The 288,358-nt window shown below is 43.5% G+C and overlaps 3 protein-coding genes across 6 annotated transcripts; 2 read left to right on the top strand and 1 right to left on the bottom strand.

Annotated features, from left to right (window-relative positions):
* Window positions 1–52,221: 52,221 nt before the first annotated feature.
* MON1B (MON1 homolog B, secretory trafficking associated) lies at window positions 52,222–61,644 on the top strand. Of its 4 annotated transcripts, none has more exons than XR_010408275.1 (6): window positions 52,222–52,971; window positions 53,386–53,543; window positions 55,697–56,026; window positions 56,514–57,333; window positions 57,708–57,969; window positions 60,393–60,479. XR_010408275.1 is itself a non-coding variant. In XM_064581688.1 (6 exons), the coding sequence occupies exons 2-6, from the start codon at window positions 53,396–53,398 to the stop codon at window positions 60,600–60,602; spliced, it is 1,656 nt and encodes a 551-aa protein (XP_064437758.1). In that variant the 5' UTR covers window positions 52,222–52,971; the 3' UTR covers window positions 60,603–61,644. The 4 variants fall into 4 exon arrangements, 3 of the variants coding, with proteins under 3 accessions (XP_064437758.1, XP_045746658.1, XP_045746659.1); XM_064581688.1 differs by having other exon boundaries at window positions 53,396–53,543; window positions 57,708–57,855; window positions 60,393–61,644; XM_045890702.3 differs by having other exon boundaries at window positions 57,708–57,855; window positions 60,393–61,643.
* Window positions 61,645–61,652: 8 nt separating this feature from the next.
* Window positions 61,653–73,469, top strand: SYCE1L (synaptonemal complex central element protein 1 like). Its single transcript, XM_064581689.1, has 10 exons — window positions 61,653–61,722; window positions 67,362–67,424; window positions 68,868–68,927; window positions 69,111–69,185; window positions 69,750–69,797; window positions 70,074–70,128; window positions 70,888–70,951; window positions 71,803–71,872; window positions 71,963–72,038; window positions 72,316–73,469. The coding sequence occupies exons 1-10, from the start codon at window positions 61,653–61,655 to the stop codon at window positions 72,359–72,361; spliced, it is 627 nt and encodes a 208-aa protein (XP_064437759.1). The 3' UTR covers window positions 72,362–73,469.
* Window positions 73,470–129,308: 55,839 nt separating this feature from the next.
* On the bottom strand, window positions 129,309–276,721 carry ADAMTS18 (ADAM metallopeptidase with thrombospondin type 1 motif 18). Its single transcript, XM_045892105.3, has 23 exons — window positions 276,537–276,721; window positions 276,354–276,435; window positions 273,174–273,493; window positions 204,568–204,850; window positions 202,113–202,306; window positions 201,759–201,842; window positions 199,536–199,695; window positions 198,130–198,235; window positions 196,264–196,401; window positions 193,063–193,216; window positions 185,524–185,619; window positions 180,809–180,957; window positions 174,432–174,604; window positions 170,401–170,531; window positions 169,528–169,651; window positions 168,552–168,796; window positions 150,082–150,223; window positions 147,379–147,505; window positions 144,101–144,305; window positions 141,055–141,240; window positions 139,458–139,670; window positions 137,344–137,491; window positions 129,309–131,416 (listed from the first exon to the last, which is right to left on the bottom strand). The coding sequence occupies exons 1-23, from the start codon at window positions 276,624–276,626 to the stop codon at window positions 131,301–131,303; spliced, it is 3,666 nt and encodes a 1,221-aa protein (XP_045748061.1). The 5' UTR covers window positions 276,627–276,721; the 3' UTR covers window positions 129,309–131,300.
* Window positions 276,722–288,358: the final 11,637 nt, after the last annotated feature.

Below are 288,358 nucleotides of genomic sequence, written 5' to 3'. Positions count from 1 at the left end.
GATGGGAAGAGGAGAAACTTCATGTAAGTGTTGCAGCTGTGAGCAGTGGATTTGCTCTTACTAAAATACCTTGCATTTACAAAATAAGTTAGCAAGAAATTGTTTCTTCATGAGCTCTATACCTGTATGTTCTGTTTTGATTAGAAAGGTTGCTGCCAGCCAGGGAAGAAGGACTCAGGTAAATATAACTCCCTTGATGTGTGTAACCAAGAGACTGAAGTAATATTCATTTACATGGAATTGTTTATTGGTTGCATACTAAGTTTCAAGCACTAAACTAGGGTTTTGCATTTATTATTTCATTTGTTTTTCACAACATCCTTGAAAGTTAGATATCATTATCCTAGTTTTTTTAAAAAAAAAAGGCTGAAAACCACAATAATTAGGTGCTCTGACTACAGTCATCCAGCTAAGAAGTGGCAAATCAAGGTTTCAAAGCCCAAAACAATATCTGATTTCAACCCATAGTTAATTCCATTAGATCTTCCTGTTTCTTTGCTATTACTTTTACCATTTAATAAAATTCATTTAAGTAAAAAAAAAAATAAAGTTCTTAACTTTAACCAAACATAACCTTGTTCTTATATAACATGAAACAAGAGTTAAAGAGACAGCCCCCCCCCACCTCAAGGATAAGTACCTTAAACAAACAAGTGGTATATTAGGTACTACTTTTTAAAACTTAACTCCAGTTCCCACTCATAAGAATAAAGCTGTGTGGCATTAGGAAGCCATTGTTCTCTATCTGGCACAGATACCATAGACTTGACATATTCTGCCAGGTCCTGCTGCCTGAAGTTTCTGGGTCCAGGGATAACCATTATAATCCCCTCCAGGCATTCTGTGACTTGTCTGTCTTCCTTCCAGGTAATGCTGCCATATTTCTCCCTGAGCTAAGCTAAAGTTGGAAGAACCTTACCAGTTCTACAGATTATCACCACCCCCCAAGTTTCTAAACTTCTCAGGACTAGATCCCATCATGCTAAATCAATACTTCAGCAACTAATTACCTTATTATTCTTTGATTCTCCGTCCAAGATAATACCTTATTATTCTTTGATTCTCCATCTCAGAGAAGCAGCACTAACTCATGACTTTTAAATAAACACCTAAAATAATGTGAAATACAAGATAAGGTTATATGGTTATTTCCTCAAAATGTCATGGATGGGTTCATCCTACTGTGATGTATGTTATTTCCTGGTAAAGTCATGGATGGGTCTGTCACCTCCGAGGTTGGGCATTCTGGTTTCACCTACTGCTCCAGCATCTCTCTGAGGTTAGTTTGTGATACTGCATCTGAGACTGTCCCACAGAGATGGCAATCACTGCCCGTCAGGTCCACTCTCAGTGCTGCAATTCCTGGTTACAGGAGGGGAGAAGGGACAGAATTCATTTCCTTCTCACAACTTGCACCTGGCCCCCTCGATCTTCAAGCCAGCAACAGCAACATCTACTTCTTAAGTCTTCAGCGCTTGCAGGGGGCGGGGCGCAGCGTTGGAGGGAAGGCTGAGTGAAAAACAGATTTCACAGAAAAGTTTGTGTATAATCTAGAAGAAGAATAGGGGAAGGCAAAAAATATAAAGGTTTGAGTCAAAGAGTGGGATGAGTGGTCTTCATCGGTGATATTCTCTTTGCTTCTGAACCTTTTTTTGGAAAAAAAAAAAAAATTTGGACAATAAAAAAAAATTCCTGAAACAACAAAGCAAATATTATACCATGCCCTTTTTCCATATATTTTTCCATATATTTTTCCAATTCTATGAATCTGATGAAATTGAAAATTTAAATTTTTTAAAGTTTTTGAAGGAAGCATGGGTCACTGCTCTGAAAGATCAAGCACAGACCATCCATAGTCCTGTAGCTAGACATTCCATTTAAAATCATTAAGCAAAAATTTCCAAAAGCCAAATGACTCTAGCCCCAAACGTCTCTCAGTATAATTGGAAAATAACCACTTGACAGGCTATTGAAAAGGAAGAACATGGAAACCCTGTGGTTCCATGTAAAGGAAACTAAGATTATCCCATAGTGGAGGCCAACAGTGGGTAAGCATATGTTCTGAAAAATTTCTAAGCCAAATAACCCATGCCCTTTTCACTGCATGGATAGGAAATGAAGGTGACTATCTGGATCTGGTCCTGGCTCCTCAGGTTTCTAGCTTTGTGACCTGGGGGAGGATGTTTACTCTTTCAATCACTTCTATCAACTCTAAAAATGGGCATAATTATATTTGCCTCACAGGACTATTGTAAGGGTCGAACAGAATAAGCATATAAATGAGCTAGTTTAGTCCCTGACATGTTAGGCACTTACTGAATATTAGATTTGTTTTCTCTTAATTTGAGATATCTAACACTTCTGTTTGAAAAGAGCCCTGATTTTAACTAGAAATATCATTGGAGCCAACCCATGGGCTGAGATGAGCACTCAGATGAGAACTCCAAGCAGACTTCCCATCGCACGCTCGTCAAGTTTTCAAAGCCGACAGTCACTCAGATTCGGAATTTTATTTTCCTGGACAGAAGTGGGGAGTTACTCTTACCTCCTAGGATTGTGCGAGGAGTAGAACATAACTTGGTAAAACACCTGGCACTGTGTAGTATTGACACAGCACATGTGAGTGTATCCTTTTGAAGAGATTGTTGACAGCCACGGGGTCATGGGGACCTTCTCCTAAATTGTGTACTGAAGTCATCATTGTTTTAGCTATCATATTTAGATCTACAGTCCACCTGAAATTGACTTTTATTTATGGAATAAGAATGAAGTCATAATAACTATTGGGTTTAACAAGGTTACTCAAGACCAGCTCATTCTTGGTGGACTCTTCTTGATCCGTGGGACATTGTCATGTCTTGACCCTCCACAATTACTGGGTTCCACTGCACTGTCTTCTTTCCTTCCTGCTGTCTGTGTCAGTTCTCTTCCCTGCTCTTCAAGCCAGTCTCCTGTATGAGCAGACACACCCAGCCATGGAAAAAGATTGCTTCTCTGTCTTCCTGAAGCCTCCATCCTTCATAAAGGACGGTCTTGGAGAATCTCTAAAATGCTAGAGCCACAGCACCCCCTGCCCCTCCTCCAAATCTTCTGTTCATATAAGCTTGGCAGGAAGGGCTGAGGGGTGACACTGAGGCAGCAGAACAGCTGGGGACTTCTGTGAGGATCCGGGGTCTGCCTCTAGTTGTTTAATCCGTGATGCCTCTTTTCCTTCAACTTTGGGTCCCATTTATCAGTTCTTAGGCAACCGGACAAGTTCCACAGACCCAACATCTCATCACACAAGGGCGGGCATTCAGGGGAAAAGGAGCAACATAAGGAGGGAACTGGGGTCCAAACGTATGTTGTGGACACTTGACAGTTTTATCTGAGGCTTTACTTGTACGCATGCTTAGAGAGAGGATGAGTGCTGGTGCCCCCTGCAGTACAGAGTTCTTGGTACCCAGAGAGCAGCCATGATGCAGACTGCGACATTCCGCGCGCGTATCTTACAAGGGGCTCTCTGCCACCTCCCACAATTGGGGGAAAAAAAAATTAAAACAAAAGTTGCCACAGCTGAGCAGCTGGCGATAGCATTCATTAAAAACAACTAAAGCAGTCTGTGTGTTGTCAAAGAGCCACATGGCACCTGGAAAAATAGCATTCTGATATTTTAGGGGAAAAAATAAAAGTTAAAAGGAAAAAGAAAAGAACTCTTCTATCTCAAAAGACACAGATTTTCCCAATTCTGAGAATGTGAATTACAGCCAACTTATAAAGTCCTTTGAAATTAACAGGTTATATTAGCAGAGCTGATACAGCCTTATCTGCAAGCGAGCAAGGACAGCCCCATCATGATGGAAAAGCAAAACAAAAAACTTCTAAAGCGTGTTATGGCCTGAGACAGAAAAATTAAGGTCCTTGCACAATATTGCCTCAAAATGAGCCCATCGTGTATTTTTGTGAGAAATTTGGAAGTCACATTTTCTTGTGTAGCAGAACAGGTAACATGGGGATTTCAGAGCTGAGGATGGCCAGGATTTTTACTAAGAAGCAGGAAGAGTTCAGGGCTAAGAAGTAAGAATAATGAAGATGTACAGAGAAGTAAAAGTGGGGACTGGAGGTGGACAGAGAAAGAGATCTCAGGATCTTTCCAGTTTCTAATTCCAAACCTCTTGAAGTCCAGCTGCTTTCCATCTGTGTGCCACGAGATATATTTAAATTGATTTTATAGCCACTTTTTAAATAAGCTGGCTAGAGTTGGGTTCTTACTTTGTACCAAGAATCCTAACAACTGCAGCAAATGTTAGGACATGGCTGAGTGAGTAGAGGGGTCATTCTCTAGACACGGGACACCATGTCTCCAACAAAGCTCACTCTGTCCCAAGGGTGCTGACTTGTTACACAAAATTCCTGAACATCAAGTTATACACCCAAGAAATACATCAGGCTGGATGTGTTTTGCCTATGGAGAAAATGGAAGATAGACCTGAACTGGCCTCTCAAAGCAGCCACATTGTGTCCTTTAACTACTCCATTGCACAGAAGGCCACGTGCCCTGGAGCCAGCAGAACAGTCCCTAGTCTAAAATACTCTGCTAACAGCCTAGATATTTCACAGTGCTCCCTTAAGAATTTATGCTCATCCTTACTCAGAGTAACACAGCTAAATCAGTTTTCCAGATCCACTTCTTCCAGTATTCCAGTGATGAGATGTTCTTCATACATGAGTCACAGGGCCAGCGGGGAAATTACTTTTCATCTGGATTCATAAAGCCCTAAATGATGCTAACATCAAGCACCATATTGTTAATTCTGTGCAGTCTGAGTACATTTTTAAGTCACATTTTTCTAATTATATGACCTTGAGCAAATTAATTAAACTCTCTGGACCTCTGTATACTTTTCTGTAAAACAGATTTAATATGCATTGCTTCACGATTATTGTGAATATTAAATTTACCAATATAAAGTGCTTAGCACAGGGCCTGGCATGTGGTAGGTGCTGAACGAATACAAGCTTCTAATATTATTACTAGAAGTATCTGGCTGCCTCCATTAACTTGATTCCAGAGGCTGATGAACTCCTCCTTGCCTAAAAATATTTCAGATACCACTCTAGCTGTTAACAATTCATCACTCTGAATTGTCAAATAATCTCTTCGGTAATGCAGAAAATTCTAGTAAGAGATAGGAATTACTACCTAATGGTCATTCAAGCCTTTTCTAAAATAGTTTTCAAATCAGATCATTTCCTTCTAATATATTTTAATGAAAAGAAGGATGAGATTAACCAACAGACTCTGGAGAGAGGTATGGATTTGCAGAATTGACATGGCGGTGGGCCGACTCCTAATTCCCCCATACTCACCAGGCAGATGAGCTAGTCTCTTGAGAGATACTCAGAGCTCCAAAATTTTAGGAATAGGTGCCTCCATATTAGGTACATGGATTTTTTCTGCCATCTAGTGGTCAACTTTTGAGGACACCTGCCTTTATGTGAGCAAAAAAGGCGTTGTCCCACCCTGGATACTGCACAAGGACCTCTCTGGCTTCTGTAAGTTTGACTATTTAATGTACCTCGTATAGGTGGAATCATGATTTCACAGATGTACATATATGTCCAAACTCATCAAATCTTATACATTAAATATGTGCAGGATTTGTGTATCAATTATACTTTAATAAAGCCATTTAAAGCAGCAGCAACTCCCAGGCCTCTTCTTCAGCTTACACTTTCCAGGGGCTGACACCCTACATGAGGTGGAAAGAAACACAAAGGCCTGGATCTGCAGGGAGGTTCAAGTCCCAGACTGGCTATCCAAAGACCAGTATCTTAGCCACCTGTTCTTTACGTGGCCTCAGGCCTGCCACATCTCTCTCCCAACCCACCTTCTCATCTATCAGATGGGTCACACTGGCCAGTCCCACTAGCTCTAATATTTTGGTGTCTAATGTCTAATGTCTAATGTCTAATCTAATGTCTCTCAGATTGCAAATATTTGTTTAAAACATATCTGTACTTCATTAATAAAACTAAATTAAGGAGAAAGTATAACATTTAGACAGTTAACTAATTTACCATTCCTTAGGATAACTCAGTGATAAGGCAGGTAAGTAAAGTGTTTCTGACATCATCTTCCTCTTGGGGAAGCTCTTCCTTTTTAATTGCTGTGTAAAGACTGTATGAATTACTGATCCATTTACTCTAAATTCCATAAGTAAGATGCAAAGAGCAATGAGCAGGTGGCTTTTTTTTAATACTCAGATATTTCTTGTTGAATGCTAGAACAGCTAATCACACCAGTAATATACAGTCATTTATTCGGGTATTGGATTTACTTAACCTAGACTTCTCCATTTGCTGAGACACAATGCTGGCTTAATCCCTTCCAAAAAGGACTACCACATATTTTTTAACACTCTACCCACTTCTAAAATCTCTCCTTTCCCTTCATCATTATTTATTCAATGTTTGGAGAGAGGAATCTGAAAATAAACAACTATCTGAAGGTCCCACTGGCTTCCCATTGCTGCCATTATTGAGTCCAAACCTACATTTTGCCATCAAAGCATTCTTTGGGCCCTAGAAGGGACATTTGTTTATCACTTCCTCAGCATTCCCACCTCCCACCAGCTGCGGCACCCTGAACTTTCTTTGGGAAGGTACTCCCTGCTATGGCTTGAGTAGTCTTGACTTCACTTCCAAGGCCAGAGTGAATCTTTATTGACTTAGGCCACTCTAAATGACCCTTCTCCTGGCCACAGTGGTTGGTTCAAGGGTGGACACATGATCCAACGCAAGTCAATGAGATTTCCAAAGAGACTTCTAGGAATAGACTCTCTTTGACCCTTTTGGACATGAGCAGGACATACATAGCCAGAGAAACTGCTGAAGCCATTTTGGAATGAGAGGGAAGAAACTGCTAGTAACTTGTGAGCCCCAACGAAGAGAAAGAAATTGAATCCTGGTCAGATCATTGGAGCCCTGGACCAAGTCTCACCTGAAGCTAGTCTTTCCTTTCTCTTCAATTAGCCAACAAAGCACATTTATTATTTAAGACAGCTTGAATTGGGTTTTCTGCCTTTTGAAACAATAATAAGGACATCAGCAATAATAATAATTCATAACTCATATCAGCCCCATGCAAACTTTCCGTACATTTTGCACTAGTCCTCATAGACTCTTTCCTTCCAATTTTACCAGCCTGAAGGAGAATATTCAGGCAGAAGGGACAGTGTGGGTGAAGGCCCAGAAGTGCTCATGAGGTTCTGGAGGTGCTGACTTGGTTGTTAAAGGTTGGGCCTGAGCATGGGGGAGAAGGCAGAGGAAAGTGTGACCCCAGGGGACAGACCTGAGTCACTTGGGACTGACTGCTATTGCCATTAACTAGGAGAAGAAATGAATTGGGAGAAAGGAGACAAAGTTCAGTTTGGAACAATTTGGATTTGAGGAGAATTATCCAACTGAGCCTCAGAGGTTGTTGACTACCATCTCAATGGTTGGTGTCTACCATCACCAGGAATCTGGCAGGTCCTTGAGGGCATGGACTGTGTGCTCTTCATCTTCCATCTATCCCCCAGAAGGCCCCAAGAACTATGTGCTCAATTAATGAAGACATAAATGAAAGCCAAATTATCAAAAAATAATTACAGAACAATTAAGTCCCAGTGTCTTCTGTGGGCCTGATGATTATGTTTATCAAAAGTTCCAAGAAGTTCTGTGATATCTGCCAGTGGGAATGATAGGCTGTCAGTGGAAGAGCTAACACTAACGCTCTACCTTGAAGGTGGAAGAAAGGGAAGGGAGTGGGGCGTTCTGGGTTGGGAGAGGAGCTTGAAGCAGGTGCTCATTCCTCCCTGCCTGATTTGACAATACCACTGTATTGTGCAGAATTATATCACTGTTTCAAAGAATTAGAGCACCAGAGTGAAGCATCTGATAAGGGACCCCACCTCACCTGAAAACCCAAGACCCATCACAGTAACCAGAGAAGTAGAGAATACCAGGAAGGGACTTTGCTCAGAGAAAGAGATCACAGAAAATTAAACCCAAGGGGGGGGGGGTGTCTCTAACTGCAACTTTCTACCTCCTTCAGCTGAGTTGGGAGACCATTTGGTGTGTCTTTTGAAATCCAAGGAATAGGAAACGAGGCAGCTGGTACCGATGTTTTGTGCCTCTTTTTCTGATTACATCAAGATGGAGAAAAAGAAGAGGGAACTTTGAGCCATTCTGATAAACAAATCCAGAAGCTAATTGCATTATTTTGTTACCTATACCTCTAAAGGAATTTTTTCAGAGAAAAAAAGTTACAAAGAAAATTTCTGCTTAAAAAGAGGAAGAGTCTAACTCCCATAACTGTTTCCAATTTAAGAAAAAAAAAATATCTTCAGAAGGGAAGTGTGCCTTCTAAGCCAGTTGTTCCATGTGCGTTTTAAAAAGAAAATATGGCACAACCTAAAGCAGCTTTCTGTCAGCTGTTGGGGATTTGCACGAGAATGATCAAAGGGGCCCTTTCCTTCTGAGATATATAAACTCTTATCAGTCTTCTCTTAAAGGGTTTTCTGGGTGTAGGCGGTTACTCCTCTATAGGGTAACTGTTTACTCTTACAGGCAATATAACTCTCATGCCTGGTTTTATGAATTTCTTAGCTATCTGCAAAGAAATACTTTGAAACATTAGAAAATCCATTCAAATCTTATTTAACTGGTAGCGGGTGACTTGGAAATGATTTTGTGCTCCTTCTTGTTTTCTAATTCTTTGCAGGGTGATGATGCTGACTGGCTTCATTACTTCCACAGGGAAACAGATCTGGGGTCCAGGGGCCTATGAAAATAGAGGCACCCACCTATCACCGTTAGGCAATTTACATCTTCTGAGGTTTTGGTGACCAGATTGGGTTTATCCAAAGGAATAATAAGATGATTGTGGCCTTGTATTCTAGCCTGGCAGTTCTGAGAACTGCTCATGTTTTTGCATTTTAGTATGAGCACTAGAGTAGAGCAGAGCTGGTGTGGAATGGTGGATGAGGCTTGGAATTGGGTGCCATGAAGTCTGGAGATGCAAATTCCAATTTGACTTGACTAAATGATTTAACCTTTCTAAGCTTCTGTTTACCTTATCTCTAAAATAGGATAGTTATAGCCATTCTAAAGGAGTGCTGAGATTTAATTGAGATAATATATATCAAACATCTCCTGTACATGATACACGGTATTGGTTCCGTGAATTGCCATTCTTATGTGGGGGATAGCGGAGAGCGTGGGGGGGGGGGTGCTACTGGTAGTGGTATTGTTAAAAGGCTTTAAGTATTCAGCCAATGGAAGAAAACATTTAAGCAGAATATTCCATTCCAAATTACCCATAATGATTGCAGAGTTACAGTAGGAATAGTTAATATAAATAATATGAAATTGCCATTTTTCAATGTTGGATATTTTTATTGTTTGATTTTATTAAAGCTGATAGATGCTCATTTTCAAATATTTAGATGATAACACTTGTATAAAGTGGGATATGAAAGTCCCTTATCATTTTATATCTTTCTGCTCTGAGATATGTTAATGATCCTTTCAAATTTATCTGTGTGAACATATAAAAATAGTGCTAGAACAAAATAATGGATTTTTCACTTAACAATAAGATTTGATCTTGATGTGATGGTGGACCATTTTATCTCTAGGTCCTTATCTTTGGGGTAGAACTCACTGGGAGCTTTAGATTTTTTATCCAGTTTGTAAGCCAATAGCATATTAGGCTTTCGGATTGCTCTAACAGAGGCTCTGAGTTGTCTATTATTAAATAATGTCTAACAATATCAGTATTCCTGTTGGACTTTACTAGTAAAGTAATGACTTTTGTTGAGGGATAATTTCAAAAAGGTAAAAACAGAACTTATATAAACATATGATAAGGACATGCTGACAGTTTAATTCAGTTTGTTATTAAATGAAGGAATCAATCAAATTATATACTTGGTTTAAAGCAGAATTCAAGGAACAGAAATTTAAAGAGTCATTCAAAAGAATGCTGAAATGGATTTGTTAATAGATACAAAACTGGTTAATGCTCTTTAGGACCATAACCTGAAACCTTTGGAATTTAGATTTCTGATCAGACAGAAATCTACAGCTGAACATATAAAATCATAGTATCAGTGCTCGCATCTAATAATAAAGAACAAAGTCAAACACACATGCATCCTCTGAGATAATTAAATAATCCTTGGATGAGACCTTTTAATGATGACCTACTATGACTTTAAAAAGGATATGTTGTCATCTTTTCCTTTATTTCTAAGTTTTAGACGTTAATTATTCTTAATACTTATTTAAATGTGTTCTTGGTTGTTATGGTCATGTGTCCCTGTTATCTTGATCCACAGAATCTTTTCACCTTCCATGTCTTTGATTTCCTTTTTATGTCTTTCATAATAATAAAATCTTTATAAAGAAACAAGACCTTAATTTTTTTTTATTTGCTCTTTTTATCGTATAGATACATAAAATAGCATTGGGGAGACTGGTTCCTTGTCACCAGCCAGGTCACTTTTATCTTCCTTTCTAGAGCTAATTTCACCAAAATGTAGTGATTAACTATTAAAACTCCTGTTCTCTTACTATTTTTTGCATGTTTCCCTGAATTTCAAGCTTAGAATAAATTCCTCCCAAGCTCTGTCCTACCCCCAAGACCATATAAGGTATCTCTTATGTGTCCTAATGCACTTGTCACACTATTATGATACATTCCCCAGCCACCTACCACCACCAACACACCTTCTATTAACTTGGAGTCCTTAAAGTCAAAAACTCTTTGTCCTCTGTTTCCTCAGGGACTGGTTTATATTAGGCACTCCATAAGTAACACTTGAATCAAGGAATGACATATGGACACTATTCTTATAGTCAGTGAAACAAATGTAAAATTAAAAATTAAACATAAATTCAAAACATGCTTCATCTCTCCCTCATAGTTTTCTTTTAATCATTCTACCAAACTTTCTTTGTCATTCATTTTAAACATCTTAAACCATTCACCTTTTAATGTATTGATTAGTACTTTTGCCTTTCCTCAAGACTAACTGCTCTTGTCTAGGTGAAATATTGCAAAATGGTCAAGTTCTGAGTTTCCCAACTCAAAGTTGAGTTTAGCTGTTCAAAACCTGCTTTAATGACTGTTAACAGAGATTTAATTTTGTTCTATATCTAGTAGCTATAAAACAAATATTTCCACTGTAAGAGCAAAAAACATGTAGCACATCATCCTTAATTTTTTAGAAAAGAACTGAATCAAAGAGTTCCTTATCATAAAGCAATTTCATGGTGAAACTAAAACTAGTTCTTGATACCCAAACAAGTGAGTGAAACATTAGATGCTACAGTGACACATTGATGTGTATTGCCCAGCCTCTGCCCCTGTTCATTTTTGATCCAAGATACATGGTAAATGGGAACAAGCAATGATAGACTTCATTAGATAACACTTGCTATGCCTATGAGGTGATCAAAGACCGATTATTAGGTGAGTCGAGTAATACTTAAAACACGGGGCAATCTCCGGGTGCCTTAGTGGCTCAGTCAGTTAAGTGTCTTATTCTCTATTTAGGCTCAGGTCCTGATCCCAGGGATCTGCACTCAGCAGGGAGTCTGCTTCTCTTCCTCTCCCTCTGCTGCTCCCCATGCTTGCATGCATTCTCTCTCCCTCTTTCTCTTTCTCTCTCAAATAAATAAATCTTAAAAAAAAAAAAAAAACTACTGGGCAATCTTATATTGCCATAATGAGAACTGGAAGATGCTACAAAGTTGAAGAAGCGTAAAGTCAGCCTTCCCTTATTAATGTTAATATCACTGGCAGCTAACATACTGAGTGCACAGCAAATGCCTGTTAATGCTACCGCTCTCTCTTTTTCACTATGAAAGGCCTTCTCCGCATCGCCATCTGCCAGGTCTAATACACAAACTGATCAAGAAGAAGCACTATTTCTAAGATAAGTTGGAAAGATCAGAAATAGGGTCTCTTCTTCTCCTGTTTCAGCAATGAATGGGAATCAGTAGAAAAATGGAGAATATTGATTAAACCAGAAGGTTCTTTTGAAAACGGCTATGACATTAACAATTCAGTGGGTACATTATCAAGGAAAAATGAGAAAATGTGCAGATTACCATTATCTGGAATGATAAAAGGACATTACTACAGATCTTACATATATAAAAGTAAAATTACAGAATACTATAAAGAACTTTATGCCAATAAATTTGAAAGTTTAGGTGAATTGGACAGATATCCTGAAGGATAAAAATTTCCAGAATATACACAAGAACAAATAAGGGCACCTGGGTGGCTCAGTTTAAGCGTCTGCCTTCAGCTCAGGTCATAATCTCAGGGTCCTGGGATTGAGCCCCACATAGGGCTTCCTGCTCAATAGAGAGTCTGTTTGTCCTCTGCCTCTCCCCCCGCTCATGTGTGCTCTCTCTCTCTCTCTCTCTCTCAAATAAATAAAATCTTAAAAAAAAAAAAATAGAAATCTCAATATCACTGTATTGGTTAAAGAAATAGTTTACTGAATTTTTCTTACAATGCAAATAAACTTTACTTCCCTGGTTAACCTAACAAACTTTTAAGGCAAAAATAATACATTCATGAGGAGGAGCAAGATGGCGGAGGAGTAGGAGACCTAAATTTTGTCTGGTCCCAGGAATTCAGCTAGATAGTTATCAAACCATTCTGAACACCTACAAACTCAACAGATCGAAGAAAAGAATAGCAGCAACTCTCTGAACAGAAAAGCTACCACTTTCTGGAAGGTAAGACGTGCAGGGAAGTGAATCTGAGGCAATATATGGGAAGATAGCGGGGGAAGGGAGACTCTCTCAGCCGCTACTGGCAAATGATAGAGCAACGGAGCACAAAATCGGAACTTTTAGAAGTCTGCTCCACTGAGGGACGTCGCTCTAGTGGCTAAGGGTGATGTGGAACCCTAGCTGGGACAGTGTGGTCTCAGGACTCTCGGGGTCACAGAAAGACCAGGGGTGCCTGAGTGTGGCAGAGCTCCCAGGTATCGGAACAGGGAAGCCAGCTGCAAAGACAGAGCCGAGGAGTGGGCTCTCAGCTCGGGGTTGCCATAAACGGTGATCCGCGGCACAGTCGGGCCACTGCTCTTCCACCAGGGACCCAACAAATGGCAGATCTGGGGAGATTCCCCTTCCTCCCCCGGGAGGAGTGGCACGGGAGCTCACTACAGGAATCTGCTGGGTTTGGAGACTCCAAATGGGGTTGGGTGCCAGATAGAAACGCTCGGTCACAGGCCAGGTGAGCACGGAGTGTGGCCGGAGACTGGGGAGATGGGAGTGATTGACTGCTTTTCTCTGGGGGTGCACTGAGGAGTGGGGCACCGAGTTCTCAGCTCCTCTGGGGCGGAGATTGGGAGGCTGCTATTTTCATGCTCGTCCTCCAAAGCTGTATGGAAGGCATTCAGGGAACAAAAGCTACCAAGAGCAAACCCGAGATTACTTAGCCTGGCCCCTGGCAAGGGCGGGACAATTCCACCTCTGGCAAAGACATTTGAGAATCTCTGCAACAGGCCCCTCCACCCAATGATCAGCAAGAACTTTCAGCCAAGACCAAGTTTACTGATCAATGAGAATGGCAGAACTCCAGCACTAGGGGAATACAGCACATAGAATTCATGGCTTTTTTCCCCCATGATTCTTTAGTCTTTCAAAGTTAATTTTTTAAATTTATTTTTTCTTTTTCTGTTTTTTTTTTAATTTTTCTTTTTCCCTTTTTCAACCAACATCTTATCAATTCCTTTTGTTAAAATCTCTTTTAATTTTCCTTTTTAGAGTCATATACTATCCCTTCATTGTAGTTAACCTTATTTTTTGTATATATATGTTTTTCTCTCTTTAAACTTTTAGGATACAGTTTATTCTAACAGACCAAAATATATCCTAAATCTCTAGTGTATGGCTTTGTTCTTGTCTCCTGCCTGATCACATTCTCTCCTGTTTTTTTTTTTTTTTAATTTTTTCTTCTTTCTTTTTCAACCAACTTCCTATCTTATCAATTCCTGTTATAAAATCTTTATAATTTTCATCTTTACAGTCATATTCCATCCCTTCATTGTATTTACCCTTATTTTTCTACATACTTAAGTTTTTCTTTCTTTAAAATTTTGGAGGCAGTTTCTTCTAACAGACCAAAATACAGCCAAAATCTAGTGTATGGCTCTGATCTATTCACCAGCCTGATCATATTCTTTTTTTTTTTCTTTCCCTTTCTTTTCCACCCAATTTCAGGTCTCTTCTGATTTGTTTAGTATATATTTGTCTGGGGTCATTGTTACCCTTTTAGCATTTTGTTCTGTCATTAATCTGTTCTCCTCTGGACAAAATGACAAGATGGAAAAAATCACCTCAAAAAAAAAAAAGAACAAGAGGCAATACTGACTGCCAGGGACCTAATCAATACGGACATTAGTAAGATGTCAGGACTAGAGTTCAGAATGATGATTATAAAGATACTAGCTGGGCTTGAAAAAAACATGGAAGATACTAGAGAATCCCTTTCTGGAGAAATGGAAGAACTAAAATCTAACCAAGTCGAAATAAAAAAGACTGTTAATGAGGTGCAATCAAAAATGGAGGCTCTAACTGCTCGCATAAATGAGGCAGAAGAGAGAATTAGTGATATAGAAGACCAAAGGATGGAGAATAAAGAAGCTGAGAAAAGGAGAGAAACAACTACCAGATCACGAGGGCAGAATTCGAGAGATAAGTGATACCATAACATGAAACAGTATTAGAATAATGGGGATCCCAGAAGAAGAAGAAAGAGAGAGGGGGGCAGAAGGTATATTGGAGCAAATTATAGTGGAGAACTTCCCTAATTTGGGGAAGGAAGCAGGCATCAAAATCCAGGAGGCACAGAGAACGCCCTTCAAAATCACTAAAAATAGGTCAACAACCCCACATCTAATACTAAAACTTAAAAGTCTCAGAGACAAAGAGAAAATCCTGAAAGCAGCTCAGGACAAAAGGTCTGTAACCTACAACGGTAGAAACATTAGATTGGCAGCAGACCTATCCACAGAGACCTGGCAGGCCAGAAAGGACTGGCAGGATATATTCAGAGCACTAAACGAGAAAAATATGCAGCCAAGAATGCTCTATCCAGCTAGGCTGTCATTGAAAATAGACGGAGAGATAAAAAGCTTCCAGGACAAACAAAAACTAAAGGAATTTGCAAACACAAAACCAGCCCTACAAGAAATATTGAAAGGGTCCTCTAAGCAGAGAGCCTAAAAGTAACATAGAGCAGAAAGGAACACAGACAATATACAGGAACAGTCACTGTACAGGCAATACAATGGCACTAAATTCCTATCTTTCAATAGTTACCCTGAATGTAAATCAGCTGGATGCCCAATCAAAAGACACAGGGTATCAGATTGGATAAAAAAAAAACAAGACCCATTGATAGGCTGCCTGCAAGAGACTCATTTTAGATGCAAAGACACCTCCAGATTGAAAGTGAGGGGGTGGAAAACGATTTACCATGCTAGTGGACATCAAAAAAAAAGCTGGGGTGGCAATCTTTGTATCAGACAAATTAGATTTTAAACCAAAGACTATAATCAGAGATGAGGAAGGACACCATATCATACTTAAAGGGTCTGTCCAACAAGAAGATCTAACAGTTGTAAATATCCATGCCCCTAACATGGGAGCAGCCAATTAATAATAAAATCAAAGAAACACATTGACAACAATACAATAATAGTGGGGGACTTTAACATCCCCCTCACTGAAATGGACAGATCGTCTAAGCAAAAGATCAACAAGGAAATAAAAGCTTCAAATGACATACTGGACCAGATGGACTTCACAGACATATTCAGAACATTCCACCCCAAAGCAACGGAATACACATTCTTCTCTAGTGCCCATGGAACATTCTCCAGAATAGATCACATCCTAGGTCATAAATCAGGTCTCAACTGGTACCAAAAGATTGGGATCATTGCCTGCATATTTTCAGACCACAATGCTTTGAAACTAGAACTCAATCACAAGAGGAAAGTCGGAAAGAACTCAAATACATGGAGGCTAAGGAGCATCCTACTGAAGAATGAATGGGTCAACCAGGAAATTAAAGAAGAATTTAAAAAATTCATGGAAACAAATGAAAATGAAAACACAGCTGTTCAAAATCTTTGGGATGCAACAAAGACGGCCCTAAGAAGAAAGTATATAGCAATACAAGCCTTTCTCAAGAAACAAGAAAGGTCTCAAATACACAACCTAACCCTACACCTAAAGGAGCTGGAGAACAGCAAATAAAGCCTAAACCCAGCAGGAGAAGAGAAATAATAAAGATCAGAGCAGAAATCAATGAAATAGAAACCAAAAGAACAGTAGAACAGATCAACATAATGAGGAGCTCCTTCTTTGAAAGCATTAATAAGATTGATAAACCCCTGGCCAGACTTATCAAAAAGAAAAGAGAAATGACCCAAAATAAATAAAATCATGAATGAAAGAGGAGAGATCACACCCAACACCAAAGAAATACAAACAATTATAAGAACATATTATGAACAACTATATGCCAGCAAATTAGATAATCTGGAAGAAATGGATGCATTCCTAGAGACTTATAAACTACCAAAACTGAACCAGGAAGAAATAGAAAACCTGAACAGACCCATAACCAGTAAGGAAATTGAAGCAGTAATCAAAAATCTCCCAACAAACGAGCCCAGGGCCAGATGGCTTCCCAGGGGAATTCTATCAAACATTTAAAGATGAATTAATACCTATTCTTCTGAACTGTTCCAAAAAAGAAATGGAAGGAAAACTTCCAAACTTGTTTTATGAGGCCAGCATGACCTTGATCCCAAAACCAGACAAGGACCCCATCAAAAAGCAGAATTACAGACCAATATCCCTGATGAACATGGATGCAAAAATTCTCACCAAAATACTAGCCAGTAGGATCCAACAGTACAGTAAAAGGATTATTCACCACGACCAAGTGGGATTTATCCCTGGGCTGCAAGGTCGGTTCAACATCCACAAATCAATCAATGTGATACAATACATTAATAAAAGAAAGAACAAGAACCATATGATCCTTTCAATAGATGCAGAAAAAGCATTTGACAAAGTACAGCATCCTTTCTTGATTAAAACTCTTCACAGTGTAGGGATAGAGGGTACATACCTCAATATCATAAAAGCCATCTATGAAAAACCCACAGCGAATATCATTCTCAATGGGGAAAAAATGAGAGCTTTTCCTCTAAGGTCAGGAACATGGCAGGGATGTCCACTATCACCTCTGCTATTCAACATAGTACTAGAAGTCCTAGCCTCAACAATCAGACAACAGAAAGAAAGAAAAGGCATCCGAATCAGCAAAGAGATAGTCAAACTCTCACTCTTTGCAGATGGTATGATACTTTATGTGGAAAACCCAAAAGACTCCACTCCAAAACTGCTAGAACTCATATAGGGAATTCAGTAAAGTGGCAGGATATAAAACCATCCACAGAAATCAGTGGCATTTCCATACACCAACAACAAGACAGAAGAAAGAGAAATTAAGGAGTCGATTCCATTTACAATTGCACTCAAAACCGTAAGATACCTAGGAATAAACCTAACCAAAGAGGCAAAGAATTTGTACTCAGAAAACTATAGAATACTCATGAAAGAAATTGAGGAAGGCACAAAGAAATGGAAAAATGTTTCATGCTCATGGATTGGAAGAACAAGTATTGTGAAAATGTCTATGCTACCTAGAGCAATCTACACATTTAATGCAATCCCGATCAAAATACCATCAACTTTCTTCAAAGAAATGGAAAAAATAACCTAAAATTTGTATGGAACCAGAAAAGACCCCGAATAGCCAGAGGAATGTTGAAAAAGAAAAGCAAAGCTGGTGGCATCACAATTCCAGACTTCAAGCTCTACTACAAAGCTATAATCATCAAGACAGTGTGGTACTGGCACAAAAACAGGCACATAGATCAATGGAACAGAATAGAGAGCTCAGAAATAGACCCTCAGCTCTATGGTCAACTAATCTTCGACAAAGCAGGAAAGAATGTCCAATGGAAAAAAGACAGTCTCTTCAACAAATGGTGTTGTGAAAGTTGGACAGCCACATGCAGAAGAATGAAACTGGTCCATTTTCTTACACCACACCCAAAAATAGACTCAAAATGGATGAAAGACCAAAATGTGAGACAGGAATCCATCAAAATCCTAGAGGAGAACACAGGCAGCAACCTCTTCGACCTCAGCCACAGCAACTTCTTCCTAGACACATCACCAAAGGCAAGGGAAGCAAGGACAAAAATGAACTATTGGGACTTCATCAAGATAAAAAGCTTTTGCACAGCAAAGGAAACAGTCAACAAAACCAAAAGACAACCGACAGAATGGGAGAAGATATTTGCAGATGACATATCAGATAAAGGGCTAGTATCCAAAAATGTATAAAGAACTTACCAAACTCAATACCCAGAGAGCAACTAATCCAATCAAGAAATGCGCAGAAGACATGAACAGACATTTCTGCAGAGAAGACATCCAAATGGCCAACAGACACATGAAAAAGTGTTCCACATCACTCGGCATCAGGGCAATACAAATGAAAACCTCAATGAGATACCACCTCACACCAGTCAGAATGGCTAAAATTAACAAATCAGGAAATGACAGATATTGGCAAGGATGCAGAGAAAGGGGAACTCTCTTACACTGTTGGTGGGAATGCAAGCTGGTGCAGCCACTCTGGAAAACAATAAGGAGTTTCCTCAAAAAGTTGAAAATAGAGCTACCCTACGACCCAGCAATTGCACTACTGGGTATTTACCCCAAAGATACAAATGTAGTGATCCGGAGGGGTACGTGCACCCCAATGTTTATAGCAGCAGTGTCCACAATAGCCAAACTATGGAAAGAGCCAAGATGTCCATCAATAGATGAATGAATAAAGAAGATGTGGTATATATATACAATGGAATATTATGCAGTCATCAAAAAAACACAACAAAAACAGTATCTGGCCATTTATAATGATGTGGATAGAACTAGAGGGTGTTCTGCTAAGTGAAATAAGTCAGTCAGAGAAAGACATGTATCATATGATCTCACTGATATGAGGAATTTGAGAAACAAGACAGAGGATCATAGGGAAGGGAGGGAAAAATTGGTCTAAAACTGATGAATCACAGACCTGTACCTCTGAAACAACTAATACATTATATGCTAAAAAAAAAAAAAAAAAGACATTAGGAAGGGAAAAATGAAGGGGGTGGAATCGGAGAGGGGAAATAAACCATGAGAGACTATGGACTCTGAGAAACAAACTGAGGGTTTTAGAGGGGAGGGGAGTGGAGGGATGGGTTAGCCCGGTGATGGATATTAAGGAGGGCATGTATTGCATGGAGCACTGGGTGTTATACTCAAACAATGAATCATGGAACACTACATCAAAAACTAATGTAATGTGACTAACATAATAAAATAAAATTAAAAATAATAATACATGCTTTTACAAATCTTTAAGAAAAAAAGAAGAGAAATAAATCTTTTCTTAAATCATTATATCAGTGAAAAAATGTAACACTAAAATCAAAGAAAATACAAATACACAGACACACACCCTCTAACATCAATATTCCTCAGGAACATATACACAAATTCCACAAGAAAATATTAGCAAACCAAATCCAACAATGTGACTGAAAGTTGATTTATCTTTATGAAAACCAAATAATGTAGTTTACTACATTAACCAAATAAATGGTTAAAAAGAATCTATTCAATTATATAAGTTAAGTAGATGCATAAAAATAGGAAAATTCAACAGTTATTCTTGATAATACCTCTCAGCAGCATAGCAGTAGAAGAGAACATTTGTTAACCTATAAAAGAATGTATAAAAACACTTTTCAACTAACATCATACTTAATGGTGAAAGACTGAATGATTTCTCAAGATCAGCAACAGGGTAAAGATTTCTGTTCTTATCCCTACTATTCTTCATTGTAACAAAACTTCTAGGCAGTGTATAAGGCAATTCAAAGGAATAAAAGTCACAGTGATTAGAAAGGAATAAGAAAAACGGTCTTTATTCATGGATGACTTAACCTTGTATGTAAAATTTCTTAAGAAATCTAAAGAAAAGCTACTATAACCAATAAGTGAATTTAGCAAGGTTGCAGAGACAAGAACAATGTACAAAATTCACTTGTACTCATTTGTTTATGACAGGAACAATTACAAATTGAAATTAAAAATTAATACCTTCTCTAATAGCGTAAAAATAAGAAATTTAACAAAATAGGTGCCAGACTCATAACACTATGAAACATTATAGAGAGAAATTTAAAATGGTATAATAAGTAGAGATAAAATGCTCATGGTTTGAAAGGCTCAATATTGGTATCAGTTTTCCTTAAAATCATCTCTAGATTCAAATCAATTCCAAAAAAAGCCTAGCAGGCATTTTTGTAGATACCATCAAGCAGTATCTAAATTGTATATTCAGTGGGCTCTACATGCAGTGGAAATAGCCAAGGTGGCCTTGAGAAAGAATACATTGGGAAGAATAACACTACAAAATTTCAAGTATATCATAAAGCTATAGTAACAAAATATGGTATTAGCATGAGAATACTTATATAGGTACTGGAAGAAAATATCTAGAAACAAACTCAAACATAGAGGGTGAGTTGATTTTCAACAAAAAGGTCAGGGTAATGGGTCTTTTAAAGAAATTATGCCAGAACAATTGATATTACATGGAAAATAATTAACTCTTATTCTGTCCCCAGACCACACACAAACATTACCTTGAAATGGATCATAGACCTAAGTGTAAAAGTTTCTGCCTACAACTTCTAGAGGAAAACAAAACATTTTTGCAACCTTGGCATGGACAAAGAATTCCTATATTGGAACAATAACAACAAACCATGAAGGGTTTAACTTAATTAAAACAAAATATCTGTTATTCAGAAGACACTGTAAGGAAAAAAAAAAACAAGCCAGACTAAGAGAAAATAGTGAATATTTTATGCAGTAAAGTTGAAAAATAATTAATTTGGAATACAGCAATGTGGTTCCATTTGCCTGGAGATGATATTCCAATGAAGAGTCTCACAAAGCATAAAAAGACGGTGTGTATGGTGGAGCTCTGATTTTCTATATACCTGGATAGGAAAAATGCATGTGTGTCTGTGAGAGAGAGAGAAGGAGAGAGAGACCCCTGCGGTAGTCAAAATAATGCCCCTCCAAAGATAACCACATCCAGATACTTGGAATCTGTAAATGTTATATTAAATGACAAAGGAGAATTAATGGTACAAATGGAATTAAGTTTGTTAATCAGCTCACTTAAAAATAAATAGATTATCCTGGCTTATCAGAGTGTAGCCAATGTAATCACAAAGGTCCTTTAAATGTGGGAAAAGAAGGCAACAGAGTCAGTGTCAGACATTGTGATGTGAGAAAGACTTGACTTGCCATTGCTGGCTTGGAAGCTGGAAAGGCACCATGAGATCAAACCTGGGGGCAACCTCTAGCATTGGAAAAAGCAAAAACTGAAAAAAAATTTTTTTTTCTCTAGAAAAATATTAAAATATCTAGAACATATTCAGTTATGTATTAAAATCTCTGTAATACGGTACTGATGAAGGAACGGAAAGGTAGACAAATTGAATAGAAAATCATTATATAGTCTCAAATGCATGTGCAAATTTAGTATATGATAAAGGTGACATCTCAGGTATGGAAAAAGATATCTTTGTAATGGAGTATTGGGTTAATTAGATATCCATAAGGACAAAAATAAAATTGTGTTCACGCATCATACTGATACTAAGAATATAAAAAGTGAAATATAAAAAGTGAAATGATGGAAAGAACCATGGTAAAAATCTTCTAATGCCTGTTAGTAGTGGAAGCCTTTGCTAACTATGACTCAAATTCCAGATGCAGTTAATGAAAATATTGTTAAACTGATTGTTTTTTAAGTCAAGAGAAGTAAAATGTTATATGAGAAAAATAATTGCAATCATACCTTGAAGAGTTAATATGTTTAATATACAGTTTTTTAAAGTAGAGAAAGAGTCAATAACCCTATAGGAAAAATAGGACAATATGGACAAGTCACAGAAAAAAAGTGCAGAGGGCCCTTACTGCAATCCTATTTCTAGAAATCACTTGTAAAGACACATTTTTATGTCTGTATTATCCAAAGCATTTAATGCAATCCCTAATGAAGTATCAACAGTGTTGATATCAACAGTGTTTTTCACAAAACTAGAACAAACAATCCTAAAATTTTTAAGGAGCCATAAAAGACCTGGAATTGCCAAAGCAATCTTGAAAAAGAAAAGCAAAGCTGGAGGTATCACAATTCTGGACATCAGGTTATATTACAAAGCTTTAGTAATCAAAACTGTATGATACTGGCACAAAAACAGGCACATAGATCAATGGAACAGAATAGAAAATCCAGAAATAAACCCAGTGGTCAATTAATCTTCGACAAAGCAAGAAAAAATATACAGTGGGAAAAAGACAGTCTCTTCACAAATGGTGTTGGGAAAACTGGACAGCAACCTGCAAAAGAATGAAACTAGACCATACACAAAAATAAATTCAAAATGGACTAGCAACCTAAATATGAGATCATAAAAATCCTAGAAGAGAGCACAGGTCGTGATTTCTCTGACATTGGCCATAGCAACATCTTTCTAGATAGGTCTCCTGAAGCAAGGGAAACAAAAGCGAATAAACTGTTGGGACTACATCAAAATACAAAGCTTCTGCACGGCAAAGGAAACAATCAGTGAGACTAAAAGGCAATCTACAGAATGGGAGAAGATATTTGCAAACAATGTATCCAATAAAGGGTTAGTATCCAAAATATATAAAGAACTTATAAGACTTAACACCTCAAAATCAAATAATCCAATTAAGAAATGGGGGCAGAAGATATGAACAAACATTTCTCGAAAGAAGACATATAGATGGCCAACAGACACATGGAGAGATGCTCATCATCGCTTATCATCAGGGAAATGCAAATCAAAATTACAATGAGATGTCACCTTACACCTGTCAAAATGGCTAAAAACACAAGAAACAACAGGTGTTGGCGAGGATGTGGAGAAAGAGGAACGCTCTTGCACTGTTGGTGGGAATGCAAACTGGTGCAGCCACTGTGAAAGTGTGAAGCTTCCTCAAAAAGTTAAAAATAGAGCTACCCTATGAACCAGCAATTGCACTATTGGGTATTTACCCAAGGAATACAAAAACACTAATTCAAAGGGATACATGCACCCCTGTGTCTAGCAGCATTACTTACAATCACCAAGATATAGAAGCAGCCCAAGTATCCATTGATTGATGAATGGATAAAGAGGACATGAGACAACACACACACACACACACACTGGAATATTATTCAGCCATAACAAAGAATGAAATCTTGCCATTTGCAACAACATGGATGGAGTAGAGAGTATAGTGCTAAGCGAAGTAAGTCAGAGAAAGAAAAATACCATATATTTCACTCATACGTAGAATTAAAGAAACAAAACAAGTGAGCAGAGGGGAAAAAAAGAGAGAAACAAACCAAGAAACAGACTCTTAATTCTAGAGAACAAACTGATGGTTACCAGAAGGGAGGTTGGGGGGGGGTGAAATAGGAGATGGGAGTGAAATAGGAGGTGGGAAATCAGTAGTACATTTGTGATGAGCACCAGTGATTAAAATACAAATTTAAAAATAAAAATGAAAAAAAGTAAAGACACATTTTTAAATACAGAAAAGATGTATTTCAGTAGAAAACTGTTGAAAGAAAGAACCAATAATTAAGAAATGATGGATAATCCAGGGCCTATCAACACAGAGTATTCTACAACTATATAAAGAATAAGGAATATATGCTACTATGGTGTCATTGTAGAGTATGCCCTAAAGTAAAAATGGCAAGATGACAAAAGCTATATGTAGTGTGCCACAATGGATGTGCTGGTGTCTGGGCTTATAGGTATTTCAATTAAAAGAGCAATAGGAGGATAAACCACAGCATAGTGATTGGAAGCATGGAGGGGGGTAGCAGAGAATAGAGCTGTGGGAAAGGAATAGAAGCTGAATGAGTGAATGAATTTTGTTTGATAGACTTGGTGTTGCAGGTGATTTTGTTTTCTCAAAATCCTAATGCAAATTTAAGTTGTATAAAGGCCCCAAATATGTTTTTGAATAATAAAACAAAGGAGTCTGTTGGTTTTCTAGGGCTGCCATGACAAAGTACCACAGACTGAGTGGCTTGAACAGCAGAAACTTATTTCCTCACAGTTCTGGAGCATAGCAGTCCAAGATCAGGGTGTCAGCAGGGTTGTTTTTTTCTGAGAGTTATCTCCTTAATTTATAGATGGCCACCTCCTGCTTTTATTTTCACATGATCTCTCTTCTATGTGTGTGTGTGTGTCTGTGTCCTAATCTCTTTTTATAAAGATACCAATCATGTCAGAGTCGGGTCCACTCGAATGACCTCATTTTACTCTAATTCCCTCTTTAAAGACCCTATCTGCAAATACAGTCACATTCTGAGGGACTGGGGTTAGGACTTCAACATGTGAATTTTAGGGGGACACAGCTCAGCCCAAAATACTGTCTAGGAATGGGTCAATTTGGTGGCTCTTTGAATAACCACACAGAGAGAGATTCCAAGTGACAAGTGCACCCATTAATCACACTGTACCTGCCTGGTTGATATGCCTGAAGGATGAAAGGAAATGAAGATGAGAGAAAAATGATTCTGACTGACTAGTACACCCAGTAATCAAATTGTGCCTCCCTGGTGGATATGCCCCAGGGCAAAAAGGCAATGCAGATGACTATTTATCCTTCCTGGTGCTGGGTATGCTGCAGAAGCTGTGGTACCCTTTGGCTCGGACTGACAGAGGTAAGGCATTTGAGATGCAGGACATAAACTTCATGCATCTGGTCCACAAGATCATGGGAGCTGGACCCAAACTTTCTCGGGTCCGTAAACATTAAGGGATGTAGACAGTCATCCATGGTCATCCCAGTTTCTGCATAGAGGTGGATGGGGGAGCTGGGTTAGAAGAAGTTCATGCTGTAATTCATGCCCTCTGTCCCCTAGGACCCGCCATGGATCCTTCATTCCTGCTGGCCTTTCCTTTGCTCCTGGCCCTGTCAACACTTTGTAGTGCTTGTAATTGTAAAATTCAGCACCCTCAGACATATTACTGCACATCAGACGTTGGTGAGTCTAGGGAGACACCAGAGAAGTCTCCACCCAGGAGGTCTTACCCTGGGGGAGCTCTGGTGATCTGAGCAATGTCTCCATGAGACTTTGGATGGGGAAATCCTAAATCAGTAAACCTTTGGGCCTCTGACTCATTTTTTCCTCCTCCCAGTCATACTAGCTGATATCCTAGGACCAGCAAACAACACCAGGACAAAACAAGGTTTCAGAGTGAATGTCGTTAAGGTAAACTCAGTACCTCCTTTCTTCTTACCTCCTTACATCAAAATAAGCAAGACTGTCCAGTCTGCTCTTGCTGAGTTCGGTGGTCTCTGGAGCCTAGCAGCTTCTATGAAAACCTAAGGTTGTAGCCACTCTTTCTCTCCCATCACAGGTACTCAAGGCTCCCCAGGGCACGCCAAGAATCCATGAGATCTACTCACCCATCAGTTGGACAGACTGTGGTTATAGGGTGAGGAACAGCCACCAATCACTATTACTTATTGCAGGTGAGCATCCCTGTCCACATAGAGCCCCTCAACCTTGCTACCTCCCCCTGAAAGAACCACCTGACTTCTGCAGCTAGCACCACCAAGGACCATGGGCTCCTTCTCCATGATCTGACAGACTCTTCCTGGGAAAATGCTGGACCCTCCTTCATGGCTGACTCTTCCAGCCTTAGGGGTCATAGACCCTCTGGGCTGACTTCGCAGAGGACATCCATACCTGCTGTGCTAACTCGGGCCGTGCTTGCCCATCACTGCAGGCTATCTGAGGAGGGGCACGTTGCACTTCACAAGATGCCACCTCGTATATTTCTGGTACTGGCTCACCAGAGAGCAGAAGCTAGGCTTCGAGGTAGCGTACAGAACAGGATGCAAATGTGAAGTGAGTAGCTACCTAAGTGATTTTTCTCTGCAGCCCAGGCACTGCTCTTCTCCCATGTCCTTGTTCCCAGATCTTTCTCCCCTGCTGTCTCCCTTTCTGGATGACCCCTGCTCCTTCACTGTCCTTCCATTCCCTGGCCCTGTCCTCTTCCCACTGTTTCCTTCCTGTCCTTGCCCCCTTCACTGTTCCCTTAAGCTTCTCCTTGTACCCCTGTTGTCCTTCGCTGTCCAGGATGGGTGGTATAGACAAGAGGTGGGCAGTCCTGTATCTCCCTCCATCCCTAGATTCAGCCCTGCCTCATCTGCTGGCGTGACTGCCCTCAACCTGATGTGAGAGAGTGTGTGTGGAAACAAAAGGATTGCGGCTACAAAATATGGGAAGGAAATCATTCCTTGTACTCCATGTGTGTCCCCTCCATGGGTGGGTATTGCGAATGGACCCCTATCCAGAAGAACTATCAATACCAAACCCCAAATCCATCGGCTTCTCTATTCACTCCAACCAAAATGACATATTAGGGTTTTGTTTCCTAACCTGGCTCCTAACGGAGTTCGTTTTTTTACACCTCCTTTGAATTGTACACTTCAGTTTTGTTTACTTTCTGTAAGTAGTGTATGCATCAATAAAATTAACAAAAATAAAGCCCAAGTTGATAAACCCCACCCTAGTGACAAATTTCCTTTATCTTCTCAGTTCTTCAATCATATTCTATTTCTTATTCCTTCAGAAACCTCATGCCAGACCCAAATCTTTCTCATTCTGCAGTTCCTGACATTTCTTCATCCTATCAAAGCAAGACCCCTGGGCCCAAACAAAGGGCTAGATACAGACCCCACCTGACATATCCTTAACCTTCCCCAGATGATTTGCAGAACCAAAAATCACAGGAGAAAGGATGTTCCTTGTTCCCATAGTATCAAGACTCTCTTGCAAATATAAAAATCATTCCTTGTCATATTAAAGTTCTGAAAATAAAATGGAAAACTTTTAAACTTTTATAAGAACAGAAAGGAATATTTTTAGGACTTCAAATCAGAAAAGGTCAAAATATGAAGGAAAATTGATAAATTCCATTACTTTAAGATATCTTCCCCCAAATAAAGTACTATAAACACTATAAAAATATAAGATGCAGACATAGATTGATATTATAGGGGATTTACAGCTTTATGGTAAAAATTAGGTCTGAACAGGGGTGCCCAGGTGGCTCAGTCTGCCTTCTGCTCAGGTCGTGATCCCGGGGTCCTGGGATCAAGCCCCGAGTTGGCTCCCTGCTCATAGGGGAGTCTACTTGTCCCTCTCCCTCTGCCTGTCCCCCAGCTCATGCTCTCTTTCTCTCCCTCTCTCTCTCAAAGAAATAAAAGCTTTAAAAAAGAAATTAGGTCTGAACAATGAATGTTTGGGGGAATTGGTTGAGGTTTTCCTTTGAACATAATTTATTAACTTAAAAATTCCTCAGAGTCCTTCCAGAAAGAGTGTCTTCTCTGTTTTATTTAATTTTTAATTTGATTTAATTATGTAATTTTATTTTACTTAATTATTTTAAATTTTGGAACAATTTTGGATTTACAGAAAAAAGGTTCAAGATGATACAAAGTATTCACATATACCCTTTACCTAGTTTGCTCTAATGATAACATCTTATGCAACACTGGTACATTTGTTAATGCTAAGAAATTCGTGTGAGTACAATACTATTAACTAAATGACACTTCATTCAGATTTCTACAGCTTTTCCCCTTTTTTGTGCCAGAATCTAATCCAGGATACTGCAGAAATTATTCTGATCTCTGACAACTATTTTTTTTTAAGATTTATTTATTTATTTGAGAGAGAGAGAGAGCACAGGGGGAGGGGCAGAGGGAGAGGGATAGAGAATCTCATGCAGACTCTGTGTTGAGCACAGAGCAGGATGTGGAGCTCAATCTCATGACCCTGAGATCACAACCTGAGCCAAAACCAAGAGTTGGACGCCCAACTGACTGCACCACCCAGATGTCCCTGGTCTGTGACAGCTGCTTTTTTTTTTTTAAGATTTTATTTATTCTTTTGAGAGAGAGAGAGACAGAGCACAAGCAGGGCGAGAGGCAGAGGGAGAGGGAGAAGCAGATTCCCCACTGAGCAGGGAGCCCGACATGAGGCTGGATTCCAGGACCTGGAGATCATGACCTGAGCCGAAGGCGGGCGCTTAACCATCTGAGCCACCCAGGTGCACCTGTGACTTTTTTTTTTTTTTAAGATTTTATTTATTTATTTGACAGAGAGAGAGCACAGAGGGAGAAGCAGGAAGAGGGAGAGGGAGAAGCAGGCTCCCTATAGAGCAGGGAGCCTGATGTGGGGATCAATCCCAGGACTCTGAGATCATTTCCCGAGCTGAAGGCAGACACTTAACCACCCAGGCACCCAAGAACTTCTTAATTTAACCTCATTTTTAATGACCTGGCAATTTTCCAGGGTACTGGTGTTCTGGAAACTGTCCCTCAATTGGAGTTGTCTGACGTATTTTCACGATTAGACTGGGGGTGTCGATTTTGGAGAAGAATCCCACGAAGAGGAAGTATTTTTCTAATTGATCTAGATCACAAGTACATAGCATTGACATTGTATCCCTGGTCGTGCTTACAATGGTCAGTTGGTTAAGGTGGTGTCTGCCAGGTTTCTCCACTGGGAAGGCACTGTTTTCCTTTTGTATACTCTGTTGGCCATGCCCCCTTTGTTTTTCAGCTGGACAATGGAATTTAGAAAACCGTATTTGGGCTCTGGGTTGCTCATTGCTACTGGGGTGTCACTGCTTCCGGGCCTTCTCAGTAGACGGAGCCAGGAAATATATGCATACTAATTTATGTATCTCCATGTGGTTGTAACTATTACCCTATTTCTCTCAAGATATATTAAAATAAACATGAGTTTCATACTAATAACAACTATAGAGTAATACAGGGCTCGTTATAGCCCTCAACTCTTGATTATTTATATGTTTTTTCTCTGACAATAAGACTCTCATTTTATATTATTTATTTTTCAACCCTAGTATACATGTAAAGAAATTTCAGAATTGCCAACATGTACCCCTGTAAAGTAAATTTACCAACTAGAGTACCAGGTTTATGGAGTTTTTACATTAACCCACTCATTCAGATTCAAATGTACATAAGTTTCTAACCTAAGACCCCAAAGATTCCCAAGCACACCTGGGTCCATTCTGGGAGAGGAAGCCTTATAAAAGAGATGGTGCTCGTGGCACAGACTCAGAAATCAGAGTGAACTTGCATGCAGTGTCAGGAGTAAAGGCACTACAATCCCAACCTAATTTATCCAGACCCCAATTTCAACCTTCCAATGAGCAGGTCTTCCCATTTAAAACTCTCAGAAGAACATAGAGCTCCTGGCAGAGAATCAAGAACCTAAGTGGACAAAGTTGTGGTTAATAGGCATAGAGGAGGCTGCAAATCATGCACCAATCATGTGTGATCTCACCCTCCCTGGAATTCAACCATTGACCTTGGAATCAGAAGAGAATTATGGAAAAAGAACACTGCGGAACAGATGGCACACCTGGCAGACTTAGGGAACCAAATGGATAAAGAAAAAGGCTTGGTGCAGGTAGTGCTGATAGGGAACAGAGAAGCTGAAGAGGCTCACCAAATGGAAAGAAAGGGCAAAAACAAAACAAGGGACAAGGGAAAGACAATGAGGATACAGAAAAGGAGAAGAAAAAAAAATGAAGAGGGAGAGGGAGCAAGATACAGTGAGAGAGAGGAAGGAATAGCTCTTGGGCTGAAAGAACAGGTGGTTGGTCACTCATGGTAGAATTACCTTATGCCTTGTAGATACCAAGATGCCTTCTTTCTCCTCCTAGTTGTACATTCCCAGATTTCATGCTACATCTATTCAATCTTAACTTATTGTTATTCAAAACTGCTCATGAAAACAGAAGTCAAACTTGGAAGATCAGCACACTGTGTTCCCTCTGTAGTTTGAGTGAATCCAGCCTTAGGCCTTCAGGATACCCTGGGCAAGGAAGCAAATCAGCCATGGATGGGCAGTCCTGGGAGCACAATGTCCTAAGTTACTAAGGAGAAACACTGACTGTGTTTCTGGTCTATTGGCCAAAATCAAGGGTTCCATGCAGCGGGTCAAAGAAGACAAAGGGTTGGGGTGTTTGAGCTCACCCTAGATGAGGTATTGTTGTCTGGAAAATACCCACTCATGAATGTAACCATGGTCTTTCTCCTCATCAGATGTGCAGGCAAATTGAAACTTCTCCTCAGGAGACTTGATCATCTGCAGAGGAAAGAGGAAAAATGATACGGCACTGAGGAATACGTGTGGGGTGGGGGGCTGCAGTGTTGATGTTTGACTGAGACCTGTCAGACCCAGACACATTCAGTCAGAGTAGGATGGAGAATCTTCTGTTCTCATGGGGTGATATGTACGGAGAGGAGTTGGTAGGGTTAACCTGGCAATGTGATTTCATAGAGCTGCATTTTCCTGGTGAAATGGCCCAGCCCTAGAATAAAGCAATATTGATTGAGAGGTTGAAAAGAGTATTCATGGGACCCCTCATGTTTAGGTATTCAAGACTTCACTTGTGTGTCTCCAGCTGAGTCTCAAAAAGATAAAAAGTGTAGCCCCACTGCACCCATGTCCACGGCCACCACTCAGCACAGCAGGGAGAATTCTCACCCTTATGACCAAATGGTGAAATACCATAGCAAGGGACTCTGCATTCTTAACAGACTCACCAACTTCTAAGTAAACAATCCAATGGCATAATAGTGCCTAAGAGCAGATTCATCTAGGCATGGCCATGATAGCCAGGAGGATACAGAAACCACCGGGAAGGTGGGAGCCTGGAGGACAATGAAGGATTTAGGCAAAGACTTTCATACAGTTCTTCTGTCTTTACTGCTATAACATTATATTATAGAATGTGGATAAATAATATTAGAGGCTTGTGATAAGTACTCCTTTAATCATCATGAGAAACATAAAGGTTAACTTAATGGTACCCAGACTCAAGGTACTTTGGTTAAAATCCAAACTGCATTAATTTCTGGCTGTAGGACCTCAGGGCAGCTCATTCAACCGCTCGTCTCCTCAGATTCCTCAACTGTGAAATGTGAATAATTACAGAACTTCTCTTACAGGACCACTGCCAAGATTAAATATTTAATACATGCTCCTACATCCTTGACCCACACTGACCACTCACCAGAGAGGCCATGACCATTAGGCCATGACCTAATCTCCACCACCTTCCCCCCCCCCCCCAGCCCCATCCTCTGCAAATTCCCAAGTCCAGGCTGATATGTACCAGCTAGACCTTACTTGCAGATCAGGGACCTACAGCCATGCCTCTAATATACAACATGCAGTCTTTTTCAGGCCATGATTTTAACCAACGCCCAGGCTTTTTTGCCTCAGGAGAAGGTTACAAATAGGCCAAAGATCAATTGCTTGTCCCCATGCCCTATCAGGGCCTCTCAGTGCCATCCATGAACTCATCCAATCCCCCTGCATAAGCAAGGGGGAGAAAAGCCACACTGTATCCTGCGGTGAGGCTTACTCAGTATGAATTCATGTTTATTTTAATATATATTACACAGATGCATAAATTATTGTAGATATGCTTATATACAAAGATTAGCATATATATGTATATATACATACATAGATATTATTTATCAAATTTTCTTGTTTATTTCTTGACTTTGTCTCCTGAGCAGACCTAGAAGCACTGACACCCTGTTAGTCCTGACCACACCTAGTGCCCAGATCATGGTTTCTAAACACCATTATCCAATAACAGAAATTAGAACTCTTTAGAAAAGGACTGACTACAGGGCTGGGGCAGTTAAAACACAAGATGATCCCATGTGTATTAAAATGACACATGGATCAATATGAAAGAACTCCCAATAGCCATAGCTGGAACAATTTTCCAAGCAAAATATGTAACAATGAGAACAATTAAAATATGGGAAAATTTTCCTAGCAAAATAAATATATAATATTAAATTATAACTCAAAGAATAAAATAAGTACCCATCATTCTATACCAATATTAATAAGATATTGAATAAATAAATGGGGAAAAGGAGCAAATCTTCCTTACAGAAGAATTCTGAATAGCATGTGTAGATATCTTCCGTCTAGGAGGTGGGAAATTAATTTCCTTTCTCTTAAGTATGGGGAGGACTTACCATGTCCCAGGGAATAGAATATGGAAAGGAGAAAATAGTGATTTTATAATAGAGAAACACTAAAGAAATCATCTTAACCAAGTGATCAAAGCTAATATCAGCAGAGATCATTTAGAGCAGTATCATACACCCCTGATATGATGCAATGAAAAACATACTTCACCTCTGAGTATGTTTTAAAATATCCCTTTTTAAAGTGAAATTTACTTAAATATGTAACAATGCATTGTATTTAAATTACGATTCCTTTATAAACCTCTGTTATATTAAATTTGTATGACTAAATCTGTAACCACTAACTTTAAAATAATGCAACAAAATTATTGTTGTAATGCTGACCATTACAGTTTTGTCCCCATTTTTGGTTGAATTTTGTCAACTAGGACCCACTAACACAATGCAAACAATCTCAAAATGTGACTACTGGCATATAGGGCTCTTGCCTTTGGGTCCTTCAGGATGTTTGCTGAGAATGTACTCAGATTGGCTACTTCCCTATGAGGTAACCAATTCATATTGTTAATGATGGAAGTTGGGGATGTCCTAGGCTTCGTGATGTTTAACGCATATATGTTGAAAAATAGTTTACTCGGTAATTTCCAGATCTTGCTATAAGCACGTTTCAGACCTCTCTTTCACATACTCCGAGTTCAGTTTTTGGTTTTGCAAGCTGAGGGGAATTTAGGAGTCTCTACAACATTTGGTTGATGCCACCATTGCTTGTCAGGGAAGTGAGCCAGCTGGCAAACAAAGGAAAGGGATCAGACCATTTGCACTAATTTAAGTAAGGGACCTATGTGTCATTTAGCTCATGCTCTTGACCCCAAATTTTTTGTGTGGACATAACTATCCCTTGTTTCCACGTATGGTTCTGTATTTAGGTTTTAGGAATGCCTAATATTAAAGTTGAACATTTTTAGTGGATTTTCTCCTCAAGTTCAGCAGGTTGCCTTTATAAAAATTACTTCATGACCTTGACACTGAATTTTCCACCTGAGAGAAAACAGATAATAACATGATAACATCCCTTAGCCTATGAATTCATTTATGATGCAACACCAAATGATACCAATCCCAGCACCAGATATCGAGGCTAGTGTGAAGGTTTATGAATGGTGACCTTCTAGGGCTCTGTTGCTGATTAGTTAGATGTGCTCCTTTAAAGATCTTTACAAAAAAAATAAATAAATAAAGATCTTTACAAATAAAATAATCATCCATTAAGGAAATGATTAAATAGGGCCTGAGGGGACCCTCAAAGGCATACAAGCCAGTACATTAGGTTATAAGTGACAGAAAACTAACTCAAAGTCACTTAAGCATAAGAGGTAGGATTTATGAGACCTCATCATTGGAAAATACAGAACTGCCCCCAGCTTCAGGCCTGGCTTGATGCAAAGATGCATCAAGCATCTTTATGACTCTTGGTCTCTCTCTCCACCTCACAGCTCAGCTTGACTCTTCTGGCATCCTTCCTCAGACAGGCTCCCCTCTGCCGGCTCAGCAACCTCACCAAAAATAACCAGCTTTTTCTCTTCTCGGGCATCAAAATTTCCAAGGAGAACTCTCACTGGATCATGTGCCCTTCACTGACCAATCTGTACGGTCTGGGCTGGGGTACTCTGATTGAACTGGCTTGGCTCAAGCCTTCCACCCGTGTCCAGGGAAGGATGGTCATGACCAAAAGAGGCATGTGGGTGAGGGAGAAGTTCCTGAAAGACAAAGAGGAGCAACACTTTCTTAACTCCTTTCTTTTTTTTTTTTTTTTTTTACAGATTTTATTTATTTATTTGAGACAGAATGAGAGAGAGAGAGAGAGAGCACATGAGAGGGGGGAGGGTCAGAGGAAGAAGCAAGCTCACTGCCGAGCAGGGAGCCCGATGCGGGACTCAATCCAGGGACTCCAGGATCATGACCTGAGCTGAAGGCAGTCGCTTAACCAACTGAGCCACCCAGGCGCCCCTTAACTCCCTTTCTAATGAGCACCTTAGAGTTGGTTTCTCTTACTTTCAACCCAGAATCCTAAGCACCAAAGTGAGTTATAGGAAATGGGACGATGAGGAGGGAGACTCTTTTCTAGGCACAGGACTGTGACCCTACACACCACGTCACCCTAGGGGTGCTGGTGCAGAGCTGTTGCTCAAAGCTCATGAGCGTCAAGCTATACCGCCAGAGAAACACACAAATTGAAGAATGATGAGTGATGTTTTGCCTGCCAGAGAAGAGGAAAATGGGCTTGAATTGGTCCCTAGCAGCGGCTAGGGTGTATAATCTCAACACTCCACTGCCCTAAAGAGAGTCATGTAACCTGGAGCCAGTGGGACAGTCCAAGTTTAAAATATTCCACTAACAACAGCCTAGATATTGTCACAATGCCCCCCGAAGAACTAACTAATGGTCATACTTACCCAAGGTAACACAGCTAAAACTGTTTCCCAGATCCAGTAATGAGAAGATTCCAACATGTGTGTTGCCAGGGTCAAGAGAACAGGGACTTCATTTGAATCCATAAAGCCCCAACAATGCTAACACCATATTGCTCATGGCATGTAGTATGAATAGATGAAAAGATAGAGTCCTGAGCATTTTTCTAATTGTAGGACCTTGAACACATTACTTGAATATTCTGGGCATCCGTGTACTTCTTCTTTTTTTTTTTTTTAAGATTTTATTTATTTGAGAGAGAGCACAAGCAGGGGGAGCAGGAGAAGGAGAAGCAGGCTCCCCACCAAGCAGGGAGCCCAATGTGGGGCTCGATCCTAGGACCCTGGGATCATGACCTGAGCCGAAGGCAGACGCTTAACGACTGAGCCACCCAGGTGCCCCTGCATCAGTGTACTTCTTAGTAGAAAATGTTTCACAGCCATCACTTCATAGGGTTAGTGTAAAGATTCAGTTTGCTTATGTAAAGTGGTTAGTACAGTGCCTAGCACATAGTAAGTGCTAAACAAATATCAGCTTTTACTATTATTTCTAATATATAAGGCTGCCTCCACCAACCTAATTTAAGAAGCAGATGGACTCTCCACTCTGGCCATTGATCACTTTGGATTAACAAATAATCTCTATGGCAATGCAAAAAACTCTAGTAGGAAACATAAAAATACCACAGGCAAGACTTTCATAAATAGTTTTCAAAGTATTTATTTCCTCCTAATGGGTTTTAGTGAAGAGAAGGGTGAGATGAACAACAAGACTCTTCAGATAGGTACAGATTTGGATTAGTGACATGGGAGTGGGATGGGCTGTGTTGTTAGTGGTGGGCTGAAGTGGGCTGAGAAGAAGATGTTTTAGATGGAGAATTTTCTGATATCACAATGATCTCTAATTCTCACTATTCACCAGGCAGATGATCTGGTCTCAAAAAACTCTCTCAAAGCTCCATAATCTCTGGAGCAGGTGTTTACATATCAAAAACATGGATTTTTCTGCCATCTACTGGTCATTTTTGAGAAGGACAACAATCTTTATGTGAGCAAAGATGGGGTCTTTGATGCCCCTCTTCTTTCTTGACCCACCTGGGTACTTGCCCAAAATCTCACTGGAACTGTGGGTTGTGGAACTGGGTTTAGTGAAATAGGTGATGGGGCTTTTAGGATTAATGATGGCGGTGTATGGAGACATTGATGGGCATGTGTGGGGTCAGTGATTAGTGTCTGGGTTCAATAGCAAATGTCCGTGGATCAGTGAGTGGGACTGAAGGCTGTGTCACTGAAAGGCTGTGGAACCAGAAATGGATTTTTTTTTCTGGAGTTAGCCATGGAGTCTCTAGAAATAATGTCTAGAATTGGAGATTGAAATGTCTAGAATTGGAGATGGAAATATCTAGAAGTGGAATCTATTTTGTCTATGGTACACAGTCTGTAGGATAAATGATATTTAGACAGAGGGGTCTGATGTAGAATCTGGGGACCCAAGAATGTGAAACCTTACGTTAGTTTTATAAAAACACAAATGAGACTATCTTTAGGACTCCGAGATACAAAAGGCACAAAATGTGAAGGCAATTATTAATCAATCTGACTACTTTAAAATAAAACATGTTTCCCAAAATAAAATCAAATACCACAAACACTGTAAGGTGAAAACACTGCAAGATGCAGACCCAGGTTGAAACTGTAGAGAATTTACAGAATAAATGAGATCTGAACAATGAATGTTTTGGGGAATAGATGCTGTTTCTCCTTTTAACATAATTCATCAACTTCAAACTTGCCCAGAGCCCTTCCACAACAGTGTCTTCTCTATTTTTTTATTCTATCCCATTTTTTTAAATTTTAGAATAAATTTAGATTTGCAGAAAACGTTCAAATACAGTACCTAGAATTTTTTTTCATACTCTTCACCTAGCTCTTGCTCTGATGAGAACACCTTACATCACCAGGGGACGTTCATCAGAACTAAAAAATCAACATGGGCACAATACTCTTAAGTCAATGACAGACCCTATCCAGGTTTCATCAGTTTCCCCACTAAGTCATTTTTCTGTGCCAGGATCTAATCCAGAATACCACAGCCCTTAGTCACCACATCTCTTCAGGCTGATCTGTGACACTTTCTCAGTCCTTCTTTGTTTTCCATTAACTTAGGGAACTTAAAAGAGTCTTCATCCCCTATCTTGTACAGTGTCCCTCAATTATTGTTAGTCTCCTGCATTCTCATTATTACACTGGGATTATGGTTTCTATGGAGAAAACTATCACAAAGAAGAAGGGCCCTTCTCATCAAATCATATCAGGGGTCCATTATCTGCACATGATTATCTCTGGTGATGTTAACCTTGATCACTTGGGTGAAGTGGCTACTACCAGGTCTCTCCATGGTAAAGCCACTTTTTGTGTTCCATTTCCAAACCCTTTCATTTGGAAGGGAGTCACTAAATCCAACCTACACTCCTGGGGAGGGAAAGTAATTGGAATTAATTCCAGTTGCTCTGTAAGGAGATTTTCCCTCTTCCCCCCATCTATTTATTTATTCAATTATTCACCAATATTATTATGGACTCATGAATATTTATTTTGTTTCAGGGATTATAATCCAGTCATAATATTATTTATGTATTTGCTCAAATTCTTCTGGCTTTGTCTGTTGGGAGCAATTCCAGGTTGGCTTCTGAGCTCATTTGCAAAGCCCATATTTTTAAAATCAGAGAATGGTATTTAAAAACCAATATCTAGAGGAGTAATGTCATCAAAATGGCCACGTAGGCAGCTCCAAGCTCTCATTCCTCAGAGACACATCAAAAAACAAGCAGAAAAATGTCAGAACCGATTTTATCAGAACACTGCAAAACAATCAACAACTGACAGCAACCGAGCAAATGCTGAATCCAGAAAAAAAAATGTGACTTCAGTAGAAAAGTTCTGTGGTGATCTTATTTGCCTTTACTCCATCCATCCCCCCCATGCGGTGGTTTTAAAGCACTAGCAACCCACATTCGTAGAGAGGTACCCTCTTCCCTGAACCAGGAAGGATCAGAGGAGAACTTAGTGGCAAATAAGTGTGTGTGTGTGTGTGTGTGTGTGTGTGTGTGGTTGTGGTGAGAACACCTAATTTCTGCTCTCTTAGCAAATTTCAAGTACACAGTACAGTATTATTAACCATAGACACCATGTTGTACATTTGATCCCTAGACCTTGTTCATCTAATTGAAAGTTTGTCCCCTTTCACCAACCTTTCCCATTTTCCCCACCCAGGTAATCATGGCCTAGAAGGATGTATAGTTTTTAAGTAAGTAAATAAAAGTTACAGATATACCAAAAGGACACAGGAGTCAATCTAAAGGAGTTCACAATGGCTAAAACTGGAGTAATTTGCCCAAAATATGTGTTGGTAGTATAGGCTTCTACCCCAAAAGAATAAAGTAAATATCCATGACCACATGCTTGTAAATAAAAGGTCGAATAAAGCCATAATTGAAGAGAAAAGGCAAACCTGTCCTACAAAAGAATCCCAAATAACATAGGTAGATAACCCTGCAGAACTTCATTTCCCTCTTCTCTGAGTGCAGGCTGCATTTAGTGACTCACTTATTTCCAAATAAAGTATGAAAAGGTAAAAGTAGTGACTTTATAGTGGAGAAACCTGGCAGACACCTTAACCAGGGGATCAAGGCAAATATAACCAGGGATAATTCATACTGATATCATGTATCACCTGATATGATGCGGTGAGAAGGGCAATGCATTTCTGCAGTATATTCTGCTCAAAAACCCATAATCCAAACCCAACCAAGAGAAAACATCCTACAAACCAACGATGAGGGACACTTTACAAAATACCTGACTTGGCACTCTTCAAAATTATCAAGATCATGAAAAACTAGGGAAGATTGAAAATTGTCACATATTGTTGCAGACTAAAGGCACACGAAGACTCCAGGATCTGATCGGGGAAGTGAAAAGGGATATGGGTGGTAAGACCGCTTAAATGGGAATAAAGTTTATAGTTTAGCGTATAGCTTTGTACCAATGTTAATTTCACGGCTTTGACAAATGCACTGTGCTTATGTAAGATGTTAGGAGAAACTGGATGAGAGGCATACAGGAAGTCTCCATACTAAGTTTCCAGCTTTTCTGTAAGTCTAAAATTATTCCAAACTAAAAGCTTATTGTTTATTTTTTAGAAGATTTTATTGACCAGAGCCAACACAGCAGAAGATTTGAGAAACGAACTACATTATAGAATACTGAGCAGATTTCACAGTTGGTTTCGGAGTAGCATGACAAGAGAGAAACCATAATCTCACTGCAAAGGCTTTGAAAGCTAAATTCCTAGCTGAGCGACAGCCCATGGCAGTAGGCCAGGGTGTTTGTTCCAAAACCAGACAGGCGACCACTTACTAAACAGGAAGATTTTAAAAGGAACCGTGTCAAATAATACACAAAATGTTCAAGATACAGTCTCAAAGAGCTGCCTTCTCTTTTGTAGATCTATGGTTTGCCTTGTTACTGCTCCCCCAACTTGAAATATTCTCCCCAGTAATTCCTGCTGCTTGTCTTAGGTTTTAATTTCTTATGATTCAGAAGGGTTCATGGGAACAAAAGTCGTTGCCTGGAGGTGACCTCGGTGCATACAGATGTCCACAGAAAAGAACACACTGTGGTCCGCAAACAGACTATTCTAGAGGCTCAGGGGACCCTGGGGCAAGTGGAAGATGGGACATGGTTCACCAGTCCAGGGAGTACAGTGTCCTGGGTGCCTCATGAAGAATAATGTGCAGAGAGGGTGACATCTTATCCTGGTAAGATGAGTGGGGCCCACTTTTGAGGAACACATGCCAAGGGTTAGAGGTAGGGGTCTGGAGATTGATCAGTTTATCCTGGATGAGGACTTTCTCCCAAGGTGCCCACTTTTAAATGTAAACACTGTTATCCTTAGAAGTCATATGAATGAACTCCAATACCCCTTCAGTTGCCTCAATCACTTGTAACAAAAGGTAGGTGTATGGCATGGGATCGAGGAGTATAGGAGTGTTTTAGTCAACTCAGGCTTCTATAAAAAAAAATAGCATAGACTGGGGCAGTTAAGCAACAGACATTTCTTTTTCACAGTTCTGCAGGCTGGGAAGTCCAAAATCAAGGTGGCGGCAGACTTGGTATCTGGTGAGAACCCACCTCCTGATTTGCAGACCACTGCCTTCTTGCTGTATCTTCACATGGTGGAGAGAGAGAGAAAGCAAGCTCTCTGGTCTCTCCTCAGTAGGACATTAATCACATCATGAGGACCCTCTCTCATGACCCTCTAAACCTACTTACCTCCCAATGGCCCCATATCCAAATAGCATCACATTGGGGATTAGGGCTTCAACATATGAACTGTGGGGGGCATAATTCAATCCATAGAAGGTAGGCAGAATAACGGCCCCCCAAAGATGTACATGTCCTAATCCTAAGAACTTGTGAATATGTTACCTTACATAGTAAAAGGGATTTTGCTGGTGTGATTAAATTTAAGGACACTGAGTTGGGGAGATTATTCTGGATTATCTGGTGTGCTCAATTTAGTTACATGAATCTTAAAAAGTAAAGAACCTTTCCTGGTTCTCAGAAAAATAAATATGACTACAGAAGAATAGTTAAAGATGCAGCCGAGCTCCCAGGTCCTAGACTGGGCCCATCATATGCAACATTAATGGCCTCCCCCTATTCTAATAATGTCCAACACCTGTCAGGCCCTCACTGGAAGGTCACACACAGGTCAGTGATCAATGCTTATGGCTCTCATCCAAAACTACAGGATTGGCCATGCCCAAGCCATTACCAAGGCCAGTCCATGCCTCCTCAGGGTATGGACAGAGAAGCAGGCTTCCTCTTATCCAAGTCTTCAAGGCCTCAACCAGTTCAGCTGCACTACAGCTTGCTGATTCCTTACAGAGTCTTATGTCTCCTTGACCACTGGAGACCCTGTATGAGGAGATCACAGAAGAGCACAAGTCAAGCAAGGAAATGTCCCTTTGAGCCAAAGACTTAATGGGTAGGCAATTACAGGTCAGAAAGCAAAATTACAGGTCACCATGCCTTCATAAATGCTGGATACATAGCAATCTGTAGCCAGATCTTCAGCATTTTCCCAGTTCTGGGAAGGCCCAAAGACAAGCAGGCATTTGGCTAGAGGACGTAGGCAGGGCAGGCACCAATGGCCCTGTTGCCCTCCAGGGCCCTACACTTAGATTGTGACCCCAGGCCCTAACCATTCCCCACGACCTTCTCTGCACACAGCAGGAGATCATGCATATCAGAAATAAATCCATCTGAATAGGTGCAATCTTGGGCTTCTTAAAGTTCCCAGCGTATTTGAGAAGAGATAGGTTTGATTGTCTGGGCCTTGACTGGTTTATCTAGTCTGCCATGATAACTCTTGAGCACCCAAGACAGGTGCTTCCTACCTCAAGCAGTGTATTTCCCCAAAGCCTCCCTGAGAACAGAAGACCAAGAAGAGGGATATTGGGCCATTAGGATTCAGGGGAAAATCAAATTCCAGAGAGGAGGAAGTCACAGGCAACATAGGAAGCTTTCCTTGTGCATCTTGCCCCTTCTACAGGCCTGCCCATTACCCCATGAACCGCCACCCCATCCCTGCTTTAGTCTGGGAGGCAGGCTTACAGGCTCATCAGAGAGAAAGGGTCAAGCTGCCAATGGCATTCATGAGGCCTGGCCCTGCTCCTTAAACTGAACTCACATCTAAAGTCTTTCTCCTGTGTTTGACCAAGACGTTGTGGGGATCAGGGGTCAGACCCAGCACTCAACCCTCCCGATAGGCTAAGTGTCCTCTCTGTCTCCCTACCTGAGATGACTCATGGCTTCCACAGTCTTTAAGGGAGATTCCCAAGATATAAGAAGTTTTCTGACCCTAGAGCACTCTGAATCTGGCACCTTCTATTTCTCTAGGTTTTATCCTTTCAATGGGGTAAGGACACAGACTGTACTTGAGATTGAGAAAAAACAGGGTCAGGAGTGCAACTTGTAAATGAAGAAGAACACGAAGTGATAAAATGAAATAGAATGAAGAGCAGAGAGGAGGTTTGTCAGTTTTTTACTTATTACGTTATATTGATGCATAAACTGTATGACAAAATATATGAATGTCGTATGTGTACAGCTGTGTGAGTTGTAACAAAGTCTACACACCCATCTCACTAGGACGCAGATCAAGAAGCAGAACAAAACAAGTGCCCAAGCACAGATCCAAAATCATGCCTTCAGTGAGTTTTGAGGGTTTGGAGGGGCCTGATGGAAAGAGAGAGAATAGTGTTTGGGATGATTGGTACACCTGGGAGTCTTAAGGCGTCTGGGAGCATGGATGGTCCTGTGGGGTTTGTTGAGCCTAGGAATTAAGACAGCTCATCAGTTGGGTGAGATGAATGAATTGCAGGAAGCTCTTGTTTATGTAGTTCTAGTCATAATGACCAGGTAGAGAGGGTGGGCTGGAGCTGGTCAAGGACAAGTGAAGGGACTCAATGTTTTTAGGCAAATGTGCCCCATGGACAGGACAGGAATTCAGGAAAGCAGCCTCTCACATTAGTTTTGCAGTCTGTCTACAGGGCTCAATGTCCAGCAGCGTCAGTTCCTCTCGGCTCCCTTACTGTAGTCTACCTCAATCAGAGAAGAGAAATGAATGGAGCACGTGAGAAAAAGAAGTGGGCTACAGTGAAGCCACAGGGCAGAGAGATGGGAACAGGCTGAGGGAGGCAGAAAGCAACAGGGAGGAGCAGAGGACAGAGGCACGGAGAAGAGTGATGGGATCAGAAAGCAGAGCGAGAGGCCAGGGAACGAGGTGGAGGAGCTCGAAACAGTGTAGACACTGGGAAGAGGAGAGAGTGCAGGGCCAGGGAGGGAACAGGGTATCAAGGAAATGGAGAAGCAACAGGGTACATGGAGAGAAATTAGCTGTACTCATGGTATAGTTTAATCCTATCTTTAGGAAGCTTTGATTTTGCTCAAAAAGGAGCACCTCCCAGGAACCCGTAAGGCAAATATTAAAGTTTAGTTCTCTGTTGTACAGATAACTTTGAGGAAGTGCATGGTACAACATTAGAGCCTCCACAGTATGTCCAGTCCAGATAGCCCCATACAAGCACATAGCTTGGTTCACAGGGGTCTGCCCCAGAGGCTCAGAACACCCAAGGCAGGTAAAGAATCCACAAGGACTTCCTGTTCTGCCAGCACATTGTTCTGGGGACAACTCAGAGGGCAGAACGCCTGATGTGAGGGATTCTATGTTACCAAATATATGAATGGGCACCAACTAGAGCGATTCGTGCAGGACAAAAAGATTGGCATGGGTTGACGATCAGATATGAGGAAACCTTTGAGGGGGAACCCAGCCTTGTTGGTACCCCCACACAGAATCACTGACCTGTGTGTCTTCGTGAAAGTGTTGTATCATCAGCTGCCCTTGCTGACATCACCACCAACATGACATCAGTGTAGTATGGATGAAACATAGGTACCAGAGCCTTGTAACAAGTGTCTATGAGGAACATGGAGCCAGATCTCAAAGTACCATAGGATCAAATCCAGGAAATGTTCTTCCTGATTGTGAATCCTGAGGGCAGGACATTTATCACTTCTGTCCCTCACAGCTTTCCATTTAAAATGGGAAAAGGGTGCCTGGATGGCTCAGTCGCTTAAGCTTCTGACTTTTGATTTCGGCTCAGGTCCTGATCTCAGGGTCCTGGGATCCAGCCCCAGGTGGGACTCTGCACTCAGTGTGGAGTTGGCTTGTCCCTCTCCCTCTCTCTCTCCCCCTCTGCCCCTCTCCCTCCTCACATAGGCACATGGGCACGCCAGCTCTCTCTCTCTTTCTCTAAAATAAATAAATAAATAAATAAATAAATAAATAAATAAATAAATAAATAAAATCTTTTAAATAAATAAAATGGGAATAGTTTAGACTTCCAAGATTGTTATGAGGAATTACATAATTATTAAATTATTATAACAAATGAAGGGCATGGAGCAGTGCCCAGCACATAATGCATGTGGCTCTGGTGTTATTTTTATTAATTTACTTATACTAATTACTATAATTATTATATGTTAGGAATAAAATGGCAGCAATCATTAACAGTACATTATAAATAAGGTTACATCTCATTTAAACCGCTCAAAAATATGTAAAGTATGGATGATCTAAACCTGTTTTACAGGAGCATCTTCATGTTGACAGCTGTACTAATAGCAGTTATATAGGTAAGAGAACTATAATGTCAATGAGGCATCACATTTACATTCATTTCAACTGGCGATGGTAGAGCCCAAGATTATTTTGGTACTATCACCCTGAAGGTAGCATGATGCAAATACACAGTAAAGGAGGGCACCCCCATTTTGATGAGGAAACAGGTGCTGTCCTGGCAGTGATGTGTCCCACCAGGCACAAGGCCATGCCCCGGCAGGTGATCTGTGGAGGTCACACAACGGGCAAACCCTATGTCCTGACCCAGCCCTCCTGTCAGGACTGGGCACTCAGTGGATGGTCTGCCCCAGGTCCCCCCGCCCCAACAGTACACACCCAGGACTAGTCATGAGATTACACACAGGTCAGTGACTATGTCTGTTCACCCCACCCCAAAACCAGGATGGCCACATAGTAGCCTCACCCTTGGTCAGGCCATGCCCTCTTGTGGGAGAGGAGTTTAGATTTAGCCTTAAAATTGTCTATGCAAGGGGGACGTCCTCTGCTTTCTTCTGAGTTGTCTGCCCTCCACTAGCAGCCTCCTCCACGCCCCTTACCCCTACACAGGAGATCAGTCTCCTGCTTCTCTCCCAGGGAAGGAAATCAAAGGCATGTCGGGGAAAATCTACCATACACATGCCATACACATTTGGCCTGGCCCCACTGCTCAGGCTGTGTCCACTTAGACCCAACTTTCCAGGCCTGTGTGTATCCTTCAGGGTCATAGAGGACCCAACCCAGACTCTGTCCCCCTACACATCCAAAGTCCCTTCCTTGACACCACTGCTGGGCTTTTTACATGCCAAATATCTTTAAGAAAGTTTCATGGCATGCACTGTTAGTTCTGATCCAAGAGGTCACCAGCTTCAGCACCTTCTTTAGTCCCTATGTGGAGACTAGGGGGGAAGGAGATGAGAGACTGTGTGCTTCTGGGTAACCAGGAGCATGGTTATGAATGTGATTCCTCAGGGAAGGAAAGCCCATGGGTGGGGGGAGGAGATTTAAAGATGCTGAAGGATCTGATGAACCATGAGAGACAATGGACTCTGAAAAACAAACTGAGGGTTCTAGAGGGGAGGGGAGTGGGAGGATGGGTTAGCCTGGTGATGGGTATTAAAGAGGGCACGTTCTGCATAGAGCACTGGGTGTAATGCACAAATAATGAATCATGGAACATTACATCAAAAACTAAATGATGTAATGTATGGTGATTAACATAACATAACAAAAAAGAAGTAAAAAAAAAAGATGCTGAAGGATCTATAAACAGGATGAGGATTCAGCCATTTCTTTGCAGTTCATTGGTATCTAGTGCAGAAGCTACATAACCAAATATGTGCACATAATAAATGTACCTGTCTACTTATCTTGACAAAGGTTTCACAGCCCTCACTGCAGTACTTTACTAGAAAGACAATAATTAAAACGCGTGGAGTGGTTCATGGACTTAATGAGAATGGTGTTCTTCGTGAGTCTCACGGTCTTTGGGCAGATGTTTGGAAATGCAGGAGATGGCATGATGTGGGAGAAACAGAGACATATGTTAGATGGCCTCACTTCTGTCTTCCTATCTGCAGACAAGAGGAGATCCAGGGGGTGGGTTCCGGTGCTGCCCAAGTGTGAGGACTCCACAGAGCCCAGGCAAGAGTGTTACCGTCAGCACGCGTGGATGGAGTGATCAGCAGCAGCTCTTTTGTTCTCAGACTTTAAGTGACCCTGCTGACCTCACCGCCACCAAAGCACCAATAAAATATTGATAGAACATGGAAACACATATATGAGATTCTTCAAGAGTTTTCCTTCAATTGCCCTGTGAAAAACAACATTGAAATGAGTAAAGCCAGCCTCAAACTACCCTAGGATCAAATCCAAGACGTGTTTCTTCCAGCTTGTGACATCTCAGAGCAGGACATTTATCATCACTGTTCCTCAAAATACAGGGTTCAGATGAAAAGTAAAGCCCATGGGAAGCATGTGGCACACATTAGCGACTCAACATATGTTGCTCGTTTTGTTTTTATAGGTCTTCGAAGTAATTGTGTGTTAGCTAACCCCCACCCCTCCTTCCCTGAGTCCTACTCCATTCGGAACAGAGAGATATTCATTGTTGGGCCAAGAGCAGAGAGAAGGAGCATTGTTCAGGTTAAGGGAGCAAGAAACAGACAATAGGAAGTAAAACCAGCCCCAGGGCCTGGCTGCAGAAACTGGAGAGGCGACTCAGACTAGAAGATATAACTCTGTCTTCTCTCAGAACCTGCTTTCTGGTCTTTGTTGACCTCTCTGCAAGGAATCATATCGTCCTGGGTCAAATGTAATTTATGACTATCCAAATCACCACAGAGGAACGGATGCTATAGCAAAAGGGTCAGCACAGTGTGTCCAGACGTCCACTGACAAGCACACACTGCTTAGAGGTTGTAGGTGGTCAGTCCCCCGGAGGCTCAGAAGCCCTGAAGGAGGTACAGAAAGAGCCAAGGGCTGCCAGATCTGTGAATACAGCTACCAGGGAGTGGTTCAGTGGGTGGAATGCCTGGAGTGAGGGGCATTCTGGGTGACTCGGTGCATGAGTGGGATCCAAGATGCAGGTCTCCATTCTGTGAGATGACATGACAAGAAACCTGGCAGAGGTCAACATACCCCATGTGAGCAAATCTCTGTTGGAAAGCCAACCTCACTGGTCTTATCATACAGTCACTGACTTAGCTAATTTGAAGGTATCATTTGTCCCTCGGGCCTTTTGATCATCCATAAGGAGAAAGTATGTGGAAAAGAAAGAAAGTAAAGAACTTTGGTGGGGTAGGATAAAAGAGCCCTGATATTTCACTAGGACCTGTTGGATGCCAGGGGATCCCCCCGCACCAGCCACAGAACCGAGGGGGTGCGTGTGGGAGATAAGGATGGGGAAGTGTCGATGGCATTATCCTGAAGCTGCATTTTTCACCCATTCTCCGATGTCAATATTTATTGATATATTGACACCAGCAGTGTATCAATATGATGTGGACAAAATATAGATACTAGAGACCTGTAACAAGCTTCTGCTTAATCACCCTGGGAGGAACAATGGAGACAAGAACAGAGCCAGGCCTCAAACGACCCTAGGACCAAATCTAGGCTATGTTCCTTCCTGGCTCTCTTTCCTCAGGACAAGACATTCATCCCCTCTGTCCCTCAGATTCCTTAATGCAATATGAGAATAATTTTTCTTCTGAGATCATTGGGAATACAGTGTTAAGTAACTTAAAGCACCCGTAGCACACAGAGCTGTGCCTGGTACATGTCAATCCCTCAGTGTATTGCTGCTATTGTGATTGTTTTTATGAATTTCTTCCTATTATTATGTATTAGTTCACTCTTGTTATGTATATAAGATACCACCATAGCCTGAGTCATATATTTAATATCTTAATGCAAATATGATCTCTTGCATTTCTGTATGTCAGAACCTCAACCAGACTATAATCAACGTATCAGCAATGCTGTTTTCCCTTCTGGAGGCTCTACGGGAGTATCTGTGTCTTGCTTTGTGAAATTTCAGAGGCCGACCGCATTCCTTGGCCCTTGACCTCCTGTGCTCATATTCAAAGCCAACCATGTAGAATCCCTTTGACTCATTCCATTTTCATAACTATTTATGATTCAATTTGGGAAATGTTCTCTGCTTTTAAGGACTCATATCATAACACTGAGCCACTGAATAATCCAGGGTAAAATCTCCTCAACTTAAGTACTTCACCTAATCACATCTGCAAAGCTCCATTTACCATGTAGGCCATATATTCATAGGTTCAGGGCATTGAGATTGAGATGTAGGCATTTTTAGGGAGCCATTATTCTCAATATTAAACATTATTAGCAAGTTTTGCATATTTATTAGGAATAAAATTGCAGTGATAGGGGCGCCTGGGTGGCTCAGTTGGTTAAGCATCCGACTCTTGATTTTGGCTCAGGTCATGATCTCAGAGTCCTGAGATTGATCCCTGCATTGGGCTTCACACTGGTGGGTGGAGTCTGCTGAAGATTCTCTCTCCCTCCCCCTGCCCCTCCTCCACTCTCACTCTCTCTCTCTTTTTAAAATAAATAAATAAATCATTTTTAAAAGAAGGAATAAAATTGCAATAATAAATAACAAGGCTTTATAAATGAGGTCTACCCCATTTAAGCCAAAAGAAAGGAAGAAAGGAAAGGAAAGAAAGGAAAGGAAAGGAAAGGAAGGGAAAGGAAAGGAAAGGGAGAAAGAAAGGAAAGAAAGAAAGAAAGAAAGAAAGAAAGAAAGAAAGAAAGAAAGAAAGAAAGAAAGAAAAGAAAGAAAGAAAGAAAGAAAGAAAGAAAGAAAGAAAGAAAGAGAAAGAAGGAAGGAAGGAAGGAAGGAAGGAAGAAAGAAAGAAAGAAAGAAAGAAAGAAAGAAAGAAAGAAAGAAAGAAAGAAAGAAAGAAAGAAAAAGAAAGAAAGAGAAAAGAAAGAAAGCGAAAGAACTGGGGGTGCTCTCTGGATGAGGACAGCCTATGGACCCAACCAGGCCCTCCCCTCAGGCCTGGGCAGACACTCAGTGGATGGTCTGCCCCAGGTCCCCGCCACACAGTACACACCCAGGACTAGTCATGAGGTTGCACACAGGTCAGTGATTATGTCTCTTCACCCTACCCCGACCCCAGGATGGCCACACAGTAGCCTCACCCTGGGTCAGGCCATGCCCTCTTATGGGAAAGCAGTCTAGATTTAGTCTTGAAATTGTCTGTGCAAGGGGGACCTCCTCTGCTTTCTTCTGAGCCATCTGCCCTGCCTTAGCAGCCTCCGTATTCTTTATCATGACACAGGAGATCAACCTCCCCACCCTACAACCCGGGTCAAACAGATGGAAAAAATCCCCACAATCCTGATAGCACACTTGGCCTGTCCCTGTCCCTCAGGCTGCAGTCACTTGTCAGACCCAACTCTCCAGGCCTGTGTATTCTCTTTGGAGACAGTGCTTAACCTGGGCCCACCACAAGTCCAGAGTCCTCTTCCTGGATCCACAGGGATTTTTACATTTGAAACCAAAATGACTATAACACTGTATGCCAACTATACTTCAATCAAAAAAGAAAGAAAGAACGTTAAGCAATGTTCATGCCATGCCTGCTATGGTCTTATCTCAGAGCTGCCTGTATTTCACATTCTTTTAGTCCCAGGGTCTTGTTGCCCCCAATGGGGAAAGACCTCATGCCTCCAGGCAAGAAGGAACAGACACAGGGATATGGTTCTTTGATGAAGGAGAGACCAAAGGTATCAAAAACGAATAGAGTAAATTGAGGAATTTTGTTAACTTTACAACCCCTCCCACCAGCACCCAGAGCAAGAGATAGTCCATGGAGAGTACCTCAAAACTGACTGTACCTAATGGTGTTGGGAAGGTGGCATGGTTTGGAAAGGCTGTTGACATCTGTAGTCTGGTAGAATTGTGGGGACTAGTATTTGGGCAGTTTTGTGTACTAGGGAGGGTTGCTTGTTTAGAGAGATCAGTGGCTGTGAGCAACTGGACAGTTCATATTTTGGGGAAGTTTGAATGTATTGATTTGAGGAAGGCGGGAGATTGAGAGTGATTGTGGCTTTGGAGATTTTGATAGACTTGGGAGATTTTGGCTTTGTGGACGATGTGGGATTAGGGGGACGAGGGTGGGTATTTGGAGACTTTTGAAGAAATTAAGAATTTGGGGCTTGAGAAATTTGGTGGATTGGTTTAGGGCTTGATACACTTGAAGTTATGCGACTGGTGGATTGGGGGAGTTAAGTGGACATGGGGATTTGAGCCTCATGGAAAATTTAGGACTTGAGGAGCTTGGAAAGTTTGAAAATACTGATGCCTTGAGGGAAGATAGAGGTTTGGAGAGTTTGATGTGTTTGAACAAGTGGGTATATTCGGGCAGTATGGTGTGTTTAGGAAATTTGCAGGTTTGGAGAGGCTGAGTGGCATAAGGATATTGGTGGGTTTATGGAACTTGATGGGCATGGATGACATTGTTGGGCTTGAGGAGGTTGACAGGCATGAAATATTGGTGAATTTGGGGAAGTTGTTTTGGTGTGTTTGGTTTTGAAGGGTAGTGTTTTTGGAAGGTTGCTGATTTGTGGAAATTGGCAGCTTTAGGGATGTGGGTAGATTCATAGATGGTGGGGTGTGTGGGATGATTAGGTGCTTTGGACATTTTCTTGGGTTTGAAGAGTGAGAGTTTTGGTGACACCAGTGTGGTGAAGATGGGGTTTCAGAGGAGAGGTTATCAGATTGGGAAGGCATAGTGTTTGGAGACGTTATGGAACTGGGAGACATCGAATGTTTTATGGAGGTTGAAGACCTAAGGTGTGTTTAAGGGTTTGGTTAAATTAGTAGATTTGAGTATTTTAGAAATTTGAAGAAATTAGTTGGCTTGTGGAGGATGGTAAGCTTGGAAATGGGGCTAGACCTCTGTCAGGTGAAACAGAGAAGGCTATGTATTTTTGGTTCCATTTACATTGATTAGTTACATAGGGTAGGCCAATCTTGTTCAACTTTTCACTTGATAGATGCAAGGCAGGGGGTGTTCCATTCAAAACTATGTATCTAGGAAAGCAACCAACCCTTTCCTTATGGATGAATGTGGTGAATATAGCCGAGATCATCATTCCTCTTCACCCTAGTCCTGTTCCCATCCCAATCTGGGGGAGATAATAAGATCAGAGGATCAAGGTAGAGAAAGAAGAGGCAAAGAAGAGTGACAAAGTAGAGAAAGAAGAGGCAAAGAACTGGGTGAGGGAGGAAGGACTAAGGAAACAGAACAGAGAACAGCATGATGGGGCAGGGAACAAAAAGTAGGAGCAGGGAGCAGTGGTACAAATCAGAGAAGAGAGCATGGAACAAGGTGATGGGGCAGAGAAAAGAGAGAAGAAGCAAGGAAGAGAAGAGGGACAGGTAATAGGGAAATAAAGGCCACAAATGTTCCTGCACTGCGGGTACAACTGAAGGAGCCAGTCACGGCAGAAATACACTACAAGTTGCGTTGTTTCTACTCACAGCTGTGTTCTTCTTCCCACTCCAATTTTCACTGTATATATTCAGGTTCAATTTCCTAGCAATCAAGAAGTCTAGAAAGAAAATAACCCATGGCAGGAGGGTCATCACAATATATCCAAATAGGCACAGGCAAGTTCCTAGTGTGGTTTATGAATTGTCAGTTCCAGAGACTCTATCCGTCCTGGGGCAAGTATAGAAGTAGGCATGGTTGTGCAGCCCTGGGAACTATGTTCTAGTGACCACATGAAAAAAAAAATGTCCTTAGACAGGGACGCTTTCCTGTGCTTGTGGGTGCAGCCTAGTATGGAAGTGTTTGTGCAGAGGATGAAGAGGGCAAGTATCTTGAGATTGATCAACTCACCCCAAACGCAGAATTTCCCAGTGGAGATGCCCACTTTGGGATGTAAGAACAATTATTCTCCTTAGCAGTCATATAAATAAACTCAAACACCCTTCAGTTTCCTTGATCCTCTGTAATGAGGATTGAAAAGTATTTATATGAGTGCAGGGTCTTACTATGTCTTCAGGATTCATTGGACTCCAGAAATTTACTCCCCTCTTGGCAGAGTTGTTTTTTAATACCTTGTATTCCGGTGGGAATATGGATGTGGGAAGAGTTGGTTTGTTTACCTGGTGATGTAGATTCATGAAAAAGCATATTCTAGCTGACATGACAAGAAACTTGGAATTGGGCACATCCCGCTGAGGGGAAGCAAGTCACAATTGGGGATCCCTTATCGGGAAGGGATGGAAGAGTTTGCCCTTCAGTTTCCTGAGGAGAGAGTGCTCAGAGGTGGAGTCTATTTCTCCTGCGATTCCCCAACGTAAATGGAAATCCTGCGGGCATTGGAGCTGGGGACTCCACTCTGCCGGTCCCCGAGGGCTTTGCCCTGCGATGTTCTGGCCGGGGATAAAAACAAATCCAGCTCAGGCACTATCTAAACTAGGGAGGGAGGGCACCCTCTAGGGGGCGGGTCCCCGGCGGCGACGTCGCGCCTCCCCTCGCCCAGCCAATGGTAGCGCGCAGAGGCCGGAGGGGCATTTTCCTCAACCAACCAGAGCTCCTAGGCCTTTCAAAGCCACGCCTGCGTGTCCCTCCTTTAAGCCAGGACTCCTAAACCGCATAGCCCCGCCCACAGAGCTCTTTCGGAAATGAGGTCTACCAGGCCTTCGGCGGATCTGGGCAAACCCTGGGCAGCCTGCACATCGCCTTCGTAAGCTCACTCCCCCCATCTCCATGAGCAAGCTTCCCTTTTTCCAGAGGCTGTCGAGCCCTTTGTCTGACTACAGAGAGACACACGAATACTTCCCACTTCTGAGAAGCCCGTCTCTCGCTTCTTTAGCAACCGAGCCCCATAGGTTGGCCAGGCTGCGCACAGCGCTCCGATTGGAAGCGGGGACTGCCCGTCAAGCATTTCCTCTCGGCACAGACTACTCCACTCCACCCTTCGCCTTTTCAGGTGGATTAGGGAAAGTGAAGTTGCCTCAATTCTGGGGCGCACGCCTATTGGTCGGACATTGGTATCCATCATGACCGAGGCTGTGAAAGCCCTCGAGCCTTCGATTGGGTCCGGGGATATGTCAGTCAAGATGGGCGGGTGCAATCGCAACGCAGCGCACAGTATTGGTGGAGCTACGGCGCGGCCGGAGCGGGTGCGGAACCGCAGGAGGAGAGCCGGCTTCTCTTGATTGGGCCACAGGGAGGCCCTCCGACTCCGGACTGGTTGAACGCGAGCCGCGCCCCCGTCACGCCGACAGCCGGCTGCAAGGGGAGCTGCCGGGCTCGCCTGTGTTAGCCTTGCGAGCCAGGGCGGTGAGAGGAGTGCATAGGCGGTTCGCCGGGTCCCCAGCCAGGCCGACGTAAATCCGGAGTGGCGCGCGTCATCTCAACGGTGAGGGGACGCCAGTGGGCGGCGGGAGACAGGGCCCCGGCGCGGCGGAGAGCGAATAAAGCTCCGCAGCCGGAAGGGTCTTCAGAGTGGCGTCGTACCCGGAAGTGTGGCACGACGGCAGCCGCACCCGGAAGTATGATGCTCCCGCTGCTCGGGAAGTGATGGCACCCGGCCAGTTGGGATACGGGGTTAAAACAGGTGTTTATGTCTCTGTATCTGCTGAAGCTCATTAGAACCTCCCTTTCCGGGAAATGTCGGAGGGTGCAAGTAGTTGGTCATGTTTTTGCTTGTCTCATCCTGTTGAAACCCGAGGGGAAACGAGCAGTAGGCATGTGTCCAAGGGGGCCAGGCTCAGCAGAGGCTTTTAAGAAGTTTCTTTTGCTTCCTGTCACCCTCAATTCCTTTACCCCACAGGGATGTGCAGATGGAGGCTGGAGGAGACACTAAAGCCCCAGCCCCTGGGGACGCGGAGGACTTGGAGGACACTCGGTTCCCCAGTGAGGAGGCTGGAGAGGATGGAGGGGTTCACGAGGACCCGCCGGATCCTGGAGAGGGGGACCTGGAGAAAACAGGTATGTCTTCCCCTCACTAGGGTCTTGGAAAGAATACCTAGAGGGTGTCATTGTTGGGGGAGGTCAGAGGGGGACAAGTGAGGAATCTTTTGGGACTCAGGAAAGTGGTTTAAACCGCAGCAGGATCAGTAGGAGGCCATTGTGGACACACGGTGTAGTTTAAATCATTGAGGAATGAAAAGGTAATCAGTAGGTGTCAATGGATGTTCACCGGGGACTTGATCTGAGTTCAGGTCTTTGAGGAATCGTTGGGGTCAACGAAGGGTATTGGGGATTTAGGATGTTTAGGTCAATGAATGACCAAAGAAAGTTAATACAATCAAAAGGAAACTATTTAGAAGTCAGTGTCTTTGGGGGCTAGGGTGTTATTTAAGTCATTGAGGTGGGAAAGGGGATCAGTGGCAACCAATGCGCATTCAGTGTTTACATCATTGAGGAGTCAGTGGTGAGTTGCTGGTGGCAGTCTTTAAGGAACCAAAAATTAGATGTTAAGGGCGGTCATTGGTGAGGAGGCAGTGGACATCAGTGAGATTATGTGGAGAGTCAGAGGACCAGTAGGAGGGTCTTTGAAGACTTAGTGGATGTGTGAAGTTATTTGATGGAGACTCAATGGGAGTCATTGGGGAAACAATGCTTATTGACCACCTGGGAATGAGTGGATGTTAGTGGCATCATCAAGAAGGATGAGTGGACATCACTGAGAATAAATGGTGGGTGTTGGGGGGGTGTCTTTGAGAATTTGGAAATTATTGGCAAGTAATGGCAGGTATTGGGAGGGTAATTGGGAGGACAACATGGGGGATTGGCAAATGTCAATCGGAGAATGAGGGAATATGAGGTCATTGGGATTTTATGGGAAAGTTGTTGAAATAATGGTTGTTAATGGGGGATCAGTAGACATTGGAATAAATGGGAGAGGTGTCAAAGCAATCAGTAGGGGGCAGTGAAGTTGTGGGTTTTATTGCTGATTGTTAATGATGGTCATGAGGAAGGGCGGTGGACAACATTATCATAGTCCTATGTGTTAGTGTAATTATGGTGGGTATTTTTTTTTTTTTTAAGATTTTATTTGACAGAAAGACAGAGAGTGAGGGAACACAAGCATGGGGAGTGGGAGACGGAGAAGCAGGCTTCCCACTGAGCAGAGAGCCTAATGCAGGGCTCAATCCCAGGACCCTGGGATCATGACCTGAGCCAAAGGCAGATGCTTAACAACTGAGCCACCCAGGTGCCCCTTGGTGGGTATTGTAAGGAGTGGAGTGGATTATCAATGAGAATAAAAGGAGGTCAAGGAAGTTGGAGGAGGTCACTGAAATCCTGGATGTTAGTGGAAATTAATAGTAGTCATTGGGGAGAAGGGAGAATTAAATAAAAGAGGGTCAGGGGAAGTTATTTGAAGTCTTGGATGTTAGTAGAGGTTCATGGTGGTCATGGTGGGGATGGAGTGCACATGAGGTAAAATAGATTGTGTGTCAGGGCAGTCACTGGAGGTCACTGGAGACCCAGGTATTAATGGAATAACTGGAATGTTAGTGAAAAGCAGTGGGCATAAATAGGGGCTTAGGGGAGGCTTAAAGATCTGGGTGCTACTGGATATTCATGGCAGTCATTGGAAGAATTAGTGGTTATCACCAAAAATATACGTGGTTGATGAGGAGAGTCAATGAGGTCATTAGGGATCAGTGAACATCCATGAGAATGAGTAAGGGATTAGGGAGGGGTGGGGCAGTGGGAAGGATTTAAATGAGAGACTGTAGAGATATTAGTGGATGTCATGATGGCCAATGAGGGGTGAGTAGATACTAGGAGAATACATGAGGGGTCAGAGGTGTTAATGGTGGATCATTGAAGATGAAGATAATAATGGTCATTCAGAAGCAATAGGGTGCTTTGAAGACTTGGAAGTGTCAGTTATTGACAGGAGAATAAATAAGCTTTAGGGACATAGAGGGTTCTGTAATGACAGTGAGAGATTGGATTGTTGGGGTTTTAGGGGGATCATGTGGAGGTCATTGAGGGGTAGAGGGGACACCTGGAGGTCTGTGTCAGTATCACGGGTCATTGGGGGGCTGGTAGAGATTTGGTAAGTCCCTGGGCACATGGGGTTAAGGGGAGTCCACAGCCAGAATGACTCACCAGGATTTCCCTTTCAGAACCCGAGACGAAGGATCAGCCACCCGGCCTGCTGTCACCCCTGCCCCAGTCAGAGGCCCTGTCATGCACCTGTGGGCTTTGGGATCCTGCGACCTCTGAGGATAGTCCCCTGGGTGACCCCGAGAGTGGCTCTGGGGGCCAGGGTGGGGACCCCAGTGATGAGGACTGGCGCAACAAGAGAAAGCACGTGTTTGTGCTGAGCGAGGCAGGCAAGCCCATCTACTCCAGGTATGGTAGCGTGGAGGCACTGTCGACGACCATGGGTGTGATGACAGCCCTCGTGTCCTTCGTACAGAGTGCAGGGGATGCCATCCGCGCCATCTACGCTGGTGAGCAGAGGTGGGGGAGAGGGAGTGGGGAGAGCAGGGGATGGTGGACAGGAAAATGGCTGGCTGGGAGACTATCCACGCAGCCCTCTGTGTATATGGCTGGCTGGCTAGGCATCTCTCTCTTGTCCATCTGTTTGGCCTGCTGGGTTCTGAGTGATTAACTCACCTGGACCCGAGTCACTGGCTGGATACTTCTGTGACTTTGGGGGCTCTCTGGGTGTCTCTGGGTTTCCGTGTCAGTCCTTGCTCTGTCTTCCCCTGATCCATGCTGTGTGTCTAACCTGATTCCTTGACCATCCCATCATGTGTCTACGAATAACCCAAACTCCCCCCAGTTGTCCTTATCCTCGTGCAAGTGTGCCACAGAGTGACCATGTGAGCCCGGGCCGGGAGTGCGTGTGTTCAGGGACAGAGCAGAAGAGCCCCGCCTGAGCCCTCCAGCGGCAGCTGACCCATGTCTACCCCCTGCCCCCCTTCCCTCCCCCAGAGGACCACAAGCTGGTGTTCCTACAGCAGGGCCCACTGCTGCTGGTGGCCGTGTCAAGGACTCCTCAGTCAGCAGCCCAGCTACGCGGGGAGCTGCTCGCCGTGCACGCGCAGATCGTGAGCACGCTCACGCGTGCAAGTGTGGCCCGCATCTTCGCGCGCAAGCAGAACTACGACCTCCGCCGCCTGCTGGCCGGTTCGGAGCGCACCCTAGACCGGCTCCTGGACAGCGTGGAGCGGGACCCCGGGGCCCTGCTGCTGGGCGCCGTGCGCTGCGTGCCTCTGGCTCGCCCGCTGCGGGACGCCCTGGGGGCGCTGCTACGGCGCTGCACGGCGCCTGGCCTGGCCCTCTCGCTGCTGGCGATCGGAGGCCGGCTGGTGACGGCGGCCCAGGAGCGGACTGTGCTCGCCGAGTGCCGGCTGGACCCAGCCGACCTGCAGTTGCTGCTCGACTGGGTGGGGGCGCCGGCCTTCGCGGCGGGGGAGGCGTGGGCACCTGTGTGCCTGCCCCGCTTCAACCCCGACGGTTTCTTCTACGCGTACGTGGCGCGCCTGGACGCCATGCCGGTCTGCCTGCTGCTGCTTGGCACCGACCCCGAGGCCTTCCATGACATGGCCACGTGCAGGCGCCTGCTGGAGGAGGGCATGCACGGCCTTGGCGCCATGCGGGCCCTGGGGGAGGCTGCCAGCTTCTCGAGCGCCCCAGCAACCAGTGCTCCCGCCTACAGCGTGCAGGCTGTGGGGGCGCCCGGCCTCCGACACTTCCTCTATAAGCCGCTCGATATCCCCGACCATCACCGCCAGCTGCCTCAGTTTACCAGGTAGGCCCGGACCCTGCGGGCAGTTGGCTGGGCAGGAAGCCTTATCCAACTAAAAGGTTCAGCGTCTCATAGCCATGAGGTGGGAGGGAGCCAGGCATTCTCTAGGAGGATGGAATCGAACGGGAGTCTGTCCACTGAGGGAGGCTCAACCAGCAGCCTCAAGGAGTCCCTCCATTCTGATGAAGAAGAGGGCCCCAGTACTCCTGGAACCCCCCGGTTGCTGGGCCAGCTGGGCCTCCAACCACTGAGAAACCTCAAGTCTAAGGGGGGCGGCTGGGCTCCCTCACTTAATCGAACTCCCTAGGCTGAGGGGAGACAGGCGAGCCAAGCAAGCCTCTGATTGACCGTGGCCTCTCCTCCCTCCATCCCGGCAGCCCTGAGCTGGAGGCCCCGTACAGCAGAGAGCAGGAGCGGCAGCGCCTGTCCGACCTGTACCACCGTCTGCACGCGCGCCTGCACAGCCCCTCCAGGCCCCTGCGCCTCATTTACCACGTGGCTGAGCGGGAGACGCTGCTGGCCTGGGTGAGTCGGCGAGGGGCCTGGAAGAATTCGTTCCTGACTTGAAGACTCCTCTTCCTCCACTCCGTCCACTCTGACCATGCCTTTGCCTGCATCCCCGTTCCTACCATTACACAGGTGTCTTTGAAACTCGTAAGGATTGCACGGTCTACAACCCTCCCTTACCACTGTTCTTCTCCTTGTTTCCCCATTGGCTACCAGTACAGTGTCTCTGACTTGGAAGAGGTCCCATTAACAACCATCAGCATGCCTCTTGTTTTCCCAGGAGCCCTGCCCGTGTGTCTACCAGTTCAGTTTTCGCTCTGGGAGTCCCCAGCACTCTTGAACACTACAGGCTTGGTCCCACGCTGTGCCTTCTACCTGGGGTGTCCTTCCCTGGGGTCTTCAGGGCTCCTCTCCTCATTCCCATGGGTCGATTAAGGGTCAGCCATTCAGGGACTTTGACCAAGGTGACCCCACTGGAAACGGCACCTTCCCTCAGGCTCTGCCATTTGGCAGACATGTATTAAATCATTTATTGTATGCTTATTGGGTGTGAGGCATTGTTCTCACCCGAGGATTATATTAATTTTAAATTTTTTTAACTTCCATTTCCAAGCAATTTTAGACTTACAAAGAAGCTGCAAAATAGTACAAATAATTACTATAAATAGGTTCTTCCCCTAGTTTCTCCAAATGTTAACCACAGGAGCTTATTAAAATCAGGAAATTAACATCAATACAACAACATCTAATCCACAGATTTCATTCAGATCTCACCAGTTGGCCCACTAATGTCCTTCTACTGGTCCAGAATCCAGTCCAGGATCTTATATTGGTTTATTTATTGTTATCTTCTTAGTCTCATTGATTCTAGAATCCTTAGTTTTTTTTTGCATGTCCTTGACACTTTTTAAAGAGTACCAGCTAGTTTGTAGGATGTCCCTCAACTTGGGGTTTTCTAATACTTTATCATGACTGAATTAAGGTCATGCATTTTGGGCAAGAATATCCCAAGAGTGAGTGATATGCCCTTCTCTGCACCTGATCAGGAGATCCACAGTGTCATTTGTCCCACTGTTGATTTAACTTAGATCACTTGGTTAAGGTGCTGTCTCCCAGATTTCTCCACTACAAAGTTAGTGTTTTCCCCCTTTATAATTAGTAAATATCTTTTTTTTTTTAAAGATTTTATTTATTTATTTGAGACAGAGAGAATGAGAGACAGAGAGAGAGCATGAGAGGGGGAGGGTCAGAGGGAGAAGCAGACTCCCTGCCGAGCAGGGAGCCCGATGCGGGACTCGATCCCGGGACTCCAGGATCATGACCTGAGCCGAAGGCAGTCGCTTAACCAACTGAGCCACCCAGGCGCCCCATAATTAGTAAATATCTTGTGGGGATTATGTCAGGTTTCTGTTTTCCATCACACTTTCATCCCCTGACTTTAATAGCCATTAATGATTCTTGTCTGCAACAGTTACTGCTCTGGTGTTTGCCACGTGTGATTTTTGAACTCTGTCATCCCTTCTACATTTATTCTTTGGGATTCTACTACTATATGGAAGAACTTTTCCTCCCCCTGTTTATTTGTTGAATTTTTAATTTTATAGCAATATGGTCTCATGGATTTTTCTTTAAGTCAGTGGGCTACAAGCCTTTTCTGTCATTCATTTTGGTGCTCAAACTATCTTGATTTAGTCGGGCTGGGCCCTGTGTCTTTTTTTATACGTCTCCATCGATGTCTGAGCATTCCTTTTTTCTGGCACACGACGTTCCAGGCTCGTCATGTACTTTCTCTGTGCCAGTCCTGGAATCAGCCATTTGTCCAAGGAGTCCTTGTTCCTTTTGGTGGAGAATGGCATTTCAAAACCAAGATATGGTAGGCTCAGGATTTTAAATTGGGTTGTGAGGGGATGACTCACTGAAGAGATGGCATAAGGGGGAGGTAGTGGGCTATGTGGGTATCTGGAGGGAGAGGGAAAGGACCGTGCAAATGCTGTAAGGTGAGACAGAACCTGTATGTTTGAGGAATAGCAGGGAGAGGTTAGAGTGGCCCGGAACAGAGTGAGTGAGGGGGAGAGCAGTGAGAGAGGTGATACAGAAAGGTATAGTGACCTGGTCAGGTTGGGTCTCTGGTTGGTATAAGGATTAAATTGAATTAATCCTCCTATCATGCCCAGGCTGCAAATGATGAAAACAAGTATGTGGAGCTGAGAACAGAACCTTGTATACGACAACTGCTCAGTAAATGTTAAGCATTGTTGTTTTCCCTGGTCCACAGATGAGCAAACTGAGATCTAGGGAGTACGCACACACACACACACACACAGAGCCAGCGGCCACTAGATTAGCTGATTCCTTGGCCCTACTGAAAACCCCTGGCCCACCATGACACAATATTAGTTTACCAATTTTAGCCCAGTGACCAGGTAGCACCTGGTGGGAACCCTTGCCAGATGGGTTTTCCAAACAAGAGACGGGCATGGGGCTCGGGTGGGGTGGACAGGACTGGGCATGGTCAGCTCTGGCCTAACTGACTCTGTCTCCTCTCAAACCTGCAGGTGACTTCCAAATTTGAACTCTATACCTGCTTGAGCCCCCTGGTGACAAAGGCAGGTGCCATCTTGGTAGTGACTAAACTCCTGCGCTGGGTGAAGAAAGAGGAGGATCGACTCTTCATTCGTTACCCACCCAAGTACTCCACACCCCCAGCAGCCCCAGCTGCCTCTACAGACCAACCTTCCCATAACGGCTTGTTCCCTGGACCTTGAGAGGTGGAGTTCTCAGATTGGGCAGTGCTGAGAACCACCACTTTTGGTTTTTACCTTCTGTCTCCACCCTGGGAAAGGGGCAGGAGGGACAGAGGAAAGGCTGCTTCCCCAGCCCCGTCATGCTCCTCCATCTCTGGGAAAATCCTTCGGCCCCTCTGCCTCACCTCTATCACTCGGATGATATTCCTCTGTCAGGGGCTGTCTCCTCCAGTCCTGGGCAGCACACCCTCTGTCCTGCATCAGGAGTCTGCCTCCTTGATGGGCTCTCAGCCCTAAGTGTCTAGGGTTGGCCAAGGTCCCTTTGGGTGGTCCGCAGGGGCTCTGGAATTGGGAATGCATGGCCAGCCTTCATGAAAGGCTTAACGAAAGAAACAGTACATAAAAGACCTAAAACCAGTTCCCACAAGGACATTCCTTTGCCCTTCATGTACTTCATCTTTACCTGGTCAAAAGTGGCCCCCATCAACGTTGGCTGCTGCTGATACCGGTGAGAAGGTGGCCTCCAGGGCAGAACACCTGACTTCACAGGTGGCTGAGATCCAGACATCCTGCATGGGAGGTGCACTCGGCTTCTAAGGCTCATTGAACTCCTTCGTCAAGTGCAGAAAACCTCGCATAGGCTATTACGTGAGGATTTGTGAACGAAGGGGGACTCGAACTCCTGGGTACCACCGCACAGCTCATGTATATTTGTCTCGGACTTCCACAACCTGCACCACACGCAACCCAGAGAGGGCAAGGCTTCCCTAGAGTTCGTACGTGTGTGCACAGCACTCCCCCCTCAACCGACCGAGACCCAGTTGTGCCCGTTCCCCTACACTGGAGCTGGTGGACGCGAGGTTACGCATGCGCGCTAACTGTCGTTCAGGGGCCCGCCTCCGTGCTTGGCGGGAGCTGAACCCTCACCGCGCCTCCAGCCTGGGCGACTGACGAGCAGACGCGCAGTGCACGCATGCGCGCCGCAGAGCCTGTGTCCCTCGTGGTGTTTTTTTGGGTTTTTTGACCAGTCGTCGTCCAAGGTGCACGCAAGCGCAAGCCCCGCTTTGGAAAATGGCGGGCAAGTTGGAGCCTTTGAAAATGGAGGCCCCCGAAGTGGTAGAGGAGGCCGAGGAGGCTGAAGGTAGGGAGGGCGAGCCAGCCTCTCCCTGGCCAGGGCAGACGGGGGGGAGCCTTGTCGCGTTACAGTAATGAAATATGAATAGTGTACTAAAAAAATTAAGCTTTTTACGAAAACAAAAACTTCACCAAAGGGGAGAAAAATAACGTGCATATTCCTATCGTCTAGATTAACCCAGCTTTATCGGGTATATTGGTTTAAGTGTTTCGAAGAAACAATAGACTATTTCAATATGCATCTCTTCAGACAAAAAACGGGGATGGATGTCGTCACAAAAACCACTCTGCTCCTGCCACACCGAGGAGAAGCAACAGTAATGCCCCGGTATCATTTCACACCCAGCCCATATCGCGTTTCACATGGACTCTTAAGTCGGAATGAGAGTGGCCTCTCCCATGGATGGCTCCTTTCCTTGGCGCACTTTGTCTATAACGACACCCCCACCCTAGTGAGGGGGAGGGGATTGCTCTAAGGGTAATTAGAAATTACCGCGAAGCCAGAAGAAGAAACCCTCCCAATTCAGTGATCCACTGCTATGCCACTAACTTTTTTTTTTTAATTGTAGACATTTTTGGAAATGTCCCAAAGTACAGCAAATAATACGGTGAAGGCCCATGTACCCACCACTCTTGTTTCAACAGCTCTGGACTTTCTGCCCTCCTTTGATCTATCTTTGTCCCCCTTCCTGCACACTCCTTAAACCACTGTATTAATAATAACATTTGGACTGCATCTTTCCAGATCTATCTATGCAGACACCAACAATAATTATGATTGTTCACTGCTTTATTGTTATTTCTCCAGCACCTAAAACAATGCTGCTTGGCATATAGTAGGTGTTCAGTAATTTTTTTTTTATTATTGTATGAATAGTAACTTTAACTGGAAGAGCTCTCTTAGGTTAGGGCTATACATCAAGGGCCTTCAACAAAGGACATTCAGAAGGAAGACAGATGCAAATAGATCTCATTTATTAAGCACTTACTATAGCACTTAAAATAGTAGCAGCTGTGCTAAAAACTATTTTCGTATCAAGCTTTCAAATGAGTCAAAATTGAAGTTCTGATTAACTTCACCAGCAAAGGGGAAAATTGAACATGTTAAGTATCATTTTAGCCCATTGAAAATGGCTTTAAAAAGAGAGGGATAAATCTAGTTCTGATTACTCTGTAGGGAAACAGGCTCTCTTTTGCCTCACTCAGAACTGACCAGTAAAAGCTTTGCTAGAAGCAGTTTGGCAGAATTTTTAGCATCTAAAATGCTATTCCATATCTGTAGTCACCATGCTTGATAATCATAAAATGTGCAGATGTGTGGACCATGAAGGATCATTGGAGTGTTGTTGATGGAAGCAAAACGCGAGGAGCAATCAGGGAAATGTCTAGATTTAGATATGTCCATGCCTATTGTGGAATGCCTGTGTGGTGGACATCTTTTTAAGCAGTAAGAAAACAATAAGATAATTAAAAATTAATTTTTAAAAGAGTAAGATCATGGTTTATTGACACAATGAGCTTCAAAGGTGATCATACTTTTATGAGAGAAAAGCAAGTTGGGATTTAAAAAAAAAATTAAAAAGACGGGTAATGTCAACTAGAGCCCTAGGTATATTGCACAGTGTCTGAAGGCTAAAGGCCTAACTAATGACTCTCAACAAGGGACTTAGGTTTTTAGGAGTGTGCAAAGGTGGAGGCATTTTTGTGATTTTTTTTGTTTTATTTTTCTTTCAGGAAAATGTAGTGCTGTATGATTTTAAAATAGAGAAAGGAGGAAATTTTGAATGGCATCCAAGGATCACATATTAATACTGATCAATATTACCATCCCAGTTTTGATGGTTATACTGTGGTTACCTGGCAGAGTCCTCTTTTATTTAAGAAATATACACTGGAATATTAAGGAAAAATGGGCCATGATGCCTGCAATATATGGTACAGAAATGCTCACAAATGAGAAATCTAATACAAAGGCAAATAGGAGCACTGTGGCCTTTTTCTACCACTTTTATGTACATCTGAAATTATTTCAAAATAAAATGTTAAAAGGGACTCATGCTGTACAGACTGTTTTGTAATATGGATTTCTCAGGAATTTTTATCAAGATGTTAGTCGGGTTATTTAAGAGATTTACTGATCACTCATGATGATTCAGACTAGAAATGAAGTAGAGGGGAAAAATACAGATGGAGCTTTCGCAGAAATGGTTACAAAAATCAGCTGTAAAAGACATGGGGACAATCGAGAAATCCCATTTGTCTGGGCACTGGATGATACTACATGATGATTGTTAATCTTAGTGTAATGACAGGATTGGACTTATCTAAGAAAATGGCCTCAAGTAGTTGAGACTCTTAATGAAATACCTGGGGATGAAATATCATAAAAGCATAGGGCTTGCTTGAAAATACCACAGGAAAAACAGCTGAAGCAAATATGGATGAATATTAATGGCTGTCAGATCTTAACGATATGCATAATCAAGAGCTCATCAGGTGTCCTATTTTCATGTGTGTTTGAAAATTTTCATATGCAATACTACAAAGAAAATAATTAAATATTTCCCCTTATTAATAAAGTAGCTTTAATTTTTTTTGTTTCATTTCCAAATATTAAAAGAGTATTGTAGAAATTAAAGTCTCAAGAGGAGACATATCCGTTATTATGGATTATATTGGAGAAACGTAGGAAGATTTTGGGCCAACGAGAGAAAGGGAGGTTTCATTTTTAACTTCACGTATTTGGTAGTGTTTGAATGTTTTGGGGGGTGAGAAAGTAAAAAAGCAATGCATGAAATACATTTTACTAAAAGATCTGAGTGTGTTCACCAAACTGTTGGCAGTAGTTACCTCTAGGAAGGGAAGTGACTCACTGAAGAAGGACTTGTTCCTGAGAGGAAGCTGTTACTTTTTCATCCATGGTTTTCTACATTTGTCTATTAAATAGTTAAAAATTCAAATGCAAAATTAACTTAATGCATACTAACTTGTAAATGATTTGAGACCAGACATGTAAAGAAAGTGAACATACCACCAAAACACCATACCACCAAACATTTTACCAAAACTTAAATTTACAACATGATTTTTTTTAAAAAACTTATTTATTTATTTGAGAGAGCAGGTAGGGGCGGGGTGGGGGTGGGAAGGAAGAAGGAGAGAAAGTCTCAAGCAGGCTCTGCATTAAGTGTGGAACTCAACATGGAGCTTGATTTCATGACCCTGAGATCAAGACCCGAGCCGAAACCAAGAGTTGGAAGTTTAACAGACTGCACCACCCAGGCATCCCTACAACATGATTTTTAATGGCTACAAAAGATTTCATCCTATGAATGTGCTATAATTAACTAAAATATCTTTAGGTTGCTTCAGTTTTTTAAGATTAGAAATAATGAGCAACTTGCCCACCATTTATTTCCTTGGGGTAGATTCCTAGATATGGAATTTCTGATCTAGAGGATTTGAGTAATTTTTTTGGTATTTACTACCAAAAAGGTTGAAATGTAATACTGGTTTTGCCTATCAGATTGGCACAAATGAAGAAGTTGGAAAACATAGTTGGCTGCTAAGAATATGGGGAAGGAATCTTTTATGGGCCTGCTTGAAACAAGTGGAGAGCAATTTCATAAAACCAGTCAAATTTAGTAATACACATGCTCTTTGATCCAGCAGATGGCCTAGTAGGAATTTATCTAGTAAATATACTCCCATGCATGCACAAAAAGAATGTATAGGGATGGTTTTCTTGTTGAATTGTGTCCCTCCCCAAAATTTATGTCTATCAGAACCTAAAAATGTGGTCTTATTTGGAAATAGGGTCTTTGTACGTAAAACTAGTTAAGATGAAGTCATCCTGGATTAGGATGGGCCCTAATCCAATGACTGGTATCCCTATAAGGAGAGGGAAACTTGCGCATAGAGAAATACACAGAATGCCAGGTGAAGAGCCAGCCTACATCAGGGCTGGGGCAGACAGCTGGCTGGGTTTGAGGTTCAACCCCCAGCCCAGGCCATCTGCAACTAAAATACCATGACCCATTGGTCTGTTTGGTCTGTTCCAAATAAAAGAGAACCTCTCCTTCCTCCAGCCTGGCACGCTCCTGCCCCACGTGGCCACCTGCATGGGAGCTGCTGCCTAGGCTAAAATTAGGTAGAGAAATCACAGGACTGGAAATGCAGAGTCTTCCAGATGACTGGAAGTCATCTCCATACAGAGCCCTGAAATTGGGACTGAGAGAAGTTAGAGATCTCTAAAAGGAAGACCCATTTTGTGGTACTTTGTTATGGCAGCCCAAGAAAACTAATACAGATGGTCACTGTGGCATTGTTTTTAACAGCAAAAGAAGGGAAATAACCTGAAGATCTATGAGTAGGGGCCTTCTCTTAAATTATGGTCTATCTGTTCAGCGGACCATTATGAAGCCACTGAAAAGAATAAAAAGATCACTGTATACACAGTCAAACGAAAAATAAGATGTAGAGCACCATTTATGACACACCACCACTTAAATAGCATGAGTGGACTTGTGAATTTAATTATCTCCAACTACACAACAGATAGCTTGTAACACTAGTGGTCTCTTTGAAGGGGAAGTGAGGAAGTTAGGGTCTGAGGAGGAGGGATTTTGCACTGTAACTGTGAGTAAGCATCTCTTCTTTTACCTTGGGACTATCAGATGCGTTTTGTGAGCTGCCTTTCATTTTCTCTGCCCAGTGTTCCTTGGAGAGGAGTGAGTCACTGGACTTTGACCTTTTATCATTGATTTCAAGAGTTTAAGATGTTAACATTTTTCCTGTGGGTTTTGTTGTTGTTGTTATAATTTTAAAAGTAACACAGGCTCATGTTAAATACATGTATCTATGGTGAAAAGTATCTTTGAATCAGGTTCCAAGTAAGGTCTTTTCCTCACAATTGAATGATATATGTGTCAAGTTTCTTTTAATCAATAGAGTTTCCCCTCTCCCTTTTTTTTTTCCTTTGCATTTTATTTGTTGAAGAAACCAAATTGCCCTGTGGTGTTTTCCAGCATCTGCATCCCCATGGTGTCACTTAACATGTTTCTCTGGCCCTTTTATTTCTTCTGAGTTGGTATTTAGGTACAGAAATCTGGTAAGATTCCTGGGTTGTTTTGTTTTGTTTTGGTTTGATTTGGTTTTTGGCAAGAATCCTTCATAAGTGGTGTTGTGTTCTTTCGTGAGGAGGCTCATAATATCTGGTTGTCTTCCATTTCCTACATCCATTAGTCCTTTAAGAATTTGCAAATTGTGACCTATAATGATTTCTTTAAAAATTCATATGCCATCTTTCTGCCCTTCTGCATCAGTTAGAACTTCATACTGATTTTAAACAGCAGCAGTGAAAGTGCTGTTTCATTTCATTAAGGGAATGCCTGAGATGTCCTTTGACCTCTTAGGAGAAGCTGACCATTAGGAGTCCTGATTCATCCAGCACACATCAGATCAGAAAGCTCAGGGGCAAGGGACAGGGTCTTGCAGGAGACCTGCTCTGTCTGGAAGCCTGCTCCCCCAGCTTGTCCTCAGTTCCAGCCCAGGGCTTCCACAGAACTCACTGCACCATTCTCCCTCCCTTCCCCAGATAGGCGTGGCCTTTCCTCCATCCTGTAATTCTTGTTTTCATCTCCCCAGGGCACACCAAGTCTTTGAAGATGACTGAAGACCTGCTGGCAATGGTGAAAAAGCTGCAGAAAGGTCATGTATCTCTTTGTGTCTGAGGCTCAGCCTGGGGTTTTGAGGCAGGCAGATATGGTTCCAACCCAGTCCCCTCATCTCACATGGGACTGGGTTGGAAATTATCCTGGGAAATTATCCCATTATGCATTTTCCCTCTTGTTCAATTTAATTCTTTGAACCAAAAGTACAGCTTCAAAAATCAAGAAGAATAAGGGAATGGAAAACCCTACTCTCTTACACACACACACACACACACACACACACACACACGCACCTGCCATCCATGTCCCTGGCTTAAGGGCTAGCAGCAACTATTTTTAAAATTCTTAGGTATTGGGGCGCCTGGGTGGCTCAGTTGGTTAAGCGACTGCCTTCGGCTCAGGTCATGATCCTGGAGTCCCGGGATCGAGTCCTGCATCGGGCTCCCTGCTCGGCGGGGAGTCTGCTTCTCCCTCTGACCCTCCCCTCTCTCATGCTCTATCTCATTCTCTCTCTCTCAAATAAATAAATAAAATCTTAAAATAAAATAAAATAAAATAAAATTCTTAGGTATTTTTCCAGAGATTTAAAAAAAAAAAAAAAACATTCCTGGGTGTGTATTCTTTGTCCTCCCTTTTTATATACAAATGGCAAATGGCAATGCAAATGACTGCACCTTGCTTCACTTGTTGAGGGGGCCTAGGAGCAAGCCTACATCAGGGCTGGGGCAGAGTGCTGGCTGGGTTTGAAGTTCGACCCCCAGCCCAGGCCATCTGCAACTAAAATCCCATGACCCATTGGTCTGTTTGGTCTGTTCCAAATAAAAGAGAACCTCTCCTTCCTCCAGCCTGGCACGCTCCTGCCCCGCATGGCCACCTGCATGGGAGCTGCTGCCTAGGCTAAAATTAGGTAGAGAAATTACAGGACTGGAAATTCAGAGTGACCATAACTGTCTCCAGTAAAACGAAGACCCTCAGGAATGTGTTAAGTCATAATCAGCACCTTGGAGAGCATTCACTCTCCTAGAAGTTTCAGGAGATGGGAGTTGGTGGTCTCAGAAGACCAAGGACTTGAGTTTATCAACTCCAGCCACTCCAGAGTGTCAGGAGTTGGTAGTGAGACCCAGCAAGGGTTGGGAAACTTTTGCCCCAACTCTGTGCTGCTGACCTTGAAGCCAGAGAGGGATGAGGAGGAAGTCGTCTCCATACAGAGCCCTCTAATTGGTACTGGGAGAAGTTAGAGATAGTTCTCTAAAGAGAGAACCCACGTTGATAGCATATATCTTCTTTCAATGTCTGTCTCGCCCATGCAGAATGCAAACCCTGCAAGGGCCTCTTACAGAGCCCAACACACAGCAGGAGCTCAATAAATGCGTTTTGATTGCTAGTATCAGAGATACTGTACCAACCCCCACCCATCTCTATCTGCCTTAGACAGCCAGGCACCTATCTTCTCTGGCTCAATCTTTCTTTCGTTCTGCAGAGGGAAGCCTGGAGCCACAGAATGAAGACCTGATTAACCGGATTAATGAGCTTCAGCAAGGTAAACTCCAGGACCTAGACTTCCTAGCTAGCCAGGAAGAACCTGGACTTTGAATGCCACCACTTCGTCTATAAAATCCAGGCACCTCCAGGTTGTTGAAAGATGAGTGTGCAGTGTCACAGTGTGCAAGAGAATAGCAAGGTTAGAGGCTGCACTCACACAGTGTCCTCTTCTTTGGCCCAGCAAAGAAGAAATCCAGTGAGGAACTGGGAGAAGCCCAAGCTCTCTGGGAGACCCTGCATAAGGAACTGGACTCCTGTAAGTAGGACCAAAAGAGGGACCCACAGATCTTATGAGCACTGCTGATGTTCTCTGCACACCTCAGGGTCTTGGCATGGGCTGTTCCCTCCATCTGCAACACTCTTATCTGTATAATACCAATTGCCTTTTGCTATCTCAAGTCACCTTTGAGCTCTCAGCCCCAACTTCATTCTAACAGATCTCGCTTGACAGCCCCATCTAAACATGGACTACCACCTTCCCTCTGTCACCCCCACTCCCCGGCTTTATTTGTTTCTTCACAGCCTGTATTTCCACTTGATACAGTGTATTTATTTCTAGTCATCTCTCCCATTGGTATAAACCCTGTGCACTCTGCAGGGTCTTCACTCCTTTGGCACTTATAGAGAATGTGGACACTGAGGGGGAGATGCTGGATCAGGATGGTCCCCAGTGGGAGATGGGTGCAGGTGGCAAGAAGATACCTCCCCTGCCCTGGCACTGTACCATGCCTTCTGTAACTTTGATAAGCCTTTGCATGAAGTTGCAATGAGGGCACAGGATCTGGCCTCTGGAGGCTCAAAGTGTCACTGTGTTTTCCAGTGAATGGAGAGAAAGTGCACCTAGAGGAGGTCTTGAGCAAAAAGCAAGGTATTTATCAGCTGCTCTGTCTTCATTGTTCTACCCCATTTTACTCACAAAAGCCCACACTTCCCAGAACAGCTAGATTAATCCCATTGAAACCTGAGTCAGGGTGTGCTTCCCTCTCTGCTCAGACCTTTGCCTTAGCTGCCACCTGACTCGAAGTAGACACTAAAGGCCTCCAAGTGCCCTCCAATGTGTGATATGATGTGGGGCCCATTACCTCCACCCAATCCTGACTCCCCAAGAGGTCACACAGGGCTCCCTTGGTTCCTCTCCCCACAGAGGCACTGAGGATCCTCCAGCTGCACTGCCAAAGGAAGGAAAGTGGAGCTCAGAAGTAAGAGGTCCTGCTCAACTCTTCCCCCACCTTATTTCCCAACCTGAAGGAGGAGGGAGCAAAAGCTAGGGAAAATATACCTTGGACACACACTCCTCATTTTTCCTTTCTGTAAAATAGAATAGCTAGACAAGAGACTTCCCTGCTCATCTTTGATTTTGGTTGGTGGTGTTGAGATTAACTCACTCGTTTGATCATTCATTGCTAGTTTCTTTATTAAATAAATTTCACCCCCTGTTGTTATTCTAAATCTTCTTCTATTGGCTATCCAGCTCTTCCACCATCCATTCATTTGTTTATTTATCTGCCCATTTAGGCCTCCAGTCATCCACTTACCCACCTGTCCACCCACTCACATTCATCCATTCATGCACACATCTATGCAGTCCTTTTCCAGCCAGCCAGCCAGCCAGCATTAAGTCTCCATGTTGCAGGAGTGCACAGAGCAAATTTCTGTCCATAACTCTCAGGTCGCAGAGAATTGCAGACAGAAGAAGCTAGGGTAACTGCTGGGAGTAACCCCGGGTCCATGGCCCAGTGTGGTGCTGGTTCGGCATGGGAGTGGGGCTTGCATCAGGGAGTTTGTTGGAAGAGGAGCTACTGGAACCAAGGCTTGGAGGAGAAAGCCCATAAGGGGGCTCCTAGTAGAGGGAGCACTGGGCAAAGATCCAAAGGCCATCCAGAGGAATCCCCTAGACTGAGCCAGGCTGGATGTCAGTCCTAGCATGTATTCTCTCATTCCTGGCTGTTGGCCCCTAGGTTGCACGTTGAAGAACAGCTGGAGAATTTGATGGGCCAGCACAAGGACCTCTGGGAATTCCACGTGAGCCATCCTCATTGCCTCCAACCACAGCCCTTCCTCTCCTGCTTTCATTGTCTCCACTGACTGGCTCAGTGTCTACCCACTGGTCACCCCAACTCCATGGGATAGTTTTGACTCCTTTCTTCCTCTTACCCACCTACTCAGCCCTTCAGCTTTTACCTTAAATTTAGCCACGTCTTACCATTGCCACCATTGCCACACTGGGCAATTGCCCAGACTGTTGCCCAAACTGTTACAGTAACCATTGCTGAGCATCCTGCTTTCTTCCTGCTTACCTAGAGTTTGCTCCCCTTGCAGTGGCAAATACGAACCCTGAAAAGGCCATGGTCTGATCAACGTTCCAGGCAGGAGGAGACAGTGGGGAGCCAAAGGGGCCAAGTATTTGCTTGTCCCCAGAATAGTTGGGTGCAAGGGGAGGCAAACTCAGACTCTAAACAAAAAAATAAGTAGATCATGTAATGTCAGTAGGGAAGGCATCCCGGAGCAGGTGACATCTGAATACAGACATAAAGTAAGGGAGGAAAACATGCATGTATCTTGGTGCAAATGTTCCTGGAAGAAGGAAAGGCCAATGCAAAGGCCCTGAGGCTGAAGCCAGCCTGGGGTATTTGAGAGAGCAAGGCGGGGGGGAGGATGGGGGGAGAGAAGAGATGAGATTTGAGAGGTACACGGAGACATGGGGAGCTTTTGGAGAGATGTGTCCCTACCACCAGGCCACAGCTGGAACTGCACATCGAGTTAATAAATAGTTGAATGAATGAATGAATGAATGAATGAATGACATAATTCGGGTAAGGACTTGCCAAGGGGGCTGAGAGGACAAACGGACAGACAAGTCTCCTCTCTCGCAGATGTTGAAGCAGCGGCTGGCCCGGGAGATATGTGCCCTGCAGAGCAGCAAGGAGCAGTTGCTCACTGAAGGTGGGGCCCCCGTGCAGGGTTGGGGCTGAGGGGCGGGGCCTAGCCCCCTGGAGCTCCTGGCCCCGCCCATGACGCTCCGCCCACCCGCAGAGAAACTGGCGCGGGCCAAGCTAGAGGAGGTGGAGCGGCAGCTGAGCTCGGGGCGCGCCCTGGCGGTGAACGATGGGTGAGAGGGGCAGAGAGCAAGGGGCGAAGGGGAAGGAGCAAGGAGGAGGGCAGTGGGCCGACTTTCCCCCGTCACCGCCTCCAGCCGCCCCTCCCGGAAGACCTGGCGCTGGAGCGGGTCGGCGGGGCCTCTGGGGTGCGGCGCTCCTTGCACCCCAGCCGCTCGCGGAGGCTCCGGCCGCTTGGCGTCTGAGGTCTACGTCGGGATCTTGGTGGCTTCCTCCCCGCGCCGCTCCACTCTCGTTCTCTTCTTCCTCTCCGCGCCCCCTGCTCTCCAGGCTGAAGGCGGAGCTGGAGAAATTCGGGGGCAGGGTCCCGCCCTAATCCATTGCACCCCAAAGGACGGGGCCTGCAAAGGAGAGGTAGGGAGCCCGGCGATGCGGCGCGGGGGCAGAGACGGCGGGCGGGGGTGCCCTCGGAGTCTCTTGGAGAAAGCATCAGTGGGGAGCAGGGCGCCCGGCGGGGGACGTGACGGATAAGAGTAAAGGCAGCCGCCGGCCTGCGTGCGGGGACGCCAGCGCCCTCGGGAGCCGGGGCCGGCAGCCTGACTCGCCGCTCCCGCAGGCTGGCCCCGAGCGCCCGGGCGCCCTCCGCGAGGACCTGGAGCCGCCCCCAGAGCACTAGGACCCGCCCGAAGCTCCCCACCCCCACCCCCTTCGAGGCCGGCCGAGAAATAAAGGCGAGGATTTCGGACCTTCCTCCACCTCCTGCCTGAGTCTGTGCTCCCCTGGGCTTGGGGGGGGGGGGCGGGGGGGTTGCTCACGACGGGCCGGGGGCGTGTCCAGGCACTCGGGGCGGGGCTTCGGCCGGGCTCCGCCCATCAGTCACGTGGCGGGCTCGGGGAGCTCAATGAATGTTCGTGAGCATCACAAAGGACACGTGGATGCCTAAGCCACCCCATCTCCTTGGCCTCACGTCGGGTTCCTAACTGTTTTACCAACAAGGGCTAGAGGGAACATGTTAAAAACCCATGTAAAGTCCTGCCTGTCTCCTGTGGTTCAGAGTAAATTCCAACCTCCCAAGAGCCCCCGCATTCCCCACAGAATCCCACAGACCTCTCAGCCTCCCCCTGCTCCCCCTCACACGTTCGGTTCCAGCCCTCTGCTTTTGCACCCTCTCCGAGCACTTTTTCCTCTCAGGGCCTTTGCCCAGCTGTGTCCTCCTGTGGGACGCCCTTCCCCAGGGCCTCGAACAACCGCAGGTCTGTTAAGTCTGTCAGCTGCCTTGGAGGCTGGCCTGGGGGACCCTACTTCAAAAGGCACCTTGCACCAGGGTGCTGTCCTTGACTAAACATGTCTTCATAAAATGTCTGTGCTGGTTGTCCGCTGTGTGCCAGGCACCAGTGTTGGCCCTGAATTTAAATAGCATGGTCAGGGGATGTCTCACTGAGGGAGTGGCGCCAGAGCAGGGAGGTGAGGGGGCGAGTGAGGAGGGGAGCCCTGTGGACATGGGGGGGGGGGAAGGTGCCCCTGGCAGAGGGAATGGCTCGTGCAAAGGCTGTGAGGTGGGATTGGGCTTTGTTGTGTTTGAGGAACATCTGGAGGGAGCCAGTGTGGTGGAGCATGGTGAGGTAAAGAGGGAGGGGGGATAATACTGGAGAACTGCTGGGGACCCAGTCAAGTCGGGCCTTGTCTGCCGAGTCTGTGTAGTGTTCCGAGAAGGAGCCCTGGCCCCCAGCAAACACTCAGTATAGGTTAGCTCTCACTTAGATCCCCTGGCCCACTGCCCACCTGCGTTAGGCCGGCCTCCAAGGATCTTTAGGGAGCCTTGGTGTCTGTGTCACACAGATGGGACAGCCTGGATATTCTACCGACTTACCATTTTCCTCCTAGGATTCAAATCCTGGTTTCCCTGCTCACTTGCTGAGTAATCTCAGCAAACTGATGGTCTCCCAAACTCAATTGCCAGATTTGCAAAATGATACCAACCTCACAGAAATTACTATAAACCTAGCCAACTCCTTGCTTCTCTAGGAAATCTCCCCTGAACCCACAGATAAGCTAAATTGCCTCATGTGGGTACAGTATAAGGCAAGGGTTGATTGGCCCCCCCAAAGAACTCTGAAGAGTGGAGACTGACCAGCCTTATTTTTCTCCCTGGTTTCCAGTAAAAGCCCTGAAAAAAAACTGCTGAAGACAAATGTCCCTTTCAGTTATTGCCTGGATATTTTTGTACATGCATGAAATCCCCTGAAATTCCTTGGATCTGAAGGCTACTGATGATTAATTGTTAATTGTTTCCGTGTGCCGAAAGTTCTTAACCGTTTTTCTTCTTTTCTCTCGTATAAGATAAATACTGGCTTATTCCATATTCCTGGAGTTCCCCAAAAGCTCAGACTTTGAGTGGTTGCTTCTTTACTCTCACACACTTCTCTTTCTCAACGGCTTGTAAGTTAAGGACAGTTGTCAAATTATTCCCTGGGGAGGAAAGGATCAAATGGTGTTCCTAGTCAGGAATTCTTTAGCCTTTTCATCTTCATTCTATTGGGACTGTGGGTTTGGAAGGGGAGAATAAAAGGACAGGAGACTGCTATTTGGGAACGTTGAAGAGCAATATGAGACGTGCACCTTTATAAGATGGAGGGAGTCCTAGATGGGAGCTGTGCTGCCCAGCGTGACAGCTCCGGGCCCCAAGGGGCCCCAAGGGGCTACCGGGCACTTGGAGTGCAGCTGGTCCAAATGGAGACACGCCCCAAGTACAAAATGCACGCTGGATTTCAAAGACCTGGAACAAGAAAAAAATTAAATGCATCCTTAATCATTCTTATGTTGATTACATATGTAAATGATACTATTTTGTGAATAGTTATAATCATAACGTTTAATATATTGGCTTAAATAAAATATTAAGGTTAAGTTCACCTTGTTTTTCCTTGTTTAATTTTTTTAATGTGGCTAGTAGAACATTTTAGGTTACATATGTCACTCACATTATTTTCTATTTCTATTGGACAGCACTGTCTTATTAGAGGGTGTGGAAGGGGACTGGGCCATCTGCTGTGCCCCTGGCCCCTTTGTAGCTGTTACCTGCAGGACACATAGCTCCTGGTCTCCCGGTGTCTTCATCTCACTTGATGCCTTTCGTGCCAGGAGCTCAGCACTGAAGACTGGAACAGTGTTTCACATGGGATGGACACGTATGCAAGGCACACACACACACCTGCATCCAGATCCCTTTTCTGTGTATACATCTCAGTTTGTGGATGAACAGATCCCATAGTCTTGCATCTCAGAAAACATTTTAGTGTATTTGAAGGGCATAATCTTGGTATACCAGATGTCCTTGCTCACTCAGGCAAAAATGCTGATTTTATCCCCTGAACACCTACATAAGTATAGTTTCTTCTAATGCCATTAGCAAGAGGTTCAAAATGGCTACGCTACAAAATTATCAGGCTTCAGGAATGCATTTTACACAATTGACATGCCATCAAAACTGTCGAACTGGCTAGTGAGGAGCAGGATAATCACATGTTCTTAAAATTTTATCCCAGTTTATGTATTAACTCTGAAGGGGGATGTGACTTTATAGTGGGGAGATAGAACTGCCTGAACCAAGGGCCAAGTGTAGCATGACCAGTCGTGGGACCAGATGAGTGGGAGGTACACCTCATCACCCATGTGGGGTTCTTGATGAAGATGTTTAACTTACGTTTAATCAGTTGGAATCCATACAGCGAGAAGTTCTATAGGACAACCACCTTGGACATCTGGAACAGGTCAGTGTCATGAAGAATGGAGAAGCTCTGATGTATTAGTTACCTATCACTGTGGTGACGAATTACCACAAACTTGGTGGCTAAACAATACAAATTTGCTACTTCACAGTTCTGGAGGTCAGAAGTCCCAGTTCTGGTGGACTCAGCTTACATTCTGGAGGACTAAAGTCACAGTGTCATCAGTGCGGTGTTCCTTCTGGGGGCTCTCAGAATCTATTCCTTACCTTTTCTAGCTCTTCAAGGTTGCCTTAAATACTTGACTCCCACACTCAGACCTCTGCTTCCATCATCACGTCTCCTCTGACCCTCCTGCCTCCTTCTTAGAAGGACCCCTGTGATGCAACTAGGTAATTCAGGAAAGTCCCCTAACCCAAGGCCCTTAACTAAACCATGTCTGCAAAGACCCTCTAGACACACTAGGTAACATACTCCCAGGTTCTATGGAATAATGGACAACTTTGGGGGCCATTATTCTGCCCACCACATTGGAGGACTGTTCTTGAATGGGAGAGACCAAAGGAAATTCATGAAACTTGAAGGGACCCTGGATCAAGGCTGGGAGAAAACATTGTGGGGGCCTTGGGGAATTTAAGAATAGAGTGAAATTTGGATGATACTGTGGAATTAATGTTGATTTCTAACAGTGGTACTGGCAGATGGTTGGTTGGAGAATGTTCTTATTTTGGGGAAATGAGGGCTAAAGTAGGTTTTAAGTTTCATAATGTCTGCCGCCAATGCTTGGATGGTTTGGCAAAGGGGAAGTGTGTACGTGTGTATGAGAGGGGGAGGATGAAGTGGGTGCAGAAAGATGGTAGTCAATCTAGGGGTTTATTGTATGGCTCTTTGTCAAAGATTTGAAATCCTTTAATAAATCTAATAAGTGGAAAATTGGGGTCATTTCCATAGCCCCTTCCTGTGTCCTAAATGTCCCAATGAGAAGCCCCTGAGATGGCAGGTGTTATATTTTGCATGAACATATGTAAAACCAGACTTGATCTATCCCCAGTCCCTAGGAAGCACACCCCTCTCCATTCAGACTCTTTTTCCAAAGGTGACTGTGCTAGTTCATGACGTTCTTGTTAGGTCCCAGCTCAACTCTGCCTTCTTTTTTTTTTTTTTTAAGATTTATTTATTTATTTGACAGAGAGAGACACAGCGAGAGAGGGAACACAACAAGCAGGGGGAGTGGGAGAGGGAGAAGCAGGCTTCCCGCGGAGCAGAGAGCCCGATGCGGGGCTCGATCCCAGGACCCTGGGATCATGACCTGAGCTGAAGGCAGATGCTTAATGACTGAGCCACCCAGGCGCCCCTCAACTCTGCCTTCTTTTTTTTTTTTTTTAAGATTTTTTTATTTATTTACGACAGAGAGAGACACAGAGAGAGAGGGAACACAAGCAGGGGGAGTGGGAGAGGGAGAAGCAGGCTTCCCGCGGAGCAGGGAGCCCGATGCGGGGCTCGATCCCAGGACCCTGGGATCACGACCTGAGCCGAAGGCAGACGCTTAACGACTGAGCCACCCAGGTGCCCCACAACTCTGCCTTCTTAATGAAATTTCTTTGTTGGTATTTAGTCCCTCAGAAATGAGAAGGGCATCTCAGGCTCTCCCTTGAGGTCTTTCATCTCCCCCCAACCACCACTGCTAGTTGGGAGATGTTCTGACCCTCTCCTTGGTCAGGATTTCAGGAATGACAAAGGGGAACGAAGCCTGCCTGGACTACAGCAGCCTCCATAAGGAGATGACAGCTCTCACACATGGTGGCCTTTCCTGGTCCACAACAAATCTGTGTCCTTTGGCTTTTGATTTGCCATTTGTTCTCCTGGATCAGCGGACCTCCCTCTTCCCCCGCCCCTACCTCCTCAGTCTGCAGAGTGCTGTGTTCATTTCCTGTAATTTGTTCTCAGAACTTTGCTTTGTCTTTCAGGTTCACATGTGAATGGCCCCCAGGGCTGGGGGGGGGTTGGTGGGGCTCAGCATTGCCAAAGGCTGAAGAGCATCTCAGAGAACCGAGCTAGAAAGGAGCCAACTGTGGAGAGTGGGCAGAGGAGCCAGAGGGACTTGAGGGGTTCCCAGAGAGGGGAGAGGGAGGGAGTGGCCATGTGACGTCATAGACTGTGTGCGGGCGGCGGGGGAGGCAGCGTGGTAATTCCTCTCTCTGCCCAGGCCTGGTGACTGACCTCCGGGCTCCTGGGGTACCTACCTCCCTAAGCAGCCCAGCTCCGCCGAACACCAGCTCTGTGGCTTCACCCAGTTACTTAGCTTCTCTGAGCCCGTCTCCTCCCCTGCAAAGCACAGGGTTGTTGTGAGGGCTAAGGAAATGATAATGTCAAGAAAGCGCGTAAGACAAGACTTGGCCTAGCATGAACGGGCACTCTGTTGGAGTTAGCGGCCATCATCATTACAGAGAATTTTTATATTTGCAGTCGGTCACCATCCCAGCAGTCCTACTGCGATCCTAATCAACACCATAGGTTTTTGTCGGGAAAGGAAACTGATGGCCGCTTACCAACCAGGATAAGGCTCGATTTCAATCCCAGGTCTTCCTGCGTGGAGTCTAGAACTCTTCCTGTTCTGCACACCACAGCACACATGCACTTTCCCAGTCCGCCCAGGTTTGTCTGGCTTTTTTTTTTTTTTCTTTTTGCTTCAACTTTTAAAAAAACAGAATTTAACTGAATAAAATTTGAAGGTTTTATTGGCTTTGTTCAATGATTCCTGAATGGGGCAGCATCCAATGTACCAGATAGAAAGGTGCCCCGAGGAGCTGTATAAAGTGAAAGACTTGCAGGCAGAGGGGAGCAGGAACGAGGAATTTATACTAGGTAACCAAGCTGGTTGGTTATTGCAAGGTCACTTTGCTTTAGGAGCTGGCAGGGGTCTATCAGGAAGATTATCTAACCAGCGCTGATTCACAACTGTCTTTTTGGTGGGTGCACGATAAGCTTACTACTTTAGAGATCTGTTGATTTAACTTGTTTTTTTAGGGACTTTTGATGCCAAGTTTGGCCAGTTTTCCCAGGATCCCTTCGACAGGCTCTGGAATGAGTGGGGGTGTCTGGGTCCTCAATGTTGTCACAGAGAACTGTAAAGGAGGAAAAATAATTTTCCCTCTTCCCTTTATGGTGAGTGCATGGCCGAGACCCCTTTTTTTCTACGCCTCATAAATGGATAAGCTCACCTGTGGCTCCACCGTGGCCACTGTAACTCAAGATCATCGTTGATAGGTTTAACCTGCTTGTTTTCAGCCTTAAAATTTTATTCACCTGAGGCCTCACGCTGGCTTCTCCAGCTTAAGTCAGACCCGGCTCAGTCTCTGCCCGGTTCCTTCCAGAGCCCTCTGGAAAAAGAAGAGCTCAAATAGCCTGCAGGCTCCTAACGCAAAGTCCCAGGGGGGCCAGGACCCCGGATCTGAGAGGGACGCACCCATCACCTCCAGAGACCGCGGAGCAGCGAGCCCGAGGGACCCAGCAGGTACTTTGTCTGGTTGCTCTTGTTCCTCGGGGGTGTCAGGGGTCGCCTTTGGTTCCTTCTCTGACACCAGAACTGTTGAAAGATAAACTGAGGCACATTAAAAATTTTGAGTTTATTTGCGCAAAAATCAATTCGCATTGGGCAGCATCCAATTCAGTAGATAGGCAGGCGCTCCGAGGAGGAGGTGTAGAACATGAACGGTGTTTGTGGGCAGACGGGAGTGGGGACAAGGGAGTTTTACCAGGCCGAAAAGCTGGTTGGTTATTGCAAAGTTATTTTGCTTTGGGGAAGAGCAGGGCTCAAGGGGGCAGATGAACTGACTGGTGCTGATCGGGTGATTGATTGACTGGTTTACGATTCCATTTCTGAAAGAGCCGGGAGTGTAATTAAGTCTCAGTTTTGTGATACGGGACTTAGCATCATGATTCCATTTGAGGCCTGTTGTCTTGTTTCCCACAAAGGGTAGGGGCGTTACCCTTGCTAAAAAGAGAGGGTGCAGGTGACATCTGTGTATTTGACGTGGCAGAGGAGATGTTTCCTTTCTATGTCATCTGGACGCATGTGGGTGCCACGTATTGCTGCGGACCTCGTGAGGAATCCCGCTGGTTGGTTGCTCATTGCTTTCGTTCTGCCCCTGAAGTAAGTTCTTGTTGACCATCCGTCCTTAAAATACTGCTTTCATTTAAAAAGAAGCTCAAATCCAACATTGTAGCTGTTTCTGCTAAATGAAGCCTCGGAGATTCTAGTGTTCTTGGGCACATAAACACATCTCCCTGAAAGGCTTGGCTCAGCTAGGAGCAAGAATTTGTTATATGTGCCTCCTCGGTACTTTACAAAATTTATGACTAGCTTATGAATGGATACCGTAGGCACCAGATGCACATTGTAAAGATGTTAAAAAGTTGCAATTATTACCTTTTGGCCTTTGGCCAAAGAAACGAGTGTGTAGGAATTGACTAAAGAAAGGTACTGCTCCCTTCCTATTCCTAAGCTCTGAATGGCTTTGTTCTTTTATACATGTTTCTAAGTGTGTTGGTAAAAGAAATGGAAGGTAAGAAAGAGGGAGAGAGGGAGGGAGAGGAAAAGAGGGGGAGTGGGACAGGGAGGGAAATGAAAGGAGAAGAGGGAAGGAAGGAAGGATGGAAAGTCTTGCATTTGGGAAAGCGAAGGGAGGGAATTTGCTAGACACACTGAAGGGGTTCCTGTATTACTCCTGTTCTTAGGCCCCATCCAATGGCTGGGCTCAGTAATCTCTTCAGGATGACTTGGAAGAAGTACAAAACCAAAGCAGGGTCAAAGATCTACCTCCATCCTGGGTTCTGAACTAGGAACGGGAAAGCGAGTCTGTTATCAAGGATTTAAGTGTATGAATTTGAGAAGCTGTAGAGGTCAGTAACACTTTGGACTTGAGCACTTTTTAACACGATAGACTTTATGGTAATAAGGTGCTTCTTATACCTAGGATCTCATTAAATTCTCAATAATGTAAATACAAGAGGTAGACATGGCAGAAATGACGAGGCTGCCCTCCTAGAAGAACTCTAGGATGATCCCAGGGATCCAAGTCCATGTGTAATTCATCCTCTTGATTGGGGGGACCTAGCACTATGACGGGCTATCACTTTGTAATCAGAGCATGCCTTATGACACAGCTGACTTCAAGAAAGGGCGATTATCCTCAGCAGGCTTGGGTCTGACCTATTCAGGGGGCCCTGAGAAGGGACTGGGTGCTTCCTGGCCAAGGAGACTCCAAGCATGGGAGGGATTTGACCCATGGGATCTTCTCCCTTGCTGGCTTAGAAGCTAGAGGGGCCACATGGTGAGGAAGGAGGCTGCTTCTGTAGGGCCCAGGGTGTCATCCAGCTGACAGCAGGAAGGACGCTTTTCAGGGTCATTTGCATTATTAATATTTTCCATCAGTTCAGGAACATTTCTTATAAAGGGCCTGCTAGTATATAGTTCAGGTTTTGCATCCACATACAGTCTGTTGCGGTCCCATTTTCTCTGTTCTTTTTGTGTTTTAAAACAAAAAATGCTTAGATAAAGGACTGAACCAAAACAGGTGTGAGCTGGCTGGCTAGCTGCGGGTGTAGACCATCAACAAGACAATCAGTGGAGGCCTGAGTAGCAGTGTTTGCCAATTTCTGTAGTGTAAATACAACCCCTGTGATTGATTTCCCGCCACCCACGTGAAGTTTCTTCACTGTCAGGAAAACATGCGGTAGCATATCATTATGGAATATTTGCATACATGAACAAGGGGAGTAAATAACCAACTGTAAGAGCATCGACAATAGTAAAATAGAGTTATTTGGAAGGGTTGAGTTTTGAGTCTGTTGCCCTTGTTTCTAATATAAATTGTTGTGAGTTTCTGTAATTGAATTTTTGATCAGGCTGTGTTTCACGACCAACTCATGTGATTGCTGAAAAGTGAAGAGCTGGCTCTGGGGCCGGTACTCGCCCCCTGGAGCACAACACGGCTTGTGCCCTTCAGACGGGGGGGTATGTGTTCCAGGCCTTAGGATTCTCTCCCCTCAGCTGACTCCGGGCCACCTCCGCCCTGCAGACAGGGGGACCAGGGGAGAACAGTGAGGAAGGAGGGGCCCGAGCCCCTGGCCCTTAGAGCTGCCCACCCCCCAGGTGTCTGCCTCTTTTGACCCTAGTGTGAGGCAGAGGGGAACTCAGCTGCTACCTTGCTCCAGCTCCTCCTGTTGGGGATTTTGGTACAACTCTTGGCTCTGGATTCCAATGCAGTCTGGGAATTCCCTTGTTTGAGTGAGGAAACCAGTCCCGAGAGGTACCTTGCAGCAACACGGGGCCGTAAGTCCCGTACTTAGCATTTTAAACCACACCTTCTACCTGCAAGGGCCTTGTGATTTCTGGGGCGTCCTGTTGCAAATCTAATCGCTCCGTCACTAATCAGTACGGGCACCAGCTCAGCTCAGACCCGCAAAGAGGCACCAGACTGCGCTTGCCTGGCTAGTGGTCTCGTCTCTGCCGGTGGTTTACTGTGAAGTACACCATGTCCTTTGGGAAGGTCGACCCTGAAGCCTGAAGGAAGGGCCTCCCTGGACGCCGGGGAGGGGGACAGAGGTGGCAGCAGGGCCTTCTTGCATCTGAAGCTGCATTGAATACAGACGAGCTCATTGCTGTGCTACGTGCCACGGGGATTAGAGAAATCAGAGGGAAGGTAATCTGCTGTCCAAATGGTTGCCTCTCCCACACGTGTCCGCTGTGCTGTCCTCCTATTACTATGCTTCAGGACCACGTTTGATGATGATGATCTTACAAGACCACATGCGCTCCAGGACCCGATTCATTCATAACTGAGACCGACCTGTAGACCCACTTTGTAATCATTTTCCAACTGAGACTCTCTAAGTTCTTGTAACACACACACATTAATTAAAACATTGGTATTTGTGTTATGCAATTAAACAGGTAAACATTGTGGCAGCTCATTTAGCATGGCTTTTCCTTGAACGATGCTCCTTCATTATCCTGTGTGTAGGGATATAGTTCTACATCAAAGACAATAGTGATTGTTTTCCCCTCGAAATAACTACTTTCAGGCACTAGAAATGTCTTATGTTCTCTATATTTTGCCTTAGTCCTGGCCAGCCTAACTTCGGTCCTTACTCCGAGGGGGCAGGTTGACTTAATTTTCACTGTTGCTTCTCTGTCCCAGCACCAGCTGAAGACAAATGGTTTGGGGGTTGCCATTATTAAATATTTTGATTTTAATCTGTCTCCTCTGTTGGGAGGACAGGTGGCTGTATATTTCAATAGCCTAAATTCTGGGGTTCTACAGCTCTCTAGTTCCAGTTTGGCAGTTATTTATATTTTTCAGGATGGTTTATTGTGCTGACCCTTCAGTTCTCAGAATCTTCCCGTGTTAAACGTAGAAGAGTCACATGTTTCTTGGTCTCATTGTGTCTTGGGCTTTTGACTCCTTGTTTACGGAGAGAGTCGCTGCCTTGGATGCCCCCTCCAAACCCCGGCCACTGGGACATCCCCACTAGCAGCATGGGCTGTCTTCCCTTCCCTCCACGGTGAGTGCTGACATCTGGAAGGACTCCGGTGTCACCCCTGGATGGGGGGCACAGAAACCCCAGCAGGCAGCTCCAATGGGATAGAGCCACCGAGGCTCTGTCCCCCCCTGCCCCACTTTATTTGGGCAATAAAGACGTGACGCCATATGGTGCGACAGACTGGGCCCTATGGCATCATCAGCCAATGTCTGCAATGCTCGGATGACAAGAGCTGCAAATGTTAACTCCTAGTAGGGAAAGTCTGGACCAGTGAGAGATGGGAGATGAGAAGGAGCTGGAGACATGCGCTTTCTTTGTCCTGACGCTCTGGTCGGACATGGGGATTGGCTGTCCACGGGCCAGCGATGTCCTGTGTGGCGGAGGGACCGGCTGCTTCTCTGGGAGAGGCAGCGGGCTCCTGAGTAATGCGCTGCCTCGTCTTTGCTTCCCAACATCCCTGCCTCTCTTCTTTCCCCTCACTGGCTTTTCTGTGTGATTACATCTCCTCTTAAAATATTAGCATGCACTTTTCTTTTTTTTTAAGCCTTGATTTGTAAGGCAAAGACAACAGCATGATCAGGAAATAATTCCTGAGTTTTCCATGTGAACGTGGCACAAACTGAAAAGAAGCATTTAATACTTACGTAATCATATTTCCATTCATAGCGTATTGACATTTCTGATAGGTTGGAATCCACAGAGATGAGTAGAAATAAAAATATAAGCAAGAATTAAGAGATAATCTAATAAATCCCATGTATTACATAACACGTCATAGGAATCAGGTTGCCCCGTACGGACATTTATAACGTTGGATTATGAGTACAGGGTACATGTTGCGAGACAGGACTCATCATTGTATAGAATCAGCCCCTGAAACCAGGAGCAGCAGAGTTTGTGTTTCTGCTGATGGAACAGTCACACTGAAGTCTCAGGGGCCGGTCCAGCAGGAACGTTGCTTCTCGCTGCCCTGTGGGACTAAGCGCAGGCCACTGGCCGGGAGCAGGAGAAGCGACTTCTTGACAGTCTCCAGCGAGGAAGTCGGCCACCATCATCTGCCTTTGGCAGAGACTCCAAGGCAGACAGGAGAGAAGAAAAGCTTCAGGTGCAAACGCCCCAAGGTGTCTGGTAGCCCAGGCTGGAGGCTGTGGTTGGGGCTGACCACCAAGGAGCATCCTGTGTGATGGGGGGGAGTGCTCTCTCCCAGTGCGGTGGTGAAGGCTCTGTCCTGTGGGTCCTAAGTTGGAAGTGAGGGCAAAAATGAGGAAAACGGTCAGTTATGAATCCAGTCCTGGGTGTTTGGGGACAGTTGCCGAAGGAGTTGATGTTTGCCTCTTCCCCCCACCCCCATGAGTTGCAGCAGATCATGGGTGCGGTGGGTGGGCTTCCTGCAGACGCTCCCTGCCTCGGGGGGTCCTGTCTCCACCCCCCCCCCCCCCCCCGCCGGGTGCTCTGGCTGTGGTCCGCGGGTGTGTTCCGTCTCTCAGCCCCAAGCACCATAGATAGCCGAGAAAGAAACGGTACTGTGTTTAAGTGCTGTACGAATGAACGGATCCTAAATATTAAATGTGGGGCCATCACCTGGTCTTAACTATTGTTTCTCTGGAGAATGATGTCCTAGATACTTGCGAACATGGGTTTTAGGAAAAGGTCCTCTTGATACGAATTTAAATGGAAGGGATGGGCACGGTTGGAGAGGCCAGGTAAAAAGATGAGAAGGTGGCCAGGATCGTCCATCTGATGGAGTCTAAGGGCTCCATGGTTGACAAGACGAAGGACAGACTCCATCTGAGAAAGGACACGTGGCAGACACGGGGTCATGTGGTCCGATAGGCCGTTGCTCTGCCTTCAAGATACTGAAGAACTTCAAATGCGGCACTGTTCTCTTTCTTAGCCTTGGGAAGGTTTCTGTTCATGGTGGTCTGTAGGGTTCAGAAGGCTAGAGATCGGCGGACCAGTGTAACTCCCTGCAGGGCTGTGGTTTGATAGAAAGGCAGTGAATGGTATTCGAGTTGTTCAGTCCAATGGGTAACCCGCCAAATATGACTTTGCCCTCCATGAGTTTGCAATTCAGTTATTTTGAAAAAGGAAGAGCATTTGAATATAAATATTAGGAAGATAAATCAAGGTCAAGAGAGAAATTTAGAGACTCTATACTGCAAATAAAACCAGCCATAACCTTAGCTGTTTTGTTTGCAATTGCAAATGGAAATAGTGAGTTAATCTAAACACAGTAAATGATTCTGCTATCTCACAGATTCCAGATTCATCACAGAACAATTTATATGACATAGATCAAGAGACACTCGACTCAAGGGCCATTTGGCTTCATGAAGAAAAATGGTTTTCATTGGTAAATAATTCTTTTCTATAAGTGATGGGGCACAACTTCCTTGGGTGCTGTAACAAAGTACCCCAGACTGGGTGGCTCAAACATCAGAAATGTGTTCATTCACAGTTCTGGAGGCTACACGTCTGAAACCGAGGTGTTGGCAGGGTTAGGTCTTCTGGGGGCTCTGGGGGAGAAACTTCGGCACGCTTCCCTCCTTGCTTCCGGTGGTTGTAGCAAATCCTTGATGTGTCTTGGTTTGCGGACACCTCCCTCCAATCTCTGTCTCCTCCACCTTCATGTTGCCTTCTTCCCTGAGCTTCTGTGCATCCTTTTATGCCTCTTCTGAGGACAGTCTCCCCAGATTTAGAATCCATCTTAATCTAGTATGATCTTACTTCAATTCTTAACTCATTAATTCTGCAAAGACCCTATGTCTAAATAAAGGCACATTGAGATACTACGAGTAGACATGAATTGGGGGGCACTGTTGAACCCACTACAGATGGACCCTCTAAATTAATTATCTTAGAAAAAGAACCAAACAAGGCACAGTAGGTTTATAGTTTGAAATCTGGCACGTTGCCTAATTGGAAATAGGACATTAATCAAACTTGCAAAATGCTATGTCTAGATTTATTCATCTGTAAAATAAGTATAATACTGATCTGTCAAAAAGTGTGGTTATGGTTAAGGAAAAAAAGATCGCAGGAGGGGAAGAATGAAAGGGGGGAAATCGGAAGGGTAGACGAACCATGAGAGATGATGGGCTCTGAAAAACCAACTGAGGGTTCTAGAGGGGAGGGGGGTGGGAGGATGGGTTAGCCTGGTGATGGGTATTAAAGAGGGCACATTCTGCATGGAGCACTGGGTGTTATGCACAAACAATGAATCATGCAACACTACATCAAAAACTAATGATGTAATGTATGGGGATTAACATAACAATAAAAAATATGTAAAAAAATGTGGTTATGAGCTTTGAGTGAAATACTAATTATAAAAGTTGGTGGCTTGGTTTGGTTGTTTCTTCTCTGTGGCTCAATATCTCCCACTTGCAAATTGGTTTGTAATTTTAGAGCATTAGGCTTAAGTTTTTAAAAACCTATCTTCAAATCTGCGGGGCTTGTGTAAGCATTGTTGGGATCATTGGAGCAGATGATAGTTTATTTTTGTTAGAAATATTGTAAAGAAATAAATACCATCAAGTTTCTTAATTCATCAAAAACCTTGGTGATTTTAAATCCACGTTCAAGAGCTTATTTAGGGATAGTGAAGTATTCTCATCCATCCTCCTCAGAGAGAGTAAAACAAACGCACATTCTAGATTTCCAGTTTCAACAATTCTAAGGCATAATATTCTACTTTAAGATGATCCAGTGTTTATTACATTCCGTACTAAATACCAGCAAGATGTCAGAATGGCCACAATAGAATCCAACGCACCTGGGAAAAACGTTTCTGTAAAGTAAGGCAAACAGAAAAGATATTCCCAAAATGATAGCTTCTTTCTTTATTTTATTTTACTTTATTTGAGAGCGAGAGAACAAGAGTGGGGTGGGGTGGGGGGACAGAGGGAGACGCAGATTCCCCACTGAGCAGGGAGCAGGTGGGATGCAACCCGGGACTCGATCCCAGGACCACTTGAGCCAAAGGCAGACACTTAACAACTGAGCCACCCAGGTGACCCTGGGGTTATTTTGTTAAGCATCAATAAATAAGTAATGCAATTTCCAACACTTAGAATATTGTCTGATATATATAAATGAATGAATGGAGTATTCACTAACTTTTTATAGTATGGACTATTTAAAAAAAATTTTAGACTAAATATATAAGCCTCTATGTAGAAATCAGATTGTGTTTGAAGATTTTTTAAAAATATTAATTTGCAATCATTGAATGCAGTATTCGTTTACTCCCCAAGTTAGTCCCTGAGATTCAAATAACGCTGTTGGCTGCAGGCTAAGATTGAATTTTCAGCAGCTGCTCCATCCCATATAAAGGGCCAGGATTCTGTTTTTGTTTATCCCATATGATTTTTATTTTACTCTCCTGAAGCAAATTAGGAAAAAAAAATATGGTTCATGAAAGTGTTGATTCTTAAATGCAAAGTTCCTAGATAAACATAGTAACATAATCAGGAAGCTTAATTTTTAAAAAAAATTCTCTTTATTGTGTTTAAAGCTCCTTGTTAGGAGGATACCTGATTTAAGAACTTGACAGTTTTTATAGGATTACAGTGAAATGGGGTCCTGAGGTATTATCCTACGTAATCTTGATCAGTCCTTTAAGGCTTTAAAAGAAATTATTTTAAAGAATGTTAAGTTTCATAGCAGAATTGAGGGGACGGTATAGAGATTTCCCGTGGACTCCCTACCCCACACGTGCATGCCTTCTCCCATGGTCAACATCCCCCTAGAATGGTACATGTGTTCTAATTGACAAACCCATATTGACACATTGTAATTAAACTACAAGATGACATTAGCGTTCACTCCTGGTGTTGGCTATTCTGTGGATTTGGACGAAGGCAGAATGACCTATATCCCTCATCATGATATTATGCAGAGTATTTTCCCTACCCTGAAAATCCTCTGTGCCCCACTTACTCATCCCCACCTGACCCCGGCAACCACTGATCCTCTTGCTGTCTCCATCCTTTGACCTTTTCCAGGATGCCTTGTAATCAGAGTTCTAGAGTATGTAGCCTTTTCAGATGGGCCTCTTTCACTTAGAAATACGCATTGAGGATTCCTCTGCGTCTCTTCATGGCTTGATAGCTCATGTGTTTATAGTGCTGCATAATATGCCATGGTCTGGACGGACCACACCTACTGAAGGTTGTCGTGGTTTCCTGCAAGATTGGGCAGTCCTGGATCAGGCTGTTACCGCGTCCGCGTGCGGGTTTTGTGTGGACGTACACTTGCAACTCCTTTGGGGGAAATTCCAAGGAGGGCAATTGCTGGATCGTATTGGAAGAGAGGTTTAGTTTCCTAAGCTGCTGCCAAACTGTCTTCCCAAGTGGCCGCCCTGTCGTCCCCCCCACGGCCCGCCCCCGCGACGGCGGGCACTCCGTTGCTCCACACGCTTGCACGCATTTGCTGTTGTCGGCGGTCGGGACTGTGGCCATTCTCGCAGGGGTGGAGTTGTAGCTCGTTGTTTTCATTTGCATTTTCCTGTGTAGCTCCTTCGGTGAGGTGTCTGTTAAGGTCTTTGGGCCATTTTTTAATCACGTTGCGTTTTAAGAGTTCTTTGCCATTTTGGCTAACAGTCCTCCATCACCTGTGTCTTTGGTCAGTATTTTCTTCTAGTCTGTGGCTGGTCTTCTCGTTGTCTGGACGTCATCTGTCCCAGAGCAGAAGTCTTTAGTTTTAATGAAGTTGAGCTTATCTGTGATTTTTTTGCCCCTTTAATTTTAGACACGGAGATAATGGCTACCAATGGGTTTTTATAGGTTATCCACATAACTTAATGCAGCAGACCGACGTTCGTGCCCTTGTGCGGTGCCCTCTCCCCGAGTGTAGGCAGGACCCGTGCTGTGCTTGGGACCCACAGATGCGGCCGGCACAGTGGGATGTCGTTCCTGTGATGACATCAGCTCGTAGAAGACTCTGTCAGAGCAGCCTGGAGCTAGAGCCTCCCCTCGTGAAGCTGAGGAAGGAGGTGGCCCCGAGGTGAGGACGTGCAGGAGGCTTCTGGGACCCGTGGGCCTGGCACCCGAGGCGGCGTCCGGCCCCCAGGCCGCAGCGGGCCGGGCTCTCGGGCAGCTGCAGGGTGTTGCATGCTGACAACAACCCGCATGAGCGCGAAGCAGGTTCTTCCCAGCGAGGCCTCCAGATGAGCAGACGCCGTGTTCGCTGCTCCCTGAGGCCCTGAGCAGAGGACCAGCTCAGCTGTGCCTGGACTCCGGACCCATGGAAACTGAGCAGCTAAGTTTATGCTAATTTCGTACACAGCCAGAGAAAACTCAGGTGCTTTGTGATTTAAGTTTGTTACTCATGTTCCTAATCTCATTAAAACCATTGTGTCTTTGAAAATAACAAATATAGGCATTAACTATTTCAAAATAAATTAAAATTACTTAAATAGTTACAATGGCAAATCCAAACGAATCTCTTTGTTTTTAGGAGCACATTTCCCCCCGGCTGTTTTTGTTAACACTCTGTGGGGACGGCATGCCTTGATGGATTTTTCCTTCCCTGACACTAAATGGCAATCCCTTCTATAACACAGAGGCACCTGTTCGATTATTTATCTAGGTAGGGAACCGAAAGGGAAACGGGAAGGCAGGACCGGCCGTTTGCTGTTGGTCACTCATGCATTTTATTGCAAACAGATGTGGTCAGTGCGCGGCGCTAAGTCCCCCCCCGAGGTGAGTGGGATCCGTTCCAACGCGGTGGAGCCGCCGGGCTTCCTTGCTGCAGAAAGGACCGACTGCGATCGGTTGATCAGTTTTCCTCCTCCCGTAACTCCGGTCTCCACTGAGGGGTGTGGCTGCACTCAACGCAATCCATTCCGTGTGATTTCCAGTTATGTGACCCTCACCTTTATCTTCAGTCCCCTTCCATGTCCTGCACGGACTCGCCATGTCATTTGTAAACAAGAAACACCCTCAGATGCTAGGATCCACGTACTGGGCTTTTGTGAAATGTCCAACAGAAACTTACCTTGAACGGATAAGTGTAGTTGGGGCAAATTTCAAAATACAGAAAGGAACTCAGACTAGGGAGAGGAAATCACTGTGCTTTTTTCTACTTGAAGGTCAACGCCCTCACCCTAATCTCCCCCAGCCTGAAACTCAGCCCCATTTCCACACCAGGTGTGCTCATTTGCTTGAGGTGTTTTGACAACTAAAATAGCTAAGCAAAAAAACACAGTTCCCAGCTGATTAGATAAAATCTCCAAAGTTGCACTCATTCCTCGGGGTTGTTTCATTTTAGCCGGGGAGGTGCATGGTCCATGTGAGCACTGAGTATCTGGGACTTGAAGGCGGAATCTGTGCAGAGTTTATATTTGCATTTATCAGGGTGCCCCCTGCCCCACCGCTCAGAACAGACCACTAGACGTAGCAAGATCCTGGTATTTGTGGACTAGTCCTGGGGGCTGGGGTGGGGGAGGGGAATTACAAAGAAATGGTGGGTTTGGTGGTTACTTCTTGATGGGAGAAGGAAGGGGAGTATTGAGAGCTCAGTTGGAAGCCAGACCCAGAAAGTCTGGGCTGTATGTAATTTATCCTATGGTCAGGAGCAGCCATTTAGAGTTTCCTTGAGCAGTGGACTGGTCGTGAGCACAACCACTCTGAAAAACTGAATGGAGCAGGAGACTGAGGTTGGAAGGATGAAGTTGAGGAGGAGGCGGCAGGGGTCTAAACCAGGCAGCAGGAATAGGAAGAACGAGAGGATAATGTATGGGTCTAAAGCACAAAGGATACCCCTTGAATTCTAATTCCTTCTTTGAGCAGCTCTAAAGTATGAAAACCAAGTGAGTTGATTTGTTATTTTTATTCTCTAAAAGGAACATCCCGTTACTTTGTTTCTATAGAAGCCATGTTGAGGTGTGGTATTTTGGTGTGACGCCGAGGATGTGGTGTGTCTTTCCTGGCACCTGCTGGGTACTCCTGTTCGGGCAGAGCGAGGGAGTGCTCACATTCTGGTCAGGCTACCTGCGTTCCAACCCATGCCTGCCCACCTGTGTGACCCCGATCTCCCCAGTTCAAGTGCACGGGTGGTTTGTAGTAATAGGGGTGTAGCACAGCCATGGTGGGGGGATTAAGGACCTGACCCACAGTAAGTGCCATGCCCTTAACCTGAACACACGGTGTTATCACGGCATGCATTTGCAAACTTCTGGTCACCATACTCCGTGAACAAACCAGGGAGCACGCTGCCTCAGTTAACATGGTCCGCCTCTGTGTATTGTGTTCTTAAATATTGGCCTTGCAATTATCTTTACAATGGGGTCTATTAAACTTACTTTCTTAGCAACAGATTAGTATGCATTACCTACTATTTTCAGTGAACAGACTAAAAGATTCACTTTCTAACTTTCTTTGGAAAAAGAGGAAAATTTCACACAATGGGACTATAAATTTAAGTGGAAGAATACCCTTAGGTATTTACAATAGATATCAGACTGTGTTCTGAGTCTTCCCGAAGGTGTGAAATTATAGTTAATTGCTTTGTACTCAATTTTTAAAGAGCAAAGAGTTCATAAATAATCTTGAGTGGCAGTTTGCAGAGGCTCTAAAACCTCTCAATCTGTTTTTCATTCCCAAAGCTGTAATTCTTCTGAGTGTTGATTATTCCCATGAATTTTAAAATATTTTAAAATACTCTACAGAGACTAAACAGATGAAAATTATCTCTGAATTCCCTTTGAATAGAGCGGGATATGTCAATGAGAAGCAGAAAACCTTTGGTTTCCTGAGACACATGCATCCTTTATGTAGTTACAATATTTCTTAAAAATATAATGTAGAGTATGGAATAAAATGTAAATAATTACTACTCCCTGACTGCATAATAACAGTTTTTTTAGAATTTGGGTTACCTGCTGTGTGTGTGTGTATGTATATGTATAGAGAGAGATTCTATGTTCTTCATATCTAGGAGCTATTTGCCCATTGAAAATATCAACCATTAAGAGACTGTATTATCTACTCAGTCCTAAATCCTTCTGGACTACAAATCTTACCAAACATTTAAAAATATTTACATTAGCTTTAGAAGTTTACTATCCTTAAAGATGCAATGAATATGCCTCATATTTGGCCCGTTCACACCAAAACCTAGCACAGATAACCTCGTGAAAACCACACCCTTTTTTTTTTTTTTAAAGATTTTATTTATTTATTTGACAGAGAGAGAGACAGTGAGAGAGGGAACACAAGCAGGGGGAGTGGGAGAGGGAGAAGCAGGCTTCCCGCGGAGCAGGGAGCCCGATGCGGGGCTCGATCCCAGGACCCTGGGATCATGACCTGAGCCGAAGGCAGACGCTTAACGACTGAGCCACCCAGGCGCCCCCAAACCACACCCATTTGAGGTAAATGCAATTCTTCAGGGCACGCCAGCACCATGAGATTGAGATTTTCAAGGCACTAAATCCACCTGGACATGTATCACTTCTTTTTTTTTCAGGCAGGATTTTTCTAGAAAGAAAACAGTGTAACAGTGTTAACAGAATCCTCTTTTTAGTGGCTGTATATTGAGCAGGTAACAATAGCAGCAAACGAATACATAAGCAAAGCAACCAAGCCAAGGCGTGACTAGAGAGGTGGTTTGACTAACTCAGCCCCCTGCCCTGGGAGCCCATGAGGGGTGGGTATGAAGATTTGTTTCACTAAAGATACCAGGAATCCCATTTCCTCTGGGTTCTTCACATCACACCATCTCCCACACAAGCATTTGGAAGTCAGCCTTGAAAAAAATCGAAATCAATCAGTAAGTTGCTCAATTTTTTTCTGAACTTGAATACAGTATCATCTTCTGTTTTGTCTTTGGGAAACTACACAGGGGAAAAGTCTACTTTAGGGACATTAAACATTGCAGTGTCTATGCCACGAGAAGCAGGATTTTGCAGCGGGAAGTGCCCAGTGTTCAGGTGGTGAACATGGTGTTCGAGATCCAACTTGGCCGTGAAGAAATGTACCTCCCCAGGCTGCACTGTTCTCAGGAGGTTTCCTGGATGAGTCAAATGCTTGAGAAAATGGTTTGTGAACGTAAAGTGCTGTGCAAAGAAGAACCACTGGTTTTCCTTTTTTCCTAATTTCAGACTTTTTGAGGAGCTCCCTTGTCGGTTCAACCCGAGTGGGATCCGTTGACGTTTGAGACTTAAATATCATGTCCATGTGACAATTAATGATGATGCCATTGGTGGGGATGTGAAGAACAGCCCTTCCGTCAGAGAGGAGGCGTGTCTGAGAGCACAGGCACGCGGCCCCGCTGTTGGGGGAGATCCTTTAGAGGAGCCAGGCTTAGAAACTGCTGCTTTTCTCGTGATGCCTCGTGTTTGATTTAGGCTGAATGACCCCTCAGAGGATGGTGGGGAGCACGTGAGACTCAAATGATGGTTGGACTACGTGGTCCCTGAAGTCTGTGGGAAAGAGAGCTCTTTGTGACCGAGTATCTCCCACGTGGTGGTGGGTGCTCCAGAGTCACCAGCTCTCGTGATTGTGTGACAATTTTGTAGACCAGAACAGTGCTGTAACCTTCCTCTTCCTCCGCTTGTATCATCTGACGTTTCTGCCTCCAGGATAATTGGACAATTCGCTCTATGTGCTTCCAGGGAATGGGCGGCTGGAATGGGAGCTGTGCTCTTCTCAGTATTTATCAGAGTCTCAGCAAAAACCCTTCACCTGACCCCTTTCTCTATTTGTATCGCTCCCATCACCCGAAACAAAAATACCAACTACTTAAAGGAAAACTGTGTGTTTTAAAGCTTAGTAATCTTTCCCACTAGCTAAGACTATACCAGTTCCCTAAGTTATAGTGGGTACATTTCCATGTGTACATGAACATTTAGGATCTCGAAGGAGGGGAGAATTGTGGAATAAATAGGACAGCTGTCTGACGTCCCTGAGCCTAGAGAACCTTTCACTTGCTAGTTCACCTGATGGGCTCGGTCCAGCTTCCCCTTCCTCTCTGTCCCCTCTGGACAAGGGCTGCATTTACAGCAGCATGGAGATTATAACGGGATTCTTCCCAAGAGCACAACTGAGACACACCGGGGTGCTCTGCATCAAGGGACGGACTCTTGCCCGCACTTGAACAAGGTGGGGCTGCCCTGTGATCTCTTGCACTCGAGTCTGTCAGTCCTCCTGTTGCACCACTGAGGACACAGGAAAGTTAAAATCAAGTGGAATTTAATACATGTTTCCTACATATCTATTTACTTATAAGTGGTTTATGAAATCAGAGAAGGAGGAATTCTGTGTTATTAGCCGGGGTTCGTCTGTGGTGATCATACATTTATTCTCATTCAAAACGTGGTAGCTTTCGGGGTGCCTGGGTGGCTCAGTCGTTAAGCGTCTGCCTTCAGCTCAGGTCATGATCTCAGGGTCCTGGGATCGAGCCCCGCATCAGGCTCCCTGCTCCACGGGAAGCCTGCTTCTCCCTCTCCCACTCCCCCTGCTTGTGTTCCCTCTATTGCTGTGTCTCCCTCTGTCAAATGAATAAATAAAATCTTAAAAAAACAGTATAATTTCTCAAATAATTGGGTTGTAATCTGAATGACTTCAAAAGGGCTGACCTATCCATTTAGCTGCGTTATGTTGAATTTGCTTCTTTTTATCAGAAAGATCTTCAAGATGAAAATCAAAAGATTCCTATGTTCTAGATTTATAGCTTTGTCTTTGGAGTGTTTTTCTTTCTCTCTGGGTAACGTTTAGGCTGGGGAAAAGGCCTCAAAAAAAATTCCTATCCGCCTCTGCATATCAGCTTCCAGTTTGGCCAGATTCAAACTACAGAGCTACTTAAATCCTTTCAAGTGTTGTGTCAGCCTTCAGTTGGGACAGACAGTAAATATTCCTGGGAGTATCAAACAACCCCATGGACCCCAGAGACTTCCCCAAAGAGAGTGCAAAAGATCCTACTTCCCAAGTTCCAGAATCACACCCAGAGGTAGCCCCCCAAAAGACAGCTCCCCCCGAAAGCTGGCAAGTGGTAGGATTCCAACCACAAATGGAGCATGACCCTGATTTCTGTCCAGCCATTTCTGGGGCCCCCCGACCTGATGGTTGCCAAGCCATGTTCTTGGGACACAAAATGGGACCTACAGGAAGGCAGTAGCTATCCCTGGGAGAAAAAGGATCAATAACCAATGAGTCTGGACTTAGGAAGGAAGGGACAATGTGACATTTTACCTTCCTCTCTCAATTGGGCATTACAGACAGACCCAGAAGAGTTGACTTGCAAGAATTCTCACCCTTTGCCAGCTTCTGCCAATTTTCTGACAATCCCTTCTTATAAGGCTACAGATCAAGTGGGCTTTAAAGTCAAGTGTAGTTCCAATATTTAGCAGAATTTGGCAAGGTTTTCCATTAATTTTAGTTTCCCCTTGGCTACTGAAGGGAATAACCAGTAACCATTTATAGGAAATCCCTTTGAGTTCCATCAACCCTTGGAGGTAAATATTGGGCCACTGGGGGGGGGGGGGCTCCTTCTAGGGTAAATAGAGGGTCATCTGTAAGGCTGCTAACTTGGTGGACTTTCTTTTTTCTTTTTCTTTTTTTTTTTTTTTTTTATGGTCTTGTAGTTTCTTCAGAATGGAAAGGTAGTTCAGATGGAGGATTAGTAGGCTGAGTACACGAGAAAAGGGTGAGAGAGGGAGTAGCAGGAGTTCTGTTAGTCTTATGGTCTTTTGTTTCAGGTACCTTTTGTGTCTTTAATTTTTCATTAGACTTTTGCACTTAATCCTTCAATAAAGCTATTTTGGAATCCTGAAGACTTTTGGAGGCTTCTGCATGCCACTTAGGTATCCCATTCTGTTGGTTTGATTTCAGTTGCCCTTGCTTTCAAGTGTACTCCTTAGATGAATGAACTTGTCTAGAGGGAATGTTTGTCCGAGTGGCCATTGTATTTCTACGTGGTCTTGGTGAGATTTGCCATTTTTGTAGATATCTACAGCTTCTGAGACCAGAGTTCTTAGCCACAGAAATAAGTATGCCAGAAGGTGGAGCACTCAACTCTTTGAAACTTGTGGATTGCATTTCTCTAAGCATTAGGTTTTTGGAGTCAGATTAATAGAGGGATGAGCCCCTGGCTTAGAGATTGTGTGGTGTTTTACAGTGTACCTCCTTGCATGCAAATTTTGAGATGGATGGATAACTTGGTGTCCATCTAACTCATTGTGTGACCAATTTGTCCTCATATCGGCTTCTCACAATTAGATGGCAAATGCTCTAGCAGCTTGCGGTGCTCAACCCGTGCCCACCAATTGGGTGGCTTTGGATTCTGAGATTCCCGTTAACAATTTCTTGTTCCTTTATGTCATGTGCACATTAACAGAGACCAATAGTAACCAAGAAAATAGAACTGTGGACACCCATAGTAAGCAAAGACGGTACATGGATTGGCCAAGAGAAGGCCACAGGTGTACAGGACCAGCATTTCCTAAAGTGGAATTATGGTTTGAACCACCAGACCCCAACACGGGGGAATGAATCAAGGGCAATGGACTTGGGCTCCAGGGAGAAACATCTGCTAGCTCCAGCCGACCCACTAAGCCCTGGACTGGGGGCTGTGGACTGAGCAAGGGCTGAGGGCTGGAGCTCCATCAGAACCTCCTGCCAATCTAGATTGACCTGTTAACCTGGACTAGAAAGCCAACTAGATTTGGAGCTCAACACAAAGATGGCAGAGCTCAGAACCAAGAAGAACTTACCCATGGCCCTTGGAAACAGCGAGGAAGACAGAGGCCTCAAAAGGCTCAAGGGTACCAACACACACATTTCCACTGTCACTGAAGCCATCAGAAGTCTCCTTTGGATCCCGTCACTGCCACCAGATTGTTAAAAAACCATTTTCTGAATAAATTTTAAATCTCTTACTGGCTTTTATTCAACAATTCATGAACTGGGCAGCATCCAGTCTAGCAGATGGAAAGGAGCTCTAAGGAGCTGTAGTAAAACAAAGGCTTTTATAGACAGAAGGGAGCAGGAACAAGGAAGGTAAACTAGGCAAAAAAGCTGGTTCGTTATTTTAAGGTCACTTTCCTGGAGAGAATAGCAGAGCAGGGGTCCATCAGGAAGATGATCCAAGGAGGGCTGATTAAGTGATTCCTGATTGACTGGTTTAAGATGCCATGTCTGGGAGAACCAAAAATGTAAATTAAGTCTCCGTTTGATGATGTGGGGCACAGCATAAGCAAGTCCATGTGGGGCCTGCCATCTTCTTAACAGTCTCGTAGTGCATAAAGGTTACAATCCATTTAACTTCATTTTTCCAAGTTCAGTGATTCAAGTCGCATTTATTGACCATGCCACGTCCCTGGCACTTTGTTAGTCTTTGAGAAAAATAACAGAAAATGTATTAGTCACAGGTTCTGCTCTAGAGGAGCTTATAAACTGATTGTGGGGAGAAAAGATTTACATGGTACACAATAACAAACATAAAACCCTGTGTTCACATGGGAAAGGAAAAATAATTTTCCCTTGACCCTTCTAGGTTCCAGCCTGAGAACTCCTTGTAATAAGACAGATTAACAGGAGAAAAACAGAAGTTTAATATCATGTCTACCCCCTGTGTGCATGGGAGGTACCCAGGAAAAAAACGGAGTAACTTCTTCAAACAGCCTAGGCCACCACCTTAAATAACATCTCTAGCAAAAGAAAAAAGAAGGGGTTGGGAAGGGAGAGGCCAGTTAGGGGAAGTTACTGGGCGCACAGCACATCAGAGCAAGGTTGTTAGGTAACTTTAAATCCTTGCCTTCCTCCTTGACAATAGTTTCTTGAGAGGTAGCGTTCTCCACTCCTTCCTGGTAGGGAGGAGGCACCTTACACAGAGAGATTTCCCTTATAAATGTAAATGTTACATTTACATTACAAAGGGTAAGTTACAGAAGCGTAGCTTCTACTCTTTTTGTCTGAGCTTCTTCAGTGTCTGCCTTTTCTTAAAGAGAACCCAGGTCAAACTAATCAATATGCCAAAGAGGCATGATTTGGGCTGGCGTATTCTGCTCCCCTTCACTCATAAATGGCAGGGGGGCCAATAGAGCACCGGGCTAGGAATCAGGTGGTTCCTTTTCTGACTCCACCCTGGTTCATTGTGCGACCTTGCTGGGAAAATATAACTAAAATAAAATCTCCTGCCAACCCAGAAAACTTCTCCCCGAAAAGTAGAAAAAAAGTTTCATTATTGAATAAGCATTAAATAAGAATGTGCTGCATATCCCAGGTAATCTGCTAAAGAACAAAGAAATCTCCCCCTTTTGGATAACCAAGCAGATACAGCCCATCGATAAATAATAACTCTCTCCCAAATAGAGGACTTGACAGCATCATCTGCCACGCATAGGTCATCCTAAATTCGTTCGGTAACTGGGGAGACCATCTGTGTTAGCTAATTGGCTTTATCCAAAGGATAACCAAATGGCAGGAGGTAGTTTTGGAGCGAGGGGCCTGTGGAAGTCAGGCTCCTGCCAACACACAGAAACTGGGAGATGGGGGTGCTATCTTACAGAGATGGCTGCCCCCGTTGGTAGAGCATGCAACGGTTGATCTTGGGGTCATGAGTTCGAGCCCCACGTCGGGTGTAGAGATTACTTTAAAAAAAAGGATGGTTTCCAGGTCCTTGAGAAAGACCCTCGTGGGTCACAAAGTGAGGCTTATTTAGCTTTTTAAGAAAGATTTATATAAATTTCAAAGAAAGGAAGAAAGGTGACAAGTTTTCTAAAGTAGATGCTCTAACAAAAGGCAGGCAGGCGAAATTTCTTCCCTTAGTTTCAACAGGGAGCATTAAGCTCTTTTTTTCATATTTGTCAGTACAGTTTTGCATGCCCCTTCATCTTTCTTGACCTCATTTCACTCCCACGTAGAAAGAGGAGGAGATCCACATCTGTGTTCATAAATGACTTGCCCACTGAATTTGAGAACCACTGAACTGTCACAAGGAAAAGCTACCTAATTCTTGCACTTTTTCATGTCTTTTCTTGAATTAGACTAAACACAGTCTCTGCATTCATGGGAATGATAAGCACATCTGTGTATTCACCCTGAATCCCAGCTTTGAAAGCTAAATCTATCTGCCAGAATGTAATATTCTTTATCAGTGGCTCAGGGCAGTGTTTCACCAAAGTGTGGGACTCACATTACTCATGATTCCTGTGGTCCAGGTGGCTCATCTGATAACATTGAACCATATGCTGGTGATGTTATTCTCCTTTCAAAAATGTTCCAAATGGCCAAATGTGTTAAAAAAAAAAAGTTTTATTTTGATTTAAAATTCATCCCCGAAACTTCTAATGCTACTTTCTCCTTTCAGTAACACCTTTGGCCAGCAACTATATTTTTCTTGAACAACTATATTTTTCTTGAACAAATACATCTTGAACTTAATGTATTTGTTTAGCTTTGACTCTATTTTTGCATTTTCCTTCTAAAGACAGCTTGTGTTAGATTTTCCTATGATAATAACAAAAAGGTTCTTTTAAATAAGTGTAAGTAAAAAATGAATGAGTTTATTTAAAGAAATATTTAAAATGAAATGAGTGGGTTCCACACAGTTTTGACCAATGAGGACATGCATCAAAGGCCGTAAATACTTCTTAGATTTCAAGGATAGGAAACAGAAACCACAGCCTTAAACTGTCCTAATCAGAGGGAGAGGAGGATGGGTATAGGGGAGCACTGGAAACCCCGCCCTGGTGTAAATGTGAATGATTTCTATGTTGCTGAAGGACCAGGGTCAGTATATAGAAAATTTCGCAGAGGTTCCTGTTAAATCTGGATGACATTGGACAAGAATATTTATCATCCATTCAAACCATGTTTTTGCATCTTTAAACACATTGATACAACTCCAGTGTTCAGAGCAAGGAGATCATGGTTCTGCGGTTTGAGCCTTGCTCACAGCTTTTCATAAAATTTGGGTAAACTCAGTTTGAGATGGAATTAACAAAATGAAGCACAACCAGTGGGGAAAGTATGATAAAGATTTTGAAATCTATATCATGAGAGCTGAGACTGAAGAACCTAAGAAAAGTTTTTTCTGGGGTACCTGGGTGGCTCAGTTGGTTAAGCATCGGACTCTTGGTTTTGGCTCAGGTCATGTTCTCCGGTCTGGAGATCAAGCCCCGTGTTGGGCTCTGAGGTCAGTGGAGAGTCTCCTTCCCCTCTCCCTCTGCCCCTTCCCCTGCTCATGCTCCCTCTCTCTCTGAAATAAATAAATCTTAAAATATTTTTTCTGATGAACAGAGAGCTGGATACTGAAATCCTCTTTGTACATCTGAACATTTTATCTGGAATAAAGAACCAGCAAGACAAACAAGGATTTGCTAACAAATACTGCTGTCCAATGGTAGAGTCAGCAACCACATTGGGTAGTGAGAGCTCTGTCAGCAGAGGTAATCAAACAGGTCAGGCAGCAGCTGACAAGTGTGCAGTCACAGTTGTGTGCAGTGGTTGGGACACTAACATAAGAGGCTTGGTTGGGGTGTGGTGTCTTGGGATGGAGGTTAGAACAGAGTTAGTATGTGAAAAACACCTGCTAAGTTACAGGCTATTTACCAATACTTTGGATGATCTGTTTCAGGGTATGAACAGCTTGTAAAACTTACTTTCTGATAAAGTTGTTTAATTCTCACCCCCAACAAGATCGTCCTATAACGTCGATGCTGCAGAATCATTCCTCTTGTAGGGAACCTTTAAAGCCTGGAAAGAAACCCTGGGCACGGGCCAGTTTGCAAAGTGCAACAACAGAGATTTGTGTAGGGAAAGATGGGCCCAGAGTGTGTTTGGAAGTAATCAGGGGCTTTGCTGGCAGCCAGCTGGTTGTCCTTTGTGTTTTCTTGCCTTCCAAAAGCCGAGTCGGGGGGTTCAGGTGAGAAAGGCCCAGCTTCCTGCCTAGAAGAGAGAACAATCTGACACTTGCTAAATGTGGGTCTAACCAGCAGATGGCACCATCTTCCCAGAGATGTGCCAACCGTCGGCCCCCAGCTCCAACACCTTGGGATATATATTCAAGGAACGGAAGAGGGCTCCAGGCTCCCACTGCTGGCTGGAGAGCAGGCTGGTTCAGAGGAGCTCCTTGTTTCCATGTTTACACACACACACACACACACACACACACACACACACACACACTCTCTCTCTCTCTCTCTCTCTCTCTCTCTCTCTCTCACACTCCTATGCCTATTCACAAAGAGGGTCCCATGGCTGTCTATGTCGATATGACTGTCCACACACACACACACATACAATCTCCAAGCTGAGACAGGCCCAATGAGCTACCAAATCTCAAGGTGCCATTTCTTCTTTACCTACTCTTGTACATTTTGGCAATCACAAGAAGCGTTCTACGTCAAATGCATGTTTCAGTGGCGGGATTTACTAGACTCCAAGATCAACCAGGTTACCCGATGGACAGAGGTTGTATCCAGTAGGAAAGAACAGCAAATAAACAACTAAGGCTAATTGTGTCCAGCCTGGTGATCACGGATGTATCTATCAAATGAAATTATATATATATAGAGAGAGAGAGAGAGAGAGAGAGTATCGATATATATTAATATGTGTATATTAATATATGTATACTTTATATATACTTTTATATATATTAATGTCTATAGCATAATATATAGAGCTTAAGTTTGCAAGAGGAGTATCTTCATCCCCCCTGTACACTTTAATGTCCCTTCTTAGTCATCTCCAATGTCATAAACTACCTAGTGGTAGGAAAGAGATTTCATCCCGAATTTGTCTGCTTCCTAACACTCTCTCCTTTGTACAGCCTCTAACTGCTTCTCCTACGACATGGGGACAACAAGAAATATTCAATCCTCTGAGAGGAATTGAGTGCCATTTGTCATTGTTTTTCGTTTTCCAAATAGGATACAGGCGAATTAAATAAAAACTTTTGCCAAGTGCTGCATAGAAACTTTTCCACCAAAGGCAAGTTCTAAGTTAAATGGAATGTAACGTGGAATTCTGGCTCCAGGTGGATTTGCAGGAGTATTGCAGAAGACACGATTTTCTGTAATCACAGGCGCACCTGAAAGGCCCAGGAACCGTATCAACTGGAAAACAAGGCTAAGTGAAAATGGCCGTGCTTGTTCTCTAGAATGTTCATAAATCAACAGCGTATTCTCAGGTCAAGGTGAGACGAGAATGAACACGACCCGGATGCCTTTTTAGCACACGCTACCACGGCGGCAAGGGCATCCTAATCTGGACCGTGGGTCTATCCAGTCAAGCTGTATGAGCATGAAGTGGCATTAAGAACAGAATAAAGTTCTCAACCATGAATGATCATTTTCCTCTACTCTGCCTTGGTCAGCCCACTCCTGGTGATGCTGAGTTCTCACTGCAACATTTTGGCAAAAGGACAATGGTCAGGAGGAGAGAGACTGGAGGGGCAGGTCAGAAGTGCTCCCAGCCAGACATCCCCAGGGCCCTCAGCTGGTTCTTCTACCCGAGGCTGGAGGAGAGATGATTTAAGGAGAGCAGAGCACCTGTATGCAAATATGCATATATGCGGGGGATATGTTTTGGGAGCCCTTGCGATCGGATGCAGGCCTGGGAACAGAAAGCAGACACAGAGGCAGAGGGAAACATGGTCGCATATCACTGGCCCACGGTGGCCTGGGTGGCCGGCTGAGGGCATCTGTAAATACTTGTTGCACTGATGAGCTACACGAATCCTTCCCATGTATGGAAGTGGAAACCAAGCCGGGAGCACAGTGCTGACAGGCCTTCTCTGTCCTTGCCTTGCGGAGCCTTCAGTCTGATGAGGAACACAGGCGTGGCAACCCCGGGGGATGCAATGCACTATCATGGAAGCGCGCGGAGCTCAGGAGCCCATCAGAGAATCACCTTCACTCCTTCTCAGGGCAGTCGGAGAACAAGTCCCAGAGGAAGGCTGGCTAACTCGAGCCTTGAATATAGGAGTCAGTTGGGTAATGAATGTGGGAGAAAGAAAATTTTCCCATGGAAATACTCTGTTTTCCCAGACACAGAGGTGCCTACAGCTCCCTATGCATATAAGACTTTCCCAAAACCGTATGGAAAGTGTCTCGCTGTATCATCCCTTATCTATTGCTGCCTAACAACCACCTCAAAATGTTGTGTCTTAAAACCATGACCATTTATATGCTGCTGATTTTGCAGTTTGGGCTGGGCTCAGGCAGGTGATCTTCCTCCTGGCTTGTCTAGACTCACTCACAGGGCCTGCTGCCATCCGTTAGCTCAACTGGGAGGAGGGTCCAGATGGCCTCAGATTTCTGGCAGTTGGTACTAGCATTCTCTGGGGGCACTTCGGTTCTTCTCCACCTGGTTTCACTTTCTCCAGCAGGAAAGACAGGCTTCTTGATGTGGTGGTCTCAGGACAGCGTTTCAAGAGGGCAAAGGAAGACATTTCAAGGCGTCTTGAGGTCTGAGTGGTAGAATTCACATAGTATCACTTCTCCCGTGTTCTATCAGTCAAAGCAAGTTTGAAGCTAAAGAATGAAGAAATGGTTCCTATTTTTGATGGGACTTCCGTCTACAGCAATCATGCTGAGAAATCCCAAAGTCTGGTCAACTAAAGGTGACTCCAGAGAACTGAAGCTTGAGCTTAAGGACAAATAAGATTTGATTAAGGAGAGCAGAGGAGGACAGAGTACAGCAGGGAGAGAGGTTGGAGAGCCTGGATGGACTGTTTGGAGGAGTTCACTGGGTTTGGCATCAGGGGATCAGGGGAGCAATTGCGGGGAAAGACTCATCAGGAGAAGAACATCATCACATCTGGCAGAGTCCCACATTGCACTGGGTGGTCTGGGAAGTGATCAGTCAATATCGATCCTCTCTGGAGAAGCCTAAGATGATGAAGGATTAGTGTAGGAGTTCAGCAAGAGAACACTTCCCTCAAGAGATTTAGACAGTGAGTTTTGTTTTTCTATAACTGAAGTGTCTTTTCACAGCTGCTGCATAAAGTAGCCTTGGAATTACTTCATTCCCATGGATTTGGTCAAAGCCCTAGTTATTGGTACTTGCTGTGTCCCCTCGTTGGGTCATCTCCGAGAGTCCTGCTTCCTGGTTTTGGACATGTTACTGCAGCAGGAGTAGAAGACACATACTGTTAGCTGGCTGCAGAAAGCCCACCTGGCTTCACCATGGGGGCTGACACCAGTGACTCCGAGGACCATTAGGAAAGCACGTGGACTTCAGCACCTGAGGGGAGAAGCCATTTAAGCCAACACCCATCTTGGATTGCCACAGGATTTTTTTTTTTTTCCTCCTGTGGATTCATCTTCAGTTGGTAAGGAGAAGACATTTTATTGCTGAATGGTCTGCGAGAGGAAGAAGTGAACAGCCATCAACTTGTTGGCCAAGCCGGGGGAGAGGTGACTTAGATCACCAAAGATCCTATGATAGCCAGATGACCAAAGCCCCGGGGGAAGGCTAGCAAGTGTTTCCTCACATTTGGTGACCCTTTGGGTAGGAACAGATGACCAAAGACCCTGGGGGAAGGCTAGCAAGTGTTTCCTCACGTTTGGTGACCCTGTGGGTAGGAACAAAGGCTGATTTCAAAATAAAATCTAAACCTCTCCTTTGAGCAAATCCTTCTGTCATGTTGAGGCAGTCTGGCAACCACTGAGCCTTTATGTGCGCAAGGTCTTTTGAAAATCAAGTGGAGGCACATTCTTGAAGAGTAGCAAGGATGACAAGTGTCTTCCGCTTCCTAAGCATACCTCTTTGTTCCTTGAAACCCAAGGAGCATCCGGAGAAATACAACCCAAGCATCCAGCCATTCTTAATAGGTATCAGTTGGAATTTACGTCGTTTGGCCAACCTTGATGCTAGCAAACTCCTTTGTTGTGCTTTGGGGAGAAGTGGAGTCTCCTAGAGGTGGCAGGAATAAAGACCCGTGGATTCAATGCGTTTTGTGTTTGATTAGCTCGATTCTGCAAAATGACATGCCCCTGAACCTCAGGTTGCCCATGTTTTGCTAAGATAGGAAGGATTCCCTCCGGGACAGAGAGGCCTGGGGCTAATTACGCCGTAGGGTGAATTCATCACTAAGTCTTTTTTACTAACAAAGATGAATTACCTCATACGTTTTACAAGGCTCTAAAAAATTAGGTGAGTGAATCTAACGTCCAGCCAACGCATGAACACAGAGTCAGCAAATGGCAGCCTTCCAGAGAGGTGACTCCTCGTTCGTTTGCGTAGACAAAGATGAGGATAGGTGATCGCCCCTGAGCATAGAGATTACGAGGTCTCTAAGTTACCATGATCTGTGCTGTGGTCATTGAGGAGGAGGTGTTACCATTACCTCAATTTGCATATGAGGAAACTGTGTCCAGATACAGTCAGGGGAAGTTGGGTTTTAGAAAGTAGAGTGCTTAGCTCCACTTACTTGCTGTGTGACATTTAGCAGACTTTTAAATCTTTTAAATCTCCTTGAAACTCAAGTCTACCTCATAAGCTTGGGACCACAGAGGAGAATTCGTTCACTCTTATGCAATATATACCCCTCGAAGTTGTTTATCCAGTGGTTACTCAGCAGTTGTCGCTGGGGTCAGACCACCTGTGTTCAAACTCCAGCTCTGGCACCTGCCGAAGGTCATAAATTGGAGAACTAGTTTAGCTTCTCTGGGCCATGTTTCCTTATTGATAAAATGTGAGCAGGAGTAACAGTTGCCCCAGTGGCTTGTTGTGAAGCTTGAAGTTGATGGTGGTGGGTAAAGCCAATTATAAGCACCATGATGATGATGATGATGATGATGATGATGGACTGTTATCTCTCAGGTGATTTGCCCAGGGTCAAACAGCATGTAAGGTCCTGAGCTAGGGCACAATGCCAGGTCCAACTTAAAGTTTTAAAGTTTTCCACTGTAAGACAGAAACACAGAATAAAGGGCAAGAGATGGGAAACAATCTGAAATCCCAAGAGCTGGGATTTCTGTGAAGGTACAAAAGACTTGAGCAACTTTGAAGAGACAGCAGAAGTGTGGGTGGGCAGGGTTAATGCTTTCCTTCTGGCCAGGACGGGATGCCTCAGGCTGTGATCAGAGATGCTCAGGACGATGCTACATTGCTGGACCTGTATGACCTCTCTAGTCTGTGCACAAACCATCGGTCATGGGCCTGAGTTACAGACCTGTTGCATCTGGGTGCGGTCTTCAACTCCAACATGAGAGCAGGATCTCTGCCATGGTCCTAGGGAAACCATACTCCTCTGTTATTCCTCCTCTTATTCCTATGGCTGCTGCTTTTTGGGGAAGTATCTGGGAGTCTTTTAAATCCGTAGTAGTGTCTTGTCTTGTATCATTCATTCAATCATTCATTCATCTTCCATGTGCTACTTCTTGCCCAAGGTCCACTAGTTGATATATTAAGTTTCCAAGTCCTTATCTGTAAAACTGGTAATAAAAGTATCTATCCCTTAGGATTTTAATCAAGATCATATGAAATAATGCACGCAGAATACTTGGCTATTTTTATTGGTCATTGTCTTACCACTTGCTGATAACTCTCTTGGAAACACATTGGGGATAGAGCAACAAGAAAGGGATTTGGTCCTTCGGCTATTGTCTGAAGGTCTAGTTTCGAGTCCTGATTCTGCCCACTGATGACTAGCGTGACCTAAGGAAAGTCACTTTTTCCCTGAGGCTCTTTTTTACTCATCTGTAAATTTAGGATATGGGAAAAGGTCAACACTTAAAGGTTATTTTCCAAGGAACATTCACCTCATGAAATTATCCTTAGAGTGAAAAGGGCTTCAGTGGATATATAAGTCTGGGTAAGTTTCTATCTTGCATTCCTCTTCTATATGCCTCAGTGCACATAACCATAGTGAGGACCCTGTGTAAGGGAGCCCTGTAGTAAAGAAGCCTGTTCGATTTGGATTCAAGTTTCCTAAGCCATTTGACCACAAGACTTTTCCCCTCCATCACAACAAGGCATGGACTATTTTTTGGGACATTCTGGACTAGCTGATCTGCTAAGAGCCTTCTCAACTTGGGCAATCTTTTCTCTCTACCAACGTCCTCTACGTTCCATGTGCTTTTCTATAGTTTCGACATTAGGTAGAAGTGGAGATGCTTTCCTGTGGATGGGGGCCATGTCTGTCAATCCCAAACCACGTGGCAAGGCCAACTGACAGGTCTATATTTACACAGAGCCACGTGGGTAAAATACACACCCATCAGTGTATGCACAAAGAAAACAAGAGTATGCACAATCTAAAAATGCATTTCACAACATTCTTACTGCTGCCAAAACTGGTTTTTAGATTTTTCCACTGTTCCCTGGGTAGCCTTTTCTTTCGGAATTGTGTCCCATTTTTCTCACCCAAATGGAAAGAAAAACTTGGAACCAGAAGCCTTTCATTGTCCTCTGAGGAGCTGAGCCAAATAAGAGCAATGGTCTGGAAATCAGAAAGTTTAGATTCTAATTCAGCCTGTGCCATGAACTTGACCTTGATTGGGAGCAAGTCACCTGTCCAATCAAATCCTGCATTTTCTCACCTAGAAGGTGAGGGACTTGAGCTAGCCTGGTCTCTGTAGTCTCTCCCAGCATGAGATGTGGTTTTTTTTATTTTTTTAGGATTTTTTTTATTTTTTATTTTTTATTCATTTGACAGACACACAGCGAGACAGGGAACACAAGCAGGGGGGGTGGGAGAGGGAGAAGCAGGCTTCCCGCCGAGCAGGGAGCCCGATGCAGGGCTCGATCCCAGGACCCTGGGATCATGACCTGAGCCAAAGGCAGACGCTTAATGACTGAGACACCCAGGCGCCCCAGAAAGATACTATTTTTTTCCCTTTGCGGATGAAGACTCTGGGATGTGGTTTCTTTTAGATCAATGGCATCTGAAGGCTGCTTTTGACCCAGTAGCCCCATAGGCTGTCCCTGCAGCTTCTCTAGTAACCACCTGATCCTGCATGATTTCCATTAGCTTCTCTCACCGACAAGCAATGACAGGGAGGAGAACAACTCAAGCCCATTTGGCTCTTTCAGAAGGAGTTGCACTTCACACCCCCTGTGTTGATACCCACGCCGATGTCACCCTCGTTCCTTAGGATGATGCTCTTTCTTTCAGGACAGCATGTAGTGTATCCACTGGACCAGTGGCCTGGATTGTAGGGATGTGGGTGGTTTTCTTTCTTATATTATAACAAAAGAAATATCATCAACACAAACCCTAACTTCAGTTACATGAAGGATTTTACTTAAATCCGCAAAAGCAATGAGAACCAGACCTGGGCTTGCAAGCAGGGCCAGACACAATGGCTTTGATTAAGGCATGGGGATCAGCTTCAGTGTTGAGGTTAAAGACTGTTCTTTCTTTTGTGGCTCTGTCAGACCCTTAGCATCATTCAAACATAATTGAATCGGGGGAACAGAATGCCGTGAATGTGTACATTGGCTTCTGTTTCTCCAAAGTCATGCTTTCAAGGAGCTCAAATTCCTGGAACTAGTGAGCACAGATATCTAGTCCACAGAGAAAGCCTCGAGTATGGGTTCTGAGCTGGTTAGCTGCACCCCTCTCCTTGCTCCGTTGGCAATGTGCTGACTAAGACCTGCTCCAGGCTTGTCCTGATCACCTCAGTAACTCCCTGGGAGGGGAGGCCTTCCTACATGTACAGGCAGAGGAGCACCAAACACCTGGGCTCCGTCTCTGGTGACTTTATAACTGGGACCTTGGGCCAGGCTTTTAACACCTGTGGGCCCCACTTGGCTTCCTTTTCTGTACAGCAGGGTGGAGAATCCCTGCCCAGAGCCCTTCATGGACTGGCTTTGCTGGGGCACCTCTGCCCCCTTCCCCAGTTTGCTCTGTAATATCTGTACAGCATCTTACCTTTGTCTCACTCTACCATGCTTTCTGGCGTATCTCTGTCTCAGCAAGTGTTGCTGCCTCTTCTAGCAACAACCTGCCTCTTTTGCTTGGTGAATACATACGTGTTCTTCCAGAATCAAGTGTTTCCTCCCCAGGTGGTTGCTCTTGACATTCCAGGCTAGCTGCCCCTGCTCTGTGCTCCTCTCTGACATCTGTCATAGCCCTTAGGAAACCCAAAGTCCCCACCATCAGTGATGCTCACAGACTTGTGACAGATGTGTCCTACTTTTCCATAACTGTATGTTTCCAGCCTCCCCTCCCCCTCCCCCTCATGGTGGTTACTGCAATTCTAGGCATATCATGGTTGGTGCATGAAAGTGAAGAATGTATCTTCTTTTTACACACCAGTGGTCCTACTGATGAGCTGAGTGAAGGGGAAAAAAAAATGTCGGTGATGGTCTACTGGATAAGCCAGGATACTGTATGTATGATACCTCATTTAACCTCTGCAAATTCTGATGATGTGTGCAGTAGCAATAGGATGTGAAAGATGAAGACATTGAATCTCAGAGTTCAAAAACTTACTATCAGATCCTTTGGGGGTGACACTCGGATGGACTTAGTGGTCCAAATGGGTCGTTCTGTGGGAGGGAATGGGGCAGGAAGTCGGAAGCTAAAAAAGGGAGGAGGCAGAATTCATCAGGGATATCCTTCAGACTGCAGTGTGGATCTGGCATCTGTCAAAGAAATGGGTGGGGGGTGGGACATGAGATGTGGCAGTGAGAGTTGCGGACCATGATGCAGATTTGATGATGCATTGGTCAATTTAGCCAGGAGTTCCAGAGCAAAGGTTGCCCATTAGAGATGTCCCATGTTGAGCAAAAATTGTTGTCCTCCAGTGTCCCCACTGCGTGCAGAGCTGAGGTGAGTAATGAAGGTGGTGCCGCTGGAAATTCTAAGCTAACTGGACTCCTTGCCATGTTCAATCTAGATGTCCCAACAGTGTCATGATTTGGAAATGAGTCAGTCTGACTTTAAGGTCCATTTTCACTACATTACAGTTCTGAAACTTATGGAGCCTCCTGTTACGTATCTTGAAATAAAGTTTCACAGACCAATGGATGACCCACATCACCACAATACCAACATAAATATGACATTCAAGGTTAAGCTCCTATGTACAACAAGATACAAGGTGGCCTTCTCGTTCACAATCTTGCTTCCATTCCTCTGTTTTCTCTCTCTGTGTCTCTCTGGAAACTGTGTTTTGGCAGGACCTACAGAGATCTACTGAATGATTAAGTTATTAAAAGCCCAGATGATTGAATCTACTGATTAAGCAACTGTGTAGACATCCAAATCACTTAACAGGGCTCTGATAGTCGCCAAGTGTTGTAACCCTGGGCTGGAAAGGCAAGGGATTTATACAAGCTGGACTGCTTCTCATGCTTCCTCTACCAGGGCTCGGTCTGAGCCAAGTCTTGATTAACCATTACCTCATCTCCATCATAGACATCCTGGGACTGCAAACTTCAGACCACCTCCATCCATGGCCACTTGAGAGCCATCAGGGTGGGATGGCATAGGATCTATTGCTACATCAACTCTCTGGAGTATTCAGAAAGCCACACATCAATACAAAGCCTCTTCTTTCAATTCACTCTCTTAAAATAGCTGCAAAATAAGGTGTTAAGTGGACAGACTGAGATATATTCAGCTTTCTCTCAAGTGATTCTGTTGCTTAATTTGGCAAGGCCACGTCTAAAAAGGGTGGTAAGGGTAAAGTCTCTATTCCTCTACTTCTCAGATCCCAACCTAGAGTTAGGAACTCTGCAGTTATTACTTTATTACTGATCTATGTGAGCACATCTCAAGAGAATGCGCAGACTAGTGACATTAGAATCTTGAACCCTATCCAATCTGCACTGATCTTAAAAGTTCTAGTCCTAAGGCCACCAGTTCTTTAGTGGGAGAGACAAGTCTAAAACCCAGTCCAGTAGTCCATTAGAATTATACATACAGCTTTTCAAATCAACCTTTTGGTGACTGGCTCAACTAGTGGTGAGTTCCCCATCCCTGGAGATATTCAAGCAGAGGGAACAAGGTCATCTGTCAAGTAGGCTGTGGATGAGCGTTTTAAAGAGGGAAGGAGGTAGGAATCCATAAATTCTCTTGCAACTCTGAAAAATCATTCTTTAATAAAGGTAGACACAAATAATCCAATGCAAAAAATTCCCTATAATTCATGCTTAATATCCTATCTGCCAACACCTTCCTTCAGCTCGTGCTCTAGTCTCTAGGCATGTGTTTTCTAACTCACACATCCAGTTGCATCACTTCCTTGCTAAAATCAACAACAGTCCACTTTGATAGTTCTCTTTGATCCAGTCTGACTACAAAACTTTTCCAGTTGGATCTTCCTCTTTCCCTTTGGACTTCATCCCTTATCATTCCCCCCTCCCCTTATCTCAGAGAATGACATAAACTTGGATGCCACCTGTCTCAGCAATCTATTGCAGTGTAACAAATTATCCCCAACCATAGTGGCTTGCAACAATAAAGATTTATTTTCTCACAGGAATTCAGAAGTGGTTAGCTGTGTGGTTCGGGTTTGGGGTGTCTCACGAGGTTGCAGGAAGGATGTCAGACAGGTCTCCATTATCTGAAAACTTGGCTGAGCTAGGGAATCTGCTTCTAAAATGGCTCTCACACGGTTCTGGTTGCCATTAGGAGACCTCAATTCCTCTTCCAGGGCTTCTCCATGAGCTGCTTGAGCGTCATTACAACATGGAGACTGACCACTCCATGGTGTAAATCCAAGAGGGCACAATACAGAACCCACGGTAGTTTTTATGTCCTTGGCCTTGGAAATCACACAGTTATTCTGGCAAAAAAAAAAAAAAAAAAGGTTTGCTCTTTTTTTTTTTTTAAGTATTAGAGAGGACTGTACAAGAAGGGGGATGAATACCAGGAGGCAGAGGTCATTGGGAGCTTTCTTGGAAGCTTGCTGTTGCACTCCTAACTCTGAACATGCTATTTCTTTTGCCTCTGCTGCCCTTGCCTCTCTTCTACCTGGTCCTCTCCCAACCATCCTTCTAGAATCATCTGAAATACCACTGCTTTTGTGGAATGTTGTCTGAATCCATTAAACAATCAATAATTTTCTGCTTTTCCACAGCACTCTGTATGTACTTCTATGTTATCTCATAAAGAAGATGCATTTTATCGTAAAGTACTATTTTATCTCTGTACAAAGAGACATATAAGAGAAAGGGCCATATCTTATCTGGCATTTCTAATATTGACTTAAATTTTGGCAAGTAACAGGTACTTAAGGAATAGGTCAATGAGTTAATAGCATTTCCCTCTTCTCGTCAACCTTAACCTACTTTTAGGGGCCAAGATCAATGCCAATGAAGTAAAGTACAAAATAGCACCCAGGATAAAGTAGAAGACCACACGTGTTATTTTTTGTTTAAACACTAAACCTAAGTACACTTTTCATAGGAAACAACTTTCTGTAGGAGAAGGCTGAGGAAAAAATGGGAATTATAGCTATTAGAGTAGGAAAAAGCCTTAAAAGTGACATTGCCCACATTTCTCCTTTTGGAAATGGGAAACATTGAAGTTCAATTTTAACACCAATTTTTTTTTTTCATGGAAGGAACCAGAAGAAAATTAGATCACTTGAATAGATTTGGTTTTTATTCTTCCATACCTTTCATAATCCAAAATGTCTAATGTCATCCCCATAAATCTTTCTGGAAGAAAAGCCATATATATTGAATTCATTGAATGAGTCAAAAGGGACAGAGAAAGCAGATATTATTAACTCCACAACATTACAGGAGGCTCAGGCATCTGGTGCCAGACATAGATAGAAGACAGTTCTTTAATAAAGAGAAAATTTGGAGGAGACCCCATTCACCTCTGCTCTGGGTTCCAGCATTCTCTGCTCTTAATGCAGAACCCTAACTTCCAGAGTGAGGTGGTTTTTCTCTGGAGAAGGGAAGTAGATACAGTGGTTCAGACTTGCTAAGTGAGTACTGAAGATCAATATTCAACACTAAAACTTGACTTCCTTTTAGGAGTAGGAAATCAAGGCAGTTGGAAAGAGAATAATACCCTTTTCAAATGTAGGTTTGAATTTAAGCTTTATTTTTTTTCTCGGCGTAGATCAGGGCTCGCTTATGTCCTTGTCCCAATTCCTTTGTGACCTTCACCATCCAAAAGATACAAGTAGAACTACTTGTATCAAGAGTTAAGCCATTATCAGTGTGAGTTTTCAGATGTTCTTGGGTGAGGAGAAGGAAAATAAAGCATTTGTGGAACCAGAGAAGTCAAGTGGCCCATTGTACCAGATCCACCAATATAGCATCATAGCAACTCCATATAAAAAAGTTTTGATTTGAATTTTCCAACAAGTTCCCCGAGGACCACTTCCCCCATCCTCATTGTGTCCCATGTCACTGCGGCAACCAATACTCAGCACAGATGTTTTCAATCTTTGCTTGTTGAACCCACCCAGGGCAGATAGATAAATTGCTTGAGCAATTGTACTTTCAGGCAACTTACACAATAGGGCTGAAGTCATTCTTTAGATTTTCAGTGAGAATGGAAACCATCGTAAAAATTATGGAAGATTCAAGGGCTTGGAAGAGCCCTGAAATGACTCATCTACAGAATTGTTGTAATTAAATCACTGGTTCCCAGCCCTGCTGAATATAAGAATAACGTGGGGGACCTTATAGCTCTATCCCAAATCAATGGAACCAGAAACTCTGGAGGTGAGACATGGGTATAAAATTGTTTACTTTCTCTCCACGTTATTATAATGTACATTTAGGGTTGGGAATCACAAGATCCAGTGACGTCCTGGGCTCAAGGGGGGATATGAGAATAAATCACGTTCATCCAAGGAATTAATAATATAGGGCAAGGGGGGCCTGGGTGGCTTAGTTGGTTGGGCAACTGCCTTCGGCTCAGGTCATGATCCTGGAGTCCCAGGATCGAGTCCCGCATCGGGCTCCCTGCTTGGCGGGGAGTCTGCTTCTCCCTCTGACCCTCCCCTGTCTCATACTCTCTCCCTATCTCATTCTCTCTCTCAAATAAATAAATAAATAAATCTTAAAAAAAAATAATGTAGGGCAAAGTCTAAAGCCCAGGTTTCGGTTTTTCAGTGTGGTCTTCTTTCCAATGCACTTAGTAAGTAATGCACTTAGTAATGTCTACCTAATCAATTCTGGGAATAGAGACAGCAAATCTTAAGATCTCTTTCATTAAGTAGTGAACGTCAGGCAGCCAAGATCCTTGGTCACCAGAATATTGGCTTCAATTAATCATTGTTGAGAATTGGGCTGAATTTATTATTTTTAAGGGACAGCAGAGCTTGTAGAAAGCAAGTCAGGTAAAACCGGGTTCTAGTATCTGCTTCACCATAGACTAGCTGTGCGACTTAGGTTGAATGCATTTAGTCTAGGGCTGTGGTTCTCTATCCTGGCTGCGAGCCAGAATCCCCTCCATGAGCTTAAGAGATTCAAAAGCTCTGACTCCACTCCCAAGTATTTTATTACCTGAAACAGACGTGTATTCTAAACCCTGTAACATCAGGTTTTACCGTGTGACCTTAAGGGAATTATTTCCTTTTACAGAACCTCAGTTTCCTTATCCTTAAAGGGAGAAAATGATAACGAGGGATTTGATGTGGGAATTAAGGAGAGAGTACACACAGTGAGCAGGACAACACCAGGCTCACCACCGGGGCTTAGGAAATATCAGCCCCCTTTTCTCTGTGTAGCAGTAAACGCTTTGGAAAGGAATTGAACGGAGCTGCTGATTATTTGCCTAGTGCATTTGAAGGCAGTAAAACCAACATCTGAATTATCTGGGTTGATAAGATTATCTAGATCACTGCTAAATCTCCCTGCCGCTTTGTCCTGGGGATACTGAGACACCTAACTCCCAAACGTAATCTTCCAAAAACCAATCCTTTAGAGGGTAACTCTGAAAGACTCTTTGTGCTAGCAAAACAATACCCAGAGTGTGCCTTCCAGATAGACAATATGGTAAAACAGCATGTTAATCCTCCCCCCACCCCCAAATCCTATTTCACGTCTTCCGGACCTTGCGGAGGGGAGATGGGTGGAAACAATCAATCCATTGAGAATCACAGGCTGACCTCCAATTCAGACCTCTACCTGGGTGAGTAAATTTGGATGCAGAACAAGTGATTTGGCCCCACCCAAAGGTGGTTTCCTGCTCCCTGACTGAGGCTGGCTGCAGTTCACTTACGAACTCGGCTAGCAAGACTGCCTCTGGAAAGGACGCTAAAAGTGCCCACCCAGTCGTGATTGAATTAATAGTCACACAGGAACCAGCTTCCTCCCACTTGGGGAAGAGGAGTTTGGCCACTGGCTTTTGCCAGGCTGCCAGATCTTAGTCCTTGGAGGACAACGGCTGTGTACCTGTGCGGGAAGGCTGGTAGCTGAGGGTCAGGTGGTCTAGTGCCTCAAGAAATGTCAGCCCCCATGGGACGCCTGGGTGGCTCAGTCGGTTAAGCGTCTGCCTTCAGCTCAGGTCATGATCCCAGGGTCCTGGGATCGAGTCCCGCATCGGGCTCCCTGCTCCACGGGGAGCCTGCTTCTCCCTCTGCCTCTGCCTCTCCATCTCTCATGAATAAATAAATAAAATCTTTAAAAAAAAAAAATAGAAATGTCAGCCCCACATGAACCTGCTTCTTGTGATCACTCATGAATGAATGGCATTGTGGTTCAGCGTCCGCTCAGGGTTGAGTAGGGGAATACAGTCCCAGGCACTTGTGGTTTTTTGTGCTTGCAGGCAAAGTGGGTGCCGGCAGTGAGCACATGGCCTTGGCAAAAGATATGCAGGTCCTGGCTTTGGGGGTAAAACCACACCACAGACTGGTGTGCAAGAAAATGACGAAGGGTTCCAAGCGTGAATGCATAGAACACTATATAGCTTCTGCTACTATCATATACCTTTTCTGCTTTACCTTCATCGTGGTTGCCACTTTGTGTTTGTCTGTGAGCTGACTTGATTAATGGTGCTCCCCATGCATGGATCACCAGCTCAGTGTTGGCAGAACCTTGTTTCTCCAAGGTTCCTTGTTTCAACCGTGTACCCTCCAGCGCAGTGGCGCTTTCATTGAAGAAGCGATTAAAGTCCTATTCCTAGATGAAGAAATTAAGGCTTAATGGGATGAAGCAGCATTGCTGCTGACCACGTAGATTCTTTGGGGGTACCCAGGATATGGACTTGAGGTTCCTGTGGTTACAAATTCCTGGCTGTTAACATAATGGGGTTTCTGTGACTCTAATTCCATTGTATGAAATGTCGGTGAGCCTCGGTTCATATGCAGAGTTAGGAGAGTTAATGATTTATTTCACATGTCGTTTTAAGATTCAGACAACTACAGAGATTCAGATTCATACAGGGAAAATCCCTTGCATGTAGCAGATGTGCATTAATGTCAGCCATCGTGACGTCATCATCGCTTCTCCCCTCTCTTCCTATTCCTATTGCCAGTCTTTGGGAACTCTGGTGTCGTACTACATTGTTGTTACTGGTTTTCCAAGTAGGTCCTAGGAAAATTTTACGGAAAGAAAGAAAACATTTAAATTTCATCAGATGATTAAGCAGGTTTAAAAAAATCTCTTTCCGAGAACCCACCAGATATTAAAGACTACTGTGTCCCAAGTACCTTCCACTAGGTATGCCTCTTTTTAATGGGTGGGGTAGAGAGGAGGGAGTAATATTAAATTAGTTTTTCCTTCCCTCTACCCTCTCCAGCCCCAACCTTATAGCCAATAGCTTTTTCCCTTGGGAGGGAGGTTGTTAAAAATGCCAGATGGAATGGCTCCTGCCATACTCTTGAAGAGCAGGTTGAATGAATAAGGTATCGGGCCAGTGGCAAGGCCCAATTCTCCTATTTTCTGCAGCCAGAATTCAGAACTTCAGAAGTGTTTCCAGCAGAAACAGGTGTGCCCCTGACAAGGTCCTTATCCTTCAGTGACATAATAATAAAAATGAAGGGTTTACTTCCAACCTGGTTTATTTCCTCCAATGATCCAGTCAGGGGCAGGAGGATTTAATTATCATTGTTTCAACTGTTCTATTGTTCTTTGTTTCTTAACTGAACAAACATAGTAAATCAAACTACTCTTCTCACTGGGCATATATGGACGTTTAAAGCCTATCTATTCATGACATCATTTGGGTTAAAAAACATGCTTACTATCTGCACTTTAAACGTTGAAACTGTGAATGTTTCTCCATTTCAAAGGAGTATAGGGAATCAATTTAGAAAACTTTTACGCTAACATTAAGGTTGTCTTTTGCATCTCAGTCATCAAATTAAATAATCACAAACAAGAACTTTAGAAACAATCTCATACAGTGTTTTTTTCCAGCCTCACAAAAATTCTCTTTCATAGAGGATTTCAATTGTTTTGAAAAATGCTCCTCAATTTTCTGAATCCCTTACTAGACTAAGTTTGAAGAAGCAGAGAGTATGTCTGTCTTGTTTCCCTGTGTATCATCCATTCAAGAGAGTCTAGGTAGCAGTGATATCATACTGAACAAGACCAAAAAAATTCCCCTGCCTTTGTGGACCTTGCATTCTAGTTGCTTCTTCAGTACCAAGGACAATGGTTGAAAATTATCATTCTATGGTTATTTGTTGAGTGAAATAGTAAATGGGTGAATAAAGTTGCCCCTTCTGTAATAAAAACTTCTTTGGGGCTCTATGTTGCCCCAAGTAAACATTCCCTACTGGGGTGCAGGAAGAACTGATGCTACACAGAAAAACTCCTTTGTGACTGTAAGTGTGAGCATAGACAGTTGTCATTTTAAGGAGATTTTTTTATTGAAGTGTAGTTGACACATTGGTTTCAGGTGTAACAACATAGTGATTCAACATTTATATACATTATGAAGTGATCACCACGGTAAATCTAGCTCCTATCTGTCACCATACAAATTTGTTACAATATTATTAACTATATCCCCTGTGGCTTATTTATTTTGTAACAGAAATTTTGTTAACTTTTAATCCTCTTCCCTTGTTTCACTTGTCCCACAACCTCCCTCCCCTCTGGCAACCGCCAGATTGTTCTCTGTATCTGTGAGTCTGTGTCTGTTTGGTTTGGTTTGGTTGTTTTGGCTTTTAGATTCCACATTTAAGTGAAATCATATGATACTTGTCTTCCTCTGTCTGACTTATTTTGCTTAGCATAATACCCTTTAGGTCTATCCATGTTGTCCTGAATGGCAAGATATCGTTTTTTTATAGCTGAGTAATATTCCATTGTGTGTGTATATATATGCCAATATAATATATATTATGTATTATGTACATATGTACACACACATATGCCCCTTTATCCATGTAGCTTTCTACTGACATATCGCTACTGTATCTTGGCTATTGCAAATAATGCTGCAATGAACATACAGGTGCATATATCTTTTTGTGTTAGTGTTTTCAGTTACTTTGGATAAATGCCTGGAAGTGGACTTGTTGGATCATATGATAGTTCTAGATTTAATTTTTTGAGGAACCTCTATACTGTTTTCCATAGAGTCTGCACCAATCTATATTCCCACCAATGGTACATGAGGGTTCTCTTCTCCACATCCTTGCCAACACTTGTTACTTCTTGTCTTTTTGATACGAGCCATTCTCACAGGTGTGATGTGATTTCTCATGGTGGTTTTAATTTGCATTTTCCCAGTGATTAGTGATATTGAGCATCTTTTCATGTGTCTGTTGGCCATCCAGATGTCTTCTTTGGAAAAAGTCTGCTTGGCTCCTCTGTCCATTTTGTAATCAGAGTATTTGTATTTTTGATATTGAGTTGTGCGAGCTTTTTAAAATATATTTTGGAAATTAACCCCTTATCAGTTATATCATTTACAAATATCTTCTCTCATTCAGTGGGTTGCCCTTTTGTTTTGTTGATGGTTTCCGCCACTGTGCAAAATCATTTTTTTAGGAAGTTTGAGATTTAGTGATTTTTATTGAAACTGAGAAACATGAAATAAACATTAAAATCCTAAAATACTGTGCAAAAACTTTCTAATTTGACATAGGTCCATTTGTTTATTTTTGCTTCTGTTGCCCTTGCCTGAGGCAGATCCAAAAAAATACTGCTAAGACCAATGACAAATTGCTAATGCCAGGGTTCTTTTCTAGGAGTTTTATGGTTTCTGGTCTGACATTTAAGTCTTTAATCCATTTTGAGTTTATTTTTGTGTCTGGTGTAAGATATTGGTCCGTTTTCATTCTTTGGCATGTAGCTGTTCAGTTTTTCCAATACCATTTGTTGAAGAGACAGTCTTCTCCCCCATTGTATGTTCTTGCCTGCATTGCTGAGGAATAATCGAGTATGGAAGTGTGGATTTATTTCTGGGTATTTTCTTCTTCTTGATGAAGTTGTAAATGGGATTGCTTTCTTAATTTCTCTTTCTGATAGTTCACTGTAGCGTATAGAAATACAACAGATTTATGCTTATGAATTTTGTATTCTTCAATTTTCTGTGTTCATTTATTTGAATAGTTTTTTGGTGGAGTCTTTAAGGTTTTCTATATATAGTATGTCAATTGCAGAAAGTGACAGTTTTACTTCTTTTTCAATTTGGATGCTTTTTATTTCTTTCTTTTGTCTGATTGCTGGGGCTAGGATTTCCAATACTGTGTTGAATAAAAGTGGTGAGAGTGGGCATCCTTGTCTTCTTCCTGATCTTACAGCAAAAGCTTTCAATTTTTACCATTGAGTATGATGTTAGCTGTGGCCTTTTGTTGAGATATGTAACCTCTATACCCACTTAGTTGAGAGTTTTTATCATAAGTAGATGATGAATTTTATTAAATGCTTTTTCTGTATCTATTGAGATGATCATATGATTTTTGTTCCTTTTGTCCTTGTTGTTAAGGTGGTCTACCATGTTGATTGATTTGTGGATATTGAGCCATTCTTGCATCCCTGGAATAAATCCCAGTTACTCATGGTATATGATTGTTTTTGTTGGTGAATTTGGTTTGCTAAAATTTTGTTGAGGATTTTTGCATCTATGTTCATCAAGAATATTGATCTTTAATATTTTTTTTTTGTGGTGTCTTTATCTGGTTTTTGGCCCCATGGAATGAGTTTCGAAGCATTCCTTCCTCTTCAGTTCTTTGGAATAGTTTGAGAAAGATAGGCATTAACTTATCTTTAAATGTTTGGTAAAATTCACCTGTGGGGGCGCCTGGGTGGCTCAGTCGTTAAGCGTCTGCCTTCAGCTCAGGTCATGATTCCAGGTCCTGGCATCGAGCCCCGCATCGGGCTCCCTGCTCCACGGGAAGCCTGCTTCTCCCTCTCCCACTCCCCCTGCTTGTGTTCCCTCTCTCGCTGTGTCTCTCTCTCTGTCAAATAAATAAATAAAATCTTTAAAAAAAAAAATTCACCTGTGAAGCTATCTGATCTTGGACTTTTGTTTGTTGGGAGCTTTTAAATTCCTGATTCAATTTCATTACTAGTAATTGGTCTGTTCAGATTTTGTTCCTTCCTGATTCAGTCTTGGAAAATTGTGTTTCTAGGAATTTATCCATTTCTTCTAGGTTGTCCTCTATGTTGTCATGTCATTGTTCTTTGTAGTCTCTTATGATCCTTTGTACCAATTGTAACTTCTCTTTCATTTCTGATTTTATTTATTTGGGCCTTTTTTTTTCTTGATGAATCTGGCTAAAGGTGAATCAGTTTTGCTTATCTTTTCAAAGAAACAGTTCTTAATTTCATTGATTTTTTTTTTTAGTCTTTATTTCATTGGGATCTTTATTATTTCCTCCCTTCTACTAACTTTGGGCTTTATTCTTCTTTTTCTAGTTCCTTTAGGTTAGATTGTTTGAGATTTTTTTTGTTTCCCGAGGTCCATCTGTATCACTATAAACTTCCTTCTTAGAACTGCTTTTGCTGTGCCTCATAGATTATGAACTGTTGTGTTTCCATGGACTGCTGTATTTCCATTTTTATTTGTCTCAGGTATTTTGTGATTTCCTATTTGATTTTTTTATCAACCCATTGGGTGTTTAGTAGCATGCTGTTTAGCCTCCACGTGTTTCTGTTTTATTTTTTCCAGTTTTCTTCTTATAATTGATTTCTGGTTTCATATCATTGTGATTGGAAAAGATGCTTGGTACGATTTTAATCTTCAATTTATTGAGACACGTTTGGTGGCCTAACATATGATGTGTCCTGGAGAATGTTCCATATGTACTTGAAAAGAATGTGTGTTCTGCTGTTTTTGATGGAATGCTCTGTATATCTCTATTAAGCCCATCTGGTCTAATGTGCCATTTTAGGCCAAGGCCTTATTGATTTTCTTATCATCGATAAGTGGGGTGTTAAAGGTCTGTGCTATTATTGTGCTCCTGTCAATTTCTCCCTTTATGTTAATATTTGCTTTATGTATTTCGGTGCTCCATGTTGGGTGTATTGATACTTACAAGTATTATTATTGGATTGGTTCCTTTATCATTATGTAATTCCCTTGTTTCTTGTTATAGTTTTTTTTTTTTAAGATTTTATTTATTTATTTGAGAGAGAGAGAGCACATGAGGGGGGGAGGGTCAGAGGGAGAAGCAAGACCCCCTGCCGAGCAGGGAGCCCGATGCGGGACTCGATCCCGGGACTCCAGGATCATGACCTGAGCCGAAGGCAGTCGCTTAACCAACTGAGCCACCCAGGCGCCCATTACAGTTTTAGTTTTAAAGTCTGTTTTGTCTAATATAACTATTGCTACCCCAGTTTTTTTTTCATTTCCATTGGTGTGGAATATCTTTTTCCATCTTTTCACTTTCAGTTTGTGTGTATCTTTGGATCCAAAGTGAGTTTCTTATAGGCAGCACATAGATATTATCCATTCAGCACCCTCTGTCTTTTGGTTGGAGCCCTGAGTCCATTTGCACGGAAAATAATTATTGATAGATTAAGTACTTACTGCCATTTTGTTGATTTTTTGTTTGTTTGTTTTGGTAGTTCTTCTTTGCTTCTTTCTTCTTCTCTTGCTCTCTTCCCTTGTGATCTGGTCACTTTTCTTAGTGTTTTTATTCCTTTCTCTTTATTTTTTGTACACCTATTGTAAGGTATATGGTTTGTGGTTACCATGAGGTTCATGTATAACCTCCTATGTTTATGATAGTCTGTTTTAAGTTGATGGTCGCTGAAGTTCAAATGCATTCTCAAAGCACTACATTTTTGCACACTCCTGTTTTATGTTCTTGTTGTCCCATTTTAGATCTCATTATTTTGTGTATCCTTTGACTAATTTTGTAGGTCTATATGATTTTACAGCTTTTGTCTTTAACACTTCATTCTAGCTATATAGGTGGTTGATCCACTGCCTTTATTATATGCTTACTTTTACCAATGAGATTTTTTTCTTTCATAATTATTTCTAGTTATGGCCATTTATTTTCAGTTTAAAGATGTGCCTTTAACATTTGTTAGGCTAGTTTGGTGGTGATGAAGTCCTGTAACGTTTGCTTGTCTGGGACATTCCTTATCCCTTCTTCACATCTGAGTGATGACCTTTCTAGTAGAGTATTATTGGTTTTAAGTTTTTTTTTTTCCTTTCAGCACTTGGAAGATATTATGGTACTCCCTTCTGGCTCATAAATTTTCTGCTGAACAATCAGCTGATAGTCTTATGGGGGTTCCCTTGTATGTATCTAGTGTTTTTCTCTTGCTGCTTTGAAGATTCTCAATCTTTAACTGTTGACGCTTTGGTTATAATGTGTCTCGTTGTGAGTCTCTTTGAGTCATCTTATTTGGGACTCTCTGTGGTTCCTGGACTTGAGTGTCTGTTTTTTTTTTGCCAAGTAAAGGATGTTTGCATGCCTCATTTCTTCAAATAAGTTTTGCGTCCCTTTCTCCCTGCTCATTCTGGAACCCTTATAATGAGAATGTTAGCTTGCTTGATGTCGTCCCAGATCTCCTTAAACTATACTCCTTTAAAAAAGTTCTCTTTCTTTTTGCTATTCTGACTGAGTGATATCACTACCTTGTCCTCAAGATCGCTGATACATTCTTCTGCATCATCTAATTTACTGTTCATTCCCTCTATTTATTTTTCATGTCAGTTATAGTATTCTTCAGCTCTGATTGGTTCTTTTTTCCATTTTTCCATTTCTCACTGTGTTCATCTCTTCTTCTCTCAAGTTCAGTGAGCATCTTTATGACCATTACTTTGAACTCTTGATTTGGTAGATTGCTTATCTCACATTTCATGTAGCTTTTTTCCCTGAGGTTCTGTCTTGTTCTTTCATTTGGAACATATTCCTCTGTCTCCTCATTTCGCCTAGCTGTCTGTGTTTTTCTCTGTATTGGGTCGATCAATTCCATCTCCCAGTCTTGAAGGAGTGGCTTTATGTAGAAGGTGTCCTGTGGGGCCCAGTAGCCCAGTCCCCCCCCCTTTGACATTTGAGCCAGGTGTGTCCCCTGTGCATGCTCATGTACCCTCCCGTTGTGGTTGGCCCATGATTGGTGCAGACTCCCTGGTGTATGGGGTTGTCCCCCAGTGTGGCTGTCTGTGAGGCCTGGACTTGACTGAGCAAGGTTGGCTGCCTGGGATGGGGGCTGCCTGGCGGGGGAACATCAGTGCCGGCTGAGGCTGCCCACTGGGGGGGCGGTGCAGGGGCCATTTGGGAGGGGCTCGGGGCTAGCTGAGGTTGCCTGCTGGGTAGGGTGTGGTGGGAGCCGCCAGGGAGTGGTGCCATCTGGGGCAGGCCAGTTGAGCAGGGCAAGTGGTGCTGGCACAGTAGATGGAGATTGTCAGAACTGGGCCCAGCTAGACAGACGGGGAATGAACAAAACATGGTGCCCACCGGCACTTCTGTCCCTGGTGAACATTCCAACAGGTCCCTCTGGCACATGCCCTAAAATTAGCCAGCGATGCTCCTTCACGTGTAACACAGGTGCTTTTCAAACTGCTGCCTCTGCCCTGGAACTGGGAGTGAGACTGGGGAGATGCCCTTTAAGAGCGGTGTGCCCTCTGGCTCTCCCTCACATAAGCCCTGCTGGTGTTCAGAGCAGACGGGATGGGGGCTCGTCTTCCCTGTGCAGGTTCCCTCTGCTTGGGAGCCTGACGTGGGGCTCAGATCCCTGGTTCCTTAGGGAAGGCCTCTGCAGTTGTGACATCCCTCCTGCTCTAGGCTGCCGTGCCAGGGGCATGTGTCCTGACCAGACCACGTCTCTGCCCTCCCCGCCCGTCTTTATATCAATCATCTGTTCTACTGGTCTTCACTTTGTTCTCAGAGACCATTATACTCTATGTAGTTAAGAGTTTTGGTGCGTCTGTAAGAGGAGGTGAGCTCAGGATCTTCCTACTCCGCCATCTTGATCCCATGTTGCATATATATATATATATTTTATTCAAACAGCTTTGTTGAGATGTAATTTACATGCCATAAAATCTTCCCATTTAAAGTGTCTAGTGGTTTTTAGTGTATTTGCAGAGTTTGTGGCCTTCAACTTTGTTCTTAATTCCAGGCTCAAAGCAAAGCAATAGCTCGGTTCCCTGGGAGACCAGACTGTTGGGAAGGGAAAGGGTCAGATTTTTTTTTTAAACTGGTACTTTCATGAGGTCACCTTTGCTCTATGTAGAGGTTATATGACAACATTTGTTACGCTTTTTATGGTACCAGAGTACGTATTTCTTTTGGGGGAGGGGAATTTAAGTTAATACCATAGATAGCATATGAAGTCAGCAATGTTTCTTATTAGGTTTCTATTTGAAACTTACTATTCATTAAAATTGTCCTGAAGTGCAATAAGAGTGTTTGCCTATCGAGTAAAAAAAAAAAAAAATCAGTAAATATTTTATAATCCAGTGAAAAGTATACCTGCATGAAAATTATTACAATGGCCTTACACCTAGACTTACCATTAACTCACTGTGTAATTTTAAGAAGGGCCCTCAAATATTTCTGTCTGTATCTGTGAGGGGGAGAGTGAAATAACAAAATCCTCTTCCATTTCTTAATTTCTTTTTTTTTTTTTTTAAAGATTTTATTTGTTTATTTGAGAGAGAGAGATCATGATCAGGGGGGAGGGGTAGAGGGAGAAGCAGACTCCCCACTGAACAGGGAGCCTGACATGGGACTCGATCCCAGGACCTTGGGATCATGACCTCAGCCGAAGGCAGACACTTAACCGACTGAGCCACCCAGGCACCGCATTTCTTAATTTCTATACAATAATTTGCAAATGGGCCATTTTCTGCTTAATGCTATAATTTTGTGACTTTACTATTTTTGAAGGGGAAAAGAAGTCTGCAGTCTGCATGATCCTCACTTGCATATGTGATCTTATCATATCATATGTGACAATAATACAAGCCGAAAAACACACGTTATCAAATATTGACTGGAGTGAATTTAACAGTGAGGAATTAAAAAAAAAAAAAATCTCAGGACTGTATGACCTTGGACCATTGCCCGATTGCATGGATACACATCCCGAATTTTCAAATCCCAGTCCCTTGGGGTCAGGAATAAGATCTGTTTCAGTGTTTGGATCTCAGAGTGTGGTTGGTGTTCTATAAATGCTGGTTGAAAGAACGAATGTATTTTGGATAGCAAGAATGCAGAAAAAAAAAAACGTTAGTGTAGGCAGAGCTCATGAAAGGCTGATTGTGACTGTGTGTGTGTCAGAGAGACTTTTAGCATGAAAGCAAATGCTAACCTCTAAGAAAATGTGAAATGTTTGCCCCCTCTGCAGACCTATCTGCAAGTAATAAAAGCCCTAGACAATGTGGGCATCCTAACAAAGGGGAAAAATTGCTGAGTACAATAACAATCAGGCCTTCATTGGTTTAGGACCATGCAGATACATAAATAGACAGACATGTTCATTTTAAGTATCTGGGGCCAATATATATATTAAAAAAAAAAACCCTGTAAATTAATGAAATGAGCCACTGAATGAGAAAAATCAGAGTCCCAGGACAGCACAACATGAAATTACCTTGTTTATACTTTAGTGTGGCCAAAGCATCAGTGTAGCTGCTCTTCCCTATCTTTTCAAAGCCTTTGTTTCTTTTTCTTCTGTTGTACAAAAGCTTGAAGTTACAATTTTCATTCTCTCGAGTCAACCAATGCATTTCTGGCCATTTGTAAGCAAGTGACAGTTGGCCCGATTCATAAAAGTGATTAATTCACCTCTTGGCACCCAGTGTCCCGGCAGGAAATAGGATGGAAGCCTTTATTCTGCCTTGACTCTGGATCTCAGGAACACAACAGTTTGGTTTTTTAGTTTTTAGTTTTTAGTTTTTTGTTTTTTGTTTTTTTTCATGTACTGTGGGTTTCTCAATGCACACACAAGGCCCTGGAGTAATTTGCCAAAAGACACTCTCCGATGGGGATTTCATTGGCTTCTCTATTGAAGGCCCTTTCTTTTAAAAAAAAAAAAAAAAAAAAAAACCCCACAGTATACTAATTCTTGCATGTGGGTGCTTGACTGAGAGGAATGGCCAGTTTCCCTCAAACATTTCCATTGCCTGCCCACCAAACCCTGCTGTTGGCTACTGGCATGGTTGGGAATAAGAAACCGAGACAAAGATGGCCCAGGGCACTGGTCCTTGCCTGTGAGTCCTCTTCTTGATGCCTTATTGCGACAGCCCCAAGAGTGTCCCAGGTGAATTCCATACAGAGGATGAGAACAGGCAAACCCCTCATCATTACTGGCTGAGATTGGTTCAGACCCCAGCAGAGCTGTACCAGAGGGCCTGGTGCCAAGGGAACTCCTTCACCTACACAAGGAAGACAGACTCGAGGTACTTTCTTTATTTGCCCTAGACCAGCAGTTCCAAAACTAGCTTTTCCTCTGAGAAACTTGAATGCCTTTTAAACTCTAAGTTCCCAGGCCCTACTCCCAGAATTAATTAATTACATTTCTGGAGTGGGGCCTAGGAATGTATAAAATATCCTTAAGTGATTGTTCATGCAGCTAATTATTTAGAAACTGTTGTCCCGAGACTTACTCTAGATCCAACCTGGCTTTCAAAAGCGATGGGGCAGGGTAGAGAGAACCTTCTTTCCAAGGAAGGGGAGATACTGAGCCCCACGGTGGGTGGAATGAGTCTGCAGAAACAGAGGAGGAGCTCGCAGAGCAACAGAAGAGCTGGCTTGGCCTTCTGACAAGAGGGGGCTGCCCGGTCCTTCCTGTGCTCCAGCCACATAAAAGGAGAGACAGGAGGGGAGTCAGCGGGAGAGACCTGTCTGGGCCTTGTCTCCAGCATGAACAGCCTCTGGCCCTGGTTCACCTTCAAAGACCATCTCTCAAGGGCTCTGACGGTTAACTTTATACAGTGCCACTCTGTACTGAGCACTTGGTTTAGAAAGTCCGTGAGCGGTAAGATGGAGGGGTAAGGAGCACCGAGTATTCAACCGGTGTTTTCTGACATGTGGTAAGGGCATGTGTCAGGTGATGTCCTAACTTGTACGGGGCCGAGACAACCTGAAAGGGGGGGAGGGGGCCAAGGCGATGCAGGGAAGAAGGGAAGAGGGGTGGAAAGAAACAGGGGGGTTGGGGAGACATGGCCTCTAGGGTTTCCTTTTCCTAGACATTAGTGCCTCTTTCTCATCCCAGTTAGGATGCTAGGAACAATTTTGAACCTCTTTATCCATTAAAACAACGAACAATTATATAAATCACTTCTTGTTACTAAATGACCTGATTGTGAACTCAACTCTGCCCCTCACTAAACAGAATTTAGGGAAACAACCATACCTGGGACGTATGGCTTCATAATGTTCGAACAGGATAGTGGTTGTGTGCAGGGGTAAGGCAGTTAGCCATTACTTGGCAGAAACAAATAACTGAACACATTCAGAAAAACACATTCTGGATATTGCTCCTGATGGTTTCTCAGTACATGGCAATTTGAACCAAAGTCACTTATACCTGGATACTCAATGTCTATCCAGAAAAGTACAATTAAATAGACACAATTTTCCTTTTCTATACACAAATGTAACTTAGGACTAAAGATAAAAATCATCTTACTGATGAGAAAATTCCATCTTTGTCTTAAGCTTAGTGATGCAAAACTGATTATTCCTGAGGAGCTCTGAACAGCTCCCCTATTCTCACTGGGGAATTTTTTTCCAGATAGGAATTGTGTAAACCACTTATAGTGACTATTTTCAACTAAAATGAACAATTTAAATGCTTATATTATTTATGGAGCTCACTTTTATGGCTACCTCGGACAAAATATGTGATCTCTCAGAATCCCAGAGTCCTCATCTGCAAAGGGAAAAAAATAGTATCTCTCTGGGGCGCTCGGATGGCTCAGTCGGTTAAGCGGCTGCCTTTGACTCAGGTCATGATCTCAGGGTCCTGGGATCAAGCTCCTTATCGGGCTCCCTGCTCAGCGGAGAGCCTGCTTCTCCCTCTCCCTCGGCCTGCCGCTCTGCCTACTTGTGTTCTCGCTCTCTGTCAAATAAATAAAATCTTTAAAAAAAAATAGTATCTTTCTAACTAGAGTCTTGAGAGGATTAGAAGAAGTAACATACATGAAGAACTTGGCACCGTCTCTGGCACCCATTAAACACCAAACACTAAATATATGATGGCTGTCATTAACATTTTATCACCAAAAGGCACAAGGATACCTTCTCTTCTGCTATTTTTTGTACCATCTATTCTATTTTTCATTCTTAACCAGTTTTTTTTTTTTTTGCCAAATAGCCATTCATATAAAAATCCTCTTAAATATATTTTAAAGACCTGCATGCATAAATGATCCACATATATACACATACATACACACACACACACACACACATATATAGGACATATTCATGTACATATATATAAATACATGTGGAGGGGAAAATATATATTCAGGTCAACTGGACTGACTTTGCCCCGATTGTTTTTATTCCCTACTGGTGTGATGATTCCAAATTTGGAAAACCTGAAACAATTGCTTTTTAATTTGTTTTTTCTTCCTTTTCTCCTTCCCCTCTTTCTTTTTGCAAAAGGATTTCACCAGAATGCCATTCAAATGGAAAAAAATAAAGGAGAAAGCCAACTACGCTTATGGTAGGTTTATCTAACTTGGATGATTTCCATAAATGTTGACAAAGCATTAGAGCAGGAAAAAATAACTCTGTATCTCTGTAAGATGCTAAATACATCCTCCATCTCACCCTGACTTTTGGTGGTTTCTAATTTTCTCAGACACAAGCAAGAAAAATCAATTAATGAGTATTTTATCTTTCCAACTTTTCATTGAGAAAGTACTGAGATTCCTATTCAACATTTATACAGTTAAATGATCTTGGAAGTAACTGACCTCTCTACCTTATTCAAGAACTTAACAAATTTCACAGATAAAGAAACAGAACACTTTATTATAAAACTTATAAAATAATTAAATATTACACATATATTTTGACTTTTCTCTATAACCCATTGTTTTATTCAAGATTTTTCCTCAGAATTAATATCACTTAAAGAAGCAAGTGAGAACACATAAGAATAGGCTATTAATAAATTAATTTTTCCATAAAATAATAAAATGATCATTATATAAAGAAACAAATAACTTGCAATTTTTCAGAGGGCAGAGGGGTGGGTGATGTGGAGCTGTGTTTCTGATATAAAATGGCCACTACTCTAGGCCAAGCCAAGTGGATTGAGAGACTATTCTAATTATTTCTCTGAGATTCAAGAACACATGATTTTAATTAGAATGGGAACAAAGGATGCTCTAAATTTAACAAACCACTGTCTAGTTGGTTGTGCTGAGCTGGCAAATCCCTGTTTGAATTGAGACTTTATAAAGCAGTAAAATTGGGTTACATTCATCAAAGGAATTGAGGAATAGAGTAGAATTATATAAATATGCCCTTTTTAACCACATCTCAAAAAATTACAGAAGGACTCAGTCTTGTAAGTTACTCTGGTTTTGGCAAAATAGTGTGGTATTTTCCAATTGAGAACAATTTTAAGCTCATTAGTGCCTATCAACAGCTGGCTTCTGATGACTGAAAATATCTGAAAGATTATAAAATATTCTTACTCATCGAAGGATCTTGGCTTATTATGATATATTAATATTAACTTAACAAGATGGGTTTTTCTATTGCCACTCTTTTTTTCTTGTTAACTAAATCTTAGGGAAAATTTAAACATGACAGTTGGTAGGAAAAAACCACAAGTGGTCTTTAATTTCCCAAGCAGCTCTCTGACAGTATGTAGGGAGCCTTATAAATGATGGTCTACTCTCCTTCAAAACACTGCTATTTTGCTCCTCCTGGATTTTTTACCACAAATGAACATCTTACCAATTCTGACCCCCAAAGAGCAGACTAGAGGCTCCCGTGGACTTGTTCAGCTAGCACCAAAAGTTACGAGGTTGATATACCGTGTAGGACATCAACATTTGCCTTTTATGTGAGTTTGTGGGCTTTTTTTTGGAGTCTGAGTTTCAATTAAATGCAGATCTCAAATAGTCCATGTTGCCCTGTTTTCAGAATATTCCTCGGAATACTTTTCAAGTTGTGAATTTTAGTCTTGGAGACTCTCCAGAAGCGGAATATACTCTAAACAAAATAATAAAAACAACACACGCACACTAGATAAACATAACATGAAGCTTGCTAGTCCAGCAGCAAGCACAGTTATGAGCACCATTTGGCTTCCTGGGTAACTGCCACTCTGGGCTGTCCACAGTGTCAGGCACACTGGGAGCTCCAAGTAACAGTCAGGCAATGGGTTCCATCCACATTTGATGGCCCCAAGGCTCCGTCTTTGACCCGAAGTCTTCAAGGACCTTTTCAACACAGAGTCTTTGCCATGGAACCCTTGAAGTTCAAAGGGAGAGTCTCTCCCAACATTGACCAGATTCTCACTTTGTCAAAATGAAAACGTGACGTCTGTCAGTGTGATTCATCACTTCTTTCATTGGAACAGTGCAAATCAAAGTTATCTTGTCTTGTCTTTTGGAAGTCCATTTTGTGCTCGCTTCCCGTTTTCAAGTGCTTCAGAGTACCATGTGCTTTGGGGAAGTGGATAAGGGAGCCTGTCTGTCCTCGAGAGCCAGCCCCACAGATTCTGCTGCAGTGCATGGCTGGTCTGCAGGGTTTAGCTTTCAATGTGAATCGTCGCTGGTCTCTCCAGAGGCGAGAGGGAAGAGCCTGGCCCTCGGGTGTTGGGGAGGGTGTCTAGATCAGCTCTTCCTCGTGCATGACTTGCAGCACTGCTGACCATAAAATTTGTGGTTGCAGACACCATGTTGAGGAACTAGGTGACACCAGCTGAAGAAATCTACACAGGATGGATCTTCTGCAGTGAGAGAAAAAATATTTCACCCCTTAGGAGGAAGCTTAGCCTTTTTCTTAAGGTGAGAGCCTACAGGTCAAAGACCTTGGATGCACCTGCCTTGTGCCTCTGAGTTCTCCTTATACACTAGGACTTTGCTGGGAGGGTTAGGGATGCAGGATTATGACATCAAAAGGGATTAAGACCCTTAGCTAAATGTTAACAGGAGGGGGGGAGAGTGGATGTTAAAAGAAAATGTCAAATCCAGCCAGAGATTCATGTCTGATCCTCCCAATAGCCTGGGAGCCACCATCTTGCTTCCCTTGCACAGCATGTGAGGAATCCCCTGGGGACCTTGATAAACCACTGCTTCTGATTCAGAGGGTCTGGGGTGAGAGCTAAGGTGCTGTTGCTGCTGCTGGGTCCACGGAACCTTACTTTGGGGAACAGGAGGCCTAAGATATGGGGAGTCAGCACACCTGCATTTGAGGCCCAGCTGCAATACTCTAGGTCGATTTAAATAAATCTCCTAGCCAATTTGCAACTGAGTGAATTTAAGTCAACTCCAGTCCTGACTTCTTCTATTGACAGATGGGATTATGGACTGGGAGCAGAACGTTGTACATCAGGGATTCTCACCCAGAAGGGCCTCACTAGACACAGAAGGCATGTGAAATTGTATGTAAGATTTTCTTTATAAAAACCTCAGTGCACATTTTAGGAGTCAGGGCCTTAGTCATTTTACTGGATTCTCAAGGAATTGTGACTTCAGAAGTAATTTATGGTCTACCCTCTACATGAATAAGTCTTCTCATTCATGGTTGGAAGTGCTTTCCCCTTCCTCTGTGCAAGGCTCAAAAGTCACTTTACCTTCACCTTGCCCAACGCCCCCTACGGCCTGTAGGCACCCCGCCCACCCCCTTCCAAAATTATCCTTACGTAGCTCTGCTTTGTGCCCTTGGACATGGCATGCCAGGCTCTCAGCTCTCCTATCGATTTGAATCCTGCTTCTGATTCAGAACTGCCTACAGTTCCTTCCCCCTGCCTTGGTTCTTCTGCCTAAAACACAGCCCCCAACCCATCTCATAGTAGCCCCACTGATCCTTTGAACAGATAAGTTAGTTCATGTCATGTCTCAGCCCCAAACTCTCCCTCTGGCCCCTCCATCCACCCAGAGTGAAAGGTTTAGTCCTTAAAATGGCCGACAAGGCCCTAGGATCTGGTTCCCCCACTTCTCTTTGACCTCATCATCCTCTGCTCATCCTCTCCCCCACATGGGACACCTGGCAGATGCCCTAACATGCCAGGCACACTGTGGCTTCCCCCAGACATCCAGACCCCTTCTTTTAAGTCTCTTCTTGAAGGTCACTGAGAGTAGGGCCTTCCCAGACTCCCCCATACAAGCAGCGTGCTCTGTGGCCTCCCTACTCCCCACCTTGCTTTATTTTTCTACCTTGGGTCTATCAGCACTCATCCTATTCTGTGCTGTCTGCTCCTCTCTAGAATGTAAAATCCTTGAGAGCAGAGGTTTTGCCTACTGTTTTCATTACTTTCTTCCCAATGCTTAATGCCTGTCACAAAGTAGCTGCTCAGGAAATATTTGTTGAAAAAATAGTTTCCCTGTAACCCTCATGGCTGAAACAACCAATATGAAACCTACAACGTCTCAACTTGGGTAGAAAGGTGAACTCAGATCATTCTTTTTTCTTTTCAATAACTCCCGGATATAGAGTCTAGAGAACTTTCTGACAGGTTGGTAAAGGTATGAGAGAGAAAAGAAAAATCAGTAATGATGATCAGCTTTTTGCCCTGAGCTTCTAGAAGAAGGCGTACTGATGCAGACCATCATGGGGGCAGGGGTGGGGCCCCAGGAGAAGATACAAGTCAGACGTGAGATGAACACCCGTCTAAACTGTTTGCCTATGTATCTATATTTTCATCTTCAGTTATTTTTAATATATACTTGTACAGTGTCTTCTATCCCAGCCAAGTAGCAGGTAGCCTAATCAATCAGAATGTACGTCTGAATCAGTTTCTATTTAAATTGCAAAGATTAACTGCATCAGGATAAAAACCGATCACTAAAACCATGGTCCTAACGGTACTGCTGTATCGACTCTTACTCCTTTTGAGTTAAGAATGGGATTTCAGGGGTGCCTGGGTGGCTCAGTTGGTTAAGCGACTGCCTTCGGCTCAGGTCATGATCTTGGAGTCCCGGGATCGAGTCCCGCGTGAGGCTCCCTGCTCGGCAGGGGGTCTGCTTCTCCCTCTGATCCTCCCCCCTCTCATGCTCTCTCTATCTCATTCTCTCTCTCAAATAAATAAAATCTTTAAAAAAAAATGGGATTTTGCAGCTTCTGCTATGAGCTAACTTTAAGTCAGGAAGCAGAAGGGAGGTGTGTCAATGCGCCATCAAGATGAGCACTGTGTTTTTGATTATGGTTATTCTCATAGCTGGTGATTTGAGCTTCTGTGGTCAGTCACGTATTTTATGTATGCTATTGAGGATGACCCTGGTGTCCTCTTTCTTTGCCTCACATCCTGCATGCAAACAATTGACAAATACCGTACATGAGCTCAATTTTCAGAATATACCAGCACCCAGCCTCTCCCACTATAGCCGCTGCTCTAAGGGAACCTCCCGCCTACCAAGAGAGGACAAATCCTCCTTCAGCTCTGGGCCCCTACGCTCTTCTCTGTGTAACTGCCGGGGATCTTGCCACAAGTCCAATCCCACTGCCCCTCTGCTCCAAGTTCTCCATCAGCATCCACCTCACTCAGAGGTAAATCTTACGTCCTTACGAAGACTGAAAACGCCTCCAGGACCAGCTTCAGCTAATCACCTAACCCCTGTCCACTTTAGACATCTGACTCCAGGTGTCTTGCTGTTCCTTGATCAGATTCACACATTCCCACCTCAGGGCCTTTGCATGTGCTGTTGCCCCTGCCAGGAACACTCTCCTTCTAGATACATACACATAGCTCACCTTCCTTTAGGTCATCTTTAGGTCCCTGTTTAAATATCACATCATCCACATCATCCTTGCCTGACTAGTCTACCTAAACCAGTTTTCCCACCCCCGTCTTCACCCCCCATTCTCATTCTCTATACCCTGCTTCGGTTTTATTTTCTACTTTATTATCTGAGATTGTATATTTATTGATTGGCTTCTTTGTTTGTTTCCAGATATAAAGTGGAAACTTTGCACATTTTGTTCACTCTTCTATCTACAATCAGGCACCAGAACAGATCCTGGTTCACGGTAAGTACTAAATAAATGCGGAAAAATTGAAGCATCTTACTTAACTCTCAATGATCTTTTCAGGTAAGCATTTCTCCATTTTATAAAGAGTTCAAAAGCTTGCCCATGGCCACAAACCAGTATATGGCAGCGTGTGGACTCAAATCCTTTTGGTGACGTCAGAGTCCTTGCTTCTGCCGCTGTTCAATACGCCCATCCCGCCCCCTCTCCATGTGAGGATGTGAGATTCCATGAGGAGTAAACTTACTCATATTGGGTGCTGCTCATCCCCCACTGAATCCCCCTAGGCTGCAACCCAGGCCTCTTCCCGACTATGTCAACAACCAGTCACGACACAGTGATGAGTGATGTCACTGCCCGAGGCCTCCCTCTATTCTGAAGAAGGTTTACACATAAAATGCGCACAAGGCCAGCTCATAGGATGTTCTCCCAAAGTGGAGATCCAATGAAGACCCAGGTAAAGCATCCCATAGTGATGATGGCATGAAGTGAGGGCCCTAGACTGGTTTAGATCCAATGAAGACCCAGGTAAAGCATCCCATAGTGATGATGGCATGAAGTGAGGGCCCTAGACTGGTTTCCAGCATGGGTGGGGGGCTGAGAGATGGCACACCCACATGGCTGTCCTCCAGGACAGGACGATGCCAATCTGGGCAGAACCGTCTTCTCTCAACTCTTGGAGGGGAAGACGGTGCCTCAAAAACCTGGCCCATCATGGAAGGCTCAGAACATTCCAAGAGCTCTTCCCTAATGCACCAGGGGTTGGCTTATTGCCCACTAATGCTTGTAGAAACCCCAGTGTTAGAAAACACACTCCAATTCCACCTGTGGTCACCCTGCCAATGATCTAAGAAGGAAGACTAACCCAGCAGTAATTTGGGCATGCCACTCTCCCTGCATTTGGGATGGAAATGGGAGGAGGCCTCCAACTTGCAAAAACCACAGGCCCCATTTTGGCCAAGAAGAAATACCCAGGCTTGTGTCTTTCATATCTGCCTTCTTACTTTACTCCTCTTCACAAAAGAGGCCTTAGTCAAGAGGCATGGAAAGACATCCTTCTTCTAATAACCCTTTCTCATACCACCATCTTTCACTGGCCCCCTCCCTGCAACCCACGGAGACCTGACCTCCATTATAACACTGGTAACACTCCACCACTCGTATCTGTTGTTGTATCTTCCTTCTCCTTTGAGACACTGACTCCTTGTAGCTTAGGAACAGGATATTGCCTTGTTCTTTTATCTCTAGAAGAATGCTAGGGATATACAGCAGGTGCTTAGTGACCTGGCTTTGAAGGAAGGAGAGAACCTCACGGTACTTCACAATCTTCCACTTAACACGCATTGAGCATCTATGGTGTGCCAGGCGGGGTGCTGGATGAACAAAATAGTAACACCAAAGGCCTCCCCCCGATCTTGGATCTAACATATGTCTTGGCTCTCCCCACCTAGCACTCGTACCCAGGAGATACCGCTGAGCAATTTTCATGGTCGGCCCTTGTCCTTAAGCCTGTCTCAAAGTACCTAGGGGGCCTGTACTTCTGATTCTTGGCATGTGTGGGTTTGTCTGGGGACATCTGACTGAAGGGGGGCGGGGAGGAGAAGTCACCAAGGGGGAAGAAAGGAGGGGACAGTTCGCAAGTACATGACCACTTGCTCAAAAGGTGTATTTCTTCCCCCAAAAGCTTTCTGCCAAAAAAGGCTGCCGGTTTGGAGAATTCCAGCATTGCCTTGGAAGTGATGTGGTTCTGAGCAGCAGTTGTATTACTAGTTCTCTTATCTCCTGCAAGCCTCAGATAAGGAAGGAGAGAGGGAAGAGGAGGGAAAACCGATGCCCAGGGCCTGGAGCTACGGCTCTAGCACGCAGATAAACAAGACACGCGAAGTGGTAGGGACAAGGGAGAGCCAGTGAGTGAAAGTCCTGAATCTGATTCACCACAGATTGGAAAGCACAGGGTAAGAAACGAAACAGTCTTGGAAAAGCCGTGATTGGATGAAAAGAAAACGCAGTAGGTACATGGTGGAACATAATTCTTTAGCACAAGGAAATCTGATTGGGGGGGGAGAGGAGACTCTTCCTGGTGTGTTTGTCAGATTACTTTGAAGTAAGCTGGGCTAGTGAAACAGTGTAGTTCACTCAGATAATTCAATTTCCCATTTTCCCATCAGCACATGTTACACTTTGTTAGAATGGCCTGTAACTAAGGAAACACATAAGGTGTGGTCCTGGGACGATGCACATTCACTGACTGACTGCAACTTACCTGCCTCCCTAATTAAAGTGTGAGTTCCAGGACAATTCCCCTTCATGCCTACATTGCCCCTGATGAGTGTAATCTCTGGCACAGGGTGGATACTTTTTCATTTTCTTATTTAACTAAAATAGTGTTAAAAAATGGACTTGCAAAATGACTATTTCCCCCTTTCAAAAGTAAGAATTAATGGCTAACAAGCCTTATCATAGAATAAAATGTTCCCTGCATAGGTGTGCAAACAAGGTCATTTTGAGCAGATTGTACACCTGTGCGGAGCACTGTTCACACGCAGTGGTGTGAATGGCACCCGCTGGAGTTGTTGCAAGGAATAAACTGTACAACCAAACAGGATTTTGAAAAATTCAAAAACAGGTTTTTGAAAAATTCTCTGAACACTAGTAAAACTGCCTGGTGTGTGTGGGGGGGGCCTTTACCTCTCTTTTCAGGAGCTGGACAGAAGTTTGTATTACAGGCTCGCAGCACTGGAGGTTTCTGATGGAGCAGACAGCTTGAGGAAGGCCGGCCCTGCTGAACACAGTGGACTGAGCGGGTCTGGACACCCCCTCCGCAGGTCACCGTGCACTGCAGAAGAGGGAAAGAGCTAGGAGTCAGCAACGCTCAGCTGGAGGTTGTCCTTTTGGAGGTCAGTGATGTCAAACAGAAGGGATCTCCAGGCTTCATGCCATGACCCGGGTGCCCTGTTGATGAAGGGGGGATTGGCCAGAGCCCAGCACGTGTGCTCACGTCCACAGTCTAATACACAACAGCCATGTGATCTGATTAGAAGGGGGTCTTAGGCAAATGCTATCTATCTCGCCCCAGAGAGAGTGTCTCCAGTTCAGTGACTCATAAAGAAGAGAGCTTCCAGAAATACAGAAGCTGCCATAAGGACGCCGAACAAATCATCACAGTATTTAAAGAATTCCAGATAATCTCTGCAGATGCAATAGTGGGGGGCAGGGGATGCTTCAGCATTAGGACAGCGAAGAAATACTACTTCCGAGACAGCTTTGGAATCCTGCCCTCGGTGCCTGGCCAAATTCTGAGTTGGCACAGTGGGTGTGGTGCTTTCTAGAAGTCAGTGATTTCACTGTTCAATCACTATCAACTTTTATAACAAATGAAATATCAGGAAAATTTTTTTTGCTTTTAAAAATTCACTACATTATTCTTATTTTTCTTATTTTATTACAGATAGGCGAAGTGTTCATTTTGGACAAGCATCTTTATATGGACTGCTTTTGGGAAGAAAAAATATGCAGGGATGGAAAACATACGAGTTTTGGATTTAACGCCAAGAGCTAAAGGTATACAGCTGTAGGACTGTTATCATCTAAACCAGGAATTGGCAAACTTTTTCTGTAAAGGGCAAGATAGTAAATATTTTCAGGTTTGTGGGCCATGGGCGATATGTAGACAAAAGAGCATGGCTGTGTCCTAATAAAACTTTATTTACAAAAAAATAGGCGGGGCTTGGAGGGGGCGCAGATTTGGCCTGCTGGAAATTGTTTGCTGATACCTGATCTAAATAATCTTAAAATGAAGCAATTTCCAAATCTCTTAAAAAAGACAGTGATAAAATTTGAAAAAGAAGTCCAGAGTGATGTAAATAGCATGTAACCGATTAAGAGATACACAATCACACTAGTTTCCTTTGCTTTTCTTCATGGTTTAGTTCTCAGATCCTCCCCAATACACACACGCGCATTATATACACATGTGTATGTATGTTTACTTACAAATACATAGGCACACATTGGTGTATACAGACCCACATAAATACACACATTCTACGTTGTGTGTATTTCTGTGTACTGACGGACACAAATCTATAGGCCTGCATTTGTGCTTGCACGTGCCCCCACCCAGCCCGTGTTTAATGATGGGGTGGGCAGCACTTCTCAAGCCAGCGAGTTCTGACATCTGTTGGTTGGAAAGGACAAGGACCACAACACAGCTTCTCTCTCAGACTTTGCTTCACACACCAACCCAGCCAATCAGAACCAAGTCTTCTGAGAAAAAGGGTGCCTCGAACATCTAATGGGTTTAAGAGCTGGGGGGGGGGGGTCCTTGCCTGAATTGACCAACTTGGAGCTTTCCCTGCTTCCTCTACAAAATAGGGACAAAATTTCAACAAATGAATTATTACATCATTCAGCAACATGACATAAAAACCGAAGGAGTCAAGGCTATGAGCAATGTTGCTAGAATACAGAAGACTCGTGGGGATTTTGAGAGCAGAGCAATAGTGAATATTTGGTACCATGTGACCAGCCTGGACTAAGTGCTTTATATTATCTTAGGTGCTCATGAAAAAAATCAGCTCTTCAAGACATTATCATCTTGATTTTCTAGCTGTGAAAGCCGAAGCTCCCAGATGACGGGAGCGGCCCAGGGCCACACCGGTGATGAGGCTGGCCAAAGATCACAAGTCGTTGAGCCTCTGGGACCTGAGCTTCTGGTCTTTCCATTTGGACGAGTCCCCCACAGCAGCCACTGGGGGGCTGCCCCCGTTCTGAGAATCTCACGGAAATCTGCGGGTGCTCACCTGTTGCCATGGTGATGGATACCATCCCGCTGCTACGCCCAAGCCCGTTCGGGCGGGACAAGCCCCTTGCTGGCAGGTTTCTTCCAACTCCAGGTTTGGTTTCTTAATATTGCGGCACCTTCGCTCCGGGAAAGTGATGAGCTTTCCCTGGAAGGGCTTCTCGCTGCATTTCATCTCCCTCTTCCTCACACCCAAACCGCAGGTCATCGAACACTAGGAGCCAAGAAGGGGGGCGTTAGGTGTGCAGAGCTCCACGGTCAAGTCTGCTGAACAGATGGCCCATCCACGTGAAATTCTAGGAATGGGATCATTGCAGGTGAACCACAGGTACTCAAAGATCCTAAAGACAAGGCAACCATGTCCCTCATGCTACTGTGAAGAAACCAGAGGGTAGAGAATTCGATTAACTGTCCCAACGTCTCAGAGCTTGTCAGCACCATGAAATGAGGCAAAATGAGGTACTGTCCAGCAGCGAGGCTCTGCCAGGGTAAGCGGCTAGCTCAAGGTCACAGCCCAAGTAAATAGTGGAGGTAAATCTGATTCACCTGTGCATTTAGCCATTAGGCTGTAACATCTCAAAGAAAATGGGTGGGAAGAGAGGTGGATGCATTGCTATGTGGGTTACTTATCATTTAGACGGAATAAAAGGACACCGATGGCCAGACCCAGGGGCTGCTGGAGTAGAAGCCCCACCTCCACCGCACCATCCCCACTATTGACCTGTTCTGCATCCCGGCCTCTGTCTTCCTCCTGGTACTGCGATCTCCTCCAGAGCAGAGACCCCCGTCCCATCAGTTACTGGGGCAGGCTTCAGGCTGGGCTCCTTTTCTCACATTTCCTCTGGCTGTGCATGCACCCGAGTTTCGCAAGCCAGAAATCCAGGAGACATCTTCACGGCTCCCTCTCCCCTCCACCCACATATGCCCGAAGGTGACAATGGCCTCCTTAGGAACTCAAGAAGATGCTGCTTCTCTCCACTCCTGGAACACTCCTCTTGAGTCCCAATCACAGCATCTGCCGGTGGGCGCCTTGCCTGTCTGGGGGGCTGCCTGCTTTACGTTGGATTGTTCTAGGTGCTAAGTGGTCCCAACCCAGGGGCCCTGGTCAAGTTTTCGGTTTCTACCACCCCCTCACCCCACTGTATGGGTTGTGTCACCTTCTTTCCCCTCGCCGTCGTATGGGGCACACCTTCCGTCTGAAACAACCTTCCCTCAACCCCACCCTTGCCCAGTTCTTGCCCATCCTTCAGCCTCACACTCCCCGGAAAGTCTCTCCTGACAAAGACTCCCCCTGGTGGCAGGGCTCGGGGACCCTGAGCTCTACCCGTGGCATCACAGACCCCCACTGCAGCACTCGGCACCCCCTACCCGAGCTGCTATGCACACGCACGGGGTGGAGCTGTTTTCACACCCAGGCACGAGCCCGCTCAGCGCGACGGGTGCTTCGTCAGGGTTTGATGAAGAGTCCGGAGGGAAAAACAGATCATTAGTAGGCACCTGCTGTGTGTGTGGAACGAGGAGGGGTGAGCCTCTGGGCGCTGGTGGGTGAACTGAGCAGTCAAACACACAAGCCAGCAGTAGGAACTTGCAACTCCTACCTCACTCCAGGAAGACACAACCCACTGCAGCCGGGTGTTCCTGGGGCATCGTCCTAGCACACAGCCCTCCTGGGACTCGGGCCTCGGGCTGCTGGAGCACAGGGTCTCCGGGACATTCTCTGCCGTGGGGGAGCTTTGGCACAGGACTTCACGCTTCCTCACCCCTCGCCCGCAGCTCTTGGAACACTGGAGATGGAGGGGGAAAAAAAGTCATGTGCATGCTCGTTTCACATGATTTTCTTCAGGTGAACGCTGAAAACTGAGTCAACAAACTATATTTAGGCTTTAAAACCAAATGCCTTATACTCCGTAGGAGAAATCTTTCCTCTCTCTAGAGGCCGTAAATGCAGGTTAGCATTCACCTTCACCATCTGAATGCCCAGGGGCTGCTGGTTGCCCAGGCCCGAAGACGAGGTTCCCTCTCCACAGCATCCATGATTACTGGGAGAATGGTACAGGGCCTGCTCTTTGGGGTAACGGTGGCTCGGTCTGGGCACTCGGCTAAGGAGGATTATTGTGCATCTGACAGGAAGTGAAAAAGATGCACGCATAAAATAGCAAGAGACTGTGACATTGATAAAAATGGGTGCAGGGTGTGCAATCCTTGTTCTTACCCACCTGCTGCCTGGGAGGTGGGCTCCATGCTAACTAGAGGGGAATAAAGAAAGAAGCACTGGGTGAATGTCTGTGAATGAACCTGCTTGATGGGCCACTCCTGCAGTCTTACTTTCTTGCCCTTCCCAAGAACTCTGTGAAACATATGGGGGGCGGGGAGAGAGGAGAATCTCCTCGCTTCCAGATGAGTAGTTAAAAACTTGTCAGCGTCGCTTGGAAGCTGTAGGCTCCAGGTCTGGATCTGCCCTCAAGGGACACGTCCCCTCCCCGGCCTCAGTTTCTGAGAAGAGCCATATGAGAGGTGCCCCTCTTGCCTCGGCTCTTTGTCAACATGCAAACATCTAGGCACAAGTCCAAGCCTCCCCCAAGGATCAACATGACTTCTAGCTCTTCACATCCTTAAGCGAGAGGGATGATGGGGACGATATTATAATCTGCAAACCACAGCAGCAGAGAACAATAATGTAATGCCTTCCATGTGATGAGGCAGGCATACTGACTTGTATCCACAACCTTCTACCAACCCTCTGAGATCACTGCTATTGTCCAGTTCTCCAGAAGGGCCAGCTGAGACTCGGAGCTTAGAGAACTTGACCAAGATCAAACAAACAGCTGTTACATAGTGAAGACGGGCAGACAAGTTTGTCTGGCATCAGGCGGGGAGATGTCCCACTAACGCATATCAAGGGTGACCCTTCTTCAATAGAATTCTTATTTTATGTGTTCCTGTTTTTTTAAATTATTTTAAGAACGATGAGACATTTTAAAATTGCTTCCCAGAAGGTTTCAGAGACATGGTCTCTAAGGGAAGAACAGGTTGAGGTAACAAAGTTTGAGGGACTCCTTTCAAATTTGTCAGGAAGATGTTCCCAAAAGGACACATTTGGTCTTAGTAAACAACAACGAAACAAAAAACCAAGGACCTAAAATACTCTCTTAAAATATTTCCATGTCAAATTTAGGGCAAACTCTGAACCAAAGCTCCTCTTCATGAGGTCACATTTGGAACTGCTCGGCCCCCCAAATCTTTCCCCCATGCCTACCACACACATTTGGCTAAAACAGCCCTTTGAATTTTCCTCTTGTAAAGTGTACCTCCTTACTTGCAGAAAAAGAGACCGGACATAACACCATAGCCTATTTCGACTGACCTTCTGCTATACATAATTATGTTCCTTCATTTTAAAGCATACCAATGCATGTCAAAGATACTCTTTCCCATTGGAGCTCCTTATTCCCCTACCAGAGTTGTAACATTAAAAAATCTCATGTCCGGGCGCCTGGGTGGCTCAGTTGGTGAAGTGACTGCCTTCGGCTCAGGTCATGATCCTGGAGTCCCGGGATCGAGTCCCGCATTGGGCTCCCTGCTCGGCAGGGAGTCTGCTTCTCCCTCTGACCCTCCTCCCTCTCATGCTCTCTGTCTCATTCTCTCTCTCGCAAATAAATAAAATCTTAAAAAAAAAAAAAAAATCTCATGTCCTATAATTTAAAAAAAAGCAGCTTTGATCTGAACTCTATTGGGGATGGGGCAGTACACTGTGATCCTTAATCAGAAATCAGTGCTCTAGGATAATGTTCCCTAAAGGAAAGCATGGCGGAAATGTGATCGCGGACTTCTCCCTGGCTTCACAGTTAGAACCCCTGCCTCTTTTTGATGATTCCATAAAGCTGGCTTGACCTCCATGGTTTAGCAGAGGCTGGGTTACCACGGAGCAGAATTCTCACCGTCAGCATGTCTTGGACCAGATAAATCTTTCAGGGAGCTGTCCCTGACACTGTAGGATGTTTATCTCTACCAAATAGATGCCCACAGCATCATTCCTCCATGCTGGGACAGTGAAAAATGCTTCCAGACACCACCTGAGAGGACCTCTGACAAACCCAGCCCCCACTGAGCACCTCAGGGCTGTGAATGGTGGGTAGGTCTGTGCCTCTTCTGACTTTATAACTTTCTACCTTTCACTGGGAGTTTGTGATGATAGGAAACTTTATACCCGACTCCCCTCTGGATCCCTCCAACACCATGGCTCTTTCCCCTGAAGCCAAGAGTTGAATATCCTTCCTATGCCATTTTTATATTTGTGTTTTCTATTTGCTTTAGAGAATTCAGTAGCCCTTTCGTCTGCCAATCCACTGACACGCAAATCCTTCCTAGCTGTGCTCATGAATCTAGCCTCAATGGCCCCCATGCTCTACTTTCTAGACTTCAAAGGAAGACTCTGAGCTGTGATGCAGGGGCTTCCAATCTGCAGGTTGCATAAAAATCACAAAAAAATACAAATTGAAATGCCTCGTCACATTAACTCAGTGTGATTCCCGGGAAAGCATAAATAGCTGAGTGCCTCATGGGAGCAAGGATACCACCCCTGTTTTTGCCACCATCTTTGTCCAGAAGGAACAAGGCTCACGACTCCAAGTCTTGCCCAGTTACCTGAGACCAGGGTCCAAGGCTCCATTCCGGTGGGCAGGCATGGCTGTTGCAGGCTTGCACCTGTGTGGGCGTGCTCACTGGGCAGAGAGAATGCAACACGGCTTCCTCCTTCTGGAAGGGCTTCTTCTGGACACACTGGATCTTCCTGCTCTGCTGGCCCCCCGCACACGACCGGCTGCACACACTCCATTCGCCTGGCTTCCAGCTTGCAGTGAAAAACCAGAATTACTTCCAATGAGGCTGAGGCTTTGCATCATCCCTTCCAAAGCAGTTATTGTATAAGCTTTAACCACCTGATGAAAGCCTTGGGTTGATTTTAGAACCAATAAGGGCGACTCCTAGCAACTATTTTTCTTTGGGTTTCAAAGCCTATGCAAATGGGGTCCAGTGAGAGGAAGTCACATTTAATCATCACACAGTTCTGGGCAAAAACACATTCTTGCTCTCTGCAAGGGAAGAAACATGTGCCATTTGGAAACCTGAGCGATTCATTCATTCGGCCAAATCTACTGGGATCTTCACTTTGTGCCATGGACTCTCCCAGGCATCGGGGTTGAAAAATGGACGAGGCAATGTTCTTTCCATTATGGAGCCTACAACACAGTGATGAGGTGGATATGTGAACAAATAAGGACAATACTATGGGATGATGGCTATAATAGATGTTAATACAAAGTACGGTAATGAGACTGAGGGGAGAATGATCAATGGGAGGGGAGGGGGGTGCACATGCATCATACATGCCTGCAGGAGGGCAGGGCCCCTTCAGCAGTGGTCTTACAGAAACTATTTATAAGGAGGCAGTTCCCCCAACTATTCGGTTATTCTTCAACTTCATGGATGAGTTAAGAGACACAACCTTGCGTTCTTTATGGAGAGATTGCCACACCACATTTTTCACGGTGTTCTGAGACTTGGTGTGCATGTGAATGAACCTACTAATCCTTTCCAATGACTGCATTTGACCAATTGATAATCTAGGATTGGAAGGCCTGGCATAAAGATCCCCCAGAGATGACCTTACACATTTCAGTCATAGGAGTGATGTCTAAGACTAGTTTACCAGTAGTCTAAATCTCATTTCAAGAAATAAAACCTGAGACCAAATACATTTTTTGGTTTACATTTGCATTTCTGCCACCTTTACCAGTCCTGTAATTTTTTCCCCTGGTTTACCCCTCCAGCCCGACGTGTGAAGTTAAAAACCTTTCCTTTCATGCAGAGAGTATGGCACATGAGTTCTAGATGATGTTGTTCTAAAACACTGCATAATTCATATTCTTTTAAAGAAAGAGAATACAAAATAGAATAATTCCTTATTTGTGTAATTATTTGTGTCTTGTAAGATGTCAAGGAAACATATTTATGAGATTATTAATTTCACCATTTTCCTATAAAGATGGCATTTTTGTCTAACCAATTCAACTTTTTCCTTCATTCGACAAATATGATGAATCTGTTAAAGTACAGAAAGAGCACACCAGGTAGACCTTTTGCATGCCAGGCATGGTTCTGCATCCTTGGGCCGCAGGCTCACTCCCCATCTATCCTCAGTCCCTAGCAACCCCACCTCAGAGCCCAGCTCCTACACTGTCCATTTCCACCCCCCTGCTTTTTTGTACATGCCCTCTTTATAGCACATATCTCACTGCCTCTCAATTACTTCCTTACACACCCCTCTTTTCCCCTTGATTGTGAGTTCACTGGTGGCACGAAGTACAAGTTCTCTGGATCCACACTGTCAGCCCAAGGCTGGCATCCAGTAGGTGCATATGACATGCTTGTTGCATGGGAAGATAACGGAGTTAGATGGGATGGATTCCTTTGTCCTTCTAACTCAAATAACCTAAGACCTTATTTCCAGTATATGTCCCTGAAGGTCCCATTATTCCAACAGGAAAATACAAAGATATAACTGATAAGGTGGAGAAGAAAGGAAGGGAGCAACGGATCCTGCCTGTTCTACCACTCCAACCCTGCAGTCACTGTGAGGGCTGTTCTGTTTTTAAATAGCCAGTAATTGGTTACTGCACAGTATTATTTCCACACAGGGTCATCACAGAAGTTCTAGCAGTCAGGCACAAGCTGGGCTCTCTCCCTTTCCTTGGATGGACATATGAAGGGGGTCTGTGTCTTTGCTTGGCAGAAACAGCCAACAATGGGAAGGAGGCTTAAAATCACAAAACATCAGCTTGCCATTCAAGCAGACTCACAATTACACACACACACACACACACACACCCCCCATCTAAAGAAGACATTACTCCACAAGCGTCAATAACACTGTCTGGTAATCATATGTTAGAGCCACCGGATATCTTTTAGAATCAGATATTTCTTAGCAAAATGGGAAAATCCATGGAAGCCCACCAAATTTCTTTTTACTCTTTGTGTTCAGGACACAGCTGCTTCCAGATTCTTGGAGAAAAACGAGGTGGACAACAGGGCATATGGGATTGGTGAACAGCTGAAGGCCCAGACAATGAGAACAACTGCACTATTACAAGGAAAAAATGCATGTATGTGTCTAAAAAGATTGTGCAATATAATTGCATCACCACAAAGCAAACACTACTTATTAAGATGATCTGAATCATTAGGGAACACAACACTGCTTTAGAAGGAACTCTGCCGATTCTCTATAAATACATCTGGCAGAAGATAAATCACACAAAGGACTCCATTCGGCTGGGAAGATTATTTAAAATAAGCATTCAAACAATAGTGTGGCTAAAATCCATCCCCAAAACACACCCACCGAGCTCCCCATAGAGTGCCATCATCAGAAGCGGATTACCACTTGGCCTCTACCTCTTTCTTTTCGTGTCTTGCTACTGTGTAATTTGCATTGGGGGTTTCATGGTCTGCCTAGTATTATGATTTTTAAATTCTTGGATGACTATATGAAAGTTAAGCACACAACTACATGTAAATCTAACTAATATGGGATTTTGTATTATTTAAATATCTGTTTGATTTAGTTCAGAGGAGGCTCTATGTAAAGATTTAAAAAAAAAAAAAAAAAAAAGATACCTTAAAACCCCAAGGTTAGGTTTGCAATGCTGGAGTCAAATGACTGTCTAAAGCAATCTGTGTTTTTCCAGTTATATATTTTAACCTCAATTGTCTTCTTTTCTCTGTTACTTTTTTTGGGCATTCTCTCTCTCTCTGGGTCACTTGTGAGCAGAAGCACCAACAGTGGGTTTTAGTTTTCTCATATCAACAAGAAGAGCATGCAAGTACACATGTTACCAGAAAGACATTTCCAGATGACTTACTAAGCAGGGCAGGGGAAAGCATTGCATATTTTGGGTGCAGTTGCTGGCTTGGTTCTTGCATTGCAGAACGAAGAGCTGACTTGAGTGTTTTGATCTCGTAAGCAAATGGCCTTTACACTTATGTAACCTAATAAGACATCAAAAGTTACAAAGTGAAAATTACAGATAACCAATTCAATTTCAGTTCCAAGTGCAGCCTGACTTACCAGGGTTCTGATGTTTTACTTAAGATACAGAATCTAAATACGGTGTTGAGAACACCTCCCATCTGCAACTAATTTGAATCCCATTTCCCCCCGAGATAATAGTTTTCATATTTTAGTAATTTGAATGTGTAGCTTCTTAGTTTTCAAGACCACTATGGATTCTTGAACCATGAAGTGATAAACGCAACCTTTTGAAAACAGGGTGGCTTTACAGGGGAACATCCCACAAACTTGAACTCACATTGCATCCATCTATTGGAAAATGTTCTTCAAAGAAAAACCTTTGGTAAATTATGTGTGGAAACTCTAATATCCTACTTTTCCATGAAGCATCTTCTACTTCCATAAGAAATAGATATAAACAAAAAGCTGAATTCTCTGAATAGGGGTTCATATCTGTCAGCTAGGACTCGGGGCTTTTGGTTTTTTGCTTGAGTGACACTTAATGCCTGGCTTGCAATGTTCGTCTCCGGACTTCTCACCAGAAGCACATATTTTTTATGTGTGTGAATAATTTTGTCAGCTCTCCAAATAGAAATGCTGCCGCCTCTTTGAATTCTGCTTGTTTATATTTACATGGTACTTTTCCTTAAAATGGAATCTGAGAAACAATGAAAAGTTACTCCTGTGATAATGATTAGGTGAAGGAGGTGTGCCTGGAGGAGGCACTTACCAAACACTGGGATTCCCTAGAGTTAATTGTTTACTTCCATTTATTCATTTAGACTCTCCTTCTCATATGCCTTGGACACACTATGGTCTGGAAGTCACATGAAGGGATCGCTAAATCAAGGCAAGGGGAGGATCCCACCATGCACTTCTCCAGCCTCCTCCCTTTGGTTGGACTCATTCGCCATAAATGGAAAATGGATTGAATCTCTTCCCTTCCCAAAGAACAGTGCTCTCCCTGGAATACCAGGAAGTTATTGCAAATGATCTCAAAAAGCATTTGATACATGAAAAACTGCTTGTAATTTAAGTGAAAAGGAGCATATTGTAAACATGTATCAATAGCATGGTTTCTGTGCCGTAAAAAAATAATATAAAATGATCTGTGTGGGTGTGTCTGAGAACATGTAACACACGTGTCTTTATATTTGCATAAGAAAGTGATAGAATGACACAGACAAAAGTATTAACATTGGCATGCGCTGATTAAAGGATTAGGGAAAATTATTTTTCTTCTGCATAGTCTATTGCTTTTAAAATGTGTATTACGAAAAATGTATTACTTTTTTGGTAATTTTACGTTTTAAGTATAATTAACAGTGTTGTATTAGTTTCGGTTGTACAACATAATAACTCAACAATGCTATGCGTTCCTAAGGGCTCAGCATGATCCATGTGCTCTGAATCCCCTTTATTTGTTTCTATAAAAATGTATTACTTTTCAAGTATTTAATATTTTTTTCAAGTATTTAATATATTTAACAAAGAAGTATTTCCTTGTGTTTTGTTAATTAGCATGAACACCTGAAGAAGTCTTATAGACTGAAGAATTTCTTCGTTTTCTATATTTCTGCTCTCTGTGTCTGGTTCAAGATGCCCCACTGTGCTTAGGGGGATGGACACATTTGGGAAACCCACTGTCACCACATGCTCTGATAATGAGAAAATGTGTGGCTAACCTCCATGCTTCAGTTTTATGGATCCATTTATAGATTTTCATTCTTCTTCTCACAGGGGCAAGGGTAACAAAGACTGACTTACACACAAATATATGATATTTTTGGATCTAAATAAAATGCTTGCCTTCTACTCACTGAGAGGACAGCTATTGTTTTCCCTCCCTTAGGAGGGTGAATTCCCAGATTCACCACACTTCCCTCCTGAGACTTTGCTGGCCTCACCCCTGGGGGATGGGATGACATAATACCTGCGTTTCAGACAGACGTCTTACGTTTGCCTTGCGCGTGTTCTCTCTGGGTTAGACCCTCCCTCCCACAAGCCTCAGTGGGAGGTTCTTACCAACAGAAAAGTCAGGATAGGGAGAAACTAAACTGTAAGGTGAAAAGAAAAATATAAACAAACAGGTATTTTGTTGGGACGCCTGGGTGGCTCAGTTGTTTAAGCATCTGCCTTCAGCTCGGGTCATGATCCAGGAGTCCTGGGATCGAATCCCACATCGGGCTCCCTGCTTGGCAGGGAGTCTGCTTCTCCCTCTGACTCTCCCCCCTCTCATGCTATTATTATCTCTCTCAATAAATAAATAAAAATCTTAAAAAAAAAAACACAGGTATTTGACTATTTTGCCCCATAAATTCAGATAGGTAAACTTTAAGTCCTGGTTATGAATGACTTGAATTTTCTGAGACTTGGTTCCTTTCCACATAGGAAAATCCTTAAAGAGGACAATAATATTTGCTTTTTACAGGGATGGTTCCCATAAAAGACAGTTCTTTTGTTGCTTATTTAAATCATACAATGTAAAGAGGTCTGAGATTGAAGAACCTGTTTTGAGAAAAGACTTGTAAGGTAGAATTGGAAAATCAACTACCTGCACCACAAGAGAGAGAGCACGGAGACTGCACTGTGGTCCAGGCATGGCTGTGCCTTTTTGAGGCTGGCTGAGTTCCATTCGTGACCTTGGGAAGTGCATACTTCCAAGCTATCCCCGGATTTTTGCCTTGCATCAGGACCTGGACAGCACAGATAGAAACCAGAAATGAAGAGACAGGTCAGACCCTGGAATTCCAGAAATCTCACCGAACATTTTAAAGATATTTGTATGACATTTTGACCTTAAACTTGGCTCACGCCGTTGTTCGCAAGTGTGTTTTATGTTGATTTCAAGTTTTCCCTTGATACTTTAAAATGTGTATTTCCATATCATCAAAGCTGTGATTTAGATGGATGCTAAATAGGGAAACATGACGACTTTTGCTATAAGCCCACTACCCTCAACTCTATGTATATCCATTAATAAAGCAAAAAAAAAAAAATTTTTTTTTTTTTTTACAATATATTGAAGGCAGTAAGGTTATATTATGAGGTCTCGACCTTCCCATTACACTTGAAAGCCTAGCATGGGCCTAACAGAGTGGTGTCTCACAGATAATGGTTGAAACTGAATCTACATATATATTTTTTTCTTCATTTTTAATTTTTTAAATTTATTTTATGTTAGTCACCATACATCAGTTTTTGATGAAGTGTTCCATGATTCATTGTTTGTGTATAACACCCAGTGCTCCATGCAGTACGCGTCCTCCCTAATACCCACCACCAGGCTAACCCATCCCCCCCTCCCCTAAAACCCTCAGTTTGTTTCTCAGAGTCCATAGTCTCTCATGGTTCATCTCCCCCTCCAATTTCCCCCGCTTCATTTTTCCCTTCCTACTATCTTCTTTTTCTAACATATATTATTTATTTCAGAGGTACAGGTCTTTGATTCAACAGTCTTACCCAATTCACAGCGCTCACCATAGCACATGCCCTCCCCAATGTCTATCACCCAGCCACCCGAACCCTCCCACCCCCCACCACTCCAGCAACCCTCAGTTTGTTTTCTGAGGTTAAGAATATATATTTTTAAGATTTATCCTGGGCCACAATTTACAGTCCTTCTCCTGGGTGCCAGTAGAAGCTGGGCACGAGGGAGGAACTCCAAAAACCATAGAATACCCCGCTCAGAGTTACCTATCATCAATTTTAGAATCCAAGGAATTCCAGTAGGATTTCCAAAGAGAATGTATCTGTCAATTTTGTACCAGGATGAACAGATATGACAAAATGAAATAGGACCAGAAGTAGGGGTTGCTAATGTATATACTGGAATGGATTTAATCTCCAAAGGACTTAGGATACATGAAAAGATGCTCAACATCACTGATCATCAAGGAAATACAAATCAAATTACAGTAAGATACCACCTCACGCCAGTCAGAATGGCTAAAATCAACAACACAAGAAACAACAGGTGTTGGCGAGGATGGGGAGAAAGGGGAAGGAACACTTTTGCACTGTTGGTGGGAATGCAAACTGGTGTAGCCACTGTGGAAAACAGTATGGAGGTTCCTCCAAAAGTTAAAAATAGAGCTACCCTATGATCCAACAGTTGTACTATTATTTACCCCACGAATGCAAAAATATTAATTCAAAGGGATACATGCACCCTGATGTTTATAGCAGCATTATCTACAAGAGCCAAATTATGGAAACAGCCCAAGTGTCCATCAATAGATGAATGGATAAAGAAGATGTGGTATGTATATACAATGGAGTATTACTCAGCCATAAAAAAAAAAAAATGAAATCTTGCCATGCAATGACATGGATGGAGCTAGAAAACCTTATGCTAAGTGAAATGAGTCAGTCAGAGAAAGACAAATACCATACGATCTCACTCTTATGTGGAATTTAAGAAAAAATGAGCATAGGGGGGAAAGTGAGAGAGAGGGGCAAGCCAAGAAACAGAGTCTTAACTCTAAAGAACAAACTGAGGGTTACCAGAGGGGAGGTGGTGGGGGTGGGTCAAACAGGTGATAGGGATTAAGGGGTGTACTTGTCCTGATGAGCAAGGGGTGACGTATGGAAGCACTGAATCCCTATATTGTATACCTGAAACTAATTATTACACTGTATGTGAACTGGAATTTGAATAAAAATTAAAAAAAAAAAAAGAGGACAAGGACTCAGGATAAATCTGACCCTATAAGGTCTGGCCACTAACATAAGACCAATCATGTACTGGCACGTCCCACATGTCAGGCCCTCTGCTGGGTATTTTCTAGGCATTATCTCAAAACATTCCTATAACAACTCTTCAACGTAGCTGCTCATTTTTTCATTGGGAAAAAACTGACAAGAACGAACTTGTACAGGATCACACAGGTGACTCTTGAATAAGCTTAAAATAGAACGTAGGACCGCCAGCCAAATGTGCCTAAATATTGCAATCTATCACCTTGTCTTTGGGGCAAACATTATTTGCCTCCCTTCCTGATGCTCTCTTTCCTTAAGTATTGCTTTTCCTTTTTTCCTCTTCTTTTAATCTCAAACATGAGTATAAATAGCTCCCGCCCCATGAGTCTTGTGGAAAATTCTTTACCACTAGGACTGGGCATTCATGCCCCCAAAGCAAAGCAGATTTCCAGTTAAAAATAGGAAGCCCTGGCTCTTTCTCTGTCTGGTGGGACCCACTTCAATTAGGGCTGCGTGGGTGGTAGCTATTCAGGGACCTTCATTACACCAACCACTGCTCGGGATACTACAAAATGGTTTCCACTTGCTGTTAGTTTCAGCGTCTCCAGGAATATTATGGCTTACTCCGAAGATTCCATGGTGTGAACATCGTTTGTTGTACAACAAAACGAATACTTGGTGCCTCCCAGAAACAACCAACATCCTGTCAGATGGGTCTTTGTTCCCTTCACCCCCATCCAAAACAAAACACAATAGGTAATAGTACCATTAAAATGGACACATGCCAAATTTTCCTTAGTTACCAACGAAAACCTCAAAATCAAGGTCCTAGAGGTCTTACTTTTGAAGACCTTTCTAGTCTTTTTCTTCTTTTTACAGCTACGTCATACAACTGTTCTTGATATTAAGTACACAATTGAGAGTTTTATTCACAATCACACCAGAATTTTGAGAGAGGTTTTACGTTCTGAAAAGAATCTTGATGCTCATTGCTATTTCAACTCAATTTCCCCTTCAATAAAAGTAGTATCTTGTATGTAACACTTTGGGTTTCTGTTTTCTTTGTGCCATATCCCTTTTAGCGGGATCTCTTTGTACAGAGACCTCACAGGGAGAGAGTAATGCAGTGCACCTGCCCACGTGTGCAGTAAAACGTAGGTGAAGCACATGACATTGTAGTAAGCAATAACGCTCAGGAGGCAGGATGATTTTATAACACATGATGTATCACACACGCGTGTAAGGGACACAAGTTCAAGTGTTAAGCATGATAGAGAAAGAAATCCACTCACTTATCTCCACTTCCTAAGACCACTCCATTCTCTCCCATTCAAACTAGATCCTGATGTTGACTACCACAGGGCAAATGGGTCCCCAGTGGAAATGCATAAAATATTAAAAATACTACTTCTTGCCTTTTGAGTTTGGAAGACTTCCATTCTGGTGATTTGAGAGGGACTTAACACACTTTCAATGGGCATTGAAAATATGTTCTTTCACCTTTTAGAGAGACTCTAGAACCTAAGCCGTATGTGGCCTGTGGTTTCTCTGTAAAACATTTTAAAATGTTGCTGTGAACAGCAGGAGGTGTTTAGGAAAAAAAAATTAAGCAAATCAAAGTGTCATTACTATTGAACAAAACCAATCAAGATGTCAAGTGTCCCTCAGGCTCCAGTAAAGCTAGCCATAGAGAATTAACAATGCTACCAATAAGAAGAGAATTTACACAATCTCCCCCGTGAAACCTCTTTCTGCATCTGTACTCACATGCTCCAGCTCTCCTACTCTTCCCCACAACGCCTGACCCTAGCTCCTCTTCGGTCCAGGTTCTCCACTACGCCCCAGATTCCATCTGCCCTCATCCACCTAAGGACACCACTACCAGAACTGCCCCTTTATCTTGAGCTTTACTGAAATGTCCCTATTAGATCTTTCCCATCAGCATCCAAGCACGCTATTATCTATCTCCTCTGAAAAAAATCTCCACACATGTGGGATATATCTCCACATATCCCTCCAGCTCATATCCCAATTCACTGATTCCCTTTAGAGCAAAAATCCCTCAAAGAGTTGTCTTTACTCTCTGTCTCCATATATTTTCTCATTCACCCATGATCCTTCTGGATCAGGCGTCCCTCCCCAACACATCACCGAAACCGCTCTTTCAAGGGCACCCTGCCATATCCAAGAGTTGATGGGCCTCGTCTTACTGGATACAATCGATCCCTTCCTCCTTGCTTTGCCACCCGAAGCGGATTCTCTCAGTTCTTTTCCTGCCCCACAAAACTTCATTCCTAATTTCTTTGGCTGAATCCTCCTCATCTCCTAACTATTCATTATCAAAGGGACCTCCAACACCTTGACCTCTCGTTTATTTATACACACTCCTTCACGTGACTTCATCCAGTGCTGATTTTAAGTACAATCCACATGCTGACCACTCCCAAATTCATCACTCCACACCATATTTTCCAAGAGAACATTCTACAATGATGATCGTGTACTCTAATCCCATGGTGCTCCATGCAGTAACCACAAGCCACATGCGGCTACTGAGTACAGCATATTACTGTGACTACATAAGCCTTTACATTTAATTTAAATCTAAACTTAAATAACCATGTGTGGATAGTGGTTGCCCTATAGGGCAGCAGAGCTGGAGATGAAACCCATCTTCTGAGGTCCATATTCACACATTCAGCTGCCTATGGAGCATCTCTACCTGAAGTTTTAAAAGGCATATCAACATACAACACTGAACTCACGATTCTCCTCCCTGTATCATGTTCTTCTCAATCCCATGTAATGGCAACCGATCCTTCCAATCATTCAGGCTAAGATAAAAAGCTGGAAGCACCCCATCTCCTTTTTCTCACACCCTGCAACTAACCAACCAGGAAATGGTGTTCTCTTCATGTCCAGGGTACCTCCAATCTGACCGTGTCTCACTTTGTCTCTTGCCACTGTTGTTTCCCTGGTCTAAGCTACGCTCATCACCTCTTCTGATTTCCATGCTCACGGCGCTCTAGGGATGAGGAGAAGCCATATTCTCCAGTAGAGGAAATAAGGCCGCCCCATTTAGTACTATAATAATCATTCGCTGACAATTACTAAAGGGATGAAAATCCCCTAGAACCTGCAAAGGAAAATCAAATGCTGCTGTGAAATTTGGGGCGGGGGAGGGGGAGGAGAGGACAGATCACATGACTCCCTAAAGAAGCTTTTTATCTGTCATTTAATGAATAAAGTATCTTGGCGATAATTTCTGCCGAAAAGCCACAAAACAGCCAAGAGAATTTAAGTTTTCTTTGAGGATTTCTATTCCCCTCAAAGGGGCAAACTTGTATATTGAGTTTCCCACCTCCCTTCCCTCACAGTTTAAACAAAAATATGTAAGGATCCTCTGAAGGGTAAAATTTTTTTTTTAACTAAAAAAAATTTTTATTTAAATTCCAGTTAGCATATAGTGTAATATTAGCTTCAGGTGTACAATACAGTGATTTAGCACTTCCATACCTCACCCGGTACTCAACATGACAAGTGCCCCCTTTCATCCCCATCACCTATTTCACCCATCCTCCACTGACCACCCATCTCTCTTCTGGTACCTACAGTTCATTCTCTATAGTTAAGACTCTGTTTCTTAGTTTGCCCCTCTCTCTTTTTTACCCTGTTTGCTCAATTGTTTTCTTTCTTAAATTCTACATATAAGTGAGATCCTATGGTATTTGCCTTTTTCTAATGGACTTGTTTCACATAGCATAAGATTTTCTAGCTCCATCCATGTCATTGCAAATGGTAAGATTTCATTCTTTTTTATGGCTGAGTAATATTTCATTGTATGTATATACCACCTTTTCTTTATCCATTCGTCAGTCGATAGACACTTAGGTTGTTTCCATAATTTGGCTATTGTAGATAATGCTGCTATAAATAGCGGGGGGTGTGTATCCCTTTGAATTAATATTTTTGTATTCTTTATGGTAAACAGTAGTTCTACTTTTAACTTTTTGAGGAACCTCCATACTGTTTTCCACAGTGGCTGCACCAGCTTGCATTCCCACCAACAGTGCAAGAGGGTTCCCCTTTCTCCGCATCCTTGCCAACACCTGCTGTCTCTTGTGTTGTTGATTTTAGCCATTCTGACTGGTGTGAGGTGGTATCTCACTGTAGTTTTGATTTGTATTTCCCTGATGATCAGTGAGGTTGAGCATCTTTTCATGTGTCTACTGGCTATCTGTATGTTTTCTTTGGAGAAATGTCTGTTCATGTTTTCTGTCCATTTTAAGTTGGATTATTTGGTTTTAGGGGGTTGAGTTTTAGGACTTATTTTAGATACTAACCCTTTTTCAGATATGTCATGCAAATATCTCCAATTCAGTAGGCTGCCTCTTAGTTTTGTTGATAGTTTCCTTCACTGTGCAGAAGTTTTTATTTTGATGTAGTCCCAAAAGTTTATTTCTGCTTTTGTTCCCCTTGGCTCAGGAGACATATCTAAAAAGATGTTGCTATGGCCAATGTCAAAGAAGTTACTGCTTGTGTTCCCTTCTAGGATATTTATGGCTTCAGGTCTCACATGTAGGTCTTTAGTCCATTTTGAATTTATTTTTGCATCTGGTGTAAGAAAGAGGTCCAGTTTCATTCTTTTGCATGTTGCTGTCCAGTTTTCCCAACACCATTTGCTGAAGAGACTATCTTTGCAGCATTGGATGTTCTTTCCTGCTTTGTTGAAGATTAACAGACCATAGAGTTGTAGCTTCATTTCTGAGTTTTCTATTCTGTTCCATTGATCTATGTGTCTATTTTTGTGCCAGTACCATACAGTTTTGTTTGTTATAGTTTTATAATATAACTTGAAGTCCAGAATTGTGATGCCTCCAGCTTTGTTTTTTTCAAGATTGCTTTGGCTATTCAGTGTCTTCCCATACAAATTTATATGTTCCATACACATTTTAGGATCATTTATTCTAGCTCTGTGAAAAATGCTGTTGGTATTTTAACAGGGCTTGCATTAAATGTGTGGATTGTTTTGGGTGGTATAGACATTTAAACAATATTTGTTATTCCAATCCATGAGCATGGCATGTCTACTTCTTTCTGCCATCTTCAATTTCTTTCATCAGTGTTTTATAGTTTTCAGGGTACAGGTCTTCTACCTCTTTGGTTAGACTTAATCCTTAATCTTACTATGTTTGGTGCAATTATAAATGGAAATGATTCCTTAATTTCTCTTTCTACTGCTTCATTATTGGTGTATAGAAATGCAACAGATTTCTGTATGTTGATTCTGTATCCTATGACTTTACTGAATTCATGTCTCAGTTCTAACAGTTTTTTGGGGGAGTTCTTAGGGTTTTCTATATATAGTATCATATGGAAGTTTTACTTCTTTCTTGCTGATCTGAGTGCCTTTTATTTTTTTTTTTTATATTTTATTTATTTATTTTAGAGAGAGAGAGAGTGAGAAAGAGCATGGGAGGAGAGACGGTCAGAGGGTGAAGCAGACTCCCCATTGAGTAGGGAGCCCAATGCAGGACTCGATCCCGGGACTCCAGGATCATGACCTGAGCCGAAGGCAGTCGCCTAACCAACTGAGCCACCCAGGCACCCTGAGTGCCTTTTATTTCTTTCTGTTGTCTGATTGCCGTGGCTAGAACTTCCAGTACTATGTTGAATAACAGTGGTGAGAGTAGACATCCTGCTCTTGTCCTGATCATAAAGAAAAAGCTCTCAGTTTTTCCCCATTTAGGATGATATTTGCTGTGGGTTTTTCATATATCGTCCTTAGTACGTTGAGTCATGTTCCCTCTAAACCTACTTTGTTGAGGGTTTTTACCATGAATGGATGTCGTACTTTGTCAAATGCTTTTTCAGTGTCTATTGAAATGATCACATGGTTCTTATCCTTTCTTTTATTAATGTGATGTATCATGTTGGTTGATTTGCAAATATTGAACCAATCTTGTAAACCAGGAATAAATCCCACGTGATCGTGGTTAATGATTTTTTAAATGTTTTTTTTAATTTTTTTAATTTTTTAAATTTATTTGACAGAGACATAGCGAGAGCAGGAACACAAGCAGGGGGAGTGGGAGAAGGAGAAGCAGGCTTCCCGCGGAGCAGGGAGCCCGATGTGGGGCTTGATCACAGGACCCTGGGATCATGACCTGAGCCGAAGGCAGATGCTTAACATCTGAGCCACCCAGGCGCCCCGATTTTTTAAATGTTTTGTTGGATTCAGTTTGCTAGTATTTTGTTGAGGATTTTTGCATCTACCTCTCAAAGATATTGGCCTATAGTTCTCTTTTTTAGTGAGGTCTTTATCTAGTTTTGATGCCAAGGTAATGCTGGCCTCATAGAATGAATTTGGAAGTTTTCCTTCTTTTTCTACTTTTTGGAAGAGATTGAGAAGAATAAGTATTAATTTGAAGAGTAAAATTCTTGAGCTAAAAGTAGAAACAGCAGCAAGCAGATTTGATTCCAAGAAGGCAACTAATCTATTTCATATTATCAAAGTAATAAGTTTACTCAGCCAGCCAAAGCAAGAAGAATAACTTAACACAATTTACTATAAATATTCACAAGATTATATGATGTGTTCATATAATATATGGCATATAGGACATATTTATATTTTGTTTGCTGAACACATTAATGCATTCAGTGAGCACATAATGAATAAAAGATTCTCAACTTTAAAAAATGAAATGACTTAAGGCTTGACTATAATGTCTACGTAGCCGTAAATTCACATGCAGAGTTGTGTGCACAATCACGTAGGCTGAAAGACAATATTTGTGTAAACCAGCAAAAAGCTGATTTAAGAGTCTAACATCAGCTCATACAGGCCTCTGAAAGGCAGTAATTATTTAAACAAATAGACATCAAGGCCAAGTATATAAAAGATGAGTATTTGCCAATTATAACATAGTATTTGCTTCTCAATGATAATTAAGGTATTCTTTGTCCTTTTCTTTATCCTGTATTGAGGAGCAAAGTGACCAAGAACAGAATACACAGCAATCATCTTGTCTCTCACTTTCTGATGCTTGCAAATAGTCAATCCTTTGGAAACATGTTGTCTGCTTAGCCAATAGAATCTCTGTAGGTCACTCTTTCACCCTGTTCTCAAAAAGATAGGATTTTGTTAAAAAAAAATCCTACCCTAAAGAATGGCTACATAAATTGTGGGGCCTGATGCAAAATGAAAACACAAGGCCCCTTGTTTAAAAAAAATTATTGGGATGCCTGGGTGGCTCAGTTGGTTAAGTGTCTGCTTTCAGCTCAGGTCATGATTCCAGGGTCCTGGGATCGAGCCCCACATCGGGCTCCCTGCTCAGTGAGGAGTCTGCTTCTCCCTCTCCCTCTGCTGCTCCCCCTGCTCATGCTCTCTCTCACTCGGTCTCTCAAATAAAAAAAATCTTAAAAACATTATTAAGAATTTCAAGTTAGTGACAGCAGAGCATTAGACTGAACAGAGAGTCCTTCTGAGCATGAGGCTTTGTGGACGTTGTAGGTCCTGGCCATTAAGGTTGTCACCTGCACCAGGTTTAAGACACAATTTTAGACTTTCCAAATTCTAAATGACCCTGTGGTCTAACACTGATGTCACCCACCCTTCCTAAACGGAGACAATAGCCTCTGGTCAGGTGGGCCTGCACCTAAGGACGTCAGTATGACTCTGGCCATCCCTTTGATCACAGACTCTCCCACCTGCACCTGGAGAGCAGGAGTAACCACACAGCTGAGACTCCAGCTGCCCCCATGAACGCAGAGGAACCAGGCTGGGACAAGGGGCAATGTGAACCCGATCGTTCCTGCCACTCACATCTATTTCAAAGCATTTTCAGTGACTTTGTCGAAAGCAGTCAGTAACTGTTCTTGGCTCTAGTGGAGAACACAGATGCCCTCCGGGTCCCGGGAACGCCCCCCACTGCCTCCCCCCAGCCGCGGCACGAGGATCACAATTCTGTTTCTGAGCCACCCCACGCTGCATGTCAGCCTGCACGGCGAGCTGGTAAATGCGCACATTTAGAGAGCCCGCCAGCGATTCAGTCTACTTAACTGGACTTAGTCCAGAGAATTTTCCAGCCAACTGGCACTGGGTCTCTAATTTACAGCTGACAAGCAACCTCCATAACTACTTCCAGGTCCTTAGTAGAACTGTTTAATGTCTACCTCTAACACACGAACCACCTGACTTCAGACACAACATTCAACAGCTTTGACCGCAGGGTGCAGAGTTATAAAATTTACAGCTTCTTAAGTTGGAAAACCACAGACGGACTGGAGTCTACCAACTGCCCTCTGAAGGAGGGGGGGTTCGGTTTCTGCTTAGGGCACACAAAGTTAAAACAAAGGACACATTGAGTCATCTTGGGTAAACGCCTCTCTTTCTTTTGCTCCCCCTTTTAATTTTTAATGTTATAAATGCCTTCTATAAACTATGTCTATATATGCATTGTAAACTATAAATGCCTTCAATCAGTTTTGTATTTTTTTAATTTGAGGCCTTTTATTTTTTAAATTTTTAAAAATATTTATTTGAGAGAGAGAGAGAGAGAGAATTGGAGGGGAGGGACGGAGGGAGAGGATCAAGCACACACCATGCTGAACATGGAGCCCCAAGTGGGGCTCAATCTCAGGACCGAGAGATCACCACCTCAGAGGAAATTAAGCCACCCAGACAACCCTCATTTAAGGCCTTTAAAAAAAAAAAAAAAAGTTGTCTGAATTCTCCCAAGTAAATCAGAGAGTTACAGATAGGCTTTAAGGACTGGCCTTTTAACTAATGTAAGCTAGAAAGCTTGTTTCTTGTCCTCAATAATGTATTTGACTTAACAGCAATGCTTTGAAATAACAGCAATGCTTATTGTAGTTATTGTATGCCAAAGGATTGTACATGCATCGTCTCATTTAAAGTTGATAACGGTATCACGAGGAAGACTGAGTGCTGTTCTTCCCCCAGTACTGTAGATGAATAAACTCATTACAGGGGCACTAGCTAGTTAAGTAGCAACACTGGGACTCGAGTCTCTGATACAGTCTGACTCCAAAACTTGACGTCTTCTCTCTTACCACACTCTTTCTCCAGCTCTGAAACACAATGCCTGGGACCATACTTTAAAATGCTAAAAATGGTACGAGCCATGGGAAGTACTCTGTCACTGGGATTCAATAGCATGCTATAGCATTTACCTTGCGCTTTGGGTTCAAACCTGGAACTTGTATTTCTTGACCGTGCTAAGGTCTGGTTTAGGCATAGGTGACTTTTGATCTCCTCAATCTATTTTCCCCCTGGGTTTATTTAGAGGTTTTACCAAACCTGCTGTTGTGACAACTGAAACAGGATAGGCTTTGTAGACTGGCCCTTCTGGACAGACTGTGACTCGAGTGCACAGGACCTCACATGTCGAATAACACTCAGGGAAGGGACAGCTCGGTGGTATGGAGCCATGTTTTTGTAAGGTGCTGTGATTTCTGGAAGCCCCTATGATGTCACAACTCTGCCCGTTGTCTCTGCCTTCTTGTTTGCTTCCGGGCTGGAAGGACACACCCAGGGATCAACAGGACTGTGACTGGGGTGGGCTCCCCGGAAATGCAACTATTAGGCAGCTTCAGAGGTGGGGGTGGACACCCCGAGCCCCGCCCTCATTCCTTGGAGTTTAATGAAGAGAAATAAATAGTGTTCTCCCACCCGTCATTCAAGTATTTGCCATGAATCAACTGGGGCGGAGGGAGGGGGGAGGCACACTTCAAATAGCAAATGGCAGCCTCTAGACAAATGAGGTGGCATCACAAAAGCTCCTCGGAATCATCCTCTGGAGCCGGAGGTCTCTCTCATCTGTTCCGAATTAATTCTCCGTTACTTCTTTGCCTCTTCTGGGTTTTGTGTCTTCGCTCAAGTCCGTGCTACTTGGCTAATCTCCTCTCCCCGACGCTGATTTGATCCTGAGGCACGTCTTTCCCGAGGCCGGCCTCTTGAGGGGGGCAGAATTCAGATGGCAGGGGCACAAGGCAACACTCCGGCCCATCCACCTGCTCCCCATGGCCCCACCGGCTTGGTCTGCCGCAGTGTGGAGGAAGTTGTTTATTAATTTTCCTGAGATGTCTTTTTCTGCCTTGAGACTGGCCTGTGGCTCCCCGGTTTCTCACTTACCAGCCTTACAAAGGGCAACGGGCTTCCCAAGGGTTAAACATCCCTTGTGCCACCTCACACGGAGGAGGAGGAAAAAAGTCCTCAGCATTCAAGAGAGCTTGTATTTTTAAGACTTTTTCAAAAAGGAAAGAATGCCATCAAAACACAGGTGATCAGATTTCAGTCTTCGAAAAACAACCTGTGTTATCATGTCATCCTGAATCCTGTTTACCACACAGAGATGAAGTGACTGTATAATGAAACACTCATGATGAATCTCCTCACGTTCCCTCCCACTGTGGGGTGGTTTGATGCAGAGTATGACTAGGTGGTTGTTGGGTGTGTGTGTGTGTGTGTGTGTGTGTGTGTGTGTGTGTTAGAGAGAGAGAGAGAGAGATAGATCAAGAGAGACATAGACACAGAGAGATGGAGAAAGAGAAAATGAAGGAGAACAGAGAGGAAGTGGAAGAAAGAGCCAGAAGGGAGGAGAGCAAGAACGGGGAGGAGGAGGAGGAGGGACAAGATGCATCAACTAGCAAAAAAGCTCACCTTCAGTCACTTCTAAAAAATGTGTCATTTCTAAGGGGACACCTGATCATGAAAAAATAAATCGTGTGTGTGTGTGTGTGTGTTTTAAAACATTCATTTATTTGTTTTGGGGGGAGAGAGAGAGCACGAGTGCATTTGAACAGTGCAGTGAGGAGGGGTAGAGAAAGAAGGAGAGAATCTCAAGCAGGCTCCATGCTGAACACAGAGCCCAGTTCAGGGCTGGATCCCAAGACCCTGAGATCATGACCTGAGCTGAAACCAAGACTCGGACGCCTAACCGACTGAGCCACCCAGGTGCCCCAATTTTTTGTGTTTTTAATTCTTATTACCAAGGTCTCTTAAAACTGTATGTTAAACAGGCCTTTTGCACAGTGATTAAACAAAGTACAAAGTCCGTGACATTACATTTCCTATATCTCAACCTCAACATGGAAAAATATTAAGTTTTCAGCTATCCTCAAAAAGCCCGACATATATATATCCGTGTCAGATTAAATGACTATTTTTCAACAAAAGCCATGTGTAAATTTCAACTCTGATGTTCAATTTCCACATTTCTGTGAAATTGTTCAAAATGTAATTCCTTACACAACAGACACACACACCCCCACACCCAATCTAGCTACGTGGGGTATAGAAGTAACACATTTAGCTTTTCCCGTGCTCCGAAAGCCAATAAAATAAACATAATATGGTGCGGTCCATACATAATGTCCTAAAGACTTAACACACAAGCTGACTTTTCAGTCCTTCAGATGACTAATGAATGCACTAGTTCAATGAGAAATTCTTTAGACTTTATGCCAGACTTACGTTGTGGGAATATGTTGAATAGAAGAAATATGTGGAAGTTATCTAGTTTATAATAACTGTCTCTGTAGTGATCTCAGAAAGCAGATGATTGCCAAGTCAATATTGATTTCTTTTTTGCTGGGGTACGTGTGTGTGTGTGTGTGTGTTTGTGTGTGTACAAGGGGGTTTTCCCTGAAGAATGCAGAAATTTAATACAGGGTCCTGAAAATTAGCTCCTTTTCTTCAAGTCATTAACATGTATATGTATGAATATACTTCAAAATAAAAACTTGATTGATGGACTTAAATAATGCCTTAAAAATTTAAGACCTAAGACAATCATATAAATCCTTGACTACCCTTAGGAATTTCCCTTGGCCACTGAGGAAATCAATGGGGCCAGCTCTGTTTAAACTGACATCCACCTGTTGCAAATGTGGAAACATGTTGAGTCAAGGTTCCAGGGAGAATGAATGTTTGTAACAGAGACTGCATTTTAAACGGGGTGACTCAGTGATAGAAGTGAAGGTCTGTTTTCCATTTAGTTTAAGTTGAGCTTCCCTATGAAGACATTCTAGAAGGTTTCGACATGTAAAAAGAACCAGATGCAGAAGACACTTCTTTTTGGTGTCAGGCCATGTGCTTATTTCTTGGGATTAACTGACAGCAGTCAATTACTCCCAGGATTGCATAACCCTTGCCTTGCACTAGGCTACACCCAGAAAAAAACTGAAAAGATCTGATAAATCCACCACCCTGAGAGGGCAAGTTGCTACTCTCCTAAACTAAGCTAAATCTGCTGTGAACTAACTGGTCAGCAACTTCTTATGTGCAAATCATTCACTCTGGGAAAGGCAAGCATTTGCCTACATACTGATTCCTCAAATGTAATTTAGGAGATCAAATTTCAATTCTTTAAGTGCTAGTCAATCTACTTGAAACTGTACAGTTTTAAGACTAGTGCTAAGAGATGATGAAATCCAGTGGTTTTTACAATGTGTACTGCAGAAGTTCAGACCTCTTCAGAGAACTTCGGATTACGACGGCGGTATGGGACAGAAGGGGCTGGAAGCTGGGGGTGGGGGGTGCGGCTGGAAGGAGAAGGCTGGCCTCTCGGCCTGTTACTCCTGACTTTGGTCAGAAGCTCTCCTTTCATATGCTTTCTTATTATTTGAGTATAGTTGACACACAATGTTATATTTGTTTCAGGTGTACAACATAATCATTGAACCAATTTATTCATTATGCTGTGCTCCCCCCCTACCCAAGTATAGCCACCATCTGGTCATTTGTTTTATTCATCACCTGCTTGTATGACTTCTTCATTTGGAAAGAAGGTTCTACTCTTTAAGTGAATAAGTACTTTTTATCAATGGATGTCACTCATTCAATAAACATTTTGGGGGCATCTACAATGTCCCAGATATCATGCCGGTTTTGGAGGCTACAAAGATGAGCAAGTCTTCTTTCTGCTATTACGGGGATTGGGATGATATAAAGGCACCTCAGGACACTGCCACAGGATATAATGCAAGACATGAGCTTAGCCTCATTTCTCAAATGAGAAGATTGGGACCCAGAGAGTTGAAGTGACTCATGCAAAGTGACATAGGGAAGAACAGAGCCAACTATTTATATATAGATGTTCTCTGTTCTAACCCATGCTGCTTCCACACATACAACACTCACTCACTACAGACTACAGTGTTTTGGCAAAATCATTTATGTTGTAACCATTTGTGCATTTCCAATGCCTCAGACAGGACTGGGCATAGAATGGGCACCCAATGAATGTTTGCTTAATTTTCTTTTTATCAGACATGGAAGTGAAGAGAGGAAAACTGCTTTGAAGGTAGGTACCTAGGTCAATACATACCACGGTGGTTGAAGATGGGAGCTAGCTAAGATATTGGGAGGATCTGATTAATACGTATGAAGGAGAGAAACATTATCCCCCCCAATGCCACCCCCATGTATTTTGGCAAACATACCCTTCTGCTAAATTCTACACTATAGTAAGAACTTAGTGAACATTCAGTAATTTTAAGAGGCCAAGAGAGAAAGTGCTTTCTTTCAGAGACTTATACTTTCTGGGGATGGAATAGCATTTTTCATTCTGGTAGGTTCCCACACTTTGATTCCAGCATCCCACAGGGCTGTTAAAACACATTCAACATTTTTATATTGGAGTGAACATATTTTTGGCTCCCAAAGTATTCATTTTGGTTCAATCCATAGCTGTATGGAAAGGCACGTGAACTTTATTTAACTTCCTTTAAAGAATCTAGCCGTGGATTACTTGGATACTGATATGTAGTTTCATTTTGGAAAATGTATGTTATTGCTTATTGTGATTTTAAGTTTTAAAAATCACTGTGTTCCACTGAGTTTGGAAAGGTATGAACATGTGATAAAAACTGACCAGATATTTGATGATGTCCCCAAGAGCAATAAGGTATAATTTAAATATTAAAGTTATTAACCCAAAGTCTTTTAAAAGATAAAACAGACATAATACTAGGTTACTAGAGTTTTCTTTTTTTTTCAGCTCCTAACATAGTTGCAACTTTTGAATGAAACCATAACTCCTTTAAAAATACAAGCAAGGCATGTCCAATTAATCATACAAGTTTCCCTCTAGATTGTTTTCAGACAGGTCACATTCCTAAGATGTTAATTTAAGCTTTCGTTCAATCTGTAAGTAGAATGAGTCCATAAAATAAGATTCTGTACAACAATAGCTACACAAATGTGACCTTAATCTATTGTGACAAAACTACAATCCTGTATTAATAGATATTATTATAGTTCTTATTCATGTAATAGTAAGAAATTATTTTAAAAAATACCTGTCTGGTTGAACCTAGGGAAGACGTCATGTTTTTATAATTTTATTTAGAGCTAGCCAATATTTCTCCTTGCATTTTGACCTATTTTCAAGGTGGTGTCTGTATTTGCAAGGAGACAGGTGATGGACCTGGCCACTTTTGGAGAACTCGATCACCAATTGAGGTCCTCCTTTCATTTCTCAAAAATAGCTCCATCAGGAAAAATTGAGGACCTGGTGAACGCTCCAAAGATTTGGGGTCAGTCCGAGCTACATAATATGGATGAATGAGATAAGGAGTTATGTTTAAATTAAGCAAAGGATAAATAAAAATTCTTAGCTCCAGGCTGGTATAATGTTCAGTGACAATGTGTCAATTATCTGGTTAGTGTGATCAACTCAGACAATGCCAGGGGATATTTCAGGTCCCAAAGATCAAAGCAAGAGGGAACTCTATTATTCTGCTTTGTTCATTCCATCATTTCTTGTCCTAATCTTTGTTGTGGTTTTCCTGCAGATAATATATGTGTAATGGCAAACCTTAAATTACAGGCAGAATTGTAAAAACCCACTAGAGAAGCTTTGTGTTTAGGAACAAGACTAGAGAAACAATGACCAAAAAATGGTTGCTTGTCACGAAGTAGTCAAACACGTCTTTCTCCCCGGGAAGGATTTGCACTTTGTTCTGATCACCCGTGGCAGACACCGTGAGAGGTACCTCGCCCCGTTTCCTGACTTAGGCTGTTTTGCAGCCCCAGACCTCGGTTTGTGTACATTTGCTCAGAGATGGATCAAAGGCCTCTTGGCAAAAGTAATGAAGCGTTGTTGCTCTAAATCTGATACCTTGCAAGCTAAATACACCTCTCAAGAGAAAATATAACTTTCCTAAAGAGAAGGAAAAGATGTTTCCAGCTCAGATGCTTGATAGAAAAGAAAAAGAACATTAAAAAAAATTTTTTTTGAAAAAATATCCAGAAATCTTGATCAGAATTCCATTTCTGTGTGTTAGGTTTAATGAAAGTGATCTCAGGGTCATGGGATTGAGCCCTGCATCAGGCTCTGCACTCAGCATGGAGTCTGCTTGAGACTCTCTCCTTCTCCCTTTGCCCCTCCTCCTTCCTCATGCTCTCTCTAAAAAAGTAAATAAATAAATACTTGTAGATGGAAACCATTCAGACTCCAGTTCAGTTCTGCTTTTTCCCTAACTGTGTGAGTTAGACAAGCCTCTTCACCTGTCTCCCCACTTCATTGCTTATTTTTCTCGCAGGTCAGCAAGGTAGGTTTTCTATACCAATTTTGTAGGTGAGAAACTGAAACTCAGGAAGACGACCTTGGGTGTCTGGTAATCTCAGCCCTTAGCAAGTGGTAGCCAGCATGGCTTCCACACAACCTGAAGCAAACTGATTGCCTCTAAAAGCAGTGATTGGCCCCGCTTTGCAGAGAAAACAACCTCAGAGACACAACACGGACAAGGAAAATGAACGCGCGATACTTGTCTGCAGAGTCATCTGCAGATATGCTGGCTGATTACTATCCATTAATTTTTCTTCTCTTACCTCTAAGGAAACAACAACCTACACAGGGAAGGTCGTTTGCTCTGATTAAAACGCTCTCGGCATTCAAGCAAGTGTTCTTTCTACTCTATCATTCTACTGGTCCCAGGCTGGGTGACCGATGTGGTGAAGAGCTACAGTGGTCTATCCAAATGGCAGAAGCAGACAATACGGAATTATCTAAAATACTCCTACTATATTCCTTAGCATTCAAGGCAGTCAAGGGCAGCCAAGGGCAATGCTGAGAGGCTGGCATCTAAATTTGAAAATCTGTGCATTCTCTTAGAGACCCACTGGACTCTTGCCCTCTTCCCCAAAATGGAAAGCCTGTCTCTTCCTCTATGCACTTTGCAATTTAGCTTATTAGGAAACAAATCTGCACTAGAAGGAGAGGAGTTCTCCAAGCTAGCTCACTATAAATACAGCAAGAGGCACCGAGCACTAAACAAACAGAAGGGGCTTACTTCAAAGACCAGTGTCTCGTTGGTGGGTCCTGGTGCATACAGCCGTTCTGGGTGGTTGAAGGACCGCTGGTATTCAAACACAGTCCCAGCAAAGGGGAACTCCCCAGGCCAGTCGATGCTCCAGCCCCCCGTGAGGTAATACTTCTGCTCCAGGCTTCTGACCGCAAGGTAACTGGAGGAGAGCTGCAGCTCCTGGATCTCGATGCTTCGGGCCCCCGCTGGAATGGTGACTACTGGATAATATTCTAAACGGAAAGAATAGAACAGTGCTGTTTTCCATGTTGCACACTGGAGAAATGGAGCTAACAATGCTCAGAGACACAGTGATGTCCACTTTTATAGAGTGGGGTTGTTGAATCATGAACGGACATTCATTCCTACTCTATGAAGTGCAAATAAATGATCAATTATTTCATTTTCCCAGTGGAAGGAACACCAGAGAGAAAGTGTGTGTTCCTCTCCCAAGCACATGTTGTGGACAGGAGGGACACTCTTCTTCCTTCCAGAATAACCAAGGCCATGAAACTCAATAACGCTTTTAAATCTTTAATCCACTTGGAAGAAACTTAGAGCCATGGACCTCAATAGTGATATTCAGGAAACAGGGCTCTGGGTTTCATTTTACTCAAGATTCGTTTAGATAATTGCTCCCAATATTCATCTGGCGTCGTGAGTGTGGATCACGATTCACATCCTGAACCGTAAGTTTCAAAATCTGATCTTTGTTTAACAAAGGCCCGTGGGACAGAGGACAAACTGCAAAGTAAAAAGGCATTTGACAGACACATCTCAGAGCTGTATGTGTTGACGGAACTCCTCACGCTGAGAAACCGCCCGTCCCCCCTTGTTCTCGCAAGGTGTCAAAGCCATCATTCTGTGCGTGTCAGGCAAGCTGGTAAACGGCTCGATCACGGCCAGCTTGACAGAAACTTGTCAGCAGCAAAGTCACTGCAATGAAACAGCAGGGATCTCTCACCGTTGGCTTTATGCTGGTTGAGGTATAGGCCTTTATAAAACTTGCAAGTCGAATTATCCCCTTTGCAAACACCACACGCATCCAAAACTGCTTTAGAGCCAAGTTCATGATCGCATCCCACTGGCTGTGACCAAAATAAAAAAAAAAACAACAATAAAGTGAGAAAAATCAGAAAAGCCGACGGCTACAAATAACCAAGAGATACATGGGGCTCTATCTTCAGAACATCGGGAAGATAGAACAGCGTTAGGGTTAAAGGCAGAGTCTCATGTTTGGGGGTTCAAATCCCTCCTCTGCCTTTACCAGATGCGGGACTAGGGCAGTTACAGAACTCATCCAAAGCTTGCTGAGACTCTTCCTCCGGAAAACTGGAAGAAAAAGTCACTGCTGCTACTCATGGCAGGTGAGCTTCCTTGGGCCAGCTCTCCTGCTGAAACAGAAAAATGCTGAGCCCCCCACACAATGGAATTAAAAGGAAGACTAATCGGCAGGAAATAGGAGTACTATGTCAAAACACACCTCTGAGGCTCTGACCGTAGAGTGAACATACTTAGCAAACAGGCAATGGAAGTTTACTACTATTCTTTACATTCTTATTTAATTTTTGCAGCTACTGCGTGTAGTAGATACATCATCTCCATTGCATACTCATGGAGACAGGTGAAGAGCTAATAAGGAGGTCGGAGGGGTCTTGCAGAACATCAGTGGGGATGTTAGAGATAGTCTGCACATCCAACTTGCAAACACTGGCCTTTTCCCCTAAGCTGCGTTCTCTCCAGACACAGAATCTCTTGTACCACTTCTCACGGTACACGTTTGATAGGAGGAAACACCAGCATGACCACACATCCCAAAGCAGAAATGTCCTCTTACTTCACAAATCCCATCAATACACACGTCGTGTTTGTCTGGGGAGCAAGGAGTCCCGTCTTTCACCTTGCTGGACATGGCGAAAAAAAATTCAAAGTTCTCAGCCTTGCAGTATAGTTTACATCGATCTGCCTCTAGAAGCAAAGAGATCAAGACAGGACGTGATCGGGAGGAAATCACAGGAAAATGACATGATGGCCAGAAGGATGAATTAAGTTTATTTAGAAAGCTATCATGACTAAAATGGGAAATGTTACACAGTTTTGCGTGTGGGTGTGCATGCATGAATGCATATATATGTGCTTTTAAAAACAGGAATCTCGTTTGCAATTCAAATAAAACTGCTCTAACACAAAAATTTCATTTTTCTAATCCTTAGTAATAGCCACAGTACACATGATCGGTGGGTTATACAGCTACTCTCCTTGGTTAGCAAGTATTTTAGGCTTTACAGGGCTTATGGTCTGCTATTGACAATATATAAATGAAGGAGCGTTTCCGTGTTCCAGTAAGACTTTATTTACAAAAACAAACAAACAAACAAACCAAAACTGGTCAGATTTGGCCCACAGGGTGTAGTTTGCTGACCATGATTGAGGACATGGATTACTTTAGATATTTATTCGGGTAGTTAAGAGAAAACGTTTTAGGCACTTTGGGGAAAAAAAGAGGGGCATATGGTTCATGTTTATAAAACATATAGAGAATAATCACGTCAGGAAAAGGAAGAGGAAACAAACTAAACCTAAAGGCTAAAAAATGCAGCTTTTATTGACCATAAAGTCCCTGAGAAGTTTCTGGTATCACAGGCAAAAAGAAAAAAAAAATACTGTATTTCTACAGAGCTCTTGTTATCAGAAGGGAGCTATGCCAATTTCCCAAATACAAAGCATTCTTCTTGGCCAGTAGCTCCAGATGACATTTCTCACGGGAGCCCATGCGTGGGCGACACCGTACATCAGCCCTGACTACAGTTGTACAACAAACGTGTAAACAGTTTGCAAATCGCTGTGCTTCATAAAACCTCTTAATAAAAGACAGTCAAAACTTAAATGTGAAAGTACTTAGCTTATCATGATCCAAATATGTGGATCATGTGATGTGCCGATGGATTAAAAGTTTCTCCTTTACCTAGAAATCTCTTTCAATAGCTTTATTAAACACCTCCCAAATTTTGCATCAGAGGTTATGGAAGACATATCTATACCCTTTCTTTTCTCAGTCATGCCCAGGAATGAACAAGTTCTAAAAGGTTCAGTTTTACCCACAGAGGCTCCAGGGCAAGTTTCTCAACTGGTCTATTGGAAACACAGAAGGGGGGAAAAAATCTCACTACTCTAAGACAAAGACTGCCTACATTTACAAATAGTCATCCCTGGGACGCCTGGGTGGCTCAGTCGGTTAAGCAGCTGCCTTCGGCCCAGGTCATGATCCCAGGGTCCTGGGATCGAGTCCCATATCGGGCTCCTTGCTCAGTAGCGAACCTGCTTCTCCCTCTCTCTCCCTCTGCTTGTGCTCTGTCAAATAAATAAAATCTTAAAAAACAAAACAAAACAAAACAAAACAAATAGTCATCCCTTGTTCTTTCCCAACCTGCGTGAATGTCACCAGACCTTCAAATCATGGTCAGTGTTTCCCGATTCTAAGTACGTATCAGAAGGAGAAGAGGGAGAGACAAAAGGCCTTAATTTTTCTGTCTCCTATGCTAGGATGGGGGCTCCCCAGGCTGGGTCTCTGTTCTACTCAGTGTAGCTCCCCCTGCATCTAGCAGAATGGCGCCCATGCAAGAAATGCTCAGTAAACATCCATTGAGCAAATGAATGAAGTAGCATGCTCCTTACTCAGTAAGGCTGCAATTAGTGAAAAACTTTTGAAACCAAAATATATTTCACAAGTTACGAAGTTTATTTGCTTCACTGTCTCCTCATGTACTCAACACAGAACCTATTTAAAGGGTGATCACAACACACACTCTGTAAACACTGTGTATGAATGAAAGACACGATGTGGGAAAGACCAAGGAATCTCTAAGACAACAAAGCAAGGAACAGAAGGGGAAGTGAGAAAGGAAGGACAGCAGGGTCTGGGGGAAAGGGCCATACATTAAGAATCACGGAATGACAGGAGTGTTCAACCAAGAGAAAAGAAACCTTCAAATGCTGGACTTGAAAGCAACTGCAGGTGTTCTATCTATCTGTCCCCAGGAACATGTTCGTGCAGTGCCCTTCCTAGATAATCGCTCAGTTCCTGATAGAATGCCTCCAGCGATGGAGAGCTGGCCACTCATAAAGGGGAAACACATCCATTATGGACAGCTGATGCTTATTTATTCACTCATTCATTCCAAAAGTTATAAATATGTGCCAAGGGCTGTTCTCAGATGCTGGAGGTCCAAGCATGCTCAAAATGGACAAAGGCTTCATCCCGCGGAACATAAATTCTTACGGGGAGAAAGATAATGAATAAGCGACTATATGATATAAACTCATGCATGGCTAAGAGCTATGAAGAACAAAGCAGGTTAAGGATTGAGAGGATGACAAGAAGGAAGGATATTCTGGGCAGGCTGGCGAGGGAGGCCTCCCTGAGAAGGGGCTATGGCTAAGAAGTTCTTAGCCTTTGAACAAATCCTGTCCTTTGAAGTGATTTCAAATAAATCTAAATCCTTTCCTAGTTATTATCTCTGAATTTTTGCAGGTACCTGGCTTTTCTCTTTTTCTTGGTAAGTTTCTATATTATTCTACTGGAGAAATTTTTTTTTTTTTAAATGGATGTATTCCCAGCCTTGTCACTGAAGTCCAAGAGAAATGAAAGACAAACTAATTTCCAAGTACACATTTTTTCCATAAAGCAAGAAAGAGGCGTACCATGAAGCAGGACTTTAAAAAAAAAGGTTTAAAACTCATTAATAAACCCTGCACCTATTATCTCTTAGTGCAGTCTGAAACCCTGGAAATAACAATAAAGGGCTGAGTTTCTATTTTAAAAAAAGAAACACGTACAAGTAGACACTTAGAGATGGCTCACTGCAATTGCAGAATTTTCATGCCGGCCTCTCTCTGTGCTTTTGGACAACCAGTCATGAGCCGAAACCATACAGAGCTCCCGCGACGGCTGGGCGGGGGCTGGGCAGAGCGGCACTATTACTGTTATCCCCCTGGTTAGGCGTCGTGTGCGGTCTCTAACTCCGCTGGCTTCTCTATGGTCACTGACAACACGGGTTCTTTTTGAGCTTCTGCCCAGCTACGACCCTCAGTCTTATTTCCCACGAATTGCCACTAACATCAGGGTCTTCCCATTCTACGCGTGTGCCCTTGGGGCTCCCAGTTATCCTTTCTCAAGCAAGGATGGCTGAGTTTTGATAAAGCAAGGGAATTGAAATAATAGAAGGCAAACAACCAGAACGGTGACAGCTTAGTCTGCGAAGGTAACAGAAAGCGCATTAAACGTGTACATTATAACTAAAATAAATGTTTGGATACTTTGGTAAAATAAAAACAATTCAATTTAAAAGGTAAAATACAAGCCACAACTTTAAGTAATAGTAAGTACTAGGAACGCAGTATGGAGACATTTTGAAATTCATGGCTCTGTGTGTGTGTGTGTGTGTGTAATACCCTGCAAACAGGCCTTCCCATGCGTGCAATCATCTAACACGTCAATTGCTGAATATGGTGCCTCTATGGGGCATATATGGTTTCATGGGTTTTTGGTTTGGACAATTCATACCAATTTCAATTAACATCCCTGGGAGACTTAATTGCTGAAATGTCAAAGGTAAGTTCTGAAACATAAGTACATTCCAAACACATGAACCCTTTGGCTTACAAATGTGGGGGACAAAGGGTTGTCTTGTGAAAAAAAAAAAAGTATGGAAAAATAAACAAAACCTATGGAAGTGAATGAAAAACTGGGTCAGGACAGGTCTAGAGGATGACGTCAACATCGAAACTCTTTTATGTAGGCAGCGATTTCGTTCACATTGCTGTCCACAAAGAGTCATATTTGTTGGAGGTTTAGAGAGACCAAATTACCTTCCACTTTGGTATAGGGCTTCCACTGGTAGAACCATCCACGGAAAGGTTTGCTGTTATATTCTGCACACTGCTGGGCTCGGAAATCCAAGCTATTTTCATTACAAGGGTTAATATTGCACAGCTGATATATACGGCTAGAACCTGGACAGAACTTGCCACCATACTGAGGCCTAAAAATAAAATGAAAGAGCTTTAGTGTGAGCAAACAGAGGGCTCATTATTAGTCATAAGCAATAATGTAAGGAGGGACAATCAAGATGAACATTATCAGAAGGCATGCAGTGTATGTGATCTGTGACAAGAACGGAAATACTGTAGTATACGACATGCCATGTCCCTCCTTGTATCCATGGCAGGCAGAACCCATCAATCAGGGACTTGCTCTTTCTTTTCTTTCTTTTCCCAGTATGGCCCTTGGGGAGGCATTACCACTGCTCAGCAACTGGAACTGCCATGTTCGATAAAACGGACTTGTCATCCCTGATCCCAGTGTTACATTCTGGCTATTTCCTTAAAGAATGATGAGAGCATGTTCTTGATGCTCCTCATGTTACCTGTTTTGGGAAATTTGTAAATGCACCTAAATGTTCTCATTAATGTAGATAGATGTGTGTCTGTGTGCTACAAAGCTCTTCAAATGTGGACCCAACCTACTCCCCAGCTCTCCTCCCATTTCTAAACACACCCAGCTTCCTACAGTATGTCATCCACCTGCTGCTATGTAGAAAGTCAGGACACCAAAGAGAAAGAGCAGAAAGCCCCATTTGCCGTGTCCTCCCATCTGGCTCTGTCAGTCATTGAGCCGACGTTCTGATTGTTGTCTGACTGTTGTATATTTTACTCTAGTTGATCCTAAACTGTGAACAAAAATCCCCTTGTTTTCATCTGCATAATCACTTTTTAACTTTGTAGGTGGCCTACTCCTCTCCTGCCAAGCACAATGGGAAATGGATTTCCAGAGTAGGGAATCCCATTAGAACATAAATAATTATGATCTAATGGCCAGCTCTTTAAGCTCTTGGTAGGTAGACTGCAAAAACCAGAAAGCAATATAAACAAAAAAGGAGCATAAACCAAAACGAAAATGACCAATAACGGCTTATCCAGCTTCTTACAGGCACAAAGCAATTGCTTTTTCTCATGCTCACTTTTTTGTGCTTTTCTCCAAAGGCTAAAACCCAACTACGGATCATCTCACACAAAAGCTCAATGCAAACATGTAACATGAAAGAAGGCTCCAGGTTAATAAATTTATGTGATTAAAATTCCTTGTCTCTTTAGGAAGCACAAGAATGCTATAAAACACCCCTGGATTTGCTTCAGCATATTTTATCAAATCCTCGTGCAACTGCAAGCTAAGATGGATTCAACAGAAACGGGAAGGGTCACAATGCCAGAATGAGATTTTTTTGCTATTTCAAAACACTCTGGAGCAACTACTTAAACATTCAGCAGCCATTGTGCTGGATTAAATCCCCGAAGACTTCTTAAATCATTATCTGAAAAGTGCTTAGAAAAACCTTAAAGGGCCCTACGATAGCTTTACTATTCCTGGTCATTTTTACAAGGCACTTTTAAAACTTTCTTAGTTGAAGACATTCTGTCTGCGATTCCACAAATAGCCTTCATTTAGACTCCTCAGATTCGATAAAGCCAAAGAGGACCATATGTGTTACTTTTTCAACTCGGAAACCGTAACACGGAAAAGACCTCGAAACTTCCATAGCACCCCCTCATTTTGTAGAGGAGGTGAAAGACGGATGAGAAAGCTCATAAAACTTGCCGAGTGAAGATCCCATAGCCAGCAAGAGACAGGGCACAGCTAAGCCCCCTACCTTTGACTCCCCGGGATCCCTTCCCTGAGCCACTCTGCCTGCATTCAGCTGAGTTAGGCAGCAGGGGCCGGCAGGAAAGAGGAAGACAGTCAGGCACCATGGTTAAGGAGTTGGCCTTTTATAATGAGGCTGCTCTGGATTTAAATATTCTCTGCCTCTTCCCAGCTTATCTTTAGGCAACTGGTTTAACCTCCTAACCTGTAAAATGGGGGCAGTTGTGATGATTAACAGTGTGATGTTGGTAAAGAATTTAGGGCTGACAAAGTACGGAAGCAGTCCATGTGGCCATCAGTAGGTGAATGGATAAAGAGATGGTATATGTACACAATGGAATATTATTCAGCCATCAGAAAGAATGAAATCTTGCCATTTGCAATGACGTGGATGGAGCTAGAGGGTACTGTGCTAAGGAAATGAGTCAGGGAAATACAGAGAAATATGATCTCACTCATATGTGGAATTAAATACAACAAACAATCACAGGGGAAAAAGAGAGAGACAAACCGAGAAACAGACTCTTAACTCTAGAGAACAAACTGATAGTTACCAGGGGGGGAGGTGGGTGGGGGGATGGGGGACATAGAGGATGGGGATTAAAGAGTATATTTATCATCATGAAAAAAATAAAATAAAATGATAAAAAAACAAAGGTCACAAAATAAATGAGATATGATCTTCAAAAAAAAAAAGAATTTAGGGTTGAGTCTAGGACAGAGTTAACAGATTAATGACTGGCAAGAATTTGTACTTTTCCATCAAATCCTCAAATACAGGTACATTCTTCTGCAGCTGTAAACAAAAGTGTGAGGATAAATTGAAAGAAAATTCTACCATGACATCTTTTGGTGTAACAAGATTAAAACAAAAATATAAACAGTCAGAAAACAAATGTCTGGGAACATGATTTTGTCCTTATATTAGACCATTATAAAGGATCCTCATTTTTACTTCTGCATAATTTATCATGTCCTGGCTACAGATGGTCACAACATTGGCTAGCTGATCAACAGAACCAGTGGGGGAGCTCTGTTAAAAAAAAGATAGCCACACAGACAGATGGACTGACTCCAGGGTCCCTCCAGATTTCTCAATAAGAATGTATGATGGGAAGATCCAGAAATCAGTGAGTTTTTTTTAAGCATACTTGGTGATTTTGATAATCACCTGAGCCTGGAAATTACTGGTTGAAAAGTGGGACAGAGATTTAATTCAATTATTATTCTAGAGCTATGACTCTAGAGGCATATTATTTTTTTCTCAAATAGACTTGCACTTTAGGAAAGTTCTAGAACGCCTTTGCATGTTTCATTTTCACTACCTAAATTTTTGCGATTTTTTTGAACAGACTTTATAGAAATTCCACTAGGCTCCTTTAGACTGTAATAATTGAATAGTCATGGAACCAGAAGGAATGTCAGAGGATTAAAAGTGTGGGCTCCTGGTCTGACTCTACCACTACCAGCCTAGTGACCCGGGCGAAGATTGCTGCTCTGGGACCCTCCACCTGCCCTGGTTACTCATTCATCAAATAACTGGATCAGACAACAGGTTGCAACTCATGCATCTGTTCTAGGTAGACTGGGAGGGAAGGCCTGAAGAAATGTTTTGAGGTTCCTGCGGCATAGTAAGGCTCAGTAGAAAACAGAGCTTCTTTCCATTAAAAATGTCTACCTCAGGGGTGCCTGGATGGCTCAGCTAGTTAAGCGTCGGACTCCTGGTTTTGGCTCAGGTCATGATCTCAGGGTCGTGAGATCGAGCCCCACGTTGGGCTCTGCGCTGAGCATGGAGCCTGCTTGAGAGGTTCTCCCTCTCCACCTGTCCCTCCCCCCACTCACATGCTCTCTCTCTCAAAATAAATAAATAAAAATAAAAATGTCTACCCTAGACACGGGAAAAAGAAGGGCCATATGTGTGTGGTAACCATCAAAGCTTGAAGGTAACCAGATAACCTTCAAACACTTTTAAAGCTGAAAAGTTGGGTAAGTCCCCAAATCAGCCGGGAATAGTTCATTTTTATGAAACACAGTATGTTCTGGGAAAACCATCATTATGTGAAATAAAAGCTCCTACTGCTTCTCACATGAGAAAATGAAACTGGTTAGGTGGAATAATGTGAACACACCAAATGTTTGAACTGAAGCAAAGAAGAAATCAGTAATTTAAAATGGGGGGGGGTAACTCAGTTTTACTACCACAAAGTGAAATAAGAACAGAGAACAACTAATTCAATTGCCTTGGGACACTGCTCATGTACTTGTTTTATTTGTGAGGCATAATTAAAGTAAACAGTATCCCGAGGAGCCTTAATCTTGAAATGATAAAACGGCACCAAATGGAACTACATTAGTCATTCTATTAGGCATTTCTGAAATTACAATATGATCTTTCCATGAACAATACCCTATTATAATGAGAGTTCTCAATCCCACAGATATGAGAGAGGTTTTAATTTAAATCTCAGGGGTGTCATTCACGCATGTTACCAGCAGAGCTATTAAATTAGGTAATCTATTTCTTTCTTGGGAAAATACTGAGCTGTAAAATGTTGTGATGTATGAAAACCAGATCTGTGAAATAGGCTGAAAAAATGAAAAGTAATATAATGATTTTAAGAATCCTACCCAAGATACAGGCTACATTCAAAGTACGAGGAGGGTAGTTTTAATAGTCTGATATAAGCTGGAAATGCATCACAAGCCTGTCTACCATCACGCCTAGTTACTGGATCGGAATAAACTAGTGAGTTTCACCTGGGGATGGCTTTGCCCCCTACAGGACATGTGACAGTCTCAGGACATTTTTGGTTATCAGGGGGCTGTCGGGGAGGGAGCGCCATCCTATTGGCACCTAGTGGGGAGAGGTCAGGGCTGCTGGTAAACATCCTGCCATGCCCTGGACAAACCCCCTAACAAAAATTTTCCAGCCCCAAATGTCAACAGTGTCAAAGTTGAAGAATACTGTTAGCCTGAGATCCCAAAGAGCACGTAGCAAACCATGGTCAAAGTGTCTTCTGACCCTCTCCTAGTTGGGAACAAACTGGCCTCTTGATCCAGCTCAGGCTGCTGACTCAGATAAAAGGCCAGGCCCCTTTTAAATTTTTCCTTCTGCTCCAGTTTCATTTATTTATTTTAATTCTTAATCTACCAAACATTTATGTGATGCTTGTAACATGCCAGGCACTTTGTAGAAGCGCTTTGCAAACATTAACTCAGTTGATGTAGGCACTCTCCTTAGTCCATTTTTTACCAGTGAGGAACCTAGAGCAGGGAGAGAAAGCTGTCTGTGGCTACATAGCTGGAGAGAGGCAGGGCCGGGAGGCAAACCTAGGTAGGGTTCTGGGCTTAGGAGCCTGTGGTCTTGACCTTCACGCTATACCACCACTCAGTGCTGTGAAGTGACATCCCTATCTTCCAAGGACCCCTCACGCTCTTCTCTACCACGTTCTCCAAAAGTCCAGTTTCGTCAGTAAGGTCTCCCTCCCCCCTCCCCTTGTTTTGGAGGACCCATCCTCTGCTACCCTGTACTCCGGGTCGAGTTTAGGATGAAGGTGATAAAAGCCACACGGACCCCGGATCCTTTTGTTGAATGCCCACTGGAGGCTCCCTGGTAGGGGGCATTCTACAGACCCCCTTCTCATCCCCCCAAACCTTCAGAGGAGGCATTACTGTCTCAACCTTACACATAGATTCAAGCTCAGAATTCAAGTGAACTTCCCGAAGTCACATAATTAATAGGCGGCAGACCCAGGATTTGCAGTCCCATCTGGCTCTCAACCCTGGGCTCTCTCCACATCCCTGTGCCAATCAGGGAGCGGGCATCTCCCACGGGTTGCACACGGGGACGAGAGCAGAGGAAAGGAACCTAAAACCGCCTTCGTTTTCAAAGAACAGAGAACCCCAGTACACCCGGGCCCAGAGTGTGCCCACAGGTGACCACAGGCCAGTCTCCCATCTGTAGATGCTGCGATTAGTCCTCACTGCGTTCTGTTTAAAGGAAACGGAATTTGTTGTCAGTATCTGAACAGTCGGGAAATTTCACACACATTTTTTTTGGATTTCTGGTTTCTCTTGAAAAGTCAGGCAGATCTGTCACCATGTGTTGATGTACATTCCTGCAAGGCAAAAATTAGCATACTTTCTCCAGTTCATCAGTTTGAAACGCACGCACACACACACACACACACACACACACGCACATTCCACTGGCCAAGCTTCTCAGCTCCACAACACAGGCATTTGACTCTGTGACCGTGTGGCTCAAATTTAGATTCGGAAACGAGCTCGGGCTATCACTTGAGTCCCTGATCGTCCTAGTCACACATACATAGAGTAGCTCCTTTGTTGTTTTGGGGTTTCTGACCGTCACACCCCCACCCCCTGCCCAGTGCCTGTAGTCTGTATATGCAAACCGTAAAACCCCAGTTTGGTTGCGATTCACCGGAGGGAAGGCAACTGCACTTAAAAACCAGTACGTAAGCAAAACAAAACCCAAACCGTACATTCTTGCCTTTTACGAATACGGACTGTCTTTGAGCCTTACTTGGGGTTATTGCAGTGTCTCTCTTGATACTTTATTCCACCACCACAGGTTCGCGAACATTCTGACCACTTGGACCAGGCGGACCACTGGCCGTGGACGGGCCGGGGGCCGTGCTCCCCGAACTTCACACACTGGCCTTGCCGACACCACTATAAAGAGAAGGTATGACACATTTCCTGTCAGAGTCCATGCGGGGACGGGAAGGAGAGGCAGACACCTGCGCGTTAACGGAAAAACGAGCGCGTCGGCAAATGGGAGAACGCAGGACACCTTGACGGGTTCCTTGACCGTCTGCACTTTACCGACACCGGGTTGCTCTGCATCTACTGTGTGCGTTTTGAAAGGCTGACATCTAGGGAGGGGGCATCTGTCACCAGCAGGCGAGGATCGTATGCTTTGTGAGCTGTCGAGGTGAAATATTCAGATAAGATTCCACCCAACAGCCAAGGGACTCAGTGCAAGCACAAGGACAACGGAGCCTCCCCTGAAATCTAGAAACAAGGCTGCTTTGAGAACAATGTGGATCATTCACTCAGGGAGAACCGGGTTTTTTTTTTAGGTATGAACACAGAATTTATCGTTCTGATGATCTTATCATAAAAACAGATACAATTATGCAGACATTTTTGTTTATCCCAGACCATCCCTACGGAGCACTTCTTATGAAGCCCAATAGTTCTCAGTCCAGGCCAACTGTGCTTGTAGATAACACCCTTTGACCTTTTTGTCTGTATGAAAGGTCCCTGCTCCAGACCCTCGGATGACTTTGAGCTCTCTGAGTGTCTTTTAGGAATTAGCTCTGGGTCTTTCATTTGCTAGTGCTCTGATCGAGCCAGGACGAGAACAGTTTTCTGGGCTAACCTCTCCATTTGTTTTCTTTTGCAATACATTCCAGGCTTCGCTGGTCATCTCTGTCCTTGGGGCTTGCATTAGCCTCTGGTAGTGGTTTTATTCCTGTGGTGCTTTTATTATGAGCAAGTTCTGCATGACTTAGCATAACTGCACACTTTCCTAAAAGCCTCCACAGTGAGATCCAATGGACTGGGGTTTGGACCATGCATGCCAGGTTCTGTTGAGGAGTGGGGCTTCAGTTACAGAATTAGGGGGAGGTGGTTTGACTTTCAAATCTTCGCTTTCCCCCTGGGATACATTTGGCTCCTTGGCTGTTTATTGCGTAGCGAGTGAACTTTGCCCAGTTCAAGATATTGCTTCCTTTCTTCAAATTCTTGCCGTGTGCGGATTACTTCTTGTGTTTTTCATTTGTCTTTTCCCTGGATTAAGTGCCATTTCAGAGTTTGCATGAACTCCTGTAACACCATTGAGCCCTTTTAGGGGGAAAGCAATTGGTCATTAGAGGATCTGGGCCACTGGGAGCAGCAATCAGAATCTTCCCGACCAGGAGTCCCCGGGACTGTCCCGGCTGAGCTCAGTGGCGGACACAAGGTAAGAGCCAACAGCAAGAGCAGGGGCTGCACTTCATGAAGTTGCTCCTAGGTGCCAGAAAGAGTGCAGGCAGGGGGAGCGGGAGGACTTCCCATGCACTTCCTAACTTAATCCTCCCAAAGCACTAAGGAGTTAGTAACTATTTTCTGGATGAGAGAAATTCAGCAAAGAAATACTAACACAGCTACCCAAAGCAGCCACATAGGTACAGCTGAGGCTCGATTTCAACTCAGTCACCAAAGCCCCTCAACAGGATATGTATCCTTCTCGCCTCAGAGGCAAATGCGCCCCCCCGCCCCCCGCACAGGTCTTAACCTGAATTTCTTTCTTTTTTTAAAGAAATATGGTTTTTAGATCTGTTCCAAACCTTCAATTAATTTAACTTTCTTTTATTTCAGGATTCATCCTAGTATTGGCTTAGGCTGCCAGAAGATTGTCTCCTCTGGCTTTTTCATTCAGTATAGAAATCAGAAGTAAATACATGAATGCACACACACACACACACATCCTCTTTGGATCTCATTGCAGAGGCTTGCAGGAAAGTGTGAAGTTATTCTAAGTCATGCAGAACTTGCTCATAATATACATATTATATATATATATGTGTGTGTGTGATTCACACACACGTGCATAATACACTTATAAAATTCTACATATAAAATTGTATCTATTCATACGTATACAGATAGGCATTTCTTCTAATTTCAAAATGAGTGGCTGTAACTGGGCAGACACCTTTTATGACCGACAGAAAACACAAGCCTTTCTTTTCTTGCACATGTAACTAGATAAACGTATGTGCTTTTTCACATCCTCACATGTTTACTGAACATTCACGGTCCAAATGTCACTGAATGACCAGGGACTAGAAAGATATGGGGAAGAATTCAGCTAGGTTCCAGTTACAAGGGAACAAAACACAGAGTAGTCGCTACGCTGTAGGATGCTTGATATAAAGCATAAGGCATGATCCTGGCCTCACGGAGTATATAGTCTAATGAAGAGCTGGTTCCATCCCCTAGAGGAGGAAGAGTCCGAGAACCTTGCATGTGGATGCAGTAATAATTAAACCGGAGTGATGATGGATGGAACTCATCTGAACGTTTTCTGCTGAGGGGGAGGCCTTCCCCCATTCATTCAGGGGCATTCCCCCAGTATTTAAAACTGCAGCCTGGTCTCTTAAAATAATGAGGTGGGGGAGTGGCATGAGGACATCTGTTTTCTAACTTCTGGACCGCTTTGTCTCAGGTTACAGTAACTAAAGTCTAATCCAGGGGCATTTTCATGCCCGTGGAACTACATCCCTGGTGTAGGTAGGTAATAAAAACTTCAGCCCTATGCCACTTGGCACTTACTTATTAGATCAATCTATTCTTCTACATCCCTCTTATGTTTAATGCTGTTGCGTTCATAATGAAAAAATACCCACTAATCCTCGAGTTTCAAGTCCTAAATTTTGATGCTCTAAAAATAAAAATGACGGGGCGCCTGGGTGGCTCAGTCGGTTGAGCGGCTGCCTTCGGCTCAGGTCATGATCCCCGGGTCCTGGGATCGAGTCCTGCATTGGACTCCCTGCTCGGCAGGGAGTCTGCTTATTCCTCTCCCTCTGCCCCTCCGCCCCAACTTGTGCTCCCTCATAAATAAATACAATCTTTAAAAAATAAAAATGACTTGAGCAGTACTTATATGTTCAATTATTTCACTATTTTGCCTCATCACACCTAAAACATTCCATGCCCATTTTCAATGAGCATCCTTAGTGGAATTTCCTAAGACAGGTACTTCTGAAGGAAAGTTGCACATAATACCTCAACTTTTCTTAAAAAAATTATTTTCTTTAAAATCAAAGAGTTAAAAAATGAAAATATTTTAAAAGACTTTGAATAAATGACTCAATATTAGTAAGCATTTTCTGAACACTTGTTAATTTTTGTGTGCCTATATTTTTGCCTTTATCGTTAATCTCTCACTGAAAGTCTCTCTCCCATCCAACTGAGGATGGGATTCACATTCCAACATCCACCTTGGTGTACCCACTCACTGTAGTTCATTCTAATAAGTGCACACCTAATCCCGAGCATCGACAGCAACTCAGGGCTTAGAGGAGGTCTGTTTAAAAAGAAAGTCCACGTTATTGGCTTCTGCACAGGTTTCCCCACTGGACTGGGAGTTCTTGAAGAGATAAAACTGAATTTTATTCATTCTCGTATCCCCAGGGTCTCCTGTCTCTGATACCTAGCAGTCAATAAGTTATTGTGCAATTGAATTCACTTTAAATGACCGAGTCTTCTCGGGGCACCTGGGTGGCTCAGTCGGTTAAGCGTCTGCCTTCGGCTCAGGTCATGATCCCGGGGTCCTGGGATCGAGTCCCGCATCGGGCTCCCTGCTCGGCGGGAAGCCTGCTTCTCCCTCTCCCACTCCCCCTGCTTGTGTTCCCTCTCTCGCTGTGTCTCTCTCTTTCAAATAAATAAATAAAAAATCTTTAAATGACCGAGTCTTCTCTACCAGCTCATGCTGCCTCGGGAGAGCCAGAAGCAGAGATCAGAGATCCTGGAGCATCTCCACGCTCCCCTCTTTCATAGCCCTTGATCATGATCTTCCAAAGGAATGCACCAAATCTGGGTCATATACTGCTATATCAAGTGCATCTCTCCCTGCAGATGCTACTAAGAAAGGAGAAAAAAACCCCAGAAACTATGAACGTTCTTCATTCAAAACACAGATATCTCATATTGGAGATGGTTCTGAGGGCTGACCATACTTGCCGGCTACCAGCTTTCTGGTACAACCAACAGTGACCCAGCTTACCCTTTGCCAGGAGTCCCTCTACGTGACGGGACTCCCCTGAGCGTATTAGAAACTCACTGATGGGTCCTGGGAGGTGAGAAGTAGAAGCCTTGTATGGGGGGACAGTCCTTCCTTTGCTACTAAGGGGACATCTGCTCCCTGAAGCTTCTCTATACTAAATCAAGTTTAAAAGGCAAACAGTATACAATGAAACCTTCCACCTTGTTGAAATATTTCATCTAAAAATGGAAACCAAAGTCAGAAAAAAAAAAATCATCATAAACAATGGAGCCAACTGGGTGATATTAGCACTGAGTTTTTATAATAGCTGCTACAGAATGCTAGTGGGTTTAAAGACAAGTCAGAAAATGTATGCGGCCAAGGCATTCCATTCTGAAGGTCCCAGTGCAAAGAGTTTGTATGATGGTTTGTTTCTATGCGTTACCGTATTTCCAGAACTAAAAACTAACACGTATGCAGTTTACCATACTCAAGCCACAAACGGTCCCTTCCGCTGCAGGCATAAACTTGGTCTCACACCTGTGACCCACTCGGTAGCACCAAAGAGACTTGCAAATGTCCTGAAAGGAAAGAAGCAGCTGGTAAGGGCGTTGCTAGAATAAAAATGAAAATATCCAAAGCTTTTGTACACAATATTGTATTTTGATGGGGAGGTAATAATAGTTCATCTCAGGACCACTGGGCTTGAAACTAAGAGACCTGGTTTGTAATAATCACCAGCAACACCACCACCAGTGAAGCAGGAGAGGCCAAGATTGGAATCGAGCACATCGGATTCAAATCCTTGCCCCAGAATCCCAGGTTCCACGCCCTATAGACGGACATGTTCTAGAAGTCTCCGATGTGCAGTTTTCTCCCCTGTGCAAACAGTGATAAAAGTAGCTCTTGCCTCTCCATCGGTTCTCAAGGATAAATGGTGTGAATGATCACCATCATCACCTTCCTCCTCTTTAGTAATTTTGAAGCATTTCGACAATTCTCACACCATGAAAGAGTTTAACTCTCATGCGAGACTGTGGTAGGCAGAATGCTGCCCCCCCCCCAAAAAAGGACCACATCCAAATCACTGACACCTGTAACTCTGTGCACTTACATAGCAGAGGAGAATTAAAATTGCAGACGTAATTAAGGTTGCTCATCAGTTGACCTTGAGATGGGGAAACTATCTTAATTTTCCACATGGGCCCAAGATAATCATGAGGGGCCTTAAACAGGGCAGAGAAAGACAGAAGAGAACCAGAGAAAGGACAGTGTGAGGAGGACTAAGGGGGATGTTGTTGCTTTGAAGATGGGGGAAGGCGAAGGGGCCATGAGCCAAGGAACGTAGGAGGCTTCTAGAAGCTGGAAAAGGCAAGAAAATGGCTTCTCTTCTGGAGCCTCCAGAAGGGACACAACCCTGACAACACTTGATCTTAGCCCAGTGAGACTCATTCCAGATGTCTACCTCCAGAACTGTAAAAAAATAAATTTGTATATTAAGTCACCAATTTCATGGAAAGTTAGAGCAGTCACAGGAAACTAGTACTGTTACTAACACCATTTAGTGTTGGACACTAAGCTAATTCCCCACATAAACTAATTTAGATGATGGGATTGAGCAAGCTATTGACACTTTCAAAGCCACCAAGTCATACACAGCTGGTAAGTGGCAAAGGCAGGACTCACACTGGCCTGATTCCAGCCAGAGTCCTTGACCACGGCTCTCTGGACCTGGATTTGCCATTAAAGGAAGTTGGAAAGCTCTCAACGTCTCTGGGCCTCTGTTATCCATCTATAAAGTGAGGGGACCGAACCAGATTCCCTCCAGCTCAAACAGCTGAAGTTGCTACTCAGAATTATGTCATTAAGAGAAGGTCAAAATCAGGAAATGTCAAAATCATTCCATTTTGTTTGCCACATTCTATTTACTGGGATAGACGTGTGAACGTGTACAATTTGGAGGAAAATATTAACAACAAGGGAGGAAACAAAATGGCTTTTGTGGTCACTTGGTGTGGCCCCGAAAATTCCATTAACCGGACACCCAATTCCCCAAGCCTTCCGGTTAATGTAGCTTTCACGGTGACACAATATGGCAAGAACATGCTCAGGGGTTATTTCACAAAAAGTTTTCCACAGAACCAAGAAGAGGAAATAGAGGGAAACCAGAGAGATGTGCAGTGAGCCTGATTGTGTAAACCATAAAGTTCTCCCCCACCGCCCCCCCCAAAAAAGAGAATGGAAGGATATTCAGGATGCTGCTGGGGACTATAACCCACCCGTGGCCCCAGACATGTGCCACACATACCATCATACCATTTTCAAATCTCAAAACAGCTCCTAAGACACAATATTACAGTGTTTCCCACACACGTGGACCTGCAACTGGCATTAGTAGAAAGCATGAGGCAGCCTGCCAACAAGTGAATCAGCTTCATCATCTCTGTGTGCTCTCCTCCATGTATCACCCTGGGCCTGAGGGGAACAATGTAATGTGGAAAAAGACAGTCGACATCAAAATGGAGAAAGGAGAGGCAACCAATGAAACCCAGCCACAGTTAGAAAGGCTTTCAGAATTAAACTGTTTCCCTCCTGACAGCCAGCGAGCAGCCATAACCCACACCCTTCGCCTATGTGGCAGCCACCGAAAATGACCCTGGGGCAGATCCAGGCAGAGGAGACCCGGATTCCACAGCCAATGCCAAGCCACAGGGCGAAGGAGAAGGGGCAGCTGGAGAAGACCGGGAAAATGAGGCAAAACACAAAAACACAGGATTCCAGAGTGAAATCAGACAGGCTGTATGAACATGTTATTTCTTTTGTGGTGAAGGACATAAGTCAAACGTAATTATAGCCAACTACGTGCTTTGACGACCATGAGAGTCTTCTGAGAAAGCTCCCTTGCAAAGTAAACAGAAATGAGAGTTTGTACTTTTTTGCTTGCTCTTCCCTCTTTTTTTTTTTCCCAACATATTCAACTAACTTTTCCTTATCTATAATTCCCTAGACTGGAGTCATAATTTAAGGGAAAAAGAAATAACCACAGAGACTCCAAGGTCTCATGTTGCCTGCATGTGATTTTTAAGGAGAGTCTCGATACTAGGCATTACTCTGTCCTATCACTTGTTGACCATGTTGTCCTGTTGTGTTCCAAAGATTCTGAAGGACGCCCCTCCAAGCAAAATCCGATGTGCTCAAAATGTTAATGGTTTCTGCAAATCGAATTTTATAAAGCACCGAACACATCCAAAACAAAATTCCCCATCTGTCCCCCCAAACCTGTTCAGGCTCTTCCAGCTCATGTTATGACACCTCCATACTTCTAGATGCTCAAGCCAAAAATCCTAGAGTCCTCCTTGACTCCTCTCTCTCTCTCTCACTCTCCCTTCCTTGAGTAGGGATGAGACGGGGACAGAGGCAAAATCCTCCACTTGATGAAAACGGGAGTGCTAAAGAAATGTTAGTTTTAGTTACCATGTAAATTCAGTAAATGATTCCTGGGTCTCTGGCAACACGGCGGGTACACGCTACGTATTTGCCATCCACTGAGGCAAGAGGCAAACCTGGTCAGTTATAATATGGAACCACAAGTTTACGATGGTCCACAGAGGGTGCAGATGGAGCCTGGGTAAAAGGAATGCTTAAATCTCCTTGGGGAAAATAGGAGGTACCGCTTGCACTGAATCTCCAACAACAGTAAAAGATGATTAGGTATTTGTCACATGGGTGGCCATGCAGCATTCTAGGGTGGGAGGCATGTCTACAAAGGCTTGTAGACATGAAAGAAGGAACGGTATGAGAAAATACAAGGACATCAACACAGTTGGAACTTAAGTCCATGGGGGAAGTTAGTAAGAGTTGAAACCTGATGTAGTAAATTTAGTAGATTGCAAAGTAGGTAAAATTTACTGATTACATTTAGATTTAGATACTAGGAAGTTTCTCCTTATTCCCCATTCTTTTATCCCAATGTCAAGTTCTTTTTTTAAAAATAATATTTAAAATTGAGGTATAACTGACAGGTAACACTGTATTAGTTTCAGGTATACAACATAATGATTAAGTATTTGTATATATTACAAAAGATCAGCACAATAAATCCTGTTAACATCTGTCCTCATACACTGTTACAATTTTTCTTGTGATGACTTATTAAGATCTACTCGCGGGGCGCCTGGGTGACTCAGCTGGTTAAGCAGCTGCCTTCGGCTCAGGTCATGATCCTGGAGTCCCGGGATCGAGTCCTGCATCGGGCTCCCTGCTCGGCGGGGAGCCTGCTTCTCCCTTTCCCTCTACTCCTCCCCCTGCTTGTGTTCTCTCTCTCTCTCTGTCAAATAAATAAAATCTTTAAAAAAAAAAAAAAAAGATCTACTCGCTCAGCAACTTTCAAACATGCAATAGAGTATTAACTATAGTCACCATGCTGTACATTGCATGTCCTTGATTTCTTTTCTAGAACTTTGTATCTTTTGACGTCCTTTATGCATTGCAATGTCAGATTCTTGAAAGAAGAAATACATGCCCATCCTACTATTTTTGACGTGCCTTTTCTTTTGAAGGAAGTGTTCTCTGAGGTGATGGGTGCGAACGTAGTCACTGGAATTCAAATGCCTTCCCCATAATTCCTATTCTGCTTCGAGCCCTCTTGGTGCATCTGTAAGTGAACATTTACGGAGCTTCTGCTGTTGACAGTAACTGCTGGCTGCTGAGGTAACAGAATACAGGCTGCTTGCTGCTAACTCAGTAAAATAAGGGGCATCGGAAGCACTGACCAGAGTCTTCCAGAGTTCGGGGCCTTGGGCAAGAAAGCCACGGGGAGAGAGGAGCCTGGGATGGCCATGCTGCTGGAGACAGGAGGGAGAGAGCATGAAGGAAAGCCTGGGTGTTCGCTGAGGGGTGCCGCCGTCCCAGGAGCTGCACCCTCACAATTACCAGGGAAGAACTGTCCTTATCCTTGCCTTACAGATAGATGAGGCCACAAAAGCCGAGGGAGGTTCAGCCATTTGCTCAGGGTTCTAGGATGTGGTGGAATAAGGTTTTAAACCCAGGTCTACCTAACTCCAAAAGTCAGACGGGGGTGGGGGGGTGGAGGGGGTGGTGTGTGTGTGTGTGTGTGTGTGTGTGTGTGTGTGTGTAAAACTGAAGACTGCCTAATTCAACAATTCCCAACCCTGAGCGTGCATCCAAATATCACCTAGAGCCCCTGTTCAAGCATTGCCAAGTCCTACCCCCAAACCTTCTTATTCTTTAGGGTGGGATGAGCCTTGATCATTTGCATTTATAACAAGTTCCAGGGGATGCTGATGATCAATTGCATCGCTGGTTTCAAAGACACTTGAGAATTCTTTCCTTTTTCCTTTTTTTTCCTCTTCTAACTATTATGCAAAACTACTTTTCCAGGAGGCATAAAGTTCAAAAAAAGTAGGCAGTGGAGGAGAATACGTTTGTAAGGGAAAGCAATGACAGGACAGTGAAGACTCTGAAAACAAACACCATCCTTTCCCTGTGCTGCCGGAGACAGGTCTACACTGTCCAGACCAGCAGGGCGAATGGAGGTTTGCTTGTTTAGGAAACCCCTCCCACGCAGGGCCAGGCAGGAACTATCTGTGATTATCAGCGATAACGCCATGGTTGGCTACAAACAGTATCTTCCGCCCCCTAGGTTGTGGGGGGAAACATTCCGCATTCGGGATCCACCACCTTCCCTGTCTTACCTCATGGTCATCTCAAACCTCTCCCTTAAGCAAATCTCCCCGCCCCTCCAGGCATTCCCATCCCTGTGCCTTCCTCATTCTAGCCAGTCTTCTAGTCTGCAATTCCCACTTCCCTTTGCTCCACTCCCCAAGGGAGACCATCAGACTGAGGTGCTGTCTCTTGAAAATATAGTATGGTTCCAGGAAAATATCTGTCACTGAAGACTGGCTGTTTGAGCCCTGCACACTGTCATATACGGAACAGGCACCCCACACGTTTGATGAATGTCTGATCCTGAAGGCATCTTAGTAATTTTTAAAACTTTCTTTATATTCCTAAAGAAAATCAAACTTGTTAGCAATTGTGCATTTGCCGCAGAGTAAGCGCTTAAAAAATGTTTAATGACTGCGTAAGCTAGTGAAACCTTTAGGAATGAAGGGAAGAGGAGACAGAGTTAGGCAAACTTTGTCCGCAAAGTGAATGTCCACTGACTTCTGCCAAGCACATCAACAGGCAATTAGAAACAGCCATACATTTATTAATGTATACACGATACACCAGCATCTGCCAAAGTAAGGTCCATGTACCACGGAGGATACACCAAAAAAATTGTGGATGGTGTGTGGGTAAACTTTTCTGATAGTCATACATTTAAAGAGCATTAGAAAAATATGTGATCCCATATCAAACCTGTGATTTGGTGGTTATTTATTAGGACTGGACTCATGTACTTTTAAGTGAGCTGATTTGTTAGAAAAGCAACACGTGAATAACAATACAGAGATACAGGGCGCCTGGGTGGCTCAGTCGGTTAAGCGTCTGCCTTCGGTTCAGGTCATGATCTCAGGGTTCTGGGATCGAGTCCCACATCGGGCTTCCTGCTCAGCGGACAGCCTGCTTCTCCCTCTCCCTCTCCCTCTGCCTCCCTGCCCGGGCGCGCTCTCTCTCTCAAATAAATGAATAAATAATCTTAAAAAAAAAAAAAACAACAATATAGAGAGACAGCACAAAGAATGAAGGTAATTATCAATGACTGAATGTTGATGTTCATGACTGAGGCTTAGGAAACACTCCTATTAACTGGAGAGAAGGAAGCTTAACATCAATGTGATGGACAGGTTTAAAAGTTTTGAGGCTTTGGGCAAATGGAATACACATTCTCTGAGCTCCATGTAAAAAATGATAATTCTCCTTTCAAAAGGTCTTTGTGAAGACTGAGGAGAAGTAAAGTAAGTCTCTAAGAAGATGCCTTCTAAAAAAAAAAAAAAAAGTCTGGCGCTTAAAGGACTGAGCCACCCAGATGCCCCCCCGGGGTGCCTGGGTGGCTCAGTCGCTGGGCATCTGCCTTTGGCTCAGGTCATGATCCCAGGGTCCTGGGATCGAGCCCCACATCGGGCTCCCTGCTCCTCGGAGAGCTTGTTTCTCCCTCCCCCACTCCCCCTGCTGCGTTCCCTCTCTCGCTGTGTGTCTCTCTGTCAAATAAATAAATAAAACCTTAAAAGAAAAAAAAAGAAGATGTCTTCTGTGGAACAGAGGCTCACGTGGCAAGTGCCGGGGGGCGGTGGGAGGGGCAGTGTTATCCTCAATGGGGCTGTAGCAGAAGGAGGAACAGACAAGAGGAGGGATGGAAAAGGGGAAGAACAGGAAGAGACTAGGGAAAGGGAGCTATAAAACTTTGTCATTTCCCAGTTTCCAGATACCTAGGAATTCCACCTTTCTCTCTCTGGATAGTAGGGAAGAACAACTTAAAACTGATTCCACTTTGTATTGATGTTGAGATGGTCAGTGGTGGAGTTTTGGACCAACTGGTCCAATGTTTCTCCCATTTCTACATCCTGGACCTTTGCTTTTCCCATCAATGTTTCTCATAATATTGAAGGGAAGACTGGACACTCAAAGTTGGCTGTCAAGGGTAGTTTTCACATTCCATAAAGGCATAGGTATATATTTTGAGGTGGTGATGCTTTTTCAACGTATCACGTGAAAAGGGAATATGAACACAACAATAATAATCAGAATGATGAGAAGTAGGTAAATGTGACTCTACCCAGATTTACTACTTGTGATGAAATCCTCATCAACCCAGGAGGGATTTTCTCCCACAGATGCAGTCGGATGGTATTTAAACCAGGCATGGTCTATGGGGGATAAGCCCGGATAATTCACTGACAGTAAAATCGCCACTTAATTATCATGCCAAACAACTGACATTTTAGAGATAACCCAGACTCTAACCCTTGGCCTTCGCAAACCAAATGTTTAGATTTCTGTTAGGGACACAGACACATTGCAGAATCTTAATGTAAGTTTGAGATCACAAGCAAACATACCTTCACAAAACCGAGGCTGCATAACTTGGCTTTTGCTCCAAATTGCCACTTGCACTGTGTGTCAGCATCATAAATCTGTCCTGGTAGTTTGTCCGGATATTTATACTGTCCCGTTTGCTTAGGCTCATCCACCAGACAGCCAGCCTGAGGTGTGCTGCCATGGAAACACAGCCTTGTTAATTCCCGTGTTTATCTGTGATCTTTCCACGTAAAGCAATACGCCTCTGAATGCACTCACATGAAGAAAAGCATAGCATGGTGGAAGATATAGGTGATACTGAATGTTAAAGTGGTATTTGTTTTTTCCAGAGAGTGAGTCCTGTCCTGCCTAAGAAGAGGGAATTTACATAGCTACGGAACGTTTCACCTGGCGCTGGAAGTCATAGCTCTCCAAGTGGTTTGGTTTGGCCAGCTAGATGGGAAAGGCCAATATATTTGAAAACTCTCCCCAACAATGGTATTCAACAATATTCAACAGATTTTTATTGGGGTGCCTACTGTGTGCTGAGCACCAGGCTAAGTGCTAAAGGTACAAAATAAACTAGACAGAGCTGGTACCTGCAATGGAGTTGAAAGTCAGGCTGCATCTTTTATAAATAATGGGGCAGTGGTCAAAGATGTACTTTACCTTAAATAATCTTTACAAGCAGAAAATAAATTAGGTTTTTGAAAGTATCAGGAGAAAGGACGCATTGGGGCAATAAGCAGAATAATTCCCCAAAGTGTGCTCAACTGGGATGTGTTAAGAAAAAAAAATCAGTCTGGATGGTGGATATTGTTAAATAGCACCTTCCCTCCATTTAAATTAAATAGCTAAACTATGATATCAATGAGAGGTAAAAGAGCATGGTGGTTAAGTATGATTTTGGAGGCAGACAGATGGGAATCCGAATCAGCCATGAGACCAAGAGCAACTCTAATATACCTCATTACTGACAATGAGGTCCATTAAGAGTTTAACAGATCCAACAAGAAAATGCAATATGCTCAACCTAGCACAATAAGCATTCAAAGTCAACTGTTATCATCATCCCAAAACATTTAATTGTATCATATTAATGACAGAAATTCAATCTGTATTAAGTTGACCCTGATTTATAATATTTATTGATTCTATTCTCACATGAGATAGAAAAGATAATTTCAAAGCCCCAAATAATAAATTTATAATAAGACAATCTTCTATTTGATAAAACTTATCATTAGCAAAAGGTTTGTCAATTTCTTACTATTCTTTGGGGTATTATTTGGTTAAACACCTTATATTTAATCAGCTTTGCCTGTGTGTATTACTAATTCTGTAAACATTTGAAAATCGTATGCAATAGTACAATTTAAGAAAAAAAGTATCAATATTATCAATTCCCAAAGATATTTTGTTAGTTTCCCTAACATTTGGTCAAAGGGAAATGGGATTAGAACTTGAGTGTTCTTATGAGTCAACATAGCATTATAAGATATATCATAACAACTAGAGTGCTATTATAATTACAACGGTCAAATATACATTGTTGCTACATAAAATGAGAGGAAACTTCAAAGGGTTCCAACTTTGGGTTCATCACTGAATATGTATCACAGAGTGCTACCTTCCTAACTCCCATTTTACTAATGACAAGTAGTTTGAGTTATCAAACGGATTTTATATAGCTATCATCCCCTTTGGATGTCTTCTGGACATAAAACGAGCTCATGGTTATTTTAAACAAAATAGGTAAGCAAGACAATATTCCATTCATTATAAAACATACACACCATTTTAGCATTTTTAATACTCTTATGACCAAATTTATTGATAAGATTAAAATACTTAATCACAGTAAAAAGTATATCTAGCAACCTCTGGAGGTCATAAAGGGGAGATAGTTATAAGCATAGATCTTGGAGTCATACCTGACCTAAGTGTGAGTCTTATGTCTACAACTTACCAGCGGTAGTACATTAAGCAATACTATTAACCTCCCTAAGACTCAGTTTCCTCAACCAGAGACTAAGGATTCTAAGAGGATTGCCAGAGAGGACTGAATGAGGCAACAGGTGCAGAGCATTTAGCACGGGTATTAGACCGTTAATGTATTTTTTCAGTAGCAGTAATGATGACAATATCATTACCATTACCATCATCACCAGCACCACCACCACCACCATCATCACCAGCACCATCATCATCAATGCCAGCACCATGATCATCACCAGCACCATCCTCACCATCACCACCATCACCTCCATCATCATCACCACCACCATCTTCATCATCATCACCAGCACCATCCTCACCATCACCACCATCTTCGTCATCATCACCAGCACCATTCTCACCATCACCACCACCATCACCACCACCATCTTCATCATCACCAGCACCATCATCATCAACGCCAGCACCATCATCACCAGCACCATCCTCACCATCACCACCACCACCTCCATCATCATCACCACCACCACCTCCATCATCATCACCACCATCCTTACCATCACCACCACCACCACCACCATCTTCATCATCATCACCACCACCACCATCACCACCATCATCTTCATCATCATCACCAGCACCATCCTCATCACCACCACCACCTCCATCCTCATCACCACCACCACCTCCATCATCATCACCACCACCACCTCCATCATCATCACCACCACCACCTCCATCATCACCACCACCATCCTCACCATCACCACCATCTTCATCATCACCACCACCATCCTCACCATCACCACCGTCTTCATCATCACCAGCACCATCCTCACCATCACCACCACCACCACCACCACCTCCATCATCATCACCACCACCACCTCCATCATCATCACCACCACCATCCTCACCATCACCACCATCTTCATCATCATCATCAGCACCATCCTCACCATCACCACCATCTTCGTCATCATCACCAGCACCATCCTCACCATCACCACCACCACCACCACCATCTTCATCATCACCAGCACCATCTTCATCATCACCAGCACCATCCTCATCATCACCACCACCACCACCATCCTCACCAGCACCATCCTCACCATCATCACCACCAGCACCATCATCATCATCATCACCAGCACCATCCCCATCATCACTATCACTATCACCATCACCATTATCAAGCCGTTGAGTATTTATTTTAAACAGCTGTTGAGCACTGTTTGAGGTCACCGCCCCGGGAATACCCCTGTTCTTTTTTGTCTTACCTAAGGAATTTCTTGAGATACTGCCGGCTACACGAAGACCAGGAAAACACCCCATTGTTTCCTGTCAGTGTGGGAGACATGATATTGCCTTCAGCCTTCCTGCAGGGATTGCCTTCCCCATCGTGAATCATGCCGAAGCTGAAATAGAAGAAAACAGAAAGCTTTCTGTGAAGCCATTTTCCAAATGATAATCAAAGGAAGAAGATACACTGACAATCAATGAACCCAAGTGAGAGACAGAGTTATCACAATTGTAAGAAAAAACAAAGACAAAAAATGAGTTACCTTTGAATACCATACGGGTTAAGGCCACTGACCCTCCCCACCTGCAGCTGAAAATTCAAGTATAATTTTTCTCTCTCCCAAAGCTTAACTACTAATAGCCTACTGTTGACTGGAAGCCTTACCAATAACTTAAAGTTAATTAATACATGTGTTGTATGTTATATGTATTATGTACTATATTCTTACAATCAAGTAAGCTAGAGAAAAAATGTTAAGAAAATCATAAGAAAAATACATTTATTTTTTTAATTTTTTAAAAAGATTTTATTTATTTATTTGACACAGAGAGCGAGAGAGAGCACAAGTAGGGGGAGCAACAGAGAGAGAAGGAGAAGCAGGCTCCTAACCGAGGAAGGGAGCCTGATGCTGGGCTCAATCCCAGGACTCCAGGATCATGACCTGAGCCAACTCAGGCCCAGGAGTCCCAGGAAAATACATTTAAAGTACTATATTGTATTTACCAAAAAAAAAAAAAAAAAAATCTACATCTAAGTGGACCCGCATGCACATAGTTCAAAGCAATGTTGTTTTAGAGTCAACTGTAGGGGAGCCTAGGTGGCTCAGTCAGTTGTGTCCAACTCTTGGTTTCAGCTCAGGTCATGACCTCAGGGTCGTAAGATCGAGCCCCGCGTGGGGCTGTGCGCTCAGCACGGAGTCTGCTTGAGATTCTCTCTCTCCCTCTCCTCTGCCCCTTCACCTTGTTTGCACACTCCTCTCTAAAATAAATTTTTTTTTTTTAAGAAAAAAGAGTCAACTGTAGTGTTGTAAAAGTAATATAGAAAATTCTAAAAAATGCTAAGGGCTTTGTTCTATTATGTCTTGGCCACAAAATCAAAGAATGGTATGTCTGCTGTATATTTTAAGGACGAGAAACTTTTGGTCAATACATCTTAGCTAAATTAAAATGATGGGACACTCAAATTCTTTTATTTCAAGTACCACATTTTTTTTTCTTCCCACCAGTTGTGAAACTGTGATAAGGAAGTTCATGGTTAGTAGGTGATAGGTAAAAAGAAAAAAAAAAGCATTTAGACATATGTTTGACATTCATATTTCTTTCCTGCTCTGTACAAAGGGGCCTTGTGCTTAACAGGCATTTTTGTACTGGTGTTCACAATAAAATCGGTTCATTCATACCTTGCTAAGAAAGCGGCTGTGCACATACCAGGATTCAAATTCCCTGAAGATAATCTGCTCATAAGAGACACCAGCACCGAAATATTCAAATATAAATTATAGTTGTGGAGACGATTTTGCTTTTATTTTTAAGTCAGAATGAGCCTCCAACATAAATGTTGAATACGAGACACATACGCCAACACTCCTAAACCCATCTATCCAAAGAGCTTGCCCCTTGCAGTCCATCTATACCCACAATGGATTTCTGTGCAGCTATGAAACATTGTTGTTTAAAAAAAGCAACACCCACAATGACACACCTTGACTGAGGGAGCTCTCCTTATTGTCAGGTACGATTCTGAGCTTTACCCAAGATTTAGCCTATCTATTCTGACTAGACCAACAATTATCATTAGGGGGATGCCAATGAATCACCCAACTGGTTTTCACAGAATCACTCACTTGTGCCCTGACTCATGAGCGATGGTGAAGGCCAGGCCAAGCCCCGTGTCCTCATTGATGGTACAACTTCGGTACTTACTGCACATTCCACTGATGGGAGCAAACCCTATTGAGAGAGCAATTTCAAGTTTTAGTCCAAAGGGCACACATACAGAGACCTGACCATTTCTTATGGCTTCAGAATGTTCTGCACAGTTTTAGTTTCACTGGTTAACATAATTAATTTCAGTTTAATTGATGCACATACTTAATTTTTTTGCAGGGAAGCACTAAAGGCATAGGATTATCTGTCCTGCCCAGATAAATGCAGAATTTAACATTTTCTTTCCTTTGAAAAGATACTGTCATCAACAGATCCTCCTCCCAACCCTGTAAAGTCACTATGACTGTTGTATTTTCCATTTTACATACAGAACAGGAAGCTGCAGGACATTTATATGCCTTATCTCAATTAAACCAATGCAAAATATCCACCTAACAGCACTGTTAGCGTTAAAGCTCAAGGTATATTTTCTAAGAGAACATACATCCTGGTCTTTTTCTGAAGCAGACAACATGGAAAGGTCTGAACGATGGGAACAGATTAAATGCATTTTTTTTTCCTCTTCACTAGAATGTGACAAATGCTTCTGTTTTCAAAAACTACTTCCTTCTAAGAGCAGCTATAAAATCATTCTAGCCAGTGTTTGAGTCTATCTTGAACCACATTACAGCGTTAAATGTCTTTCTTCCCCATTTGGGGTCCTCCTATGCAGAACAAGAGTATGTACCCAGTTAGTATTAAATACATGCTTGTGGATGGACTGCATCCACTTTGCTGCTATGTGGTCCGTGAGATAATCTGAGCAACTTAATGTGGAGGCATATATTATCACTGGCACCACCAACAACAACACTGAGCTAGAGGAGCATTAATTCATCAAAAAAACAAACTGTTGATTTCTTACTGTGTGCAATGGAATATACTAGAAAATACAGTATAGATGTGGAAGATATAGTCCTTACTCATTGTCTCGTGCAAATATAGAACAGCTGAGTCCTTTAAAGGTCAAGTAACTTTCTAAAGGATGCACGTCTATGCTACCCAAGGGCACAATGATGCACCATGGAGATCAAATTTTCTTCAGCAGCCCCAGTTGGGCTTATGGAATAAATCACAACTCGTCTAGTTAAACAATTCACCTCAAAGATCATCAAAAGAGTTAATAAGGAAAAATACAGAACGAATAAAGGAGCTCACCATTCCACCCTGACTTGAGTTAAATAGAACAATATTCACCACAGGGTACAGTGAAGATAACTACTCCACAATTTAAATATTAGGTCTTCTTATTAAGGATCCTTAGGGCCACCCACCCAGTAGACAGTTTTCACAGGTGTGAGTGAAACACCCATTCATACCTTACCTAGAGTGTCACATGGTTCATTCTTCCAGGAACAAATGTCAAATCCCGTGAGTAGGATGGCGTGGTCATGCCTCTTGCCATTCTTTCCAATGAGGGCAGACTGCCACTGACAAAAACTATTCAGAGACTGGTCTGCATGGTGGTTGATCAATAATCCTCCCTATGGGAAACCCACACAAATCAGAGTGTGAATTTGTCAGAGGTGAGAACGTTGAATTATTCCATTTGTACAAGCAACCACAGAAACACATTTCTAGGGAGAAAGGTCAGTAGAGGAAAATACTTGAGCTAAGGTTGGAGACAACTGATTAAAAAACAAAACAAAACACCTTAAAGCTATTTCAGGTAAATTCTCACAATATTTAAAGCAACTACAAAGTTTTAGTAGTATACTTTATGACTGGTTCTATTTCTAAAAAAAAAATAATAATAATAATAATAATAACCTGACATCAGTTAGGAATATTTGTGTTCATCTCATGCTGGTATCACCTTTATAAAACTGTTAAAGTTTTTAGAACCTAATTATAAGTTAATAGTGATAAAGTTCAATGCCTTCTTCAATACCGCATGAGGAAGGTAGTGACCACAATTTATTTACCCCTATGTCAAAATTTCCAGCAAAGGGCTTGCCACGTCACAGATTAAAATCAATCCATCCATCAATCAATAAAAAGAAAACTCACTGAACGGATGTAGAAGCAAATAATTATAAGACTCTGAGGAGGTAAGATAGGACCTAGCTTTAAGATAATTATTTACCAAATCTTTGCTTAAAACTATTGACTTGGGTCAAGTTGAGGGTTTTTAGAGTAGGTCTTTAATTATCCGTGAATTAGGATGCCTCTGGCTTCAATATCCTTGGGCAAAGTATTAAGTGGTAGGTTAAAGACAAAAGTGTCTCCCAATGACACACACCCTCCTTTCTACCTTCCTAAAATTCCAAGAACAATTTGACAGGTTAACCTCTGCAGCTGTACACACCTGGATGATGAGATTAATTTTTGTCTTGTCTCTGACTCCTTGCTTTGTACATTAATTACTGGGGTAACGGATGAAGAGGAGAAGCCACAGGGGACTTAAAAAACCTGGTAATCTCTACCTCAGAAAAATACAGTTTCAAACAGCATCAAAACACTAGAAGCTGGGAGTGCCATGCAATTAACACTTTATTATATGTTCTGGTTTTATGATTTACTCCATGCCTGTGTCTTGCACCTCAAGGTAATCAATTCAAGGGCAGTTAAATATTCCTTACTTATTCCCTGTAGTACCTAAGATGGTATTGGGGAGACAGCAGGTTTACTACAAGAATTTTCTGGTGACTTATTTTCAGTATGTTTTCAAAATATCTTTTTAAATCTACCTGCAATTACCCAGCATATCCAACGTGCAAGATCCAACTGACCCTTAAATCTACTATCAAATGCCCCTTCCCTGTAAAGCCTACATAATATTTGTATTTTTATATATAATGTAATATTTATACTATATATGCATATTTAATCATATCTATGCCATTGTATAGATACATGTACTGTATATGTGTATGTGTGTGTGTGTATATATATATATATATAAATAATTATTTTGTGATGTTTTAGTTATTTGAATATATAACCTTATTAGGTTGTACTTTCTTTGAGGACAGGGTCAGCCTATTTTCAAGATGGAATTCCTAGGGGCGCCTGGGTGGCTCAGTTGTTAAGCATCTGCCTTCGGCTCAGGTCATGTTCCCAGGGTCCTGGGATCGAGCCCCACATCGGGCTCCTTGCTCTGCGGGGAGCCTGCTTTTCCCTCTCCCACTCCCCCTGCTTGTGTTCCCTCTCTTGCTGTGTCTCTCGCTGTCAAATAAATAAATAAAATCTTTAAAAATAAATAAATAAATAAATAAATAAATAAATAAATAAATAAAAGATGGAATTTCTAATGACTAGTTCATGGATCGGTACACAGTAGGTATTCAATAAGTAGATCCTGAATGGCAGAATGTATTTTTTTTAAGGATTTTATTTATTTATTTGACAGAGAGAGGAAACACAAGCAGGGGGAGTGGAAGAGGGAGAAGCAGGTCTCCCACCGAGCAGGGAGCCTGATGCGGGGCTCGATCCCAGGACCCTGGGATCATGACCTGAGCCAAAGGCAGACGCTTAATGACTGAGCCACCCAGGCACCTCCTGAACAGCAGAATGTATTAAGAAATAAGTGAAGTTTGGCACTTACAGGTTCTTGTTCCAGAAGAATGAGGCTCACCACAACAATGTTTATGTCACTTCCAATGGTCCCATCTTTAAAGAGGCTAGAAACCTGTTGGAACAATTGAAATCAAATGAAAATAAACAAAATCTAAAAATTTCCAAAACTCTGTATTAATCAGACAGATTTATAAGTATGCAGGCTTCAATTTTACGAAATTGAATATATGTATATGTACGTATGAAGCAATTTCCTCAAAACTCAACTTTTTTCCAATAAAATTATGTGACTATAGCTGCTGTTCAATCCATACAAGGATATTCTGTGATTATTGGCTGTTCTGGAGATCCAGAGTGTTGGAGTCCTAACAAACTCCCTTACCATGTTCATGACCGTGAGAATGTACGTGGTGACATTTGCCTTGCCGTGCTTTTCCACCATTTTCTTGTCTGCTACCACAAGGGTTTCCACATTTAGGCCCTTTTGTGATTTTCCAGCTGATCTTCTGGGTCGCCCTGCACTCCCATACTCATCAAACCTGAGATAGGTATCCTCCGTGGGAGGCTTAGGGGCATCTACAATGAACATAAGAGCATTTGGAGGGGATTATCAGTGGAGAACATCTGGGTGAGATAGAAAGAAATCTAAACAGGGCAGGGAGAGAGTCCGTAACCAACACTTGAAAGATCTACTGATAAATGATGACTTCGGTGCTTGTCCTGGGGCTTTCCTCCTAGTTTGTGGTAGAGAAAGATTCATTCAAAGAGGTTGGTAGATGGATAGACTCAACAACTCAAAAATACCCTAACAAGTGGAACACACACACACACACACACACACACACACACACACACAAACTACAAACCTAGTTAGTACAGCAGGTCAACAAAAATGAATTTTGTCCGAATAGTCTTTAAAAACAGATAATGCTCATTTTATTTTATTCTAAACACTGCAGAAAGAGACATTCTTCTTTGCATCTGAATTCATAACACTTTATATATTATTTTCTAAATAAAATTTAGAAATATACGTCCTACAAAACACTGTCCATGTCTAACATCCTTGTTTCATCAACACAAACTTGAATATAGCACAAAATAAGTGCTCAATAAGGACTCTTTGACCCAATATTGAGTTAGTTTTTGGGGACATATAATAGTCAGGGGTGGTATTTAAAATGATATTAAATATTTCACAAGAGGTAAGGTGCAGGCACCACCTTAACAGAGTGGATACTGGCCATGGCCTTTGAGAAAGACACCTGGCAGTGTCAGGATGTTGGGCCAGGCATGATCCCTTCAGTTAATGGGGAGGGACAAGTCCAAGGATTGCTGGGAGAGAACAGGGCATTTGGAAACGTAATACTAACAGAGAGTTATTTCAATACTTCAACAACTAGTACAGTACATTTAGTATAGTATAGATTTAGATTTAGAAAATCACAATTAGTATAGTATAGTACATTTACTATAATGACAGTAAAGTCATTTTAACTCTCCGCAGAGTGAAATTAAAAAATCAAATTATGTAGAGTTAGATATAAAACCTCAAGTTGGCCGCTTTGATAAGTGACCCTCAGTCTCAGTTTCTTTATCAGTGAAAAGAGCATAATACCCATAACACCAATCATAAGGCTGCTCTAAAGATCAGCTGTGATATATCTATCAAATACATATCACGGTCACTATGGACAGCACCACTATTATTCGTATCACTATTATCATAAATCTGTGCTAAATTGATGTTCCTTAAAGAGGGTATTTCTGTTAACACCCCAAGCCCCAAAGACCGATTAAAATGGTACAAACATGATATTTCGTTATTGCTCCCAATCAACAGCTCACGGATACCAGTACCCCTTCTTCTTGGGTAGAACCACCATCTGGCTGCTCTGTCCACCTCGGCACTCACATGCCATTCATGGCTACTGAGCCTTTGGAATGTGTCTGGTGCCAATGGAGAAACTGAAGTTTTAATTTTAATTTCCATTTAAATTAAGAAAGCAGACCTTGATGCGGTGATTGAAAAACAAGTAAGTCTGGAACAGCATGAATATGTAAGTCTACTTTTCTGACCTTAAATTTTATGAAATCCAAATACAGATTAAGTATTTCTGATGAGAATTTGTTGTCTACATTGGAATTGTGCTCTAAGTGTCCAACAATAACTAGATTTCCAAAACTTAATATAAAATACCCGATTTATAAGTTGGTATACTGATTGCATATTGGGATGATATTTTATAATTTATCGGGTTACATAAAATATGTTACAAAAACTAATTTGCCTATCTTTAATTTTTTTTTAAAATGTGGCCACTAGAACACTTAAAACTACTTGTGGGGCTGACATTGCATTTCTCTTAGATGCCGCTGGTCTACAAAGTGCAGAGGGTTGTGCCTGGGTCACAAACCTGTATCTCACTGCCACCTCCACATAAGTGCCAATGTTCTCATTTCCTGTGAAGCTATCCTTCAAGAGCTCAAAAGGAACAAACATTCCAACCACCCCTGAGGATTCATCTTTGATTTCCTTCATTATTGGAAGACTGGGCCTTTCTCAGGAGCACAGAAACCAAGATAATATAGGGACCCGTGACTAAAATAAACAAAAGCATATCAAGACTTTTCCTAGTTTAACCTAGAAGAATTGAGAACTGATCACCCAGTTTTTGCCTGACAGGGATGAATGTTGGTCCATCTCCAAGACTAATTTCAGGGAGTGCTTAGGGTAGCCCCATTTTAACCTGCAGAGTCAGCACACCTGACTGCACTCAAGAAAGCCTGCCAAGGGCCCACATAAGAACAGAGTAAGAAAAAGTTTCCTTACATACATTTCTTGCGTCGTCCACAAAAATGCTGCTTTTGCAACCTTGGGTGGTGATGCTCTCTTTCTTGACTCCGAGACGCATGGGGAGTATGAGTTGGGGAGTGCCCGGGATAATGCCTGCTGGAGCCTGGGTAGTCATGGCAATGCTGGACCTTCTCCTCAGCTGTCCTTTTGTACAGTATGTGAGGATGGTGCCCGGCAGGTGCGCTGTAGTTATGTTCCTGGGCCAGCAGCTGAGGTAACGGTGAAATGAGGAATTCGTTTTGTCGTGTCCTTATTAGACCTGACTAAAGAGCCAAACACACAGAAAACATTAATGGTTCCAGGCAATCCCTTCTTACGTGGTGATTTTCAACAACTGTTTAATGGCTACCTCCTGTGTGCTACTTTGTTAGCACCGTGCTAAGTAATTGACGTCCATTATCTATTTCATATATACCATAGTTACAATACTGTATGTTTCATATGTACCATAAACAGTACAATACTGTAAAATACCTCCATTTTACAGAAGACAAAACTGAGACTAAGAGAGTAAGTAGGAAAGCTAGCACTGGCATTGTAGGGAAGGAAAAAATAATTTTCCCTTCACCCTTCTAGGTTCTTGACTCAGACCTCATTGTAATAAAAGATTAACAGGAGAAAAACAAACAGATGTTTAGTAACATGTATACCTTCCTTCAACATGGGAGTCACCCAGGAAAACTGAGTAACTCCCCAAAAGGGCCCAAGATACCACCTTATAAATTCTGTCTCCCGGGAAAGATAGAAGATGTTGAGGTGGTGATGGGGGCGGGGGAAGGGCAGTCATGCAAGGTTACCAGGAAAAGCACAGAAAAAAGAGCTATGGTTGATATGCAGATTTAAGTCCTGGCTTTCTGCACCGACAAGTTGCTAGAGATTTGGTCACCCTCCTGTTCCTGGCACAGAGAGGGAGGCACCCCCCACAAATGGAGATTTCCCTTGTGAAGGTAAAATGGTAACTTCTACTCGGTTTTCAGAGCTTTTCTTATGTCTGCTGTTTCTTAAAAACGATCAGCTGAAAATAATCCTTATGCCAAAGAGGCAGAGTGTGGGGCATCCAGAGCTCTCTACCCTCAGAAGCAGTGCCCTTAGCTACAGTTCCAGACTCTTCACTACTAATCGTGATGCGTTAGGACTCTTGTGCCTGAGGGCAGAGCCACGTGTCGTCCTGGAGCCTCTGCATCTATGACAAGGGGGACACAGTGGCAAACACAGGATGGAGGGGGCTGCTTCATAGCAGCCCGGCCCTCAAGGGACCCATAGCATGGGCAGGAAAAACTATGACATTCCATCCTGGTTTCACAAGTGCTAAATAACAGGACTAGCATAGGTGGCGGAGCGGGGAGAGTGGTCACGGTCATCTCCATGTGTTATCGACAGAATCTGCTAAATGGAGAAGAAAGAGTGAATCGGGACTTCTACCTCCTCCACTTTGACCTCAGTCTGTACACTCTAATTGATTCCATTGTTCTTTCCGGCTTATCTCTTAACTCAGGCAAAAGCCCCAGGGGGCATCATATCCCTGGATGAAACTGAAACTACCTCCTCAAGCAAGAATGACTCCCCTGAGCCAGCAAGACCCCATGTGACTGACCCCAAGACAATGACAGACCTGACCTTCACTGCCCACCTGCACGTACCCACTAACCTTTGCTCCACATTTTCCTGACATAAACCTGGAAGTATTTTCAGCACTTTGGAGACAGCCTTTGAGATATGAATCCACTGTCTTCCTGGTGCTGGCCTCACTGAAATAAATGCCCTTTCTTGTTTCCCCACAACTCGTCCCTCTGTCTTTGGATTCTGTCAGTGGCAAGTGGCCGGACCTGGTCTGTTTCAGGACCACTGGAGCCAGGCGCTCTTGAACCCCTGTGCCTCAGCTATAGCAGGGGACTCGGCAAGCCCATCCAATCACAATTTCGCTTTCCAAGTTCACGGCACAAAGTGTGTATCTTTGTACCTGATATTTCAGCCGCAACACACCCCTGCCTTCCCTTCCACACCTCCGCCCTCTCTCTTCTTGTATTTGGTTCAGAAGGTCCTGGACATCTGGGCCCTGGGATAGCAAGTATGGTCTGCTGACCCTACAGCTTCAGCCCACCCAGGAGCTTGTTAGAGATGCAGACGCAGGTCTCACTCCAAATCCACAGCATCAGAGTCTGCATTTTATTTAGATCCCCATGTGATGTGTAGGTCTATGAAAATCTGAGAAGCACTGACAGAGGCTGGCCACTCTTAACCGTTGCCGAACATCAGAAACCCGCGGGGATCTGAAATGCACACACAGACTCCCTCACTCCCAGGCAGAATCCTGCACCATCAAAAACCAGATCTCTATCCTTGTGACTCATGCATCAGACCTACAGTGCTGAACTGCTCTGGTGACTATCGCCATGCACCAAGGGCTTCGCGGGCCAGTCTTCTAGGGCTTCCCTTCTTCGTGAGCAAAATGGGGACGCTCCTCCCCTCCCTGACTACCTTACAAAGGGAGAAAGAATAACCATTGAAGAAGCCCTTTACACACTCTCACCTACAGCAACCTAGGTGGCTAAGGAGGACGGCTGATTGAATGAACAGTCACTGAATGCCAGGGAAGTGCGAGGCACACAACTGTGCAGGAGATACACAAACAGAGGAGGTTGCTCTGCTGGGGAGCCGGACACCTAAAAATTCAAGGATGCTACCAAATGCTAAGAGGGTGTCGGGGCGAGCACAGACTACTATGGGAACACAGAGGCGCCGGCACTTAACCCGCCTGTGGGCTGGAGGGGTTGCTGCATATGGGCTCTGTGCCCAGGCCTAATTTGGGCCCGCTGTTAGGGTTCAGCTCCTCATTCTTTCTTTTTTTTTTTTTTAAAGATTTTATTTATTTATTTGAGAGAGAGAGAATGAGAAAGAGAGCACATGAGAGGGGGGAGGGTCCGAGGGAGAAGCAGACTCCCTGCCGAGCAGGGAGCCCGATGCGGGACTCGATCCCGGGACTCCAGGATCATGACCTGAGCCGAAGGCAGTCGCTTAACCAACTGAGCCACCCAGGTGCCCCTTAGCTCCTCATTCTTAAAAGAAGTCCCAGAACATGTGGTTTGGTCCTGATTTTCCTCCCCCTTCAGGGGGGTGCTGCCTTCGGAAAGACTGCCTTATTGACTTGAAGCATTGACCTATTATCTAGAACTAGGACATAGACAGATGTTTTCCTTGGCTCGGTGAACTCCCACTGAGCACCCAATTAGCAGCCCTGTGCCAGGGGTTGGCATAAAGAACAGAGGCACACAGCAAGTCAATAGAACTGTTCACATTCATGTTCTCAGGGGAGATTCTAGAAGAAGAGAAATCGATTGGCAAGATAAAAATTCAGACAAGTAAAATTCCACAATCTAGAAATCCTGTCCATCATCTCTTCAGGCTGGCTCTCAGAGCAACCCGCCCTTCCCCACCCAGCCCAGGGCCATGCTGGTAGAGGTTTTCATCCCTCATTTGGACACTTTCTGTTTAGTTTCCCAAAGCCTCCTCTCATATGGTCTCCTCACATTGGCCAGAGTCCTTGTCCTTGGTAATCAACTCTTCCCATGCACTCTGGTATTGATCTCAAATCCAAACCCCTTTTCCTGGCCCACAGGCCCCTGCATAACCTGCTCTGTGTGGAGCTGGGCAGTTTATCTGTCCCCTCTCCCTTCCTCCTCATCATTCTTACAGGGCATTTCACTTCTTGAATCTGCTATGTTCTCTTACTTGCAGGGGAGCAGAATTTGCCACCCCAAAATATGCCTCTTTGGCACAAGGATATCTTGAGCTGGTTATTTTTAAGAATCAGCCCACAGAGGGGTGCCTGGGTGGCTCAGTCCACTGATCTGCTGCCTTCGGCTCAGGTCATGATCTCAGGGTCCAGGGATCCAGCCCTGTATCACACTGGGCTCCCTGCTCAGCAGGGAGCCTGCTTCTCCCTCTCCCTCTGCCTTCTGCTCTCCCTGCTTGTGCTCACTCTCTCTGTCAAATAAAATAAAATAAAATAAAATCTTTAAAAAAGGAAAGAATCAGCCCGCACAGGAGAAGCTCTGAAAACCTAGAGGAGTTACCCTTCTCTAAGAGACGTTTATGTTTATAAAGCAAATCTCCATATATAAGAGTATCTTCCTCTGTGTACCAGGAATAGGAAGATGACCAAAGATCTGGAAACTCTTCTCAATGGAGAAGGTGTGGACTTAAATCTGCCTAACCACCATACCCTTGCTGACTGCGCTTGGCCTGATAAGGTCCCATAACTTGCTCCCTCAACATCTTCTTCTGTCTTTAGCTGGAGATGGTATTTAGGGTGGTGTCTTGGGCCTTTTGGGGGAGATACCTAAGTTTTCCTGGGTCCCTCCCATGTATGCAGGAGGTATACATGTTATTAAACATCTTTGTTTTCTCCCGTTGATCTGTCTTTTATTACAGGGAGGTCTGAGCCAAGAACCTAGTAGGGTAGAGGGAAAATGATTTTTCCTCCCCCACACACTCTTGCACACTTTTTCTTTGACCTCTGATCTCCTGCTCCCATTGACTTGCTTGGCTTCTGCTGCTCACTGCTTTGTCACCTTCCCCTCAAAGAAACTACACTCATGGCCCTGTTTCTCCCCTACTTCCAAATGCTCTGACGCCACCGTTTCTTTGCTCATGTCTATCTACAGTGACAGAAACAAACAAAATGCCACCCTCCCCCCACCATACACTCTGTGACAGCTAGAGCCTGCTGTGTGTCACACGTTATCAGCAAATCGACATTTGTTTATTAGTCTACAAATGTTGACGGAATAAGGGAATGAAAGAATCTCTGACCGCAGGCTTGCTGAGGACACGCTAGCCAGCGCCCCCTCCCTGCACAGCAGAGGAGGAGACCAGAGGTGGGAAGCAACAAGTTCAAATACATGAAAAACCAGGCACTCTTTCCTGAGTCCAGCTGTGAAGCCTGGAGCACTCCTGGGGGTGCTTTATTTGAACCTCACAACCACCCTGTGAGGAAATCTCAGTTGGAAGCACAGGTAGAATGGGGTCCCTCTGATGTGAACCCTGGCCTCCCAGGGCCCCCACCTCTTCCACAAGCGTGAAGACAAAAGACACCATTAACAGTCCCCAGCAGACAGAGTGAACAGTTAAAGGGGCGGGGGGGGGGGGGGGTGAAGCAGTGATTTATCCATGAAAGCCCTCCTGCCTTACTAACTTCCTAACTTGGTTAAACTAATATCAAAGGCTTAAGCCACTTAAGTGCCTAAACTGGACTAACCGGTTGGGAAACTCTCTCTCTATCCTCCCTGTTTCTTGAGCACCTTAAGCAACTCAAAGGCACAGCGAAAGCTTCTGTGTTGAGAAAGCATAAAAAAAAAAAAAGAAAGAAAAAAAAAGAATTGTCACCTTATATCGGGACAAACACACTGGCCCCACACGGCCCTCTCTTTTCCAGTTCAGAGTGACAAGGACAAAAATCTAGAACGATTCTTCAAAACGAGAAAAAGAATTTTACAATGCCGGATATTAAGGAAGAAACATTCTTTTTTGGGTTCAGTTTTACAAAAAACATTGGAGTCTGACCAAATAAATACATTTTATAGTTTAAAAATCCAAACCCAGCACCTCCAAAAAGAGCCATCTGTTTATTTGGAGAATATGTGAAGCATCTCGAGTTACTGAACACACGCCACGTTCTGGCTCCAACAGTGGTGAGGAAGATGGAGCAGTGGTCTCATGTGCCTTCCAGTTAAATGCGGGAGGCCAGGATTAAGTAAGATCACAAATGGGTATGGAATATTCCTTTGGGCAAAGTATGAAGAAACTAAGTGCTCTATGAGAGAAAACAAGGATGAGGAGAGTGGGAGATCATGGGAGGCTTTGCTGAGGATGGCATTTCCAGGAGACCAGAGCCCTTTCCTGGCTCATGGTAGGGACGGGGGGAGCTGGTGAGGGGGGCAGGAGGGGACAGAGACCCAGTGGCCTACCAGAAGGGGATGGAGTCTGACGATGCGCTGAGGTTTCCCCTAGGCTAGGGAAGGACAGGAAAGGCCTCAAGTCCCTGGGGAGGTGGGTTTGCTACACTGAGAGCTGTTCCCAACTCCCCACCCAAGGGGCCTCCTCGCTCTCAGAAGAGAGAGGGAGCCAGGGATAAAGGCCTGGCTACCCCCCCTTCTGGATGGAACACTATTCCCACATTAAGTGTCAACCTTCTCCAGTTTCAAAGACTTAGAAACCCAGTCACATAATTTAACTGCTAAACTTAAAGATGCAATGGATACAGACCAAGACTCAATATTCTATGCAGATCATAGTTTACCACTTCATACTTTTAGAAAGGAGAGACTATAAGATGATATACTGTTAGTCGTTGTTTTCTATTTCAGATTTCAATGGTCAAATAATACATCAAGGACTCATGGAGGGTATAAATCATACTTCAGGAAACTGCCCTTTAAAACACTCTCCCCCTAGGTCATATTTAAATTCTATTAAAGGCTTTAGACTTAACAGAAAAAAGGGAGACTGCAGATTCCAGAAAGGACAAGGTCCTTGTCTTGAGCGACCTGTATCCCAACACTTGTCCCTATTAAATAATCAAAAACCGATTCAATGGGTTAATGATGTTTGCTAAAAGTGAGATGATATATCTTAAAGAAAGGTCTTGAAGTAATTTTTAAAAAAAATTTAAAAAAAAAACGCCCAGGGCCAGTATCAACCTTCTATTTCTCTTTTTAGGAAAGGCTAATGGAACAACAAAATAGCCCCCATGAGGCTGGCTGGAGAAAATATTGGCAAAGATATATATTTGTGCTTACCAAAAATCCATTGATTTTTCACTTTTTAATTTTTTACGCATTGCCAAAAATAACGATTAAAAAAACTGCAACTTTAGGCAAGATGTCACATTCTTTTTTTAAAAAAAACTCCTATTTTGCCCAAACAACAGCACTAAAGAATAACTAACTGATTTGTTGCCCAACGTGTACGAGGATACCACAAAGAAGAAATCTCAGTTTAGAGTGAGCGAAAAGCTTAAGGAAGTGTACGCAGTCCTTATGAGACAGGAATCCATGGTCCAGGGATTGGAGGAGGAGAAAGGAAGCATCAGAGAAGCGAAGGACTAGGGATTGAGAAAGGCTGAGGAAAGTCTCTAACAGGAAAACCATCAGCATGAGGATGTTTTAGAACCGTGTGAAGAAGTGATAAAAATTAAGATAAAATGGAATGGCACAAAGACAATGAAGTAAAGGAAATGCTCAACATAAAAACAACAGTTCAGGGGGCGCCTGGGTGGCTCAGTCGGTTGAGCATCCGACTCTTGATTTTAGCTCAGGTCATGATCTCAGGGTTGCGGGATCGAGTCCCATGTCGGGCTCTGTACCCAGTGCGGAGTCTGCTTGTCTCTCTCCCTCTGCCCCTCCCCCTGCTCTCTCTCTAAAATAAATAAATCTTTAGGAAAAACCCAACAGTTTAGAGGTAAACTTGAAGCTCGACTGCTTGCTAGCTGGGCTGAAGCACTCTCAACTCCTGGTTGTTTTTTTTTTTCCCCTACCTGTGAAATGGAAATAAAAGGATCCCTAACATGGGGCTTCTTACTGATCAAATAAGTGAGTATTTATCTATCAGGCAACGTGTAAGCTGTCAACTCCTCAGTAAATATTAACATAAAACATAGAGCCATAGTGACTTTCCAAAAGGAAATTGGAGGCTTGAGATTAAGGATTTACTAGGTTCGAGATGAGAACAAGTATAACTATTTGGACCAGAGATCAGGCTGAGGAGACAAAATCTGACATTACGCCGAGAGCATCCAGACGCTGATAACATCCTCGGTTCTCTACAAAGCGTATAATTCTAAGACACCGAAATAGAATTTTCTCCCTTCTGCATGTATACATGCAGGGGGGCGGGGGTTAAAGGACAACTTGGACAGGCCCTCACATGTAGACATGCCTTTTGAAAAAAAGAAATATATATTCCAGATTCCCTATTACTGTCAGAGGGGGAAAAAATCTCTTACACTTTGGGAGAAAAAAAAAAATGTACATGTCAACACAAAACTGGCATTTCCCATTCATTCATTGATAGCAGTATTACCATCAGCTAGCCTCATAATACAAATATGATCTAGGAGAAGATTTAGGATTTCCAGATTCATATACACAGTAATCTTCCTTCAAAAAACTGTAAAGCCCACTCAGTGCAAATTTCATCAGATACTATCAGTATCCCCAAATTGCCTGGCAAGGGAAAGGACCACTGGGGCACCTGGGTGGCTCAGTCAGTTAAGGATCTGCCTTTGGCTCAGGTCATGACCCCAGGGGTCATGATCCCAGGGTCCCGGGATCAAGCCCTGCATCCATTGGGCTCCCTACTGAGTGGGGAGCCTGCTTTTCCTCTCCCTCTGCTTCTCCCCCTCCTTGTGCATGTGTTCTCTCTCTCTCTGTCAAATAAATAAAATCTTTAAAAAGAGAGAGAGAGAGAAGGGACCATGAAGCCAAGAGCCATGAAGTTTTTTCAATTCTGTGATGGTTAAGTGACTCTTTCATCCTTTCCTTTACTCCTGAAGAAGTTTACAAACCGCTCAGATACTCCAGTCCCTGACTTGTAAAATGGGAATAATAATATCACTTCCCTTTGAGGATTTTCAGAGGCCTAGAAGAGTTAATACTTCTGAAGTGTTAAGAACAGCACTTGGCACAGAGAAACATCCAGTACATGTTTATTATTATCACTATTCCGTTTGATTATTTGAGGGAACAAAGCAGAGAAGTCATGCCGTTTTCTGGTAGTGTGTTGGTATTATAATTTTCCCCTTCAGTTGGACCTGAAATTCTGGGAGGTGGCATAAATATTCTGTTTATTGAGAAAATAATGAAAGGACTACACAAAGCTTAGACTGGCAAAGAGACATATTAATGACATTCTTGCAAATGTAACTGAAGATATTTAAAGACAGGAGAAAGCATGGATTTTTCTACCTTGGAGAGCTGCTTAACCCAAAGGTTCTAGGTTTTAACTTTGAGTTGTTTGTTGGTTTCTGTTGATGGGGATGGGAAAGGCAGATGGAAGGTAGAGAGGAAGTTCCTAGACTGCTCCTCTTCAATGACCCTTTTGGACCCATTAACTTCTTTTTTTTTTTTTTAATTTATTTTATTGAGAGAGCATGAGAGAGAGGAGGGTCAGAGAGAGAAGCAGACCCCCTGCTGAGCAGGGAGCCCGATGTGGGACTCGATCCCGGGACTCCAGGATCATGACCTGAGCCGAAGGCAGTCGCTTAACCAACTGAGCCACCCAGGCGCCCCTGGACCCATTAACTTCTCATCCACATGTTCTCAGGTTAAATGTGAAACCCAGCCTTGGTCCATCCTGGGTTGGATGGTGGATCTCTTATCCACCTGCCTTCTACTGGAAAAAAAGCAGCAGCATGGGGAAAAGGACACTCTGATTGGCCATGAGAATAAATGGGAGGTTGCTGCTGGGAGAAAAAAAGTGAAGTTGACTTTCTGGAGAATATGGCAGATGCCTCCAGATGCTCACCGAGTATCCTGCCTGAGGTACACACAGGAGCATCACTGGGCAAAGACCAGTTCTCCCGGTGACCCGTGACCTCCACTAGGCAGGTAGAGTCTTCATGTACTGTCAGTCTCTATAGCTTTCTGAGTCATACTGATAAGGATGGATTAGGAAGAAAGGTCTAAAAAAATCTTTCTGCAGCAGTTCTTAAAATTGCCTGGCTTTTTATCTCTTTCCTAGCCTGGGATATTGGGCTACTTCTTCAAATACTCCAGTAGGCTGAAAATGAATTATCCTTTGCTTTCACTTACGCTAACCAAATTTGCTCCGAGACAGCATTAACTAACATGGCTTTGACCATGTGCAATGGTTTAAGCTACTGACACAGAGATGAATTGACTCCTTCCTTGCAGTACTTAAAGCATAACCATCTGTACTGGTATGACGAGGCAATCCTAGCAGCTCTTCAAAGGTATCAATAACATACTGAGGAAACCTATTTATTTGGCTAATTAAAAATATGTCTGTTGAAATAAACACTTAATGACTTCAATAGCCCAAATCTCAAAAGACCAGAGTACGGTGGTTCCCAATGCAACACTGGTTTGGGAGGTATAAGCCCATTCCGTTCTAATTTATGCCTGTGCCCATTCTCAGTAGGGCATAGACTTCCAAAAAACCTTTTTTTTTTTTTTGAAACAATGTATAAGTATCAAAATGGTTGACATGTTTACCGTGGCCGACTGTCTATATTTTAGTATTAATTTCAAAAAATTAAATGTCCAAATACTCATAAATGCACACAGTTTTTATAAGCAGTCTTATAATCTATGTTTCAACACTTATTAATTAATCCAAGTGGTTAATCATGATCAATAGAGGTTGGGGAATTTCTCACCTTCTTCCCCTTTCCCCCATCTTTTATTGCCCTACCTGGAGGAAGAGTTGTTTTCTATGTACCAGACACTGTACAAGACATTCTATCTGCAAAATCCTACCTCTCACACAGCTCAATTTGCTGGGTACTTTTATTAACCTCTCTGTATCTCAGGGCTATCTGACCACACAGCCTTTGCTCGCTCTTAACCACACATGCTACTTGGATTCAGGACAAGTTCCAGAAACACTGTACTGTTTAATTGAAATCTACTAAGAGTAGAACTCAAATGTTTTCACAAAAATAAAATGAATGAATATATATGAGAGCTGACTGATGTGTTAACTAACTCAATGGGGGGGATTGTGAATGTATATCAAATCATCATGTTATAGGCTTTAAATATCTTACAATTTTATTTATTATACCTCAATGAAGTTGAAAAAAAAGAAAGGTTCCAGAGAGGATATGACTTTTGGGGAGAGTAGGGTAGCAGCCCAAATAATGGACTCTTAAGAACTAAATACTTCTGAGCTGGCTTAAGGTAGATCCTAACGTCTTGGCAATGATCTTTTCCTGGCATTTAGATGGATCCAAAGAACATGCAGGAATACCCGTAAACTCAGATCTCCAGAAATGAAGGCTGGGGTCAAGTGGCACTAAAACCCAGTCATCCTTTTGGCTTCCCCTCTCAATTTTCCCACCAAAGGAGTGGGGGGCGGGGGGAGGTGTTCACCAGTGTCACTGAGAAAGCTCCTCGGTGGATCTGGAGGTGAGTGGCTCTACTACTCTCTGGAATGTGGCCTTACTGGACATTACTAATCTGGTTCAGATTTCATTCTGCAATGCTCTGGTTTCCATCTGTCTGGTATATTGCAAGTAACTTTCATGGCAGGGCTGGGACACCCTGCTTTGCACCAACCATGGCATGTCCTGCATTACAGGGGCACTCCACACATCTTTGGGAGAGATAAACACAGAATAAGAAGGAAGAGAAACCACATCGTCCCAGCTCCTCAGAAAGCAAAAGAGACCTTGACAATCAACAAGAACAGACGTCAGAGCTGCATGACCCTTACAAGCAGTTTGGTCATGAAGACTTTCTCATCTAGGGAAGACTAAGGAGGGAGTCATTTGACAGCCTTGATCCTCTTTGCTCCAGCCTCTTCTTGAGGATCAGATCATTTCAAAGGAAGCTTAAGGAAGGATGTCATTTGGAAAACACATGACTACCATAATGGCTGTTGGTTAATTGTGAGGGACCAAGTAGAGATAGCTAGCTGGTCTGGATTTAATAGAAACCAGACTCTCCACCAATTTCGCATGGGGTCAATCATTCCAGGGTTTGGTGCTGTGGCTGCTAATAAACAGTCTTCCTTCTTCACATGTCATGTCAGCATCCTCTGGAGGGAGGGGCATGCTCAATGTCTGAGAGGAAATGGTCATAACTCATATCCATCAAAGTTTTTTAAAATGTTTTTTAATGTCAGTTTCAGAATCCAAACTTAGGCTTCCAACCTCCCATCCTCACTTTCTCCAACAATGTCCTACAGAAAATGGCATTATGTGGTTAACAGTGTTGACAAATTTCAACGCACAGTTGATCTCTTGAGCTCCTAACCCTGTCCTGCCCTCTGTTCTCATTCCAGTTTGGTCATGTATCGTCGCAGGCCTAGAATAAAGCTGGGGCCTCCTATCTTGTCTCCCTGTTGGCAAGCCCTACCCTCTCTCGCTCCAAAGTTATTTTTCTAAAGCATCACTTAAAACAGGTCACATTCATGCTCTATTATTACAAGATGAGTGCCAAACCAAGAAATATGGATTTCAAACCACTTTGCAGACCAGTCCAATCCAAATCCAGCCCCCGGTAGCCTCTCTAACCATCTTCAACCCTTTGTTGCTAAACTCTAAGCACACCGGCTCCATTGTTGTTCCATCAACAGGATATCCAAGCTCCCATCGTAGACTTTTGTGACTACTGTTTCTTGCATCTAGAATGTTCTGTCCCCACATACCTCACTTCATTTTGCCCAAAAGCCACCTCTTCAAACCACCCTATAAAACAAAGCAAATATTGTCATTCTCCATGTCAGTCAGCTTTATTTTTCTGTATAGCCCTTATCATTACTCGATGGTCTCTCCTGTAGTTGTTTGCTTTTGTGTTTACAGTCTGTTGCTTCTATTAGCTCCATAAAGCCTGGGGCTTGTGTTTCTCTTGCTCATCTCTGCCACATGGAAGGTACTCTGTAAATATTTGTAGAATTAATGAACCAGAAATAAGGCAACATGCTTGGGACTGAGAGAGACCTAAAAATAGGCAAGATATTGATGCCTGCCCTTAAGGATGCATCTCCTTTGAGAGACAAACACATAACCAAAGAATCAGATATATTATGTTCCTCTGCTGATTCATCATTATGATTTACATGTTTCTCTTGCAGGCTTATCATCTTGCACCTTACTACAGCACTTATCAAAGCAAGGTAGACAACTTTTTTTGTAATGTAAAATCGCTACAAGTCCAGATAATGTACTTCGACTTTATGCTCTTGACACTCAGATGGCATTGGCATGACACTCATCAGATCATGCTGAAGGTATGAGGGAATACACAAAATTCCATGGGACTGCAAAGGCAGACCACCTCTGAGGATGATATCAAACGCTTGCACAGCGAGAAATGGCTGAGGGTTTTGAAGGGAGAGCCCAAAGAACCCATCTATATGATAGAAAAATGGCTGGACCCAAGTGGTAGGAACCCTGCCTCCCGTAACAGTGAAGGATATACTAATTTTTAAAAGATTTTTATTTTTTTATTTCAGAGAAGACAGTGAGCAAGCATGAGTGGGGGGAGGGGCAGAGGGAAAAGCAGACTCCCTGCTGAACAGGGACCCAGATGCGGAGCTCAATCCCAGGACCCCAGGATCATGCCCTGAGCAGAAGGCAGATGCTTAACCAACTGAGCCACCCAGGAGCCCCAAGGATATGCTAATTTCACACTATATAGCATGCTTGCCATTTTGGTGAGACATGCCAAAAATTTAGACTCGAAAATGATAACATTACACATTCAGTAACATCCAGTTTCTCACCTCATTATACCATCACTGCTTCAGACTGATATCTCAAAGAGCCTAAGCATTCCAGATATAGGTATTCAAGTACTGAAATTTAAACTCTCAATATCAAATCAACCCAGATAAATATTTTCATAAAAGTATTGCTATCAAAACTCTAACTACTTGCTATCTGAAAATCAATAATCAATAGGTTATTGGTCCCTCCCGCTATTTAAATTCTCACCACCCAAGTTTATTTGGTGTCTGAGTTTGGAGAGTAGGGAACGTAGGTGGCTGATGTCTCATACGTGTTTGCCGAAAGTAGAGATTTTCCTAGAAGGAACCATCAACACGGGCCCAGTGACTCAGCTGGAGCAGCACAAAGAGTGTCTGCCGTATTTGCAAGACAGTGCAAATAGCCTTTGTGGAATAAATGATGCTCCTCCGTTCCCAAGGCTCCTGCCCACGGATGCACGGCATCAGGAAGACATATGTTTTTACTTGTTTCTGTAGCGGTGATGGGTTATGTCAAGCTCTCCACCCCACCTTGCCCCGCCTCCCTTGGAACTGACAACATTCATTTGTTTCAAAGACAGCTGGAGCTGGAAGCCAAGCCAGTAACCAGCTGTCAGAGATGTGATGAAGTATGCCACGTGGCATCCACTCATTGGATAGCTGCACAGAGGGGCGGGGTGGCTAGGGGACTTCCCAAGCTCTCCCAGGGGTAGTGTGGAAGAGCCAGAGATGAACACTATGTTGGAAACGGCTGGTCCCAATTTTCTCCAGTTATTTATCTTCTCGTGCCCTTCCTCAACCCCTGCCTTAAGGTAAAACCAAGGAAAATAATCATAGCATTTGGGGATGTTAAGAATTGTGTACTCTATCCCCTGATTTTACACAGAAAGAATATGGGATCCAGGGAGAATGAAGGCATTGCCCAAAGCCTCGCAACTGATCAGAAGCTGATCATTTTTGCTTGGTGTTCAGTTTTCTCGTGTACTTAACAAAGAGATTAGACTCGATCATTTAAGGGCCTTTCCACATCTGGAATTGTATTTTTTTTTTATCAGTTGGGATGACATGCAGGTAACTTACTGTGATGCAGATACAATCTCTGTACAGGCAGCAAACCTATTTGAGAGCCTGGTACACATGTAGCAACAGAAGAGCCCAGTTACAGGCATTAGAGCCCGTCTTCGACCCCGCTGAACACTAAGCTTAAGGATGTAACTCCTAACTCAGACCTTCAGAGTCCAGATTTCCAGGGTTTGAAGACCAATCTTCTAGAACAGAGATGACAAATCGAAGTCCACAGACCCAGCCTAGCTCTTGGTGGTTTTTTTTTTTCAGCTTTATTGAGGTATAATTGACAAATTAAAGTTATATATATTTAAGCTGTACAATGTGATATTTTGACAGACATATACATTGTGAAATGAGTGCCACAATCAAGCTAATTAACAGATCCATCCCTCACAAAGTTACCATCTATTTTGTATATGCGTTGAAAACTCTAAGATCTACTCTCTTAGCAAGTTTCAAGTATATAACACAGTATTATCAACTATAGTCACCAGGTAATATATTATATCTCCGAAACTTATTCATCTTGCATAAGTGGAAGTTTGAACCCTTTGACCAACATCCCTCCATTTCGCCCACCCTCAGTCCCTGGCAATCACCATTCTACTCTCTGATTCCACACAAATGCAGAATTGGTCTTCCTCTGCCTGGCTTATTTCCCTTAGCATGATGTCCGCCCAGTTCATCCATGTTGTTACAAATGACAGGATTTCCTTCCTTTTTTATGGCTGAATAATATTCTGTTGTGCATGTAAACCACATTTTATCTGCTCCCCCACTGATGGGCACTTAGGTTGGTTCCATATCTTGGCTATTGTGAATAATGCTGCAATGAACATGGGAGTGCCGATATCTCACTGAGATCCTAATTTCATTTCCTTTAGATATATATCCAGAAGTGGAAATTTCCGATCATATGATAGTTCTATTTCTGTTTGAGAAACCTCCATACTGTTTTCCAGAGTGACTATACATTCCCACCAACCGTGTACAAGGGTTCCCTTTTCTCCATGTCTTTGCCAATACCGGTTATCTTGTCTTTGTGATGTCCATTCTAATAGGTGTGAGGTGATATCTCATTATAGTTTTGATTTGCATTTCCTTGATAATTAGTGATGTTGAATATTTTTTCATCTACCTGTTGGCCATCTGCAGGTCTGTTCAGGTCCTTGGTCCATTTTTTAAATCTGGATATTTGTTTTCTTGCTATTGAGTTGCCTGAATTCCTTACATGTTTTGGACATTAACCACTTACCAGATAAACGATTTGCAATTTTTTTTTCGTTCCATAAGTTGTCTCCACACCTTGTTTATTGTTTCCTTTGTTGTGCAGAAGCTTTTCAGTTTGACACAATTCTACTGGCTGATTTTTGCTTTTGTTGTCTGCATTTTTGGGGTCATATCCAAAGATTCATTGCCCAGACCAATGTCCAGAAGCATTTTCCCTATATTCTCTTCCAATAGTGAAGAAAGAGACAATAGGCCCCCAAATGGTATCACTTACGCTCAGCTCCATGTCCCCAACCCAGTCCTAATACTTAATTACAGTTTCAGCCTGTTTCAGGAAGGGAATCTTAAACCAGACAATCAGAAATTACCTAGTCAGTACCAAGGACATAATCTTCCTGAAAGACCCCTGCTTTCCCCTAAAGGACGGTGGCCTCGCCACAACCACTCCACATTTTGCCAATTTAACTTTCTTACCCTGCTCCCTTCTGCCTATAAAAGTCTTCCACTTTATACAGGCTTCTTGGAGCTCCTTTCTATCCCCTTGATGGGTTGCTGCCTAATTCCCGAATCGTGGAACGAAGCCAACAAGATCTTTAAAATGTCCTCAGTTGAATTTCTGGTTTCTAACATAGTTTTGCAGTTTCTAGTCTTTTGCTTAAGCCTTTAATTCATTTAGCTGCACTGTCGTAAAGGTATTTTCATGCACGGCTAGTTGTTCAAACTGACGCTTCTACGAGGGGACAAGCGCTGGAAACTTCTCCACCTTCTTGCTGATGGAAAGCCCTACTCAGTAGGTTTGTTCTTCAACTCCGTGTTAATGTCATTTCATCCAATTTTTCAAGAGAAGTCAGAAATTCTATTTTGTCTACACAGCTATTGGACAGCAGCTAAGGAGTGGCTGTCCCCTAAGCATACAGGATACGCTCCCACAGTCCCCAACCTTCCCCACCGTCACACATCCCTCGTTACATATCTAGTCTGGTGCCTGTGGACGTCTGGCTTAGAGACCTCTGCCTTAATTCAGCCCTATCTTTGGTGCAATGCTTATGTAAGAGTTAGGTCTCATTATCCAAGGCATTTTTCCTTTTTCTGTATCTGCCAGATTACCCAGCACAATGCCAACTCCACATATGCGTCACACACAGATGTAATTATTTAGGGGAAAAGATCTGCTTATGAATGGAGAGTCTACAGTGAGCAAAGGGGAAAAGAACTGGGATTTGGGGTTAGATTCCAGTTTGGAGTCCACCCCTTAAAATCTCTGCAACTTTGCACCATGCGCCTTCCCTACCTCAGCCTCAGTTTCCTGAACTGTATAATGAGAATAACACAGAATTCTATTTTTTTATAATATCGCTTGGGATTATATCGGGAAATGCTGCCCAGCACACTGCTTGGTGACAGACAGTCCCTAAGATATCACAGAGTGATCACTGCATGAGGCAGGTAGATAAACACAGCTTTCTTGGAAGGTTGGAAAAGCAGTGTAGTTTATTTACCTTGTGAAGCCTGGGAGTTTGCAAATACTTGGTGCCTTCATGCAGAAAAACAAACTACAGAAGCCTGCCATGGGTAAACATTTCTGTTCTGTGAACCAAACTTGCCTTCTGCAGTATCCAGATTACTACTCCAAACAGATGCTGGGGATGGAGGAGGGGAGCCAGAGGGCAAAAATAGCAAATGACCTTTTGCATTAAATTAAACTAATACCCTCCATCCCGACTGGGCTTCAGAAGGACATAAATAAGACAGGATGTTAGACAAACACATATGCTGTTAAGTCGTTAACATATAACGGAGGGATTAATTGAACGTGTGCAGCCATTTCCAAGTTTTTCTTTGTGCTCTCATAGATTTCCTTGGCTCATCCAACTGTCATGCAAGTTCTCTTCCTGTTACAAGCACAGTGTGGCAGGAAGATGAGAAGTAGCTTTCTTGCCAAACATTGGGTCACTTCCATCTGATATCAACAGTTACATATTAGTCTGTCATGGGTCACGGATCAGTTTACAAAGATGTTTAAAATGTCAGATGGCTCTGGCCACCCTTCTCCTAGGCTAAGTTGTATTTCAATAAACCAAGTATGTGTAGGCTTCCAGATTACTAATACAAATGGACAGCTAGTTCTTGGAAGCAATCGCAAAACACACTCTTCAAGAGCATACAGCCAAAGGCAGCTCCATCATAACCCAGCTGCTCATGCCACATACCCACCCATTCTTTCAACATAAAGCATTTTAAAGTGAATTGTTTCTGCTGTCATGTCTCTCCGTAAATCAGAGGTTACACCCTGCTTATCAGTGGTTTACCATGATCATACTGAGAAAATCAGCAAGATGTTGAGTTCTTTAACTTCGGCCAAAAAAAGGGTTTTGTTGGATTCCCCAACCATAGCCAAGATAACGTGAACTGAGATGACAGCCAATATCTCACTTTCATCCATCAACGACCAAGACTATGGGTAAAACTGTATGTTTTCTAACTGGGAGTTGATGTACTTGATGACTACGGCCTTCACTTGGGTGTTATGGGGGATCCATCTACACAGCTTGCATGAGAAAGAGAGTGCCTGCTCGCTCTTGTGGTCTCTCTGGCTTTCTCTCTCACCATTACCCCTACCCCCACCCCTACCCTTTAAGACCTCCTAAGCAGGCTGGCCTTCCTGCCTGTTCTTTAAACTTGCCAAACCTGTTTCTCACTTTCTCCAGTAGGAACATGGTAAACCCCAAGCTCTCTGTAAGGCTAGATTTACCTTCTCAGAAAACTCTTCCCTGACCATATAACCAAAAACACCCCTCCTGGGGCGCCTGGGTGACTCAGTCGGTAAAGCATCTGCCTTCAGCTCAGGTCATGATCCCGGGGTCCTGGGGTCGAGCCCCGCGTCGGGCTTCCTGCTAGGTAGGGAGCCTGCTTCTCCCTCTCCCCCTCCCCCTGCTTGTGTTCCCTCTCTCGCTGTGTCTCTGTCAAATAAATAAATAAAATCTTTAAAAACAAACACAAACAAAACACCGCTCCTTAAGTCATGACTCTGGGCAACACTCGGTCATGCCACAGACTGGAACCAAATGCTTGCGTTCAAATTCTGGCTCCCCTACTTGTTCTAAGACTTGTGACCTTGGCTGAGTTACCTGACCGTTTGGGCTTCAGTTTCCGGAGGATAAATGAAGGTTATAGGCTTGCTGTGAGCATTAAAGACATTAATATAAGTAAACCACTCAGAAGAGAGTCTGACACATAGTGAGTGCCGGGGCTGGCCTATTTCATTTGCTGCTTCACTGCCTGAAAGTATTATATTTCTCCAATGACTGGTTGTTTATCTTTTTCCACTAGCATGTGGGGTCGTCGAGAGAAAGGACCTTGTATGTTCTTGCCCCATCTTTTATCCCTAGCTTCCAGGCACCAGGACTAGGGCCTGATGCCTGACAGATTCTGAATGACTATCTGTGGACTGAAGGAATGATGTCCCAGCGACGCTTTTGTGATGAGACCACCACCACTCATGAAGTTGGCAGGAATCAACTAAGTAAAGAAGTCAGTAGTGGGAGAACTGAGGACATGATTTAATAATGAATAAAAGCAAGAGTATCCCAAACTTTGCATTATCTAGTTCCACAAAACATATATAAGATTACAACCTATGATGAGGAATTTGGCTTTGTTATTTTTTTGGGGGGGGGTGATGAGGGAGGGTTTGGAAAATTCTCCACATGACAGCCTATGTATGACCGTTAGATTCATTCATTCAACAAATATTTGTTGGGCGCCTGGGTGGCTCAGTCGGTTAAGCGACTGCCTTCGGCTCAGGTCATGATCCTGGAGTCCCGGGATCGAGTCCCGCATCGGGCTCCCTGCTCAGCAGGGAGTCTTCTTCTCCCTCTGACCATCTCCCCTCTCATGCTCTATCTCATTCTCTCTCTCAAATAAATAAAATCTTTAAAAACAAACAAACAAACAAACAAATATTTGTTATCTCTAAGGGGTTCAGCACTGACCTAGGCCCTAGAGATGAAGAATGAGACATTCCGGCCCCTGCTTCAGGGCGCTCAGGTTCTGACCGAGGAGGCCACCTGCTAAACAGACATCACAAGGCAGCCTCCTTCTGCCCCACTCCCTATTCCCCACACAGAGCCGGGGAGATCACTGAAGGGACACCTAACAAATTCTTGGAAAGGTTTCTTAAAAGAGGGGCTATCAAAGCTTAGTCTTTAATGAGGCTAGCTAGTGTCAGCCAGGTGAACAGGGCAGGGGAGCGAGAATTACCAGCTGAGGGAGCTAGCAAGGTGGGTGGGGGTGGGGAGGGGCAGCCAGGTGAGGGAGCAAAGGTGAAAGGCTCAGTTGCCGGCAGCTATTTGACTTGCCAAGCATAGAACTGTTATGTGCACTGGCATGTATGTGCTCGGGGGGGCGGTGGAAAGAGGCAGAGTTTTTCAAAAGCCCTAAATATAAAAAGATAATGTGTAACCTGTATGTAATTAGGAATAAAAATCACATTATTAGTAAAACTTACAATCAGCTGACAGGGAAACAGCCAGAATTTCACAACTTGAGAGAAAACCCAAAAAGCCATTATGTTCATTAAAGCTGGCAACTTTGAACTTTATCCTGCGAAAACTGGAGCGTGATCAAGGATGTTAATCCCGAGGAGAGTTAGTGTGGCTGAAATGTGGAAGATGATTGAAAGGAAGACAAGAAATCGAGACTCAGAAACCCAGCAGAGGCTTTGCCTGGGTTTCTGCAAGACAAAATGGCAACAGAAACCCAGCTAAGAGGGCAAAGAGGGAGTAAACACATTTTTAAAAATTCAGAATGTAGACTTAGGAAGCTTTAGTTATTGGGAGTGGGTAGTTAAGGAAGTTACTCAAATCCTTGCAGTAGACATCAAGCCTGGCTCAAAGAAAAAGAATCACTCAGCCTTGCTTACTTCCTGTAGATGACCCCTTGAACCCATCAAATTTATACTGTCCAATACAATAGCCACTAGCTACATGTGGCTACTTCTATTTAAATTGAATTCATTAGAAGGAAATAAAACTAAAAGTGCAGCTCCTGAGTCACACTAGCCATACAGTTCAAGTGCTCGTCCACCACATGTGGCTACCATCTTGGACAGTGTAGGAAGTTCTATTGGACACACCACACCACCATCCTTCCATCAACTTTAGCCCACAAATTGTCCCTGATCTTATACATTTGTATTTTGTTTTCCCTTGAAGTCTAAAAGATGTCAGGCTACTTGTACATATAGGATCTTCCATCTGCCTACAAGCATGAATTAAATGCCACTGTATACATGCATTTGGAAGAGATACATGGTAAGAGTAGAAATCAACCTTATAGGATTTCTCAGTCTTAGATCAGTATAGAAGAGGCTTGCTGCAAACAAGGGGGAACCTGGCAATTTCAGGTAACAATGATTTGGGTGTTCCTGATGTAGTTTCGACAGCCAGTGTGAGAGGAGGAGTCAACAATAAAGTTCTATCAATCTCCTCTCCCCTGCCCCATCCATTATCTTTTAAGTAGGCTCCATGCCCAGCATGAAGCCCAACACAGGGCTTGAACTCAAGACCCTGAGATCAAGACCTGGACTAAGATCAAGAGTCAGATGCTTTATCGACTGAGCCATCCAATTACCCCCTCAATCTCTCTTTTAATATCTGTAAGGAGCTTTATGAACAACCTATAATCTGCTGGGGTTAAAAATAATGGGAGGGCGCCTGGGTGGCTCAGTTGGTTAAGCGACTGCCTTCGGCTCAGGTCATGATCCCGGAGTCCTGGGATCGAGTCCCACATCGGGCTCCCGGCTCAGTGGGGAGCCTGCTTCTCCCTCAGACCCTCTCCCCTCTCATGCTGTTTCTCTCTCTCTCTTTCTCTCAAATGGATAAATAAATAAAAAAAATCTTTAAAAAAAAAAAAGGGAATTATAATATCCAAAAACAATAACAAAAACTACTACAACTGTATTTGGTTTCAAATTGAACAGAAGGAAAAGCTGTTGTTTTCCTCGTGCGGAGGGTAGGCAAGGGGGACTCAGGTTCATCTCAAATCAATGGACACCTCACTTTCTGAGTTTTCAAAGAGCCTCACAAAGGGATAAGGTGGCCCAGTGGATTTGACAGAGGTGCCCCAACTTTGAGAAATGTAAATGTAATTCATACCGCTACTGATAAAGTATGTTCCCCCTTGACTACCTATGTTCCCAGAAACTTCAGTACCACAAAAAGCCCCTCTCACATATGGCCTAGTCATTGCGTAGGAAACTGAACAAACTGCTGTGAGTCATTTAATCCAATTGCTGACCACATACTACATGCCAGGCAAAGCTGGTAATGCTGGTATCAGTCCACCTGTGGCTAGTGAGAATATGAAGACTCTCCCCTCATCAGTAGAGCTTCATGATAATCTTCTGGTCCAAGGAGGTCTGAGGAAGTACAGAGTGAGCCAGAGCATCAGAGGAGACGTAAGGAAGGCTCCTGACAGTTATCTTTGGGGAAGCTGGAAACCATACTTAGGTCTTCTTCTCAACTCAGTCAGCAGTTAGTAAATGTGATTTGAGATGAGATTAGAAGGTGAGGAGAGAGAGTGTTTCTGGGGGAAGCCAAAGTTCTCTGAAAGCCCGATAAGGCCTATAGGGTCTGGCCCTTGCCTCCTCCACAGCCTCACGAAGGAGGGGCTCGGCCAGTTGCCCATCTAGTGTGGCTCTGCCACGTGGCCTCATTGGCTCCTCAGATGAGCCATGCTTCCTCCTCCGACAGAACATGTGCACAAGCCATTCCCTCCTTCTAGTTAAGATGTCTTTCCCTTACCTCTCAGCTTAATCACTGTTTTCTTTAGGGCTGTCTCTTCTCAAGTCCCCTCCACCAGGCATGTCTTCACCGTACCTTATGCCTGTCTTGTGACGCACTTACCAACATACCTGTGTATCTCTAGGATTCCTTAATGGACATCTCTCCATTCTAGCAAGGTTATAAGCTATAAATTCCATAAGGGCAGGAATATTCCTCCTAAAAAGTCCATCATTCCATCTCTAGCACCTACCAAAGGCCCTGGAATTAAGTAGGAGTTAAAAAAAAAAAATAACAAAAGGATGGAATGGACGATGGCAAATGAGAGTCTGGAGAAATCTGGATTTGGAAAAGCCTGCAGCATTTTTAGACCCACTCTAGAAAAACGTGATATAGGATTAGGGCTATTATGACTACCACGGTCACTACAAGTACTCTTACTGCAAGCACCAGGGTTGATAGCAGGTACTCTCTTATACTCAGGAAGTACTTACCACCATAAAACCAGGCAGGGCGCCAGGCCACTTAGCTACCCTAATAGCACTCTAGAGTAAGAAAAATTCCATTAATATTTTGTAGATGAGGAAACCAAGCCTCTGAAAATTTAAGCAACTTGCCCAAGGCCACCCAGCTGGTATGGGAAAACTAGAATTTCCACCAGCCACCTGAGTTCCAAGCCCGAACCCTAGACCAAGATGGTCTCTAACTCTCTACCGTATTCCACCCAAGCCTTACAGAGAATTCAAGGGATTTTTAATCTCTGGACACTCCAACTGGGTAAAGAAAGCTATTGCCACTCGACAGTGATGGAAGCCAAGAGGTTAATCGACTTACTGTGTTTGCTACGAAGGGAAATTTGAAATATCAGCAGAAAAAAAAAAATCAATATGGCTTCCAACTGCCACAAATTAAAAACAGATCGCAGGCTTTTTACAAAAATATGACTACACTTCAGCATAAAGTCATTTAAAAATAACTGTTTCCAGACGCCATATGGGTTATGTACCAGTTTCATATGATTAGTATAATTTTTGAAGGAAGTTGTTATCAGAACCACAAAGTCGAAAAACCATTTTCAACCAAACCGCAGGAAATATTCGCAGGTAAAAATCTTAATGAAAACACAAATGTGGACGGTAAGACAACTGGTCACGAGAAAACCTGCAAAGAACAAGTTCTCAATTCCAGCACACAGGGAAAATCTGGATTTCAAGAAAGCATGTACAGAACGGGGACTGGTTTATTCTGTAAACCAAAGTCACACATCAGGTGAATTCCAAAAACATTACTGTTTGCAGAGATCCCGGCTTTGTCCTCTAAATAGGTGCCAACCTGCATGGCAGTTTAAGACACTCCTGTTCTTCCAACTCTAATACTGTTAATTCCACGAGTGGAATAAGGAAGAAAAAAATAGTTTCAGAATCTGTTTTAGACAGCGAAAAAAAGAAAAATCAACCACGTGGAAAGGAGGAACTGTGCGTTTATGTCTCTCTAGGTGGTGGAAGAGAAATGGCCAGGATCCTCATTTTTCTAATTTTCCCCAAAATAAAAAAATCCCCAGGAAATGCTGGTATTTAAGGTAGAGGTGGCCACATATTGATAACAGAGATGTGCTTTGTCTACACAGAGCATCTTACAGAAGAGTTGAGTAAGTTGCCTACATTAAACATGGGAAGATTTCACATCCAAGATGCGTGGCTTGTCTAGAGAACTGAGAGAAGCTGGCGGGCAGCCCGGTTTGCTGCACGCTCCTCCATGCCCTCCAAGTGCATCACGCATCAAGACTGTGTTACTTATTTGCATATCCTGCCCAGTACTGGCATTTGCATTTGGGACACCAGGTATAAAGAACAATAATGGTAAGAACGGGGAAGAAGCAGTCAAAAGATTAGCAGGAAACCGTGGGTGGTGTATCACATATTCCAAGGAAATGGAGGTCCATCATGAAGATTGTCCAATATGTTTAAAAGGTCAGATAATCTAAGGGCGGAGAGCCATGGACCAGTTTCAGGAACAAGGAGGATGTGAGAACTAACTTTGGTCACAACAGTTTTAAGGCACTTATCTAAGCTTGGTTTCCCAGCCTCCGCACTTTTGACTCTCTGGGCAAGCCTGTGCTGGGGTCTTTCCTGGGCGTTGTAGGACTTTAGTAGCCACCCTGCCCTCAGCCTGCTCCAAGCCAGCAGGATCGCCCTCCTCCTCGACACCGGGACAACCAAAAATGTCTCCAGACAGTGCCAAACGTCCCCTGGGGGGCAGAATCAGCCATGGCTCAGAACTCGTGTTCTAGGTGGAAAACAGATGGAAAGGGGCCAAGAAGTGACGGATTGAGACCCAAAGAGAGGGAGAATTGAAAATCTGTATCTAGAAGTTTGGGTCTTAAGTCTTTATGTGTTTTCTTTCGCAAAGGAAGATGAAACTAAGTGATGTCCTTTGTTTCCTCTAATTCTCAGTAAGAAACTCTACTCCTTGCTGGTGTTCGGATGCTGGGAAGTTGCTTAATCTCTCTGACCTTCTGCTGCTTCAGTCATGAAATGGTGGAGATGGTACCTTATACTCCTAGAGCCGTCTGGGGCTGAAAGTGAGATGATGCTGTCAGGCCCAAAGTGTAGTGCCTGGGTTACACGAAGCACTTCATACCTAATACATGACCATAACCACTATTCAGTATGTAACCACGACTTAATGACCACCACCACTAATTACAACTGTAATCAGCCTGAGTCATACTGTCACTTATAGAAATTACAGATAACTCCACCCTCTACAATCTAGAAGCCCACGTGCATCTATCTGGAGGAAGAGAGTGGCTCATATGAAACCTGACCAGCTGATCGGTCTTTAAAATAAGCAAAAAGACTTTCTATTAACAAGAAGTAGCTGGTGGCACTGGTTAGAGTGAAGCGATGCCCACAGATCTCTCAAATAAGCTGATAAAGTTTAAAATGGAACTTCCGACCCTCTGATTCAGGTCCTCCTAGGAGACCTCCCCTATGGCCCCCCCTGATTTCAGCCCCAGCTGCAATGAGCAGTTCAAGGTGGGCTCAGACTTGTATCCAGCTGGCCACATCCCACCTCAAGTCAGCACTGTCTTTGCCTACCTGCCCTGTGCCCTTCTTCTACGTCAGAGCCCACTCAGCCTCTAGCGCTGAGGATGGAGTGAGTGAAGACCCCCAGGGCAACCGTCAACTAATGGAGGATGGGACTCCATGAAAGTTACTCTTCAGGGGGAGTTACAGAAGGTAATCCTATGGTTCTTGAGAGATCTTGGCAGAACTGAGCTCACTGTGCTCCCAGATGAATCTTCTAGAAAGCACCCCAATACTGTTGTTTTTCCTTATCACATTCTCTCTCTTCTCTCACTTCTCTCTCTTCTCTTCTGCTTCCTGGGATCACCTCCCAAATAAACCACCTGCACCTAAATCCTTGTCTCGGTTTCTGCTTTGGGAAAAACCAAATTAAGACAGAGCCAAGGCCCAATAACCCTTGATAATAACAGCAAACATGTTTCCTATGTACCAGATGCCACATCCAGAGCTTTACTTAAATTCATTCTTCAGTCCTTTGACGTCCGTGATATTAATGACCCTGCCTTAGAGGTGTGGAAATTGAGGCACAGAGCGTTCAAGAAAATTGCCATCAAACAGTGGCTCTGGTCTCGTTCCAGAGCTTTAATCACTGTGCATATTATCCTCATCAGACACTAGAACTCACAAGCCCAGCCTCCTTCTAGAACAATTGAAAAACAAAAACAAAAACCACAGGCATAGAAGAACTTCAGTTATATAATGAGATACTCAGTTTCCTAAATTTCCTTTTACAGCACAAAATATGACCCACTGTTTTCTTCCCACCCAAAGAAAGGGCTATTCCACTGAGAGATGCCCAGTCCCCCACCTCTGATCACTCTTGCCCTCTTCCTGGAGGGAAAGCACCAGCAGTTTTCCTTATCCTGACAATTCTGGAGACACCTTTCTAAACACAGAGACTAAAACAGACGGTGCTCTTCCAGGTTCCCTCGGATCCCCGTGTGTGTCCAGGAGCACTCGAGCATGGGAAGCGAGAATGGAGCCCACTTTTGAGTGCTGGATGAATTTAAACTCAGAGAGTACATTTTAAGTCCCAAATTTAAGCAGGATGTAAACAACTTTAAAAACCATCTTTAAGTAAGAGAATGTTTATGTGCCTTCTTATCCCCTTGATATACAAACCTGCATTTGATCAAAATGGATAATCAGTCTCAAGACTAACAATAGAAAACGCATTTTTACAAAACAAAGAAAGTCAGGCTGGATTAGCACTGTTGGCCCCCCCAAAAAAACCAAGGTTTGAGTTTCCAGTTCTTAGTCTTAAAAAATTATTCTAACTAACTCTCCGCAGTTTTAAGAGATGCCTGGCTCAAGACCAAGGCCTGAATTCTTTACCTCTTCATTTGGCTTTTTCATGGGAAATGTCCCACGATGTCACAAAAATACAATCTGTATCAAGTACACGTGAAGCAATCGCTGGGCCACAATCACATGGTGATACATTAGTAATAATTATTATTTTTAGCAACATCATTGCTATAAATTATAACAAAGCTACTATGTTAACTGCTTCTCCTGTGCCAAGCACTGCTTAAACCTCTCAATGTGCATTAGCCCAATTTTATTTTCAGTAGGACTATGAGATAGGTAGTAATAATGTCAACTGTATACTGAACAGAACTGACGCACCAAGAGGCTAAGTAACTTGCCTGAGATCACGGAGATGGGAAGAGGAGAGCGCACTAATTTGTCATCAAGAAGGTGCTATTGCCATTAAGAGGTGTGCTAATAAACGAAGTCCCTGGGCTAAGATGTGACATGACTGTCAATAATCATGGCAAGCATTTATTGAGAAAGTTTTCCTTGAGTCCCTTCACTTAATCCATGTAGTGATAGTTGGATGTAAGGAGTATTTTATCCCCATTTAGAAATGAAGGTTGAAGCGATTTTCCCAATGTCACAATGCTATCAAATGGCAGAGCCAGGATTTGAACTTCAGATTCTTGTCTACGCTCAGAGTCTGTCTTTCAACCCACTACCTCACACTATGGGATGACTGAGGAGGCTGGGAAATGGGGGGCTTTGGGAGGTCTTAGGGACCGATATGGTGAGAAGTCAAGAGTCCCCTTGTTTCTGGATATCCAGGTCTCCCTGAGTGGAATACAGCCTGTTGCTGTCTCAGTGTCAGAACAATGTGTAAATGCTCTTCATGTCTCAGCAGGAGAGAAAGAGTCATTCATTCTATTCAAAACAGAGATGGGGGCGTACTTGTAGGTCTGGTATTGTGAGCAAAATCAGACACAGTCCTGACTCACAGTACTTGAGGTCTAGTGGAAGGGATAAACAATGACCACACAATCACACAATTAAGCGTACAATTACCAAAGGAGAGATGTAATCAGCAAGGAAGAGACACAGTGCTTTGAGAGTGCAAAACAGAGAAAAACCCAACGAACCCAACTTGGGAAGAGGGTGAGGGCTTTCCTAAGAAAGTGACCTTGGAACAGAGATTCTGAGGGACAACGGGAGCTCTATGTGGGGCCTGCTCTCCTCAGGGTGGGGCCTCTGAAAATTCTACACATGTGGTTCTTGTGAATCGAAAGCCTTGACCTTTAAGAATACAGAAGCCTTGGGTGCCTGGGTGGCTCAGTCGTTAAGCGTCTGCCTTCAGCTCAGGTCATGATCCCAGGGTCCTGGGATCGAGTCCCACATCGGGCTCCCTGCTCGGCAAGAAGCCTGCTTCTCCCTCTCCCATTCCCCCCTGCTTGTGTTACTGCTCTTGCTATCTCTCTCTCTGTCAAATAAATAAATAAAATCTTTAAAAAAAAAAAAAAAAAAAGAGAATACAGCAGCCTCCCCTTCTCTGCGGGGCAGGTATATTCCCAGACCCCCAGTGGATGCCTGAAACCACGGACAGTACCGAACCCTATACAGACCTTGTTTTTTCCTATATGTTCCCAACTAGGATAAACTTTAATTTATAAATGACGCATAGCAAGAGATTAACAATAACTAATAATGAAACAAAACAATTTTAACAATAGGTGTGATAAAAGTGACGTGAATGTGCTCTCTTGTGATGACAGGAGGGGACACAGTGCCTACAGGATGAGAGGACAATGACGTAGCATTAGGCCGCTACTCACCTTCTGACATGATGTCACAAGGACACCGAGGGGCTTCTAGACCACAGCTGACCATGGGTAACTGAAGCCCTCGAGAGTAAATCTGCTGATACGTGGGGACAACTGTACTGTGTCTCCCAGCAGGAGGAGAAGGGGGAGGGAGCAAATTCATTCGTTCATTGTGAACGAATGAATCAAAATCTTGAACTGATTCTGCACTGCTGCTACAATGATCATAAAACTCCATGGACAATGGATGCGTGCCTGTGACCAAAGAGAAGGGGGTGCTTCTTAGAGAGACAAGAAGATAGATTTGGGGGAGAACTTCTCAGGACCACAAAAAACTAGGTTTCAGAAGAAAGGAGTGTGAGCCTCAGCTCCATCCCACTCTATTATCATATGGACTCCGGGCTCCTCTGTCAGTTAATAACCTAGCCAGTGACAGTCATAAATGATAAGAAAAGATACAATCATGGAAAATTCACTTGTAAACTCCATGGCTAAATCTTGTTTAAAAATCCACATGGAAAAAAGTAAACATACTTCGGCTCTCAAATACTTGGGAGATGGGTTAGTTAATACAGCTAGTGCTTTTTGTTTGTTTGTTCTATTTGTTTGACTGTCCTCAAAGCCCAGTCCAGGTCATCCTGCCGATCTGCTTTTCTGAAGTATTTCTAACACAGTCTACTCTGTGATTCTTTCCTCTAATGTGATTGATTCCATGCCAGGTTCTGAAACTGCAAAGATTATGATCTGGTCTCTTTCTTCAAGGAGTTACCTATCTTGTGCGGATGATGGCCAAGAAAATAGGTGATTGCAACACTGCATGATGACAAAGGAAAGCCCCGGGAGCACAAAGCAGGGGCCCTTTACTCTGTGTGGGAGCATCAGAGATTTCTCAGTGAAGAAGATATTTGAACAACATCTTAACGAAAGAACAAGGCCTGAGCCTCCAGAAAAATATTTTTAGCACTGCTGTTAATTGCCCCAGCCATTGGTAAGGAAAAAAAATTTCGAGGGATTTCAGGTCAGTCAGCTCTGACCAAAAGTGACACTGAAATCCAGACCAGGGCAATGCAAGAGAATTCATGTAAGACTTTGTCTTGAGGCAACATTTGGCCTCCCAGTGCTGGGACTGGGGGGAGAAAAATCTAGACACCTCACCGGTGTGTTGACAGGTAAGTCCAAATTCATGTCCAGACAAGCAGCCCTTGGTCAAATGCATCCCCAGTTTTTCAATCCTGAATGAAAACCAGACTGAAACAATTGAATTCTTTTCACTTTTTTTAAAAAGATTTTGTTTATTTATTTATTCATGAGAGACAGAGAGAGAGAGGCAGAGGGAGAAGCAGGCTCCCAAGGAGCAGGGAGCCCGATGCGGGACTCGATCCCAGGACCCCTGGGATCATGACCTGAGCCAAAGGCAGACACTTAACCATCTGAGCCACCCAGGCGCCCTTCTTTTCGCTGTCTTGATCACCTCCCCGATCCACCATGGAGAATATCTTGTGATGTCCAATTCCGAGTCCGGCACAGCCCTGATTTCACTCATCAAGAGAACAGATTTGAGGCTCTAAATGAGCAGAATGACTATAGTCAGACTTCAGCTCCAACTAATATTGAAGAATACCTCCTAGGAAATGAGCACTTCCGGCGTGTCTTAAGTACTGCTTTGCATAAACAAGAAAGCAGTGTTCTACAAAGGTTCTTCCTCACCCTCAACAGATGAGAGAGACCTTGACTGATGAATCTCCTGAACTGCTCTGCTAGGACCGAGACTGAGATAATGAAATACCATAGACCAATGGCTTAAACAACAGAAATGTATTTTCTCACAAGTCTGGAGGCTGGGGGTCTGAGATCGTGGTGTCACTGAATTCAGTTCCTGGTGAGAGCATTCTCCCTGGCTTGCAGAGAGCTGCCTTTCTGTGATGTCCTCACATGGAGGCGAGAGAGTTCTAGTGTCTTTTCCTCTTCTTCTAAGGGCACCATATCAGATTAGAGCCCCACTCTGAGGAATTCATTTAACCTTTATTACCTCCTGGCAGGCCCGACCTCCAAATACAATCCCCTTTGAGTGTAGGGCTCCAACATATGAATTCAGACAAGTGGTGGGGGACACAGACATTCAGTCCATAACACCCTTCTCACCATTTCTTTCTATAAAATGGTGATGATAATGAACCTCTGTAATGTGTGTATTATAAGACTTAAATGAATAACAAAGTGAAGCACTTGGAACATATTTTTAAAAAGAAGTAAACACTGTTAGAGCGCCTGGGTGGCTCAGTCATTAAGCGTCTGCCTTCGGCTCAGGTCATGATCCCGGGGTCCTGGGATCGAGCCCCGCATCGGGCTCCCTGCTCGGCGGGAGGCCTGCTTCTCCCTCTCCCACTCCCCCTGCTGTGTTCCCTCTCTTGCTGTCTCTCTCTGTCAAATAAATAAATAAAATCTTTAAAAAATAAAAAAAATTAAAAAATAAAAAATAAAAAGAAGTAAACACTTAGTATCAAGTGAAAGGTGGTATAGTATAGTGCTTAAAATCTAGGGCCCTGGACCAAGAAAAACATTTTTAAACTAACTAGGTATATGTAGAAGGGATTCTGATAAGGGAATGGAGTATTCACTACCTTCTTAAGCACAACCCTTCATAAAAAATAAAGTGGCTTTACAAGCAAAATGATGACACCTCTTTATTCATATGCATGTGGCTTCTTTGTATCTCCATCCCTCACAGTGCCAGCCACGAAACAAGGGTGCAGCAGCAGTTTATGTTAGCTGTTCCTATCATGCCCCAATTTTTCTTTTCTCTCTTTTCTAGTGCCCTCAATAACAATTGTTTAACAATAAAGACATAAATCAAGGCTATCTTGCAGTAGACCATTCTTTCCATTGAGAACAACTAGACAAACTTTGTAAGATTTCTACTCCCCCCGCCCCCCCAAAAAATCTGTTTCGAGACATTAAATAACTATCTAGACATTCAGGACCAAAAGGGTGGAGATGCCAGAGTGAAGGGAAACACAAGTAGGTGATCTGAGCATGTGACGTTATTGTCCCCTCAAGGCGTTCAATGAAGAGGCTGAAAAGCCCAATTTAAAGCAATTGCAAAAAAAAAAACCCCAAAAAACAAAAAAACAAAAAACCACCTAGAAACCTCAGCGTGATTCATTTGATTCGAACTAGGAAATGTGGACACTTATGTTCGGTGCTACCAAATTATCTAGGAGTAGAAGGGCCAACATCTCGTACAGAAGCGAAGCCCATAGTCTGAAATGCTTACCTCTTTGAGTAACCTGCTACTTCAAAAATGGTGCTGAACCAGGGAAGCCAAGCAGAAAAGCAACAACCCCAAATTCGGAGCAGCCAAACCAAGGCCTCGGCAGTTTCAAGGGGAGATAATAAGAAAACTGACCAAGGAAGAATAAACACCGGTGAACACCTGCACTTGAGACACTGGGAGGGATATCTCTTGGAAGTACAGGAAAATGAGAAGTAGACCACACTTTTCTTGAAAACCAAAGGTGTTAAAAATTCTTTAAAAATCCAGAGGGAGTTTTTTTTTAAGTTATATTACCTTAAAAGGAACAACAGCAAGAACGGCAATGGGCCACTTGACAGAAAGGAGGGGAGCCAGGAGGCAAGAATTATCATCTTTAAGGAGCTAAAGGCTAACTTAGAATTCTAGACCTAATGAAGAGGAAGAAAAATTAAGGATATGTGCAAACAACTACTGGGTATTTACCCCAAAGATACAAAAGTAGGGATCCGAAGGGGTACGTGCACCCCGATGTTTATAGCAGCAATGTCCACAATAGCCAAACTGTGCAAAAAGCCAAGATGTCGATCGACAGATGAATGGATAAAGAAGATGTGGTATATATATACAATGGAATATTATGCAGCCATCAAAAGGAATGAGATCTTGCCATTTGCAATGACGTGGATGGAAATGGAGGGTATTATGTTGAGTGAAATAAGTCAAAAAGAGAAAGACATGTATCATATGATCTCACTGATATGAGGAATTCTTAATCGCAGGAATCAAACTTAGGGTTGTTGGAGTGGGGGGTGGGGTGGGAGGGATGGGGTGACTGGGTGATAGACACTGGGGAGGGTATGTGCTCTGGTAAGCGCTGTGAATTGTGCAAGACTGTTGAATCTCAGATCTGTACCTCTGAAACAAATAATGCAATATATGTTAAGGAAAAAAAAAAAGAAGAAGAAGAAGAAGGTAGCGGGAGGGGAAGAATGAAGTGGGGGAAATCGGAGGGGTAGACGAACCATGAGAGACGATGGACTCTGAAAAACAAACAGGGCTCTAGAGGGGAGGGGGGTGGAATGATGGGTTAGCCTGGTGGTGGGTATTGAGGAGGGCACATTCTGCATGGAGCACTGGGTGTTGTACACAAACAATGAATCATGGAACACTTCATCTAAAACTAATGATGTAATGTATGGGGATTAACATAAGAATAAAAAAAAAAAAGGATATGTGCAAACAAATGAACACTGAGAGAAGTGTTTGTCACCATCAGATGTATGTGGAATATAAATGAGATTTCTTCAGGCAGAATATGCATAAATGAATGCACATTCCTACCTGTCCACCCACACGTATTTACTCCCAGAGGGAAGAATGAAAATAAAAGAGAATGAGTAACAACGAAGGGAACATGGGGAAATCTAAATAAATATGAATTCTGTAAGCAGTAGTGATATCTTGGATTTAAATATAAAATTAAAATACGTGGCAATAATAACCTAACAAGGTGAGAGGAGGTGAATTTCAAATGTCTCATCTTTATGACATTGTAATCAAAGTGGTAATGATATTCATTTTTGTTAGACTCCAGCAGATCAAAAACAAATGGGTACTAAGTTTAATACCAAAACATGTAAGTAATCATATTAAGAGTATATGGATAAAACACGCCATTTAAGGGCGCCTGGGTGGCTTAGTTGGTTAAGCGACTGCCTTCGGCTCAGGTCATGATCCTGGAGTCCCGGGATCGAGTCCCGTATCGGGCTCCCTGCTCGGCGGGGAGTCTGCTTCTCCCTCTGACCCTCCTCCCTCTCATGCTCTCTGTCTCTCATTCTCTCTGTCTCAAATAAATAAATAAAATCTTTAAAAAAAAACAAAAAAACCCACGCCATTTAAAATGCAAAGAATCAAAGCGTGGATTTTCAAAACTCCCACTATGTGCTGTTTATAAACGACTCACCTTAAAACTAAAGATAAAATGTTGCAAGTGAAAAAATGGAACAAAGTTACACCACGAAAACATCAACCAAGAAATACACTGTTACTATAGTAATCAAAGCCAACCGTAAGGCAAGAAGCATTACTAGAGGTAAAGCAAGACACTGCATATTTTAAATGGGGATAATTGACCAGAAAGAGAAAATGAAACTAGAAAAAAAAAAAAAAAGACTTTACAATCATAATGGCAGACTTTAACATACACCTCTCAAAAACTAATGGATCGTGCAGACAGAAAAATCACCAAAGACAAAAACAGACTGAACAGCACAATTAATGTACTTGACAACATTGATGTTTAACACCCTGTACACACAAGGACTCAATTCCCCTTCATTTCAAGGGCTTATGAGATATTTATCCTCACCCTAAATATGACCACATTCTAGGCCATGAACAAGACTCAACATATTTCAAAGGGCTGAAAAGTGGATGGATGTTCTCTCACCACTGTGAAATTAAGCTAGAAATCAAAACCAAAAAGATAACCCCAAATGGCTGCAAATTAACCAAATGACTTCTAAATAATCCTTGAGTTAAAAAAGATATCCAAAGGGAAATTACAAAATATTTTTCATAAATGGCAATAAAGATTTCACATAGTAAAACTTGTGATATGCAGCTAAAGTAACGCTTAAATAGAAATGTTTAGACTTAAAAGCATATCCATTAGAAAAGACAAAAGGTTGAAAAGCAATGAGCTGGGGGGCACAGCAAGATGGCGGAGGAGTAGGAGACCTGGATTTCGTCTCCTCTCAGGAATTCAGCTGGATAGGGATCTAACCATTCTGAACACCTACAAACTCAACGGGAGATCGAAGAAAAGAAGAGCAACAACTCTCTCATCAGAAAAGCGACCACTTTCTGGAAGGTAGGACATGCGGAGAAGTGAATCCGAGGCGATATTCGGGAGGATAGACGGCGGGGAAGGGGCCTCCGTCGGCCGCTTCTGGCAAGTGATAGAACCACGGAGCACAAAATCGGAACTTTTAAAAGTCTGCTCCGCTGAGGGACGTCACTCTGGTGGCTAAGCAGGGGGTGGAACCCTCCGGGACAGTGTGGTCTCAGGACCCTCGGGGTCACAGAAAGACCGGGAGTGCCTGAGTGTGGCAGAGCTCCCAGGCAACGGAGCAGGGAAGCTGGCTGCAGAGGCGGAGCCCAGGCGGGGGCTCTCAGCTCGGGGTGGCCATAAACCGTGATCTGCAGCACAGTCGGGCCACTGCTCCTCCAGCAGGGACCCAACAAGCGGCAGATCCGTGGAGACTCACCTTCCTCCCCCGGGAGGAGCTGCATGGGAGTGCACCGCAGGGATCTGCTGGGTTTGGAGACTCCACCTGGAGTCGGGTGCCAGAGATAGAAACGTGCGGTCACATTCTTCTCTAGTGCCCATGGAACATTCTCCAGAATAGATCACATCCTAGGTCATAAATCAGGTCTCAACTGGTACCAAAAGATTGGGATCATTCCCTGCCTATTTTCAGACCACAATGCTTTGAAACTAGAACTCAATCACAAGAGGAAAGTCGGAAAGAACTCAAATACATGGAGGCTAAAGAGCATCCTACTGAAGAATGAATGGGTCAACCAGGAAATTAAAGAAGAATTAAAAAAATACATGGAAACCAATGAAAATGAAAACACAACTGTTCAAAATCTTTGGGATGCAGCAAAGGCAGTCCTAAGAGGAAAGTATATAGCAATACAAGCCTTTCCCAAGAAACAAGAAAGGTCTCAAGTACACAACCTAACCCTACACCTAAAGGAGCTGGAGAAAGAACAGCAAATAAAGCCTAAACCCAGCAGGAGAAGAGAAATAATAAAGATCAGAGCAGAAATCAATGAAATAGAAACTAAAAGAATAGTAGAACAGATCAACGAAACTAGGAGCTGGTTCTTTGAAAGAATTAACAAGACTGATAAACCCCTGGCCAGACTTATCAAAAAGAAAAGAGAAATGACCCAAATCAACAAAATCATGAATGAAAGAGGAGAGATCACAACCAACACCAAAGAAATACAAACAATTATAAGAACATATTATGAGCAACTCTATGCCAGCAAATTAGATAACCTGGAAGAAATGGATGCATTCCTAGAGATGTATCAACTACCAAAACTGAACCAGGAAGAAAGAGAAAACCTGAACAGACCTATAACCACTAAGGAAATTGAAGCAGTCATCAAAAATCTCCCAAAAAACAAAGGCCCAGGTCCAGATGGCTTCCCAGGAGAATTCTACCAAACATTTCAAGAAGAATTAATACCTATAATTCTGAAAGTGTTCCAAAAAATAGAAATGGAAGGAAAACTTCCAAACTCATTTTATGAGGCCAGCATTACCTTGATCCCCAAAGCAGACAAAGACCCCAGCAAAAAGGAGAATTACAGACCAATATCCCTGATGAACATGGATGCAAAAATTCTCACCAAAATACTAGCCAATAGGATCCAACAGTACATTAAAAGGATTATTCACCATGAGCAAGTGGGATTTATCCCTGGGCTGCAAGGTTGGTTCAACATCCGCAAATCAATCAACGTGATACAATACGTTAACAAAAGAAAGAACAAGAATCATATGATCCTCTCAATAGATGCAGAAAAAGCATTTGACAAAGTACAGTATCCTTTCTTGATCAAAACTGTTCAGAGTATAGACACAGAGGGTACATACCTCAATATCATAAAAGCCATCTATGAAAAACCCACAGCGAATATCATTCTCAATGGGGAAAAACTGAGAGCTTTCCCCCTAAAGTCAGGAACGTGGCAGGGATGTCCACTATCACCACTGCTATTCAACATAGTATTAGAAGTCCTAGCCACAGCAATCAGACAACAAAAAGAAATCAAAGGCATCCAAATCGGCAAAGAAGAAGTCAAACTCTCACTCTTTGCGGATGATATGATACTTTATGTGGAAAACCCCAAAGACTCCACTCCAAAACTGCTAGAACTCATACAGGAATTCGGTAAAATGGCAGGATATAAAATCAATGCACAGAAGTCAGTGGCATTCCTATACACCAACAACAAGACAGAAGAAAGAGAAATGAAGGAGTCGATCCCATTTACAACTGCACCCAAAACCATAAGATACCTAGGAATAAACCTAACCAAAGAGGCAAAGAATCTGTACTCACAAAACTATAAAACACTCATGAAAGAAATTGAGGAAGACACAAAGAAATGGAAAAACGTTCCATGCTCATGGACTGGAAGAACAAATATTGTGAAGATGTCAGTGCTACCTAGAGCCATCTACACATTCAGTGCAATCCCCATCAAAATACCATCCACTTTTTTCAAAGAAATGGAACAAATAATCCTAAAATTTGTATGGGACCAGAAAAGACCCCGCATAGCCAGAGGAATGTTGAAAAAGAAAAGCAAAGCTGGCGGCATCACAATTCCGGACTTCCAGCTCTATTACAAAGCTGTCATCATCAAGACAGTATGGTACTGGCACAAAAACAGACACATAGGTCAATGGAACAGAATAGAGAGCCCAGAAATGGACCCTGAACTCTATGGTCAACTAATCTTCGACAAAGCAGGAAAGAATGTCCAATGGAAAAAAGACAGTCTCTTCAACAAATGGTGTTGGGAAAATTGGACAGCCACATGCAGAAGAATGAAACTGGACCATATCCTTACACCACACACAAAAATAGACTCCAAATGGTTGAAAGACCTCAATGTGAGACAGGAGTCCATCAAAATCCTAAAGGGAGAACACAGGCAGCAAACTCTTTGACCTCAGCCGAAGCAACTTCTTCCTAGAAACATCGCCAAAGGCAAGGGAAGCAAGGGCAAAAATGAACTATTGGGACTTCATCAAGATAAAAAGCTTTTGCAAAGCAAAGGAAACAGTCAACAAAACCAAAAGACAACTGACAGAATGGGAGAAGATATTTGCAAATGACATATCAGATAAAGGGCTAGTATCCAAAATCTATAAAGAACTCATCAAACTCAACATCCAAAGAACAAAGAATCCAATCATGAAATGGGCACAAGACATGAACAGACATTTTTCCAAAGAAGACATCCAAATGGCCAACAGACACATGAAAAAGTGCTCAACGTCGCTCGGCATCAGGGAAATCCAAATCAAATCCTCAATGAGATACCACCTCACACCAGTCAGAATGGCTAAAATTAACAAGTCAGGAAATGACAGATGTTGGCAGGGATGCAGAGAAAGGGGAACCCTTCTACACTGTTGGTGGGAATGCAAGCTGGTGCAGCCACCCTGGAAAACAGTATGGAGGTTCCTCAAAAAGTTGAAAATAGACCTACCATATGACCCAGCAATTGCACTACTGGGTATTTACCCCAAAGATAGAAAAGTAGGGATCCAAAAGGGTACGTGCACCCCGATGTTTATAGCAGCAAGGTCCACAATAGCCAAACTATGGAAAGAGCCAAGATGTACATTGACAGATGAATGGATAAAGAAGATGTGGTGTATATATATACAATGGAATCTTATGCAGCCATCAAAAGGAATGAGATCTTGCCATTTGCAACGACGTGAATGGAACTGGAGGGTATTATGCTGAGCAAAATAAGTCAAACAGAGAAAGACATGTATCATATGACCTCACTGATATGAGGAATTCTTTTTTTTTTTTTTAAAGGTTTTATTTATTTGACAGAGAGAAAGACAGCCAGAGAGGGAACACAAGCAGGGGGAGTGGGAGAGGGAGAAGCAGGCTTCCTGCGGAGCAGGGAGCCCAATGTGGGGCTCGATACCAGGACTCCGGGATCATGACCTGAGCCAAAGCAGACGCTTAACGACTGAGCCACCCAGGCACCCCATATATGAGGAATTCTTAATCTCAGGAAACAAACTGAGGGTTGCTGGAGTCGTGGGGGGTGGGAGGGATGGGGTGACTGGGTGATAGACACTGGGGAGGGTATGTGCTCTGGTAAGCGCTGTGAATTGTGCAAGACTGTTGAATCTCAGATCTGTACCTCTGAAACAAATAATGCGATATGTTACGGAAAAAAAAAAAAAAGAAGATAGCAGGAGGGGAAGAATGAAGGGGGGGAATCGGAAGGGTAGATCAACCATGAGAGATGATGGACTCTGAAAAACAAACTGAGGGTTCTAGAGGGGAGGGGGGTGGGAGGATGGGTTAGCCTGGTGATGGGTATTGAGGAGGGTACATTCTGCATGGAGCACTGGGTGTTATGCACAAACAATGAATCATGGAACACTACATCTAAAACCAATGATGTAATGTATGGGGATTAAGATAACAATAAAAAAATTAAAAAAAAAAAACAAAATGAGAACACAGGAAGAAAAAAAAAAAGCAATGAGCTAAGATTCTACATAAAAAAATAAAGAAATAAATTAAACCCAAGGAAAGTGGCAGGGGAAAACAAAAAAATCAAAACAGTTTTCAATTCATTTTATGAAGCCAACCTAACCTCAATACCCAAACTTGATAAGGATGTAGTAAGAGAACAAAATTACAGACCAATTTTTCTCAAAAACATGCATGGGTAAACCTATACAAATACATGCAAATCAAACCCAGCAATCACTAAAAATAATAGTACATCATGGCCAAATATGGTTTTTCCAGAAAGGCAAGGTTGGCTTAACATCTGAAAAAAAATAAGTCAATATACTTAATGGGGGAAAAAAATGTAAAAAAAATCATATGTCCTCAATAGATGAAGAATTTTTAATAAAATTTATTAACAAACTACAAATGTAAGGGAATGTTACCAATGTGATGAAGTGTATCTACAAAGAAACCTACAGCTAACATCATACTTAATGATAAAAGAGTAAAATATTGCCCCCCCGCAAGATCAGAACCGAAACAAAGATGTTTAATATTATCACATCTATTCCTCACCATACTTAAGGTCCTTACCTTTGCAAGAGTCCAAAAAAAAAATTAATAAAGATTGGGGGAGGGGAACTGTCACTATTCACAGAAGATATGATTATACATAGAGGCATCAAAATAATTTATAAGTAAATTTCTAAAATTGATAATGAAGAATTTCCAGATGAAAGTCTATATACAAAAATAAATTTCATTTCTCCGTAACAGTACAGTAGCAAAAATTTAGAAAACAAGGACAATTATTTCATTTTAAGTAGCATCAAAAACATCAGTGAAGAAAAAATCTAGCAAAGGATGACCAAGATCTCAATAATGAAAACTACAAAACAGGAAATAATGTAAAGACTTGCAAATGAGATATACCATATCATGCATCAAAAAATACTATTGTAAAGATTAACCTATAAATTCAATGAAATCCAAGTAAATATCCCAGCAGCATTTTGGTAGGAATTAGCAAAGTGATCCTAAAATGCATATGAAAATGTAAACCCCGATTAGCCAAGACAGTCTTGAATTACAAAGATGAAGGACTTAGACTACTTGCCATCAAGATCTATGATAAAGCTACAGTAATTAATAAAAGTGTGGTATTAGAACAAAGACAGTTTTTAAAATGGAATAAAATAGATAAATCAGGAATAGACCAATAATACATACAACATCACCTGATTCATGACAAAGATAATACTGCAATGCAGTATGCTTAGAACAATCATCTTTGAAATAAATGGTGCAGTGTCCACTGGATATCCACTTGGAGAAAAAAGTTATCTTGACCAACTCCTCACATCATTCACAAAAATGCATTCCAAGTAGATTGTAGGCTACCCATGAAGGTACCTAAATCCATAAAGCTTCTAGAATTTTACATTGAAAAAATATCTTTATGATCTTGGGTATAGGAAAGGGTTTTGATATAGGATGCTGACCTACAGTATACACCAAGACTGATGAACTGGGAGACATTAAAGTGTCCATTAAACATGCGGAAAATCCCTCAACCTCTTTAGTCATCAGGGGAATGCAAAATCTCCATGATATACTACGTATACTCCATATTTGTGAAAATGAAGACAAAAAATTCCCAAGTGTTGGCAAGGATAAGGAACAAGTGAAACTGCTTTTAAGAATGTAGACTGGTAGAACTACTTTGAAAACAAATTGGTAGGACCAATTTGCATGTGCCTTACGACCCAGAAACTCCATTTCTAGAAACCCTACAGAAAGGAGAACACCTTTGAACCATAAGACCTGCAAAAGAATATTCACAGCAGCATTACTGGTAACTGCCCAAAGCCAGGGGCCAGTCCAATGGCCATCCACAGTAGAATGGATAAAATGTAGCGCTCCATGCAATGGGATGTTTTAGAGCAATAAAAATGGATCAACTATAGCTATGTCCAAACATGCTGTTGAACAGAAGCAGCTAGTCAACTAAGAGCATTCTTTGCATTGAGGCAAAGTTCAAAAACAGGCAAAGCTAATCTTCAGTGATTGAAGCCAAGATAACAGTTATGTTTGGGAGTGAGGCATTTAGGAACTGAGAAAGCATGAGCAGGGCTCTGGGGGTGTAGGAGATATTCTATACTCTGATCAAGTTGGCTGTTAACATGAATGTGGCCACTTCATAACAAATAAATGAGCTCTCTACTCAGTCCTCCTGCATCTTTCCATATTTATGCTATTTCAATTGATTTTTTTTAAAGCAGAAATCCCAACATTCTTGAAGGGAGAGAGGTGATATGCAAGATTTCAGAAGCACCTTGTGAGCTGAGGGGACGCATGTTAGTAAAAAAAAAAAAAAAAACCACAACTCTAGACCAAAGCTACATTCACTGCCGGCAGCCCTGTCCTGCTGAGACAGACACTGAAGAAAGCAGAGATAAGAAACTTACATTAGAGTCAAAAGTAGCATTTAACGGGGGACTGGCTTATTCCACAGAGAGTAACAAAAAATTGTTGACCTAAGCTGATATGACAGGATAAATAGTCCCACAGACATTCCGCTCTCGGTAGCTGACTCAACAGCGGAGGCTGACAGATTTACAATGGAGAACTGAATCCTCAGATCAAAATCCATGTGCTCTGTTTGGGGCTTGATGACCTACAGTATACACTGAAACCCTTAAATCAACAGGTTATGGCATTTACGGTGAAGCACTCTGACAGGTCTGCTTCGTCAAACAAGCCTTGTCTTGAATCTGGGCTCAGCTCAACGCTGGACTATCAAAAGCAAGCATTTGCTAACATGGGAGGGGAAAATGCTCCATTTCTGTTCAAATACTTAATGGAAATCTTTCTTGTGCTGCTGGGATAAAGAAAAAAAAATGGCACAAATGTATAGAGATGTATATAATCTTTAAGACTTCTCCGTGCTAGAAAAGATTTATTTATTCAGTGACTCCAGAGCTCCTACCGACATCACCACAGTAAAATTCTCCATGTTTGTCTGGGTTGGCTCTAAGTGGCTCACACAATACAACTTTCTTGAGGGATGACTACACAGAGCACACTATCCATTAAATATGGATCCTCCATGATAGCATCTCCTAACCACCTTAACTAGAAGCCAGGTCCAAAACATTAGCATACACACCTCCACACATTTTATAACATGGCTCAGTAAACATACACATACACACCCACACTGCAAAATTTCACAGAATACTTTTCCTAGATAATAATCTGGTATTGTCCACGCTACTCTATTTTATGCTTCTCCTGTGTTTTCCTTCTTACTAATGCTCACTGTAACTGACTGAATGGATTCATGACCCACTGATCAGTTTCAACCCTGAGTTTGAAAAGGACATCTTACATAAGGAAGCAGAATTTTTTTTTCAAATGTGGAAGTCAGGCTTTTTTCTTTTTTTTCTTAATTTCACAGATTCTCAAAATTTGATGAACATGGTAATTACTCAAATGCGGACTCTGGGGCGCCTGGGTGGCTCAGTCGGTTGGGCGTCCAACTCGTGATTTTGGCTCAGGTCATGATTTCACAGTCGTGAGATCAAGCCCCACCTCAGGCTCTGCATCAGCGTGGAGTCTGCCTGGGACACTCTCTCTCCCTCTTCCTCTTCCCCTCCTCCTGCTCATGTGTTCTCCCTCTCTCTCTCAAAATAAATAAAATCTTTTTTTTTTTTAAGTGCAGATTCCAAGGGTCTCAGTCCCAGAGATTATGAGAGTTGGAATGAGTCCTAGGAACCTGAACTTCTGTCAAGCACTCTAAACAATGCCTCTGCAAGTAGACTAAGAATGACCAGTTTGATAAATGCTTCTCTAATCCCATCCTTTCATTTTCAGATGAGGAAACTGAGGCCCAGATAAGTACAAGGTTACAGAGTAGCTAGTAAGAGCCTTGGGACTAGAACCAAATGTCCAGGCTCCCAGACCATCTGAGCAGGTAGTCAACCATTTTTCCCCATTTTAACCTCTGTTGAGAAAGTGACCAATAAAACTGCACATTAGCAGGGAAGAAGGCTAATAATGTAAGAGGGCCCTTGGTGGAAATTAGCTAGAACCAAACCCAGGACTGAGCACAGGTAGCTGACAACCCTGTCTCCCTTCCAATCAATATGGCAACACAATGTGTTCAGCGAATCTGTCCAAAACCTTCCCTTTGATCCTCAGACCTCAGAATGTGGCCAGGAATATAATATCTAGCCTTTCAGATACTCTCTGTTTAACCAGCAGTTTGGCAAGATCCTCCCATCATTTTAAACTGATTCATTTATTCCAAGTGAAACCCTGGTTTTCCTGCAAGGCGCCAATGAAGTGTAAATACCTACTGCCTACCTGTTTCGGGTGATGAGCTGAAGAGGGTGCACGACCGCAAAGATTTATTGTGATGGCAGGTGCTCCTCCAGTATTTGGGGCTCCCAGAGCACAATGGCCATCCCCACCTACCCGAGGGCATTACCATTCACTGACTCTCCTCGTGGGGTGCTCTTCCCCAGCATAGCCACACCACAGCTCCTCTCCCTCGTGGGGTCTTGGCTCAATCGTCAGTTCCTCAGTGAGACCTTTCCTGAGTATCCAGCAGGGAGCAGCAAATACCCCCTCCCCAGCCTTTCCTCACTGGCAGGCACTCCTTACCTCCCTCACCCACCGTGGAGCACTGGGACCTTCTGACTTACTTCATATTCACCCATTTGTATGTTTATTGTCTCCCCACGGCACTGTGATATGGGTTTTGCATGAAGAACGTAAGCCTCACCACAACCGTAAGAGGCAGGTGATCTTACCCATATGTTACTGATGAGGATAACGAGAAACACACAGAGGTCAAGGTTGCTCAGAGTCTCTCGGCTCACAAGCTCAGATGCCGAGGTTCACGGTGGAGGCGGTAGGAGGCTAACGCCCTTCTTCAGAACTACCAGGCTCGATGCTCCCTGGATGCGTCCTGGTCGGCACTCAGTACACACTTGATAAGTGAGGAAATTCACTTGAAGAAATACTACTATTTCATTATATTAATATCTAATGTGGAGGTGCATTTTTGCCTAGATACGTATTTCCATATATGTATTTCAAGACAGAGAGTGTGAATGAGTGAGTGCCAGGCGCCCTGACAGATGCCTGAAATACAATGATGAGGGAGAAAAATTATAAAGATAGGGTTCATGTCCTCGTGACACTTGTCATCGAGCGTAGGAGATAGGCATTACTGAAATGATCACATAAGGAAGTGGGAAAGCACAACGTATGAGAAGAAGAGGTACGAAACCGACTGTGCCCAAAGATGGCAGAAAGACTCTGCAATGCCTCATTTTATGTGTCAACTTGACCGGGCCCAAAAAATTAGATAAACATTATTCTGGGTATGTCTTTCCGGGTGTTTCTTACTGAGATTGAATCAGTAGACTGAGTAAAGCCGGTTTCCTTCCCCAGTGTGAGTGGGCATCGGCCAATCCCTCATGGCCTGAACAGAATGAAAAGGTGTAGGAAATGAGAACTTGCTCCCTGCCTCATGGTCTTCAAGCTGGGACACTGGTCTTTTCCTGCCTTCAGACTCAGACGGGAACCACACCTTCAGCTCTCTTGGCTCTCCAGCTAGCCAGCTGCAGGTCTTGGGACTTCTCAGCTTCTCCTAATATGTGAGTCAGTCCCATAGTTTTATTTATATATATATGTATATATAAATTTATTTATGTGTGTACACACATATGTATATATACATATAAAATATACATAATACATTAATATGTTCTTTATTCTACAATTATGAATTAATCATATCTTAATATTTAATATAGTATTGATATAAATACATATTACTATTACACACATATAATATATAATATATGCACACTTGTTTCTGTTTCTCCAGAAACCCTAACACAGCCCCAGGCATGCTCAGTCTACCACCAGGAATGGAGAGGGCCAGGGGCCTCCCCTGAAAAGCACCTGCTGGGGTTTCCCTGCACTGAGGTCTCCTTCCTTTTTTAGAATAAAAGCCACTGGCTCCTCGTTTCAAGTGTTCCTGAGAAAACTCTCCTCCACTCTTCTGGCCTAAAGCAGGCAGGGCCTAGCAAGAGACTATCACACCGGAACCACAGTCCAGCAGCTGTAGCTGCCCAGCTGGGAAGGGCATGGACACACTCATCCGTCGATTGATCTCTCCTGCCGCTCTGTGGAGTGGCCTGCTTCCTTGAGCATGGCCACTGCCAAGGAAAATTCACTCAGGTATCACCGTGAGCAAAAATATAATAAGGTAACTAAATTTTCTGATACACTAAATATGATCCTAGGTCAGATACAATGTATTTTTGACTGTTCACTGATCTGGGTTATTTTTGCCACCCAACCCTTCTTTTAGAGAGAGGAATTTATAATTTAGTGTGACATTACCTCTTAATGTCCTGACCCGACCTTGGATCTTTTTAAAACTCTATTTTGCTCTGGTTTCTACATATGTTAATGAGCAGAACTGCCAAAGTTATTATGAAGATTCGAAAAATGAGACCTAATAAAGAGGTTTCCACTTAAAAAAAAAAAAGTTATTAAGCAAACAAGTTTTGATCAAAAATAATTAGAAGAATATCCATGTGTAAATTTTGAAATTTTTCAAAACCTAGTACCTTCAATTATCTTCAAAAGAAATATTTCACTTTATTTTACATCTGATCTCCACCATCAGAAATGTCCAACTGTCTACGGAACTGTATAATGGCAAAGGGCCTCCAAACCCAAATATCAACCTGTATACACCAGAGAGTATTCAAAAGAAAACTAAAGACACTGGGGAAGTACTTTTTGGAAGATACGTAATCATAGCAAACTAGATAAAAAGGGAATCTTTCTTTTCTGCCCATTTACTTTCACTGTATACATCCCAGGACTTCCAGATAGGAGAGGACTAGAGCTATCCTGTCCAGTATGGACTCTGGTCCTGAGCACTTGGAATGCGGATGGTCTGAACCAAATGTGCAGGAACTGTACAATGCACACTGGATTTTGAAGACTTGTGGGTAAAATAAAAGCAAACGATCTCAATTTTTTTTACTGATTATATTTTGAAATAACACTCTCAATCTACTAGATTAATAAAATATACCAACACAAATTTTGCCATTTTTTTTTTTTAAAGAAGACTACTAGAAAATTTTAAATGACATATGTTGGTTTGTGTTACGTTCTACTGGATAGCATTGTGCCACAGCAAAGAGGAGATGGAATTCCATACGTCATAAAAAAGAAACAGGGCATGCATGGGGGAGGGAAAAAAAACACACTTCTGTTGTCATTATTTAAAAATAAAAACCCACCGCCTACTAAAATTAGACTCATTAAAATAAATATCTTCAAAGACGCAAATGAGCTGCATATGAACGTTGGGCAATGTAATCCATCAATAAGCATTCTTGGTTTACAACATTTCCCCACATGTCATCGTCCAAACAAATCAAAGAAATCAATTCAAAGTGGTTATGGAGCGTGAAGTCATCCTCTAAGCCAACTGTGGAGAGCGGTCTCTCTCCAACTGCTCACTGACAGGCATGGAACATGCTCACTTGGATTTGCTGTGTCAAATCCATCTGCAGTTATTGTCGGCAGACATGGAGAGGTGTGTAATAACAAGACAAGTGACAAAGTAGTGAATCAAGAAGATAGATGATGCATCCAAGATGCCCAGTCGCGAACAATTACTGACAACGGTAGATGTGCTCTCGCTCCATGCAGTGGGCTCTGCACCCAAGAAATGTCAATTCACAAAGTGTAGGCAAGACGTCACTGCATTTACGTGTTGGCTGACATGTGCTGAATGCCCTGTGGCATTACGCTTGCCTGCTTCCCCTGCGGGACCTGGAGGCTCTTTGCAGAAAGTGTCCGTAACTTCTACGGTCCTATTACAGTTAGAACTTTTCATTTCAAAGCAACAGAAACTAACGTTAAACCAGACTAACAAGAAAGGGGGATATGTTTCATTAGAGTGAAAGGTCTGAAGTACTTTAATTTTGGGCATCAAGACTGTGATGACTATTCTCGGGGGACATAAAGGTGGCCAGCAACTCTGAACTTACGTTCCATCCTCTTTGCTACCCCCAGGTGTCCCAGAATTTTATTTCATTGGCTCTGATCCCATTACATGCGAATCCCTACCAATCACTGTAGTCAAGGATATCTGATATTCTGACCGGTCGCTATGAAAACATGTCACCTCCACCCAAATCCCAAAGACTTGAGGCAGAGGTGGAGAACGTAGGTTCCCCAAGGAAAACTGCAATGTTTTTACCAAAAGACTGGGGAAACAGGTGCCGGGCAGACAAGAAATCACAGGTGGCCAACTGCTCTCTCTGAATCCCCATAGCTAACCTGCAAATAAGGATAGCTACTGAGGAGTTTTTCCAATGAATGCATGCATGCATGGATGCATAAGAAAAATCCAATTCATGATGCATGCCAAACAGAAATGATGTATGTTATTTCTAAATGACCAGGATGTTAATTACATACGTTCATGTAACAAGTGTTTATTGAGTGCCTACTATCTGCCAGGGTCCATTCTTGCCACTGTAGACATAGCTGTTAACAGCAGAAATGAAGTGTCGCCCTCAGGAAGCTGCTATTCAGGCAGGGAGGGCAGTACATGCAAGATAATAAAGTCTTTATTACGAGTGATAAAGAGGATGAAGAAGAAGAAAGCAAGGTAAGGGGATGGCGGAGTGACCAGTGCAGGGAAGAACTTTCTGCAATGATGATATTTACACAGAGAACTGAAGTTATTGTTCATTGTAGGTGAATATTTGGGGGAAGAGCATCCAAAGAGCAGTCAATGGAATAGGGGCATCTGGGGCCATGAAAGGTGACAGAGGCCAGAAGGGCTGGAGGGCAAGGAGTGCACGATGGCAGAAAAGATAGGAAATTAGGCCAAAAGAGCCTGATCACATAGGGCGTTGCAGGCCGTGGTAAGGAATTTGGATTACAAACTATGAGTCACAGAAAGCCATTAGCTGCCAGCGGAAAAAAGGTGAAATAATCTGGCAAGTGTGAGAAGCATAGATTATAGGGACACAAGAGATGAAGGAGAAGCATCAGACTAGAAGCTGCTACAGGAATCCGGGTGAGAGAGGAGAGGGGCGTGCATCACGGTGGTAGCACGAGAGGGGTTATCAAGTAGTCAGAACTGGGTATATTTTCAAAATACCCAATTCAACTGACCCATGAGCAATGAAATGTACATGGACAGGTGTATAAAATCACCTGCTATTTAGACATCTGCATTTAAACTGCTTGCCCACCATATTAAAAGTAGTCACTCAACACTTATTTGTGTTCTCATGGTGCTTTAAATGATACTTTAATTATAATATTAATTTTGTTGCACTGTCCTTATGTGTTATATTCCTGTCACCATTACTCTCTACCTTCACACTGCAATATCTTAGAATTTAGGAATCATATTATCATTTTTGTATTTCCATGGTCTATCATAGTACTTAAGCACATAGTAGGCTGGAAATAAATGCTTTGGGTTAGAAGGATGGGTGGGTGAAGGGGGTGCATGGGTGTAGAGATGGGGGGGTGGTAGGTAGGAGGAAGGAAGGGAAAAGAAGTGTCAAGCAATTAGCCAGGCATACAAACCCCCAAACGACCTTAACCTTCCTTACCTATGAGATTTATAAAGAAGTTGGGTAATTTAAAGGATGTTGCTATTATATAGGTACAAGGTACTAGTGTACTATGCATTCTCATATGACGGGTCTATTCAAGGAAGGGATGAGGCGATGGGTTCAATAATCAGGTCAGCTGATCAGTCTATGCATCTGAAAGAATTAGCTCCCTTATGATGCATTCCAATTAAAACAGAGGTCCTTGAACCTTCAAATACAGTGAACTTAAGTATGCCCAACTACATGCAGTAGATAGAAAAATCCAATATACGTTGACAAGATTCTCAGACTTGAGCACACATTCATAAAACACAGAGAACATTCCAGATCTCATTCCAGAGCTGCCCACTGCCCTCATTGTTATAGATCCACAGGATACAGAGGTTTACATAAGGTTGGCAGCAAACCCAGAAATGGAATCCACACTTCTAATCTACATCCACATGGATAGACTCCCTCCTTCCTCCCTTGTAAGAATGCAAAAGTAAAATTTATTATAAATATATCTCTGTTTCTATGGGGCGCTTGGGTAGCTCAGTCAGTTAAGTGTCTTGCCTTTGGCTCAGGTCATGATCTCAGGATCCTGGGATCAAGCCCCTCATCAGGCTCCCTGCTCAGTGGGGAGTCTGCTTCTCCCGCTCACCCTCCTCCCTGCTTGTGTGCATGCACTCTCTCTCTCTTAAATAAATAAATAAATATCTTAAAAAATATATCTCTGTTTCTTCAGAGATCCATTTATTTTCAGCAGTCTGGGTTGGCATGTTGTGAAATACAAAAGGAAATACACATCTTTTTTTTTTTAAGGTTTTATTTATTTATTTGACAGAGAGAGAGAGAGAGACAGTGAGAGAGGGAGCACAAGCAGGGGGAGTGGGAGAGGGAGAAGCAGGCTTCCTGCTGAGCAGGGAGCCCGGATGTGGGGCTCGATCCCAGGACCCTGGGATCATGACCTGAGCTGAAGGCAGACACTTAACCAACTGAGGCACCCAGGCACGCCACAAATACACATCTTTAAAAAGATTTCCAGATGGTTTTTTTGCTGCCTTCCAATCCACCCCCAGTCCCCATGCACCATTCATACATGGTCTCCCCAGCGACATGCCTCAAAAGTTAAAGTCATTACTGAAATCATCGCTCTTAATGACTCTGAAATCAAAAGCAAGTATACTCTGGAAAAAAGACAAACTTACATAAATGAATTCTATTAAAGAAGCCAGCTTGTGATCGGGCGCTATCCATGATCCTCACCTGAAGACAATCATACCCCAGGGACACCCGGCCATATCCGGGAGCATTTATCAATCATAGCTGTGCGGTGCGCCTGGCATCTGCTGGGTAATGATCAAGCATCCTAGAATGCACAGGACAGGTCTCACAAGCATCCATCCATGTGAGTAGCGCCCTGCTAAGAAATCCGATGCTAAATCATGAAACAATTTCCTAAGCAGTTTCAACAGGGGATATCTATGGACACTTGCTGCTTCTCCTTGAACCCCTGGTCTCACATGCCCCATAAGGTAGCATGAGCAGTTGGCAGATGATGTAAGAGGACTATGGTTCTGGAAATGGAAGGGACTTACTATGTGACCCACCTGCTGCAGAGTCGGCAATGTAGAACTTTTGTGTATTAGGTTTTTACTGCTGCCTGACAAATCATGACACATTTAGCAGCTTAAAAATAACAGCCATTTATCAGCTCACAGTTCTGCAAGTCAGAAGTCTGGGCACAGTGTGACCAGGTTCTCTGCTCTGGGTTTCCCAAGGCCTGAATCAGGGTGTCAGCCAGGGCTGCATTCCTCGCTGGAAGTTCTGGGAAAGAATCCACTTCTAAAGTCATTCAGGTTGTTGGCAGAATTCAGTTGCCTCCAGTTGTAGGACTAAGGCCTCTGTTCCTTGCCGGCTGCCAGCTAGAGGCCACTCTCAGCTGCTAGGGGCCACCAGCATTCCTTACCACGTGGACCCCTCGATCTCCCAAGCCAGCAATGGAGACGGTCACATGTCAAATCCCTCTAGCTATGAACCTCTTTGACCTTATCTGATTCTGTAGGATCCTACGATTATCGGGTCAAACCTACCTGGAAAATCTCCTTATCTTAAGGTCAACTTATTTGAAGAATTGATGACATCTTCAAGATCTCTTCCCAGCAGTACCTGAATTAGTGACTGGATGAATAACTGGGAGGCCATGTGTGCTAGATTCCCAGAGAGTTGATAATTTCCCAAAGCTGAGTGAAGGATACATGGGAACACTAAGTATTATTTTTGCAACTTCCTGTGAGTCTAAAAGTATTCCAAAATAAAATGTCTTCAAAAAGAATAATTCTGCCGAGATCACGTAACTAGTAAATAAAAATGATGGGCTTCTAAAATCTCACGCGTTTTAAAATGCCATCCTGCCCTCTTAAACTATTGCACAAGACATTTCTAAGGTGACAGGGCCTCTGAAGCCCCTGGCATTTATCTGGACCAGGGGGTTCTCAATCTGGACCGTGCATGAAAACCAGCTGGGGAGCCATTAAAAAATACACATGCTCGGGCCCCATTCCCAGATATTTAGCTTCAACCGGTCTAGGGTGGGATCTGGGCATCTCGGTTTTTTAAAGCTCTCTATGCTAAGAATCACTGATCTATGTGGAATTTAAGAAACAAAACAGAGGATTATAGGGGAAGAGAGGGGAAAAATAAAACAAGACAAAATCAGAGAGGGAGACAAACTATAAGAGACTCTTAATCATAGGAAACAAACTGAGGGTTGCTGGAGGGGAGGGTGGTGGGGGGAGGGGTAACTGGGTGATGGGCATTAAGGAGGGCACATGATGTAATGAGTACTGGGTATTCTGTAAGACTGATAAATCACTGAACTCTACCTCTGAAACTAATAATACATTATATGTTAATTAACTGAATTTAAATAAAAAAAGAATCACTGCTCTAGACATGATTTAATCATCGTTACATATGCAGGATTAAACAGAAATTAGTATTTGCTTTACACACAAAAAGAGTCCTTTTAGAAGAACGGAATTAATTTTGCCTTAATGCATCTCACTGAAAAATGTCTGTAAAGCCCTGAGATAAGACCAAGACATAGGAAAATACAGTATATACATATATATGTGTGTGTATATGTTACGTGTGTGTGTATGTGTGTGTGTGTGTATATATATATATATATATATATATAAAGTATACATAAAGAACAAGAGTGCATTTAAATAGTCTTTTCTCTCCACCACATCGCTATGCTGCCTAAAAGAGACCTACTCCATAACAAAGGCTGGAGAATAATTGCGTTCATTCTTTATCAACAGAGAAATTAATTTTGGGTAACTCTTCATCTGCCTCCTGGAACTGGCAAAGGACACTATGAAAGGGAGATGAGGAATCATAAATTCACAGAATGAACCCAGAGACCCTAAAAAGCAGTGTCTGTGTGAGGTTTTTACTACTGGAGAGAGAACTTGGGAAATCACCGGAGAGATAATCTCCTTTTACTAGCTTATGTCAGTCCCTTTCAAGTGCCGTCTCTCAAATAAGGGTAGCCGACTTCCAGTAAATGAGTGTTGTGCATTATCTAATTTATATTAGAAAGCATGCCCCCTTGACTGGTAGTAGTAATAAGGGCAGATAAAATATTCCGGAGCTCAGCGGCATGAATAAGCAATGAAAAGAACTGAGCTGCAAATGAAATCCGTGGATACATCAAAGGCGTCCCTTCAGGAGAGGTGAGCGTGACGTCCAGATAGAACACTCTCACCAGACTTGTATTACGGCATTTGAGTGTACTCTGCCCTGTAATTGGATAGAGAAACCGTGGGAACAGGCTTGCATGGAAATAACTGGATATAACTGAAAGCGAACTCCTGGGTTTGTGGACAGAGGATGGGTAGGAAGCCCGGGCACATGGTTTTGGTCATGAAAGCCTTAATGGGCAGTGCTCCCTGGGCCTGTTTCTATTTGGACTTCAGGAATTAATCAGCACCATGTGACTTTCTTAGGCTCATGAAAAACAAAGGTGAAATGAGTTCAAAGGGAACTTTGCATGATTTACCACCGAGGTGATAGCCAGTGATGTTGGGTGTCTAATATCAATATCAGCAAGGAAGAGCTAATGTTTAGTATATGTTTGGCACCTCAGTTTTTCACAAAGTAGGTCTCTCGGTGTCTCTTTGATGGAATATAGAATTGCATGCAACTACGAAGACTCATGTATATACATGTTTTCTTCAGCTACAGCAAAAAACTGGAAACAAACACATTAACCGGAAGGGAATGATTAAATATGTATCGGTTATAAGAATAAGGTAGATGTACATGTATTGATAAGGAAGGAACTCCAAGATATACATTATTTTTAAGCACTCCCCCTGCCCATCAAAAGAAAATGCTTCAGGAAAAGTGTTGGGTAATACAATTTACATATATTTTAAAAGTGCACACATGCATGCGGGCACACACACATACACACAAACACACACCCAGTCGTAATAAACTCTGGTTTCAAAAGGAACTTCCAAGCATTAACTGGAATCCTTGGCTTGCTGTGCATCATCCCTGACTTCCTTCCATGCATTAGTTCACATATCCATACATAAGTGAAGACATAATTTGGTCTTGTTCAGATATACAGATGAAATGAGCGTGGCCCTCTGAGGCTTACAGAGGAGAGAGCAAATAAAGTCCAGAGCTCCATACCCTCGCTCTCACGTAGGATACAGGTTACAACTGTGGCATCACTGCTGAGTAAGGCACATGACACACCAGGCACCCAAGGAAATGGGGGCCTCCTCCCTGGAAAGCAGGAGGTCCTGCATGTAGAAGGAAGAGCAGCAAGGTCAAAGAGCTGAGTCAGACAAAGACAACAGTGATGACGTCACTGGGTACGTTGGAGGCCGTCCTGCTGAAAGCTAGCCATCCTAAGACAAGGAAGAGGGGGTGGGGGTGGGAAGCATGAACTCGAATTCCCTCAGAGCCAAAAAAATATATTTTTTATGCTTCACCTAGTTTGAGATGGAGTTATCCTACTTGCCAGTGAAACTTCTAGGACACACAAATAAGAACAATCTGTATTTCAATTCACACGAGCCACCCCCACCTGCCCCTGTTAGCGTACAGGTCGGCTGATGGGAGTCAGAGCACGGACAGTCACGCTTACACGTCGTGATGCATTCCATAAAGCAAAAACGATGGTCCCAAAGAGGATCCAGCAGTCTCATGAAAAACAAACATCCCCTGAGAAGATTCTTTGTGGATACAGTTAGGACACGAATTCAGTCAACAGCGCCCGCCGGGTTGGGACCCTCTGTGAAGCTTTTTCTTTCCTTTCCTCAAATGGACACCTAGGCTCTACCCACGACCCATGGAATTCTCTGAGGAAGGGCCTAAATATCGGATACTGGGGGTTTGTTTTGAAGGGCCTAGGTCTTTTTGAAATGCATGGAATAAAAAATGCCACTTTAGACCTTGAATACCCAGATGCTCACTGGCAGTTAAATGTTATGAAGGCCTCGGCCTGTGTCTTAGCTGAATTCTCCTCTCCATGGCTCCAGTTTTAATAACTCAGGAAGTGCTCAATAAAGAGAAACTATTATTATTATCTTGGCGAAAACTTTCCCGCCTGTGGGTGGTAAGGATGATGGGCATTAGCCAGCTTTGGAAACTCCTTTATGGAAGGAGGTTTGCAATAATGATGATTATTCCTCTCTCGTTACCACTACTAACATTATTACTATGTGCTAGGCATTGTCCTATGCATTGCACGGAGAGTATTTTTCTTCCAATTCAGTATCCGTAAGCCCCATTATCCTCATCTTACCAATGAAGAAATTAAGCACAGAGAGGATCAGGACCTTGACCTGAGTTGTGCAGTTAGCAGAGGCCAGAGCTGGGACTTCTAAGTCTGAGCTTGAAGTCAGTGTATCACACTGCGGTCCCGTAAGCGCCCGATCCAAACCTTTATGGATTTGTTGATCCTTCCTCTTGGAGTCTTTATCTTTCTCTCTGTTTCCTTTCTTCATGGTAGATAATATAGTGGTGACTTTCCCCACAAAATCTCCACACATCCTCAGCAGGATGTTACCACCACCCAGGTGCCCTCTTCCTGTCCTGACAGGCTTGAGGAGGTCCAGAAATGGAGCCATTTCCTTCCCCCACCCCCTCCTAGTCCAAAGTCAAGAGTAATAATCAAGGACAGAGCACCCAGTGCATGTCAGGCTAAGCACTCACTAAGCACAGTCCCCCAAGAAAAGGAGAGAGAGAGATACCGTCTACATTACAGATGAGAAAACAGGTGTTGAGCGAGGCAGAAAGTGCAGTACTCACAATTCTGGAGCCTGGGGGGTGCGTTCCTCCAGGGGTCACCCTCTAACAGGCATAGAGAGCACGAGGAAGGGTCAGCCCTTTGCCTTCCCGTGTGAGCACCCCTCACATCAGCCTTGGGATCCTGCTCTCTGGCAAGACCCTCGGCTAGGTTTTCAAAAGAGACTGGCCAGCATTTTGCTGAAAGTATTGCTATGAGCAAATAATTGTCTTCACAAATCACCTCTGAAGAGTGGCCAAAAAAAAAAAAAAAAAAAAATCTTTTTACCCTTGATGAATCAAGAGCCTAAGAAAACATCTCTGACTGGGGAGAGCCTGTATCCAAAAACTTATCAGTACAGCCCAGTCTAATCCTTAATTTCACATGATCCTCTCAAGTGATTGAAAAGTTCCAAGGGGGTGTATGTAATTCAGCAAACCCCTGTCTAGCTAACAAGGTCCCCACAAAGCAAGAGAAACTGGTCTCTTTCGGCCTCTCTGGACTAAGGTCATTTAACTTCAACCCTTTTATGAATGGAAACCAGCTTTCTAAAGACTGCTGTGCAGTCAATGGCCAACAGCAGACCACTCAATGGCCGAGCCTTCTGAGTCATAAAATACTTCTGAAAAGGGGAGATCAAAGCTTCCCTACCGCCTATTGAAACCCGACTGCTTCCAAAGCTCCTTGCAGGGACCCAGGCTCTCTGGAGGATGGGTCCCTGCAGTCGCAGTCTAAAAGGGACACCAGTGAGAAAGACACGAGGACACTGGGGCAGCCAACCATGCAGGAGAAACACCACTTAAGGTTTAATTGTTGGGGACAAAGAGAAAAGAAACGAAAGAAAAACTAAAAGACAAAATTAGGCGGCGTGTCAGGAATGGAGGCTGGAGGGATCTCCTGCAGCCTTGATCATGGCACACTTTCCAGGGAGCCCCTGATGCGGTGCTGAGGCTGGGTCCTGATCAGAGATGACCGAAGATGCCAGCAGACCACTCCGCCACTCTTGCCGGCTGGGCGTTGGCGGAGGTTATTCATCGAAGGCGAAGTACCAAGTACCCTCGTACAGATCTGGGCAGGAAAGCAAGATGGTGGCAGTACCTGCATGCCTTGTCTCTTGCTCTTCACCTTGTGAGGGGAGCTTGGTGTTAAGAGTCTGTTAAGCAAGGGGTGCATTTCCCCAACTGAAACCCCTGGTAATTAGGTTTCTCAGGTACCAATAAAGTGCAATTAATCTTAGATCTAGAAGTTGCTCTTTCCTGGTGAACGCAGAAACCTGGACAAGTTGTTGATGGAAGTATGTATGCCTTAAAGAGAGGGGAGCAGTCCAATTAGTATTACAATTCCACCTCCTGGAGCTTCACAATGCACATTAGCATATTAAAAGGTGTGAAATGTATCACAGAGAAGACTCTGACTAAATGCATTTAAACCTAAAGTTTCCCTCACTCTATGGGAATATCTGGCCAGGAAACCACTTATATGGTCCTGAAATCCTTTTCTCCCTGGAGTACCTCTCACCAATAGAAAACAATACATGATATATCTTTTTGGGGGAAGCATTGCTTTGATTTTCTTGTCACTACCAGACTGTGAAGAGATGCTCCCTGAAAAAAAAAAAGTTTCCATGACCAAATAAGTTAGGAAAGTTCTAGTTGTAAACAAAGGTCTTTAATGTAGGCATTTCTAAGTTGTTAATATGCTAATTTGCCTGGTAAAGCTCAGAAAGGTGGCTTTAACATTAATTTGACTATGCTTCCCCCATTTTTAAAATCCTACTCCATGAACGTTTTCTATAAACTAGAATATGGCATCCAACTTGTTTGCAACTTTATACCATGCCCTGAACTGAAGCTCATCAATAGTTGCTGAATAAAATAATCATTCAATGTGTCCTTCCAGTCAGCTCTTAAAATAGGACATTTCCATTAAGTTTCAGAAATGGGATCAGTGTCTCAAAATAATGGTATTTTTTTCCTAACAGCTATTATTAAAACAATTTGCCTTACGTTCATCGTCTTGATCCAATGGTTCTTTAACGTTAGTATGCATTAGGAATCATTTGGGGATTAAAAACACACATTCCTGAGCTTAGCCTCTCTGACCTTCTGTTGTGGGTAAAGACATTGAAATTTTCAACACCTCAGGCAAAGTTAAGGCAGCAGACTGCACTCTGAAAAACACTGTCCTAATGAAAAGGAGCTCTAGGGTCAAACATTTTTGAGCAGAAAGGCCTTTGGATCTCAGAAGACAGAACTAAGAAATACAGGGGAAAGTCATGAGAAGGTAGGTGGTAGTTCAACATCAAGAAGAATCTCCCAACAATGGTGCCGGCTTCCTGGAGGTAATCACGTTCTCCTCACTGTGGTAGTCAAGGAGAGGCTAGATATAGTAGAAGGGATGTACATGGCAGATGGTGATTAGATTAATTGTGACCCCAAGATTCTGCAGCAAAGTTTGCAAACCCAGACACCTTTTCCCAGAGTGCAAGGCACTCAGATGTAGGGGGCATGGAGTGCACGTTTGCTCCTGTGTAAAGGCATTTAAAATTTTTAAAAATAATCCTGCCCAAACATCACAGTGGGCAGGATTCACTCAGGGAAGTTTGCAACTTCTGTTTTGTCCATTATTATAAGTAAATAACTACCTGCTCAACTCCTGAATAAAGTGAGCCCTTTCAGTTGTGGGGAGAGGATGGCATTTAAGAAAATATTTTAAGCGGGGGCGGAGCAAGATGGCAGAGGAGTAGAAGACCTGGATTTGGTCTGGTCCCAGGAATTCAGCTGGATAGGGATCAAAACATTCTGAACACCTACGAACTCAACAGGAGATCAAAGAAAAGAATAGCAACAACTGTCTGAACAGAAAAGCGACCACTTTCTCGAAGGTAGGACGTGCGGAGAAGTGGATCCGAGGCAATATTCGGGAGGATAGACGGCAGGGGAGGGGCCTCTGTCGGCCACTTCTGGCAAGTGATAGAGCCGCGGAGCACAAAATCGGAACTTTTAAAAGTCTGCTCCGCTGAGGGACATCACTCTGGTGGCTAAGCGAGGGGTGGAACCCTCGTGGGACAGTGTGGTCTCAGGACCCTCGGGGTCACAGAAAGACTGGGGGTGCCTGAGTGTGGCAGAGCTCCCAGGTATCAGAGTGGGGAAGCCAGCTGCAGAGACGGAGCCGAGGAGCGGGCTCTCAGCTCGGGGTGGCCATAGACCGTGATCCGCAGCACAGTCGGGCCACTGCTCCTCCAGCAGGGACCCAACAAGCGGCAGATCTGGGGAGACTCACCTTCCTCCCCCAGGAGGAGAGGCGCAGGAGCACACCGCAGGGATCTGCTGGGTTTGGAGACTCCACCCGGGGTCGGGTGCCAGAGATAGAAACGCGCGGTCACAGGCCAGGTGAGCACGGAGTGCGGCCGGAGACCAGGAAGATGGAAGTGACTGACTGCTTTTCTCTGGGGGCTCACTGAGGAGCGGGGCCCCGAGTTCTCGGCTCCTCCGGGGCGGAGATTGGGAGGCCGCCACTTTCAATCTAGGCCTCCAAAGCTGTAGGGAAACTGTGCAGGGAACAAAAGCTCCCGAGAGCAAACCTGAGCAGATTACTCAGCCCAGACAGCAAGGGCAGGGCAATTCCGCCTCCGGCAGAGACATTTGGGAACCACGGCAACAGGCCCCTCCCCCAGAAGATCAGCGAGAACAGCCAGCCAAGACCAAGTTTACCGATCAATGAGAACGGCAGAACTCCAGAGCTAGGGGACTACTGCACATAGAATCCATGCCTTTTTTACCATGACTCTTTAGTCTTTCAATTTTTTTTTAATGGTCTTTTTTTTTTTTGAATTTTTCTTTTTCCCTTTTTCAACCAACATCTTATCAATCCCTTTTTAAAAAAATATTTTTATTTTTCATTTTTAGAGTCATATTCCATCCCTTCATCATATTAACCCTTATTTTTGTACATATATAAGTTGTTCTTTCTTTAAAATTTTGAGAGACACTTTCTTCTAACAGACTATGCCCAAAATCTAGTGTGTGGCACTGATCTATGCACCAGCCTGATCATATTTGATCATATTCTGTTTTGTTTTGTTTTCATTTGTTTTTATCTTTTTCTTTTTCTCTCTCTTTTTTTTTTTTCCTTTTTCTTTTCTCTTTCTTTCCCTTTCTTTTCCCCGTTTCAGGTCTTTTCTGATTTGTTTAGTATATATTTTCTGGGGACATTGTTACCCTATTAGCATTTTGTTCTCTCATTCATCTATTCTCCTCTGGACAAAACGACAAGATGGAAAAAATCACCTCAACAAAAAGAACAAGAGGCAGTACCGACTGCCAGGGACCTAATCAATATGGACATTAGTAAGATGTCAGAACTAGAATTCAGAATGATGACTTTAAAGATATTAGCTGGGCTTGAAAAAACCATGGAAGTTACTAGAGAAACCCTTTCTGGAGAAATAAAAGAACTAAATTCTAACCAAGTTGAAATCAAAAAGGCTATTAATGAAATGCAATTAAAAATGGAGGCTCTAACTGTTAGGATAAATGAGGCAGAAGAGAGAATTAGTGATATAGAAGACCAAATGATGGAAAATCAAGAAGCTGAGAAAAAAAGAGATAAACAACTACTGGATCACGAGGGCAGAATTCAAGAGATAAGTGATACCATAAGACAAAACAACATTAGAATAACTGGGATCCCAGAAGAAGAAGAAAGAGAGAGAGGGGCAGAAGGTATACTGGAGCAAATTATAGCAGAGAACTTCCCTAATTTGGGAGAGGAAACAGGCATTAAAATCCAGGAGGCACAGAGAACCCCTCTCAAAATCAATAAAAATAGGTCAACACCCCAACATCTAATAGTAAAACTCACGAGTCTCAGAGACAAAGAGAAAATCCTGAAAGCAGCTCGGGAGAAGAGATATGTAACCTACAATGGTAGAAACATTAGATTGGCAACAGACCTATCCACAGAGACATGGCAGGCCAGAAAGGACTGGCAGGATATATTCAGAGCACTAAATGAGAAAAATATGCAGCCAAGAATATTATATCCAGCTAAGCTGTCATTGAAAATTGAAGGAGAGACAAAAAGCTTCCAGGACAAACAAAAACTAAAGGAATTTGCAAACACGAAACCAGCCCAACAAGAAATCTTGAAAGGGGTCCTCTAAGCAAAGAGAGAGCCTAAAAGCAACATAGACCAGAAAGGAACACAGACAATATACAGTAGCAGTCACCTTACAGGCAATACAATGGCACTAAATACATATCTTTCAGTAGTTACCCTGAATGTAAATGGGCTCAATGCCCCAATCAAAAGACACAGGGTATCAGATTGGATAAAAAAACAAGACCCATCAATATGCTGTCAGCAAGAGACTCATTTCAGACCCAAAGACACCCCCAGATTGAAAGTGAAGGGGTGGAAAACCATTTACCATGCTAATGGACACCAAAAGAAAGCTGGGGTGGCAATCCTTATAACAGACAAATTAGATTTTAAACCAAAGACTGTAATAAGAGATGAGGAAGGACACTATATCCTACTTAAAGGGTCTATCCAACAAGAAGATCTAACAATTGTAAATATCTATGCCCCTAACATGGGAGCAACCAATTATATAAGCCAATTAATAGCAAAAGCAAAGAAACACATTGACAACAATACAATAATAGTGGGGGACTTTAAACCCCCCTCACTGAAATGGACAGATCGTCTAAGCAAAAGATCAACAAGGAAATAAAGACTTTAAATGACACACTGGACCAAATGGACTTCACAGAAATATTCAGCACATTCCATCCCAAAGCAACAGAATACACATTCTTCTCTAGTGCTCATGGAACAGTCTCCAGAATAGATCACATCCTAGGTCACAAATCAGGTCTCAACTGGTACCAAAAGATTGGGATCATTCCCTGCCTATTTTCAGACCACAATGCTCTGAGACTAGAACTCGATCACAAAAGGAAAGTTGGAAAGAACTCAAATACATGGAGGCTAAAGAGGATCCTACTAAAGAATGAATGGGTCAACCAGGAAATTAAAGAAGAATTTAAAAAATTCATGGAAACCAATGAAAATGAAAACACAACTGTTCAAAATCTTTGGGATGCAGCAAAGGCAGTCCTAAGAGGAAAGTATATAGCGATACAAGCCTTTCTCAAGAAACAAGAAAGGTCTCAAGTACACAACCTAACCCTACACCTAAAGGAGCTGGAGAAAGAACAGCAAATAAAGCCTAAACCCAGCAGGAGAAGAGAAATCATAAAGATCAGAGCAGAAATCAATGAAATAGAAACCAAAAGAACAGTAGAACAGATCAACGAAACTAGGAGCTGGTTCTTTGAAAGAATTAACAAGATTGATAAACCCCTGGCCAGACTTATCAAAAAGAAAAGAGAAATGACCCAAATCAACAAAATCATGAATGAAAGAGGAGAGATCACAACCAACACCAAAGAAATACAATTATAAGAACATATTATGAGCAACTGTATGCCAGCAAATTAGATAATCTGGGAGAAATGGATGCATTCCTAGAGACGTATCAACTACCAAAACTGAACCAGGAAGAAAGAGAAAACCTGAACAGACCTATAACCATTAAGGAAATTGAAGCAGTCATCAAAAATCTCCCAACAAACAAAAGCCCAGGGCCAGATGGCTTCCCAGGGGAATTCTACCAAACATTTAAAGACGACTTAATACCTATAATTCTGAAAGTGTTCTAAAAAATAGAAATGGAAGGAAAACTTCCAAACTCGTTTTATGAGGCCAGCATTACCTTGATCCCAAAACCAGACAAAGACCCCATCAAAAAGGAGAATTACAGACCAATATCCCTGATGAACATGGATGCAAAAATTCTCACCAAAATACTAGCCAACAGGATCCAACAGTACATTAAAAGGATTATTCACCATGAGCAAGTGGGATTTATCCCTGGGCTGCAAGGCTGGTTCAACATCCACAAATCAATGTGATACAATACATTAATAAAAGAAAGAACAAGAACCATATGATCCTCTCAATAGATGCAGAAAAAGCATTTGACAAAGTACAGCATCCTTTCTTGATCAAAACTCTTCAAAGTACAGGGACAGAGGTACATACCTTAATATCCTAAAAGCCATCTATGAAAAACCCACAGCGAATGTCATTCTCAATGGGGAAAAACTGAGAGCTTTCCCCCTAAGGTCAGGAACACGGTAGGGATGTCCACTACCACCACTGCTATTCAACATAGTATTAGAAGTCTTAGCCACAGCAATCAGACAACAAAAAGAAATCAAAGGCATCCAAATCGGCAAAGAAGCAGTCAAACTCTCACTCTTTGCAGATGATATGATACTTTATGTGGAAAACCCAAAAGACTCCACTCCAAAACTGCTAGAACTCATACAGGAATTCAGTAAAGTGGCAGGATATAAAATCAATGCACAGAAGTCAGTGGCATTCCCATACACCAACAACAAGACAGAAGAAAGAGAAATGAAGGAGTCGATCCCATTTACAACTGCACCCAAAACCATAAGATACCTAGGAATAAATCTAACCAAAGAGGCAAAGAATCTGTACTCACAAAACTATAAAACACTCATGAAAGAAATTGAGGAAGACAGAAAGAAATGGAAAAACGTTCCATGCTCATGGACTGGAAGAACAAATATTGTGAAGATGTCAGTGCTACCTAGAGCAATCTACACATTCAGTGCAATCCCCATCAAAATACCATCCACTTTTTTCAAAGAAATGGAAGAAATGATCCTAAAATTTGTTTGGGACCAGAAAAGACCCCGAATAGCCAGAGGAATGTTGAAAAAGAAAAGCAAAGCTGGTGGCATCACAATTCCGGACTTCAAGCTCTATTACAAAGCTGTCATCATCAAGGCAGTATGGTACTGGCACAAAAACAGACACATAGGTCAATGGAACAGAATAGAGAGCCCAGAAATGGACCCTGAACTCTATGGTCAACTAATCTTCGACAAAGCAGGGAAGAATGTCAATGGAAAAAAGTCTCTTCAACAAATGGTGTTGGGAAAATTGGACAGCCACACGCAGAAGAATGAAACTGGACCATATCCTTACACCACACACAAAAATAAGACTCCAAATGGTTGAAAGACCTCAATGTGAGACAGGAGTCCATCAAAATCCTAAAGGAGAACACAGGCAGCAAACTCTTTGACCTCAGCCGAAGCAACTTCTTCCTAGAAACATCGCCAAAGGCAAGGGAAGCAAGGGCAAAAATGAACTATTGGGACCTCATCAAGATAAAAAGCTTTTGCACAGCAGAACAAACAGTCTACAAAACCAAAAGACAACCGACAGAATGGGAGAAGATATTTGCAGATGACATATCAGATAAAGGGCTAGTATCCAAAATCTATAAAGAACTCATCAAACTCAACATCCAAAGAACAAAGAATCCAATCACGAAATGGGCAGAAGACATGAACAGACATTTTTCCAAAGAAGATATCCAAATGACCAACAGATACAGGAAAAAGTGTTCAACATTGCCCGGCATCAGGGAAATCCAAATCAAAACCTCAATGAGATACCACCTCACACCAGTCAGAATGGCTAAAATTAACAAGTCAGGAAATGACAGATGTTGGCGAGGATGCGGAAAAAGGGGAACCCTCCTACACTGTTGGTGGGAATGCAAGCTGCTGCAGCCACCCTGGAAAACAGTATGGAGGTTCTTCAAAAAGTTGAAAATAGAGCTCCCATACAATCCAGGAATTGCACTACTGGGTATTTACCCCAAAGATAAAAATGTAGGGATCCGAAGGGGTACGTGCACCCTGATGTTTATAGCAGCAATGTCCACAATAGCCAAACTATGGAAAGAGCCAAGATGTCCATCGACAGATGAGTGGATAAAGAAGATGTGGTATATATATACAATGGAATATTATGCAGCCATCAAAAGGAATGGAGATCTTGCCATTTGCAACGACGTGGATGGAACTGGAGGGTGTTATGCTGAGCGAAATAAGTCAATCAGAGAAAGACATGTATCATATGACCTCACTGATATGAGGAATTCTTAATCTCAGTAAACAAAATGCGCTGTGAATTGTGCAAGACTGTTGAATCAGAGATCTGTACCTCTGAAACAATACATTATATGTTAAAAAAAAAAAAAAGAAGAAGAAGATAGCAGAAGGGGAAGAATGAATGGGGGGAATTGGAGGGGGAGACGAACCATGAGACACTATGGACTCAAACAAACTGAGGGTTCTAGAGGGGAGGAGGGGTGGGGGGATGGGTTAGCCTGGTGATGGGTATTAAAGAGGGCACATTCTGCATGGAGCACTGGGTGATATATGCAAACAATGAATCATGGAACACTACATCAAAGACTAATGATGTGATGTATGGTGATTAACATAATAAAAAAAAAAACAGAAAAAAAATATTTTAAGCACAGTTTAATTCTGAATTATTGAGGCAAATTCCCTGCCGGAGAAATCCTCACTGGAAAATGTAGGTATACAGGTGGGCATGCCTGTACCTTCATGTATATTTTACTATTATAACCCTCCTTTGTTTTTTCATTCTCTCCTGGGGCTTCCCTGGCAATCAAGATCATGGTTAGTTTTCCCATGGGTACTTTGCTCTTGAAAGGTGACCTAATGTCCTGATACACACTGCATGCACTACAGGAGATTGCTGTAACCCCTAAAGGCATTCTGATGCCAGTCATCCAGCTCTACTGAGGTAGAAACCCTGGTGTGGAGACTTCTAGTGGAAGAGGCTCCACCTCTCAGTCTCCTCCATCTCACATCAGCTTCTGGGTCAATGCAAGAAGAGTTGCTCGTCTCCTTTAGCATGTTAACTCTGAGGAGTCACTCCAAAAAGCATTTAGTGGTTCATCCCTCTCCTGAATTCTTAAATCATTCACTGTTCTGAATCTGTTATAGTAATTGCTAATTAACTTTAGTGAAGGTATGAACCCCTTCTTTGGCCAAAGAAGCAGGGGACGTCTATGTGTTCTAGGTGGCTAGAAGGATGAAGAAATTCTTCTTCCTGCCATGATTATTTCTCCATCACCATCTCTCAATGTTTCTAGTCCAGTGTCCCCTCACTGAGCTCAGATGATATCACAGAGTTCACTGTTGCTATTTGATAGGTTTCACAAGCAGATCAATGCATTGTTAGAGATTCGGAGCCATAATAACAGAGATGTTAAGTCAGCAAAGCAGTGTTTTTGCTCAGAACTCTTGTTTCTATTCACAGAGAAAAGGAAAAACACCACAATGTAGGCTGGAAACATTTATACTATCTGTCCACAGGATATGGACAACAGATCACAAAAGAGAATATACAAATGGCTGATAAGCATAAGAAATGGTACTCAATTTCATCAACCATTAAGACAACACAAGCTAGGGCGCCTGGGTGGCTCAGTTGGTTAAGCGACTGCCTTCAGCTCAGGTCATGATCCTGGAGTCCTGGGATCAAGTCCCGCATCGGGATCCCTGCTCGGCAGGGAGTCTGCTTCTCCCTCTGACCCTCCCCCCTCTCATGTGCTCTCTCTCATTCTCTCTCTAATAAATAAATAAAATCTTTAAAACAAAAAAAAAAGACAACACAAGCTAAACCCATGTAATGTGGTACCACTTCACACCCATCAATTCAGTAGCTAAAATGGAAAACAGACAACAGTAAGTGTTGGTGAGGATGTGGAGCAACTGGAACTCCCATACACTCTGATGGCAGTGCAAATTAGTACAACTGGACCCAACAGCTCAGTGTTAGGTAGACTTCCAAGAGAATGTCCATATGCTCACCAAGAGGCATATACAAGAATGCTCTGCAGTACTCCAGAACAGCCCACAGCAAAAACAACTTAAAAGCCCACCAACAATTGAATGGAACCACTGAAATAGTCCTACAGAGGAATACTGTATAATTTTACTTACGTAAAATATTCAAATAGGCAAAATTAAGCTACATTAGAAGTTAGGATAGTGGTTACCTCCTCGGGGGAAGTGACTGGGAAGGGGGACACAGTGGGCTCTTCTGGGGGCACTGGTAATGAATGTCTTGTTTCATCTCCTTGGTGGCTACATGGGTGCGAACTTTGTGAAAATTCATTAGGCTGTATCCTATGATTTTTCCATTTTTCTGTATATGTTTTATATTTTTCTGTATATACATTATACTTCCACATACGGTTATAAAAATTAATTCTGAGTGGCGTCCAGTTTCTCAGTTGTATTTCTATTCTCTTTCATGTTTTTCTTTTTTTTTTTTCTTATCGAGGTTGGGTGTATGTGTTTGTGTTTCGCAGTTGTTTGGCTGGGTCATGGAGAGGTGGGTAATGCAATGGGGGTAAGCTTGGTTCTTGCCCTATCCCATAGCAAGCGGGTCTGGCCAGGGTCAACAAATTGGATAATCAGAGTCAGATGCCTAGAGATGGCAGTGGCCTGAGAAATAATTTTACAGGATTCAGGAGAGAAAGCTGAGACCTAGAGAAGTTATTTAACTAAGTACATGCATCTGGTCTGTTGAGCAGTGGGGACAGAATCCGAATTTCCTGATTCCAATTCACATGGGCCTTATACACAGGCAGACGTGACTGTGAGTTACTTCTTCCACATTCATCACTATTTTTACATCATGATGGAAATTTTTAACTTGCCTCATTCCTAGGTGTTCAGTGATCATTGGCTCCCTTTGAATCTCCTCCTTAGGATAAATAACCTGACATCTATTAAAATGAAGCAATTGACCAGATTTCCTATTGTTTTCGGAGAGTGGATTCCCAAGAGAAATCACCATGAGGTGGCTAAGTTTTGCTGGAACTAGAACAACTCTAGGGCGATTATTCCCTGCCAGGAACTGCTATTTTCCATGGAAGCATTTTCCATGGAAGAAGTCACTTAATCCCCACAGCCCTGTGATGTAAACCTTCTTGTTACTCCCATTTTAGAGATGAAGACACTAAGACACAGAGAGGTTAATAACTTGTCCAAAGTCCTACTTACTAGTGAGTGCTGGGGTACAATGGTCCTGAACAGACTGCTCTTAACCACCTTCATGTGGAATGGGATAGTTTAAGCCACTATGGTGAGATGCCTGACCTCCTGAAGATGTTAGGATACTGGAACAGACAGAAGAGGGGGGAATATGGGGAAATGCCCAGAAAAGAGCAGGAGACTCATCACAACCAAGCAAAACAAACAAACAAACAAAATTCCAGGATTCATGTGTGTGTGTGCGTGTGTGTGTAACCATGTCAGAATATAAGTCATTAGTGAGTTATAGCGATCATCTAAATTGATCAAGCTAGGTTGAGAATTGTTAAATCTTTGCTTCGCTCTATGCTTCAAAGATTACACCAAAGAATATCAAAACTCTGTGATGAAAGGTACTAGCTAAATTTCAGGCCACAATGTGAAAAAAAAATTAAATAATAAAGTTTTGACTAGCGGAGAACATGGGAGTTTTCATTCACCGGCACCCACACCAGCCCCTCTGGCTCTGTGTCCTGATGTACCACGTCCATTACCAACTACATCCTCAAATGGACTTTCTCACACTTTCCTTCTTCCAACCATGCCAGAGCATGGCCATGATGTGTCTCAACAAACACACACTCTGATATCCATTCAAGATACTTGTCAATTGCAATGCGAACCCAGAACCCCATTTACTGCTTCATAGATTTGAATGAATCCTGAGACAAGTATCCTCTACACCAATACCCTTGTCCTGGAGCTCCACTGTTGAGGATTCCACAGAGAGGAAAGAACACTTGCCCCAAATCCTTTTCAAGTGTTTTGCATCCTGGATGCCACATTCAAGCCTGCCCGCCCTCAAGCACACCATACCACATTCTAAAAGGATGTCTTATGTGAGCAGGACACGAACAGATTAGCTAAAAGAAAACAAAAGGCCTCCCTACTACAGTGAAGGCTGGGCTTCACGGGGCGGCTGAACACAATTTCGCATTGAAATACAGTTTTCCCATTTCAAAGCAATGGAGAGGCATGCAGCTTGTTAGATTTATATAATGCCTGGGTCTCCCAAGACTTTACAAAGCGAACGGCATCCATCAAATTAATTTCCTTGGGGATCGTCTCAAACACGGAGAATAAAGAGGCCCAGACCATTAAACATCAAAAGAATGTTCTAAATGGTAATTAAAGTTCTATTATATTTTCTTTTTCTGGGAGCAGATTAGATTAATTCAATTGAGAATATTATAAGTATCAAAGCTGACAGTGTGAATGTGTCGAGTTGGCTGGAAGAATACTTAATATTGCAGACATCTGTTCATTCAAGTTACACAAAACACACGAGAGAGGGAGTCGACCCCGAGTGTGGGGTACTTACCAAGCCAGCACACGTAGACACAGCGATAGAAGATGAGCTGTCATTTCTGATAAATCCCTGATAGAAACATCGCTGCACTGCGGAAGGTTCCCGAGTCTCTGAAGCCCCATCTTTTCCAAGTACCTGGACAATAAAGTGACTGCTCAAAATCGCCGAGGGCTTAAGTTCTAAATGTAGTTCCTGTCCAAATGCTGAAAATCGGTAGTGCAGGGAACTGTGGGCACTCTGCGCCGATCGCTTTTTCCTGCCGTTGTGCAAAATGTCGTGTGAAATATACGACCCGCCCGAGTCCACTTCTACCGGGGTGACAAAGACGTAATCTGCAATGGGAAAGGTTTAGCTGTCAGCACCAAGAATCCACAGTGCCAGAGGGTCACCCTGCAACAGGCTTAAGTGCAAATACGCAGCTCAAAGGTGGCTCTGTTCCTACCGCAGTGCACCTAGATCCACAACAATTCAGAGCAGCTCATGAAGAGAGCTCTGTGGCCTTTGCCATGAGCTCTGTGACAGTGAGTCCTACAAAAAACGAAAAGTCAAGCACAGGCTTCATGCATGTCGAGAATGTTTGTGGAAAATGCCACAACTCTCTCTCATGGGCTGGAGAGACAGATGGATGAGTCAGAGCCATCCATACATAAAAAGTGATTTTTTTTTTTTTAGAGACAAAATAAAACCACAAAAGGAGAGAAAAGAACAATTTTTTTTTTCAGGAGATTAACATCTTTGTGTTTAAACTGAATTGGGAGCACTTGGGGAGGCCGAGCTTAAATTTCAAATGATAACTCACAGTGCTGAGTAAGTAACTTGAGATGGCATCCCAGATAATGAGCACCTACCGGCAGTTTCCTATTTCCGATATTAACTATATGTGATAATAAAACCCCAGCACTTGTATGGCTCTGAACATTTTACTCTGAGCTTTTACAGGGACAATCCCATCTCACTGTAAACTAAAATATAGTGGATGCATAAAAATGCCTCAAAATTGTCAGAACTTTCCTATAGAGTCTGAGGTTTAAAATTGCTCAGACATGTTGGTGGGGGAGTGTCAGTCAGGGGACACCTGGAAAGACATGTTTCAAAATACTTTCCCCATTGCTCTCTAGAGCAGCACTAATTGCTGCTTGTTCTAAAGGGGAGGAACTAAAAAAAAACCAAAAAAAAACTATCTGCTGCTGGAAAATTGCAGCCGGCACACTGTTTTTTTCTATCACAAAACGTTGAAACTGAAAAGTATCATCACAAGATGATCTGGAGCATGGCTTCTGCGTGTTCAAACACACTCTGCATTTCCACTTTCTAGGCACAGAATGGGAAACTAATTTGGAAAGTGTTTAGAAAGATTCCGAATAACTAAGAGGCATCTATGAGTCACTTGGGTCCTTGATTATTGGAGGAGGAAAAGAAAGAGGAATTTCCCTTTTCCCAAAATAGTCAACAACCAAATAAGAACAGCTCAGGAATGAACAGAAGCCTTGTAGCTAACAGGGATCAATGAGGGATATTCTAATTGAGCCTACGTTTGGGGGAAAAAAATCCCAACAGGATCATAACTTTCAACTGTTCTCTTCTGTACGAACCATCTGTGACTCTAATTGCTTGAGCAATTCCCATTCTCACAATGGACTTTATGTCTTGCCTCTCCCATTTTCTCCTTGACTCCTTTAACTAGAAATACTATCTAACTGACACACGTATTAAAAAACTAGAAAACTTTTTCTCCTCTCTTAATCTAAAAAAAAAAAAAAATTCAGCAGGCCATACACGATTTTTCGTTTAAAAATCTGCCACGTTGTTTTACAGCTATGCGACTCTTGATTAAATGCAAATTTTTTAAGCAAAAAACCACCTCCTTCCTCCACCGTACTAAAACCTAAGTGTGAAAACCCCACCTGCTCGTGCTCCAGTCTCTGCAAGAAGTCGTTTCTTACCTCCTTGTCCAGACCCACCCGCAACTCTGCCTGCTCCTATTTAGCAGGCCCTGGGGCAGCCTTATCCAGCCAGCCTTCCAAGCAATCAGCCCCCAAAGCGCCCTGCCCCAAACAGAGCTACTAGTTTGTTTCCAACGGGAGAATGAGCAGGTGGATGTAATATTCGGTCCTCGAGAGAAAGAGCGGCAGTCAGAGCCTCCTGCCGAGAGTGATCTAATCCGTTTGCTCAGGGGCTAAAGATGAGGTCCTTACAGGTGGTGGCTAGAACAGAGGGAACTACATGTGGAACAATGAGGGGTTGTTGTAGAAACTGCAGCCGGCCTCGCTCTCCCGGTGGACAAAAAGTGAATTTCTCAAGAGTTAATTCCTGGCTCTCTCCCGTCCCCTCACTCACCCACATCTTCCCAGCCCTTAACTCCATGACTCTGCCATCCCCCCTCTCCCCAGTATGCCGTGCTCTCCCTCAGCAGCGGGAGATGACCCTGCAAGGCTAAAAATTCTAGAATCTGGGTTGGACATCACAGTCTTGCTAGACACCTGGATCAGCTGTTCTCCTGTAGCTGGTGGGAACAATGGCATGAAGGATTTTCCACTGGGTCCCAGCAAGAAGTTAATTAATAAACGACAGACGGGAAGAGTGTTCTGGGACCCTGCAACTGGGAACCTCAGAAGAGATGAAAGCCCCAGAGACCTCAAGCTACCCGCTCTCCTCTCTCTAAAAGCAGTTTTTGGGAATCCATGACACAAGGGCAGGGGAAAGCAGAAAAGCAAAGGAAGATCAGGAACACAAACGGACAGGAAAGTGAGAAGGAAAGATGGGAGGAGGAGAGGAGGGGAGGGCTCACATTTTTTTCATCTCCCACCAAGAATTAGCTCCTGCAGGCTTTCCCAGAGGAGGAAGGAAATGAGGAAGGTGCCTTTTGGTATCAACCATCTAGTCCACTTCCTAATTTCTCACCACAGTAAGGATTTTTTTTTTTTTTTTAAACAAGCCATTTGTGAACGAAGGAAAGTACTGTTTTCTCATTTATGGGACTTACGGCTTGAGGCATGGATTCTTTTGCTCAGTTCCGAGTCCTTGCCACATCCCCACCACCCCCCTCGCCAAACAGGAGGCCTTCCCAGGACGCACGCACACCTGCCAGGCCGGGGGGTGGCGGAACGCGCCTTTCTACTTCTGCCTCTTTGGGGGGAAAGAAGGGGCAAGTGCCTGGCAAGGCCCTTCTGGGGGTGGGGAGCAAATACGCACCGACGTTTAGTCCGCCGCCGCTGCTGTCGCTGGCTAAGGCTGCGGCGAGCGACGCACAGCAGAGGCAGCAGAGCTGGAGCGCCTGCAAGAGAGAAGGCGACACCGCGCGTGAGGGGGCGCGGCCGGGCTGGCGCCGGGCGCCCGCTGCCACCCGCTCTCGCCGCGCCCCGCCCGGGCACCTGCCTTGGCCACGCGCCCCAGCCCCGCCGCATCGCACGGCGGGCGCGAGCGGGCGGCGGGGAGCGCGCACGCGAGCAGGAGGGCGCACTCCATGGTCAGGGGCGGGCGCGGCGGCTGCGGGCGGCCGGACGCGGCGGGCGCAGCGCACGGGCGCCGCGCATTCTCCCCGCCGGCCCGCAGCGCGGCGCTCCAGGTGCGGCGCCAGGTGCGAGCGGCCGCCGCTCACATCGCGGGCCGCGCACGCCGGGGCCTCCCCTCCTCCGGCCGCCCGCGCGCCCTCCCTGCTGCCGGCGCCGGCCCGCCGAGCCGCCTGCCGGCCGCTCCCGGGGGGCACGGGGGCTCCGCCGGCCCGGGCGGGCGCGCGTCTCGGAGCGCAGACGGCCGGGGTGGGGGGACTCTGTCCGTGCCTGCCCGCCCGCTTGCCCGCCGGTCTGAGCGTCTGTCTGTCCGCGTGAGCGTCTGAGGCTCCCGGGGAAAGCCGCGCCAGCTGGCTCCCCCAGCGCGCCGAGCCGAGCGCCCGCCTCTCCACCGCACGGTGATTGGCGACCAGCGGCTCCCGGGCCCGTCCGAGCCCCCGGGCTGGTGCAAGGGCGTGGGATCCCCGGCTCCCGCTCGGAGGGAGGAGGCCGAGGGGGAGGGGAGGGGGGAGTGGAGGAGAGGGAGGCGGGAGAGCGCGCTGGGTCAGGCTTGGAAAACGTAATCGAAGCGCACCGCGGGCTGAGCTGAGAGGGGGCAGGCTCAGGTAAGTGGCGCGACCCCTCTGGCGGCCTGTGCAGTCTTCTCTTGTCCAAGTCTTCCGGCGAGACAGCCGAGGTATTTGGCGTTCTGAACGCCTCCCAAGCGCCAGGTGCTCCCCACCGCACCCCATCCCACCCCATCGCATTTACCTCCGGCCCTATCATTGCAAGGTGGGAATTATTAACCCCTCGAGGAAGAGGAGGAAACCGGGCTCAGCTGGGCTCAAGATAGCCTAGCTACCCAAAGAAACCGGAGGCCTGGCCAGTCTAGGGCAGCCTGGAGGGCTGGAACCCTGAGCCCGGTCACTGCCTGCAGCGCAAGGCAGGCTGGCCGTGGCCTAGCCACTTCTCCTCTTTCTTCTCCCTGTGACCCCGTCTCCCAACTTCTCGAGACTGAATCCCGGCCCCAAACACCACACACGAGTCAGAGAACTCAACCACCACCCACAGAGCTGCCATCACCGTGAATGTGCGGCTCACTTGCCGCGTGCCTGTTCATCTACTCAAGACATTTACTTAATCTTTGGATCCCTCCTGTTCGCAGGGATGAACGGAATAGCGTCTCCGAGCGAGGCCCGTGGGAAAGACTCTCATTGGATAACTCAACAATGCCAGGACCCAGATGATCACAACTACTCTAAAGGAACAGAACAGGCTCCTAAATTAGAGTAACAGCTATATCTAATTTAGCTAGGGGTGGGGATTAGGGAGTGTGTGTGTAAGATGTCTCTTCAGAGCTCACATTTCAAATAAGACCAAAGAGACTGTGCTGGTTTTACAAGGGAAGAGAGGAATAAGGTCTTGTGTGTCAGCAGAGGGGGCACAACAGAAGTGAAGGTCTTCAGGCATGAAAAGGGCTCGCCCTGGTGAGGGAGTTACAGGCCAGAGGGAGAGGCAGAGAGCAGAGGGCCAAGTTGCCAGGACCTTGTAGGCTGGGGGAAGCATGTAGGAATCTGTTAGATTTAAGATGTGAGAGAGAGGGTGTGTGGAGAACAGCGTTATCTCTAATACAGAGTCTCAGTGTGTGGATAGGGACTGGCGGTGCTGAGGTCGGGCCAGAGAACAGGTAAGCATACTTGCTAGAATCAAGGTTAATAATGACACCTCCTGGACCAGGATGGTAGCAGGAGAGGGGGACATGTACCCTGCTCCAGTCCTAAGAGTACCGAGGTGGTTAAGAGGAGGTCCACATCACAGCTTAGGACAAGTGACAGCTCAGTACACGTAGTCTGTGTCCCTGGATACAGCAGCGACAAGGTGACCTCCAGGCTGCCCGAGCAGAGCCCTCCTGCTAGGGAATGCCTTTGGGAAAGGCCATGCAGTGAGGAAATCCAGATTGAACAAACCAGTAGGGTTTCCCAACATAATCTGTTTCAGCTCTAGTGGCCTCCATTGAATAATCTGTGAAACGGGAATAAACACAATGCATCGGAAGGATAGCTCAAGGATTGACTGTATTTTTCTGAGCACTTTATATGTGGACTTTAAAAGTGAGAACAGAGGATACATTGTATTTCCGTGACTTCGTACATCCGATGTCAGATTTTAATGTGCATCAAAATCACCTGGGGTGCTGACTTACTATGCACCTTCCTGGGCCATGCACCACGGAAATTCTGATTCGGTAGATTTGGTGCGGGGCCCAGATATGCATCTGTAGCAAGCACCTGTGGGGGCTTCTGATACAGGTGACTTCCGGGCTTTATGTGGTCTCAGTAAAGAATTGGACACCAAGGGAGTGGAGGCTGGAGAGATCATAACTTCCAATTCCATCCATTTGCAGATGACTGGGTCCACTGTCTTCTGTAGGGCCAATATATAAACACTGCAAAGCCAGCCTTAACTTCTGAGATGATTGTATATATTCAATTATTCCCAGAACTAGCCCTGCAATATGTATAAATTGCCTCTAGATGGTGACAGAGAGTCAGGAGCATAAGGTCTGGCCCTTCAGCTGTGAATTGCAAAATAGCACTCATCTCTTAAGTTATTTGGAAATACAAATCTTAGCTGATTTGGGGGCGCCTGGGTGGCTTAGTTGGTTGGACGTCTGCCTTCGGCTCAGGTCAGGATTCCAGGTGCCTGGGATCAAGCCTCGTGTAGGGCTCCCTGCTCAGCCGAGAGTCTGCTTCTCCCTCTGCCCCTCTCCCCCCGTTCGTGCTCCCTCTCTCTCTCTCTCAAATAAATAAACAAATAAATAAAATCTTAAAAAAAAAATTAGCTGATTTTAAAACTACGAATCTAAGACACATTAATGAATATCTAAAGTTCATAGTCATCTGTCTCAATCTTTTCAGGCTGCTATAAGAGAATTCTATAGCAGTGGTGACTTAAACAACAAACACTGGAGCACCTGGGTGGCTCAGTTGGTTAAGCATCTGCCTTCCATTCAGGTCATGATCTTGGGGTCCTGGGATTGAGCCCTGTGTCATTGGGCTCCCAGCTCAGTGGGGAGTCATCTTCTCTCTCTCTCTCCCTCTACCTCTCCCCCCTCCCTCCCTAAAAAAAGAAAGAAAGAGAGAGAGAGAGAGAGAAAAGAATGGCAGGTCCAAACTTTTTCCATTTTCTTTAGCGATAACCAGAAAGACAAGGTGCGTGCCACACAAAGAGTGAAATTCAAACAAGTGACATGTAGCCAGTTTTGTTTTTTATTTGTCAGTGACAATATAGGAAGTAGAACCTCTTAGCTTAATAGCTAGCTTTAGAAATAGATTGTCATCAAGCACCATTTAGGAATTGTCAACCGCTCTCCTCCCCTCTAGTGTTACATTTCAGTCTTTCATGGCACTTCTTAGGACATGGACCTTGATTTCTTAGCTTTACAACCTGCCTGTGTCCTAACTTATCTGTGCAATGAGATTCCTCCGCTCCATTTGCCTCTGTTGATCCCGCCCTGGCTACGCATGCTGCTCCCCTGTTCTATTTTTAGTGCTTTCCCAAGACCTACTATTAAAAGTCGTTTGTTTGCCCAAGGCCCAGGAGGCTGTATCAGAACTAGATTACTTATTTCCACAACCGGACTCAAGGCCAAATGCTGAGCTCTCTGCACAGGGGAAGAGTGGAATAGAGACTTTGCAAAAGCTCTGGGAAAAAAATCAGGCCATCGAAGAAAAGGAAATAACTTTTCTCTATGGGACCTATTCTCTCCTCCTTCTCCACCACCAGGATCTCAGCACACGCAGGCTCAGACATCTGCCCCAGGGATTCCCAAGCTCGCCTCTCTAAGGCCAGCAAGTCCTCACTCAGCGCGGAGAGCCAAGACTGGGAAGTATTACTACTAACTAAAATCTCCTGGATAATTGTCCAAACCACGCTCTTGGGCATCCCTATGAATATTCCAGTTAAGTGGGTCCGGGATGAAGCCCAGGATTTGTCATTTAACCAACACCTGGTTGTTTCTGGTGTCACTAAATGTATTACAAACAGCTCATTGTGGCCCACTGTACTTACACCTTCGCTTAAATGCCAACACTACTTCTGGGTCAACAGGATTTACAGCTTCTGAGGTGCCTTTGAGTTACTCCTTACTTGGGGAAAAATCAAAGTATAATAGAAATCATAAAGGGCAGGCGTGGGACTGAATCCTTGCTGTAGGGATGAGCAGTAAGTATTTGTTGCTTGTTTGATTAGATTTTGGGGTGGGAGAGGCTAATTTGCCTTGTAAACATTTCCATCTCCCTCCTTCTGGTTTAATCCGTGATTTAGACCCGCCCAAACATGTCATAGTACTTTTTCAGGGCCAGAATTACTGGCCGAAGAGGTGGAATCTGGACTCAAGTGTGACCTGGGAGAATCGTTCACTGGTGTTTATCTACACCATTTGGGAGAACAGACCCATCTTTCAGCTGAGGTTGTCAAAATGTGTGATTACAGCCTGGATTTGTCAGCAGCCATCCTCCTGATCTGCAATAAATGAAACTCCTCGAGGAGGAAAGAGGGAAATAAACAGGCTCTCATCAGAGGCCATGATTCTTGTACCCTCTCCTTTAATCCTTGAAATCACTACCATTTAAGCTAACTCTCTTTCCCCCTTTGAGTTGGTCTGTATTGGGTTTCCATTAATTTCAGCAGAAGTAGTTTTAGTGCTTTTTTGCTCTGTGACCTCGGACACCAAGTCTTTTTTTTTTAAAGATTTTATTTATTTATTTGACGGAGAGAGGGAACACAAGCAGGGGGGGTGGGAGAGGGAGAAGCAGACACCAAGTCTTAATGTGCTCATCGTGGTTCACACTGAGAAGATAGTCCCTCCTTCACCTATTTTTATTTCCACTCGAGTTGCAGGGAGCAACGTATATAAAATGTCTGAGGCAGAACCCAGAACCACCAGTGCTCAATAAACGGTAGCTCTTCTCCCTTTCCTGAACTTCTTTTGAACCTTATTCCTGTGGCCATTCCACTTTCTGAGGCTGTGAACTCTTGCTCAGAGATGGTGTCACCCGAATGTTCCTTTATCCAAACCCCAGACGGGACCCCTAATATTTCTCATCCAATTCCAGGTTGTAGCTCTTGGATATGATGCCTAGGTGTGCATTAGAAAATGATGTTCCCTTATACAGCCACAGTGGAAAACAGTATGTAGTTTCCCTAAAAATTAAAAAAAAAAAAAATTGGGCTACCAGATGACCCAGCAATTCCACTGCTGGGCTACAGAAAACAAAAGCACTAAATCAAAGACACATACACCCCCGTGTTCATTGCAGCATTAGTTACAATGGCCATAATATAGGAACAACCTAAGCACCCATCAGTAGATGAATGGATAAAGATGTGGTGTATTATACAGTGGAATACCTCTCAGCCATAAAAAAAAGAATGCGATCTTGCCATTTGCAACAAGGATGGACCTAAAGATATTATGCAAAGTGAAATAAATTGGATAGAAAGCCAGCTACTGCAAGATTTCACTTATGTGTGCAATCTAAAACACAAAACAAAACCCAGACTCACAGAAAGAGATTGGTGGTTGCCACAGAGTGGGGGACAGGGGAGCAAAATGGGCGAGGAGGATTAAGAGGTACAAACTTCCAGTTATAAAACAGTCATGGGGATGTAATGTACAGCATGGGGTCTATAGTCAAAAATATCTTATTAACTTTGTAAGATGACAGATGGTAACTAGACTTGTTATGTTGATCATTTCTCAATGTATATAAATGTTGAATCATTATGTTGTAACACCCGAAACTAATGTAATATTGTATGCCAATTATGCCTCAATAAATAAACAGAAAACAATGCTCCCTTCTGCACAGGCAAGCACATAAAGTGGCCAAAAGTTGGAAGCTATGCAAATTAGAACAACAGAAGACCCTCTGAGCTAATGGCGCCTTTTGGGGACAGGATTTGGAAGCCTAGGACCTAGTAGATTTCATTTCAATTCAGCCCCCAGGCAGGACACAACCATTCATGGTGCCCAGCCTGGGGTGCAATCTCCTCTTAGGCCTTTTTTTATCTTGAATTGGGAGATTGACTAGAAGCAAAGACTCATCCCACCTACCACTATGTACTGCTACTATTTCTAAATCACCAATTTTTTTTAAAAAAATTTATTTGTTGAGGCAGAGAGCGTGAGCACATGAGAAGTGGGGAAGGGGTGGGGACAGGGAGAATCGGGAGCCCCACATGAGGAATGATCCCAGGGCCCTGGGATCATAACCTGAGCCAAAGGCAGACGTTTAATGGCTTAAGTGACTGAGCCACCCAGGCGCCCCTCTAAATCACCAATTTTATCATTTCCCACATTTACCCAGCATCCTTCCCATGTGTCAGGGAGCCCTTCAAAGACTGGGCTCTGCAGCTGAAGGCAAAGGCATCATGCCCTTAGTCACCTGCCCCTCACTTGAGCCCCAAAGTCCCCTGAAACAGTCCCCAAGGTGGCCAGATTCTAAAGGATAATTTCATAATGGTGGAATGAGAATCAAGCTATTTAAAAATAGAAAGATGTAGACCCCGCTCCCTTCACTCAGAGAGAACCATTAAAAAATGTTCTAGAGAGGGGAAGCCCTTGTCGGTGTTTATCTTTTTAAAATAGTTGTAACATTTGAAACTAATAATCACTGCTGCTTCCTTCACAAAAAGCACTCACCTCCTCAGCTTCCGGGTCATTACTATATCCTGGATTTTTTTTTTTTTCTTAATTTTTACTCATCAATTATTTCCCTTCCCTTTTGGTGTCCCTTCAATATTGGTTCTCCCCAGATTGACATCCCTGTCTCTTATCTTTTCTAATTAAGTCCTCTCTTCCCCTTGGGTATTCAGATCCCATCAGAATAGCTGATGACTCCCCGAGCTGTTATTCCAACCTGAATCTCCATGCCAAGCTCTAGACACACATTTCCAACCATGTATGGGACGTTTTTAATTGGACGTGCGAGAGTCACCTTAAACTCAACAAGGCACCAAGCAAATGCCATCAGTTATTCTCCAGCGGCTGCCATCTGCCCCAAATCCCAAGCTGGGAAGTTTGGGAGCCCCCCTGGGATGTGGGAGAGAATGGGGGTGCTCAGCTGGTCACCAAACCCGCTTTAGAAATGCCATAGGCTCAGTCCCCCACACCCTCATGGCAATTGCCTTAGTTCAAGCCCTCAGCATCCTGGACAGACTTCCCAGATCACCCTGGCTGGGGGGGGGGGGGCTTTTTAGCTCTGGGTGACAAGTGCTATAGAGGCTGTTCCCCGCCCCAGGCACGGCTGCCCCCCCCAGCTGCCTAGAGCAGAGTATGCCGGGCCAACTCTGCCCTCTCCGTTTCTAGTACCGAGAACAGGGCTGACACATACACGTTTGGAAAGACGTTGAACGGGAACGCAGCCCCCGTTGCCCAGAAGGAAACTGATCCAGACCACCGAGACAGACACTTTCTTTGACCTCTTCAGCCAGCCCTGCGTGGGGAACCTTGCTTCTAGGGCCTCCCGTGAGGATCAGGCTCCACAGTCAAGCATGTCCCACACCTGCCTGTGAAGGAGCTCCAGTTGTTCTCGCCCCCTCCCTCACCCCCCACCATGGCCCATTTTTATTTCTTCCCTCACCCTGTAACACACAGTGGTCTTTTCCTCCTTCCCTTCCTGAGTTTTGTTGCTCTACTAAGTCTAAGTGCCCCGATGCTCACCCTGGGTTGAAGCCTTACCATTCCCCACCTCGGCTGATGTTCTCAGCCTGGGTGCTCAGCAGTCAGGCCCTCCCCCACCCCCCCCTCCCTGCGCCCCATCCCGAGATTCTGAGTCAGTGGGTCTTAAAAGGTTATCGGGAGTATTGTCAGAGGCCCCTGGCTCCAGATGAATGGGATGTGTGGTCAGTTGAGGCCCGCCATTGTCTGGAGCCTGCCTGCCCAGAGGGCAATCCCCAGGCCAGCAGCATCCACATCCTCTGGGAGCTCATTAGACATGCAGAGTCTCAGGCCCCGCCCCAGCCCTGAATCAAAACCGGCATTAGACCAAGATCCCCAGGTGACTGTACGCCCCTTAGGTTTCCCAAGGGCTGCAGTAGAGTCAAACAGGCAGGACAGAGCCACTAACTGGATGAACTTAGTCTCCTCCCCACTGTAAGCCTCAGTTTCCCATCTACAAGATGCGGTAGTAATAGTGCTGTCTCATAGGGACGGAGCGGGGGTGGGGGATCATCCTGCTCATCAGGTAAAGTGCTAGATTAAACACGTGATAAGCAGTGGCCTCGGTACCACTCTCTCCCCTTTTCTTCATCCCTCTACCCTCTGCGGTAGGGGAGGGCAGAGCAAGAATAATCGTTATTCCCAGGAAGCTGGCTGTGTTACCCCGGGAAGCACAGCCAATAAGAAGCTTGCAGATGCCATAGTCACATCCAAATTAAACATTTCCAATTTCAAGCATGCAAAGAGGTCACAGCTCCCTTGACTTAGCTGCATCGTCCAAAACACCGCCATGATCTGGCCTTCTAGACACGCTGCCTTCCCCAGTTACACAATCACCATCCCGCTGGGAGTGCCGTATGGAGCCTGCACCCCATTACACAGGCAATTTGTTTCCAGAAGCTGCAGAGTGACTTGGCCCCACCGCGCTTGAGGCTGGCGTTTCCACTAGACTGCAAGGCACAATTTCAAGAGGCAGATCATTTAAAACCAATTATTGGAACTCAACCGGCTTTTGCAACGAATTAATTTAAGGAATCCAAGGTGCCAGAGGGATTATAGGAGAAGGGAGGAGAGGGGGTATTTCTTATTTTTAAAGCAGTCTGGGATCTATTTAGAGAGGTTCCAAACATCAGGGGTTGCGTTCAGACGGCAACCTAATACTTTATATTGCTCTCTTTCCGTAGAGTTCTCGCATCCCCCGTGATTGGATGGAGTCTCCCTGAAAAGCTGACATTAAACTGGGACATAATAACAGCCTCGGGACATCAGAGCCTGCTTGCTCCTGCCCTGCAATACTGGACGTTTTTATGTGCATTACGTTAAGAGCTTCCATCTCTCTGGACAAAGGGGGGAAGCGCTTCCATGGTGGGTGGCCCCAATTAAACCCTGTGCCCGATGAATTTCCGCCCAGGCTCACTGGAAGGCATCCAGGGCTGATTAGAAAGCAAGTACCTCAAATGGCCCAGTGCTGCCATAATGAAAAGCCCTGGAAAACTGCTAAATGACACGGAGGAAAATCATTACAATTGAAACTCCCCCCACCCCATACTCCCCCATGACTAAAAAAAAAAAAAAAAAAATTTCAGAATTGCTTAAATATTGCTTTGTTCAATGAGTTCACTGTACAGTAAATGAAAGATCTCTCACAGACACACAGCTTTGAACACACTGCTTTAATTATAAAACACTTACTTGGTTTAAAAGCACATAAAGAGAATACAGACAAAAACGAAACAAAAACAAAAACAGCCCCCCACCCAAAAAAAGCAGATAAATTGCCACATATGCTATGGAACTGGCAAAGTAGGTCTACTGCGGAGGGACTGAAGAAATTACTTCACTTAAAAATAGTAGTAAGTACCAGTACAAGCTCTTTTTGAAAGTCTTGGAAAATAAAGAGAAATGGAATGAAAGAACCAGATAATTTGTTATCTACCCTTCAAAGATGACCACAGATAACATAGTATCTTCCTGCTGTAAGCACCATTTTACACAGTTGAGATCCGGCTGGATACACTTTTGTGAACTACTTTGTTTGACTGGCATTATATACAGAATACGTTGCAGGTATGAAGATTTCCTGCACCGCCAGTGTGAATGGCTGGGACATAATCCATCAGAGGAATATAACATAACACACTTAGCGGAAATTTAGAATTCCGTTTGTTGTGAGACCGCTGAGCTATAACAAATCATAGCATGGGGCATCTGGGTGGCTCAGTTGGTTAGGTTTCCAACTCTTGATTTCCTCTCAGGTTGTGATCTCAGTGTCGTGAGATCGAGCACCAGGTCGGGCTCTATGCTCAGCACAAAGTCTGCTTGGGATTCTCTCTCCCTCTCCCTCTGCCCCTCCCCACACTTGTACACACTCTCTCTCTCTCTCAAATAAATAAATAAAATCTTAAAAAAAAAAAAAACAACCTCCAAAACAAACAAAAAACAAATCATGGCAGCAACAGGAACATCTGTGTCATTGCCCCTACGATGGGAAAGGGAGGTGGGGAGCCCAAGTGTTACTTGTCTCAAACCATGCAACAGGTAAGTGCCCAATGAATACAGGCTGCAGAAATACCTTTTATTTAGGGCTACCATCACTCACACACCCAGGGATTGCACCCACAAACATTAGATTCACAAGGCTGTATCTTTTCCTAAGAGCCACAATTTAGAATTCAGTTTGGCATATGAAGGATAGCATAGGCTTAATCAATGCTGTAGAACTAGGAAAACAGAGGCACAGGGCATAGGTGTATCTCAGAAAGTTCCACTGTAGCAGAGAGAGACTCCAGTTTGGTTGAGAAATGAACAGTCATGACAACAGCGAGGGTGAAAGTTACTCCCACCCGTTGACTGCCCAGCACCATGCACGCTGAAAAAAAATAAGCATCCAAGTACTGTGCAAAACAGTTTCCTAAACTGGGAAATGAAAGTAAGACTGTCCAATGCACAACAAAGTTGGGAAATTACCAGCTGACAAAATTTGGGTAAGTGGCAGTGGTAGAAACACACGTGAGGCCCATCTCACCATCCTTTCCTGGGGAGCATGATGCATTGCGCTGGGGGGGGCGGGTACAACCCACCCCCAGTCAGTAGTGGAGGTTTCTAGGGAGTCTTTGTGTGGGAAGAGAAACCCTTGTATTCCTGGAGTCCACCAGCAGATGTCTGTGTGGCCAGCCCTGAAGGCTTGACTGGACCAGACCTCAGCTCAGAATGAGAGTGTTTGGAATTCATCCCTAACTTTCAGAGTTACACCAAAAAGGACCTTCCTAATTCACCTGGGCTATCCCTGCGTGTCAGAACGCTCATCCAGGAAAGTCATAGGCTGGACCCAGCATGGCATGTGTATCCTTAAATGAGGGGGGAAAGGAGTTGAGGGAGGAAAAATCAGGGCATGCCAGAGGGAGGAGGACAGTTAGAAGGCTAAAAACTTAAAGAACAAAAACCAAAGACAATAACTATCAAATGGATGTAATTTGAAGACCAGGAAACCATTTAACAGATGCAAAGGGAGGGAACAGTGTGTGGAAAAGTGGCATCAGACATGAAACATTGGTATGTATTAAATTTGTATAGCTATTTAACTCCTTCGACCCTTAAAACGGCCCCATGAGATCAGTAATATAAATACCAATTGATAAGCCCTAAGCTAGGACAGATTATAGTCTTTCTGAACCTTTTAAGCTCCATCTTTATGGAAGCCAGATGACAACTGAATTCACCCCGTCCCTTAAAATGGGAACGTAATGGGTGTGGCCCCTAGGTCCCTTGTACCATTGGACATCTAGCAGCCTTGCCAGATTTTGAGGGGCTCCCCAGACATGTGCTTTCTCACGTGTCCCCTGGCTCCCACCAAACTCTCAATGTCACCAACTCTCACCTCTTCCACTCTCCTCTCTGTCCTGCATCGACCGAACAAAGAGCACCATGTCTGATTTGTCCCAAACCACTCAAGAGAGCCATCTGTGTCCACAGCAGCTGTTACCGAA

This window comes from Mirounga angustirostris, unplaced genomic scaffold (genome assembly GCF_029215605.1).
Source record: "Mirounga angustirostris isolate CCGP_5_RB_7025 unplaced genomic scaffold, mMirAng1.0.hap1 SCAF_16, whole genome shotgun sequence".
Taxonomy (NCBI): domain Eukaryota; kingdom Metazoa; phylum Chordata; class Mammalia; order Carnivora; family Phocidae; genus Mirounga; species Mirounga angustirostris.
This window is presented reverse-complemented; position numbering and strand designations above follow the sequence as displayed.

Bases quoted from the DNA above. Each gene is read 5' to 3' on its own strand.
- SYCE1L (XM_064581689.1), top strand. From the start codon at position 61,653: ATGGCGGGCAAGTTGGAGCCTTTGAAAATGGAGGCCCCCGAAGTGGTA. The intron at 67,425-68,867 runs GTCATGTATCTC...TTCGTTCTGCAG, and splicing joins GGTGAAAAAGCTGCAGAAAG to AGGGAAGCCTGGAGCCACAG. The intron at 68,928-69,110 runs GTAAACTCCAGG...TCTTTGGCCCAG, and splicing joins GATTAATGAGCTTCAGCAAG to CAAAGAAGAAATCCAGTGAG.
- ADAMTS18 (XM_045892105.3), bottom strand. From the start codon at position 276,626: ATGGAGTGCGCCCTCCTGCTCGCGTGCGCGCTCCCCGCCGCCCGCTCG. The intron at 204,851-273,173 runs GTAAGTACCCCA...TTGGCTCTTTAG, and splicing joins TGTCTACGTGTGCTGGCTTG to TCAGGTCTAATAAGGACACG. The intron at 199,696-201,758 runs GTAAGTGCCAAA...GGTTTCCCATAG, and splicing joins TTCTTCTGGAACAAGAACCT to GGAGGATTATTGATCAACCA.
- MON1B (XM_064581688.1), top strand. From the start codon at position 53,396: ATGGAGGCTGGAGGAGACACTAAAGCCCCAGCCCCTGGGGACGCGGAG. The intron at 57,334-57,707 runs GTAGGCCCGGAC...CCATCCCGGCAG, and splicing joins CAGCTGCCTCAGTTTACCAG to CCCTGAGCTGGAGGCCCCGT. The intron at 57,856-60,392 runs GTGAGTCGGCGA...TCAAACCTGCAG, and splicing joins GGGAGACGCTGCTGGCCTGG to GTGACTTCCAAATTTGAACT.